The sequence below is a fragment of the Rhinolophus ferrumequinum genome, chromosome 23, assembly GCF_004115265.2.
Source record: "Rhinolophus ferrumequinum isolate MPI-CBG mRhiFer1 chromosome 23, mRhiFer1_v1.p, whole genome shotgun sequence".
NCBI lineage: Eukaryota > Metazoa > Chordata > Mammalia > Chiroptera > Rhinolophidae > Rhinolophus > Rhinolophus ferrumequinum.
In genome coordinates, this window is record NC_046306.1 from 15,195,617 (window position 1) to 15,442,661 (window position 247,045).

A 247,045-nucleotide genomic window follows, 5' to 3' on the forward strand; every position below is an offset into this window, starting at 1 on the left:
AGCTTGACGGACATAGGAGCATGTCCTAGAAGATCTTTACTCAAATTTGGCATGCACAGGCAGGTCACTTACTCTCAAGGTCAGAAATAGCTGGAGAGGGAAAGGGGGAGCCCCAGCTTCCGGTATCAGCCTCTGCTGAATCATGGTTCCTGAGGATTTGCATAAATTATCCATAGAAACAGAACTCCTGTGCCCAAACAGTTTGCAAGATGTGTGCATGGGGTATGGTAATAACAATAGCCACTGTTTACTGAGAGCTTATTTATGCAAAGCTCTTAGCTAAGAGCTTTGCATAAATTATCTCATTTAATCCTCACAACAACTCTGTGAGGTAGGCCTTATTATTTTCTTCAATTTGAAAACGATGAAACCTGAGACACAGAGAGCTTAATTCTACAGGTCATCCGGCCAGTAAATGGCGGCATCAGGATTCAAATCCAGGCTCACCCTACTCCAACGCTGGTCCCCCAACTGTGAAGCCAGGGTCCCTCAAGCTGGCCTCTAGGAATCACAGGACTCAGGACCACCTGGGCAGCATGTGAAAAATGCAAATTCCCAGGTTCCACAAAAGAGCAACTGACTCCGAATCTCTAAAAGTGGAGCCCAGAATCTGTACTTCTATCAAGCTCCACAAACAATTCCTGTGTTCAGGGGTCTTCTTATGTGAAATATTTACCTCCTCACTGTTTCAGCTGCCTGTCACTGGTCTTCATCCACACGGGGAGTCACAGTCTCCCCTGCTTTTGAAGATGGCCTGGACTGCTTGTTTGAGATAAAGTAGCCTCTCGGGCCTTAAGCCGGACCTGTTGAATGAGGATTGCCAGGGACAGGCCTGGCGATCTATGCATTTAGCAAGTCCTCCAGGCAATTCTTGTCTTCAGAGATTGAAAAACACTGTTCTGTGATGACAGTTGGAAGTCTCCTTAGCACTACCCTGGGCTCTAACATAGGTCCTAATGATGCCATGCTAAGGTCCAGCTGCCTGCCTCTTGCAAAAGTTAAAAATCAAACGGTGACCGGTTAGCCCAGTTGGTTGGAGGATGGTGCTCATAACACCAAGGTTGCCTGTTCAATCCCTGCATGGGCCACTGTGAGCTGCGCTCCTTAAAAAAATTAAAAAATTTAAAAAATCGAGAGACATGGTTGTGGAAAGAAAAGTGGGTTTATCCCAAATGCCGGCGTTCTGGGAGGAGGGCGGAGTCCTGTCCAAAGGCCACCTCCCCATTTCTAGAAGAGGCAGATTGTTTTATAGGTACAGAAGAAGAAGAATAAAAGAATGGAGGAGTAGGTCAGGTAGGTCTGAGGGCTGACATCGCTTCCTGGGGTCTGGTCTGTTTTAAGATAATGTTATCCCTAGAATCCAGACTCGGACTGGCCCCCAAGGTCTGAGGCTTTATGTGTATTCCGGTGTCTGGGCGCCTAAGGATTTTGTTAATTAAATGGATTGACGAGGTATGTATAGCCTTGAGAAAGGGAACAAAACAGAGTTCTTCAGTTTTAGGATTAGGATTAGATGTAACTGCTTATAACAAAAACAAAGGAACAAACACAAGAGATTATTTTTTTTCTCAGATTAAAGGATGGAGCTAGGCAGTCTAGAGCTGGTTTGAGGTCCCTAATGATTGGAGACGAAGACTCTTGCTATCTGTCTGTCTGTCTGCCTTTTCATTAACATACTGCCTCTTGGCACAAAACGGCTGCTGAGGCTGCAGGCATTTTCTCTATAATCCTGTCAAAGTGAAGGGAGAAGGTATGCACTGCCGAGCCGAATCAGATCGCTTTAAGGAGCATTTCTGGAATGTTCTCCTAACACTTCTATTTATATTGTATGACCAGAACCCAGTCACAGAGCCACACCTAGTTGCAAGGAAGGCTTGGAACCACACCTTTCAGTTCAGCATCAGGCTTTTGCCACTCGAAATGAAGGAGCTGCTGGTACTTAAAAAAAAAGGTGAATAAATGTTGGTGTGGCGGCCACAAAAATGTGCTTCCACAACTTCCTGCTGCAGGGAGCTGAGGCCCCCAGCTACTGTGCTTTGAAATCCATCAGCTACACCTCCCCTGGGCAGCATCCCACCAGTGAGTGAGTGTGGTGGAGTACGAAGTCAGACCCAGTCCTAAGAGACAAGGGACTCCTTTGTTGGCTAACTTCGGCGCAAGGACTCCCTGATGGCTTCGCTGAACCTTTGTTAGACTGAATCTTCCTTAAACTGCAGGCAATCTGGGACACTTGCACCCAACCTTCTCCCCCTCTCTCCTTCACTTGGGGTCTTATGGCTCTCCTAGCCTTCTCTGGCTCCCTCCCCATTTCCTTTCACACGGGTATTTCCCCCAGTAAAATCCTTGCACTTTTAATCCCATCTTGGCGTCTGCTTCTCAAAGGACCTGGACTAAAGTCTCTAGCACAGATACAATAACGCATGCAACACTTGCATAACTCGGAAATGGGCACATAGTACGCACTCAATAAACAATCGCTGTGTGGTGATAATGGTTGGGGGTCGGGGGAGGCAGTAGTGCAGAGCCAGCCATGGAGAAAGGAGGGTTCACAGATTGGGGAGCCTGAGGGGTAGGCAGGATCTGAGGTAAATCACTCTGTTTGATCCTCCTTCACCCCCACAGAATATTTCTATTACAGTAAAATCTGGTTAAAATCAGCACCAAAGTCAGTATGAAAGGGGGAAAATAGACTCTAGTTGTCATCACAGGGAAATTGAACTGCTATTACTTAGCATCAGCCATTTCAAGTCATTTTTCAACAAAAAGAAAGGAAATAAATAATAGGGCAGGCCTGAGAAAAAAATTGCACAAAATAAACCCAATGTGCTGAGCAACTCTGGTTCTCATATTGGAAAAACAGTGACCAGAAATTACTTCTCATGATGACCTAAGAACACCATTCCCATGAGAAAGTTTTCAGTATGGAAGTTAAAGCGCACGCAAACGTCTAGAAAAATAATGAAAGAATTCCAAGGAGAAAATACAGAGTGAAGGAAGGCACAGTGGGGACAAAAGGTGGATGTGATCTCTATAAGACACAAAAGCTCCATGGAACTTACCCGACCTTATGTACGTGGCACATGGTAGGAGCCTAATGAATGATGGTCACCCAGATAATTGAACGGCTTTCTCGAGGTTGTGGTTCACCATTCATTCATTCATGAAAGAAAGATTTATAGGAAGCCTACTATGTGCCAAGCCTTGTGCTAGGGACTAAAGGTGCCACAGTGAATAAGACAGTTGAGGTCCTTGCCTTCACCACCCTTCTGCAGAGGGATCTCCTTTACAGACATTTTGTGTGGGCCCCGCTACCTCTGTTTTTCCACGGACACAGCCTGAATTGGCGCCCTCATCTATCAGATTTCAAGCCCATATGTTGCTTCTGAAATACTTTCTTGGTCTCTAAAACCAAGTTGATTCACCCATGTAAATTTATCCCTGATGCAAGCTTGGATTTCCATTGGCCTCTGTATTAGTTATCTACTGCTGCATAACAAATTAGCCCCCAACACTTAGCAGCTTGAGGTAACAAACATTTATTATCTCCCAGAGCTGAGTGACTTGGCTGAATGGTCTAGCTCAGCGTCTCTCATACAGTCTCAGCCAAGGTGTCAGCTGGGGCTACAGTCATGTGAAGGCTTGACTGGGGCTGGAGGATCTGCTTCTGAGGTGGCTCACACATGCCTAGCAAGGTGATGCTGGCTGTTGCCAAGGAGGCCTCAGTTCTTTGCTACATGGGTCTCTCCCCAGGGCTCCTCATGACATGGCAGCTCGCTTTCCCCAGAGCAGATGATCTGACAGAGAGACAGAGACAGAGACCAAGAGAGAAGCTGCGATGTCTTTTAATAGCTAACCTCAGAAGTGACATGCCATCACTTCTCCTGTATTCCGTGGGTCACACAGACCACCTCTTGGTACAATATAGGAGGGAACTCCACGAGGGTGTGAAAACCAGGAGGTGGGGTTCATTGGGGCCATTTTGGAGACTGGTAACCATGGCCTCCAAGGAGAGCTTGCTCTCCCCAAATTCCACCCAAACCCCAATGGGGGAGAGAGGGTGTGTGCAAATTTCTCTGTTTGAAAATACAGTAGTTCCCCCTTACCCGTGGTTTCACTTTCTGCAGTTTCAGTAACCCACGGTCAACCGTGGTTCAACAATTTTAAATGGCAAATTCCTGAAATAAACAATTCATACGTTTTAAATTGCAAACCATTCTGAGTAGCGTGACGGAATCTGACACCATCCCACCCGGGATGTGAATCATCCCTTTGTCCAGGGTATCTATGCTGTACATACAGTACAGCAAGGTATTTTAGGAAGAGAAAGACCACATTCCCCTAACTTTTACTACAGCATATTGTTATAAGCGGTCTATTTTATTATTGTTGTTGTTAATCTCTTGCCGTGGCTAATCTATAAATTGAACTTTATCATAGGTATGTATGTATGGGGAAAACATAGCACATATAGGGTTCGGTCCCATCTGCAGCTTCAGGCATCCACTGGGGGTCCTGGAATGTATCCTCCACAGGTAAGCGGGGACGGCTGTCCCAAGAGGCACAGCAGTGAATTTACTCTATCCTGGAAAGCCAGTGTTGGAGCCCCATGGAACTGCTTTTCCTCCATTGTACTTTAGCACCATGCCGTAGGCCTGCATAGAAGGAGATCACAGAAACAGCTCCAATGAAGTCATTGGTGTCTGTTTCACTGTTCTGTCAGTGGGCTATCTCTGAAAACCCACAGGAAAAATATCTCTCTGGTCTCAGGATCAGGAAAAGTTGTTTCTCCTGAATCATTACTTTGTTTTTCTCATGTGAAATCTGGAATTTTATTACCATTGTTTCCCTCTTTACTTTGGCTGTTTGGAAGTTCCGAGCCAGCCGTATGCAGGCACTCGTGTCTTTGATCTAACGTCATCCTGGAGTTATTTCTTCCACTTGTCCTCTATTTTCTGCAATTCCCTCAACTTTTCATTTTACCCTTTTCTATATTTTCTTCTTTTATAATTCCTCTCAAAGCTTTTGTGGACTGGAGTATAAACACGTAATAAAAATTCAAGTTTTCAGCCGAAGACTGACGACTTGCACACATGTGCCATCTAGTGGTGAGAGTGATAACTGACAAAATAGAAACCCCAGATTTTTCAAGGTTTGTTTTTGCAGGGAAGCAGAGTGGGAGGGATGGAAGGGAATTGAGACTGTTGGGGATTAAGGACACTCCAAGCAGGGCAAAAGAGCAGGTGATTCAATGGCTGGAATCTAACATGATTTATCAGAATCTGAAGCAGCAGCCAACAAATAGCAAAGACCTTGCATATAAGAAAGACACTGGCAGTGGAAGGGTTACGTGAGAGGTGTTAGGAAAAAAACTAAACAATGAAAATAGGCCAGATTCAAGCAAATGATCACTTGAAAGGTACTTAATGCGGGTTGATTGCAGATGTGACCAGCCATTTTTTTTAAGCATTCACATTACCTTAGGAAGGAGCTAATGTTTTTGAGTCTAATGTTTTTGTTTTACTCATGAGAAAACTGGGGCCCAGAGGCACGGAGCACCTTGTCCAAGGTCATACAGCCTGTTAGTCACAGATCCATGGAGACTCTGAGACCAGTCCTGTTTCGCCAGAACCACACTGTCTCTAATCATATGTATCAGATACTGATGTGTTCATTTTCCACACGGTTTCAAAATAAAAATCTGATTATCACATAAAAGTGCTGGATCCAGCATCGTTCCAAGGAATTATTACTCACTGGTTTTGCCACTGTCCCTTGGCACACCCCAAAGGGTCAGGATGGAGGAGGTGGTTATGAAGCAGTGGTTTCATTAATCTTCACTAGGTGGCAAAAGCCATTAGTCCACAACAAGGAGGGATCCTAGAAGCCAGTCTCCAGTAGCTGAGGAAGCCCTAGCCTGCGAAAGAGAAAGTAGATTCATTCATTCAGCCACCGTGTTAGCCAGCACCTGCTCTGGGCCAGGCTCCAGGCAGAATGCTGGGATAGCAACGCACTGGCCATCCTGGGAGCCATATACCTTCTATCTGTCTGTGCCCTGATGTGTGCTTGGGCATAGCTTGAGCTACAGCTAAGGTACAGTTTGGATCTGCAGGGCCCTTAAAGCCCTAGCCCAGGGGTCTGTAGTCTCAGGGTGAGCTGTCTTGGAAACAGCCTGGAGTCAGGGACCACTGGTGGTGGCGGTGGTGGCAGGGGGGTGCTGCTAGAGCTACTAAGTGAAACTTGTGACATCACCATATTGAACAGCACAGATATAGAACCAAACTGCTTAATCATCTCAGAGAGTTCTCCTATTGGACAGCGCTAGCCAAGGGTGCCCTTTCTTGAATTTTCTGCCTCTCTCTTACTGGTCCTTTCAGGCCTTCAAATATTGACATAAATAGGGAGTGATATAAGTCACTGGTTTCTGGAAGGGGCCGAGTCCCAGTACAATGGCTGTTCCAGATGTGATGTACAGAAGTACAAATGACCCACCTGAGATAGAGGACATCTAGAGTTCAGTTCCTTCAACTTTTCAGGATTCTGTGCTAGTAAAAGGTGCCATAATAGGGGCAAAGGGAGCAGGGAGAGTATTGGGGGCCTCAACTTTTGAGGTGGGCAAGACCCAGGTTCCTATCCCAGGTTCTTCATTACTAGGTGAGTGATCTTTGGGCAGCAACTTTCTTGCCAGCAAAAAGAAGCTGAGACCCACAATTGTCAGAGGATTAGATGAGACAGTGGAGGAGACAGTATCTGGCTCATGATAAGTGTAGACTTCTTACTCATCACTTCTTGGCCGTTGGATGCTAATCTTTACTCCTCCACGGATGGAAGCTACAGGTCACCTTCTCCTCAGGTGCCAGGTGGAGGCCAGTGATGGCTAACTGTTCACTCATTCTCTCAGTGGATGTTTGTTATAAAAATACCAACAGCTGGGCCGCATGTTCTGCAGTTCTGCATCATATAGAGCTAAGAAACAAACCCCTGAGGGGAGGAACTCACTGTCTCACGGGAGGGATTAATAGGCAAACCAATTATTACATAGCCAGGGAACCAGAAGTTGAGAGCACACTGGGGAAGAGCACAGAGGAGGCGACATTGAGGCGAAGGCAGGAAGGGCGAACAGAAATTTGCTTGCTCAGCAAGAACATGGGAGAGAGCATGCCAAGCAAGAGGTAACAGCACCACCAAAAAAAGGGAGACTGCAAAGCAAGGTACGTCCATGTATGAAGGTCCTTGAGCACCGAGCCAAAGAGTTTGGTTTGGAGGGGACACAAAGCCTCTAAAAGGGAGTCAAGTCAACATATATTGAGTTTTGAAAAGACTTCTGTATTGCCAGTGTGGGACGGCTTAGACGAGGCAACAATGGAGAGAGGGAAGCCAGCCTCAATTTCTCCACCCTGACCCGACTTCACTATGCTCCAGTCCCAAGGCCCTTCTCAGTTCCCTGAATAACATACCCCTAATACTAAGTGCTTACCCATCTCAGGGCCTTCGCACTTGATGTTCCCTCTGCCTGGATCACTCCTCTCTTGGCTGTTAACAGAGCTTCCTTTTTCTCAACTTTCAGGTCTCACATCAAGCGTTTCTTCCTTTCTTTAATTTCCCCATCTAATTTATACTCTATTAGTCTCTCTTGTAGCGCCCTATTTTTTTGCTATTTACCCTAGTTTGAAATTTTATTCTTATGTGCGTTATGTAATCCACGTGTCTTCCCTATTAGATGATAAACTCCGTGAGGGCGGGGTTGTGTCTGCCCCATTCAATACCGTGTCTCCAGCACCCAGCACGGCGCCTAACACACTCTCGAGAAACACTGGATGAATGAGACGGTTAGCATAGCCAGGATGACCATGGTTTAAACCAGGGCAGTAGCAGCAAAATTGAGAAAATGACACTAACCCCACACGAAGTGGAGAGGTCAGGTTTGAGTCAAGAATCGTAATTAGTTCCGGGTGGGCTGAGTTCCGACTACCCGCCTAGCTGTATGGCCTGGCCAGGCTGTCAACCCTTTATCCACCACACCCTGTTTTCCCCTCCGTGTAATGAGCTCGAGACCACTGCAGCGGGGCAGCACAAATGTCCTCCAAAGCAGAAATGAGGCCTGGGCTGGGCCCAGGGAGGTGGCAGCCCACTTCAGGCTGGCTATACGCGGAGGACATCCGCAAGGATTCCTGACGCTCCCTGCGGGCGGAAATAACTGCCCGATGAAGTCCTGACATAAAATGGTTCCCCCACGTGTGCAGCGCCACGGTTCTTTGTACCCTCGTAAAGCATCCGATGAGCAACAAAGGCGGGGGGTAATTTTTAGGACCGTAATTATTTGTTTCTTTTAAAATATTTTCATTTTTCAGCAGATTTCTCTAAAAAAATTGCTTGATCGAAGAATTCTCGGGACTATAGAGTAGAAGGGAGATTCCAGCATGGGATAAGCAGGAGGTAGATGGGGAGATGCCTGCACAGTGCCACCTGGTGGGGGGAGAAGCCAGTGTCCTCCTCTTCCCCACTGGTCCCACCCGCCCCGCGACCCCGAAATCCCAGAAGAGCGCCAGGAGCCCCGGAGACCTCCATGTTACTAAGTTTCCCAGAGGTCTCTGCACAAAGGAAAGGGCCGAGCCGCGGTTCGCTTCCCCCGCCTCCAGAGTGCGCACGTTTTAATTCTCACGAGCCAGTCAAGTTCCCCACGAACGTGAGGCAAACCCGACACCACCCCCCACTTAATCAGCCAGGAAGAAAAATAAGCGCCACAAGGCCCTCTGGGAAATGTAGTTTCCAAGAAGAATTCTGGAAAACAGAGGAAGGCGCTGAGCTTTTGCAGCCAATTAGAGCCGGGTTTGTTCACGTGATCCGCGCGGTGAGCGGTTCTGGGGTTTTGCCTTTGCCGGCGCTGCGGCAAGGAGGGTCCCCGAGGTGTGGGCGGTAGCTCCTGCCACCGTCTGCACTCGACTTGTGGACTGGCTTCCTCAGTACCTGAGCCGTCCCAGGGGGCGAGCGCTGACCGTATATTTGCATGTGGTTAAACTTGCCATGGCTTCTATGACCTCGAGTTAACTTCCAGGCTCTTACAGGACCTCACCATCCTCTTCTCATATTTGGCCTGTGAAGCAACCAAACGACCACTCGAGTTGCTTCAGAGCTTTACTGAATAAGCCATTAATTAGTTATTGGGGCGCCTCATCTTTGGGGATCTTTCCCGCTACTGTTCTCACTCCGCCACCTTGTTCTCACTCATGACTGTCTCCTCAGATTTAAGTCCCGGGTCCCCTCTCCTTTCTCGCTATCAGCCCCCTCCTAGTTTCATTTCTTCCCCCACCCAGCCTAGTTCCTAAGAATCCTGTCCTGTCTCACGTCCTTCTGCAACAACCCCAAACATAAACACAGTTACCTGCTTTGGGTTGCTAGGTGCTGCTGGAGGGGAAGAAATACATCACCTAACCTTACAGGTTGGTGCCACTAGAATCAAGATCTCAGACGTCAGCTAACCCAAAGCTCAGTGGATTGGGACAGTGTTGGGGAAAAGGAAGATAAAAATTAGAGGCAGGGAGCCTGCTGCAGAGACCTCTGAAAGCAATACAAGGCTTTGGAGGCTATCATTGTTGCCCTATTCCTCGTTCGTCCTATAAGAGAGTGAGAATAAAATGTAGAGAAAATCAAAATATTAGTTACGATAATATTCTAGAATGAGACGTTGGTAAAAAAGTGGAGGATCCTGTAAAAACTCAAACAGAAATGTTAATGAAATGAGAAAGAGCAAGAAATCAGATCAAATCATTGTAAGAGTTAAATGAGCCCAGAAAGCAAATGACAAAGTCCTTTAAAATGCATTATGATGGAAAGAGATTGGATGTTTCTGATGGCAAGCCAGGCATGGACAATGTTTTGTTACCTTTCCAGAAAGATTAAAAGATTATACAAAACAAAAAAATCCCTTGAGAAGTGGCAGGTGTAAGAGGACACTGGAAATCAGTAACTAACATAGCTTCAAAAAAATAATTTTTAAAAATGATTCTTTCCTTGAGGGAAAAAGGAGATCTAAAACAGACATGTTTGGACATTTCAGAGGAGCCTACTGTGCTGCATCTCAGAGGCAGAATCTCACAGAGACTGGGCTCCTGCTGTCACACAGGCCATTAAGCAAGCTTTGGAGTCCCCTGGTGGAGACCACACACAGCCTGCAACTTCTCAGGAAGAGTGCTGCCAAGCACTGGAGAGGAGGTTTGGTTTTATTTTGTTCTCTTACAATGACAATGCTTTGTTAATTTATAGCTTTCATTCCTCTATAGCATGAGGTACATTTGTCATGTGAGAAGTCCATGAAATACTTAAAACCCTATCTATAGTGTTTTCACACACCATATTTGGTATAATTAAGAAAAGCAGCAAACTGGTGAGTTAACACTTAACTGGGAAAGGTATTGCTTTGAAAGCAATCCAATATATGACATTTCTACATATCAACCTTGCCATCTGATTCTAAAGACTACTATTTGCCAACAGGACACACAGCTCCTTTTACATGTGTCTCTGGGGGAAATGCATAAAGGGAATAGCTACATCTTTATATGCAAGGCAAATTATTCGGAACCAAATAAAACAATTCTGGAATTCCATACTGGACATTAATATTTTAGGAGTAGAGCACAAAATCCCCAATGAGCAAGAAAAAAAAAATCACAAAGTTAACAATTTTCATTAAGATAGAGCAATTCATCTCAAACTATGTATGTAGGACCGGTTTGTGTATTTGTTTTCAATTCATTGCACACCAATACTTTTGTAAAATAAGAGTTTATTTTTAGAAAATGAAATTATAATGAATGATAAAATACAAGACCATATTTTTTGATTATTAGATTCAACATACATAAAATCACTCTAAAATTGCTGTACTGTAAGAGTTCCCAAACGCTTAGGCTCAATTCTATATTTAGGTCATTGCAGACCAGATTACCAACCCACACTTGTCTAAGGATCATATTTTGAATGGCACTGAGATACAAAAATGGAGATCTTTCAGAAGCACATCCCATGTTATTCCCTGGCTCGAACTTTCATTATTTTTATATAATACTGACTTTTATTGAAGTTGTAATTACATATAGTTTAAAGGTCAACCAGAAGAACAAGGTTTAAAAAAAAACAAGTCTTCTGCACCTCCCTTCACCTTCCCCTACTCTTCTTTTCTTTTCCTCTTTCCTTCCGTGTTTCTGAATAAGCATATAACGCTATCTAAGTGACATATTTTATTCTAAGGTCCAAATAACAATGAATATCCATCACCCAGCTTAAGAAATAAAGCATTACATTTGTAGCTGGAGCTCTGCATTACCCTCCCTGATTTCATTCCCCTGCCAAAAGTAAACCACATTTGATTTTTTATTGCTGTTTATTGTTCCCATACATGTGTTTTTATACTTTTACTAGATATATTCTTAAACCAAATATATATTGTTTATTTGTGTTTTTAACTTTTAGAAAAATAGTACAATACGTTCGGAAACCTTTTTTCCCCTTAACATGATGTTTCTGAGAGTTATCCACAATAATACATGTCACTGTGGTTCACTAATTTCCTCTGTTGTACAGTATCTCTTATATGAATATACCATGATTTATTTACCCCTTTTCTGAGGCTGGACGTTGGATTGTTTCCCATTTTTTTATAATTACAAACAGTGAACTTTCTTGTAAATGTCTCCTCATGCAGAAGTGCAAGAACCTAGCATACATACCCATGTGATTCTGTGTGATTTGTACACTCATGAGTGAAATTGCGGGGTTGGAGGGCACGATCATCCTCATACATCTTCACCTTTAGATATTGCCCACTTGGTCTCCGAAATGCTTGTACCAATTTACACTTACTTCAGCAGTGTAGTGGAGTTCCCATTTCTCCATGTGACTACAAACATTTGAAATTGTCAGACTTTTTAATTTTCCCAAGCTGATGAATGTGAAATGGTACCTCATTATGGTTTCGTTTGTATTTCTCTGATTATGAAGGAGGTTGAGCATCTCTTCATACATTTATTAGCCATTCTGGCTTCTTATGCTGTGATTTACCTCTTTATTGTTTACTCATTTTTCTATTGGGTTTTTGTAAGTATTGATTTATGAGTTATTTATATATTATGGATTTGAATCCTCTGTCAGTTATGTATGTTGCAAATATTTTTCCCAGTCTGTAGTTTGTCTTTTCACCATTTTAATAATGTCTCTTGATACTCAGGCTTTTTATTAAATTTATTGAGGTGACATTGGTTAGTAAAATTATATAGGTTTCAAGTTTAGAGTTCTAAAATACATCATCTATCTATTGCATTGTGTATTCAACTCCCAGAGTCAATTGTCCTTCCATCACCATATATTTGACCCCCCTTTACTCTCTTCTACCACTCCCCTTTCCCCCTTGCCCTCTGGTAACCACTAAACTGTTGTCTGTGTCTATGATTTTTTGTTTGTTTGTCTAGTTCACTTGTTGCTTTCAGTTTTATATCCCACATATGAGTGAGGTCATATGGTTCTCTACTTTTTCTGTACTCAGGCATTTTTAATTTTAATGATGTTGACTTTATCGGCTTTTTTGTTTATGGGTTGTGCTTTTTGTATTTTATTAAAACATTGCTCTAACCAAAGGTCATAGACATACTCTCAATTGTTCTTCTAAAAGTTGTCTTTTCTTACTAGGTTCTTGAATTCTACTTGGATTTTTGTATTTGGTCTGAGTAAGAGTCTCAATTTTATTTTTTTCTATATGAATATCCGGTTACTCATCATCATTTTTCCAAAAATCCATCTTTTCTCCAGTGATCTGTAGTGCCACTGTCATATATATCACGTCCATCCACGAGTGTGTCTGGGCTTTATATTCTAGTCTGGTGATCTACTTATCTATCTGTGTTCCAATGCCATACTATCGTAATTGCCATACTTTATTATAAATCTTGTAGTGCACTAGGGTGAGACCACTATCCTCTCTCTTCCCTGTGCTTGGACATTTCCATTTATATTTTAGAATCAGCTTGTCAAGTTCCCAAAGTAACATGTCAGGATTTTTTATTAAAATTACAATCAAATATATATATTCTGTATATTCCTACAAAGAATTGACATCTTTATCATATTAAGTTTTTCTGTCCTTGTTCATAATTTTCTATTTATCTAGGTCACCTTTAAGATTTTTCTATCATTTTTTATAATTTTCTTCCTAGAGGTTTTAAATACCTTCTGGTAGATTTATCGTAGGGCACTTTATCACTCCTTTCTTCATGTTATAAATGACATTGTTTTAAATTTTTTATTTTCCAACTCTTTGTGTCTGAACTATAGGAAAGCAATTGAATCACCTTGCTAAACTCTCCCATTAGTTCTAATAACCTGTTTGTAAATTATCTTGGCTTTTTCTATATAAACAATCATGTAACCTGTGAATGATGGCGTGGAAGTGATATGTAGTAGACTGAATAATTCCTCCGTCCTCCCCCCGAAAGATGTCCACCGCCCAATCCCCAAAACCTGTGAATGTGTTACCTTCCAGGACATAATGGACTTTGTAGATGTGACTAAATGAAGGGCTTTGAGATGGGGAGATTTTCCTGGATTATCCAAATGGGCCCAATGCAATCGTGAGGGTCCGTAAGAGGGAGGCAGAAGGGTCAGAGACAGCAAAGGCTATATGATGACAGTAGCAAAGAGAGACGATGTGACGATAGAAGCAAAGGACGAAGGGATGTGCTTTGACTGTGGAAGAAGGGGCCACAAGCCAAGGATTGGGCGTGGCCTCTAGAGCTAGAAGAGACAAGAAAACATTCTCCCCTAGATCCTTCAGAAGGAACACATCCCTGCTGACACCTTGATTTTAGAGCCATGGACTAGACTAATTTCAGATGTCCAGAGAACTGTAAGAGAATAAATCTGTGTTGTTTTACGTCACTAAATTTGTGGTAATTTGTTATAGCAGCAATAAGAAACTAATACAGGTTGTATGAAAGATAAACTTTTTGAGACCTACCTTGTCTGAACTTGTCTTAATTCTGCTCTTTCATTTGCGAGTTTGGTAGCTCTAGAATTCTGGGCTCTGGAATTCAAGATGTTCTGGGAACAAGATAGGTATTTTTTTCTCCCTTTATACTTTTTATATCATTTATTTATTTTTCTTGTCTTACTGTGCTGTCCAGACTCTCCAAGTACAATGTTGAGTAGAAAGGTGTTAAAGGATACCCTTTTCATCTTCCTGATTTTAAAAGGAATGTTTCCAATACTTCAGCATTTAAGTATTCTGTTTGCTCTAAATTATTGGTAGAGACGTTTCATCAAGTTATTGAAGAAATTCCCTTTTCTTCTAGTTAGCTAAGATTATTTTTAACATAAATGAGTGCTGATTTTTATCAAATGTTTTTTCTGTGCCTGTCAAGATAATCATGTAGATTTTCTCTATTCATCATTATTGTGATGATTTAATAGTTTTTTAAAAGTCGGACCAACTTTGCATTGCTGCAATAAGACCAGCTTGGCTCTGCCCCATTCAGCTTGCTAACATTTTAATTAAAACTTTCACATCTATGCTTCTGAGTGAAACTGGCTGTAAATTATTTTCTTCTGATGTCCTCATCTACTTTTGGTTCAGGGTTATATAGCCGCCAAAATCGAACTGGGGAGTGTTCCCCATCCTGCTATTTTGGTTAGTTCTTTTCATTTTAGAAATGAAGCATTTACTTATAACTACAGAAGATACGGACTCACTTATTTTAAATTTCATACACTCTGACCACAAACACACTTCCAGTGCCTTCATCCTCCCTATATAGTCACATCATAATTTTTGGTTTAGTCCATATTCAGCATTATCATGATTAAATAAATATTATATACTAATGACCCACATAGAATATTACATTGACATATCTTTTCCTGTATAACTTCTGGTTTTCCCTGGAGTGAATAAATGGCTTCTTTTTGTTTGTTTTGGCTTAGTTTTCTAGGTGCCAATCCGTAATTGTTCCTGAAACTTTTACACACAACTGTGATTCGATTTACTTAGATATTAGACAACTGATATTGTTGTTTTTCATGGAGAGATTTCTCCTGGATTTTTTTCTTGTTCTCTTGCTCCAACCTGGATGGTGCTGTGCCTGCTTCCTGCTGTTTGGGGGTTATTTCCTTCCACTAACAGCCTTTAGATTCCTTTTGCCTCTTTCCTGTGTTGGAATCCCTGTGTCCTTGTTTCCAGGCTTTCCTCTTTCTTAATTTACTGGCTCATTTTGGTAGAGCACATTCTTTCATTTTGAGAAGGGGTGCATGGAAGACAACATTTTTGAGGACTAACTTCTCTGAGTTTACCTTATTTCTGCTCTCTCATGTGCTACGTGGATGGGTCTAGACAGGAATCTTTTTCCTTCAGAATCTAAAGGTGTGTTGTCTTCTACTTCCATTCTTGTGGGTGAGAGGCCAACACTGCTCTGATTCTCAGTTTTTTGTATGTGAGGTATTTTTCCTGTTTTATTGCTTCTATGATATTCTTATCTCTGATATTCTGAAATTTCATAATGATATGTTTTGGTGTAGATTTTTTTCCCCTCATTGCATTGCGCTGTTAGGCCCTTTTAATCTGGAAACTCACATTCCCAATTCAGGGAAAACTTCTTATATGATTTCTGTGGGGGGAGAGAAACAGAGAGAGAGAGAAAGTGAGAGAGAGAAGAGAAAAGAAAGAGAAGCATTTCACAGGTATAAAAGAACATGAGCAATATCAGGTAGGAGACATAGTAATAAAACAAACACCTATGAACCCACCACGCAACGTAGGAAATGGGATAATGTCAATACCTTGATGTGCCCTATATGCTGTTTTCTGGCCCCATTCTCTGCCTGCGGCCCCCCATGCCCTCACCCTCCACCAGCCACATAACCACTCTCATGTCTTTTTTCTGATTCACTTGCTTTTCTTTATTGTTTTACTACACATGTATATGTTGCTAAATTCTACCTTGTTTACTGGTGCGTTGAACATCACAGAAATAGCAGCACACACAGAAATGGCATTCTTCTGGGGCTTGCACTTCATTCAACATTGTTCCTAAGAGTCATCGCTGCACATAGCTATAGTTCATTAACTTTTCATCTGCAGTGTAGCATTCTGCTGTGTGAAGATACTACCGTTTCCTATCTATCTGCCCAATGTCGGGCATTAAGGTATTTCCTTTTTTCCTTCTATCATGTATACTAGTGTGATCACTTCTTTACCCATTTTCTCTTTTCTCTCTGAAACTTGTAATTGTCAGTTTGTTGGGTCATCTGAGCAGAGTCTTGAATTTTTTTTACCTCTTCTCTCCTATTTTCTGTTTCTTTGTATTTTTCTTCTACTGTCTCAGAGAATTCCTCAAACTATCCTCTAATTCATCTATTGAACTTTTCTTATTTCTGCTATCATATTTTGAATTTTTAAAAGCTCTCAGTGTCTAGATGTACCTTTTTCTAACTTACTGTTCTGTTTTCATAGTTTTCATAGATGCAAACAAGGTTGAGGATTTTCTTGCAATTTTCTTTTGCTTTCTGCAGTCTCTGCTTCCCCCTAGGATGGGTGGGCGGGTGGATGGTGGATTTATGTCTTTTTGTTTCATGTTAGAAGCTCCCCTCTGATGTCAAGGGATGCTTAGCTAGCTATCTGCTCAGACTGATTTTCAGTCCTGGGTGTGTGGGAGGGGCTTGTCTGTCAGTGGGCTTCTCAGTAGAGTGATCAGATAGGGACCCAGCTATTTCATTCAGAGAACACCAAATGCCAGTAAGTCTTTTCTTTTTGGATGTAGTCAGTCTCCCCAGAGAGGAATCTATCATTCTTCCTCCCAGAGGATGTAAGCTGGTCTACCATCATTCCGGTTGCTGAGAAGGGAAATTGAGTGGGGGTTGTCGTCCGCAGGTAGACTTTCACTTAATGCCCCTTTTTAGTAGAGTTCTCTGTTCTCGTCCGACTGTGCAGGGTGGGAGCGGGTATCTGGGTGTCGCACTGCTCCTCACACAGACAGCCAAGATGTCGCTTCTATTTTCAGCCCCACCTCTCATCCCATCTCTGGGAGGTATTTCAGTGAGAGTCCTACAGCAAGGAATCCACTTGCTGCTTCTTATTATATACCACCCCCCTTTCCAGGTTTAAATTTCAGCTTTCTTTGCTCTTCTAAATCAGTTACCACTGACTTTCCAGCTTCCAAAATTTCCTGGACATCTGTCATCTGTCCCTGTCTCCTCTCCAACTCACTTTGTCCTTGTGCTTCTATGCTTTTTTTGTTGTCGTAATTCCTCTCCTCTCATTTCAAGGCTTTGGGGAGGCAGTGGAAATAAATGCACATGTTTTCAATGTCATTACCCCACAATGCAGAGATGTTATAATGCGGACAAGTACCTGAGGGGAGGAGCATTGGAAACTGCAGGAGGTCTGCAGGGCCAGGCTTGAATGGCTGGTTTTCAGAGGCCTCCCTGTGCTGGCCCACTGCCTGGCACAGCATTCATTTATGTGGCATGCAAAGAGGAAGTGTGTGTGTGTGTGTGTGTGTGTTCAGACCAGTGAAGCTTTTGCAAAAAGCATCTGAGGAAAGAGAATCGGGCTCAGTGGGAGCAAACAAAAGTCTACCAGAAAAGTCGTGACGGCCAACTTCCAGATGAACCTCAGCCCCCCGTTTCTTCCTGTTGGGAGACACAATTCATGGGGAGGCAGTATTGGGTGCTCTTGAGAAGCAGCCCCAGCCGCAGAGAGCACTAGCAGCCCCTGCCCAGACTCCAGATTCCAGGAGTCGATGGAGCTACGACTCCAACACCTGAGGCTGAGTTCCTGAAAACAGGAGATTTCTCACCCCCGGTCAGAGGGTCTAACCCCCAGACCAGGACTCATGCTTGCAGCATGGGCTAGGTAGCCACACACCAGAGAGCTGCGTCTCAATCAGGAAGCTGTCTTGCCCCTCGCCATCTAGCAAACCAAAGTCAGATGGGGCAGCTTCTGAAAGAAGACAGTGCAGCCGCCACCTGTGCATCCAGGGCTCTGTGACCTGGGGTGAGGCATTGTCTCAGAGATGTGCGCTTTCACTCCCTCTGGCAGGGGAGCTGCGTATTTCCGTGTGCAATTTCTGAGGGGCAGATGTGAGTACTGAAAACGTTAGAAACGTGCAAACCTGTGGATAATTTTTATGAGTTTATTTGAGCCAAAACTGATGACAGTTGCTGGGAAGCAAGATCTAAAATGCTCCGGAGAATAACTGTTTTGCAGCTTCTTTGATGCATTTGAGATTAAGGAGGGAAAGTAAGGAAGATTACATGAGAGTGGAAGAAAGCAAGGTGGGGATTGGATGGTGAGATTATATGCTTTCCAAAGGGTGGTTACACCTTTGAGGGGTATTACTTCTGGCATTTCAAAGGTGTGCTAACCTAGATGCACAAGAACAACGGACAGGGCTGGCTTAAAAACATTTCACTAAGGAAGTTATAGGCCTGGGGCGTGAGTACCTACCAAGACCTGCCCAGTTAGGAACTTCTGATTTATTACAGCACCCCCTCCTTCTATCCACAGTACTCATCCTTTTCTTCTGATTGTGAGTGCCCTGCAGGCATCCTAAGAAGCTAAGACAGGCCTGAGATGGGTGGGGAACTGGGAGAAGGACCCGGAAGAATAGCTCCTGCCCTGGTGTGAGTGAGGATGTTTTGAGCATTTTCAGCACTACCGAGCCATTCTCAGCAGCTACTAACTGGACTCCTATCTGCCGATCTGATACGATTGACCTCAGTTCTGACACTACCTAGAGACAGTGTCCGATCTCACAGCTTAGGGCTCCCACAACACTGCCCCACTTCACGTGCCAGTCCTCAATCCAGGTTGTCACCTGAGCTTCGGAATGATGGGCTATAAATCAGAGACACGCCCTCCGGTTCGATCATTTGTCAGAACAGCTCACAAAGCCCAGGGAAACATTTACTTACGTTTACCGGTTTATTGTAATAGACGTTATGAAGGATACAGATGGACAGCATGAAGAGGTACCATAGGCTGAGGCCAGGAACTGTCCTGACTGAGCTCAGCAGCTTCGGTTCCCGTGGATCTGGCCTGTGCCGCCCCTCCTGGCACGTGGATGTGCTCATGAAACTCATCAAATCTCCTTGTTCAGAGTTTTTGTAGAACTTAATCGGCAGCACCCCTTGTCTCCCCTCCCCCTTTCCTTAGATCAGTGGGTGGAGCTGAAAATTCCAATCCTGTCATCATTTGGTCTTTCTGGGGTGACCAGCCTCATCGTGAGGCTATGTAGGGGCCCCATCCTGAGTCCCCTCTTTAGCATAAATTCAGGTGTGATTTGAAAGGGCTTGTTATGAATAACAAAAGATATTCCTATCATTTAGGAAATGGGTTTTAGGAGCTCAGTGCCAGGAACCAAAGATGGAAACCAAATATACTTCTTATTATACCACACATGCCAATACCACATCCTCAGTGATAGCTGCTTCTGCTTTCTCCAGGGTGGCCTGACGCACTTCGGTGAGGAAATTATTCTGCACACACAGTGGGAAAGGGAGGGCAGAAGGGGTGACTGCAGCAGATGCTGCTGGTGCTGTGCCCATAGCCGCTAGGAACCCTGGACTGGTTTGTGTGCATGCTCGCTCTCCGTGTGCTTTCGCCAACAGTCTGCACCTGCAACTCTAGGTAGAGAGTCTGGGAATTTTGTCCCCCGGGGGCCAGCCCTTCAGCGAATGACTGACAAACATAGGGGTACCATCCTCCAGCTCTCTTGCTCCCAGTAAGAGCAACTGTAAGGTGTCTCCAGAGTTTCCATGTGGGATTGAGCCAGAGCTACTGTCTTCAGGACTCTGCTTGCTGTCATATCTTTGCTTGTCCTCTTTTTTTTCTGGGTTCCACTTCCCAACCCACCCTCCCTCCCCAACCAATTTTTTTCTGGGAACACTTCTTAAATAATTTTTACATGAATCCTCTTCTCCGAGTCTGCTTCTGGAAACTCAGTCTAAGGCAGCCTCATATTTCAGAGTCTCTGCTGGTTCTTTGCTACTAACACTGGAAAGACTAGATGGCCCTTTGTGTATAAAGCACGATAAGGATGCTGCAGGTGTGAAAAGGGTAGATCCTGAGATGAGGAAAGAGTGGAGACTTAAATTGTTTCTTCAAATCAAAGGGAGAGAATTGGGCTTCTTAAGGGAACCTGGAGTGGTAAGGAGGGGAGGAAGGTGGGAGTTTGGGGTGGAGAAGGTGCCGGGCACCAAGGCAGGATGAAGCTGCTCTGTGGTGCCAAGGCTTCCACTCACACAAACACTGTGCGGGAGTGATGCGTGGGGCCAGGGGAATCCAGTGAAAAGGCGGCTTGGGATGCGATGCTGCAGTGCAGACCGGAAGAACAGGACAGGAAGGCAAGGCAATCCTGGAACGGAGCTCGTTCAGTGGAAGCAGGAACTCTGAGCCAGAGAAGAGGAAGGAAAACATAAACCAGCATTGATGCAACACACACACATACACACACACATGCATGTGCACGCACACACACATGTGCACGCATGCGTGCACACACCAACCCACCACGAGGTGGAAAGGGATAAAAGACCTCCTCCTCCTCTGAGATCTGAGTTACACATGAAATGACAAACTTGAAATAATTGAAGGGTACATTCTAAAATCATGCCAAGAGTATCCAAAGGCATCTACAACCTCAGAACAGCATTTCTCAGTTAAAATCTATCAGCAAACAGCAAACAGGAGTTCATGGACAAGCTAAGATACTGTCCCCCAAACACACTACAGGTGTCTCCGAACATGGCGTCCCCCGTGACCTCAGCCCTCCCTCCTCCTCCCAGCCCATGGCAGAGCCAGGACGGCCCTGGGACTTCCTCCCTCTGCCCTGTGCTCACAGCCCTGCCCCTTCCCTGCCCTTCCTCTCCTCAGCCCTGCTGCCAGCCTCCTCCCGGTGTACCAGGGTCCTCACGGTGGGTGCTCCAGGGTGAATGAGATCTAATTCGGTCAGGGAGCTGGGCACCTACCTCTGAATTCACTCCTATCTCTAAGTCTTCCTCCTTTCAAGTCTTTATTCCACGAACATTCGTTTCACCATAAGCTACTCACCAGGAGCTGGTATCTTTGTTCTGTCTCCATCCCTGTTTCTGTTTCTTTTTTTCTCTCACCCTGACTCCATTCCTGACTCCTCCTCCTTTCCCCTCTTTCTCTCTTGACCCTTAACCCTCTCCCTCTCTCTCTATCCCTTCTCCCAGTCCTGGTCTCTTTGAATTAAATTGGCCTATATCCCTGAAGATAGATCACACAGCACATTTGGCAGTGCCCACAGTAACACAGGTCACAAAGCAGTTTGTGCTAACAAGTCCATTTTTTTTGCTGCTGTGAATAACTGTGTAATGAACATGATTTTAGATCTTTTCCTACCTCTCTGATTAATTACTTCAGGAGAGTTCCCTAGGTATAGTATTTTCAGGCCAAAGGGTATAGACATTGTTAAGGCTTCTGATGTAGTTAGATAATTGCTTTTATAGCAATGTTGTATGTGTTACTAGACTTCTTTCAGTTCGTACCAAGCTCAGATTTAAGATGGGATCACACAGGGGTGGCCAGTTAACTCAGTTGGTTAGAGCGTGGTGCTAATAAAACCATGGTTGCCAGTTCGATCCCTGTATGGGCCCCTGGAGGTGCACCCTCCTTAAAAAACAATTTTTTTATTAAAAATAAATAAGTAGATGTGTTAATGCTAATAAAAGTGTTATTAAAAAATAAAAAGATGGTGAGTGAACTAATCAGAAACAGTTTTGCAGACGTAGAGGAAAAACTGAGGGTTGCTAGATGGGAGGGGGTGGGATAAGGGGGAAGGTGAGGGGATTAGAAAACAGTCGGTAACCACAGGGTGGCCACGGGGTTTGGAAAATTAATTTGGGGAATGTAATTAATGATGTTGTAAAGATTTTGTAGGGTATCCGATGGACACTTGTCTCATTAGGGAGACCACCTCAGGGATGATGTAGATGCCTGATCACTGCACTGTACACCTGAAGCTGAAGCTGAACAATAATGAATATCAACTACACGTTTGTGTGTGTGTGTGTGTGAGTGTGTGTGTGTGTGTATAGTTACAAGAAGCGGAGTACAGCATTAAGAACAGAGACAGTGGAAATGTAATGGCTCTGTGCGATGTCAGAGGGATAGTGGATGGGGGCAGAGGGGTTCACACAGTGTGAGGGATATAAATGATAAACGTCTAAGTTTTACTTTGTCTTGTGCACCTGAAACTAATAAAAATAATAACAATAATAAATAAAAAATAAAAAGATAGGACCACACATGTTTTTCCAGGGTTCCTGAAGACACTCACGTTCTGGAATATCTCTGTGGATTGGTTGTTCAGGAGAGGACATGCCTAATCCCCTTTCTGCACCCTTGTTCGTTGATTTGTTCAACACCTATGTCAACCATGTGCCAAGTGCTAATAATGACCCTGGAGTAATGACTGGTGATGTAGACCTTTGCCAGAATCGTGGGTAACTCCTTCCTTCAGATTAGGTTCAATTTAGGCATTTGGTGTTTTAAAAATCAACAATAGGATGGGCGTTTTCTCAACGTGAGACAGAATGCCACCAAAGATCCTTCTACCACGCATCTCTTCTCTACCCAGATGGTAGTAAACAACATTCAGCTCTCAGCCATTCTGCCATCAAGGCCTCTATGGATCAAGGCTTCTCCTTTTTTTCAAACATCCAAACAGCTTTGGAAGTCCTATAGTTTTTAATCACTGCTTACTCTAGACTGAATGCTTGTGTTACCCCCAAATTCGTATGTTGAAACCCAACCCCCAAGGTGATAGTATTTGGAAGTAGGGCCTTTGGGAGGTGAAAAGGACACGAAGGTAGAATGTGATTAGTGCCCCCAAAAAAGACCCCAGAGAGTTCCCTCACCCCTCCCACCACGTAAAGACAGAGTAAAACGAAGGTTGTCTGTGAACCAGGAAGCAGCCCCTGGCCAGACATCAAATTTGCCAGCATCTTGATCTTGGACTTCCCAAACTCTAGAACTGGGAGAAATACATTTATGTTGTTTATACGCCACCTCCTAGTCTGCGGTAATTTGTTATGACAGCCCAACAGATTAAAACACTGCTTCAAAGAAGGGAGGTATTTTGACCCTTTTTATTTCCTCCCTACTGCAGAATTCCTGGGCCATTGTGCCTGCCTGTATTCTTTTCCCTCATCTGAGATAGATCCAATGGGCTATTCTCTCTCTGCTATCCAATGGGTGCATGAAAACACCAAGCTTTATATTTTCCACTTGTTGCAACATGTGCTCACAGATACTGGTGTAACTTGCTCACTAGTCACAATGTTTAGCTATTAGGTGAGTGTCAAGGGGTGTTTTTAGGTCTCCAAAGAGGAATTTGACTAAGGGTCACCCAGGACATTTAGGTGCACTTAGAAGCTCCCGGTGCATGTTAATCAGATAATCACAATACAGTATGATAAAGGCGTCTCTGAAGTTGAACTATAGGGGAGGTAGGATTTGAGGGGGAACCCAGAAGAGTTCATAACACAACAAGCAGAGCAAGGGACCTTATTAACTTTGTATCAGTCAGCTACTACTGCATAACAAACACTGCACTAATCTGTGTCAAACAACAGTACATATTTGTAAATTTCTCACTCAGGTGACTGGAGGTTTGTAGCATGTTGGTCTTGATTTTATCTGGCTTCCAGGCCATGGATTTGATTCTATTCCATGCATTTTGGACTTCCTTGCACCCGTGCCTAGTTATCATGACAAGAGACATGCAAGCAAGAACCAAACCCAACAAGCAAGCACATTTTAAGCCTCTGCTCGCATCATGTATATTAATATCCCATTGGTCAAAGTAGGTCATATGGCAAACCCAAAGTCAACGTGAAAGGAAGTACAGTCCTCCCATGGAAGTATAGTAAGCAGCAGTGAATATTGTTGCGTAATCATCTACCACAAGTTGGATCTTGATGAACCAGCAAATGTTGTTGTAGGGAGAGAGGTGAGTGTTCCATAAGAAAGGAACCACATCAGGAAAGGTTGGGAGACACAAAGATGTATGGCACATTTAGGGAATTGCGGGTGGTTTGAAGGACAGAAGCCCAGGGCACTTGTGAGAGGTGTTAAAAGTATTTAGGAAACTGAATCAGGAGAGGGAGACAAGAGCCAGTACCTCAGCATTGAAGGAAACCCAAAAGATCTGGACAGATGGGGCAAAGTAAGAGTCCTCTCCTCCCTGTTGGATTTTCTGGGGACTGTTTCTTGAAGTCTCTACTTCCTGAGGGAGAAAAAAACCCTATCAACCCTCGGTGCTCTCTAGGCAACCAATATCACCTTCTTTTCACCATCCAAGGTAAGAATTGCACTAATGGTCCTTTTCCTCAACACCTACCATGCCTGCATGGCATCTAGTAAATGTTTACTGTGTATGTCTCAGAATGTATGAACAACTGTAAATTCTTTATTCAAAATTGTTTTTTCCTGACCAGGCATACTTATTGAAAGAATGGCACAAAATGGTGAATATTCACGATGTACTGCCTATTGGCAGAAATAATCACCCTTCACCCTTTCATCAATAGCCCTCCAGGTTACATGCAATATAATTATATAACAATCATATATTCTGTTATAGTTAACCAGATTTTTTATATCAACTCAAGCATAAACCTATCACATCCTTTTGAATGGCTGCATTGTATTTTATTGTATGTCTGTGCCATCATTTATTCACTCTTTAATTTTCACCACTAGAAATAATACTCTGAAGAATATCCTTTTGAATATATGTTTGCCTACTGGTCTAGTTATTTGTCTAAGAATAAATTGCTGGAAGTAGAATAGTTTGTTCAAATGCATACACACTTAAACTTTTCATACATATTATCAAATTACCTACCAGAATGATTGTGTCCATATGTATTCCTACCAGCAATGTCTGAAGGTGGCTTTTCCTCACACATTTGATATCATTAGGTATTTTACCCATTGCTAATATGGACAAGTATACTCGTATCTCATTATCATAATGGAACAATGATATTTTTATTTCTTTGTGAAAAAGATATTTTTTTGAACTAGAATCATCACACCAGAGCTATCAACCAATGTGAGGGGAGAACACAGATATTTTAGGAGAGAGAAATTATTAAAGACAGAAGCAAAAATTAATAAATTAGAGAGCAAAAATACAAATAGACCTGATAAATAAAACTAAGAGCTGGTCCTTTTAACAAGAAGCGGGGAAAAGAAGAAAAGAAAAACACTGTCAAGCACAAGCAAAAAAATAAGAAAAAAAAACACAATGCCAGGTATAAGGAATAGGGTATTTACTCCTCAAATAAAGAACTAAAACTTATTAGAAAATTCTAATAAGTTAAAGTTTGTTAATATACCTGTAATTTTATTTGAAATGACTGGTTTCCTTTGAAAATATAAGTTCCTAAAATTGATTCTACAGAACCTCTATACCAGAATATACCAAAATCCATTGATAAAATGGAAAAAGTCGTAAATAATTGATACCCCCAGTCAACAGCACGCCAGAAGGTTTTATGAATGAGTTCTAGGAAAACTTATTTTAAAATGCCATTTCTATGTTATTTAAACTAGGTATTTAAACTAGCATGGGAAAAGATGTAATTTATAATACTAAAATGCAATGCATTTTATAATACGAAAGTCTAACTAGGCACTTACAGATATGAAAGTCTTAAATAAAATATTAGTGAGTTATACCCAGCAGTGTCTTGAAAGAATTATGCACCAGGATCAAGTGGTGGTTATTCTGGGAAGAATGATTGTCTCAACATTAAGAAATCTGTGTTGAACCAAGCATTCTGTAATACATCAGATGGTGAAAGAGACACGCATATGATCACCTCAATATATGGCAAAAATTCATTAATTAACTGTAACATTTATTCCAGAGAATGATGATAATGACCATGGTGATAATGAGGATAAATACATTATTAAGCAAATAACGGGGGCCAAAGATACTTTTTTTAAATCAGAAGCCACAAGCAGCGAACTTAATGGTAAAACATTAAACATTGGCAACATTTCCATTAAATGAGATGCTCACTATTATTGCTATTAATCAAAATGTTTCTGAAGTCTCAGAACAATGCCATTAGTTAAGAAAAAGAAATAAAATGGGGTAGATATTAAAAGAAACGGTAAGTTATCTTTATTTCCAGACTATATTATTTTCTTCCTAGAAAATCCATGAAAACAAACTGCTGAAAATATTATTGAAACTAGTAAGAGAGGTCAATGAAGTGGTTCAATATAAGAAAGACATAAACATGACTTTAAGCAATAACTAGTTAGTAAATGTAACGAAAAAAAGGAGATTCCATGCATAATTGCAACAGTGTAGAATATCTGTATATGACTATGACAAAAGGTATATGACTTATATGAAGAAAACTATAAAATATTCCTAAAGGAAAGAAAAAACTTAAAAAGTTGGAGAAAGATACCATATTTCATGGTATAAAGATATTTGTTTTCCCTGAATTATTAATTTAATACAGTTCCAAAAAAAATCCCTGTGGGATTGTTTTTTGAACTTGAAAGATTGATTCTAAAGTTGTCTGGAAGAAGATATGCATGAAGCCAAAAAATTTTAGGTGGGCTCATAGACACACAGAGTAAAGACTATGTTTCCCATTCTCCTTTGCAGCTAGATGTGTTCACGTGACTATGTTTTGACCAATAAAAGTGTTGTGTTTCTGCATCCAGAAACCTTTTTTAAGAAATGACTTACGTACATCATTTCCCTTCTCTAACTTCTTTCTCTGTCCTGCTGCTTGAAACATTAAGTCTGAGAATGAGGATGTGTAGGCTGGACTCTAAGAAAGAAGGTCTCATTCTAACGGCAGAACAGAAAACTGGAAGGAGCCTGGTTTCCAATCAATCAATCAATACCTGGTTTCATGAAAGAAACAACATCAGCTCCAGATTACCCAGGTCTGGACTTTAACATGAGGGAAAACAGAACAACCATATTTAAGCCACTGACATTTTAGGTGTTCTTCATTCACAGGTGAATCTAATCCTATCATAATAACCTTTCATAATTTCCCCATGCTTATATAATTATATTCAGATCTATTTAACACACGCAAGTTTTATACAGGTTTTTATCCTTGAGAGAGGAAAAAATAACTTTCTTCATCTTGTTTGCCTCTGTCCCTGCAACCTTGTGAAATGTTATCCATGTCAATTGATATAGCTCTAACTCATGTTTTTTGGTGGCTTTTAAAAAGTACCAAAATTTACCCTCCCACCTCCCTTCATTGGGCATTTACTTTGTTTACAATTTCTTTCTCAGCACTAACAATGAAGTAATAAACTTGTATGTTCTTTTGTACTGGTGCTCTTGTTTCCAAGGGATAGATTCCTAGGAGTAAGCTAGCTGGGTGAAGGGTTTATGTATTTTAAATTGTAATAGATGTTACTAGATTGTTTTCCAGAAAGCCTGCAACACTTACATTTCCATTAGCAACGTATGAGAGCACTGTTTCTCCACATCCCCACCAGCAATAGCTCCTTTTTATTTTTTAGCAGTCCAATGGACGTAAAATGTTGCCCCGATTTGCTTTTCCCAGACTATTAATCAATATCTAGTAATGTAAGACTCCTGTTTCTTCTTTTCATAGTTTTCAGGCATTGTTCTTGCATACAACTAGATTACTTTATTCAATTCAAACAAAACCCTATGGAATTCTAAATAGACTTACAAGCAATTGACATATAAACTTTGAGAAAATTAAAATTTTTGTATTAAGCCTTCCTACCCAAGAACATAGTAAACTTTTTATTGGTTTAGTTTTTTTAAGCCTTTCAATAAACTTTATTGGTTTTTGTGTAGCTTTTCCTGAGGCTATTATAAATAAAATATCTTCCCATTTCCATTTCTAGGTATTTATTGGTAAAAACAGAGAAATGTTATGGATTTTTTGTATATTTATCTTATAACAAGACACATCGCATTATTTTATTCATATAATCCCTTTTTACTGGAACTTCTTGTATGTTTTCGTTAAATCATAACATCGGGAAAAAAAGAGATAGTTGTAGCTGTTTGTTTCCAATGCCTATGTTAGTTATTTCATTTTCTTTTTTGGCGTTTTCTAGAACCTCCAAGACTACGATAAATAATAACAGGCCCAGTTTTTTGGTTTTTAAATCCCTCCCCTTCAATTGCTAGTGTTTGTTTACTTCTAACCTTGGTTGGTCCCCTTCACATCTTACTTGAAGGCAAGAATAATGTCTGATTTTCCCAACACTCTATCCCTAGCAACCAGAATATATTTCAAGAAGGAGGAAGTGGCCAAATGTTGAGTTCACTAAGCTCAATTAATAATTCGAAATGTACTTTAGATTTAACAACAGGGAGTTTGCTGATGGATTTAGTGGTGGGAGCAGAAGCCACAGGACAGAAATTTTGGAAATAAGGCACGCCAGCCATGAGGGAAATTTGTATAGACATTTGGGAGCCTGAGCTCCCCTAGAGCTTAGGCGACCCTGAAAACATTTCAGGACAGCAGAGCCTGTGGTGTATGTGGAGAGCTAAGAGATGATCAAGAACCATGCTATGGACTTTGAAGGCCGTGCTTCAGCTTGGAGGCTGTGAGTAGCTATGGAATAACTTTAGCGTCATACCATTAGAGTTGCTTTTTAGAAAGATCACTCTTTCTGAAGGAAATGCAGTACTGGTTTTCCAAATTCACCCATTTCTCTCCCTCTTTCTCTGTGTGGCCTTTCCTTGGATCACCCTCCCCACATGTGGATTGCTGCAATCATTTCTGGGCCTTTCTATCCATTCTTGCCCCTCATTAGTTCATTCTTCACACCAGTTTCCAAGGCAATCTCTTTGTTTTGTTTTTCAGAGAAACCTTTTCTAGACTACAAATCTAATAATGCCATTCTTCTGCTTAAAGTAAATTATTGGGAGGTGTAAAGCACCACCCTGGTTTCTATGGGATCCAGGCTTCCCAGGTGAACTGCTGAGGGTATCAGCATCCATCCTTTGGTTGGTAGAATCTTTATCTGGGGAATGACTTATTCTTGGGGTTCCTATGGAGAAAATAAGTTTGTGCTCTAGGGAAACAGAGTTCAGTGAGGATCTGGTAATCATCGTTTGAGGTGTGGTGTGCAGATTTTGTCTATTCTCCCACCCTAGTCAGTTCAAATTGTGCTGAAATCTGGTTATGGTGCTTTTTCCATTTCTCTGCTGGATGTCGCCTGCAGGAAGTCCTAATGCTCTTATGTCTGCTGGGATGGGAAGATGAGTTCTCTGGAAACAATCTTGTCTGTAGATCTGTGTCTGAGGAGGGAACCAGGAAGATTTGGATGGGGTTTAGAGAAGAGTCCTTGGAAGACTTTACATTCAAACAAGTTCAAGGCGAGAATTCAGTAAGAGTAATCGTGATGATAATACGGCAGGACGGCTTAGCTGCCATATCTTCCCCTCCTTCTCCTCAAAACCTACCATCTCCCGAGGCCAAGATAGTAGAGGTGGTGAGACTTGGTCAGATCCTGAATATATTATGAAGATAGAGCGGATGGGACTTGCTGACAAATTAAGTGTAGGGTGAGAGGAAAAAGAAGAAATGGATCGAGGATGACTCCAAGGCTTTTAGCCTGAGCAATGGGAAGTATTGAATTTCTTTTTACTGACATGGGGGAAGCTATAAGATGAGAAAGTTTTGAAGAGGGCTGGAATTTAATTTTGGACTTGTTATATTTGAGATGCTATTAGACACCTAAAGGAAAATATCAAGCAGGTAGTTGAATATACAAGCCAAGAGTTTTGGAGAGAAGCCCAGGTTGGAGATACAAATTTGGGAGTGTTTAAAGCCATGAAACTGAATGAAGTCACCAACAAGTAAGTGGAGATAAAGAAGGATCAAGGACTGAGCCTGGGGAAATCCAACATTTAGATGGGGTGATGAGTAAGAACCCACAGAGAAGACTAAGAAAGAGCAGTCACTGAAATAGAAGGAAAACCAGAAGAATGCAGTGTCAGGGAAGCTAAACACAGAAAGTGTTTCCATGAGCAAAGATGTTTCCATCACCAGCTGTGCCAAATGCTGCAGATAGGTTATTATTAGTCCCAGGAGAACTACCTGCTATAATACAGACATCCCCATATCTCAGTGGCATAGACAGTATAAGTTCATTTCTCACTCATGGGAAGTATATTGGCAGCAGAAAGGAGGGATGAAAAGGGGAGAAGTAGTAGCTCCATAATGGAAATCAGGGCCCCCATGTTGACAGAGGCTGAGTCATTTTCAACTTGTCGCTTAGGGTGTCACTGTCCCCCAAGTAAATGGTGGAAGGTAAGGATGGTGCATGGGAAATGTATTGGTAAGTCTGGCAAGAAATAGAGAACACACTCAAGTTGGGTAATTTGAGAAAAGTTGAGCAATGGGATTGTCTATAAAGGTGTGAGCAGGGGCAGGAAAACTATCAAAGGATTTCCATAACCTTGAGGTGGTTGATAGTAGGAGCTGTTACCACCCCAGATCTGAAGAGACAAGCGAAAGTAATGGTTAGTGGAACTGGGAGAGAGAAACAACTGTGTGGGGAGGGATGCCTGACTGAGGCTTTGGTAGAAGCTAACAGCCAACTCAAAGCAACTGCACAAGAGGGAGCCAACAAATACCCTGCCCTCACTTTCCTCCCTCCCTCCAATCTCCTGCAGGTAACTCCCACTGACTTAACCCAACCAGAATGCAGAGTCTCATTAATAAAGCCCCTGGCAGTCAGACCCCTGAGGCACAGGGCAGGGTGAAGACAGGTGGAGATTGGAGATGGAAGAGCAGATACCCAGCCCAGGGCGTTTCTGTGAGTCAGGCTTGGAAGTTGCAGACATCCCTCCCACTCACATTCCATTGGCTACAGCCCAGTTATATGGCCACATTTAACTACAGATAAATTTGGGAAATATGGTCCAGCTGGTGCCCAGGAGGAAGAAGAGAGAGATTTGGTGAGCAGCTAACCCCTCTTTACCTCGCGGCCAAGCAAGATAACTGCAAATTGACCAGTGGGGTTAGGAACATGGAGGCAATTGATTGACGGTCATGAGAATCCAGTCTTGGGAGAGTGGTGGGGATTCAAGAGAGAATGGGAGGAGGATAATTGGAGACAGCAGTTGTTAACAACAACAACTTCTTTCAATAAGTTTACTGTAAAGGGAAGCCAAGCAATAAGGCAGTAGCTGGAAGCGTTGTGAGATCAAGTGGGTTTTGCTTTGTTGTTTGCATTGAAGAAATAAAAGCATGTTTTTATGCTGATGGGAATATTCCAGTAGAGAGAAAAAAAACTGATGATGCAGGAACGAGAGGGAAAATTGCTGGAGCGATGTCCTTAAGTAAGCAAGAAAGGATGGAATCTAGCAATAAACAAAGGTCAGCCTTGGAAACAAACACAGGCAGCTCATCCTTAGTAGGGGTGAGGAAAGCAGATGTGTGGACAGAGCCCGGGTAGGGAGTCCATGCAGGAGGGGAGCCTGCTGGAGTTCTTTTCCGATCACTTGTATTTTCTCAGGGAAACGACACAAAATGATCATCTGTGAGTGAGACTGGAGGGAAAATTGGTGGAGATTTCAGCAGAAAGGAGACAGTAGGACATCGCTACCGAAGACAGTGTGAGAAAGCATACCCAGAAGTTAACGTTCCCAGTGGACGTGGTCCAGTTGTCTCTGAGATATTCTACTCTGAGTTCACATGCGGGTGCGAGCCCCTGGCCCTGCCTCTCCTGCCTTCCTCCACTCTATCTGTAGACCTCTCCTTGCCCTAATCCTGTATCGGAACTGAATAATAACAATAGATAGCACTTTCTGAGCAATTACCAGAACCAAGCATTGCTCTAAACACATGTATTTAGTCTATGAAGTAGAGACTACTAGTATCAACCCCATTTTATAAAGGGGAAACTGAGACACAAGTGAAAAATATCATAGGTGCTCAAGCTGAATCCAGACTCGGGCAGTCTGGCTCTAAGACCCTTGTTCTTGACTTCTATGTATCTATGCACACTCGAAGTGTCAGAGCGATAAACCCCAGAGGGGAGGAGTAAATTTACTCAGGAGGAGTAAATGAAATTTTGAAAGGTCAAGGGGCTGCGAGTGGCTGGGTCAGCGGGTATGAGATGGCGGTGCTTAGGCGATGGTTGGTGGGGACTTGCTGCTGAGAGAGAGGCGGCCACATGGTGACCCAGAGAGTCTAGGACCAAAAGGCAGAGTCAATATCAGGGGCCCAGGGACAAGCTGAGACGACACCCTCGTGTCTTCCCCAATCGGCGTTGGCTCTGCGTCGGTCACCATGTCATGCTGGATTTGATCTTGATTTAACACACCCCCGGCTTCCATGTGTGTTTCACTGGCTGACAGAATCTGTTCCGTGACAGGGATACATGGTGCTGCGATGGTGGCAATGATGATGATGGGGGCAGATGCAAGCTTCATCTGTGAACAGTGAATTGATGAAGAAATTTGTCTATGAAAAATGCATCAATAAGCAAAGAAGCAAGCATTTTGTTTACATGATACCATTCAATGCTTATAACACCCCCCGGGACATACACACCATTATTTCCGTTTTCAGATGAGGAAAGTGAGACTCAGAGAGGTTGTATCACATGTCCAAGGTCACTAGGTAAGAGGTGGTGCAGATAGAGCTTAAGCCACAGCCTGTGAGAGTCAGAGGCCTGTGCTGGTTACACTGAACCAGCTGCCTCTCTATTTTGGGATGAAGCACTGGGAGCGCTTACTTGGCCCCGAGGGCCTCTGGGACAGGCCCCCTGGGTGAGAGGGACTCCCCTTAATGAAGGCAATTGAAAAACAATCCTCCTCTTTATTTGCTTATAACAGAGGCTCAGAAAAGCTAATTATCTTCCTGTGAACCAGTTAACTATTCAATTTTCTCCATTTGGGTAATTAATTATCAGAGTCAAATGCAGGATCCAGCTAATTTTAGAAAGATGCAGCTGTAGGGTCATCTGGGGAACAGGCTCAGCTGAGAAAGGAGGAAGCTCAGGCACCAGCCTCTGCAGTGGCTTGGAGGGAGACGGGGAGAGCTGAGGGGCCTGGGGCTGGCTGGAGTGGAGGGCAGGGAGAAGCGTGCCTGAGATAGGCTGGCTGGGGTGCCCTCAGCAGCAGAGCACAGCGGAGTCAGAGCCCCAGGAGGGCAAAGCTGCCATTGCAGCTGCCAGCACCACTTCAGGGTAGAGACGGAGACACTTCAACCACCAGCTGCTTTCACTGCCTCCTTTCTCCCTTTGAAGGATCAGTGGGCATCTGCCCTCCCCTTGGTCCTCCCAGCCTCACTTGGAGCCAGCTCAGAGAGAGAGAAATCTTAGATCCTGTCTGGGTATCAACACAGATTAACATTACTAATATTTATCAAGAGCCAGGCATATCTCGTACCAAAGAAGTTAGGTAGGTACTGTTGCTTTCCTGTACTACAGATGAGAAAACCGAGGTTCTGGGAGGTGACGTAACTTACAAATGATTAGGGACATGGCAGAAGCTGGGATTTGAATTCAACTCCCGAACCCACGGCCTAAGTGTCTCTTGAAAGTGACATGCTGCATGTGCAATTTTCTGAGCAGTACCAAGGTGAAGACTTGGGACGTTTGGGGCAGCAAGTGTTGGAGGAAAACTTGGTTCACTAAACAGAATCAATGGGTCAAGAATAGTCAAACCGTCAACAAGTTCCTCAGGGGAAGGGGGCATGCTCCTTCCACCTGAAAAAAGCAGAAGGTCTAGGATTCTTGCCACTATCTACTCTCATGTGCTCTGATGGCGTCCAGAGAGTTTGGAGAAGACCTGGCTATAAAGTCTATTCTGGGCCAGTTTCTGGGGGTAAGGGTTGGGTGGGGATAACAATGATGGTCGTTTTGCTGCTCACTTTACTGTATGCCAAGAAGTATAGTAACCACTTACACATGGATTAACTCTGTTAATCCTTACAATGATCCATGAGGTGGTCGTTCTTTATATTCCCATCGTACAGACAGAGAAACCGAAACACGAAGTTTGGTCCCTTGCCCTTGGATGAAGACGCTGAATTCAAATCTGAGCAGTTTAAGTCCATAGCCTGCCTCCCAATCAACCTGGCCCTGGCAGAGGGCCAGAGAGGGAGCTGGTGGGGAGGGCAGCCAAAACCATGGACAGCTCCCCATGGCCCGGTGCTTGACTACTCAGGTTCCTGTGGCTGGGTTTTTGCACCTCCTTACCATCCCCAATGTCCACCCATTGTGAAGAACTTTGCTTTCTTGAAGAGGGGAATTCTCCTTGGACTGACTCCCAGGGGTCAGATGCTCTGGCTTGATTCGAATCCCTGAGAGTCGGGTCCTGCTCCAGGACCCTCCTCTGGAGACCCATCTCTCTGCACTCTGGACTCTGACATGGAAGATTTCCACCAGGGTGGGCCAGATTGAGAATTGCTCCCCACATCAGCCCAACGTCATTTCTCCTATCCAGACCTGCTCTTCCTACATCTGCTATTACTTCCCAAATCCCATCACTATGGGAAAGCCAGGCCCTTCTGCCTCGGCTTCCCCATCTGTGCCTCTGCCATCCCTGCAAAAGCCCAGGGCCCAAACTGGACCTGACCACATTAGGTCTTCCTCCTTTTGCCAGCCCTGATGGGAGTTTCCAAGTTCAAAGCCCAAGCTCGCTGGCCCAAGCTGCTGGCCCGGAGCCCCAGCAGGTGCAGCATAGTTGCTAAGCAACATCTCAGAATCTCTGTGTGTTCCTGTCACATGATTATCGTTGCTAAGGAAACAAGTCCTCTGGCATCCCAGGACACAGCAAGGCCTAGGCAGTAGTGTGTTACCTGAGGCCTCACAGAAACCTTCCTGTCCCGTGTTCCTTACGAATTGTGAGCCCCTAACTGCTGTAAGGGATTCTCAGGTCGATGCTTGTCTTGCGCAGGCACTGGCTCTTAGAAGGGCATGCCTACACAGAAGTGTCGGTTACTCACTGGGTGCTCATGGGGTGTAGTTCTTTGGGTACAGTCAGTAGTAAGAGCGGCTTTAGAGGGCTGTATTAATATGTCAGAGTTCAGAACATAATCTTCCATCCCCACGTCCTCCGTTCTTTATCCATAGATTCAGCTGTAGAGGTAGGATGGGAAAGATTTGGATTGGCGGATGGGAAAGCTGAGGAGGGCCTGTGCACGAGAGGGTTGAAGCAGGGTCCCAGGGCTACAGCAGCAAGAGAGCCAAACCGGGATTTGCCCCCGGTACCACCCCCCACACCCACAGCTCAAACACTACCAGGGGATGTCAGTTTCCTTGAAGGGCTGGCCTCCCTGGATTTTCCAATCCAGACTTCCTGGGGTTCTCTACCCAAGGCTGGCCCAGAAATTAGGTGGAAATGAGGAAATCTCCCTAAAGGACATTTGGAGAGGAACTATGAGAGAATATCCTGGGAGGAGGTGCAACAATTAACTAATAGGAATTCCAAAAATAAAGAAGGGAGAGAACAGGAAGTAAGTTATCAAAGAAGTAATAGAAATATATTGAAAATAACAGAAATATCCCAGAAAAGATGGGCGTGAATTTCCAGATTCAAAGATTCCAAGGAGTGGCCAAAACAAACACTGAAAATAGTTCTACCGGAGTCTCATCGTTTGGAAGCACCAGCTCGCTGGGACAAAGAGGAAATCCTAAGAGCTTCCAGAGAATAAAATCAATTTTCATGGAAAACATAAAAAGTCATAATGGCATCAGACTTCTCAAGTAGAAGATAGAAGACCAGGCAGCAGCGTCCTCCTAGTAATATCCAAGAAAAATGATTTCATCCTTTCTACGGTGGCTGTTTTCATTTCCGAGACTTCTTTTCTGATCCGATTGATCCCCTTTTTATAGCACTCTTATTTTTTTTTCATGCATGCAGTGTTTAAACTTCTCTCTATATCATCTCAAATTCCTTCAAATTTGTTTGGGTCTCTATCTTTCACATTGAAAGCTTTCCTCCAAATGTTTGAGGATGTTTAGTGGTTGTTTGGACGACTAGATTAGGTTTAGGTTTAGCAGTTTAGGGTGCCTGATCATACTGAAGTGTAAAGTACCAAAAACTGATCAGAAGCTCTTTGTACTTGGCAAAGGCATGTGGTCTATGAACTTCACCGTAAGATGATTCCCACAGGATTCATTGGTTAGATCCTTCCTCTTAGGCTGCTTAGATTCCCCAGAGAGAAGGGTTGCCCACTCCTGCCTAGTGGGTATGATCCTGGCTGTCAGCATCCGAACAGCAGTGAAATAAGAAATGGGTGGATGTTTCAACATTCAATATACAAACTTGTACTAATTCCCCTGTTTTTATTAGGAAATACCCCTGTCCGCAATTGTACCTGACATCCCCAAATCCAGAAGCCCTCTTTTACCATCTCTGGAAAATAAACCTGCAGTCACCAGCGGGGGTTGTGGAGAACTGGGGGTCGGTATCAAACTTGAAACCAGTCTGCCTGTTTTAGCCCCATCTGGGAGTGCTGCCAATCCCTGAGCTTTGGGGGTGTCTGCTGTGGAAACAGGTTGTTGTTTTTTGGCTTTTCTCACAGACAGTATAGGATTCAGCTTTCTGGGTCTCCTAAGTCAGCCACCATATTCACTCATCTGCTTTCCAGCTTCTAATAATTTATCGCTCCTTAGGGATATTGTCGCCTCTCCTACCATCTTTTTTTCTTTATAGATTAAACCTTTAAAAAAAAATTCCTGCAGTATTATTTTACTAAGATTTTGGGGAAGTTAGTAATCAATTGTACTTATTCAATCTTCCATCTTAAATTGTACATTCTCATGTTGAATAACAACCAAGATCGAAACATGTGCATCCAGACGGCCTGGGTTCCAACACTGGCTTTAGCATCCTGGCTCTAGGACGTATTATCTGCGTAACCATGGGTGACAGAAACTCTGTCTGTCTCTGTTTCCTCATCTGTAAAATGGGGATAATAATAGTATATACTTCACTTGACTGTTGTGACCTCTTAGAATACTGCCTAGCACATAGTAAACCATTCTATCAAAGTTTATTATTATTATTACTAATCATTATCATCATCATCGTGTTTACTCTGTCCCAGCACCTGTGGCAAGAACAGTGGGTCTGGGGAAACCAAGAGGAACATTCCACGTGAACTTGCACTCTTCCCAGCCCCAAACTGGTATGACCAGTTTTCCCACTCTGGTCTATACCATGTAAATACAATATGTGCACTAAGTAAATTACAAGCAGGTGGAAATTCTAGTTGTGCAAATATATCTGGTAACAATGTAAATAGAGTAGTCAAATGATGAGGCCAGCGAAACAGAGCAGTTGTTTTCAAATATGGTTGAATTTCTTCTGTTTCAGTATAATGTCACAGATGTGATTTTCCAAATGACTGACACGCATTTATTTCTGAACATCCAAATCATGTTGTCTGTTACTTGTTTTGCAGGGCAAATGACACCATGTGGACAATGGAAACAGCACATGCTTAGGGCAGTGTCCGCCTCCCATCCCAAAGGCTTAAGCAAAGTCTCCTCCCCCTTTCAAAGAGCTTCCCTCGGGTTGGGTTTCCTTTCATCTGATCGGCTTGGCTTTTCATCTTCCTCCCTCTGCTCTCTGTCCCGCTGAGCAGGCAGCAAACCTGCAGGTTCTGTAATCCTGCTGCTCAGCTTTAAAACAAAAAACAAACAGAAAAAATAAAAAAAATAAAAACGCTGTTGCAATTTGTGAACTTCCTCTCCTGGAAGGCATAAGCCATCAGTTTTTGAAAAGTAGGTGCTGCAAAGTCTTGAAATTGGAGAGGGAAAGAGAGAAACAGAAGCAGAGGGAAGAAGAGAAGCATGGAGAGAGGGAGGAAAGAACGAGCGAAGGGCAGGGGGGAGGGAAAGCCAGCCAGAACCCAGGTGGAACCATGTACTCAGCCATTAAGAACAGGGCTTCTCTAACACGAATGCACATAGCAGCCAAGGTATTGGCACAGCAGATTCAGTACCAACTGAAGATGACTAGACATTTTTAAAGTGGCAGCAACTGGGCCAGTTCTGGAAAATGCAGTGATTCAGGTTAGTATGGTCTCCGTGCCTCCCACTCCTTCTGCTTGGAATGGTCTTCATCCAATAACCTGTATTTTGATGCTTCTCGCCCCAGCTTCACACACAAAACTCCCACTTCCAGCCAAGAGCCTCATAGCAGATCTCTCAGGGGCCAGGGCACTTTTACATGTATTTTCAAGCCTGGGAGGTCATCCTGAGACATCTGCACGTATATTCTTCTTTGGCTCCTGCCACCCTCCCGTGGGTACAGCTATACCTCTGGGCAGTGCTCTCCTCCTCCAGACATTGCCACTGATGCTGAGATGCACTTGGGTAGCAAGGTATCGTGCATTGGGAACCGACAGAAGACCAGCTCATGTACTGTGCCTGAGGACAGGACTTGACAAAGTCGCTAATGTGGCAACTCTCCCATTTGCCCCTTGATAGTATGTTTTCACTTTGCAGTGTTCTTTCTCTCTCTCTCTCTCTCTCTCTCTCTCTCTCTCTCTCTCTCTCTCTCTCTCTCTCTCTCTCTTTTGCCTGCCCACCTTAAGATTCGGATATGTGCCCATTGGACATAAATCTAAGTGGAAACCGCCTCTCTGAACTCAGAATTGCCCAGGATGAGGGCCTCACTCGCTAGGTCATCTTGTTCCCTGGTTCCTTCTTTGTTTAGGGCGAGTTTTCTCCCAGGAAGCCCCTTGTACCCTCATGCCAAGAGATGTCTGGTTGGTAAGCTCAACAGTTTTATGGAGACATAACCGGATGTGTCTATACCCCATGCACGGGCACAGCTTAGACCAAGCCAGGCTGGCCAAGCTTCCTCCCCGTTAATCGCAGTAAATCTTCTTCAGTCCCTTTCGTGAGCCTCTGCCTTCACTCACCGATAGCTCCTTAAAGAGTGAAGAGATGATTCTTCTATTAAGCAGGGCCCTTAGGTGCTCCTTCAGGACTTGGCGTCCAGGGACAATGAGACCACAGAGCTAAACAACTCTGTTCTACAAACAACAAACAACAGCTGTTCTGACACAGCCTCGGAACAAAGTAAGTAGGCCTGATCCCTGCCCTAGGCTGTGGCCTCCTCTCTGGGAATCTGCCCCCACCACACCTCATCCGTCCCCACAATTGATTGGTTTGAGGGTTACCCTGTCAGGCCCCTAGTTACATGGAAGCAGGCAGCTCTCTTTGGCTCAAAGGTGGAAGCAAATCTGTATGGATCAGCTGGGCCCTCCCGTCAGTGTCTCAGGCTCCAGCCACTTCGTTCTCAGACTGGCTTCCATTTTGGTTCTCGATCAGTTTTTTGAAGGAGATTCTCCTACTTCCTTTTGAGGCCACTTCTTTATGCCTTACTCGTTCTTTTTTTTTTTTTTTTTTTTTTGACTGTGGTGCCAGGATGCAAATAACACAGCTCTCCACCTGTGGTCTCTCTCTGCCTGTACCACATCCGGCCTTGGGGTCCCTTTCTCCCAGGGCAATGGCGAGTGCATAACTCATACTGAGCCAATTGGAGCTTTTCCCTTCCTCCCTAGGTTTTGAGTCTCAAGCAGAGTGATCGAAGGACAAAAGTGATTGCTATGTAGCCGAGCTACTCCAACCAAGCTTCCTAAAGAGATGGCTAATTCCTTTCTCCCTAGATCCCTAAGCTGCCCTTCTTTTTGATCTTTCCAAAAGCTGACTCTTCAGCTTTCTTTACAATTCTTTGACTTTTCCTATCGTCCTCCAATAAATCCCTTTTATCCTTAAGTTAGCCCAAATCTGTACCTGTTGCTTGATTCCGCAGGGATGGCCCCTCTCTCCATCTCCCACTGTTGCCCGAGTGTCCTTGCCCTGAACCCATTCTTTTCAGGGCCAGGAAAGCTCAGGCTCATCCTCCTGCCACATGGCCACAACTCCCAGGCAAACTTCAGCTTCTGGTTCTTTGTTATTTTCTTTCAGAAAATGGCCATCCTCAGTTTAAAACACAAAAATGTTCCATCCATAATCCCTCTCCATTAATATTAGCATTTATCAGGCAGGGCTCAACCAGGAAAACAGAACCACACAAAGGATTTAAAGGAGAGGGAATTCAACTCAAGAGAATTGGTTATGTAAATGATGGAAGAATTGATAAGCCCAACAGAGGCTAAAGCAGCAATGCAGAGCTTAGCACAGACAGACAGGAAGGCTCTGCCACGCCACGGCCGGAGGGACAAAAGAAAGAGGCGGTGATACTGGAATGCGGGGTGTAGGGTCACTGAGGGAAGCTGGAACCATATGACAGGCATGTCTGATAAAAGCTGGGGTCACACAGAAGACGGGGCTCCTGCTGAAGGTGCTGCTTATGGCCGACAGAGAAAGAAACACCCAGGGCTGTCCTATTGTTCTACTCTCCAATCTCCTGCCAGTGTTTCCTGTGCTCAACCCAGCTGGAACCCAGCTGACAGAGCAGCTTGAGAAAGGCGCCTGTGGGGTCAGCCCCACTGTGACACGGAGCAAAGCAGAGGAAGGACCCAGAATGGATCGGAGAGCAAACAGACCTCGGACAGCACATGTTTCAATATTTAAATTGCATTTGTTAGAATAGTATTTAATTTTTAGAAGTAAATGAAATTAGCATTTAAGTAGCACCTCATAAGTATATATCAACGCTCAAAATGTATACACTATTTTAATTCCTTATTAAGTACAGATATTATCACATAAAACAAAATAGGAAAGTCTCTACTACTAGAAAAAGCTCTGTACCGTGATCATATGCTTGACATAATTAACGAGCCTGTTTCTTTCTTTACTGTTCATACTGACACTTTCCTTTGACTCCTAAGTTTGTGGGTGAAGGGACGCAGTCATCTCCCAACCTCAGTTTCACTGACAGAAGCAGTGTCTCAGCGTCCCCACACTTCCAGGCCCTGGAGAAGCCAGAGAACAGGGTGGTTACCATTAGGCGGTTTAGTAACACAAATTACTCAATTCCTCCCCACCTCCCTGCCTTCTCCACACTTATTTCAGGCGGCAGATGACTGCAAAACAGGCTGGCCTCGCGTCAGAGCCTGGAGAAATGGGAGTGGCACGATGACCGGGCAACCTCACAATAACAAAACGGCATTCTTTGTCTTATATACATAATGAGGTGTGAGAATTTGTATAAACATTTGCTTAGGCGATTTGTTTTAACTTCATTTTACAATTTCAACTATAAAAGCAATACAAGTCCTATGTGATTTGAGAACTCAGTTTTCTGTCTGCGCTGTATGAAAACAAGGCTCCAGCATTCTGTAGGAGCTTACATAATTCTGAGACAGAGTCTCTGGTGCAGTGTTTAGGCTCAGTCTCCCGAAGAGCAGTTCTGGCTGTCTGTCCTGCAGTGGAACAAAGCTGTGAACCTGGGAATGGGAGAGGAAAGGGACGACCTTGGGACAGGGAACAGAGTAGGCCCTCGATGTTATTACATAAATGTTTAATGGCACAGACAGAGCCAAAGTATGGGCTGTAGGATTCCCCAGGGTCCCTGTATCCTTGGCTCGAGGGTCCCAGCTGGCACAGACCCTGCTCTCCAAAGGGATTGCTAAATCTCTACCGATAATCCATCTGGTTGTAGGTGTGTTTCCCCAGAGACCTTCCCAATGGAAGTCTCCACTTGAATGTTCCATAGATCCCTAAAACAACGTGTTGACAAATGAATTTGTTCATCTCCACCCCAGACCTATTCCTCCAGTGCTTTCTTTCACAGGTGATGGTACCCCCAGCCTTTTATCTGTCTATGTAAGGAACCACAATGTTATCCTTGAGACCTTGCACCCCCTACCGGCATCACTACACCCCCAAGTAGCATCTAATTTATTTTATCTCCCAGACATCCCGTGAATCTGGCCACATCTCTGCATCCCCACAGCGATCACTACAGGTCAGGCCACCTGTTATTTGATATTCAAACTACATAGTCACCTCTTAACTGATGATTTTCCAAAGAGTGGCCATTCATTCATTGCACAGTTGTTTAACAAGAGCACCTACTATGGGTTAGGTGCTGGTGATACAATGGTAAGCAAAACAAAAGCCTTGTCCTCGTGGAACTAACATTCTTACAGAAGCCAGTTGTCCTTCCTAAAGCACAAATACCGTCATGTCTGCCCCCATCTTAAAACATATCAATGGCATCTCATTGCCCTCAGCATAAAATCCAGACCCTCTAATGTTCTTTCCTCTCTAGCTCGTCTCACCCCACCATCCCCTCTGCTTATCTCCCCCGCCATGTGGAATCTATTTCAGTTCTTTAAATGCACCAAGCCTTTGCATCTCCTTCCCGCATTTTCTACTCACCCTTCAGGTCTCGGCTTAGCACGCTCTTGGCCAGGATTGCCAACTGTGATGCATTAAATCCTGTTGGGCATAGTAACAGAATTTGGAAGACGCTCAGGCTTTCCTGAGACCCATCCTGCCACCACCACTTCTGCCCCAAGTCTGTGAAAGAAACATGTGCCCAGAGAACAAGGCCAGAAATTCTTTCTCTGGCGTTGTAGCCTCTCGTTGTGCCGGATTGAACGATGTGAGGAGTTTTATGACCTGGGCTGGAGGGAGACCGAACGGATCTCAGAAGAGAACATTTACCATTTTTGGCTGCTCAGCATCTGAGTGCTTGTTCTATTTGGAGGAAACCAGAGCCCAGCACAGTAGAGGTGTTTTTCCAGTAGCAGCAGAACCGGCAGAAATGATCTAACTGGACTGTTCCTATAGATAGTAGGCTCTTAGCTGGCTTGTCTGAGGCCAGTTTTCCAGCCTTCCAGTCAGTTCTATGAGCTACTTCAGATTCTTCCAATACATCTCTCTCTGATCCAATAGGATCACTGGATATGGTCTCAATTGTTGGAAACCAGAAACCCTGCATGGTTCAATATCATTTTTATCCTGTCCCCACCGTGGGGCGCATCCTTACTCCCCAGTCCACTAGTGCAAATGACAAGCCCAAAGATAGATATACGGGGCAGGATAGCGATTCTAAGCTCCACAGTAGATTTTGACTTATCCACTCATCCCAGGCTTTCTTTGAAGGGCTGGAAACACAGATCCCATGTGGAAACAGACCTAGGCCATCTCCCTTCTCAGCCACGAGAGGAAGAAAGAAAAAGAAAAAAAAAGTTCATCATGAAAGAGGGCGATACCCCCTTAGCCGTGTGGCCCCTGTCAGTACCCTGGCCCCTGGCCTGTCCATGTTGGCATGCGTCCTGCGCAGAGGCAGAGCCCAGAGACAGGAGTGGCACTTCTCCCTGGAGTCCAGCAGCTGTGGATGAACAGAAAATGTGTGTTGTCTTTCTGGGCATCCCGTGGTTCCCTGAGACACGGACACTATTGCTCTCCACCTTTGTCACTTCACCACGCTCATGATTTAACGCTCTTCTACCTTCACTTCTGTCTCGTGGCTTCTCCCTCAGGTGGGTGTATTGATTTTCTTACATTTCCCAACCAGTTACTCTTGCAGGGTCATCACTGCTTGCCAGGCTCCTCCGTCCTGCCCTATCGTCTCTTCTGCCTGGTGACTTTGCTGCCTCACTGCTTCTGCTCGCTCCCTTTTCTCTGTTTCTCAAAGCGTGCCAGCCAGTCTGCTGTGTATGTTTATCTCTTAGATCCAAACCTCCCAAAAGATGATGTGATTAGATCTGTTGAGGCCCAGGGTCTATGGCCACTTTGTTCACAAAGGCTAAGGATGGGGCAGGAACGCAGAGCTGATGGATTCCACTCTACTCCAGCATTTCAGACTCAGCTGGTACAAACCTAGCCTATCATCTTCACTCCCAGCTCTGTTCCTTCTTCTCTGTTCCTAAATTTAGTAAAGGTGCTGCCATTCTGTAGAGATCCCGTCTTCAAAATGAAGTCCTCTCCTGCAGCCTACCTCTCCAGCTTCATCTCCCTTTACTCCCTCTTGTACCACAGTCTTCTGAACTTCTCAATAGGTTAATTCTTAAAATGAAATCAGCTCTCCCCACCCTCCGGCCAATGCTCTCTCCTTTCGACCACGCTCCACACAAGGGAGCTTTGTTTGAACATCTTTGTCTCTACTTGTATTTTCTTTTCTCTACAAGAGCCAGTCTGGAATGCATTAACAGCTTCATCTGCTGGACCATGAACCCTCCGGGGCACGAAGGGTGATTTACTCATCTTTGGGGCTGGCCCAGAGAGGGTGTCAGTGAGTATTTAAAGACCAACTCAAACACCCTTCCGCTAGAGCCCCAAACACACATCTCCCTTCCTCTGGTCCAGCAGCTCATCTTGACGACGTGTGCAAAAATGAGGGTCCTGGATGGACACAGTATGGTGGGGTCACAGGGGTCATTCCCCTGTGCCAGAGATTGCTTGTGTGTGAATGGGTCTGCAGGCTCAACCCTGAGAGCACTTCTCTCCAAAGAGTAGCAGTGCCATGTTTCCCCGAAAATAAGACCTAGCCAGGCAATCAACTCTAATGCGTCTTTTGGAGCAAAAATTAATATAAGACCCAGTCTTATAGTAAAATAAGACCGGGTATCATATATCATATCATATATCATATCATAGACCTGGTCTTATAGTAAAATAAGACCGGGTCTTACATTAATTTTTGCTCCAAAAGACGCATTAGAGCTGATTGTCCAGCTAGGTCTTATTTTCGGGGAAACACGGTAGCTGAGAGGACACAGTTGTGATCTAGGTGGTCCTTTGCCAGGCCTGCCTGGGGCTTCCGGCTCCCTGGCTGCTCTAAGTGCCTCTCTGTGGCATGAGCTAATTTTCTCTTGCTCTGTTGATTTCTCTCGTGATGGTGACGCTGCAGGACTCTGGCCCAGGAGTGACTCAGCTGATTTGCTTTCTGACATGCTGGAAGTGGTGTAGGAGGCAGGCAGAATGGTAGGGGGTGAAGTTGGAACCAAAGTTTGAGTCTTATGTCCATAAGACCATGGAGAGGGCCAGAAGGATTAGGACCCGGTCCTGAACTTATCCCGGGGGTATGTCTGGGGCTGGAGAAACTGCCAGCTCCGGTAGGATGTAAGAGATTGCAGGGTTCTCAGTGAAGCCCAGGCCTGGAGACTTTCCCACCAAGCAGCCAGAATTACTGGTGGGAATCCAGCTGGTGGCAGATGATACAAAGCAAGAGGTATATACCAGGTCCTCATAGCAAGATTGAGATGGGAACCAATTCTTACAGGAAGTGGGGGAAGGGAGCAAAGTATTCAAATAAACAAATCACAATGAGATCTCAAACAGGAACCAGCCCTGTGACCCTGGGCACAGGCTGGTTGGGGAGAAGAGACCTCAGGTTTGGAAGCACCGTCATCATTCATTCATTCTGTGCTGAGCACTGGAGATGCAGAGATGACTGAGCCCAGTTTGTACCCCGGAGGCAGCCCTTGTTTGAGTTTGGTGGGCAACCCAGACATGCAATTTAAATGGTCAAAATCATCAAGGAACGTTTTCCTTTTTAGCTTGGCAAAAGGGATCAAGTTTCACAACATACAGCATGGGAAGGGCTTCCCCTAATATGAGATTGCTGGCGTGGGGTAGCGTGGACCGAAAGCACTTTACATTCGACCTTCGAAGTCTCACTGCTCTGGCTCTGAGTTTCATATTATGTATCTTCCTATGAAGACTTGGCTTCCCACATAGGTGTGAGCCCTGGGGAGAAAATGCACTGATGACACAGACCTGAGTATTCTAATCCTTTCAAAAGCTGTATTTCTCATTGAAAGTTAATTGACTGTAATCTGGTTTATACATTGGCCTAATAAGTTTGGTTAGTGTGAGTCTGCCCTAAAGCTGAATCTATTCTCAGTGCTGACAAAGTCAGGTTTCTGAGCTCTCAGCTTGAGAGTCGGAGTCTAGGTTGTGTTAATTCATACAGACCTTTTTGAGAAATGTCAGTTTTAACTGACATAATACCCAACATTTCCATAGCTATGCAAGTATCTTTTTCAATAATGAGTGGTGAGGGCCGGCCCGGTGGTTCAGGTGGTTAGAGCTCCGTGCTCCTAACTCTGAAGGCTGCCGGTTCGATTCCCACATGGGCCAGTGGGCTCTTAACCACAAGGTTGCCAGTTCAACTCCTTGAGTCCTGCAAGGGATGGTGGGCTCCACCCCCTGCAACTAGCAACAGGCAACTGGACCTGGAGCTGAGCTGCACCCTCCACAACTAAGACTGAAAGGACAACAACTTGACTTGGAAAAAAGTCCTGAAAGTACATACTGTTCCCCAATAAAGTCCTGTTAAAAAAAATAATAATAATGTGTGGTGAAGGTGAATGTGCTAGAAACCCCATAACTAATAATAATTAATAAGCACACCTACCCCCCTAATTAAGCACTTTTTAGGAGCCTGGCACTGTCCTTGGCACATTTAATGGACTATTTAATAGCCAGAACATTTCTATGATGTAAACAATATTAGTTTTGTGGGGATAGAGCCCCAAAAAGCAATTTCCAGGCTCTCAGCCTCACATAGAAAGGTGCTGGCTCAGGTAGTAAATGGCTGTCGACTGTGATCAAATGGCCATCAGCTGTAACTAGTGAGCCATTGGGCACTAATATAACTGCCGTGGCTAGGCTAGCAGAAAAAGGGGGAGCTAGCAAGAAGATGGTGGCTGAGTCTGCAAGCAGCACAGTGAGGGTTGAGAATTGTGTTGCTCCTGGTTCCTGTGTCTCCAACCCAGCCGCCAGTGAGAGTATAGTGGTATGACTCCCCTACCTATGGCTCCGTGGGTGTTCCTTTTTGGCCTCACCATGTCCTGCGTTCTTATGTGGGGAGTGGGACCAGAGACCCTGCAGGACACACGGCATGACAGTTTCTAATTTGAAGCTGGAGAAAAAGGGGTCCAGAGAGAAGTAACTTGACCAAAGTTAGGAAGTCAGAAAGTGGTGCTGCCCGTTTTTGAACCCTGGACCATCGCTTTCCTTGGGGCTTTGTTTGTAATAGTTGATTATGACCCCCATCTTGAAATCTTCCTGTAGCTCAGAGAGACTCACTGTTATCTAATTATTCCCCTAACTATTCCCAAAATAAGTTGATAACTCCTTTCCCACTAATTTCTTTATTTCTTTCTGAAAGTTCAGACCTTCAGCATTAAATTATATACGTGAGCACCTGTAGGGACCTCACAGGGACCTCCTGCCGAATCTCTCTTCCCAGAAAATGTAAGCGTCTCTTCTTCCACTAGCTTCCACTGCTGTGTCAAGTTTAAAATATAAAGGGTTTCTTGTGCATTGTCTTCTAGCCAGAAGCAGCAGCAAAAGGCTGACACATTCTATATGAGGTCTTAGCCCTCAAGGAAAATGTCTTTCTTTATCATTTTCCAAAGTATTGATTTAGATCTTTATTTTCTGAATGTGAATACAGAACTTTATTTACCAGTTTCAGATGGTTTAGTAATGCTCAAATAACTAAAACTGGCCAGTCTATAATTGAATTGCGTTATTTGGAGGATATAAAAATACTGTGCAATTTTGTTTTATGTAGTGCTATTTTTGTGAGGTTTACAAAGTGTTCTATAGACAGAAAAGTGGAAAATAGAACGGGAGACTGCATTGTACTGCTGGAAGAAATAAGAGAGAGAAACCTGGGAAGAAAGGAGGAAATTATCACTTGCCGTTGCGAGTCATCATGCTAGATGCTTCATTTATATTGTCATGCTTAATGGCCACAACCTGGGTCCTATATGTGTTGCATCCATTTCATGGATTAGGAAATAGGCTCAGAAAGGTTAAGTAACTTGCTCAAGGGCACACAGCTCTTCATGCACAGCTGGGATTTGAATGCAGTTCTCTTGGGTACAGAAAAGAAGGCTAGATCACAAAACGTAAACTGAAGCCTAGCAGATAAATGAAAGGTCAAAGTGAAGCTAACTGGGGACGAGAGAAAAGAAGGTTAATGGGAGTGACAGAAGAGGTTGGGCTAGCTGTTCATCAGAGATGTGGTCTCTGAATCTGTCAGCCTGGAGCAAGGCATGGCAGGTGGCTGCAGCTAGCACTGATGGAGGTCTGGAGGTCGACATGGGAGATGGCTGGAGGGCCTATCAAGTCAGCTGCTGGTTTCAGAACTGCTGAGTGAGAAGGATCTCAGTTAAGACAAAGAGATGGTTGACCTGGCCCAGAGATGGGGTCTCTGATCCTTTCTAGGGCAGAGGGGACGCTGGGCAGAGGGAGACTTGAACTCAGAGGATGGCTCTTCCCTTTTGGCAGAACACTCTCCTTATCAAAGTCTGTCATCGGTAAAGCCAGACTTAGTCAGTCGCCAGGGTATCAAAATGCCCCAGCAACCCATCAAGATCTTTCCTGATGATTTGAGTGTGAATGCCACAGGAAGGTTTCAATCCATTCAAAAAAGTACTTCCCAAAAAACCACACTGCATGTGCTGGGCATGACCTGAGGGAGGGGGATAAAATGGTATGCAAAAAATACTTGGATCCCTGCGCTCGTGGAGCTACAGTCCAGTGGAAGAGACAAATATGAATCACAGGAGCATACAAATAAATGTAAAATTGAAATTTTAACAAATGCTCCAAAGGAAAGGTACCCAATACTGTGAGCACATATTAAGTGTGACGTCCCTAAGAAAGCAGTGCTGTGAAGCAGGGAATGAGTGGAAGTGAATTACTACTTTCCAGATAGAGACCCCATCAAGTACAAAGGTCCCTTCTTTTAAATGGCTCATCCTGGAGGATGGAGGCTTAGTGCAGGATCAGGGCCTTGTACTCATTTTACAGTCAATCTGGATGTCTCCTTTCCTCACTGGAAACCAGGTCTAAGGTAGTGCCTCTGTCGTTAAGCATAAGATACTCTTCATTTATTTGTGCATACATACATGCAAGTACCCATCTATCCAATCAGATCTTCAACCAAGTATCTATTCATTTGTCTCGTCATTCATTACCCATTAATATATCCGTTTAATCATCCATCATACTATCATCCATCCGCGTGTCATTTACCCATCACCAGACAACCATTCATCTATCCATGTATCTAGACATCTACCTACATCCTCTCTCTCCATGTGTGTATAATATCTCTTTATCTGTCCATCCACCCATCTATATATCCATTCATGTACCCACCTGTCCATCTATTCAGGTATCCATTTATTCATTTATCTCTCTGTGACATAATAAGAAATACATGATTGGTCTCTACCCTCAGTTCCTGAAACAGAGCTCTGAAAACCCTTGTAATTTCCTGAGTGGTGGGGGTGATAAGAGCGTCTTACACAGATTTCCTAAATCCCTTGGAATTTCCTGGGTGGTAGGAACACCTTTTGTTCTAATGAGGCGACTCTTGGTGGGCTCCTGAATAGCTTCCGGATGGAGGCTGGTCACCAGAAAAATCGAGCTTAGATGCTTGGAAATTTCAACCCTACCCAGCCCTATCCTCTGGGGAAGAGAGGCGCTAGATACTGAGTTAATAATCAATCGTACCTATGTGATGAAACTTCCATAAAAGTCCCTAAACTGTGGGGTTCAGAGAGGTTCTGGGTTGGTGAATGTATCCACATATTGGGAGGTGGTGCATCCTAAACTCCACCAGGACAGAAGTTCCTGTGTGTAAGACCCTTCCAGACCTTGCGCTATGTACCTCTGCATCTGGCTGTTCATTTGTATCCTTTATAATATCCTTTATAATAAACTGGTAAACATAAGTAAAGCATTTCCCTGAGTCTTGTGAGCCATTATAGCAAATTATTGAACCTAATGAAGAGGGTTGTGGGAAGCCCCGATTTGTAGCCAAATTGGATCAAGTGTGGGTAACCTGGGAACTCACTACATATGATTGGCATTTAAAGTAGGGGGCAGTCTTGTGGGGATGAGCCCTTAATCTGTGCGGTGTGTGCTAACTCCAGGTAGTTAGTGTCAAAATTGTTTAACATGAGCAAAAATCCCACACATGTGGTGTCAGAACTATTATGAGGGGAGAAACGAGTTTTCTTTTATCCCCCTCCAGTCAACCAACCATTTATTCATGTGTCCATTCATCCATCCTTCCATTCATCCATTCATCCACCTGTCTTACCTGTGTATTCAACCATTTATCATCCATCCATTTAATCATCTAAGTATTCATTCATCTTCCATCCATTTATTTACCCATTGATGTATTCATTCATTTCTATTGCTGCTGTGACAAATTACCACGAACTTAGTGGCTTAAAACAACACAAATTTATTCTCTTGTAGTTCTAGAGTTCAGAAGTCCAAAATGGGCCTTAAGGGGTTAAAATTAAAATGGTAGAGCTGAAGTCCTTCTGGAGCCTCTAGAAGAGAATCTGTCTCCTTCCCTTTACCAGCTTCTAAAGCCCACCTGCATTCCTGCTCTCATGTCTCCTTCCTCCAACTTTAAAACCAACAGTGTAGCATCTTCAGATCTCTCCCTGACTCTGTCCCTTTAGCCTTCCTCTTATAAGGATACTTGTGATTTACATTGGGCCCACCCAGATAATCCAGGATAATCTCCTCATCTCAAGGTCATCTGATTAGCAAATTTAATTCCCCTTTGCCATGTAATCTAACATATTCACAAATTTCAGGGATTAAGACATCTTTGGGGGCTATTATTCTGCCTACCATACCATCCATCCATTTATACATTCACCCATGCATCCATCCATCCATCCATTCATCCAATTGTCCACTTACATATCCATTCGTCCAGCTAATCCTTTGGTTACCCACCACCCATTCATCTGTCATATCAACCATCCATTCTAATTTCATTATTTCCATTTATCCATTCAACCATCCATTTATCTACCAATCATTCATGTATCAATTTATCCATCTATCCAACCATCCATGTAATCATTCATGAGCTACTCTTATCTACCTTGACTCTGACCTTTTAATTAACAAAACAGGACATCCTACCTGGATCTTTGTTATTAGTCCTCAACCACCTCTTTTTCTGATCCTAACTCCAAATGACTTGAAGCTCCTGGCTCCTAACCCTGACTCAGTTTTGCCCGTGGTACTCTGTACTGGTTGCATGCCAATGGGTCTTCCTAGAATTTTATTTAGTTTACAGAGCCCTGCCTGTGTTGACCCTGATCTGTCCTTTTCCAGGTTATGCCCAGAAGGAGTGAGGAGAATAAACAACTCTATATGTGAGTATGTATGTAGGGGAGGTACTGGATGAGAGCTGTGTCTCAATGTTTTTCTTGCTATACCCTCCCCTCTTACCCCCAGTGAAGAGGTTGGGATGAGACGCATACTCCTCACAATCTAGGTTGATTTTTCCCCCCAGGGAAGTAAGACAAATAGCACTGAAAATATTTGTGGTGTGATGGTCATAAAAACATTTTTAAAATACAAAAAACAATTTTTAAAATTTTAAATTGTTATAATTGCCATTACATAAGGAAAAATTAAATAAATGTGGCTAACTTTATTTTTTTTTATAACAATTTTTGTTTTCTCCCCAGACTTTCAATAATATGTGAGAAAGCATATACCACTGAAGTAAAAGCATTAATAGTGGCACTAACTGTAAAATCACCACTCACTCACAAACTCCACCATAATTTATAGTTGTCAGAACTGGTAATGGTCTCTCACCACAGGCTGAGACATAGATAAGGTAGACTGTGGGCTGTGTGACATTCCTAGTGCTCAGCTAAAATGCCACCCTCTGCTCTGTTGTTCAGGAGAGCACATCAGAATACAAATGAATGGGAGTGACATTATTATAGAATATCTGCTCCCATTTATTTTTTTAAAGGGTAAATCAATTGGACTGTGATACTTTATATATGCTTAATGACAAATGACTTGCCATATACCTCATGACTGGCTATGTTGAGACATGATCACTGACAACCACGGCTAAATGACTGCCAGATTCCTGTATAGATTTAAAGTCAAGAACCCATCATGGGTACAAGTCGAAACTGGAATGAAATTGAGTAACTGTCAGTAGCCCAGCTCCTTTCCTGCAGATACCATTCACTTGTTGCATGAGCAAAAGTGCTGGCCCTTCTTCATGGAAATCAAACTATACTACAAGGCTATAGTAATCAAAACAGCATGGTACTGGCATAAAAACAGACACATAGATCAATGGAACAGAATAGAAAACCCACAAATGAACCCATGCCTATATGGTCAATTAATCTGTGACAAAGGAGGGAAGAATACTCGTATACTATGGAGTAAAGACAGTCTCTTCAATAAATGGTGTTGGGAAAACTGGATAGACATATGCAAAAGAATGAAATTGGATCACTTTCTTCCACCATATACAGGAATAAACTCAAAATGGATTTAAATACTTAAACGTAGGATCCAAAACTATAAAACTCCTAAATGAAAACATAGGCAGTAAACTCTTTGACATTGCTCTCAGTAATATTTTTGTGGAGATATGACTCCTCGGGCAAGGGAAACAAAAGAAAAAATAAACAAGTGGAACTACATCAAACTAAAGAGTTTTGCACAGTGGAGGAAACCATCCACAAAACAAAAAGACAACATAATGAATGGGAGAAGATATTCGCCAATGATACATCCAATAAAGGGTTAATATCCAAAATTTATAAAGAACTCATACAACTTAACACCAAAAAAGCAAACAATCAGATCAAAAACGGGCAGAGGACCTGAATAGACATTTCTGCAACAAGGACACACAGATGGCCAATAGACATATGAAAAGATGCTCAATGTCACTAATTATCAGGGGACTGCAAATAAAAACCACAATGAGCTATCACCTCATACCTGTCAAAATGGCTATTGTCAATAAATCAACCAAAAGCCAGTGTTGGTGAGAATGTGGGAAAAAGGGAACCCTCCTGCACTGTTGGTGGGACTGTAAACTGGTTCAGCCACTGTGAAAAACAGTATGGAGGTTCCTCAAAAATATGAAAATAGAACTACCATATAACACAGCAATTCTATTTCTGGGTATTTATCCAAAGAAATCTGAAATACTAATTCAAAAAGACATATACTTCCTATGTTCCTTACAGCATTATTTACAATAACCAAGCTAGGAAAGCCACCTAAGTGTCCATTGATAAATAAATGGATAAAGAAGATGTGGTACGTGTGTACAATGGAATATTACTCAGCCATGAAAAATAATGAAATCTTGCCATTTGCTACAGCATGGATGGACCTAGAGAGTATTATGCTACTAAGTGAAATAAGCCAAAGATAGACAAATACCGTATGATTTCACTTATATGTGGAATCTGAAACTCAAAATAAATAAACAAGCAAAACAAAAACAAACAGATACAGAGAACAAATTGATTGGTGCCAGATGGGACGGTGGTGGACAGGGTAGGTGAAAAGGGGGAAGGGATTAAGATGTACACATGTCCAGTTATAAAAACAATCACAGGGATGTTAAAGTACAGCATAGGGAATGTAATCAATAATATTGATTGATTATAAGACCTATGCATGGTGCCAGATGGGTACTAGCCTTATGGGGTGATCACTTCGTAAGTTATATCGATGTCTAATCACTATGTTGTACACCTGAAACTAATATAGTAATATATGTCAACAGTAATTGAAAAAAAATTTAAAAACTGTTCAAGAAAGATTTAATGGGAAGTGTGCTGCTATCAGAGCCTTGGCCAAAAGAATGTCTCAGAAATGAATGCCCTGGCAATTCTCTATGACTGATCAGCAGTCTGGTCTCGGAAGATGTCGCTTCTTAGCATTTGGAAGATGCTAGAGCCCTGAGTCAAAAGATTTTGAAGACACACATTTTGACAATGTGAGGCCACTGGTTTAGGACTACAGACTCTGGTCATCACTAAGATGTGCAAATTATACATGGCGGGTTTATACTTTTATGTCCTGTGTATAAAACGCTACACCTGAATTCCTCAACAATAATTTTTGGGTTTATGCCAAAGCTCTTTCACATGCTGCATCTCATTTGACCCTTACCACAACTCTGAGACTTTACTTACAAAGGGCATTACCCCCATTTTACAGATGAAATGATTACATCTAGAAAGTCAATGTCCAGAGATGGCAAATAAGGTTTCACGTTACAAGCCATTCTTAGTTGGCCTTATTTGATATAGTAGGAGGGGACAATATTAGAGTTTGAATCCTAGCACATGGAGAGCAGTGAGGGCCAGCTTGGAGGACGGTGGCCATGTTTTACCTCAGGAAAAATCATGAAAACTGTTTAATCCATTCATTCATTCATTTTAAAAACTGTAGTATAAAACAACGGTACTTCTTTTATTGTCAATCTGCAGATGGTAGAACTTCTAAAGTGGTCAATAATGCTGATGGTAGAATTGTGCATATAAGGGAAAGGATTCCACAAAGACTTGAGGCTTGGTGAAAAGCCTCAGCTTAAGCACGTTTTTATGACTAAGATTGTCTGTCACTGCAGGAAAGTACACTCCTGAGTGAGAATGAAGGATTTATGGAGCTCTCTCAGGATAGGGTGACCAGTGTTTTTTTTTTAAATTCCTACCCAAGAACATTTGAAGTGTGACTTTCCATAAATCATAGTTACTGAAAGTAACTCAAATCAAAATAGTAGTAGTGCTATACATGGGTGAGAGAGCTCTGCAGCACTTTAAGTGTTAACTTAGAATTTTAAATAAGGGATGGAGGCATATATCAGCAGAAGGCACTCTAAAAGACTGAAAGTCCCTCAGACCAAAGGCGAGAAGAACAGAGATTGACTTCAGTGGAATTAATATGTTTCAAAAAGAACAAGTCAACAGAAGGGAGAAGGTCTACACAGGATATGGGGAAACAAGGGCCAGAGGAAAGGATGTAATAATAACGTAGTAATTAACAATTTGTTGAGCAGTTACCATGTGCTAAGCAGTTTGTGTGAATCATTTAATCCATACAACAACCCTGTTATCGGAATCAAGAAACTATAAGTGAAGTGACTTCCCTAAGGTCACTAAAGTTAGAACCGGGATTTGAACCAGATCTCTCAGGTTCCGAAGCCTGAGAGTGGGTTTAACCATTCTTCCAGTTTTGTCCCGGGGGGTAGGGTAGTTTTTGGCAGGTCAGGGTTCTGCCACTGGCTATACACATTCTTTTCTTTCTTCTTTGGGAGTCACCTCCACACACCCACGGTCACTGTTTGGAATCTTCTCATGGCAAGTCACACACACATGATTTTTGAGCTGTAAGAAAAAATAGAGCGGATATTGTCCACTTTCCTTCTTATACATCTTTTAAGTTTATTTTTGCAAACTATCCTGAACCCCTCTCCACCAGCTCTGGAGAATACGGTCGGCGATTGAGCAGGGGAATTCCATTTTGGGCAATAAGTGAGATGTGATTCTACAGGGATGCAGTTGATTTTCTTCTGTGGCTTGTTATATGAGTCATGGTCTAATCAGAAAACAAAACACTGTGAGAGATTAAAACACAAGGACTTTGAGGACAGGCCCAGGGCAAAGACACCAATGAATGGGCTTGGAATTGTTCGCCAGGGTAGTGTTGGAAGTAAGTGTATGGCCTTCGTAAGACACTACTTTGCAGGACTAAATTCGTTGGGGTGATAGGAATTCATGTCATACTTCGGATCTCAGCTCGTGGGCAGCTTTCCTGTCCTCCTTGACCCATGCAGACCCTGCCAGCATAGGCTCTCTCAGCACCATGTACACCTCCTTTATTACACTCACTGCTATGATGTCTGTTATATTTGTTTGAACGACTATTTGACTAATGCCTGTCTCCTCCATAGACTGCTCGCTCCATGAGGGCTGAGTTTGTGCTGACTTTTATTCACCATCGTATCCCTGGCACCTACTATAATACTCGTCAGTCCTAGGCAGTCAATAAACATCCTTTCAGTGAATGCGTTCAATTTTAAACATCGATCTCTTTAGCTATCTACCTAAGGGAAATGAAAACGTTTGTCCACACAAAGACTTGTACGTGAATGTGCACAGCCGCGTTATTCAGACGAGCCCCAAAGTGGAAACAGTCCAAAAGTCCATCAGTTGGTAAGTGGATAAACCAAAGGCGGCATCTGCATACGATGGAAGGCCATTCAGCAATAAAAAAGAATGACGTGACAATACAGTCTACAACATGATTGAACCACAAAGATATTATGTTAAGTGAAATAAGCCAGACATAAATGACTACATATTGCACTATTCTGTATCTATGAAATTTCTAGAAGAGGCAAAACTATAGAGAAGCAGATCAGTGGTTGCCTGAGCCTGGGGTGGATAGGGACATTGACTACAAATCGGAAGAAGAGAACTTTTCAGGGTGATGGAAATTTTCTAAAAGTGGAATGTGGTCATGATTTCACAACTGTATAAATTTACTAAAAATCATCAAACTGTACACTTGTAGTAGGTGAATTGTATGGCATGTGAATTATACCTCAATAAAGCTGATACAAAAAAAAATCAGTCTCTTTACTTTGTCATTTTATCCCAACTTATGTTCTGTGGAACATGTTTTTTGGTGGGACATTGTGCCAGACACAGCTAGTGACAAAGCCTCAATTTTTAACTTGGCATGCAGCCAAGCGAACTAAAATAGCATATTTCCCAGCCTCCTTTGCAGCTTGGTGTGGCCATGTGACAAAGTTCTGGGCAATGAGACATAAGCAGAAGTGATGTGTAGTATTTCTAGGAAAGTGGTTTAAGGGATATGACTCAGCTCCACTTTTTCTATTTTGCCTTTTCATTTTCCTTCCAAGGACATGTGGACTGGTGCCCCAGTAACCATCTCGGACCATAGGTATGAAAGCTAAGGATAGCAGAGCAAAAATACTAAAGCCTGGATCACTTATAATACCGTATTGCTGCCATGCCACTCTTGGACTACCTGCTTCCCAGGTTTCTTTATGCAAGACAAAAATAGACTTCAATTTTATTATGTCCTATGAAATGTAGGCTAATCTAATCCTAATACTAGTTTTAATAGGGATTAATGAAAATGGGGTTCTGTGGTCAAATAATTGTGAGACGTATTATGTTAAAGTTTAACAGATTTCATTAAATCTCAGGATTTTTAATATGCTCCTGAGTGATGGAAAGGAGCTAGAATATGCACAACTTACCAAACCAACTTGACCCCAAAACCTCCTTTGAATGGAGCATCTCCTGGGATGAATGATTTGTGGGCAAAAGGAAATGTTGCTTTAAAAAAATCCACATTCTTGCTTCTTTCTTTCTAGTCCATCCTCCTTCTAGGCTGTGAGAGACATCTTTCTTAAACATAAATGTGATGATATCACATTCCTGTTTAAAATCCTTGACTGATTCCTGTAGGATAAAGTGCCAAGTCTTTCCTGTAATGAATAGGACCTCTTATGATCTGGCCCTTGCCGTCTCTCTAGTTTCATCCTAGTCATCTCCCTCTCACATCATTAAACCATTGGCACTGCTGAGAACTGTGTATTTTCTCCACAGTTTCTCTGCTCTTCACATGCCATGCCCCTCTGAGTACATCACTTTCTACCTACCACCTTGCCTAACGTTCTACCTCGGATCCTTTAAGACCAGGCTTAGGTATCAGCTCACTCACACCCATTCATACTATGTGTCAGGCGTCACACAAGTACTTGGGTTACAAAGCCACATAAACCTGATCCTTGCCCAGGAGGGATATAGAATCAAATGAAGTAAGACAAATACTGTATTAGTCGGAGTGTGCTACCATGTTTCCTCGAAAATAAGACCTAGCTGGACCATCAGCTCTAATGCATCTTTTGGAGCAAAAATTAATATAAGAACTGGTAATATTATATTATTATATTATATTTTATATTATTATATTATATTATATTATGACCTGGTCTTATATTATAGTAAAATAAGACTGGGTCTTATATGAATTTTTGCTCCAAAAGACACATTAGAGTTGATTGTCCAGCTAGGTCTTATTTTTGGGGAAACAGGGTAAGAGCTATAGTAAACAACCTTCCTATTTCAGTGACTTGACACTATGACACTTTATTTCTCCCTCACAGCACAGTCCACTGCAGGTAAGCACAGGGGTTCTGCTCCATGCAGTCAGTCAGGGACCAAGGCTCACTCCATTGCCACTTCCTGGGACCTCTCCATCTTCTACTGGGTATTTTTGTATCTGGCCAGCAGGTGAGGAATGGAGGAGAGTTTTGAGGATCACACAGGTTTTAGGGGCTGCCCGGAAGGGGGATATATCTATCACTTCTGTCCAAATTTCATTACCAGCAGCTCAGTCACATGGGCCTACCGGACTACAGAGAAATGTAGATTTGCTATGAGCATAGGAGGAAAATGAAATGGGCTGATGAAAATAGCCTTTCTCTGCCACAGATACATACTAAAGAATAATAAAGAAGCTCATGGTCTAATGGAGGAAACAGACAAGTGAATGGAGGCAGGAAGGCAAGAGAGGACATGGTCAGGCAGGATGCAACTTGTTTATGGAGTTACTATCATAAAGTTCTAGAACTGCTGGAAGCCCTTCTGTGGCTCCCCTTCAGAGCTCCTCAGGATTGCTCTTCTGGGCCCTTTGTAAACGTAGACATACTATATGAGGTGTGATCAAACACTAGGGTGAATGTTTAAATTAAAAAAAATTATTACAGAAAAAGACACATTGCCATCAATCCCCCTCAAAATACTCCCCCTCACTTCAAACACACTTATACCATCTTTCTTGCCACTTTCTGAAGCAGTTCCGGAAGTCCTCTTTCGTGAGTGTCTTTAGTTGCGCTGTCATGGCTGCCTCGATGTCCTGAATCATTTTGACTTTGGGGAAGAGCCAGAAGTTACCCGATGCCAGATACGGTGAATAAGGTGGATGAAGACACACCATAATGTTTTCATCTGACAGAAATTGCTGTACCAGAAGCGATGTGTGACACGGAGCGTTGTGAGCATGGAGGATGATTTACCGCACACTTCAAAACACACCTTCTCTCAACTATAGCTCACATCTGACTGACTATACAGAACAAGTTGAAACTTGTCACACACTAAGGTTTGATGTGCCACTTCCCATATTAAAGATCCCTGCCTTACCGTTGGATGGCACTCGGCAGCAGCATTCACTGTATTTGTTCATCACAACAGAAAGGCTCCAGGTCACACATCGCTTCTGGTATATGGCAATTTCTGTCAAATAAAAACATTACAGTGTGTCGTCATCCACCTTATTCACTGGCTCTGGCACCTTGCAACTTCTGGCTCCTCCCCAAAGTCAAAATGACCATGAAAAGTAAACATTTTGAATTGATTCAGGACATCGAGGCAGCCATGACAGTGCAACTAAAGACACTCACAAAAGAGGACTTTCCAGAACTGCTTCAGAAAGTGGGCAGAATGATGGGATAAGTGTGTTCGAAGTGAGGGGGAGTATTTTGAGGTGGATTAATGGCAATGTGTCTTTTACTGTAATAATTTTTTTTTTTAATTTAAACATTCCCTGTAGTTTTTGATCATACCTCATATGTTACGGAAAGTCATGCCTCAGTGGTGTCACCCCCGTAGCAGACATTCAGAGCCTTAGTGTCAACTCTCTTGGTTCAGCAGCTGCTGTGGCATCCAGCTCTGCCTGGGTTCCATGTGACTTCACACAGCCGCACCCTGATAATGCTTGACTTCATGGCCCTGCTACATGCCTCAACACTGAGTTTTGGGACAACACAGAACCCCACTTGGCACCTATGCATGAACAACTGGGATGAATCTTTAGCCAATGAGAGATGAGCTGGTGGATTAATTTCCTTCCCTTCCCCCGCCTGCAGGATATTCTGAGACTTATTTTATGTGGCTTTTCAGAGGATAATCCCTTGAGCAGAAGCAATCAGCCACACTTAGTGGAGGCCAAATGAATAACCATCCTGGCATCAGCTCTCCCTCTTCCCTGCCTTACTCCTTTTGCCTCTCATGCCTGCCCTACAAGAAGCAGGCTCTGCATTTTGGAGAACCCAGGCTAAGACATCTCCTTGAATGGGTGCAGCTAAAAGCCACTTAGCTGTCTGGTTTCCCTCCCATACCTATCCACAGGTCCCTGGGAGCTGCAGATGTATTTTAAGGGTCAGATTCCACTAACCCCACTCCGTTCTGCAGACCTGACACGTTGAAGGTCAAGCCTGATGCCTCTCCTGAGTGCAGCTTCCAGATCTTTCCTTTGCTGTACCTGTACCTCTCATTTGTGAATCAATTATGTACTCTCCAATTGATTTTTCAGTTATATAACATTTGTGTGTGTGTGTGTGTGTGTGTGTGTGTGTGTGTGTGTGTTTAACTTCTTCATGCTACTGACTTTTCTCAGGTTTAAGAACAGGAATAATGACAAGTCTACCTTCCCTCTTCCTTCTGCTCCCACATCTCCCAATGCTTTCTCTTGCTTCTATGTCATGGCATATACATGCTGCTCCCTCTGTCTGGAGTCCCATTCCTTCCCTACCTCATTTATGTTATTTCATCATTTGTGGGCAAGGGACTTGATTGTGCAAAGGGTGGGCCACTTGACTCCCATGTAGGGCTCACTAAGTCTGCCTCTGACGTAGTAACTGCGCCCAGCTTCTTTCTGGAAGTTAAGTGCACAGACATGAGCTCTAGGAGCACTCCTGAGAACTTTAGACCCCTTGATCCTGGTGTCGAACTGGAAAGGCTATGGCTACCAGCTGCCTGGTCTTGCCTTAGGCCCTGTAGCAGCTGGTTCAGGAGGGCAAGTTTGTTGTCCCTGTGAAGCGGGGGGAACAAGCAGCTTTTTGCACACTCACTTGCCAACAGCTTGGCAGGATTGGAGGTTCTCAGGATCCATGTCTGTATCTCTGTCTTATCTTCAACTAGACTATGAGTTCCCTGAAGACAGGAATGTTGTTTGCCTTATTTAATGCTGTATCCTTTGTGTCTAGAACAATACCTGGAACACAGTTGGTGCTTAATAAATATTTGTTTGAGGAAGAACGAAGAGGAAGGAAAGGACAATGAGGCTTTTGGCCAGCCTTGAGTCAAATGAGAGACGTGTACAGGTGAGGTAGACAGGTGGCTGGGGGGCTATCTCTGTATTTTCAAACTGGTGAAATCTGTGGTGTCTGCCAAGAAGTGAAGAAGTGGTCCTCAGAAGAGACTTAGGACCACAGGCTGAAAACCACAGGAATCCTGTGGTTTCAAAGACACTAAAAATATCTTCTCTCTGGGGGTGCAGTAAGGCTCCGCAAAAGCATTCCAGCTATCCCTGACAAAGGCAGACCATGTTCATCTTAAAGGTATCTGACAAATTGCTCTTGGAATCAGCAGGACTCAGATCATTCCTACTTTAATTAAGGTAAAATGAGCCTCTACATTCAGAATCCAACCATTTGCTAAGGAAACACCCATGATGGGGGCAGGCAACCGCAAAGGTCTCAGCAGTGGGGGCAGTGGTGGGATGCCATACACAGTATTCAGCAAGGTATGGCAAACTCCCCAGCCCTTCCTGCCTCCATCTATTTTCTTTATAGCATTTATCACTGCCTGCCCCTTGTATTTATTGTCTGTCTTTCCCATTAGATCAACAATTCCACGAGGGCAAGGTCTTTGTCCCACTGACCACGGTATCCCCTCTCTTAAAGGATCAATGTCTGGCATGTAGTGGGCACTCAAAAATTAGCTGCTAACCAACGAATGAAAACATTTCAAACAATTAGTTGAATCTCTGCCATATGCTGGGCCCTGTCCTTGAGGATGCTACAAGGATGGTGCGGGAGAGAGGCCTGAAAATACATACACCATAGCTCGACACCTGCTTTTACGGAGGTATATCCAAGGTGCTGCAGGCTTTTCGGGACTGCAAAACTCCCGAGGTGTGTGAGGGCCTTGGGAAGAAAGCAGTTGTGTGCCAGGGAGCCAGGCGGAGCGGCAGGAGATGCGGCTGGAGGCAGAACATGGGACTTCTTGGTTCTTCGCTTGGCTTCGCGGCATCTTCTTTTCCTGCCCTGCAGGACCCCTCCTCGCCTCTCTCCTCGATTCTGTCTGCGGGACCTCGGCCCCAGCATAATCTCTGTCGCGGGACCCTAGCCACATCGTTTCCCATCCCCGGAGACGCCAGCCCACGGTCTTCCAGACGGCTAGCCCGCTACCTGCGAGACCTCCACCTGCGGACAGAAGCCCTGCTCCGCTAGCTAGCGCTCCAAGTCCCCGCTCCTGCCTGCGGTCCGTAGCGCGTAGGACCCCGCCCCGCCCCCTCGGCCCGCAGGACCCCAGCCCCGCCCCGCCCCCGTGGCCCCGCTGCTCGGCCCCGGGGGGCGGGGCCGCGCGCAGCGGCGTCTCCAAGGCGGGGGGCGCGAGGCAGGGGGCGGGGCGGCCCCAAGTGCTGGCCAATCAGCGCCGCGATCACATCCATGCAAATACGAGCACAATGGAGCGAGCCCATCACTCGCCCCTGCAAGCAAGCTTGAAATGGGCTTCTGCTTGAGCGGCAGCCAGGCTGACCAATGACTCTATGTTTTGGGATGGCGAAGCCCAATGGCGTGGCAAGGAAGGCGGGTCCGAGCCGGGTTAGGGTGTCCTTGCAGGGTGTCTGAGCTAAACTTCACCAAATAATAGCTGTTTGTATTTTGGCTGCTGCAGGAGCCATTTTAGGTAAGTTCTTCTCTTAACTTTTTATTTTCCTCCCCGGCCTCGGCGGGCCGGCCTTGTCCGCAGGTCCCTGGCCCCGCCCCGCCGGCCAGGCTGGGGTACCCCTATGAATGGAGCCGGGATGAGGGGCTGCGGCGGCGCCAAGGCCCGGAGGGGCCGGGGTCCGAGCGGGGCCGGCGGCGGCCTGAGGCCTGAGGCGAGGGGCCAGGCTCCGCCGCGCCCCGCTCCGGCTCGTGCTCAGGCCGCGCTCGGGCCGGACGGCCGTCCTTGGGAGTGCGCCGCTGCGGGCCGCGCGGAGGGGCGGGGGTCCCGGCAGCCCCCGGCCCTAGGCCTGGCGGGCGGGGTGGGGGCGGGGCGTGCGGAGCCCCCCCCCTCCACTCCCAGGGCCAGGTCGACCGGGGACCCCCGGCTCGGCCGCCCCGCGCCATGGCGGGGGTGACCGCTATTCCACTGCCGCCCCCGCGGAGAAGTTGTTCTATTGGCGTCCTGCGTCTGTTTGCAGGGGTGGAGGAGGGTGGGCTGGTGCCAGGCTGCTGCTCCGGGAGGGGGCGGGGGCCCCGGCGCGTCCTCGGAGCGCGCACCCCTCCGCCCCCTTCCTACGCACTAGCGCGCACTCGCCCCGAAAATTGGAACCCTGGAGGTGCCCAGCAGCCCCGCAGCCAAGTTTCATGCATTATTAGATTGCATGTTTAAGCTTACAGAAAAAAAAAAGGAATGCGTCCCCTTCAGGGTATTTATCCCCTTGGCTGATGAGAGGTAACGGGAGTCTGTTGCACCCAAATTTCAAAGGACATTCCTGTCAGATGTGCAGAGGGTTGGCGGCTACTTGGTTTTTAAAAAGACGCTATTAGGAAATCCCCTCACTAGTGAGATAATTGAAATTTGAGTTTGTTTGCAGCTTCAGTTTTATTTGATCCAATTAAAAATACATAAGCAGGCACTTATATTTGTGTACATAAAGTATTCTAGTTCCAGTTATAACTGATGGGACTGGTTTTCGGTAGTGTAGAATCTAATAAGGCAGTATAATTCAATTTTGAACTTGTAGGCCCGTGTTTTCCAAATTAGGCTTTATGGACCATTAGTAATCTGGCCAAGGTTTTAGAGAATCCTTGGCATCTCCAGTCATCTTTGGGACTGTGTATGCATTATTCCTCACCCCCTGAACCCTGTTCATTTCTGGTGTAACATCCATGAACAGAAAAAACATTTAAACATGTTTACAGTTTTCAGAACGTCTGCAGTATTGCCTGAGATTGGATTGTTTCTCAAATAGCATATAGGAATACCATCCCAGTAGGCCCCCAATGTTGACATACTTGTAGGGATACACCTCGTGACCCTTAGAAAAGCCCCTACAGGGACCATTCTGTTCTGGTCTCAAGGCTAATTGTGAGTTGTCTTTCCTAGTGGGGATCTGTACTTCCTGACTGTGCATGGCAGTGTAGAGTTTGTTGGTAAGCCAAATTGGAAGATCAGTTTGGCAACCTCAGGGAGATAGTTTTTATGAATTTTGTGGCTCTCTGGCAGTAGAAAGAAGGTTTGAGATCCATGTATGATAAAATGATTAGGCATGAATCGTCAAGTAACATGGTTGATGCCAGCCAGAACAGGTGGTTTCGTATAAGCAATGCATGACTGTAACTGAAGGCCTGGGAAAATATGGAGTGGTAAAATTATTAGTTTTGAACTTCTTTCTGTCCCAGGGCAGATTTTGTAGATGCGTTGCGGTAAATTATTTAAACATCTTTCTAGATCAGTGGACTATTAAAAGGTATCCTTTACAAAAAAAATTTTTTGTCCTTTTTGCTTTGGAATTTCCCTGATAGTAACCAGACTATGATACTGTCCTGGCTGTAGTCTGGCCATGGACAAAGTAAATCTAGATCTTTTAGGAAATTCGTTGTGTCTCGTTGTGGTTTCACAGTCTGTCTGGAGTCACATCTTTTATACTGCAGTTATTTCTTTGCTTTTTACATTTAGCTCTTTTGTTGTTACAGCATTGCAAACTCTTTCAATATGATCACTTTGACCACAGTTTTTTAATATTCTGTATCTTTACAATTATTTTTATAGTTTATTGTCAGTATAATTGGAAGTTCTCTGAACTCAGCAGCATATTACTTCATGTGAACCACACAAGAAGTTGAAAGGCCATTTGGAAGTGAAATGGGGAAGCCACAACTTACACGACTGCCTTCCTGGAAGATCCTTTGGCAGTTAGTTTTTTGTGTTTATTGATTTACTTTTCTTATAACTATTTCAAATACCAAAGAAAATCCGAAGCAGAATCTATCTCTTTAGAAACCAGATCTCATTTGTGACTGCTGCTGTTATATTACAGGAAACCTATCAGAAACACCAGGCCCTTGGGCTCTATGGTGTCTTGGCGATCTCTGTGATTTATAGAAGTTTCAAAGAAGTTGTTACGGTTTTCTTGAAAGTATGGCTTTGCCCCCAAGCAGGGTTTGTAGTTCTGTCTTATTGAGGGAAAGGGTTTTATATCCTCAGGCTTGATTCTCACTGAAGGTGCCTATGTTTCTGAACTCTCATGGAAAGACTTTTTGCTGGTTATGACCAAATGGAGTCACAAGTAGATCACTCATACTCTGAACCCTTTTGAACTGATTTTAGGATTCAAGGATTCTACCTGCAAAAATACCTTCGGTATATGACAATGATGGTATCTAGTATCTAAATCAACTGAGGAGAATATATTCTCTCTCCTCTCTTGTCCCCCTAGTATAGCAAGGTTTGAAATAGCTTTATTTTTAGTAAATATTTAGTGGTTCTCTTTATACTTATGTCCTTTATGCAAAGCTTTAATTTAGGTGAAGAGCTGCTGTGAATTCCATGGGACTGCCTGAATTCTACAGTATCAGGTTATTAAGGTAGCCCTCCCGTATCCCCCGGGGGTATATTCCAAGACCCCAAGTAGATGCCTGAAACCACAGACAGTACCAAATCCTCCATGGGGGATACGGGCACTGACCACCATGCAGTCGAAAATCCACGTATAACTTGGCTCTCCAAAAACTTAACTACTAATAGCCTACTGTTGACTGGAAGCCTTACCGAGGACATGCAAAACAGTCGATTAACAAATATTTTGTATGTCATATGTATTATATAGTGTATTCTTATAATACTCTAAGCTAAAGAAGAGGAAATAGTACTAAGGAAATCATAAGGAAGAGAAAATACATTTACAGTATTCATTGAAAAAAATCCATGTATAAGTGGACCCGCATAGTTCAAACCTGTGTGGTTCATGGGTCAACTGTGCTGTTTTTCGCTATGCATATATACCTATGATAACATTTAATTTATAAATTAGGCACTAAGAGATTCACAACAATAATAAAATAGAACAATTATAACAATATACTGTAATAAAAGTTATGTGAACATGGTTTCAAAATAGTCTCCTGTCCTCACCCTTGTGATGAAATGCGATGATACAAGGCCTATGTGAGGAGCTGATGTAGGTATTGTGACATAGTGTTAGGCTACTATGAGGGCCACTCAAACACAAGCACTGAGATACCACAGTTTCAGACTGCTCCTAGGTGACCAATGGATGGGTAGCATATGCAGTGTGGCTACACTGGCAAAGGGGTGATACATGGCCCACCCAGGTTGGAGCAGGATGGCGAAAAATTGTATCACTACTCAGAACAGTGCACAATTTAAACCTAGGAATTTTTTTATTTGTAGAATTTTCCATTTAGTATTTCAGATCATGATTGACTGCAGGTAACTTGAAATTGTGGAAAGCGAAACCGTGGATAAGGGGGGGCCTGACGTATTATTTTGAAAATAATAGCTAGGGCTTAGATATCTGCTCCCTAGAGAACGTTTTTGTTTTCAATAGAATGTGACATACTGTGTTTCCCTGAAAATAAGACCTAGCCAGACAATCAGCTCTAATGCATCTTTTGGAGCAAAAATTAATGTTCAAGACCTGGTCTCATATTATATAAGACCGGGTCTTATATTTATTACATTACATTACATTATATAAGACCCAGTCTCATAGTAACATAAGACTGGGTCTTGTATTAATTTTTGTTCCAAAAGACGCATTAGAGCTGATTGTCCGGCTAAGTCTTATTTTCGGGGAAACACTGTACTTATGAGGGAAGCACAGAGAACTAGCATTGAATGAATACCTGGTGTGTGTGCAGCATTCATCAAGGCACTGGGGGTACAGAGATGAAAAAATCCTGTTTTCATAGCCACTGTGAGGCTGAACTGCAGCTCAGAGAAATGAAGTAACTTGTTCAGGGTCATAAAGCTAGTAAATGTTAGAGGCAGAATTTGAACCCAGATCATTGGGATGCAAAGCAAAGCAAGTATTTTTTTCACCACCAACCTTCTCTGAAGATTTCTTCCAAAGCTGAAGCGTGCTGTCATGTTTTAGTCGTGTGGTGCTAGGTTAACTAACAACACTATGCCTAAGTTCTTACACACACACACACACACACACACACACGCATCCAGTTTTACTCCCCCCCCCCCCCCCCCCCCCCCCGTTTAAGAATTTGTCACTGAAGAGGCATATTAGAATACAGTGAGGGAACCTCCCACCCTCGTCTCTGCAGTGAAGGAACGCTCTTCCTAGGGCACTTAGGAGTTCAGGTGTAGCTTGGGACTGTAATAACCGTGAAGAGCAGAGGGAAATGCAGTCATGATTTCCTTGCCAAAATGTTCTTTTCTTTAGTTCATTTTGTGGAGGCGTTGATACCCTCAGGAGAAGTTCTGTTACTTCCATAAAAGTCCTGAAGGTAGTAAGATGGATAAAATACCCATTCCTGGGGCCGCCGGTTGGTTCAGTTGGTTAGAGCACGGTGCTCATAACACCAAGGCCACCAGTTCAATTCCCACATGGGCCAAGGAGCTGCACCCTCTACAACTAGATTGAAAACGACTTGACTTGGAGCTGATGGGTCCTGGAAAAACACACTGTTCCCCAATATTCCCCAATTAAAAAAAAAGTTTCAAAATTGTAAAAAAAATAAAACAAAATACCCATTCCTGTTCTCATCTCTAAATGATTGTCATAAAATCCAGAGGAATATATTTATTTTTGCTCGTAGTACCTGGATTGATTGGTTTTTATAGTTTGTGATAGTGATTCTTTACATCCTCCTACATTTATTCCTTATGCCATTTGCAATTGAGACCCTTAGAATCTTTGATAATGTATATACAGAGGGTGCCAAAAAAAGTATACACATTTTAAGAAAGGAAAACTATTAAAATTGTAATACTCAATATATATTGAAACAAAAAAATGAATGCAGGTCACGTTTGACTTCTGCAATTACAAGACATGCTCAAAGTGGTTTTCCATTAGCGTCCAGACACTTCTGATTACGGTGAACTACTGGTTGAACAGTGTCCACTTGTATACATTTTTTTGGCACCCCTGGTATATGACATAAATGGAGCTCCCATTTTGAGGAATTTTAAAAAAATGGATGAGTGTTTTCTCTTTGTAGTCATAATGAAGAATTTAAAATTTTTAGCAAAGAAAAAAACTGATTTTCTGTATACTTTCATGGTACTTTTATCTGTAAGCTATTTCAGAAGAACTTAATGTACTAAGACAGTATTTGAAAATTTCAAGAAAACTGGAAGATAGAATTTTAAGATAACTTCAGGACACGAATCCGAACATAAATACAAAGTGATGGATATATATAGATCCATCACTTTGTGGATGGATAAATACATATACAATATTATATATATATATTTGAATTTTCTAAATATAGAGATTTTTTATTTTTCTACTTTATTAAAGATACAGGGAGTATTCACTGATTTAATTTTATGGATCAAATAGATTATTTTATCGGTATATTGTTAATGTGTTTTGTATACTTGTATACTATTTGACCGAGGTATTTTATTTTTAGAATCTCTATATTTTTTAATTCTAAGATTCTTTATTTATGTAAAAGGTCAGGCTCCAGGTTAAAAGAAGGTCTAACTGCTGTGGTAACATTGACCTTTAGTCCTTACTATTTAGATTGAGACTTTTTATCCTGGGATTCATGGACCCTTATGGAGTCTTTGGCTGATTTGTGAACTCCCCAAAAATAGTATGCACAATTTTGTGTATTTTTATGGGAAGCAAATCCTTGCTTTTATGATTCTCAGATCTGTAACTCCCACCCACCCTCCCTTCCTCTCCCCCTCCACCTCTTCCCAGCCGCAAGCAAAAAAGTATGAAGGATCATTGATTTAGGTCATTCCAAAACAATTGTTTTGTTTGAGCAAAATCTTTTGCCTGGAGGATGACTTCTTTGGGCCTGCTTTTTTTTTTTTTTTTTGCCCTTTTTGCAGGGCCTGCAGTCTCAGTCTGGGTCAGTTGGCCTGGGCTTGGGGAAGTACTGCAGTCTCATGGGCAGCATCCAGGCCAGGGTCATCCCCAGAATTCTTCCCTGCCTTGTTATGCAGGGAAGCTGTTCTCCATCCTTGCCCGTGCAGCCTGATGAGTCAGGTGGGAGCAGGAGCCATGAGGGCCATTGCAAGGCAGTCTTAGAGGGTCCTGGGCCTCAGTCTCTGCCATCTGCCTCTGCAGATGGGACTGGAGGGGTGGCCATGGCAAAAGCTCCTGACATTTTCTTGCTTGCAATACTTATTCATTCTGTTACTGCTTCATTCAATATGTTAGGAGGCAAAAGGGTTTTCTTTCTTACATTGTAAGAACAATGAAAAAGAATCCCTCCCATTTTTATATTCCCTAGACTTAGTATGAGACACCTTGCAACTTTTCCGTTAATATGTATTTAATTTTTCTTAAAATAATGTCTAGTTGGGCATGTAACCGTATTTTACAGAGAACATGCATGTTTGTCAAGTACTGTTAAACCAGATATGACGGTAGAAAGAAGGAACACATATTTAAAGTTCAAGAGCCTTATTTTATAATGTACTTAAGTAAACGTCAAGCAGATTGATAAAACAAAATTCTACAGCCACAATAAAATTCTAAGAGTAGTCTCTAGGAAGTGGTTGAACTTGAAGTTATCCTAGAGATTTTCATAGAAGTCCATTTATTGGGCCAGACCAGAAGTTGTACAAAAAAAAAAAAAGTTTGGTTTGATATGTAAATTGGGGAAAACACCTAAGCTTTAGGTACTTTGGTGAAGGGCACTGACTTTTGTAAGAGTATTCTGTTTGATTTGTTCCTTCCTTAAGTGTACTTGAGTAAAGAAGTGTACCTGGACTGTTTAATTTCAGTTCAAGGAAACTATTAGTGTTCTAAGAAATCCTTTGCAAATTTACGTCCAGTAAGCTAGGTCCAGATCACAGATTTTATTTATGGAAAGAAATTTTATAATTTAACACAGAGACTTTATTAATGTTCATTGTGTATTTTGGCATAACAACCCTTGCGATGTTAGCAGTCTTAAAGTCAACCATGGGTTACCATGAAAAAGTCAAGGCATCTTCCTTGACCATGTGACAGAATTGGATCACATTATAAATGATGGCACCATCAGATTGCTTCCTTAAGCAAACCCTGTATAGTGTCATTTTAAGGGACTCGGGTATTCTGCTTAAGGAATTAACAGTGTCGCCTTGAGTTGTAAAAAATACACTGAGGAAATGATAGAGGATATGAAAGAGATCTTTAATGACCAGCTCCCAGTAGATAATTGTAAAGATGTAATTAAGCCCTTCTAGATGACGGCCACTCAGAGTTAGTCTGTGGATCTGTGCAGGTCTGTGGACTGTTTGTCACCTGTCTGTGATGAGGGGAGTCCAGGACCTGAAAGGAAGCATTTAGATGCTTTTACAGCATTTTTTAGAGATACGATTTGTCTGTTGAATCTAATAAAAAGTGTAAGTTTGTAGTGTAGTCCTTGTTGAAAAATTTTTTTCCCCCTGGTAATTTCGTTTTTCTAGTATTTTATTAAAGTATTGGTCCTGATGGATTGGGAAAGAACAAAACCTAGTCCTTTACCATAGAGAGCACTGGTCTGGATGACAGGCAACGTCGGCGTTATCTTGGAGCTTGTTAGAAGTGCACATTTTGGAACCCCATCCTAGACTGACTGAAATATATTACCTTGAGTGGGGACCCAGTAATCTTGTTATAACAAGCTATCCTGATGATTTGGGGCACATTTAAATTTGAGAAGGTGTTCTAGATCAGTGGTGTCCAGCAGAACATTGTGCTATGATAGAAAATATCCTCTGTGTGGGACCTACTAGTCACGAGTGGCTTTTGAACCCTTAAAAGGTGGCTAGTGTGAGGGAGGAACAAAATTTGAAATTTTATTTATTAGTAGCTAATTTAAATTTAAATAGCCACATGTGGCTGGTGGCACTGGCATTTGATTGCAAAGTTCTCGATCCTTTAGGGCTCCTCCCCCTTTTTTCTTGCGGAAAGGAGATTTTTTTTCTTTGTTTAGAAAGGAAATATACAATATGGGACAAGACTACCTTTTAGCCTAAAATGAGACTAAACAAATCATACAATAAAATTTGGCACTATTTTCCCATTTATTTTTGTCGAAAAGTTGATTTGATGTTAAGAAAAGAATAAGGTCAGAAAATAAATCTGTGTCTCCTAAGGTTTCGCAGACAGCAAGGTAGCAGTTCCAGCGAGGCCTTGTGACCCTTCGTGGCTGTCACTCACGTGCATGTCGTCTTTCAGCGTGACTTCTGAAGCTGTTTTCTTTCATATAAGGATTGAAGACAGGCAGTTTTTAAGTGCAATACTGTAGTTTTCCAGTTCTCAGTGTAAAGTGCTAGTTATTGAGGGTTCTCCTTTACTTAGGTTAGTTAATGGAGAATTTTCTATGTAAAGTAGTTTAGGTTTTTCAACTTACTTAGAGCATGGTCTTTCAGTTTATAAAGGTAATCTTTGTTTTTAATACCGTGTTTCCCCGAAAATGAGACGTAGCCGGACCATCAGCTCTAATGCGTCTTTTGGAGCAAACATTACTCTTATAATAACATAAGACCGGGTCTTATAATATTATATTTATTATATTTATATTTATTGTATCATATTATGATATAATATAATATAAGACCAGGTCTTATATTAATGTTTGCTCCAAAAGACGCATTAGAGCTGATGGTCCGGCTACGTCTCATTTTCGGGGAAACACCGTAATATTCATGGAGGTTCCCTTGAAGGATTGAGATTTATCCTCTATCCCCACTATGTTTAAAAATTGATTTGTTAAAAGATTTCTTGTACTCACTCAGGGTGGTATATGCTTCCCTGCTTCCAGATCCATCTACTTGTACTTTTACTTTTAAACTCCTGAAAAACAAAAAAATCCAGGATAGCTTTGATTCTAATACATTGATTAATAATCCATTGCAGGTTTGGAAATTATTTTGTGATTGACAATTGGAAGGAAACATGGCTGTGGAAATAAATGAAGACACACTTATGGAATCAGCTTTTTAAAATGCTGTCCAGACATAATAAAATGAATCTTTCTAATCATACCATAATTTTATTAAATATATTTGCCAGGTTTTCGGTTTTGTTAGTCATTTAGGCAGTGACTCTTGGAGCATGAGAGAGACACTAAGGGGCCCCATGTGCTTTATGCCGTCATGCGATGTTAGAGTGAGCGAGCTTCTTAAAGATCATGGATGGGCTGCAGAATAGCAACCTTAGTAATGCAGCAGTGTTCGTTGCTTTGCGCATGGCACGAGCTCATGCTGTATTGTCTTCCAACTGGTGTTCATTAAAAACAGCGTTGCTTTCCCTTTCATTCTGTCGTAGGGACATTCTTAGACTCTCAGACAGTGAAGATGTCATGCTAGGTTCTCTGGGCAGGGGCTTCTATTTAGCTGATAATTACACAAGTATCACTGATGGGCGACTTAATGTTTTGTGACACGCTTTGGGCTCCTTTGTTTGACTTTGTCCAAAGGGTTTGAAGTTCTTGATCTCTAGGCATATATTTGAATTACTGCTTTAGGGTCTTAAGGAATTGGAAAAGCCAGTCTATTGGAATTGATCTGATAGTTGACAGATCCTGTGTTTAGAAGGTTTAGAAGTTCCGTGTTTCAAGTTTGTGTGCATCACTGTCACTGGTCCCCAGAGCTGCGATTGGAATGTTGTATGAGATGTTACTAGAAGACTGATTTCATAAGTGACGCCCCAATACCAGTCTCCTTATTTACACGTCATAGACATACTCTGTCCACCTGTATCCGCTCTAACTGGAGCATTTCATGCTATCAGGGCTCTCCCTGGGTACTCCTGACTTTCTTCCATGTTCACTCTTGAACTAAGCTTTATTGCTGCCATTGTATTAATAGTTGTGGTCATGGCAGTTTTTTTACTAGTTTAAAATTTAAGTCTTATCAGATTTCATACAATTCAGCATCTTAACCAGGTTCTTCAAAACCAAAGCTTCTCTGGCTTCTCAGGATTGCAGAAGAGTAGAGTTGGAAGGGACTTCAGAGGCCATTTAGCCCAATTTTGTCATTTTATGAATGGTGGAACAGAGTCCCAGGCATGTAAACGATTTTGAGGCCATATTGGTGGTCTATGGCCAAGTTAGGATTAGAATTCAAGTCTCATTTTACTAAATAGGACTCTTTCCTTAACTCTGATGGTTAGGCTCCTAAAAAACCCACATAGGAGAATTTTCCTTAAGAAGTTTAGGGGAGAATATGGGGAATGAGTGCTCTGGGATTAGGAGTGAATTTGTGAAAGGCTGCGTAATCTTTTTTATGCTTTCCAAAATAAAGATATTATCAATGAAATTTTATGTCTCTTAACTAAGAATGAGTGGTACTATTTCAGTAACTTTTGTTTACTCTGTCTTATTTACTAGAAACATTTTGGCATGTCCTTTCCTTATGGTAAAAGGCTTGTGGTACTATTTTGGTAACTCTTCTTTACTATTTTTTGCTTACTAGAAACTTTGGCATGTCCCTCTGTTATATCATGGTGAAATGCTTGTAAAATTCACCTTTGCTTTATTGCAAATAATGTGCGTGATAGATGTTTTTCACATGTGCATATTCATTCAGCTTTATGATTTAGGGTTATTAGAATAGGTTTTTCCTAGACCTCTCAATAATCATGATGATAATAATAGCACTTACCAGTCATTGAGTGCTTACCGTGTGCCAGGTGTGGTGCTAGGCTCATGGTGTGGTGGTCGTTAAGGCTGTTCACCAGTACTCTGGTTCTCTTTCTTCCGGGTACATTGTGGGATTGCATTTCTCCATCACCTCGAAGTTGGGTATGGCTTGCTTTGGGTATTGAAATTTGAGTGGAAGTGATGTGAGACACATCTAGGCAGATAACCTCTTTCTGAAAGAAATCTGTAATGGTTATGTAGTGTAAGCAAGTAAGCCTATGTATGCTTTAAACCACTGAGCTGAGTTTTGTTTTTGGTTTTTTTCAATGGAGTTTTAACTGCAGCACAGCCAAGCCCACCCTGATGAATATACATGCATTATTATTGTTGATCCTCCTGGCTAAATGCTGATATTAAGCCCATGTTACAGTTGAGGAAACAGAGACAAAGGAATGAAGTAACTTGTCTATAATTGCAGAACCAGTAACCCAGGCAGTTTGAGTCCTGCCTACATTCTTAAGCACTATAGTTTGCTGTCATTCTCTGTTGTGTGATCTCAGTACTCGCTATTATAGACAGACTATGGCTCTGCCCAGGATAACTTCATGCCAAAGTTTATGTTTGCCTCTGTTCATCCCTTCCTACTGATGCTTCTGAAGTTCTAGGTCCCAGGGTGATTGTCTCTGACTAGCATTTGCCCTTCGCGATATTGTACTGCAGAAACCTCCGTTCCTTTTCTGTCCCGTTTTCTACTTTTACTGTCCTCTGGAATTCCGTCTTTCATATGATGAGGATAGTTTCTTGTCTTAAATATCCTCACATCTCTAATACTTTAAAAGTAAATTCCTCCGAAGGCCACATTGAGCTTTATGGCTAGGAGCCTGCCCAGAAATTAGGTTAAAAGTGCATGGATTCTGCAGCCAGACCACCTGGGTTTGAATCCCAGCTCTGCCGCTCACTGGCTGTGGGAACTTCTCTATGCCTCAGTTTCCTCATCTGTAAAATGGACATAAATAATACTACCCGTCTCATGATTGTGTTGAGGATTAAGTGAGTTAATTTGTGTAAAGCCTTGGAATAATACCTGGCACGTTATAAGCATAATATAGGTTGGATATATTAAAGAATCAGGTTGGATATTTTAAAGAACCATAGGGCAAGATGAATGGAGATAGGTCATTATTGATCTTAATATTTCTGATGTTAATACTAAGATATTAAAGGTTTAATATCACCTTTAATTTGTCCGTTTATTTAACAGGGAATACTGAGCAACTACAGGACACTGTGCTCTGGGGGCGGGAGGGATGCCTAGAGCTTGCCCTCAAAGAATTTACAGTATCAAGGGGAGATAAGATATACATAAATACTTGTACACGGATAATTGTGCTGTTACAATGTAGCCATGAAAAGTCATAAGACAAGAAAGATAAAGGGCTTTGGGAGTTCAGAAAAGGGAGAGATGAGGAGTCAGAAGGCTTTTGAGTTGCCAGACAGGACATTTATTAGGGTTTTGGAAGGATAGGCAGGATTTGGATGTGTGGAGACTGGGTGAGGGTCAGGAGGAAATCTCTAGGTGAAAGGAAGCATTAGAGCAGAAGCTCGTAATAAACATGTTCATTTACCCATTCAGCACCGATACATGTGCAAGGCTGTGATGTAACCCCAGCGGGTGCAGCAGTAAAGAAAACAAAGTTCCTGCTCTTATGGAGCTTGTGTTCTAGGGGGAATTTGAATATGCAGAACCATAATATATCAAGGGGTGATAAAGATTTAGAAGAAAAGTACAGCAGGATAATGACACAGAGAATAGATTTACATAACTAAGGAAAGCACGATTGATGTCTTAAGTTTTTTTCTAGGGTATCTTTTGAGGAAACTCAAGGCAGAGCTAAATGGCTTCTTCCTGGGCAAGGGGCCATATCTGGGCTCATAGTTCTCTGCCCCTTGCTCTTGGCCTGTCTTGATATTTTCCTTTCTTTGAGACTTGAGAATAAGTCCCAGTGTCTTCATGGGGCTTTCCTCTTGTATATCTGCCAGAAACACTCTTCCCCTCCCTGCTCTTCTGGAGTCCGATTTTGCCTACATAACTAATTTGACATTTCATATTGAACTGCCTTTGTCTTCTCTCAGGTTGTTACTCGTATATTCCACAGTATGTGATGGCCGTTTATTTAGTAAATAATTATTGAACTTTCATTTTGTTTCAGCCATTACTGGGCACTGGGAACTTGAAGATAAATGCACTTGGTCTTTGTCCTTGAGGAATGCAGTTTATTAGAAGAGATAGAAATGTAAACTGCTACTACAAACATCATGATAAATATCAGATTAGAGCTATGTCCAAAGCTGTGTTCGAACATGAGAACAGGAAACAGCCATCTACCCAGGGGAGTTGGTTAAGGCTTTTGAAAGGAAGAAACTGAAATTGTTTCTTGAAAGTTGATGTGGAATTTAATCAGAGACTGGGATTGGAGTCTGTGAGTTTGGAGAGCCTTTTATGCGACTGCGTTTCCCTGAAAATAAGACCTAGCCCTATCAGCTCTAATGCTTCTGTTTTTTATCCCCCCTTCTTCCGCCTCCCCCTTAACCCCCTCACTGCGGTTCACGCCGTTGGTTTTCAGTCTAGTTGTGTAGGAAACGGCTCCCTGACCCAGGCTGGAGTTATGAGCCTTGCGCTCCCCCCTGGCTGAGGCGGTGGGTCGCCGGTCATTGGCTGGCCGCTCACAGCAGCTCTCGCCGGTTGCCGGCCACTCATGGCAGCCCGCGGCAGCACATGGTAGCCCATCGCAGCCCGTGGCATCTCACACCAACCTCCAGCTGCTCATGGCAGCCCAGTTCCTGGGAGAGCCGTCATTCACAGTCTTAGCTGTAGAGGGTGCAGCTCACTGGCCCATGTGGGAATCGAACTAGTGACCTCGGCATTAGGAGCACGGTGCTCCAACCACCTGAGCCACCCGGCCGGCCCTTTAATGTGTCTTTTGGAGCAAAAATTAGTATAAGAACCGGTCTTATATAATATAAGACCGTGTATAATAAGACTGGGTATAATATAGTATAGTATTACATAATATAACATAATATAATATAATGTAATATAATATAATACTGGGTCTTGTATTAATTTTTGCTCCAAAAGATGCATTAGAGCTGATGGTCCGGCAAGGTCTTATTTTCTGGGAAACACGGTAGGAAGTAATCTGCGAAGAGACCCAGGTAAGCGGTAAGTTCACTGTGGCTGGAGTAGTGTGAACTGTAGGGTTGTGTGGGCAGTGGGTCTGGAGGAGTTGGTTGGAGACATTGGAAGGCTTTGAAGTTCATGGTAAGGAGTTTAGGTATGTATCGGCAGTGAAGACTCATCAGAGGTGTTAATGCCGGAGAGTAGATGGTATTTTACACTTGGCCAGCCCAGGTTCTTTTATAGAACACTGGTGCTCAAACTCTGCTACATATTAGAATCATCTGGAGAGCTTTAAAAAAATTCCAGTGCCCAGGTTACACAACATAAAATCAGATTCTCTGGAGGAGAGACCGAGGCGTGGGATTTTTGGTTACTTCCCAGGTGATTCCAGTGTGCACCCAAGTTTGAGAACCAGTGATTTGGAGAGAGGCTACACAACAGGTTAGTGACTTCGGAGGCTACTGCAGTGGTCTGGCTCGGATTTAAGTCTGAACTGAGGCATTGGGAGCGGGAACAAGGGAAGATGCAGCCAACCATTATTATTTTTCTTTAATTTTCTGTATGTTGTCTTCTCCTGTGGCCCCCATGGACATAAGGTCCAGTCTTTGTACTCTGAATTCCTCATAGAGAGGTGTACATAGTAGGTTCTTAATAAACATCTGCCTTGCCTAGTCAGTTTGCTTTTGTTTAGGTACTCATAATTGCATTCCTAGGGCGTTTTGATTTCATTTTCTTCTTATTAAATAGAAATTCCTGGGGCCGGCCTGGTGGCTCAGGCGGTTAGAGCTCCGTGCTCCTAACTCTGAAGGCTGCCGGTTCGATTCCCACATGGGCCAGTGGGCTCTCAACCACAAGGTTGCCGGTTTAACTCCTCTAGTCCCGCAAGGGATGGTGGGCTGCATCCCCTGCAACTAGCAACGGCATCTGGACCTGGAGCTGAGCTGCGCCCTCCACAACTAAGACTGAAAGAACAACAACTGACTTGGAAAAAAGTCCTGGAAGTACACACTGTTCCCCAATAAAGTCCTGTTCCCCTTCCCCAATAAAAAAAAAAAAAATGTTAAAAAAAACCCCAGAAATTCCTTTAGGGATGACAATGGATGGAGGTGAAACTTTTGGTCAGTTTTCTTCATAATTTTGATGAAAGATTTAGGAACTTAAAATTCAGTAATTAAAATAATAAATCTGCATATGAACTTGGTTTATCCATACTGTCTCCTTACTGGCGCAAATAAGTAAATTTACTCTTGGCATTGTGTAAAACCCATTAGTGTTAATACGCCCTTTAAAGTAATGAATCCAGATAAAGTATCTAGATTCTCAAAGTATTTTTAAGATTTTTCTTCCACAACAACATGTGGAAAGTTAACCTTAAAAACAACACCTTATCTAACCACTATGCTGTATATCTGAAACTAATACAATATTGAATGTCAACTGTAATTGAAAAAAAATAACACTAGATTCTGTTAATCTGTGTAGTAACTCAGGAATTAGTGTGGTGTAGAGACTGACTTGGTTTGTGCACTTGAAATAATTTCTCTTTGCCAAATAAATTTATTATTTGTGAATGGGGCTAGTGTATAAAAATGCTGTGAAGCTTTGTTGTGTCAACTCTTTGTTCTCTATTCCAGTGGAGGAGGGGAATTGGAACATAGAGAAATTAAAAACTTTTTTTTTATAGTTGAAGGCATTTATACCTCCCCCCCAGCTATTTTGTATCCTAAAAAACATCAAACTTAAACAGAAAGTTATGAAAATAGCACCATAATACCCATATCTCCTCTACCTAGATTCACTAATTATTAGCATTTTGCCAAATTTGGTTTATATCTTTCTGTCTATATACATATTGTTTTTCGCCATATCCTTTGAGAGTTACATTCAGACTTTGTGATACTTCACTCCCAAATACTTTTGCATCTTTATCCTTAGAGAAAGGGTACAAAACTATTATATAGTTTATCACTCAGAAAACTTGACATGAAATGACATGAAATATGTAGGCTATGTTTAAATCTTCTCGTTTGTATCTTTACTAGCTTTTTTATTTTTCCTTATCTAGAATCCAGTCAAGGATCACGCATTGTCTTAAGTTATCATGTGTCCTTACCTTCCAATATTAAAACATTTAAAAAAAATTTGTTTAGTTACAATTGACATTTACTATTGTATTAGTTTTAGGTGTACAGCATAATGGTTAGACATTTATATAACTTATAGAGTGATTTCCCCCCCAGAGTCTAGTACCCACCTGACACCATACTTAGTACAATGTTATTGACTGTATTCCCTCTGCTGTACTTTACATCCCCGTGACTATTTCGTAACTGCCAATTTGTACTTCTTAATCCCTTCACCTTTTTCACCCAGCCATCCCCACCCCCCAACCCCTTACTTTTCAATATTGATTAGTGTGATCTGGTAGGAAACAGGATTTCAGGAACGGAAGTGAAACCCTCTCTGAAGGGCAGTGTGGCCCCGCTTCCCATCCTTCTTGCCTGTTTACCTCCAGTCATGTTTACCTCCGTCCATGCCCCCCAGTCACCCACTGGCGGGGAAGTGTGTCTGATGGACTACAAAGCTGCAAAGTGGAACCTAGCACCCTGTGCAGACCTGCTGGTGTTCATCTTCCTGCGGCCAGGAGAGGCTTTGTCCTGGACCGAGTTCTTTCCAATTAGGATTAAAGCCATTCAGCTCGCCCAGGTGCTTAATGAAGAAAATGCCTTAATGTTAATGAGACTTCGAGTAAAGATTTTCACAGTTGACTAGAAATCATCTGAAACAAAGAGTTAGGAGTCATCTGCTGTTCCTGAGGACCACGGATTATCATGACCTTGTCTTTATATAGTTCATGGAGTTAGAATTTGTTTTTTAAACTATTAAGGACCTCCCTGTCCCTGCCCCCTTTTAAATATTCCAGTGGTTATGTCCTTTTGGTCCTTTGCCCTTCTTGCTTTACATTCCTTCCTGGGCAGACTCCTTTCCTGTTGTTTCAACTCTTGATGAGTCTAAAATTTCGATTTCCATCTCTCTCGCTCCTGTGCTCCAAATCCTCATTTCCAACCACATCCTCCCTCAGCAGCTTCACCTGCCTGCCCCACATGCAAAACTGAGCTCAGTGTCTTTTCTGTAAATCTGAGCACTGGTTTTACTATTGGGTGGGGGTGCGAATGAGATGGTATTTGACCAGGGGACTAGGGACTTTGACCCCTGTCCCTTACTGGCTCCTGCCATTCCTAACACGGCCCCACCCTCCACCCCCTCAGGGGAAATAGCAGGGCTGTAAGGCCTTGCTAAGACCACCATTTCTGGCTGAATGTGGAGTCTTGGAAGTTAGGCTTCCTGAAATTAGTTCCTTAGAACTCAACTTTTTTTGAGTTATAAACTCAAAAACTGGTCTCCTAAGGAGCCTTTGTAGACAGTTGTTTTTTTTTTAGCTTTATTTCCCTCCTATTTGTGAAATTTTAATACCACAAGTATGCTGTATCTGTTTATGGGTGTATATCTGCATAATACTTAAACAAGCAGAATATTTTAACCCCCAAGAACCAATTTTTGTTTCCTTGGGGTGACAGGGCACCATTGAGAATGCATGTTTTAACCTAAGCTGGAAGGTAGTCTAATGCCTAGAAACAAAGCAGGCCAAAATCCACGTGCTGCCTGTCCTTCCCACAAAGAATTTACCTTCGGCTCGCACGCATCTGACTGCTGCAGCCGGAGTGTTGTAATCTTGTGACCATAACTCACAGTGAGTACAACCCGATGTTGTACCCAGTATACACCCACATGGTCACGGCAGCAGAGCTCTGCTGTGAGCTTTTTTAAGACCGCAGGTAAAACTGCTCTGGTGGCAACAGAAGGGCTTGCGTCCCAGGAAGGTGAAGTGGGCATCTTCCTTCTTTGTTTGTGGTGCCAACACTCCCTCTCCTTTTTGAAAGAAGGAAGAGATTTATGGGGAGGGTTGAAGGGAGGAAAGATTGATCTAACATTAGATAGTAGAGCCTGAAATTCTTGAAATCCTTGTTATTTAACTAGGTTTACCCATAAGAATCTTTGGAAAAAATGACTATAGAGATCTGTGTATTTGATTAATCTGTTAAAAGGAGCATAGAGCATTGAGGAAATGAAGTAGGAAACTACTAAGTTTTCATTAGGGAAATGGAAGGGGAGAGGGTCTAAAATACGCGCGTGGCTTTGCTTTGCTGGATGTATTCATGAGAGAGGGAGGCCCTGCACTTAACTAGTGGGGATCAGTCCTGTAAAAATGGAAGCTTGTGGTGGAAAGGCCCAGAGAGTACGTTTGGCCCCGGGACTGGGCAGGTAACAGTATGACAGGACCAAATAAAACCCAGGCATCTCCATGCCATCCGATAGCGCAGAACAATGAGCGCAAACACTTAACCAAGTGCTTATTGTATGCTAGGCACTAAGCGCTTTAGATTTAGTCTCTCATTTAATCCTTTAAAACTGCGAGGTGGTATTATTACTCACGCCCCCATTTTACTGATGAGGAAACTGAAACCGAGGCACAGGGAGGTAAACAAACTTAGTCAGGGTCACACAGTTACCTTGTTCTTACGTGGAATGTAAATGCAGGACGTTGGAGGACCCTGCCTTGGAGTGAATGAACCACTGCTGCTGGGATCATGTTTGCCACGCCATACCTCTCTCTTCAGGGGCAGAGCTACCGGGCAGATCCCAGGATCTGCCCTGCGGTCATTTAGTCTCCAGGTTGCCTCTGTTCACTCTTAGAGGCTGGTGACCACAACACTAAAAATAACATTGTCCTAGAGAATATTTATAGTTTTTTCACTCCCTCTTCTTTAGTACAGACTGTGCCTTATCTGGGAAATACCACTTATTTTAGGACTGTAGAGTTGGACATTTAGATGTTAGGGCTTGTCCAGTGGTAGTCATATTTCAAGTCAGTTCAACAAACGGTGTGTGTATGTCTCTGAAGGGCCCTGCCATGCACTTGGTGCCAGGGTGACAAATGTAGTCACAGTCTAGTAAGGGAAATAGACTCGACCAATATTTAAATTGCAACAAAACAAAGTAAGTAGAACAATAAAAGGAACATAGAGGAGGGTGGAGAGGTTAGGAGGAACTTCCCAGAAGACTTATATCTAAGTTGGGTTTTGAAGGATAAAGAGGAGTTTGCCAGGTAGGTAGACAGTTGCAGAATAATTAAGTGAAAATTGCTAGAGGGATGGACAGAGGGTTCCTTCCGATACTATTGCCAATATGTCTAGATTCTTAATGTAATAAAAAGAGCTTCCAGTTGTAAAATCCCCCCCTTTTCCCTAGTGTCTTGAAATGCCATTGGGATCCTGTGACTCAACAGTAGTAGGGCTGGTCACCAGTAATTATGCTTTGGGCCAGTTGTAGGAGGGAAGAATAGTCACCCATGTAGCACCTGCAGTCACATTGCAACTCCAGGCAGAAGCAAGTTTTCTGCATGTGTGAGGGGATAAAGGTGTCCCCTGTAGCCTAGCTCCAACTCCAGGCTTTTATTGCAACTCCTTGGTGAGATTTTTCTTGTATGAAAATAGTTGATTGATTATTGTTATTTAAAAGGTACTTAAGCATTCAGCCACAAACGTTTTGAGCACTGACTTTTTTTAGATAGAGGGTATTTGAGGACCATACATAGAAATTGAGTTTGTGAAGAGTGACATGCATTCAGTAAAGCATAGAAGTCTCAAGTATGCTGCTTGATGGATTTTTACATGTGTATATACCTGTGTAACCACCACCTTTAGCTCAAGACAGAGAACATTTCCACCTCCCTAAGAAGGTTCGTACCCTTTCTCTGATAATACCTGTACACTTCCCCCAACACTGTTTAGACTGTTGTCACCAAAAATTAGTTTTGTCTGTTTTTGAACTTTATTTAAATGGAATCATACAGAATGTATGTTTTCTGTCTGGCTTCTTAACTTTACGATTGTGAGATCCATCCAAATTGTTAGGGTGCACCGATGACCGGTCACACTGTTAGGAAGAGACCCAGAATAATCACGTGTGATTTATGACATTAAAAGTAGGTATGAATTTATTGGTGGCATTCATTTATTCAGTACACATTTACAAGTACCATCCACCGGGTGCTTTGCAAAGGCTTGGGTCATAGACGTTCGTTCCTGCCATCCAGAAGTGTTCGGGCTAATTTGAAGGAGACAGACACTTGCATACGTAATTATGACAATGAAGAGTTGGTCAACTTTTAGGGGTAAAAGTGGTTTCTGACAGACTATAGAGGAGGTGAAATTTCTTCTGGTTGTCAGAGGATTATTAAAAGTTTTCCAGGGCCGGCCCGGTGGCTCCGGCGGTTAGAGCTCCGTGCTCCTAACTCCGAAGGCTGCTGGTTCAATTCCCACATGGGCCAGTGGGCTCTCAGCCACAAGGTTGCCAGTTCAATTCCTCGAGTTGCGCAAGGGATGGTGGGCTCCGCCCCCTGCAACTAAGATTGAACACGGCACCTTGAGCTGAGCTGCCTCCCGGATGGCTCAGTTGGTTGGAGCGCGTCCTCTCAACCACAAGGTTGCTGGTTCGACTCCCACAAGGGATGGTGGGCTGCACCCCCTACAACTAGCAACTGGACCTGGAGCTGAGCTGCGCCCTGCACAACTAAGACTGAAAGGACAACAACTTGAAGCTGAACGGCACCCTCCACAACTAAGATTGAAAGGAAAACAACTTGACTTGGGGGGGAAAAAAAAAAGTCCTGGAAGTGCACACTGTTCCCCAATAAAGCCCTGTTCCCCTTCCCCAATAATAATAATAAAAAATCTTAATAAAAGAAAGTTTTCCAGATGGTCATAGGTGATAGCTGTACGTAGGTGTGGAGGTATGACGTGGCGTGGTGTCTGCAGAGACCTGCGGTAGTGACATTTTGATTTTAAGTCAAGTGTAAGAATTCCAAAAAATACCAATTTGGGAAGAAATTTTGAGGAAAACATTGACGTATAAGTTTGACTTCCGTTTTAGGCTGGAGCCATGGGGGATGACGACTAGCGAATGGTTGTAATGTCAAGGAACGGAAGTGAATTTTGTTGATTACTGTAGCTAAGGAAAAAGCGTGCAGCGGTGTGTACTGTGGCCGTTGTGGGAGACTTTTATGAGTTTAGATAAAATTATAGAGATGCTTATGAAAGTGGTGCTTTTTTTCAATAATTGACATGACTTGAGTTGTCCCATTAAGCCATCAAAAATTCCCTAAGGGTGTATTTAGATGCAACATCTTCCTCAGTCAGGGGATATTGGAGCAAAATGTGTTCCCCCTTGTATCAGTTTGCAAGACTATTATAATAAAATACCAGGAAGTAGGTGGCTTACACAGAGATTTATTTTCTCACAATTCAGGAGGCTTAGAAGTCCAAGATCAAGGTGGCAGGTTTGGTTTCTTTTGAAGCCAGTCTCCTTGGCCTGTAGTCCTCCTTCTCACCCCGGCTCACTTGGTCATTTCTGTGTCCTAATCGCTTAAGAGGACACCAGCTTTATTAGATTAGAGCCTACCCCCAGTGACCCCGTTTTAACTTAATTACCTCTTTCAATGCCCTATCTCCAAAACAGTCACATTCTGAATTACTTGGGATTAGGGCTTTGCTTCAGCATATGAATTTCGGGCGTGGAGGGAGGGAAACTCCGACACACAATTGAGTTCGTGACACAGGTTGTTTCAGAACCTGCCTTACCATTGTTGGGCTGTGAGGGTTTTCACGTGAGAAAAGCAGGGTCCAGAAGCAGGGCCAAGACGAGCAGGTAGAAGTATTGTAGACCCAGGTCTGGTGTGACCCCTGTGTGTGGGGGTGGGGGGGCTGGGCTTGCTTCTGCTCTTGCAGTGCCATCTCTCAGTTCACAGTGGCGCATCTGTGCGTGCACAAACTTGGGAGCCTTGGGTAATACGTCTAACACCGTTAAGACTATGGTGCTTTATCAATTAATAACGATTGAAAATAGGGACTAAGAAGAAAAAGACCTAAACCGTAAAAGGTCAGGTGGACATCACAAGGAAAATAATTTTATAACTTTCATAACTCTTGAAAATCTGTTCCAGTGCTGAACAAACCATATCCCTGTCTCATGCCTTTTAGCCCTTTTCTTTGATTGGGCCGGAGTTAAATAGCCTTGGCATTCTCCTTATCGAAATATTTGAATATCAAAGGGTTGTTTTTTTCCTAAATCAGATCACTTCAACTTCCTCCTCCTTGGGGGCTGGAAACTTTTCTGCAGAAGGATTTTAGTTTGAATTTTCTGTTGTGATGGCCACTGCAGAGGGTAGAGGATGGGAATTTTCTTTCTTTGAAGGGAGTCTGTTTGGAGGAAGTGATTTTAGATAGTCACATCTTAAACTTGTTTCACTGGAGACAGAGAAATCTTGCTAGGATGAATTTTGGAGAGACTGCTTTTGTTTTGGAATTCTGTGGTAGCAGAATGAGGCTTGTTATAGATACCTGGGAACTGGAAATCTTTGGTTTTCAGTGTAATGGTGGTATTATAAGGGTGTGTGTCCTCGAGTCACTCTAAGACCCTTTTCCAGAAGGAGAACTTGAAAACTTCTGGGCTATTATTCTGAGAACTCAGGCAGATTTGAATGACATGCCTTAGCACACACCCACTCATACAAGAACCAGCCTAATGTGAAGCAGGGGATTATGGGAAGCCATGGCGTGCTCACGTATTTTCACATTGCATCTGTATGTTAATACCGTGCTGTTCCATTGCCCTTTTGTTCCTTTTCTTAGTTGTGGGCTGGTTGACCATGAATTGATTTTGCCAGGATGGTGTGGATCAGAAGTAAGCTTTTTAAAACCTTTGAACAACAGTCAAAGGTAGTGTGTGTTGTGGCTCTAATTTCTGTTTATATTAATATAATACTTGTGATATCTTTGACTTGCTTGGTGGTTTACTGAGGAATGAGGTTCTTTTAACAGACATTACTGAGTCATTGTTAATTCTTTTAACAAGAAGTAAGTTCATTGTTTGAAATGGGTCTCGGTTCAAAAGTGTACCCAGAATTTTACTTTTTGAAGAAACAAAACTGTCTTTTTCAAAACTCTGTTTAGGACAGTAAACAGTATTTCTTATACCTCCAGCAAGTTGAATGCTTTAACTTTCCAAATTTTTCTCTTTTGTTTTCACTGTTTTCTACCATTTTGTTCTACTGTACTTTTAGATTTGACTCATCACTTTTTTTTTTTTTTTTTTTGGTAATTCATGACTTTTTTGTTTTTTGCAAACTAGGTAGGTAACACTATTCTAGAAAAGTGTTTTTTTAAGCATAAAGGTGCTGACAGAGCTCAGAAGTTTTGGATATAGGAACCTGTGACTTTTGGTCCCGCCGCCAACTGATTTGAAATTCTGTGGAGTGGTCTTGGTAGAGTGGTCTGTGTGTTTTATATGCACCTTTTATCTGTGGAAATCTTTGAGCAGTTACTGCCCTATTTTCTGGACATGTCTCCTGAATTTCTCAAGTTTCTTTCCCCTCTTTTTAACTAGAAATAGTTCAACAAAATAATTCAGATGGTAGCCTGCCTTTGAAAGGGGAGAAGGGAGAGGTGATATTTTTAGGTAACATTGCATTGGGGATGGAAGCACCCAGTGCTCCTAGAGTATTTTCGTAATCCCAGTGTTTTCGTTAGATTCTTTTAGTTGCAAGGAACAGAAATTTAAGCCAAGTTAGTTTACAAAAATGGTGTAGAGTGGTGTAGTAGATGGAATCATTGGTCCCAGTTCTTGACTCTCCTATGGTAGTATTTTACATTCATACCTTTGCCATATAACCTCAGATGGAATTACCCCTTGATTTTGGGCTTGGCCATGACTTGTGTTAGGCCATATTTAGGCCAGGAACAGGAACCTTCTTATCTTAAAATCCATCTTGTCTTGCTTTGTACCTGCCGGCTTGTTTGCCTTAGTCCTGGAGAAGCCGCCTGGAATGGAGAAACCATCTTATCCTGTCTCGCTTTGTGCTTTGCTTGTCTCCTAGGGGCCTGGGAGTAGGGTGGAGACCTGGGGGCCAGGGTGTGGAGCCGGAGGGCTTGGTCATGCCCCAAAACCCTTTGTTGCTAGAGACAATGCAGCAAAAACCCCCTGAAGCATTGAAGTGGGAACTACCTCGTTTAGCCCCACCTATAAAACTCCGTACCCCTTTTTTGTTTGGGGAGGTTATGGTCTTTTCTAGCCTGATCTCCTGCAGCCCAAACATGCCAAATAAATTGTAATCGACCAGTTTTGGTGTCACGCAACTCATTCCTCCGGCTGAGCCTAAGCACTGGCGTTGGCCCCATGGGATGGATATTAGTAGTGGCCGTGACGCAAGGAGAGGTTGGCAGCAGGCGTGTGCTGATGGGCTTGGCCTCTTGCGCCTTTGCCATCCTCCTGAGAAGAACCCTGAGGAGCTGCAGCCTCCTCAGTGTGAGCCTCAGAGTGAAACCATAGAGCAGAGCCACCCCAGCGGACTTGTGCTGACGAAAACACATCGAGCCTAAGAGAAAGCTTATACGTTTATTTGAGCCAAAATGACGACGATTGCTGGGAAGCAAAGTCTCAACGGATTGAGAAAATTCTCCAGAAAGTGGCCGTTTTGCAACTTATTTTATACATTAGAATCAAAGGAGGAAGGTTATGATCCATTGGTTGTAGGGGGTGGGGGAAAGCAAAGCTGGGAAGTCCCTGGGATTGGATACAAAAGTGGAGAGACACACACTTGTTTTACAGTGGTGGGTACAGGACAGTTAACAGCATTTTACGGCGCATAGAGATGGTATTTGGGGAGAAGATAACAAGGAGGCATTTTGTAGTTTCCTACTTGTATGGTGGGTTGTGCCCCCTGGGGGGTCCGGAAAAAGATCACTCTGACATTCCAAGAGTATGTTATCTTAGATGCAAAAGGACAACAGAGAACAGATAGGTTCACTTAAGGTAAAGATTGACCTTTGCCAAGGAAGCCATAGGCCAAGGATGTGACTTCCCGCTATGACCCACCTTAGTTAGGAATTTTTATGTTCACCCCATCCTCTGTGGCTATTTTCAGTCTCCTGAGCTTGTCAGTTTTAACATGTGGCCGCTTTTCCGTCTACACCTGTATGGAGCAGGGCCAATCCAGCGCAGATGCCTGAGGGAAAATGGAGTGCTGATTGGTCTGCTGTGCTGATTACTGTGGTGATGAGTAATCCGGTCATCCTGCTGGATTCAGGACAGCTCCGGGGCCGTGCGTTGCAGGCTTTCTTGGATGGTCTCTGCTAGTACTTTGCCATTTTCCGTACTGGATGCCCAGTGAGTGCCCCACCCTTCTCACCCACTGCCTTCTGCATCCTAATGTATTGCTTGCTCTCTACTTACAGTTTCTGCCTACTTACCTATGGTATTATGTTCTCTCAATGTTTCCTCGTCCGAGGCCCCTTATCCCTAGCTCTTCCAGGCTCTCTCAGTCTGACTTCTCAGCTTCTGCTCCTGTTGCTTAATGCTGTCTTCTTTCAGGACTTTTCATTTCAGGTTTCTGAGAGAAAACTGATTTTGCCCAGCGGTTTGTTTTTCTTTTGCACCCTAGAAATGTCATGTCCTTAGCTGTTGGCCTTTTTAGACATTGGCTGCAATTGGGTTAGGGGCCCACCTTTCATCCAGTGTCTGGGGGTGGGTTGGGAGGAGGGATGTGTCTTGAAATACATGTTGCCTAGTACTGCCTTATTAATAGAGGCTGTGAAAGCGTGGAAGGCTTAGTGATAAGACTGGTCTTTTACACGGTGTCGTACTTCATCTGGAGATTTTAGTATTAAAGCTTGTCAGTTTTTGGGTTCATCAGTTCACCAGAAGGAAAGCTTTTAACTTGGTTTTTGCAAGCTTTTCATTTTCTGGGACTGCATTCCATTTTTCTGTTTCCTGGTTCCAAGAAACCAACCTCACAGCATGAATTCTCAGGATGAATTTCTTCTAAGGGAAAATGTGAGAGAAGGAACCATCTACTGGAAGAAAAGCTTACTCATGCAAAACCTTCCAAAGAGTTAAGAAGAAAATAAGTCAGCTTATTCTGAAGTTTTAGGTTCTGTAGCCTTTCCCATAGCTTTTCTGTATAGGGGAAGAGACGGGTCATGTTAAAACTGGTTTATAACAATTACAAGGTTGTGCTTGATTTAGATTTATCTCCATGTTTTGTGGTACTGTTTAAATACTACTTTAAAGTAAATGTTCATTTAAAGTTGTTAGTTGCTAATATATAGAAATATGATTGATTTTTGTATATTGATCTTACATCCTATGACCTTATTAAACGAATTTACTGGTTTTAGAAGCTTTTTTTTTTTTTGGTAGATTCTTTGGGATTTTCTACATTGATATGTCAAGTGCAAATAAAGACAATTTTATTTCTTCCTGTTTAATCTGTATGCCTTCTATTTCTTTTTCTTGTCCTATTGCACTGGCTAGATCTCTGGTGTGATGAGGTTAGACATGTCTTGTTCCTGAGTTTAGGGGAAAATAGTACAGTCCCATTAACTAATTTTTTCATCAATGCCTTTTATCACATTGAGGATGTTTTCTTTTATTCCTACTTTGCAGAAACTTTTTCTCATAAATGGACATTGGATTTTGTCTGATACTTTTTGTGTATTTGTTGAGATGATCATGTGGGTTTTTTCCCTTAGTCTGTTGAATTCCATTAATTGATTTTTGAATGTTAAATCCCTCTTGCATACAGGATAGAACTTACTTGGTCTTGATGTATTATCCTTTCTATACATTGCTGTGTTCAATGTGATGGTACAGTTGACCCTTGAACAACACAGGTTTGAACTGCACAGGTCCACTTATACACAGATTTTTTTCCAACAAATGCAGTCCTTTTTATCTCTGGGTTTTGCATCCAGGGATTCAACCAACCACAGATCAATACCAGTAATTTCCATCTGTCGTTGGGAATCCGCGGATATGGAGGGCCAGCTGTATGCATTGTTCTATGTTGTGTTATGTAAAAGACCTGAGCATCTGCAGGTTTGGGTATCTGCGGGGGATTGGTTCCTAAAAGCAATCCCCCGCAGATACTGAGGGCCCACTGTAGTGAAGTTTTGTGGGGAGTCAAAAGTTATATGCAGTTTTTTGACTGCATTGGGTCAGTGCCACAAATTCCCGCATTGATCAAGGGTCAACTGTAGTTTTAAGGATTTTAGTGTCTTTGTTTTGATCTTTGTCTTTAAACTATGGTTTCTTATATTGCCATTGCTGGATTTGGAATTAGGGTAATGCTGGCCTCATAAAATGAGATGGGAAGTGTTCCCTCCTGTTGTTTTCTGGAAGAGTGTATGTAAAACTGGTGTAACTTTTTTCCATAAATATTTGGTAAAATTTGCCATTGAAACTGTTTCCACCTGGAGTTTTCTTTGTTGGATGGTTTTTAACTATAAATTTACCATCTTTAATAGATGAAGAGCTATTCAGGTTGTCTTTCTTCTTAAGTGGGCTTTGCTACATTGTATCTTTTGAGGAACTTACCCAATTCATCTAAGTTGTCCAAATTCACAGATATAAAATTAATGTTGTTATCTTTTTAGTGTGTGTAGGAACCCTAAAGATGTCTCCTTTATGAGTCCTGATATTGGTAATTTGTGTCCTTTTTTTTTTTTCCTTGATCATTCTGGCTAGAGGTTTATCAGTTTTATTGATCTTTTCAAAGAACTGGCTTTTTAGTTAAATTAATTTTTGTCTTACTATTTTTCTGTTCTCAATTTCGTTGATTTTTATTCTTTATAATTTTTTCCTTTTACTTTAGGTTTAGTTTGGTCTCTTTAGTATCTTAAGGTGTAAGCTTAATTCATCTGAGGATTTTTTCTTATTTTCTAATAATCTCTTAATACTGCTTTCCATAAATTTTCATATATTGTGTTTTGATGTTCATTCAATTTAAAATATTTCCTAATTTTTCTCATTACTTCCTTTTTGACCTAAGGGTGTTTAGAACTGTTTTATTTCCAAATATTTGTGGATTTTCCACATACCTTGTTAATGATTTCAAATTTAATTACTTTATGGTCAGAGAATATACTTTGATATAATTTCAGTTCTTTTAAATTTGCTGAGGTTTTTTTTTTCATGGCCAAGGATATAGGCTATATTGGTGAAGGACCCATGTGCACTTGGAAAGAATATATTCTGCTCTTGTAGGGTGGAGTGTTCTATAAATCTTAATTAGGTCAGGTTGGTTGATAGTATTATTCATGTCTTCTATATCCTCACAGGTTTTTTTGTCTACTTTTTTATGGATTACTGAAAGAGGAGTGTTGAGTCTCCAACTATAATATATATAGTTATATGTTATATGTTATATGTTAATTATATATAACATAAATATGCATGTATTTCTTCTTTGACTTCTATCAGTTTTTGGCTCATTTGTTTTGAGGCTCTGTTGTCAGGTGTATACATATTAAGGATTATTATATCTTGATAAATCTAACCCCTTTATTATGTGAATGGCTCTCTTTATCTCTTTTAATATTCCTTCTACTGATATCTGCTTTGTCTAATATTAATGTACTCCTCTGGTTTTCTTTTGATTAATATTTGTATGGTGTATCTTTTCTATCATTTTACTCTATATCTTTAAAGTAGATTTCTTACAGAAAACATCTAACTGGGTTTTTTGATAATCCGTGTCTTTTAATTGGGATGTTTAGGCCATTTTCATTTAATATAATTATCAGTATGGTTGGATTTAAATCTGTCATCTTGATGGTTGATTTCTATTTGTCTCATCTATTCTGTTCTCCCTTTCCTCTTTTTATTCCTCCTTTTATATTTAGGATTTTTTAAATTCCATTTTATCTCCACTATTGGTATATTAGTTATATTTCTTTTAAAAGTTTAGTGGTAGCCCTAGGATTTACGATATACATCATAGTCTACCTTCACATAATACAGTAGTTCACATTTCACATACAGTTACAAGATTCTAACAACACAATATACATACTTCTAGTTTTTCCCTTCCAGTCACTGGGGTGAGAAGTGAGGGCTGGCCATGGATGAATTTATGAAGAGGTAGCTCTTACACAGGAACACTGACATTTTCTCTATTGGTTTTACACGTACGTTTTGTCTCCCTCCATTGACGGTAAGGTTTTGAGAAGGTATAGCTGTGTTCTGCTTCTGCAGTGTTCTTCGGTAATTACGCAGTCAATGCTCAGCAGATATTTCTGCATGAGATTTAGTGATACTTAATGGATTTTGGAATAAGTTACTAATGGCTTTACTTTTTCTGTTTATCCCTAAGAAACTTTGAGTAGTGATGGTGGTGATATTATTCCATTACGTACTAGCTCCATTTTCTTTGGCAAGTTGCTTTGGTTGCTTCATCTATATTACTTTGGGAATAGTAATAGTATATACCACATGAGATTATTACAACGATTAGGAAAAACAGTGCAGTAAGTGTAAGTTGCTGCATTCCAGTTTCTTAATTATTATTGACAGTGCATATTAGAAAGGCAAATCCAATTATAAGTTTTTAGAAGCTAAGTTCTTTTAGTAGGAAAACTTTTAATATCTCAAAACCATCTATCTCAGTGTTGATAAATAAAACTACTTCTGTATTAATTAAGGAGGTAACCTTTGCTTGGAATATTAACTGCAGAAAGGGAGCAGAGTTAATTAATTTCCACCTTGCTAACAGTAATATGCTCTACCCTCTCTCTTACCCTAGGAACGATGTGCCCTGTTCCCAGGGGACTAATGTCAATACAGAAATAGAGTTCCCAATCAGCTTTCCTTAGGACCAAAGGCACTTAATCTTAGAGTTCATTTTCAATTATATGTCAAAACTGTAGTCATCCTTAACCTTTAGGCATTGTTTATTATTGTTTGCTTTTATAGTGTCTCTTCCTTTTTACCACCATTATTGACCAAATCATGTTCAAAGATAATGTAAAGTCCAGGGGGAATCATAGAAAGGTGATGATAGTGTGGTGGGAGTTATTCAAAATATTTGGCAGACAGCTATTGGGAAAATATTATTAAGGCTGGTAAAGTACATTATTCGGGATTCACTGTTTACCTAACAAGAACGGGTACAAAACAGTTATAGATCAAAGAGAATTATTCCTTGTATGGCCATGCTGCCTGTATTTCTGAACCGCTTTATTAGATTAGTGGTCATGACATTTGAACAATACCCTCTTCTATAAATGCAGTCCACCACTATTATGGATAGTAGTGGAACAAGGATAATTATTTGTATATTTTTTTAAGTTTTGGAAAGAAACAGGTGATATATCTGACCTGTAAATATACAAGCCATTATAAAATATATGTTTTGGTAATTAGTTTAATTGAAAAAGTTTCTCAGGGAAAAGAAGCTGGAAGAGTTCAGTTTGGTATCAAGACATCTTGTTTACACCTTGGTAACAGAACATTGCTTCTCAGAAAGCACAGCTCCCAGGAATGTTGTAGCGAGAATGTCTGCTGACAAAAGAAATCTGCCCGAAGTATCTCCCTACAGTTTTTAGAGGCCGCTACTGTCAGCTTCTTTGGTGTTTGTTTTGTAAGAGGCTTTCTGCAGTTTTTCAGGACTCATGAATAGTGGCCAAACTTAGATTTGGTTGTGAATTCCTGTCTCTTCTTTCCTTTAATCTTAAAAAAATTTTTTTTATTATGAAAAATTTCACATACACAAAAAGTAGAGAGACGAATACAACGAATCTTCGTGCCATTCTTGTTTGATGTATCCCCCTCCCACTTTCTTTCTGACCCAGAGTATTTTAAAGAAAATCCCAGACAGCCTGTTATTTCACCTATAAATATTTTAATGTTCATGTCTATCAGATATGGACATTATAGAAAAGGACATTGTCATACCCCATAAATTCCTTATAGCCTCATTTCTTGATGTTACCTAGTACTGAATCTCTTCTCTTGATTTTCTCAAAAAAAAATGTCTTTTTACAGTTAACTCTTTGAATCAGGTCCAAGTACGGTCTACCTAATGCATTTGATTGATACATTTCTTTAATCTCTTTTGATTTATAATAATTCACCCTCTTTTTTTTTTTTTGGTTATGTCACCTATTTCTTGAAGAAACTGAGTCAGTCCCCTTGCCCACACTATGGATTTTGCTGGTTGTATCGTGTTTGTATATAACATGTTACTCTTTCTGTGTTACTAGTAAAGAGGTAGCGTGTTTCCCCGAAAATAAGACCTAGCCAGACCATCAGCGCTAATGTGTCTTTTGGAGCAAAAATTAATATAAGACCTGGTATTATTATTATACCCGGTATTATATTATAAGACCGGGTCTTATATTAAAATAAGATACATTAGAGCTAATTGTCTAGCTAGGTCTTATTTTCTGGGAAACATGGTAGCTAGAGGCTTAACTTAACTATTTTTGTAATCATTCGTATTTTAAATTACTCATTGGAAGTGTATTGTGCTTTCTGTTCACATTAGCACACTATAAGGCTTGATTGTTTCACTTTGTACACTAAGATTGATTGGTCGGTTCATTTTGACATAGCCCTTTGTTAAGATTTTCACCAAGAAAATCCATGGGGAACATTCTGACAACCTGCAGATTCCCAGGTCTGTTCGCCTTTCATCTAATGGTCTTAGTTTAACATTCATTGATGATTGTTGTCTGAGTCATTTATTTCACTGTTGTTGCATTTTAAGAAGACTGTAGAAAACGAAATGAAAAAACAGTTTTTTATGTTTCTTTTTTAAGGAGGGCGCAGCTCACAGTGGCCCATGCGGGAATTGAACCGGCAAGCTCGGTGTTATGAGCACCAGGCTCTAACCAACTGAGCTAACTGGCCACTCCTGAAATGAAAATTTTTGATTAAGAACTTTTTAAAAAACTGCATATAAACTCTGAGGTGTCTGAAAAATTCATTTATTCAAAGTATTGTTTTCTTTGATTATATCTAGTAAAAGTAGTATCATGTAGAAAAGAATGTTTAAAAGTTGTGTGTGTAGCCAAATTAAATGCACCCTATTTGCTTTTGAATTAGTTGTCTTTAAAAGGTTTTTTGGGAACAGATTTTGAGCTAGACTCCTGCTTTGGGATTACCATGCTTTTTGTGAAATGTTTTTACCTGACTTAGGGCTTGCCCCAAGGATAATAAAATTCTGTGGTTACTTTGGTTGGGGATTATGGATCATGAATTCATATAGGTTACTTGAATCCATATAGGTTATTTATTCTCACTGCTGTGGTCACATATTTTTCCTGTAATCCTACCTAGTCGGCTGTCGTGTAAGTATCAATGGTAATATTTGACTTTATGTAGTACTTCTATATGTCAGACACTATGTAATTTGCATGTACTAATTTATTTAAACCTCACATGATTATCCTGTTTTACACATGAGGAAACTGAGGCAGAGAGATTAAGTGATTTGACCTGGTCACACTGCTAATGGATGGCAAGGGCTAGGATTTGGACCCAGTTGGCTGAATTTGTGCGCTTAAAAGGACAGAGTGGATTATGTAGTCTCATTATTACTAGAAAAATACCTCAAGTGTACTGTCCTACTAGCCCTGGAGGATAATCTATTTATATTCATATGTAATGTAAATAATCTACACATATATATATATATATATATATATATTTGGTTTCCTTGTGTGTATGTATATAAATCTAGAGATACAAACATAACATGTCCGTGTGGAGGGACAAACATTCTTACTCCAAAACCTTTTTAAAAATCTCTGAACTTGACCTTAGATGGAGGCAGAAACACCTCCAGGCTCTGGTAATATCTTCTGCTGTAGGAGGGCCTATGGGTTGAGAATAGATGGAAAGGTCACAGGGGAAACCTAGCAGGCAGCTTGAAGTTAGGTCAGATTCACACAGGATACTACTCTGATTGTGGGACCTTTTTGCATTGAAGTTTAAGCTACTTGCTCTCTAAACAGCCACCCAGATCTTAGCTACACAATTTCATATTATATGAGCAGAGAGCGATATAGCTAGTATCCAATACCATAAAAACAATTTTTAAAATTCTCCAAAATATAATAGATAGCAGTCATAGGTGCCTCGATTACAGAACCAGGAGTCAGGAGGACTGTGGGTGATCTTGTCCTGTTTGTTCCTTACTAAGTGATTTTTTAAAAATTGAGGTAATGTGTCACATATTTTAACAAACTGTTAAATAATTCTCTCCCTCTCTTTTCCCGTCATTCTGTTTTCACTTCAGCAAGCGAATTTATTACTTCCACCAAATGTCAGTTCAGATGGAAACTGTGAATAATTTGAGCAGTCATGTTCTTTCATAGAAAAGTCTCCACATTTCTCTTTTTATATTTGAATTATACTTGTTTTGTACTGGTCTGAGAAGAGGTTAATCTGTGTGGACAAGAAAATGACTAGATCCTTAAGAATCTGAACATTGTAACAACCTTATGGTTTGAACCCGTGGTTATCACTGATAGGGGATAAGAGGAAGCTTCCTTAGGTCAGGAGCTTAATGAGATGGGTTTATCTAGGTGTCTTTTCGTCAGTGTTTGAAGCTTCAAACTGGTAAGATTTAACAGGGAAGTCCTCAAGCAGTCGATTCTCTAGGTATAAGAGTGAGGATGGATTTAAAGGCAACATGTTTCCTAATTTTATTCTAGTTACACATTCAAATATTGACACTGTATATAATTTTGATAATCATTATTGCATGGTTAATTTTTCCCAAATTTAGAAAATTTCTTAAAGTACTTACCACTTTTTTTTAAAGTAAAGATGTTCATGCCTTCTAACAGAAACAGATTTCCTGACTCATCTTCCTGACTTCTGTGCAGCCTTTCCTTTTTAGTAAGTTTTTTGAAGGAAAAAAAGAATATATTACCATCCTATGTTGTTTTTTTCTTTTTGAAGCCAGCTTTCTTATTCACCTAGAGAATGGAAAACTCGGGAAAGTAGGGAACATATTAATGTAGGATTCATTTCCCGTGGTGGTTTTTTCCTCTTAGTAAGTACTAAGTATTGTATGTTCTGGGGTCATAGGATTATAGGATGTCAGGGCATAGAATCCTTAAGAGAGGATTTCTAAAACCTTAGGTCAAACACCCTAATTTTACAGTTTAAGAAACAGATTCAGTTCTTGGGTTTCCTTGGTGGCTGTCTGCATGTCTTCTCTTGCTGGTTGCTGAGTGAAGCGGCCAGCTCCTCAGACACAGGCTAAACCATAATTCGAGAGGGAGAAGTTTGAGAAATGGTTGACTTTGGTGTAATAGAAATTCAAGATGAATTTTATGTTGGGCATATGCTAATGTAGTTGTCCCTGGGATTGTGTTAAAGACAAGCTAAAGGTGAGCTGCCCTTGTGTGGGCTTTTGGCAGATGGCGTGGGTGCCGTTCTGTTCTGTACTATAGGAGGTTGTCTTGTCATGTCTGGCCTGTGTCAGTGGGCCTCTGCCTTGGCACCAGTCCCTGGAGTCACAGCCAGCGTAGTCGAGTTGCTTTCACTTGGCGTGCATGATGGGAGCAGCGGCAACTGCATACGTGAAGAAAGCTGGGGTTTCTTTTCACAAAGTTACTGATGTTTGCATGAAGATATTTATTTTCTGACCATCTTATAAATTCTTTTTCTTGGTTCTCGTAGTTTTCAGACTGTTTCTTACGGCTTAGAAGAGGAACAGTCACATCATGTACACGTAATAATTTTGTGTCTTTCTGGTTTCCACATCTCGTAATGTATCCCCATATTCTCTAGAATGTGCAGCGCAGTGCCTGATGGATGGAGTCCTCGTCTTTCCTAGCTTCTTAATAGTAGCATGTGCAGCACCTCACCATAAGATTTGACTTGGCTTCAGGTGGATATTTACGAGGGTTGATAGTACTTTGACCAGATAAAGTAGTTCAGCTTTTGACTTTGCAAATTAAGAAGTTTACAGAATATCAAGTTTCCAGAAGCAAGCAGAAAAGATGTGGGGTATTAAGTGATAATATTAACTATCTGGGAATATTTATCCTAGCGAAGAAAAAAACTGTGGGATGGTTTCATTATCTTCAAGTACAGGTAGGACCTACCCTGGCCAACGAAAGCTTCCGGATCATCTCTGAGAATGAGAAAACAGTCTAACGCTCTGGGCCTGCAGCTGGGCCAGAGACCACCAGACAGATGTCCCTGAATACTTTCACTGGTGACCTGGAGCAGGAGCAAGAACAAGCAAAAGCACTGCGCCCTTGACCCTCAAAGACAAGCTCCCTTCCTCCCTCAGTTTCCCTCCAGGGCCCTCTGCTGACCAAGCTTAACATCGTGGCCTCTGTGAAGGAGAAGCGCTTGAGTCCAGTGCATTATCACAGAGCAGGTGCTGAAGGGTGAATCTGGAGTGGAGAGGCGGTGAACTGATAACTGGCTCAGAAGCCAGACACGAGAGGACATACTATAGAACCCCACTTTTATAAGGTAAGGAAGCAAGCGAAACGGATCTGTGCCGTTAGAAGTCAGGCTAGCGGTTACCCGGAGAAAAGCAATAGTGACGGAAAGGAGCATGGACAGGGAGGGCTTTTGTTGTGCCGACAGTACTGTTTCTGGATATGGATGCTGGCTCCCTGGGTGTGTGCAGTTTGTGAAGAGCTATACTTTTTTAAAATGCGTAGTGTACTTCAATACGAGTTAAAATGCGATACAGTCTGATTCCAAAGGTAAAACTTAAAAATAAGAGTCAGTCTAGAATAGGGGAAATACAAAATAATCCATACTATCTCAACCTTTCTGTATTTTTTTTTAAAACTTGTTTGAGGGCTGTGCAACTTAATGTCAGAAAACAGGTATCTCATTCATTCAGCAAAATGTTGGCAGAATACCTTTCTTTTCATTTGGGATCAAATTGTTACTGCCGAGGCCTTCTGGAGAGCAACTTCCACTTCCTTTTGTTGCCCTTTTTACCACATCTTCGAACAGCAGCTTATAAGATGGTTGTTGTTGTTTTTGTCTTAGTCGAAATAAAATATCACTGTTCTTCTCTGTAAGCGTTATCTTTGCCGTGATATACCCTTCTCTTATAGCAGCTGGTAAATCACCAGATCCCTTTTCTTCTGCCCAAGAGATTTGGGAGCCTGCAATGCAGGGGTTAATCATAAGAGGAACCATGGCGTTGGTTCTGGAATTGGTGGTGATGGGAGAGACTCAGTGTGTGGCTTTGAAAAGCTGCAGGCGAAGCAGCTCAGTACTGTGGTTTGTTCAGGAGCAGGTAACCCTGAGTGCAGAATCTAAGGCATCCACCACGTTGGCAGTTGTACCTGGATCTGGGAGATGGATATGGAATCTAGACAGGAGTTGTATTCCCAGAAAGCAAAGGTCGCAAAGAAACTCTGCCATTATACTGGGGATAGAATTTAGGGTGAATTTTAAAGTGGCGCCATCTGTTTCAAGTCCAGTCATTGTTAAATTAAAGTGAATAATAGTAATAGACTTGGAATTACCTACTTTTGTGTACAATCTCGTATGTAGGATATGAGAGCGTTCTTGAGCTTTGCGTGGCTGGTGGTCCTCTTGTATCTGGAGAGGCTTTGGCCAGAGTAAGGCTTACCACAGCCACGAAACACAGAAGGCTGAGAACCTGGCATGAATCCCTTGCAAAAATTATTTTCTTTTATTTTTTGACCCTTAAGTCATTTGAGAGTAGAGGGAAGAAAATAGTGTGAGTGGTGAAACTAGCAAGGGGGTCTTTTCATTTATAGACTCAATCCATGTACTCACCCAAGCAAGTATATGGGTATTTAATGCATTGTAGGTCCTGTCCTACAACACAGGGGACCTGAAGGTGAATCTGATGCCGTCTCTTGATCCTCAGGAGGGTTATAATTTTGTATTCCTGTGTTGGGGGGCTGCCTTTATTGTACTTCTCTGTGACATGCAGCTTTGTCACCAACTCCTTTAGGAATCTGCTGAGCCTTTAAGAACTGATACTTGGATTTCACACACAGGCTAGGGAGGGTTTTCTGACTTTTATTTACTTCGTATTATTGTTACTGGCCTGGGCTTCTACTATGCCACCAGTAAAGGGCTTCGTTTACAAATGTAGCATCTTAAGGAAAGAGCCGGTGATTGAAGGTAGGGCTCTCCTTCTGCGCATGTATGTATTCCAGAGTGGCTGTTGGAAATTTGCTGTCCTCCAAACTGCTCATCTCTATCTAGAACAGTCTCGAATCCCATCATCACAGCTGGTTGTCAGTGCTTGTGCTGAGAATGGAAGGGAGCGTTGGGACGCGTAGTATAAATATAATGTAATGTCAGTGGGAGATTATGGGTATGAAAAAGTTAAATTTATGTTTCAAAATGGTTGTCTTTTGATCTGGAAATTGATTCTCCTTACCAGATAAACAGGCTTTGTGGTTCTGCTCATTCTGGACCTGAGTTGTGTCATCTGTCACCCCAGTCCTTCTAAGACAGCGCCACATGCCAATCTGAAAATCTGCTGAGTTTTACTTCTAGTTAAGTAGTTATTTAGGTGTGAGAAGTCAGTAGTTTTAACAATATGTTGTTTGCTAATAAATTAAAATAGCAATTTGTAGGCACATTAGATGGACCACACATAATGTAGATGGTGTGAACAGATTTTTGTCCTAAGGTGGCCTTAAATTTGCCTGCAGTTTCTACTCTTAGTGTAGTAACCCAGATTTGGAGAGCCAAGGCGTTTTACTGGCAGGAGTTTCCTGCCACCCGCCTCACCATTCAGCCCAGGCTATCTGGGCTTGTTTCGCAAGAACATCGCGCAGCGTCGTGCTTTCTGTATCTACAGACTGGGTCTGCATTTATCACAGTACTCTCTCCCTTTTAGGTTTTGGAGAGGGGAGTTGAGTGTGGGAGAGGATTAAGAACTGTTTCAACCTTTAAAAATCCAGGGCTTTAAAAATATCCTTCTCAATTTCTATTACACAAAAATTCCTGGACCCTAAGGCAAGTGCAGGGGGTGTCAAGAGTTGAGCAGCGTGTAGGAGACTGAAATGACTGTGGAATCTGTCAGGGTTCGCAGCAGGCGATTTCATGTCAGATGTGGAATCAGGATTCGGGATTTCACCTTAAACTTGAATGGAAAGAAATTTGTGTCAGATTCAGAATCCAATGGGGAAAAACCACTTTGGAAGAACCTTGGGTTTTTATTTTACTTTAAACAAAATAGAGTTGTAGAAAGAGGGGGAAAGCCCATCTTTTCAGCGCAAGGCATTCCACAGATTTAGTTGATGTTTCCAGGTTGTAGCACTTGGGCTCGCTCTTCTGTTTCCTGTAGAATAGAGTGTGGAGCCTGGATGACCATAAATATGTGATTTTTATTATTTATTCCAAAGTAAAAACTCTGCTGAGTATTGTCTGTATTACGATTCTGTTAATGTGTTTACTTTGTTTCCTGCTGTCTTGGATCGCTATCAGATAGCCTCTGTTCCGTACTGTAATTTGCTCCGAAACAATTTTGTTTTAACAATTCAGAATTGAAGTGGAAGGCTTTACAAAAGTAAAGAATTTAAACAGAATTACTTGCTGTTATATTCCCTAAAGGTTTTATCTACGTTTATCATGAATAATTTGTATATTTTGTTCTCTTGTATGTAATCTTATCTGAAGGGTCCATCCATCTTGTCTAAAATGTGCTTAAAAGGTCCAAATGAATAATAGTTGTTTTAGTTGCTTCCTGTTCACCCCATGGATGGGTCAAAACCATCCTCTACTACAGTCTGCTTTTTTGTGTGTTTTGTTTTTGTTTTTGTTTTGTTTTGCCACATGGGCTTTCTTTTCTGTCTTTTTCTAGACTGTTGTAATTTATCTACAGAATGAATATCTTTCTCACCTCTGCCAACTCGCTGAGGTCTCATATAGAACCTCTCCATACCCTGACCTCTCACCTTATGCTGTTTTCATTTGCCTACAAGGCAGCTTGATGTAGTGCCAAGAGGGCGGAATTGGAACCCAGGAAATCTAATTCTTGTACTTCCGAATAACTGTGAGCCTTTGGGCAACCAGACAGCTCTGACTCTTAGTTTCCTTATCTTAAGATAAAAGGATTGTATTGCTTGAGCTTTAAGTTCTCTGCCTTCACTATGTTTCTGTGTTGACTGTTCCTTCAAACTGAGCCTGTCCAGGATAGAACTCATCTCCCAAAAGATGGTTTTGTCCCTGTTCTGCAAATGAAGAAACTGAGACCCAGGGAGATTAAATAAATGCTACAAATCATACTACCTGTGTGTTCTGCTATGGGTATTCTTCATCCACAAAAGGTATTAAAGTGTAACGAGTCAGAAAGTCTTGTGTTACTGGTGAGACCCCTTGAGCCTGAATATGGAACGTCGTTTGTAAAACTCTTTGTCTTTCCACATAAGGTTGTACTGTGAATTTTCAGGGCTCTGAACCTTGAGTGGTCGTGGCTGTCAGGAGATTGGTTTCTTCAGTCCTTTGTTCACAGATGTGAGCGTCCCTGATCTGGGTCCATTGACAAGGCGTAGGGTCTAATGAAAATGTAAAAAAACACAGTCTGGTTTTACTTTATAACGTGATCTTTGATAGCTCTGGTAGTGCCTGGCCACTTGCTTCTACTACTGTCCTTAATAGTGATTCTTATCAAGCAAGTTGTTTTTTATCACCAGATGAGGAGTTTTAAATGATTTTCTCTGATTGAAAAGATGAACTGGGATTTGAAGTTGATATTTTTCCTTCTGTATTATGCAAATGTGCCTCATTCATCATTAAAATCAAAGTGTTTGGCTTTGTGATGTCAGAAGTCCCATTCAGTTCTGATTCTGTGACTGCAGCACTGTTGATATGTTCCTAGTCGGTGAAAGAGAACTTCTTTAGTTTACACCTTTATACCATCTCAGACACAACAGATTGCAGTAAGGAAATATAGCAACACAGGGCCTTCGTTGAAATCAGTAGTGATTAGTTTGAATAACCAGAGGAGATGCATTCAGTTAGGAAAAGCCTTGTTGGTAATGCAGTTGACCAATAGGAAGCTTCTCAAATGGACTTTTCTAGAACTCTTGGTCCAGTAACAGCAGTTTACTAGGAGGTGGTTATTACTCTTAACTGCTGATTATGTCTTCTCACAGACAAGGATTAAAATCAGTACTCTTGATTTGCCTTTTGACTTGCATTGCCCATGTACAGGGTAACAAAGCTTTTACTATAATACATTAAATGTTTAAAACACTTTTCTTTTGAGGAGCAAAGTATCTTAAGTTAATATTAGCGGCAGTCGTGTACTTTCCAGCCAGCAAAACAGAGCGGAGCTCCCCCTCGGTTTGGAAGTTGACCATACCGTGCCTTTTTACTAGTAATGTTTGGCAGATATTTGAACTTAGGCATCTACATTTTTGGAGAGAAGGGTTTTAGCCTGGTATATTGCTCTTACACCAGTATGATTCTTCTCTTTTGACCCCCCCATTAATAAATCCATATGTAATATTAATATATTGAATTTATTCATTGATCAAGTACTGTGCTAGGAATTCGATATATAGTAGTCATCCAAATAGATAGGGCCCTGTTCTCATGCCCCCTATTTTAGTTTACACATGTGAATGCCTTTGACCTGTAGTCACGAGATTAAGGTGGTGTGATAGGTTATCTCTGCCCTGTAGTTGAGAGCATCAAAGATCAACCTGTGCAGATTTTCCTCTCACCTAAGCTATACACAAAAGGTAACTTTCACAGAAGTTCATGTAATTTACAAATTCTCCATGTTCCAAAGAAAACGTCTAGGCACCAAAAAGAATTCATTCGTGTGTGTGTGTGTGTGTGTGTGTGTGTGTGTCTGTGTCTGTGTACATCCTCACTGTATTTTGGTGCTGTACTTACTACCTTTAATGGACAATAAAACTTCTCATCCAGAGCATTGAAAATACAGGAAATCCTTAAGATTATTACAGAAGCATTTTCTCACCCCAGTTTGAATATTCTAGTCGTGCAGAAATATTTCCACTAGGTCATAGGATTTTCTTTAAAAGTAAAGAGTGACCATTTGCCAGTCAAATGCCCTTCCATTGTTGGTTGGTTGGCATGAGCTTAGACTAAAAAAAATAAAACAGAGTACAAAAAAAAAAAAAGAATTATTGAATACTAAAAATGTTAGTTATAAAAATAAAGAAGGGCTGGAAGATAAAGTTTGGGAAGCCTCCCAGAAAACAGAGCATGAAGAGATAAAAGTAGAGGTACAGTCCAGAAGGTCCATCATTCAAATACAGCAATAGGAGTTCCATAAAAAGAAAATAATGGGGAGTTATGAAGAAATAATACGAAAGATTTCTTAGAACTGAAGCAAGAGTTTCCAGATTGTGAAACCAGATGCCCAGTCTCATGGATGAAAATAGCCCCAAGGCTCATCATTGTGAAAACACTATCCTAAAAACTTGCTGAGAAGGAAGAGAGGTTATATATACAAATGGTTAAGCATCGGAATGGTTTGGATTCCTTAATAGGTAGTGGAAGGAACAGGACAATGACGCAGTGCTCTCAAAATTCTGAGGAGAAATCTATTTCCAGCCTGTAATTTGCTACCCCCCAGACCATCAAGGTAGAACGGAAACATATTCACACATGAAAATCTCAAAAACTTACCTCTTGTTCATTTTCTAGAGCGTTAATGGACATTGTGATTCACCAAAATGAGAGTCAACCTAGAGAAATGAAACATAGACGTCCACTTTTGAGAGGAACAAAGGGAATGAATCCCCAGGAGGTTGGTGATGAGAAGTCTCAGGAAGGTAGTAGCTTTGAAGCAGATTGGAGAGAATAAAACCCCAGATTCACCGACGCAAGGGAAAAAAACTGAACTCAGGTTGAGATGAGTTTTAAGGTTTAGGGGGAGCATTTTGAGATAAGTTATTGGTTCATAGAAAACAGGGCAAATTTTGAAATGAGATACTTAACTATTTTTAGGGGGAAAATTACCAAAAAAAAAAAAAAAGATTTTTAGCATAGTATAGTTCATGGCTTAGCTGTGCATTGAATATTCATTTAATAAATAATGGTGGTGATAACTATATTGGGACAATAACAGTTCATCTTCTGTAGCAGGGGGCTACTTGTTTTTATAAATAAAGATTTATTGGAACACAGCCACACTCATTTGCATGTTGTCTATGGCTGGTTTTATCCTGTAGCGGCAGAATTGAATAGTTGCAACACAGACCATATGGCCCGCAAAGCCTAAACTATTTATTATATGGCTTATAATAAATACTTGCCAACTCCTGTTTCATAGGAAGAAACCAAAAGAATAATGTTTAAAATAGGGAAAAAATAGTATTAGCATCTTTTTTTAGAAATATTATGGAAAGTAGCAGAAGGAACAGCTAAAGATAAAATGACTACCTTTGGGAAGAGTGAATCAGGAATAGGGAGGAGTAGAATCCGGGAAATATTTTTTTTTTAGGCTTTGTATTGAATTTTTAAGCTAAGTACATGTATTACTTTGAAAAAGTCTGAATGAAGAATGCTGAGAAATTTGATTGGACTGGAAGAACGGAATAAACAGGAAAGGAAAAACAAGCGAGAGGCCACCAGTTACGGTGAAGAAAGCGGGAGCTCAAAGCCTTTTCTGTAAACACCGTTTTCCCACTTATTCGCTCACTGATTCCATGGACAATCATGTAAGAGTCCACACGTCAGGCACTGGGCTCAATACTGCAGAACAGAGTTCCTTCCCGGAGGGTGCACGGGCACTTAAAAGCTGACGGCACGCAAAGGGGAAAAGATGGTGTATCATGGTGCTGGAGCTGCTCTCGTGCGTTTCACCAGATGCTTTCACGGTCTAGGGAAGTTGAATACGGCGTCTTGGAGAACATGACACCAGAGCTGAGTTTTGAAGGACAAGAGACTGGAGAGGAAGGAAGGGCAGTGGAAGAATTTGCAAAATGGAGGTGTCGCCTAAATAAAACCTGAGTGAACAGGGTTGGTTTCAGAGCCTGCAAGTGTTCAGTATAGTTGGATGAATGGTAGAAGGTAACGTCAGCCGCTGACAAGGACCAGAGGCCACCTCATTTAGGCAGGGCTCTGTGTTATGTGGAATTTGTATTGTTTTCTGAAGACACTGTAGATATACAATCGGATTTTGTTTATACTTTAGGAAAATGTACTCTTGGTGCAATGAACCGAATAATGGAATTAGGGAAGGAGGCATAAACAGTAGAGGCTATTTCAGGTAAGAGAGAAAAAAAAAGACAAAAAGTGGGAGTAAACTAAAGAAGTGGACTGGGGAGGAAACAAAGGGTTCAGAAATCATAAAGGAGCAAAGGGAAAAAAAGGAAGGAAGTAAGGATGACCAAATTTTGGGCTGCGTGGCAGTTCGTGGGACATTAGCCTTTGATGGAGAGCACAGGAACAGATGTGTATGTGCATAAAGGTAGCACAGAGTTTGATTTGGGAGGAGTTGTGGGGGTTTTGCGGCATCTGTGGAATACCTGATTGGAACTGGCCGGGATGCAGTTGGACGTGCCCACTTGGAGGCCAGGAGGAGGGCTTGGATTTGGAAATGTGCAGTGGTCGTGGTGTAGGGAGATGAAGTTTGGGAATTGAGAGAATTCAGGGAGCCCTTGTGGTATTAAGAGTATTGAACCTGGAGGGCACTGCCATTTAAGGGTTAGGCCTTATAATAAGGAGGAGCTTAGTGAGGAAGAGGAGCTTTGGAAACCGGCAATCAGAGGAAAATCAGGAGGGAATGACCCCCAAGAAACCAGTGAAGTGAGAATTTTAAGAGAAGGAAGTGGTCTATAGTTTAAAGTGCTGCGAGGAAGTCAGAATAAAGCCTAAAAATGCCCATTGGATTTAGCAGCTAAGGAGTCATTGATAAGAACAACTTTAGGGAAGTAACATGGGAGGAAGTGAAAATTCAGGTATGTGGGGGATTTGTTAGTATAGTTACTATTTTAAGATCTAGTCGAACCTGTTTCTTTGTTGAAGAGAACTGTATGCAGAGATCTAGTGATAGGAGAGGAGATGATTCTTCATTCAACAGATGTTTATGGAGCACCAGTTATGAGCCCAGTGGGTGCACAGCGTGGACAAAACAAAGCTTACATTCACGTGTCTCCCGGGTCATGAATTTACAATCAACTAGACGTCATACAATGTCAAGCAGTAACAAGTGCCAGGAGGAAAACATCTAGGGTAAGAGGACAGGAGCGGGGGTAGGTGGAGGGGAGAAGGAGTGTTTTCTGTTGGGTGGTTAGGGAAGGCATCACTGACGAGGAAAGAGCAACTGCAAAGGAACCCCGAGTCTGAGGTGGCCGAGAAGTGGGAGAAAATGGATTCCAAGTACCAAGTACCAATGGGAGGGTTAGTCATCCTCCAGAGAGAGGGCCACCTTCCCCTGACACCGGAGGGAGGCCCACAGGGACAGGCCACTCTCATAGCTGCCATGTGGCTAATGTTCACCAGGTGGCAGACACTGTAGATTCTCATCCCTTTTGATTCTAAAACCCTGAGATAGTTACTGTCCCCATTTTACAGACAAGGAAACCAAGTCTGGAAGAGGTTTTACCTGGCCGATCATTGTTAGAGCTTGGATTTACACTCTGCTTTTGGGCTTCAACCCCTTGCTGTTATCCTCCTGGGGAATGCTCCAAGCCTATCAAAAGACAGATGAATTTGTCCAGGTTGTGAAAGGTGGAAAGGTGGGGAAGTGAGAGTTGAGGGATACATTGCCCGTTGCCTGCACCCTCTTTGTGGTCAAGAATGGTTTTCAAGAGTCTTGGTAAGAGGTGGTTGGTTTGAGAAGGACTTAAGGAAGGTCGCATGCCCCAACACCCAGCTGCCCTTTTTTTTTTTTTTTTTAAGTTGGGGAAGGGGAACAGGACTTTATTGGAGAACAGTGTGTCCTTCCAGGACTTTGTTCCAAGTCAAGTTGTTGTCCTTTCAATCTTAGTTGTGGAGGACACAGCTCATCTCCAGGTCCAGTTGCCGTTGCTAGTTGTAGGGGGCGCAGCCCACCATCCCTTGCGGGAGTCGAGGAATTGAACTGGCAGCCTTGTGGTTGAGAGCCCACTGGCCTATGTGGGAATCGAACCGGCAGCCTTCGGAGTTAGGAGCACGGAGCTCCAACCGCCTGAGCCACTGGGCCGGCCCCCCAGCTGCTTTCTTGAGTAATGCTTTCCAAATGAGTTACCATTCCTCATGTTCCCTTCCTGTTCCCTTTTAAATTCCCCCCCTTGTAACAAGGTGGGATTGCCTTGTTTGTGCCTGCTGTTGTTAGCGTGGTTCTTAGGAGCCAGCCTCGAAGTTAAGAGTGGGCATACATAGGTTATAAAAATACATGCGCACTGTGGAAAATTTGAAGTGTATCTGATTGTGAAAGTTCCTTTCCACGTACTCTTTGTCACATTGGGCCTGTTAGAGTGGAAGGGACAGGGGCCTGTTAACAGCAAAGCTCCCTGTCCTTCCTGCCGTCTCCATTTAAGGGACCCTGGTAGCAGTCTGTTGTTTGTGCACTTGTCTGTGTGTGCATAAACACACACTTTCATAGTGAAATAGACCCCTTGGACTGCATAGGGATTGTCAGGGGGGCAGAATTCTCACGGTATAGTAAATGTAGTTGGTTTCTGTGAATGAATGGTAGGATAGAGTGTACCTGATGTTTTACTATTTTTAAGTGTCCATGGCAGCACTGAGGAACTTGGAAATGGCTCAGGCCATTGCAGAATTTTTAACTGGAGAGAGAGATAGTAATAAAAATAACTTGCAAAATGTTCTTATTGAAACCTGGCACTCATTTTTCGTACTGGAATCACGGTGAGGGGGGTGAGTGTAAGAAGGAAGGGGAATTTTTATATTATTTGCTCTTATGTGATTCGCAGTTTATCTTCTTGTAAAGGTAATTAGATCCTGCATCCATACATAAGCACTGAAATGCAGTGAGCGGAGTGGGAGGCCCACCAGTTTTCATGTAATTCAGAAGTTATACACATTTTTTTCCCCTGCTGACAAATTTCCTCATTTGCCCACACAGTTAGGAATTTCAGAATATGCCTGTATTATGTTTCTAATTAAGTTGTGGGATGCTGAAATTACTGTTTAATTTGTTCTTTATTGAACCAAAAAGATTTAATCACAACTTTTGAGCGACGGCAACACAGCAACAGAGGCTGTAAAACCGTTTCCAGTATTGTGCAGAAGTACATGCTTTCGGGCGCATCTATTCATCCATTCCTGCTACGTAAAATTTAGCCTTACAAAAAGATGATGTAGTTTTGTGTTTTTTAAACGTGTGCCATAAAAGAGGTAAAAAAGAAAAAAAAGTAGAGATAATTTAAGAGAGCGCTTTGTAAATTATTAGGTACTATTTGGAGAAATAAAAGTCAGTAACTGCTTATTGAACACCTATTGATGTTGCTGATGATATCTGTCATCCTGTGGGTGGCAGATGCTGGTATGTGACAGTCCCTCAGGGTGGTCTAAGTAAGTGCCCAGTAATACATGAGGTCTGCTGAGATTGCTTTCAGTGAGCTAGCGCAGTTTATTCTCAGAGTAGCATCGCTCCCGCTCACTTGGAAACCCCCCCCCACCCCCACCTCGGCGAATGGGGTGGCCTTATCTGTGCAGCATGAATGTCGCTGAAGGTGCAGGTGGCACTATCTTGCACGTGAACAAATTGGGGATGGGGTGGAGATTTGGTTTCACGCCTCTCTCTTCCTCCAACCCTGTTCTCTTTGCTGAGTAATCAAATTCACGCCATACTTGAGTCAGCCCCACCTCTTCCCCCTTCTTTCCAGCCTGTGTTCATCTGCCTTCTCTGATCTTCTCAGGCCCTGTGATGACAGGGACCCAAGAAGCGGTGGGCGTGTGTGATCAGCATGAGCCTGTGTTCTGATCTCCAAACTCCGCTGGAATAGGCGTTTTCACACTTCACCCTACCTCATCCCTGAGCTTCCTCTAAGGCTCAGGTTTATTTCCTCCTGGCTTATTTCCATGGGATGTATTTTTCAAGTGGAACTGGCAGCAAGAAGGACTGCAGCAGGGTACAGATCCAGTGGCACATTGCCTGAGGGCTCTTCAGAAAGCCTGAGACGATTAAAAGTGCTATTAGCAACGAAAAGCTGTACCTGTTTTCCCCACAATCCTGGCAGTGTGGTGGCCCTGTGTATTTCATGCTAGTTTGTGATACTTCATCGGAAATTGTGTTTTGTGATGTCTCTACTGCATTATATTTGTTCTTTATACTATAATAAAAAGTAGTTTTTATTGGCATTTGGTGGAATGTATTTTTTAAATGATTTTATTTTGTTGGGCAGAATTTTGAGTACGTATGTCTGATTATTGATAATACCCCTATTTATTAGCTGGATTTATTTTCCAAACTTCCTTCGTCATTTCAGAACTTGTGACAGTTTTTCACGTTTGAGGATGTTAGTTTTCTGCAGTCCGATAATTTAAAGTTGAGAGATAAAGGAGATAAACTTATACTGACAGTATTTACTTAGAACTGACTCCACTATAATGAAGATTAGAGGGCAAAATTCTGTGCACTGCCCTGGTTCAGAGCACTTACCCGTTCTCTGGAATTCACAGTTTTCTTGAGGTGACTAATTGTTGCGTCAGACGCTAATCCTCACAGTGTTTCTTAGCCTCCTTGACTAACTTGACTTTACTTTTCCTGCTTTGGCAAATTCTATCCCTCCCCGTCCCCTCCTTACCTGCTCACTGTCAGCTCGTAACCTCCTTGGCTGCTCTGCTTTTTGCGAGCATCACTGTCCAGGTAGTATTTTAGAGTCCTTTTTTATAGAAAATGCCTCTGACTCTTGGAGGCAAAAGACCCTGAATTGATAGACATTAAACTGATAAACTATAATTGAGGTCTCAAGGATGATTAGAATCACAAGCCTTTCATTTTTCTCGGTTTGCATCCAGCGCACACCATGAACTCACTTGGAAAATGGGATCGTCTCACTTGAATCTTAAAGTTCTACTTACTGCCTGCACATCTCATTCATCTGGATATGAGAAATAATTATGAACACAGGATAGTTATGCACCTCTGGGTGGCTTCCTGAGGGAGTGGGATTCTGTAGCTCTGTGGGATGCCCACGAAATCAAAGTCAACGACAGACGAAATCAAAGTCAACGACAGATGAGGCGGTGTCTGTGCCTGGCTAGACTGGCAGCTGAGATTCGGCCACCCCTCCATTGACTGTATATGAGGAGGGTGAGAGCTGCAGACCCGAGGCGGTACTTACTAGTTAGTGATTCATGCGGCCCCCAGGTTCCGGGTTTCTAGAGCAGAGTTCTTTCTGTTCCCAGAATGCTCCAGAGCACATCTAATGCCAGTTGCTGCCCTCTTCTTACTATGGTGCTCCAATGTCATTTCTGAGAGCAAAAATTCTCTGGCATCAAAGGCATTGTGGTGGGGTTGGAAATGGGCTTAAGTCCCGGGTAGCATAAAAATAGTCATTTAAAAAGTCATGAAATATTGGAATGGAATTCATTTTGTCAAGTAATATATACGTATGATTTAAAACATCAAATAACAGGAGAGCATATGATGATATGCAGGGGTGACTTGTCTTAGCTCAGCAACTCTCTCACTTTTTCAAAAGAACTACTTTTAACTCTTTCAGCTCTCTTTTTTATTGTGTGTATTTCTATTTCTTGCTTTATCAATTGCAGACATTACTTACTGATTTTCTTCCAGAAGAAATGAGGGCTGAGCTTATTTTCATCCCCTCTCCTCCACACCTCAGTATAGTCATGCCATTATTTCTGGTTCCTCTTTTAGTTTTATTTGTCATTTAATATGCCAGCATCTTTTATAACTTATTTCATCTACAAAGACAGTCTCTTTTTGACTCCACCCCATCTGGAGCAATACATTAGAGTTTGGGACAGGATTAGGTAGGGTCAGGGCTCTCCTTAGGACTTGGGGGGTATGTTCTGTAGGCGTAATCCTTTAGTCTGTGTTTTCCTCAGGTGTCACACTTAATCCTGAGATAATCTAAAATATTTTATTTTGGATTTTACCATAATCTTTGCCCTTTTTTTCTGTTTTACAGAAATAAGTATCTTCCTTCAATCGATGATAATGAAAATACAGAAGAAAGAGAAGCAGGTAAGTGATCACATATCTTTTAAGGGAATGCATCCAGCATGCACTGGTGCTTTTTTAACGAGAGGAGATGCTGGCCGCTATGGCTCATGTCTTAACTTCTGGTAGTTACCCTGCTTCCCATTCTCCATGTGGAAACTGCGAGCTCTGTATGAATGACTTAATACTGGGATTTTTACTTAGGCTCAGGTCACCTCCACATAGAAACTACATATAGGAGTAATGTGATGAAAACTATGAATTGGAATGTTATGAAAAGTTAGCTGTGCAGAGGAGAAAGTATTCCTCCCCGGAACAGCTTTCCAAGTTTTTGTAAAGAGAGATGCGATCAATTTTTATAGTTTATGTATTTATCATTTTGGATAGTTAATTAAACTTAAAGCGTTCTCATTTATAAAATTCTTATTTACAATGAGCCTCGGAAGTTTCTTCCCAGAGAAAATAGTCAACTAATTAAAAGGATGTTTGACATTTGCTGTCGTGAAGGAGGGGGGGGGGGGCTGGTAAAAACATCTCGCTGTGCGACCCATTCTGCCAGACTCTTTTTCCTTAGCTGGTACTCCTGTGCTACAGGTGGTCACATATCAAAGGAACCCAGACACCCCAACCAGTGTGGCTCAGGAAGGCGAGGTGAGGACACCTGCCTCTGTGTTGGAAACAGGCTGTCTCTGGTCGGCTGGTTTTTCTTTCACAGAATTGAATGACAGCCTGGTAACCGAGGAGATCTGTGTCCCTTTCCTGCACTGGACCCTTGTGCAAATAGGTTGGGTGGGACCAGCTACTCTCGTCTCCTCTGCTCGTAGGGAGCACTGACCAGTCAGATAAAGGGTGACTCAGGGATTCAGTGGTCCCCAGTAGGTAGGTCCTCGTGAAACCAAACAGAACAACCTGTTTGGGGAAATGAATGGACTCGTCTGCTGCCAATTCTTAACAGGAAGAGCAGTGAAGAAATGCTTTCTACACACTGATTTCCTCCTGTCCTGGCCCTGTAGAGTCATCAGCTGGTAGACAAACATTATAGAGAATGCAGTTCCATTTGTCAGGAATTTACCCTATGGATATATTTAGACAGGTGTGCAAAACTGTGTATATAAGGGCTTTCTTTGCTGCTTTGTTTATAATAGCAAAAAGGGAAAAGAATTAACATGTCCGTCAGAAAGGGGACTATTTAAATTATAGATAGCATAGCCAAGGAGTGGAATATTAGTACGCTGTTGTTAACACTTTACTAAAGAGAACCCCAAACCCTCAAAATAGTCCGCATGTTTAATTTTTAAGACGTTCTTCAAGGTAAGTTTTTATTTCAATTCAAACATTCTTTACCAAACTCACCCCCAAATAAATTCGAGTTTCTTTCACGATTTTATTGGTTCATATTAAGTCCTTTGGTATGTCAACCAGCTGGAGGGGTTTTCATTTTATGCCTCACAGTAAGGTTGATGAGTAGGGCAGGGCTTTTATTTAAAAGTTAATATTAGCTATGGTAGAGGAGCGAGTTAATTAAGTGGAGACATTTTCAGGAGTAGTTGGTCCTGCTCCCCTTATAGTTCTGGTGATAGCCCACTCTGATGACTGAACCACAAGAAAAGGCAGAGCATGAAGATAGAAAATGACAGTCGTGCTAAAGTAGTCCACAGGCTTCAGGACTGAGCATGTGTGTAGAGAGTTCGTTGCCCGACAGAGAGGAGACCCATGTTCTAGAAGAACTTGGGGTTTGATTCAATAGAACGGGATTGAAACTCTACCACTTAGCTTTGTAACTTTGGACAAGTTCAGCCTCATTTTTTATCATTTAAATGCCTTGTAAGGTATTGCTAAACATTAAATAAGGTAATTCATCAAGTACTTGACATTCAGTAAGTCAGTAAGGAAATCTTTCAGTATAACAATAAAATTAACCATCAAACTTGGTCCTTTCTCTTTCCACAATTCGAAGGTGTCAGAAGTAGCAGCAAGCAAAACGTCCACTCTTTAAAAACCCTCATTCCTGTGAGTTCGTTTTTCCTCTTCTTTGGAGAAAATGACATGTAAATAATTCTGATCTTGAAAATTTATCATTTCCCGTCCAACGTCTTAACCAAGGTAAATTAAACTAAGATGACAGATTTTACAAGTTAATCAAAATTCAGTAATAACTAATCATGCTTCTTGTTCACCAGAAAGACCATAACAGGAGTAAGTATGCCAAGAACAAAAGGTTTAGAGATTGGCTTTGTATTGCCTAAAGGAGTATTGCAAGAAAAATAGGCTTTAATAAAGCATTTCAAAATGAACCACAGGGGTGGGCAATATAGTCTTTTATATTAAAAAATAACCTGATTCTAAATAAGAAATATATATATATATATATATGAAAATCCCTAAGATGACCAAGCAGTGTTAGGTGGAAAAAGTTAGCTAGAAAAATAAAATCTGAACTATAATCATTGAAAACCCATGCAGCCCTGCTGATGTATATAGTACAGCTGAAAATATTTCTTTGGAATGGGACACATCCTGATGTTAGTGATGACAAACCTATACTATGGAAATAACGGATTTTTATTCATCCCAGCCCCTTGCTTGGTGCTGAGATAAGTACAAAACAGGAAACTTGTATGTGCTGTATGCTAGGTGATACAGTCTGCAGGCACGTGTGGTCGTTAGGGCTACGAGGGTTTTGAGTGCACATTTCCATTGTAGAGGAAGGAGTGTTAAGAAGCACGAATGCGGTAGAAATAGTACTACACATGGAAATAAAACTCGGAGCGATGACCGGGAGGTTAACCCAGACTCGCAGTCATTAGGAGAGAAAACCGAGTAGCATCGCCTCGTCTGTCCTCACAGAGGAGTCAAGGAAGCTGGTGACGGGGCTTTCGGAGCAGCATCAAAGTGGCCATGAAAGACCTGGGACCTGCGACATCTGTCGCTCACACACAGTCATGGATGTGACTCTGCAGAATTGTCTTCCTTTGCCTAACTTTGACGCACCCTTGGAAAAACTAGCCCAAAACTAGTATTGTGAGTATTATGAAAAAAGCCCAAGTGCCACAGGGACCTTTCCCGTTTTGATGTGATTAATAGTTTTCTCAGTAACTCACTGTCTGGTCGCTCAGCCCATTCCTTCACTAGTGCTATGGTTTTGGATAAGTTTTGTAAGATTTTGGGAACTACATGATACTCACTGACCAAGGTCAAAAGTTCTCCTTTTGTGAGGATAAATGAAATGTCCACTGCTAACAAAATGGGTCGGGGTGGGGGCGGTGCATAGGTCTCCTGGTAGCTGCCAAGTCCACGTTTCATGTTCATTCATTAACCCTCATCTTGGGCCCCTTCTGGGTGAAGTTGAAAAGTCTTAGAAATTACTTATATAATCTTGTATGTTTTGTGCTAAGTTGTTTATTCGCGCATTCTTATCGGGGGCACAAATGGATATATGAAAAAATGGATAGAAGAGGAAAAGTTAATGAGTTGAAAGTTGCCTGGGGAAAGGTTAGGGAAATACAGTGGTATTGGGGAAAGGATGATGGGAATAAAGTAGAGGTGGTTAGAGCGTCTTGCTAATTATTTCTAAGTTTGCTCTGTCTGGAGCATAGAGGCAGTATCATCACGTGGTCAAGAGCAGCAGCCCTTGTAATCGCAGCAAACCTGGATTCACACTTAGCTCTGTTGCTTACTAGCTGTGTGACTTTGGGTGAGTTATTCAACATCTCCGAGCTTCTGCTCTATGCAACCGAGTCATAATTAGAACCAAACACACCTACCTTCTCTTAGAGTTGTTTTGATGACAAAGTCCTTTTTTTTTAAAAAAAATTTATTAGGGTGACAGTTCTTAGTAAAATTACATAGATTTCAGGTGTACAATTCTGTATCACATCATCTATAAATCCCATTGTATGTTCACCACCCAGAGTCAGTTCTCCTTCCATCACCATATATTTGATACAAAGTCCATTTTTATTTATTTATTTTTTAAAAAAGATTTTTTTTTTTTAAAGATTTTATTGGGGAAGGGGAACAGGACTTTATTGGGGAACAGTGTGTACTTCCAGGCCTGTTTTCCTAGTCAAGTTGTTGTCCTTTCAATCTTAGTTGTGGAGGGCGCCGCTCAGCTTCAAGTTGTTGTCCTTTCAGTCTTTAGTTGTGTCAGGCGCAGCTCAGCTCCAGGTCCAGTTGCCGTTGCTAGTTGCAGGGGGCACAGCCCACCATCCCTTGCGGGAGTTGAACTGGCAACCTTGTGGTTGAGAGGATGCACTCCAACCAACTGAGCCATCCAGGAGGCAGCTCAGCTCAAGGTGCTGTGTTCAGTCTTAGTTGCAGGGGGCGGAGCCCACCATCCCTTGAGGGTCTTGAGGAATTGAACCGGCAACCTTGTGGTTGAGAGCCCACTGGCCCATGTGGGAATCGAACCGGCAGCCTTTGGAGTTAGGAGCATGGAGCTCTAACCGCCTGAGCCACCGGGCCAGCCCCGATACAAAGTCCATTTTTAAAACTCAGTACACTGCCTAATACTTAGTCCTTAATAAAATTAGCCATTATTATAATTATCATCACGGACATCTATTTTGTCTTTTAAAATATCAGAACAATTTTGAGTACTTGAGTAGTTGTGACTAAAAGGTTAAGACACATAAAAAGAACCATTTCCTATCCATGTATATATAGTATTTCTAATTCCAGGCCAGGGTCTTGCTGGGCCTTTGTATGTGCCAATGGTATAGACAAGGGTTGGCATGAGTTCTGGGCTCAGGGGCTCTGGTGGCCCAAGAATACAGTAGAATTATAGGTGGGCCAGAAATAAAGAGGTAGGAAGTAGTCTATATGTGTTGAGCATTTACTTGGCCTAGAAGTTACCACAAAAAACTTGTGGAAGAGGTCTCTTCCTGGCCTTGGCTGGTGGAACAAATATCATTTCACTTTGGCAGATTAAGAAATTGAATCACTTTGAGGTTTTGGTTTGGCCAAAGTCATAGTTGTTTGGAAATAAAACTCATAGTTTCTAAAAACAACACAGGCACTTATTAAATAATATTTTCCCTCTGTCCTCCTAACTCTTCTGTGTCCGCATCTAAATTATGTAATCTGCCTTCCCCCAGTTTTTGTTACTGTCTGAATGAACAAATCTTAGGTTGTCTTTGCCTATAGATTTAGAGACATCAAATTTCTAAGACTCTTGAAACATCGTAAGAAAAAAAAACACATCACCACTGTACCCCTCCACCCCCGTACCCCCTTTTTCAATGCAAAAATATGAAAATAGGTGGGGAGTGGAAAGACAGATTCAAGGACTTGGAGGTGGAGGGGTTTTGCAAAAATTCCATTTCCTGATCTGTTGATTACTTTTTAGTCCTTACCTTACCTGCTTCTCAGCAGCATTGGACACAGCTGAGATCATTCTGTCTTGAAGTGCTTAGGCTTCTGTGATACCACACTCTCTCACATGTTTTCCCCAACCCGTGTCACTGGCTTGCCTGCTCCCTCCCACTCTTCGCTGTATGTTCTTTTTCTCAGGGACCCTTAAATATTAGTGTTTCTTGGGGTTTGGTCCTGTTTTCTTTATAGGTGTTTAATTTATTCTTATTGAAATTTCTCTTGGAAAGTATATCCAAGAACCTACTAGACAGCTTTACGTGACTTATCTTTGGATACCTGAAACTGAACTCTCCTCCTGCTGGTTCTAAGCCGCTGGGACTCAGTGAGAAGCCACATCAGGATCAAAATACCTGCTTTCCCACCCAAAACCCAAAGCACAGGACTCCTGGGAGAAGATGCACTAACTCTTCTGTGTCCGCATCTAAATTATGTAATCTGCCTTCCCCCAGTTTTTGTTACTGCCTGAATGAACAAATCTTAGGTTGTCTTTGCCTATAGATTTAGAGACATCAAATTTCTAAGACTCTTGAAACATCGTAAGAAAAAAAAACACATCACCACTGTACCCCTCCACCCCCGTACCCCCTTTTTGGGTATACTAAATGCAGGGGCAAAAAAAAAGCAGAGAGAGAGGACACACAAACACCGCTGTACAGATGTCCCTTGTTCCTATCCTTCTTCAGATTGGTGTTGTTCACTCAGCACAAATGTATTTGCCAAATAAATGAGCCCCAGTTAAACTGCAGTATAATAAAGGCAAGGGCATTTGGGGTTTTCTGCCTTTAGCATATTCCGTAGTCAGGTAACTGTAAGAAACATTCTTTCAGAAGAAAGTGAAGGTGAAGAAACGAAGTCAATCCTATTTTTAATTGGAAAATAACTTTTGCCACCTGAAATGTTTTCCACAAACTGACTCATTAATAGTAGCAATCGATTCTTATTTTCTCTTTTCACTTTTATTATTTGGACTTGAATAAAGAGACTGAAGTTCTCAAATTTAGATAAGCTTTTCTATTCCTTTTTATGTTTAGCTAATATCTTGATTTCAAGTGAAGTCCAAACATAGAACGTTTTTATCTCCCTGCGGGAGAAGATGAAGACAGACGCAGCCCTGCAGCAGAGCTGGCTGGGCCTTGCTCACCACTGGTCGCAGGTGCCAGGATGGAAGGGGCGGGGCTTTGCGGCCCAGGTGCAAAGGGCGTGCTTTGCCCTGCGCTGTCACATGTAATCGCAGTGCCAGTGCCTCATATTCTGCCTTGATTCCGAATCCTGATGATTCGGAGGGGCAGGAATTTTCAGGCAAAACAGTTTTGCCTGTTTATTATGAAAATCTTTAAATTTTTTCTATTACATATTTGTGAAATGTTTCCCATTACAAATATCATGAAAGTAATACATTTTCATTATTGAAAATTTAGATATCTGTGTGAAAGTCAAACCACCAAATGTGCACAGCCTCAAATGACTGCTATTAACATTCTTCTGTTCGGTTTCTTCCATTCTTTTTTCTATGCACAGGTATTTGTTGTCATTTTTGTTTACGTGTACAATTTTATAGACTTTTTCTTTTTCAAATGGAAAATAGTCATTTCATCCAATAACCATCTGATTGAGTTTTACTGTAAGCCACAAAGATAGGGGAACACTTCCTCATGAAGCTTACATTCTAGTCATGGGAGACAGATAAAAACAAATAAGAACTTTCAGAAAGTTATAAAAAAAGAAGTGAAAGTTGCCCACAGGTCTTTCACCTAGACATAATGATGATTAATATTTGGTATGTGTCCTAAATCTGTTTTTAAAAGTTAGTGTTGACATAGCATTTAAAAGAAACAAAAATGGGATTACATGATAGGTTGTGTTTTTTTTTTTTACTTTCCAACATATCGTGGACTTTTTAAAATGTCAACTAAAACTTTGTGTGATAATGTAATGTCTGCATACTTTTATTCCATATGACGTGCTATTTAAGCCTTGTCCTAAAGATTGACAATGTTATTTATAGTTTTTTTCTCTATTAACAATTCTGTATCAGGTATTCTTATATATAAAATCTTTGAGAACCTAAATGTTCCTTTAATTTGTGTCTAAAAGAGAAATTGCTTCATTTGAAACACATATCCACAATTAAAATTTTAGTATTGTTGCCACGCTCCCCTGCAAAAAGGCTTTTAATTGATGTTCCTGCCAGCAACGTATGAGAGGACCATTTTTGGTATTTTCTTATATTGGATTTTAAAAAGTTGAGATATAATCCACATACCGTAAAATCCACATATTTAAAGTGAGCAATTCAGTGGTTTTTAGCATAATTCACAAGATGGTATAAAGATCACCATTATCTGATTGCAGAATTTTTTCAGCACCTCCAAAAGAAACCTTATACCCATTAGCAGATGCTTTCCATTCTCTCGGCTCTCAGCCCTTCACGACCCCTATCCTACTTTCTGCCTCTATGGATTTGATTATTGTGGACATTTCATACAAATGGTATCACAGTATGTGGTCTTTTGTGTCTGGCTTCTTTCACTTAGCATGATGTTTTCAAGGTCTGTCCATGTTGTAGCGTGGATGGTTTTCTTAATCTGAGCCTATTTTGACTTTGAAGTACTTGAGTGATTCTTAGGGAGATGACCCAGCTTTGTCCTTCGACCTCTGTTTGAAAAGCATCGACCTAGGACATATCTGTCTGTTAGTTCTTAAATCCTTTACAACTGACCCGAATCCCGTTCATCTAGATTCAAATCTTTAAGAGTCTTCCCCAGGAATATTGTAGATGGATAATTTTGAATCACAGAAATGGGTTTTATTACTAGCAGTGCAGTTTATGAGCTAGCATTGTTGCATGTTTTATCAGCCAGCCTCTCTTCATTTCATCCTTGTGTTTCTAGATACTTGTCTCAATTTAAATTGTCAATGTAATATCACATATTGTTGGTACCGTAGTCCATAGTCTCCAGTCTGTTCCTTTTGGGGCCATTTTCAAAGTGATGAATTAATGTCCTTGATGGTAGAATCTGAAACAAAGACTTTATTTAGGCTCTTTGCTTCTTCCCCCACTGACTTTGAGACACATGGAAGAAACATTTTTTAATCCTCAGCAGATATCTCTTCCAAACTCCCAGCAAGGTGCCTTAAAAATAAAAAAGGAAAACATTTCTGGTGGATTATTGACATTCAAGATTATAATTTTATATTTTTTATTACTAATATCTGCATTTTGGGATACTTCCCCCTTTTCAACATTGACTGATTGTGCTGCATTTCGTGGGTCCCAGCTCTGCCACTCTCTAGGACTCTAACCTTGACAAATGGCTCCATCTCTTTGAACTGATGATCTTATCTATAAAATGAGGGGGTAGAGTAGACGACTGATTCTTGGGAGTGGAATTGCTGGGACATCAGGTAGGTATGTGTTTAGTTGTACAAAGAACTCCCTGACCTTTTCCCAAAGTGGTTGTATATGCCATCACATTTAACATTTCTAACCAGGTCTAATCATGCTGGTCTGGTGGCCCAGTGATCGTTATGGTTACCTGGGATGACATAAAATGCTCAATGAAATGAGCATTAGCTTTTGGCCAGAGGATTCAGAGCCAAGCTCCTCTCTCACTAGCTCTATGGGCTTGGGTGCATCACTTAACAGAATTAATCTTCCATTTTTCCATATACAAAATAGGCATCTTTGTACTAACTTTGTAGGATTGTTGTAAAGATTAGGTATCAGGAAACATGCTTCAAACGATTCCAAACATATCCATATGATATGTGTCCAATAAATGTTAGCTGCTGCTATGGTTATTGCCTAATGATTGAATGTCCAGTTAACTCCATCTGCCTTAGCTTCTTTGGAGAGCCATCTCCTTCAGAAGAGAGGTCTGCACAGGAGGTGAGAGTTGAGGAGAGGGTCCCACTTTCACTTACAGAGAGCTGCCTTAGTGGGATTAAGTCTGTAATGTGTTGTCTTTGAAACCCTCTTTAAAAAACAAACCTGCATCTCTTGCTTTTTTAGTATGTCCACCCTTGCATGCTAAGCAAAAAGTTCTTCCCTGAGGGCTAAGTGTCCTTGGCACAGAACTCAGTAATATGCCAGGGATGGATGGCTTTGTACTCACAGGATCCGAGCTTTAACTGGGTACCTGTTACTGCACTGTTGGGTGTCTTGTGGCCTTGGATTTTCTTCTTATTGTGGCAAAAAACACATAAAAGTTACCATCTTAAGCGTTTTCTTGTGTTTGATTTTAAATTCCTTTTAAGGTTTTTTAGCTCCTCCTTTTCGAAAACTATCTCAAGTACTGAGTCAGCAGTGAGGTAGTCAAACTGAATTGTTTTCCTCCTTTTTTTTTTTTTTTTTTTTTTAAGTATTGAGTCCTGCCAGAATGACCAATTTCCTCTGGATTTAGGCTTGTTTCATAACTGAGGCTGGACTTCAGTTATGATAAAGATCCAAGAAAATTCTTCTCTTTCATCTTTTTCTCCTGGGATTCTCAGTGTTATGTTTGGGAGTATGAGACAAGGGAAGGGAACTGGAAAAAACAGGAGGGGAAATACACAGCTGAATTTTGCACTCTCCATCACTCCCAGTGTGAGCCAGGAAGTCTGAGCACAGATTGGGTAACGAGAACACTGGCGGCAAACCACACCACCTGGGCGAGTGTCTGTGCCCTTTTGCACAAGCCAGGCCTCTTGGTAGGAGAGCAGGCAACTCACAAATGGTGCTGTTCCTAAGCTATCACCCAAAGATGATTTGTAGCCATCTTCCTAGAAAGCCTGCTTATGCCTCCCAGGCTCTCTTTAAGTTATTAATTTGTTCCTGACCCAAAACAAGTGACTTATTTGGGTTATTACAGGAGAGCGTGTTATTCGCTGAAACTAGCTTCCACGTTACCCAATTATTGCCAACCTTAGCTTGGTTTTGAAATGACAAATGTACTTTGTCACAGCAGACCTGAAAGTATGACATGTAACTTAAACGCTTCCAAAGGGATGTTTCCTTAAAAGTGGTGACTTTAGGAGGCTGGACCTTTATCCGATGGTGCTCAAAAATAGCTTTGAAGCTTCCGTTTCAGGGTTGCCTTCAGTACCTGTGACACAGTCTTTCTAATGGCGTCAATCATAATAAAGCTTCCTCCTATACGGGCGGTGGGTTTTTGCAAGTGGCCAAAGGTTGTTTGCTGCTGCGCCTGGTGAATAAGTTAGATGATCATACAGAAGAACATTATTTTTAGTTAAAAATAAAAATTTTGAATGATCCAGATTTTCTTGTTGAAAATCAAACCAGCTGAATGTTGATGCTGCTTGATATGTGAGAGCTAAGATTTGGGGGAAAAGCAACATACTGAGTTGGACCGTGTGACCTGATACCCAGCGATAATCACCTTTATTCATGACCATATTGGAACAGAACTTTTGTGAGTTAGCGTGATACCTGTAAATGCTATTCTGGGTCAGAACAGTGTGCCTAGGATTTTATGTCTGCTAGTGGCACCTGAAGGTATTTTGTGGGAGATTGTTATTACCTGTTCTAGACATGGCGCTTAAAAGGTGTTTCAGGTTTCTTCACGTAACATGGAAAATCCTTCAGGTTTTTAAACATGTATTTCTTACATACTATGCTAACAACTTGGGATAGTTCCACCAGGGCAAAGGCTAACACAAACACTGTGTGTCCTGTTTGCCACCATCTCCCCAAGGCCTAGGCCAGGAGGAACTACTGTGTTTCCTCGAAAATAAGACCCGATCTTATATTCATTTTGGCTCCAAAAGATGCAGTAGGGCTTATGTTCAGAGGATGTCATCCTGAAAAGTCCCTCGAGGGCTTATTTTCCAGTTAGGTCTTATTTTTGGGGAAACACGGTAACACATAGTAGGATCTCTGTAAATGCTGACTAAACCCAGGCATTCAGTTACTAACGCGCTTTGTATGAAGCATGCAGGGGAAGAGTAATTTTCTTGTTTCTTTCTTTTTTACAGTTGTCACACTTAAAAGTTCTGAATCACTCCCCAATGTCTGATGCCTCTGTCAATTTTGACTACAAATCTCCCTCCCCGTTTGACCGCAGCACCGATCAGGAAGAGAAAATTGAAGATGTGGCCAGTCAGCGTCTGCCCCCGAAGGACCTGCATGCTGCTGAAGAGGAAGCTGAGACGCTTTTTCCGAGGAAAATGACATCCCATAATGGGATGGAGGACAGTGGGGGAGGGGGCACTGGAGTGAAGAAGAAACGGAAGAAAAAGGATCCAGGAGAGCAGGAGGGGGCAGCGAAGGGAAGCAAGGACAGGGAACCTAAGCCAAAGAGGAAGCGAGAACCCAGGGAGCCGAAGCGGCCCCGGGAGCCCAGGAGGGCCAAGGAGCCCAAGCCGAAGGACGGAGCAAAGAAAGTGCGGAAGCCCCGCGAGGCCTCCGGCACCAAGGAGGCCAAAGAGAAGAGGAGCGGCACCGACTCTGCTGCCAGGACGAAGTCCAAGAAGGCCAGGTACGTCCTTTCTCCCGCCCTGAACACTTGGCTCCGTCTCCCCCGAGCAGTTTGCCTTTGGCCTTCCTCCAGCCCCTGGACAGGGCTTTGCTACTTTAGGTCAAAATGAGCCGCTTTCTCACCTCCTAATGAGAGAGATAACCTTGTAGCACTGGCCTTGCAGTTTCTTCCATTTCTTTTGGGTTTGGGATGTTAGCATGCACCAGGTGTAAGGGAAGGGACGTACAGGTATGATGCCGGAGAGCAGTGGTCGTGGGAACAGCAGCGGTGGAGAGAGGCAGAGGCGGGTGCACAGCCCGGGGCATCCACCATGTGGGCGGTCTGGGAGAGCCGAGTGTGCACAGACTCCGGACAGAAAAGGACTGCCTCGCTTCCCGAGGCTGCCTGCTCTCCAGGGCACGGCGTTCCTGGTCTTTTCTCTTATTCGGTTATTAACAGTGCCTGACGCATCAGCAAGTGCTCAGGGAATGTTGAGCCAGTGAGACCAGAGGAGACCACAGTGCTTGTAGAGGGCGATCAGAGGACATGGGTCCGGATTCAGGGTGGAGGGTGATACCTGGCTGTGATCCGGTCCGCAGCCAAATGCGCTCTTCATTCAAGCAATTCGGCATTTGTCATCTGGACACAAAAGTAATGGTTTACGTTGGTCTCTGTCTAAATTCTTGATGCAGAACATTCAGTTTGAACTTTTCAAGGACATAGAAAACAAAAAATACGTAACTTCTAGATATTTAAGAGGAATTTAAGTTTCTAAAATCTTAAGTGCAGAGGCAGAATACAGACCGGGGCACCCATGAAAATGCAGAGCTCCACGTGAATGGCAACGGAACAGAAAGTAATGAGTCCGTCAGGCCTGTATGGGGTCAGGCTTGGAGGAAGAAGTAAGTTTTTAAGAGAGAAAGCATGTTAGGTGGTGTCTGCTGTGATTCGGAATTTACTACTATGTGGTTCAGTTCATTTTCAGAAGGATGGTTGGGAGCAGATGGATAATTTCATAATCGAAGTTAAAAATGCCGTATAATATTCATTCCCTTCTGCCTGGCAGGTGATTTCATCTTTCGTCTTGCACAGAGGCTTGCGTGGGATCCTAGGAATGTGGGACCTAAAATACCTTACGGAAGGTGGAGAGAGATAGGTAGATTCAAGCTTCTGACTGATGAGAAACTCGGGCTAGGTTTCTCAGTAAGTTTACCCTGATCTCTGATGTGTGTAGCGGGTGGCAGAGTGAGTCTCTGTCTTCTGCCGATAACTTTCATCTTCAGATTACTTTGGAGAAGCTGAAGTGGTTCTTCAGGGTAATAGCACGTGTGAAGGAGAATCTGACATGAACTAATGCAGTGACTTATTTTGGTTATTAGGGAAAACAAAGAGGACTCCTCAAGGGTAATGTTTTAGAATTAGGGCGATTAGAGGAGAGTTTCACAGCTCTCAAGGGGAGTTTGGTTTGTGTGTAGAAGGCAGTAGGTGTCAGAGCTCACTTTAGCCACTGTTTTCTGGTGCTTACGATTTTCTTCTTTCTTAAAAGGAATTCACATTTGCTTTGTGTGGGATATGAAACAAGGTGGTGAGTATATAGACATTGCCGTAAAGTCCATTTTGGGGCAATGAGGAGGCATTTCACAAAACAAGGTGGGGTGTGACATGTATGGGTAGCAACACTGAGGGAACCTGATTTGGATCTAACTAGTCTGTGTAAAATTAGTTGGAGAAGTGCTTGGTAGTGTTTTCAAGTGTGCTAACTTAGGAAGCAGTAGAACCTCTTGAGGTTTAGAAATCCAGAAGACCCCCTTTGAGGGGATGCTGACAGATAGATAGGACTGGTTATCTCTAGAAATGTGGCCAAGCTACAGTATGAGGCAGCTTTCTCTCTCTTGATTTTGGGACTACGTATGTAAGGTTGAATTCTACAGTGTCGCCAAGATAAGGTTCTGGACTGGTGAGCCTTTATGTATTTATAAAATTGCTTTGGTTCCTTTAATTAATGACCGCACTGGTCAGCAGAAGCAGTTTTAGTTATAACAGGATGACATTAATTGATACAAAAATACATGTTGGTAATTAAGTCTCAGTTTTTTGTGCTCTTTGATTTACTCTCTTGCAGATTGGCTCAAGTACATGTTTTGATGTGAGCAGTTATTGATTAGCCCCTGGATAATACTTGATGGTTACAAATGATTCACTGACTGCTTGGATTATTGTAGGAGCTCCACAAATTGATTTAAGGGCTTCCAGTCTTTTCCTCTTTCAGTCCATCTTGCCAGCTGCCACCTGGCTAATCTTTCTGAAGCACTGCTGTTATTTATGTTTGTAGTTGGTAGTGGTGGTAATCAAACCCTCTCTTCCCCTCTCTTCATTCAAATCAGTTGGGAAATAATCAACAGAGATGGAGATGCAATTATCAGCTTTATTATTGATAAGCTGGATTGTAGAACTGCCATTGGCTTGTGACCGGAATCAGGCTTCTTGTTAGTTACTCCCTCCGTCGAGTTGATCCATCAGAACTGCAGGCACATACATCCCTGAGCAAAGGGAGGAGAGGATGCTGAGCCTTGTATGCTCCATTCCTTTTCCCAGTCTCACCCGGCCGGTAGGTACCCAATCAGGGAAGTGAGAGGAATTTGAAGAAGGGTGGAAGATAGGTTCCTGACGTTGTTCCCTCCTTGGGAGTAAAACATGATTTTCCTCTTGAGAACATGGGTACAGGGAAATGCGATTCCCTCTAACAGTTGATGCTCTTAGAAACTTCTCATTGTTCCTGCTGCCTCCAGGACAAAAGCTAAGCTCTTTCTCTGTTAGAGCGCCTGGGTTTGACCTCTCACGGCCTTCCCGCCTCTGACAACAGACCTCGCCAGCTAGAGCTCACTGGCCCGTAAAGGTACTCGACGCCATTCTCCTTCGGACTACTCTTGCTCTTTCTCCCAGCCTTATGCCCTTCGTCCTTCTCCCAGTCTCCCAAGCCCTCTCTGTTCTTCAGGTCTGAGCACGAGTCCCAGTTCCTCCATAGAGTTTCTCCAAACCAGTGTGCTAGCTCATTCCCTCTGAACTTCTCGAGTACTTGCAGCCTCACTTCGCATTATAAATCAGAGTCTCACACCTGGGAAGACTAAAGGAGATTTGATCTAACAAACCCTGTTGTACTGCAGCCAGGGAAATGGAGACCCACAGAGCCATGACTTGTTTACAAGAGCGTGTCGTAAACGCGGACTTCCTAATTCCCAGTCCTATACACGTCCCTCTGCAATAGGCTACTTCTCAAACATACATACACTTGTTTTCATGTACGTATGGCTTGTCTCCTTAACAAAAGGGGAGTGCCTGAGGTCAGGACCCCCATGTCCCCGGGGATTGGTCAGGTTATTGGATACATAGGAGGCATATATATGTAATATATATGTTAATTTATACATGTAATTTATCTTATATAGATAATACATAATTAATATGTAAAATAAAATTTAGTTTATATGTATATAGAAGGTGCCCAAAAAAGTATACACATTTTAAGAAAGGAAAATTGTACTAAAATTGTAATACTCAATATATACCGAAAACAAAAGATGAATACAAGTCACGTTTGACTTCTGCAGTTACAAGAGGTGCTCAAAGTGGTTACCCTCAGGGTCCAGATACTTCTGATTACGGCAAACTACTGCTTGGGCAACGTTGACCAAAGTGTCCACTTGTATACATGTTTTGACACCCCCAGTATATATCTGTTTTTATATATTATAATATATAATTTATATATTAAGTACATATTTTATATATATAATTTGTTTTCCTGAAATAATGAATAGAGAGAGCTCTTCTCCCTGAAAATAAGATTCATGTAGATATCATATAATAACTCCCATTGTTAAGTAACAGTACGTGATGTCTCCATTTTATAATTAAAGAAATGAAAATCTCTGTTTTTAAGATTTTATTAAAAACATAGCTAACGTACAGTATTAGTTTAAGATGTACACAATAGTTCTTCAATATTTATATACCTAAAGAAGGGACTACCACCATAAGTCCAGCAACCATCTGACACGGTACCACACCCTCACAATATTATTGACGATATTCCCCATGCTGCACGTCACATCCCCATGACTGACTTGTTTTGTACCTGGAAATTTGAATCTCTTATTCTCATTCGTCTTCCCCCTCCTTTTTAATTTTTGAATTATAGTTGACATTCAGTATTATTTTATATTTCAGGTGTACAGCATAGTGGTTGACATTTATATTATATATAATTTTTTTAAATTAAAGTTTATTGGGGTGACAATTGTTAGTAAAGTTACATAGATTTCAGGTGTACAATTCTGTATCACATCATCTATAAATCCCATTGTGTGTTCACCACCCAGAGTCAGTTCTCCTTCCATCACCATATATTTGATCCCCCTTACCCTCATCTCCCACCCCCGACTCCCCTTACCCTCTGGTAATCACTAAACTATTGTCTGTGTCTGTGAGTTTTTGTTTCTCCGTTGTTTGTCTTGTTCTTTTGTTGTTTTTGATTTATATACCACATATCAGTGAAATCATGTGGTTCTCTGCTTTTTCTGTCTGACTTAAAAGAAATGAAAATCTTAAAGGTAACTTGTCCAAGGCACAAAGCTAATCCTGAGCTGCACTGTCAGGATTTGACTCCAGGCTCACCTGACTGTAAAACCCACTTTTTTCTCCCACAGTTTTGTGCCTCTTTATGCCTTGCTAGGGAAAGTCAGGAATGGAAAATGAGGGTGGGGAAGATTCCAGTTTAAGAGAAATTGGTTTTTTATTTGTGGGAAATGGCCTCTCTTCCATAGGATTTCCTTTTGCATATGTTTGCACACTCCACAGTATTCTCTTAAGGACCAGGAGGCTCCCACTTTTTCCTGTGCTCTGCATTTGTATCTCTGCATTTGAAGCAGCAAATAGATAATTGAACGTGTTTCTTCTCCTAAATAGATGATAGAGTCTCGCACATTTTCCTTTTCAAGGATATTAATAGTGATAAATATTAATTTACTGTGTAGGGGATAGAGGTCCAAAATGCCCAAGTGGGTGAAGCCTTTTTTTAAAAAACCTACCCTCTTTCCTTTTCTTTCAGGTTATCTTGGAGTATGAACTTATTTCATTCCTTTATTGTTTCAAACATAAGAAAGGAAGCTCCTCCAGGATGCTAAGTTGGGCTCTGTCATTGTCCCAACTCAGAAATTTACAAATTCACTTAGCATAGCTTATTTGCTTTCACTGTTGTTTACTTTTTCACAAAGAGGATGGGCCACCGGCCTCACAAGACATACACAGGTGTACTTGTGTGTACATGCAAACGTACAGACTGACCTATACATATGTGGGCACACGTGCTCATCTAATGTTGGTAAGGGCTTTGGGAAAACGCTTTGCTGTTAGAAAAGCACCGTGCCAGTTCCTCAGGCTGAGAAAAAAAATTCTCACCAAGGAGCATTATGTGATAGAATGGATATTGTCCTCAACAATAGTTGTTGGATCTTAGGTGCCTATGAATTTTGTATTTCTCTTCCCTGAAATGGCCTTTAGTAAGAGTCAGCCTCACAGCACTGAAGCACGGCTCACTGAGCAGGAAAGAGGACCCATTCCAGTGTGTGAGTGGTGCTGCCTGGTGCTTACTCACGTGTAGGGAGTACCTGAGGAGTAGGTGGACAGCCCTTCCGGTTGCATGTTCTTCAGCTGGGGGCGGGGCGATTCTCTGAACTGGAGCTTGCCTTTGGAAACAGGGTCTTGAGTGTTGGTGTGCATATTGTCGGTTGAGGGCAGAGTATAAGCTTTGGTACGTGCGCACACGTCAGAACGGTTTCTAGTCTCTCCAAAGTCAAGAAGTTAATCTGTGCTGGCCCAGTTGGAGGCCTGTGTGCCTAGATCTCTGGTTCATGGACTTTGCTGTGCCTAAGGAATCACCTGGACAGCTTGTTAGAGTAGATTGATTCCCTGACCACTTGCTCAGGGAATGATTTATTAGGTCTGGGGCAGAGCCCAGGAATCTGCACTTGCAAAGGCTGCCAGATATTTAGAGTGTAGCTGGTTCTTAGACCGTCCTTTCAGAAGCGGATGAAAGATCCCAGCAAATGGAGAACATTTACGTTTTTGTATTTAACATCTGCTAGGAATGAAACACCAAAAAGAGGAAAAGAAATGAATGGTGTGATTAGCCTGTGAAATGATAAGAAACGTGTGTATTGGTCTCTGCCCCAGGTGACTGGTACAAAACTCCTGAAACCTTGTAAATTCCTAAGTGATAAGGGCACGAGGCACATCTCTTGTTCTAATGTTTGGTCTTTGACCCCATCCCTGACACGAGGCTCCTAAAACCCTTGTCATTTCCTAAGTGTAAGAGCACTGGGAGCGTCTCTTGTTCTACCAAGCCACTCTGGGTGGGCTCTTGGGTGGGGGCTGGTCACTAGGAAGACCAAGCCGGATTAGCCGCTTGGAGTTTTCAGCCCCACCCCTCACCCTTCAGAGAGGAGAGGGGGCCAGAAACAGAGCAATGAATTGATCACGCCTGCGTGAGGAAGCCTCCCTAAAATCCCGGTAGGGGAGTTTGGAGAACTTCCCGGCTGGTGAACATGTCCACATGCCGGGAGGGTGGTACACCCAACTCCACAGGGGCAGAAGCTCCTGCGCTCCAGACCTCTCCCCATATATCCCTTCATCTGGCTGTTCATCTGTATCCTTGGTCATAACCTTTAGCAAACTGATAAACGTGTTTCCCTGAGTTCTGTGAGCCGCTCCAGCAAATTAATTGAACCCAAGGAGGAGGGGGTCGTTGGAACCTCTGATTTATATAGCTCATTAGTCAGAAGCACAGGTGACAACCTGAGCTTGTGACTGGCATTTGAAATGCGGTGGAGGCAAGCAGTCTTGTGGGACTGAGCCCTTAACCTCTGGAATCCGATGCGATGTCTGGGTAGATACTGTCAGAATTGAGTTCAATGCTGGTGTCCGAGAATTGCTTGTCGGTGTGGGGAAAACCTCCACACATTTGGTGACCCAAAGTATCCGAAGTCAAGTGTCTTGTGTGAATAGTAAAGGAGACACACAGGAGAGAAACACATAGTGGGGAAGATCTGGGTTTTTCCCTCCTCAGTAAGGTGGGAAACTGAGTTTTTTCCAATTCAAGCCCCAATTGCTGTGCCTCAGCTTTTTGCCCCCATTTGTTTTGGTTTGTCAACCCACAGCAGATTTTCCTCCCAAATGCAATAAGGTTAGTAACATCCGGGAAGAAAGGTTGTTTTTTTGTTTTTTAATACCTTTTCTTATTTTCTTCTTTGATGGTTGCTTCTAGAAAGTTAAGCCCTAGACCTTCTGGTTATATAACCATTTGAGCTGTGAGTCAGCTGATAACTGATGCAGGAGGAGGAGTACGACCCAATCAGCTCAGCTCAGCTCAGCTCAGCTCAGCTCGGCTGCCCTGTTTGAAGGTCAATCACCGTCTTTGTTTAGAGTGCAGATCTTTTTTGAGGCTGGGCCTGGGCTCAGGAGCATCCATTGACCACATGCTTTCTGTCGGGAGACTTGTTTTGTACATTCTGATCATTTATTCGAAGAATGAAGACAATGAGTAGAGACCTTGTACTTTGAACCCACTGGGCTCAATGTTAAGTAGGGAAGGAATCGGAATGATGATGGTAGAGACCCACCTCTGAAGCTTTGGACTAAGTCCCCGTTGCTGTTTTTCTAAGGGCACCTGGAGTGCTTATTCTGTAATCCTCTAACTTTGAAGTTAGGGTCTGGTGCATCATGGACCTTGACCTAATCTGTAAGGAACCAGTTACTAAGTAGGAGCGCTTGATTTATTTATCCAGTACATTTTTAGAGCCTTCTGTGTGCCGTGCTTTGTTTATGAGTACTTTTGTTGGGAATGCGATAGTTGAGGAAAGGTGTCACAGAAGTATCATCTATGAGGAACTTTGGCAAGTTAGAGAAACAGCCTTGCTGCAGGTAGTCAAATAACAGGCAAAAATGGAAGCAAGTGAAAGAACCTAATATAACTGTATACAGAATAGCTGAAAGGATTTAGAGGATTAAGAGCGTTTCAGTTCTGGTCTAGGGAGTCCCTTGGAAGAGGTGAGGATTGAGCCAGGTATTAAAGGAATTAATAGATGAGAAAAGACTTAAAGCAAAAAGACCAAAAGACATTTAAATAAATGTTCTTTGGGGGGAATTTTCAGTTTCAAGATGGTAGACTGAGCATACTTTTATTTTCCATTCTTTACCAAATCTTAATGAAATGACTGGAAGAACAGAGGGGAATAGATTCTTCAGAGATGAGTGATGTTATGAATTTCTGGATGGGGAATGCCAGTGGTGTTACACTGATGGGTACACGTGTGGAGGGCGTCCCAGCTCAGAACACGTGCAGCAGCTGTGTCCTCACAGTGGACCTGGCAGCCCTGCAGAAAGGTTGGGAGGCAGGCCACCTCTACTCCAACCCAAGGGGAGGTGGCTAAGGGACTGTCGGCAGAGTGGCTGCGTGGTTTGTCAGCTCCAGGCTGGAGTCAGGCAGTTGCTCTAGAGGTGCTGAGCTGTTTGCTCCCGGGGAAGGTCCCAGGGTCCAGGGCTCCAAGTGGAGACCACCGTCCACAACAAGGGAGCCTAGGGGCAGTAGCTTCTCTACCTTTCCCTGCCTGGACCCTGGAAGGGCGGGGAGGGGAGCAGCCTCCCCATATGCAGAGTCCCAGGCCAGGCCTCCCAGAGAAAGGGACTTATTCTGCAGCACATCGTCTCACTAGCCACCTGCGTTATCCGCCTTGTTCATTTTAAATAGAAACAGTCCACCAAAGATCGTGAGACTGGAAGAAGAAAAAGAGGAATGAGCAGAACAATTGTCCTCAGTAGGAGCAAGTCCAGGAAAAAATAACTTGGAAAAGATTTTAAGTTAGTATCGTCAGAATCAAGATGGTATTTTGTCTGCAAAACAAGGAGGGGTTATCATGAAAAAGAAACAGAAAATAAGGGGAAAAAATGAAAATTTAAAACATGGTTTGCCTAGACTAAAAGAATTCAACAAAAATATTGGTAGAGGAAGGAGTGGGGTGATATAAAAGATCTAAATGCATCACCTTTCATATCAGGATGCCAGGAGCTTTCGCTTAATGTGGTCAGTAAGGAACTAGAGGCATGAACAGATTGGTCAAAAGCAGTTCTCTCTGGTAATGGGATTTGGTGCAAGTAGGGATGGATTGTACATTTCATTTGCAACCCTTTTGCGTTTAAAAAATGTTTATTTTCATTTGCTTTTATCACTGTTAATAAGATTTGTAAAAACTGCTTTTTCATCTTATCAGTATGTAATGTTTTTGTCTCATTTTTCACTAGGACAGTGTCACAAACTGTGTAATCTTTGGTTTGATGGTGGCAGTGATGCAGTTAAAGGGACAGAGGACAGGGTGGGTTTGAGTCTCGTTTTGTGGATAGCGAGCTACGTCTGCAGCCAGACGAATATTTCTTTTCTCTTAACCAGTATCTTTAAAATCTATGCCAAACTCCATTCTCTAGATATAGATTGAATTGTAATATGGCCATTAAGTAAAAGCTGAATTAAATGTACAAATGAGCTTTTTGGGGGCAATATCCATGTGTTCGGTATTATACCCCTGGGAAGAGGATGAGAGCCTGTGGCGAGACCTGGACTGAAGCTTCTCTGCAGAGTTGTTCCCGCTGTGGAGCAGCGGTTCCCTGGCTGGACTCCCCAGACACGGGCACGTCTGGGAAGGCAGTCGCTGGCATCGTGAGCTCTTTCCAGCCATTCTGAATTGAAGGGTGATAGCAACTCACTGTGTCAGTAACTGAATTCTTTTCTGCTAAGACTTTGATGGACATTTTACAAGATTTAATTTTAAACTGGGAAGATGAGTCATTTTGAAATGATGCAGTTTGGTAGATAAAAGTTTTCAATACCTGGAATCCATGGGGACAAAGTAATAAAAAAATCAAAAAAAAAAAATCACTGTAGTACAATGTTGTAACACATACCCGAACTTTTTTTCTCATACTCAGATCCAGCACTTAGTTTCTAACTCTGAATTCTAGCGAAGAAACCTGGAGGTTGGGAACTGGAAATAAGGTTGGGAGAAGAGTCTAAGAACGTCTATCTAATGCTTTAATGCTGTAATGTAATTTCCTACTTGGAAGTCAGAAAAAGTACTTATTTTCCTAATACAAACTGCAGAAAGTTAAGATGTGTAAAATCTTGGCTGATGAAGCTGTGTAGAAGACAGGACAGAGCTTTGGGGGCAAGGCCGACTAAGAAACAATTGTTGGTCATTCCTGATAGTTGTCTTGCATGGATGGTATAGTTTATATATTAGAAGTTTCTTACATGTCATAAATACATGGTGGATGCTTTCCTTAGAAAAGTGGATTTATGTTTTATTGTAAAATCAAGTTTGATTTTGTTAACTAAAATTAGGTACAATGAACCTAAAAAATCTTGTCTGCTACATTTTTCTGTCTTGCAAGTTAGTTGGTTCTAACTCTGAAAGCTAGAGAAGAGAGGATTATACAAATACAGTTGCTGTGATCCAGCCTCAAGTGCCATTAAATAAATGGTGTAGGTATTAGGCCTTTGTATTGTTCAGAACTCTCTTGGTTACAAGTGACATAAACCCAACTTGAATTAAGTTAAAAAAAGTAAAAGGGGGTTCATTGGCTTACAGAATCAGAGCCAGGAAGTAAAGTTGAGGATCCCACCTGAGTGCTTCATCTGTAACCCTTCCCTGCACCTCTCTGGGTGTCAGCTCCATTCGTTGCAACCGCTTTTATACTCAAGGTTAAACTGTGGCTGCCTGCAGTAGTGGGCTCACAGCCGTGAGACCTAGGAGGAATGAGCTTTATTTTCCTACCCACTCCTGCCAAACAGTCACTTTTTTTTTTTTTTTAAAGGAAGGACTCCCAAATTGGGCTGGCTGGTTCATTGGTCCATCCCTAGACCAGTCACTGGGGTAAAAGGGATAGGATCCCATAGCCCAGCCTGACCTTCTGCTCACTCTCGTAACCTGGGGGATCAGTGTTGGTGTATGGTGTAAAAAGCAACAGGCTGTGAGTCAGACAGCAGCGTGCTGGCCTCTGCTCCACTGCTGCCTTTGGGGCCTTTGCTGCTTTGAAACCTGTTTCTTCATCTGGAATATGAGGCTTGTTTGCCCTGGCTCCCTCATGGAGTTGTGGTTTTAACAGTTAAATGAAACTCAGAACCCAGAAGTGCTTTGTAGAATATAAATAAATTGCTACACAATTTTCTTAGTGAGAAGCCACATAACATGAGATAAATATTCCTGTGAAAATTTAGCATCTTTTTGAATTGGTTCACCGGGGTCTCCTGTCTTGAACTGATAAGAAGTAGAACTTTTGCTTCCCCCCACCCTCTTACCCCGGCTTAAAGAGTACAAGGCTCTTGTTATGATAAAAAGTTTTGAGTGCTCTAAAATGGCAGGACCCCTTTCATTTCCTCAGGTGGGACCAAGATAATTTTCATAAAGAACTTTCCTGACAGGCAGGGCGGCCAGCCAGTCTTCAGCCTGGGGAATCGGGGGTGGGCGAAGTTTGTGCTGACCTGCCTGGGATCCGTGAGGGGTGAAGGCTGTCCAGGAGAGCGGCAGGCTGATGGAGCCGAGCCGTCCGCACTGTGGTATTTCTGCCGCGAGCTCATGCTGGGTCTCCCTTCCCTACACAAGGCCCTCGGTTCTCCTCTCTTCCCCCACACCTTCCAGAACTCAGCTGATGGAAAAGACCCGTAATTTGGGGTCTTGGTCGTCATGCTTCACATTGTCATTTGCCAAGACTTACTGGTTCTACTTCAGCTGGATCTTTCCAATCATTTTCCCCTTTGAGTTTTGGTTGATTCCATGTCCAGCCTAGTCTTCATTCCCTCTTGCCTGGGCTTCCCATCGTGTTCCTGTCACACAGATGGAAGTCTGAACTCTCTGGGCAGGTGTACCCCTGACTTCTTTCCACTTCTACCACTTAGGGCTTCTGTTCACTGCCCTATCATCCAGCCACACAGACTGGCTTTTACTAAACCAGCCCTTAACACTCTGCCCTTCTCCAAGAATGCCGTGGTGGTGAAAAGCAGGCCTGGGTTCAGATCCTTTCCCTGCCATTTCCTAGCCATGTTACCCTGGAAATCTAACTGAGCTCCACTGTGCCTCCTGATAAAATGGGGATAATAATACTACCTGCCTTTCCAGGTTGTGGAGGGTAAAGAAGATAATCCATGTGAAGGATTCAGAGAACTGTGCCTGCATGCATTAAGTGTTATATATAAGTATTAGCTATAATAACAATCATTGTAATTGTAATAATTATAATAATTACTATTATCATTCCTATCTTCTGTCTGTCGAAATTTTATGTATATCCCCACTCAAGTGCATTTTCCCAAATCTCCCCAGCGATAAGGAATGTAATCCATCCATTGATGCATCCCTCTTTGCATCCATATGTTCAATAAATATTTACTGAATACTTAACTATGTATAAGGCATAAGACTACTCATTGTGAGGAATATGAAACTTAATCTTAAGTACATATTGTTCTTTAGGAACTGTAAAGTCTGATAGGAGAGATCAGAGAAGTATAAAATATTCATCCCCTCAGCAGATGTTTATTGAACAACTGCAGAGGCTCCAGGCACGGTGTGGTTCTGAGCCTGGCGTCATGGTTACTGACTGACTTTGGTGAAAGATCCGAGTTTGCATATGCTAAGCAAGGCACAGCGGGAGTGCTTTGGGAACGTGGGAAAGAGGTTTTGCCAACTGGGAGGGTGTTTGAGGACAGGTGGGCATCTTAGCAGGGCCTTCCAGGATGGATGGACTTTGCCCAGCTCCACCTCTCTCAGGAAGCATTCGGCTACTGCTCGGGGCTGTGGCTCTAGGTGGGCTGTAGGATTTTCATGATTGTAACCTCCTCAAGGGCAGGGACAGTGTTGTCTCTATTTTGAGTTTCTAGTACTCACTCCGAGTCTTATACATAGACCGTTCTCAGTAGAGGAGGGTGATAGACTAGGGAGATGTCTCTTCCTGTGTAACTTAGAGGGAGATTAAAATGTGATGGTTCTCAATACCTACAAAGCAATTAAACACCCTAGAGAAGGCATTTCTATAAACTGAAAGGGAGCTGTTTGGAGAGGTTCATACTATTTTATTTCTTACCACATCAGTCATAGTCTTAGTAGTCATGATAGGGGTATGAAAAAGTGAATTCTGCATCAATCCTTGTAGATATTTCTTCCCATATTTCTGTATATTTCTGGGAAGAAACTTACAGATTCTTCATTAAAGCCTGTCCTGGTTCAAGAATTCCAGGATGTGATATCACAACTTTGATCACATGAGAAATCTTAGTTTTAAAAATTGCCCAACAGTTTTAATTCTGAATTTCTCCTTGTAGCAAGGAGCAAGGACCAACCCCTGTGGAGAAAAAGAAGAAAGGAAAAAGGAAAAGTGAAACCACAGTGGAGAGTTTAGAGCTGGATCAGGGCCTGCGGAACCCACCCCTGCGGAGTCCTGAGGAATCCACTGAGTCTGCAGACAGCCAGGTACAGCTGTGACCGGGAGCCCTGGTGGAGGTTACGGCCGCCAGATGGGGTCGTGCTGACGCTGAACCTGTTGCTTCTCCCTCCCTTTCTCAAGCCGACATGTCTTGTGCACAGACCCGGGCTGGGCGTCTCTGTTTTGGTGGGTGAGCACCAAAAGACCACAGGCCTTCTCCCCAGCATCTGGATCTTATTGTACTAATAATCTCCCAGTGTTTCAGTGCTGTTTGCTTCCTTCTTGGAAAGTAGCATGTTTGGCATCAGCAAGAGTGAATGTGGAAATGGAGTTGTGAGCCAAGCTGGGTAAGGCTCCGGGCCTGTTTCGTCTTGTAGGTAGTGCCTGTAGTGTTACTCTGTGCAGAGAGCTAGGCCAGTCTGCACAAGGACATTTTCATAATCTCAGTTGCTGGAAAAATCAGGGATGTGTTCATTATGCCAAAATAGTTAGGAAAGTTTGGCCCAACATGAAAACAAGGAGTTGCTTGGCTAAATGAGATTCCTACAAAGATGCCAAAGTGTGCCCATGACATTGGTAGGAATTTTCTCCCTGAGTTGAGGCAACCTCGCTTGGACCTGAGTTCTCATGTTTGAAAGTGCTCTGTCCTCCGATACCCACAGCAGTTTATCTGGGCTGTGTGCTGCAAGGGGACCATTTAGAAGAAGACCAAGTCCATGCATCTTCAGGTATCATCTGGACCCTCAGAGATTTCTAGGTGATCTTCATTGTAGGAAGGTGTCAGCTCCTAAGGTCGTAGTGGTAGTAAGTAGTAGTGTCTGGGGTGTCAGAGTCAAAACACCCCCTACTCCCCCGCCCCACTGCCTATAAGCTCGGGCTTGTGGCTGTTAGGTATCCTGATTGGCAGAGAAACAAACACGTCAGATTGATGGGAGTTGGCGGGGGGCGGGGGGTCACGTGTTTCTAGGATGGTGATCTGTACGTGAGATTGGGGGGGTATGTGGAATCCCTCAGGTAAAATGAAACATCACAGAGGTGACAGAGTGAAGAAATGATGGGAATACAGAGAGAGGCCCAGGAGATATCTTTTTAGAAAATAAGGAAGGTGGGGTTTTGCTTTTGTTTTTGTTTTTTAAGGTAGACATATTTGAGAGGGAGCTAGCTGGTAAATGGTCCCCAGAAGTATTTCTACTGCTTGAATATGACGTGTACGTAGAGATGGACCATGTGTTTTTGTGTTGGCAGAAAGCCCCTAGACTGCTTTGTTGCAGAAGTTGTTCTAAAAGGTCACAAGCTACTTAATTATAGACGAGTCCTCAGATGGTGACTCACGAGTCTTGTTTTGTCACACTTAAGATGTCTCCCTGCATTTCACGGGGTATTACGAGATTCTAATAAAATTGGTATTATTTAGTTTTTGAGGAGTTACGTGGTAAGTGTGGTGAATTCAAGCAAAAACAAAAACAGCTATATCATTGTCACAAAATCAGAGTTTCCAGCTGTGCTGGAAGGGACCTCAAAGATGATGGAGTGTACCTCCCTTCTGTTTTACTGGAATAGAAATCAGTTCTAGAAAGGAGGGAAAAAGTCACTGCCACTGATGAATAAAATACATCTCACTGGATTCTGAGACACCTTCTTAGTGGTGCTGGCAGTTTGGATCCCCTCCACCAGCTAGATCCCATTTTGAGTATAAAGTTTTTAAAAGAGTTGTATTTAAGGAAGATTCCTTTTGTAAAGTAAGAAAGATCTCCTTTGCTGTTAGTGAGTGTAATTGAGGGTATTCTTGTACAAGCTTTTTGCCTTTGACTCACAGAGCTTCTTTCTCTGATGGGTGTGTTTGCCCTGCAGAAACGGCGCTCGGGCCGCCAAGTGAAGCGCAGAAAATACAACGAGGACCTGGACTTCAAAGTGGTGGACGATGATGGAGAAACGATCGCTGTGCTCGGAGCTGGCCGAGCGTCCGCCCTCTCGGCTTCTACCCTGGCGTGGCAGGCGGAGGTACGGCCTTTGGATTGGGTGCTGGCCTTGGCTGGACAGTCGTTTTGTCTTACTTGACTGAGTTTTCCCAGGGCTCTTTGCTAAAGCATGAGTTAGATCATTTTAACTGCTGCTTTTAACCTTCAGATGGCTTCCTGTTGCACTTAGAATAAAATTCAGACCCTTTACTGTGCCAAGCAGGACCCTCTACCATTACACTCTATTTCACCAAATTCGTTTTTCAAATAAACGGCTTCTCTTCTCTCATTACTCTTCAACCAAAAGCCTTGCTGTCTTTTAATGTCTGAACCAGCAGTTCTTTCCCACTCACTGGCCTTGGCCTATTTTGTCGCTTCTGCCTGGAATGCTCTTCACATGCTTTGCATGACTGGTTCACCATCTTTTATGTCAAAGTAGGTCCCTGCCCCCTCACCCCAATGGTTCTGTTTCACTCTGTTTCCTTCATAGCACTTACTACAACTTATAATTGTGTTCGGATTTCTGGTTTCATTTTATTTTTTGTCTCTCATTAGAATGTAAAAGTCTCATACAGACTAAATAGTTGTTCAGTGAATAAAATCACATGAACTAGTAAATTACAATTGGAACTTGGATTCAACAAACGTTTAGAAAGAGTCCACTGCCAAGCCAGGTCTTGGGATACAGGGATGAGTATCAAGGGATGGTCCCCACCCCCAAGGAGCTATGTGTAGGAGAAGCCAGCCGTGTACGGCTCCACTAATACCGTGATAAGTGCTGCCCTAGAAGTGTGTGCTACATAGAGTGGCTACACAGAAGGAGGTGTGGACAGAAAAAGGAGGGCGGTCAGGGTTTTCGGAAGGGTAATCTCAGACATGAAATAAAGCCCCAGAGCCTGAAATAAGCCTGGTATGATAGATAGACGAGCTCGGCTGGGCGTGGGGTCTGATTTGAGGAGTGGTAGGAGATGAGCCCTGAGTGGTAGGAAAAGTCCCATAATGCAGGTCCTGGATGTCAGCTAAGGTATTTGGCCTTTATTCTGTAGATCAGAGAGGGGTCGGGGGCATTGAGGGGTTCAAGCAGAGAAGCAGGATGGCCATCTTTGCACTGGAGGACTTTCCACTGGCAGCAGTTTCAGAGAGGAAGAGGATAGCATTAGGACCTGGTACTCAGATGCTAGAAAGGAAGAGGGGTAAGTGCTGAAAAGGAGGAGTTTTGTGCCACAGAGCCTGCCGGGGAAGAAATGAGAAGCCAAAGGAGGAGCAGGCTGAGCGTGGAGGAGGGGCCTCATTGCCAGCAGAACATTCTGGGACACAGGCTGTCTGTCTGCTAGGGCGGCACCGTCGCTGACTTGGCGGAATTCATACTCCACATGTGTGGCCGCAGCACGAATACCTGTCCTTTCCCCTGGGCGCCAGTGTGGCTCACTGAAGCTGATAATTCTTTATCTGTTTAAGCCACCTGGCCTCCAACATGAAGCATTTTTATGTAATTCCACATATCCCTTCACTCTGTTTGCATGGAAGGTAGCTAAGAGCAGGGGTCATTGTCCCTTTTTTAACAATCAAGAAACAGGCTCATAATGATCCAGGTCATACTTAAATACAGAGGGTGCCAAGAAAAAGTGTACACATTGTAAGAAAGGAAAAACCTGTATTAAAATTGTAATACTCAATATATTCTGATAACAAAAGATGAGTACAAGTCATGCTTGACTTCTGCAATTGCAAGAAGTGCTCAGAGTGGTTACCATCAGCGTAATTTTAATACAGTTTTTTCCTTTCTTAAAATATGTAGACATGTTTTTGGCCTCCTTTGTAGTAGCAGTTGATCAGTGACCAGCACATTAAGAGTTGATAGCATGTCTCTATGCTAAGGGTTATCCAACTAATGCATAGAATACTTAATAGGAATAATAATTGACGTGCTGTCGTTGCAGTACTTTTCGAGCAAATAGTTAAGAGTAGCCCTTGCAGACTGTCCTGAGGTGATAGGATTATATGGCTTTATAATGGGTTTTCCTTCCTTGGAGATTTTATGGTTGGTTTGGTATTTGAAACATTGTAAGGGATTTTATTTTCTCCTAGTAGCCTTTTAGCCTAAGTCATTTCCCATATTTCAGTTGTTACGGCTTCTCCCCTGGGACCTGAAGGGCAGAATTAGCTGATCTGACAGAAACAATTCAAGAAACTTGATTTATCTAGTCCCTTTGTATCCTCCCAAGGATACAGTAAAGAGAGGGTTTATATATACGGTGAAATATAAGATTGAATCTGAATTTGCACTAATTATGCCTCAAAAATTATTACAAAATTTCAACAAGAAGGAGGCCTGACACGTGGTTTTGGCACTGATGTTCAGAAAGACAGCCGCGCCACAGGCCTGGCCCTGCACGCAGGGCACACTAGAGAGCCTGCCTGTGAGGGGATCCAGGGACTTTCAAAAGCAGTGCTCGGGAGAGCCTTAGCTGCTGCAGAACCAAAACAGCTTCACTTTCATCTCTTCTACATATTGGGCTTCCTGGTGAGGTGTGAACAAAGATTTTCCAGGCTAATGCAAAGCTTGAAAGCCTTGGAATCGCATCTTGGATGCCAGGCAATCCTCAAAGCATCCAGAGGCACAGAAAATCCGAAGAAGAGGATGAGGCCTTTTTTCATCTTTCTCTTTCTCTTAAGGCCCTTCGGGATGGGTGTCTGTCTGCTTGTTGGCTTTAGTTTGGGGCTGAGAAGGGTGCAGCATGGACATAAAAATGGCCCTGCTGGTCCGTCTTTGCATTTCTGTGCAGTCTCTTATCAGCATGCTCAGCCCAATTCTGTGGCTTCTGGCTCCTGTCCCAGCCCCAAACTGCAGCCTCAGCATTGGTTACCTAGTGGTGAGTTGCTAAAAACATCTTTACACATGATTCACTCTAGCTCAAGATTGGCAGATTAGCACAGCCCTGCTTTGGAGTCCCGAGGACAGTGTCCTGACAGGGATCTGGGATTCAGGACTGGAGATGAGTTTCCATCCTGATTTAGACTCCTCGCTTTTCTTATTCTTTGTCACACTGATGTTGGTGCTTGGAGCAGAGGCAAGCTTCGCAGTTGTGGTACATTTACAGTGCATAGATTTTTACAAGGTTGTCTCACTGTTTGCCTCCTCCAGTTTGTGTGGTTCATATGATTTTGCCTTTTGGAACAAAAGGACTTGCATTTAAATGAGGCTTCCCCAATGCCTTTGCAGATAGGACCTTCTGCTTTGGCCCTTTCCTGTGCCTGGAGGCTGAGCTCAGTTAGTGTCCCCACCCCCACCCCTAGGCAGCTCCTTACCCCACTGGGGCTGGTGGTAAGTGCTTCTCCTCTGTGCTCCCGCAGCACCCTAATATGATTCACTCTGTCATTGTCCTTTAAAGACCTGCCAACTCTGATTTCCTTCTTTGAAACCACCGGCTACTTTAGGATAAAGCTTGTATCTGTTTTTTCTGTGTACCTCTCAGGCATGAAAGAGTTACAGGAAAGTAAAATTTGCATTAACTCCCAGGAACTATTCAGATGAAGACTCACTTCTGGCACTTTCAGTCCTCAGTGTGGTGTTCTAACTGTTGTATTTATTATTCCCAAAGTCGAGTCAGCTGAAACCCTGGCCCCTCGTGTTCAAAGCCTGTGACTATTCTGATTTGTCAGTGCCTCTGCCATACTGTTCTGAATGTCAAGCCCGACCGTTCCCTCAATCAGACTGTAAACTTCTGCAAAACAAGGGTCGCTTTTTAGTATATCGTAATGTTTACCTAACATAGGTAGTACTTTATGTTAGGTAGTAGCTAACATAAAGACTTGCATTCAGTTGTACTTCTACATTTATTTACTATATGAATGATGAATAAATATGCTTAAAACCCTTATCTAAACAGTATGATTTTTTAACTCCTGGATTAGAAAGACAAGAATGAGATACTTTTTTTCTCAGGCTCTTGTTTTCTCCATTTCTTTATGCGGGCATATTTTTCCCTCTGGTATTCATTTATCTCTCGCTCCAAGTCGTCACTTCAGCCTGTACGCAGACAGACCCCTTGGCAAAGCTTACTTGGAGTTGTTTGGCATTTGGCATCACTCTAGCTTTGTACCTGCTTCTGTGATTCAGTGCTTAGGCTCCTGTCCTTTTGGCCTGCTTGGATGATCTTTATTCTTCCCTTTTCTACGTTGGCTACAACCATTTCCCACCTTGTAGCTTCCTTCACATCGTCCCCTGTATGTGTTTCCCCTTGGTTTCTGCCCCTGGTGCTTGAGGCCAGTGTTCAGATCATTGCAGTATGCAGTTCTGTAGTTCCTTGCTGCAGCCTTAGTCCTTCTGAATCCATTAGCAGACTAATTTTCCCATAGGACCAGAGAAAGTTCTGGTATTTCTGTGTCCTGCTCAAGAATCTAAGCTGGTTCCTCCTCAACTCCTATATGAAGTTGAAACTCCTGACTGATTTTTTTTTTCCTTAATGTGGCTGCACACTGCCTGTTTATCCTCATTGATTTCCACTCCTCATTGTATAAAATGCTTCTGTTCTACTGTGAATGCTTACTGAGTATTCCAAATATGTGCCCTCCTTCCCACTGACTCACTATTTCATTTTTCGGGTTCATTCCTGCTTTCCTTCCTGTTTGCTGTCCTCTTGGGAACCACCATTCTTTCAGGCCCAACTAAAACCTCACGTGTTCTGTGACATCCAAGCTATTCTTACCTTTTGCGCTCTGGTGGGAACTTATGGTTACTGTCATACCAATTAGCTTTACCCTGAGACATTTCTAAGAAAAATAGGTTTTATTTTGCTTTCCCTGAATGAGTGTAAGCCTCTGCGAAATGAGTGGGCATCTCGTTGGATGTTACTTTTGTACCCTCCTTGGCACTCGGGAAATAATACTTGGTGATTTGAAAAGTGGTTTGCTTCTTGTTGGAGCCTCTCCTTATGGCTAGCTAAATAGAAGTAAATCAGGTGGTTGGTTGAAGTTGAGAACAACTTGGGTTGAAAATTTTTTTAATTTTCCCTAAGAAAAAGATGTTGAATTATATGAGCCCCTGACATGAAAGTGAATGAGTTAAAACTGTCTTCTTTGAAGGATAATTTGAGAAAATTCCAGGCAGTTGAGAACAGATGGCTGTTATGGAATTGTGTTTGGCAAGCAGATTTAGTTTATATCTGTGTGTATCTGTATATACTGAGTGTTTATACACACATGATCGTGCTTTTATGCACAATCTCAGCTTAGGGAAAGAAAACCCTGATTTTCCAGTTTCCTTCCTACTTTGATGTGTATTTTGGAAATGTTACTCTTCTTTTATTAGGATAGAGTAAAAACCTGTTCTCAGTATTTTGATGACAACCATTGATTTTTTTTTTAACACTTGTGTTCGTCCCCCATTCTTTACCCAGTGCCAAAAAATAAATTGAAATTTTATTTCAAATTCTTTAATTTATTACTTAAAAAATTTCTCTAATGAAGAATGTTTTAAGCCCTCTGTCCTTTTAATACTCAGAGTAAAGTCCTGTGCTTTCTTCATCCATATGTTAATGTTTCCTTGGATTTGGTCCTAGTTAAAAACTCTGAATAGCAAGCAAAATCCTATCATCAGAAATCTTTTTGCTCTTCATGGTAGGTAAGAATAAGAATATTTGAAGCAATCTGGTAGTGATGGAGAGACGGTTGTTCCTTTCAGCATGTGTCTACACGTATGAATGCTTGCTTGTCAGTCTGGGTTACACAAACTTGGGAGTAGGGAAAAAGGTAGCCAGAAGTTATGAAAGGTTAATTCTGGCTAACAGAGATCTAACTCTGGTATCACTTCATTTCCAAAGCCTCTCCTAATTCGCCCACTTGCTCTGGCTTCTGTGGTCCCATGTCACTTGCTGTATATTACTACTTTGCAAAATTTCTTTCCTTTTTTGTTTTTTAATTGGGGAATATTGGGGAACAGTGTGTTTTTCCAGGACCCGTCAGCTCCAGGTCAAGTTATTGTTTTCACTCTAATTGTGAAGGGCGCAGCCCACTGGCCCATGTGGGAATCGAACCGGCGACCTTGGTGTTATGAGCACTGTGCTCTAACCAACTGAGCCAACTGCAAAATTTTTTAACATTATTTATTCAGAAACATTTATTGAGTACCTACTACATACCAAGGACTGTTTGGAGCCTGCCCTTGTCGGGGGAGCCTACAAATGGAGAAGAGATCTAACTCAGGTATCACTCCATTTCCAAAGCCTCTCCTAGTTTGCCGACGTGCTCTGGCTTCGGTGGTCTCAGCCAACGCACAATCAATCTCTCCCTCCAGATATTTGCCAGATTTTGAACATACATGGGATGGAATACCATAGGGATAAGCCCAAAACTTCCAAAGGATAGAAATATCGAGGGAGAGGCTGACAATAAAGCTGAAAATAATAAAATTGTGTAGTATATCAATGGTGGTAAGTGCTATGGGAAAAAAGTGTCAGAATAAGTGGGATATGGAATTCAGGAATAAGGATTGCAGTTTTAAATAGGGTGGTCAGTATTGGCCTCACAAAGGTAACATTTGAGCAAAGAATTGGAGGAAGTAACTGAACAAAAGAGTCATGTAGGGGAGAAGTGCATTTCAGGCAGAGGGAGTAGCCTATGCAAAGTCCCTGAGGTGGAAGCACGCCTGGTACTGTGTATGAAGAACAGGCAAGAAGACCTGAAAGGTAACAGATGAGGTGGGAGGTAGGGTACAGATACCGTAGGTGTTGTAAATCTGTGGCTTCATTCTGAGTCAAAAGAGAAACATTTCAAGCAGTTTAAGTAAAAGGTGACATAATGAAAAAGGACCAATCTGAAGGTGGTTTTGAGAACAGCGTAGCAGGGCAGGAATGGAAAGCAGGCTCTAGCGAGGAGGCTCTCGGGAATAATGTAGATGAGAAATGAAGGTGGTTTGGATCAGGGTGGAAGCAGGGGAGGTAGTGAGAAATGGCTGGATTCTAGACATACTTTGAAGGTACAGCACGAAGATTTCTTCATTAATCAGCTGTGGTGTATGGAGAGAAGAGAGAGGAGTCAAGGATCACACCAAGATTTTTGTTTTGAACACCTAGAAGGATAGAATTCCCTTTAACTCAAATGGGGGGAAACTGTAGCTAGAAGGGCTAGGATTGGGCGGTTGCCTAGGAGACCAGGAGTTTATTTTGTGGACATTTTAAGTGTGAAACATCTCTGAGATATTCAAGTGGAGATGGCAGGTAACAATTAGATATATGAGTCTATAACTGGGAGAGGTTCTGAGCTGAATATATAAATTTGGCAGGCATGACAGTGTAGCCAGTATTTATAACCATGAGACTTGAGAAGATCACCAAGAGAATGAGTATAGATAGAAAAGAGGAGAAAATCCAAAAACTTGTCCCTAGGGAAGTCCAGAAGTAAGAGTTAAAATTTTTCTCCAATTGCATTGCTTCTACCCTGTTCCAAACTTCCAGCTAAGATGTAACAGGTCATGGCAGGCCAGCATTCACTGTAAGAAACAAGCAATCAAAAAGAATAAATTGCAAAGAACATTTTTAAAAGCATAGATAGCCACGGTATCAATAAAAAGTGGATGAACTGAAATTCCAGACAGTGAAGAGCTATTCCTAGATGCGCTGACAGTTGCTGATTGTTTCTTCTCTGGAGACATTCCACAATTCTGGACATGGATTGAGGATCAGGCTTGGCCCAAACACAGACTGGGTTGAAGAGGAACCATCTGACCCTGCTGGTGATTGGTTATACGTGGCTGGTGAAATGATTGGAAACTAAAGGAATCTCCAAAGCAAGGGGGTTTTCCTTAGGAGACTTTTGCTGAATTCTTGGGTAGCCCAAGAACCTACAGGCTCAACCAAAAGACAGATTGAAATCTCAGTCTCACGATACTTAGGAGACAAAATCTCACTATAGAGATGGGCCCACCACAAAAAAACTGGCTCTCCCTTAAGAGAGATTTTAACTGGCTGGGGATTGGAGACTTCAGAGCTCAGGTGTAAAAAGACCTTGCAGACTCTGTCAGTGACCTTGGACGTTCATGTTCGAGGAACAGGGTAAACCAAGAGATCGGCTGAATCTTAAAAGATCAGTAACCCAATTCTGACCCAGCTCAATCCCTGATTGTACCAGAAGGACTACTCCCTGTTCCTGTTGGTCTAAGAGAATAGGAATCACTTGTGGTGGAAGATATTGTTTGGAGCTGCTATGATTCTTTTATCCACATTATTCAACATACGGTAAAAAATTTGAGACCATTGAAGAGGCTGGAAAATATGATAAAAAATAAAGGAAATAAACATAGAAGCATACCCCAGATGATCCAGATATTAGCAGAAAAGAACTTTAAAATAATTACGACTGATATATAAAAGAAAATAGAAGAAACAATGGGCAAAATAAGTTTTTAAGTGAATTCCAACAGAATTAAATCAGTAAAGAGAAGTCAATAGTCTCAAAGTGAGTATTTCAATTTATAACATTCAGAACACTGAGGATGAGTTTAAAAGCAGATTGTATATAGCAGAAGATAAGATTAGTGACTTTGAAAACAGATCAGTGGAAAATTTCTAAACTGAAGCAAAAAGAAAAAAAGAATGGATAGAACAGGAAAAAAGAATGGATAGAACAGAGGAAAACAAAGGCATAAAAGGCAGTTGGGATGCAGTTGAAAGGTCTAATCTATAGCTGATTAGACTTCTAGACTTGGAGGAGAGATTGGAGCATAGAGGAGTGTTTGAAGATCACATTAATGGCCAAGAATTCCTATAAACTGATGGGACATATCAACCAGTGAATTCAACATCAGGTAACACCCAAGTAGGGAAAATACAAAAAAGAAAACCATACCTAGGCATACCTTAAACTGTAGAAAATGAAAGACTGAAAGAACATCTTACAAGCCTCTAGATAAAAACTGACAGCTAACATTGTATTAAATGGTGCAATATCAAATGCTTTCCCCTTGAATTTGGGAATAAAAAAAGATTCCACTATTATCATTTATATTTAGAAATATATTGGCGGCCTTGGCTACTGCAGTAAGGAAAAAGAAGAAAAAATGTTCAAAGATTGGAAAGGAAGAAGACTCATTATTTGCAGATGACAATTGTATGTAGAAAATTCAACAGAATCGACAAACCATTAAAATGAATACATGTGGATTTAGCTAAATTGTTAGCTACAAAGACAATATACAGGAAACGATTTTTATAAACTAGCAACATGATATCAGGAAAGGAAAATTGTAAAATGTCATTTATAATAACATCAAAGTAGTCGATACCCTGGAATAACTCAAAAGATATACAAGCTCTCTATATGAAAAACATTGCTGAAAGAAAGAAGACATAAATAAATGGAGCAAAATATGACGTACATGTATTCAAATTGTTAAGATGTCTATAATTCAGTCCCAGTCAAAAATCAAAACAGTGTTTTGGGGTGGAAATCGATAATGGAAATGCAAAAGACTGAGAATATCCAAGGCAATCTTGAAAAAAAAGGAACTAAGTGGAAGAGTTACTGTAATCCAGACTTTGTGATCGAGCTACACTAATGAAGTCAAGGAAATGTTGCCATAAGAACAAACAGACCAATATAGAGCTCCACCGCCCGGTAGGGCTGCTACTGGTCTGAACTGAGATGAGCTGGTTAGTGTAAAGTACACAGTGGATTTTAAAGACTTAGTATGAAAAAAGGATATAAAATATTAATAATTTTATGCAGATTACATATTAAAACAATATTTTGCACATACGGTTTAAATAAAATGTATTATTAAAATCAATTTCATCTGTTTATTGTTACTTCTTTAACGTGGCTACAAGAAAATTTAAAATTACCTGTGTGGGTTAATGAATGACCACGGTGGCAGCAAATATTCCTTAAACAAGATACAAAAATACATGAGAGAAAAGATTGATAAGGTGGATTATTCAGAACTTCATCAAAAGACACATTTACAGATTGAAAAGGCAAACCATAGATTGGTAGAAAAGGTTTGTAATCTGTATATTTGACAGAGAACCCTTATTTAGAAATATAAAGAACTCTTGCACATAAAAAACGGGGGACAGTTTTAAAAATAGGCAAATAACTTGAATGGGAGCTTCACAAAGAGGGTATCCACATAGCGTGTAAGCATATGGAAAGGTACTCAGCCTCCTCAATTATCAGGGAAATGCGAATTAAAGACACAATAAATGCTACACATCCACTAGAAAGGCTACAATTTTAAAGACTGACAATATCGAGTCAGCTGGAATACCCATGCATTGGGGGAGGAGAGGGTGTAAAAATTATTACAATCACTTTGAACAAAAGTTTTGACAACATCCGTTAAAACCAAACGCAACCTACCTCATAACCTAGCAGTTCCACTCCCGCATACATATCCAAGATAAATGAGTGCATCTGTCCAGCAAAAGACATAAAATTTACATGAGCATTGGAAGCAACCGAAACATTCCTCAGTAGCAGTGTGTGTTTATACAAAATACTACACAGTGATAACAGAAAAATGAACCACATATTATATGACTCCATTTACATGAAGTTTTAATAATAGGCAAAACTAATCAAGAGTGGTAGAAGTCTGAATAGTGGTTACTTCCAGTGGAGGCATGAGGGTCTTCCAAGTATGCTGGGAATATTATATAACTTGATAAGGGTGGTACTTCTCCAAGTGTGTATGTGGATATGTGGAAATCCATCAGTTGTACACTTGAGGTCTCAGCATACTGTACGTATGCCGTGCCTCAGTAACTTTTAAAGCATTCTGTTAACCTGTCTGGTAGTTCCTTTGGGATGAAGCTCACTTACTTCTCTAAGACCAGTGCATACACAAGAAGGGCATTCAGTGGATAATGTGGAAGAAATTGAGGAAGGAAATGAAGTAGATAGGCTCATTGTCTAGTTTCTTGTAACCTGGCGCCTGTTCGTGGGCTCACTGCTCACTTGCCATAGGCAGAGCTCTGTCTGTGGGCTGCACAGTCTGTGTGGCGATCGTTCCCACTCAAGAAAGTACACCTAGCTTTGGTCCTTTGCCGTTAGCCGTCCTGACAGTGTAAGATACTGTGTTTCCCCGAAAATAAGACCCAGCCGGACAATCAGCTCTAATGCGTCTATTGGAGCAAAAATTAATATAAGACCGGGTATTATATTATTTTATACCCGGTCTTATAGTAAAATAAGACCGGGATTTCCACCCCAAAGCCTCCCACACGAGCACAGAAATTATTCTGCTCTTCAGATTCTTAATTTCAGATCCGTTAGCATCACTAAACTTTGCCCTAGGACTTCCCTTCACTGCCAAAACTGCCTGTACGTTGCTGCATATAATTTTCAGAAAGGCGTCAACGTAAAAGAATCTGGGGGCTTTAGAATCAGAAGGTCCCAATTCTAACACCTACCAGCTTAACACCTCTTAGTTTCCAAATCTATTAAAATAGGAGCTAAAAATACATACCCATCCTACTGGGTTACTGGGAGGATAAAATGGCATGGGGAAAACTTTCTGGACAGTAAGCATGATGCAAATGTTGATAGGGTTGTGCCCAGAGGTTGGAATGTTTTGGATTTTTTGAGCACCCTGTGGGCTGATAGGAAGGAGGTCTTGGTCCTCAAAGGTGAACGTTTGGGTGCAGTAGTGTCTGTTGTAGTATTTCTTACAGAATTATTTATTGTGTTCCGTGGTGCCAGTGATTCTCTTTCTTTTTAACCTCCATCTCCAGGAGCCTCCAGAAGATGACGCAAACATCATTGAAAAGATTCTGGCATCTAAGACCGTCCAGGAGGTCGGTGACTGATGTTTCTGGCTTTCATGTCACTTGCACTGATTACATCCGCTGTGAAGTGATATTGGGCTAGAGAACCTGGAATGATTCTCCTGGCTGGAATGAGAGCTGGGCATGAACATTGGCTAGTCGACACTTACTTTCACCCCCACGGAAGATTTAGGACGTGAAATTCTTAAATGTTTGAGTATGGCCCAGTCTGATTTGTTTCTCCGTTGTGATGCTTGCAAAAGGTCTTTATCCTTAGTTGCGGTAGCCCATTGAAAGTCGTCAGAGGGCCAAGAGGAAGAGATGGGAAAAGAGTCCTAATAAAAACACGTAGGGTTTTTTCCCTTTAGCTATCTCAGTGCCGCTGTAGGAATCCTCTAGAGAATCCTGGAGGGAAAGAGTGTTGGTGCCAGTGCGAGCGTACTCGGGGTTTCATCTTTACTTCAAATATTTATGATCATGAGCTTCATTGCTTTGAACAGGAACACCACTGGTGTTTTGGGGTGATGGTCAGGAGGGACTCCAGAGATGTACACTCTTCCTTCTCCACCAGGCTCTCGTCCTGACAGCCCTCAGAGCCCTGAGCCAGTTTGGGCTTATCAGCTGATCACTGTCCCAGCCTGGACCTTAGAAGGGCACAGGAGGATTTTTTTTTTTTAACCTTATAGCTAGCTGTATATCTAACTTTTGAGAAACCTCAATAGCTGTCAGAAAAAGAGATGGGAAAATGAAAATACTCTTGAGACGTCAGTAATAAAACCGGGCAGAGGTCTTGATTTACCTGTTTTCTTTTGTCACATAAAGGTGATATGCAGGGATCTGGGCTGATAACTTCTTTCTCTTGGTTACAGGTTCACCCAGGAGAACCCCCATTTGACTTGGAGCTATTCTACGTTAAGTATAGAAATTTGTACGTCCACTTAATGTATTATTTGTATTTGAATTTTATATGACTAAAACTTCCTTTCCGTCATCACATCATCATCTCATTTTCCAAGAATGGCCCCTAACGCATGACCCACAGATGTTGGTTGACTCTGGTTCACCTTAGGCAGTAGTGCTCAGCAGTGGCTGCACAGAAAATCACCTGGAGAGCTTTTAAACTACTGGAGCCCTTGCTCCACTCAGGACCTGTTGACTCAGACTCTGGGAGTAGGTCCTGAGGATGGGTGTTTTGTAAAAACTCCCTGTGCAGTTCTCTTTTGCTCCCAGGGTAGAAAACCCTTGTCCTTATAGCCTATACCTTTCCCCTCTTACATTTTTCTTTCTTTGTCTGCTACCTGCCCACTACCACTAACATGTTTTAATGATAGCCTGCCTACGTCTGCCCGCCCTCTGCTCTGAGCCAGTTTCTATAGAAGCTGCAGAGTGATCTACTGCTTGGAATTGCTGCATTATTTTATTTTCTGTTTTTGCCCTTAAGAAGGGCTTTGCCCTTCTTTGCCCTTAAGGGCAAAGTCCAGCAATTTCACAGCAAACCACTCCATTGCTTCTGTGTTAGGTGGTCACCCTGTTCATTGAAACACTTTAAAGCTCAAATGATTAGCTCGTTTATGTGCTTGTCTCACAATTTATGTGTCATTGGATAGTTCCTACTTACACTGTAAATGGGCCACAATGGAAGAGCTCGAAAAGGATCCTCGCATCGCACAGAAGATCAAGCGATTTAGGAATAAACAAGCCCAGATGAAGCACATTTTTACTGAGGTGAAGTAGTATTTACTGACTCATTTGACCACTGCTTTTCTTGCAGTATTAAGTACTGGGTGTGAGTTCCTTAAGGTTGAAGTCCTGTACAGATCCATGGCTTAAGTCAAATTGCTAATTGTGCACTGATTTGCAACAAAACTAGTGCAGATTTAAGCCAAAGAAAACAAATTACCCACCAAGGTATGAAGATCAAACCTTACATACTGATATAAGAGCGAGCATCTTGCTCGGGGTACTGATAAGTCGAAGCTGGGGCAAGAGGAACCTGCACACAATTCTTTCACCCCCTCCCCAGAGGGCAGTTCCAAAACCCTAAAGTTTGACTGTAAATAAACACAAAGCTAAAATGTTAAAAAATAAGTAAATTTACATAAACTTGGTACTTTCTAAGTATGGTGCTTACTGCAAAAGGAAGGATTGATGGATTTGAATATTAAACAAATCTATAATATGTACACATTAGAAAACACCACAAACAAATCTTAAAGTAAACAATTAGAAGATATGAATATACATTACGTACATTTACCTATTTTCTAATTATATACATGCACACATACATATATACAGCATATTTTTCTTAATCTAGTATGAGAACCTTCCTATTTATATTTATACACACATTCACGTTATACACACACATATATAACAAATAGTTTAATAAGAAATGCCCTTATAGCTCAATAAGAAAAATATAAAACACCAAATAGAAAAAAATGGATACATTAACAGGGGAGTTAGAAAAGAAGGAAACTTGGGTCATTAACCATACAAAAATGTAGTCAGTTTCACTAGTTAGTAGTCAAAGGCATGCAGATTGGGAATTCTTTTTTTTTTTTTTTTTTAAGTTACCAAATATTTGAATATTTTAAAAATAAGGATTATCTATTGCTGGTGAGGAGGTAAGGAAGAGACAACCACTTGTATATCTTTGGGTGGGGGCATAACTTAGTATGACCTGTAGGAAAAACAGTATGACAGCAAACATCAGGTGTCTGAAAATTTGCATATCCTTTGTCCCAGCAATTATAATTCTGTCATTTATTGTAAGGAAACTATCAAGTCTTTGTGCAAAGAATTAACAATGATAAACAGTTGTTTGTATGGGTGAAAAATTGAAAACAAAGTGTTAGACAATAGACATTTGTTAAATTATGATACATCCCACAGAATGGAATACGGTGCAGCTAGTAAAAATACTGGAGAACAGTTATTAATGACATAGAAAGTCTCTTCTCTGGTTGATGGGATTGTGGTGCTTTTTATTTTCTTTTCGTTTTTTAAAAATTTTTATTGGGGAACAGTGTGTTTTTCCAGGACCCACACAGCTCCAAGTCAAGTCATTGTTTTCACTCTAGTTGTAGAGGGCACAGCTCACTGGCCCATGTGGGAATCAAACTGGTGACCTTGGTGTTATTTATGAGCAGTGCACTCCAACCAACCGAGCCAACCGGCCACCCCTATTATTTTATTAACGTGTAATTTTTCAATTTTATTTAGATAACTTGAAGCAATAAAAATTATTCTTAAAATGTAGTCACAAGTATTAGACTTTAAGAGTGCACTCAGATGCCATCAAATTATAGTAGATGGCTGCACATACTTACCACTTAATTACACAGTTTGTACTCCTTTTCCTCAAGTGACAAAAAATTGTTTTAGGATAATGTCACTAAGCATTCTTCTTGTCCCAAATGGGGTCCTTCCTTTTTAGCCTTACCGTTTAGCCCTCGCCCTTTCCGTAATTATTCATAAGCCTGTGAGAACTGCTTTTCATGGCATTGTTCTTCTGATAGAGAATCTAGGAAAGGAAGGTTACGACTAGAATCGGAAAATCCATCTTGAAGCCCCGTTGGATACTCTCCCTCTATTCCTGGAACATCTTTTCACACCTCTATTTTAGCCAGTTTTTTTACAGTGTAGTAACTTGTTTACATGTCTGCATCTTCCATTTTGAGCCCTGTGAGACAGACGGCCCATGTCTTCCTCATATTTCTGTCCCTGGTCCCAGGTAGGCACAGGATCAGTGCTCAAGTGATTATTTGGTAAGGGATTATTTGGTTTGCCTTATGCTGCAGAACCTTCAGCATTTCCCATTTTCTTGGAATAAAACCCAGATTCCTCAGTATAGCTTACAAAGCCTCCTGTGTCTTATTTTCTGATTGATTCCCAAGGGAGTGATTTTTCCTTGTTTGGGTATAGAGGAAATTGTGTTAGAGTATGTAGAAATAATGGAACACCGTGTTTTCCTGAAAGTAAGATCTAACCGGAAAATAAGCCCAAGCATGATTTTTCAGGATGACATCCCCTGAACATAAGCCCTAATGCGTCTTTTGGAGCAAAAATGAATGTAAGACCCGGTCTGATTTTCGGGGAAACATGATAGGAGTTCATATTCTTGTCAGGAGGAAGGCATTTGAGAAGATTGGAAGGCCTCATGAAGTCAAGGAGTCATAGTGGGGAGTAGTTTCTGTAACACTGTCATTGATCTTGACCTCTTTAACATTTTTATTAATACCTTGGGTAAATGATATTCTTAGGACATAAATAATAACTTACTTTTGGACAGAGCTGGTTCCTGTCTGTTATTTCCAGATGCCTTATGAGGTAGCCAGGGCAGAGGGTATCCATGGGAAGGACGTTCAGGCTCGAGAGGCTGCGAGTTCCCACACTCTGCAGAGGTGGAGGCCTTCTGACTGAACCCTGAGTCTTTCTGAAAACCAGACCCCAGGCGGGGAGAATAAATGACAACATCAAAGTTTAAGTTTTCCTGCACAGGCCAAGATGAATGAAATATAATGACCAGAAATAAATGTAATGTCGTACATTTGTATTTTAATGACTTTTTACAACTTTGGAATGGGGAAAATGACTGGATAGGAGTTCTAGGGAGAAAAGATATTGCCAATTTAATTACAAGTTTACTGTTAGCCAAGAGTAGGATATGGCTGCTTAGAAAGGAACATTAATCCTAGACTGCGCCCACAGAACAGTCCTGCTATGCCTTGCTCCTTTCATTCCTAAGTTTGTTTCTGTTTCTTTTTGGGTACCAGGACTCAGTGAGGGACTTTGCAAAACCTGAGGGCAACTGCAGGAGAACTGTAAGAGTCAGTGGTAAAGGGGTAGAAGCATAGCTGAATGACTGAGAGCAAAGGTGGAAAGCAGACTACACAGTGCTAGGAGCCTGGTCTCTGGGGCCAAACTACCCTCCCAGCACGCGCACACACGCGCGCGCACACACCCCACCCCCAGCTCCTTCAGACTCTGTGCTCATCTGTGTAAAGCAGAACTAACAGCATCGACCTCACAGACTACCTGGGAGGATTAAATGGCACCGTGTTTATAGAAATGCTTAGCATGGTGCCTGACCCAGAGGCACTATTCCATAAATGTTAGCTCTCTCTTCATGAGGGATCTAGAAACATGGCATCTGAAGAACAGTTGAACACCCAGGGTTATTTAACCCAGATAGGGAGGAGATTGTTGAAGAGCCAGCACAGAGGAGAGAATCAGCTTCGTTACTGCGGCTTGTAGAGGAAGCAGTTCACACCAATGAGTCACAGTTCCAGGATGGAAATTAGGCTGTAATTTAATAGGAATAATGATAAAGATCACGCTGCTACTTCCGAGCCGGCAGAGGTAAAACTGTTGGCAGTGGGTCACGTCCTATAGTGCAGTATATTTCTGAACATGGGAATAATTGAATCTGAGGGTGGGTTTGCCAGGGATGCTATAAAAAGTATTTCTGAATTGATTAGAAGATGAAAATAGATAGCATCTAACGTACCTTCTAACTTAAGGGGCAGTGAGAACATTCCAGCAGTCCAGGAGCAGGGCTTCTGGGTGAGAAAGACCTGGGTAAACGTAGCAGTTCCCACAGCTCTGGGCCCTTAGCCACATTACTTATTCAGCCTCTCTGAGTCAGTTTTCTCATCTGTAAAGTGATTATAGCATCTATTCCATAAAGTAGTTTTGAGACTTTAAATGAAAGCACTTAGCGTAACTCTGGCCACACATGTAATATTTCTAAATGTTGTTTATTATTTTGTAAGTACCCTTTTTTTGAAGCGTAATGATAAATAAATCCTAACGGTATTTAGCTCAGTGAATTTTTACAAAATAAACACATCTGCGTAACTACCACCTAGATCAGGAATAGAAAATTATCAATACCTCGAAAGCGCCCCTCATGCCTTCTTCCAATGTTAGCCGTTATTGGTGTTGATATTAAGAAAGAAACTAGGGGGCAGCCAGTTAGCTCAGTTGGTTAGAGCGAAGTGCCCTTAACAACAAGGTTGCCGGTTCGATCCCCGCATGGGCCACTGAGCTGCTCCCTCCAAAACTAGATTGAAACAACTGCTTAACTTGGAGCTGATGGGTCCTGGAAAAACACACTTAAATAAATAAAAGTTTTAAAAAAGAAAAACAGAAAGAAACTGTAATTCTGAGTTTCCAAGGGTTATCTTTGGAACAAGGAGCAGTAAGAAAAAGGGAGTCCTCATGCTGATTTTTGTGGTGCTGGGTGACCAACAGGAAAGTCTTTCCCTGGCCGTGATGTAGTCCATATGACGTGGTGGATTCCTTTAAATTTAGTCATGCAGAGCAGGACTTAGGGACAGTGAAGAAACATCTGTGAGGTGGCTTTTAGTCTTAAGTGAACTTCTCATCTGTGTTTCCTGATAGGGTCCAGAGAAGGGGGCACTTTTTAACTGTTCTCCTCTGTTTGCATTAGCCTGATGAAGACTTGTTCAACCCAGACTACGTAGAAGTTGATCGCATCTTGGAGGTGGCCCACACCAAGGATGCAGAAACAGGAGAGGTGCGTGTTCTGCCATGTTGACTCTCCGAAAGCGTGTCTTTCCTTCTTACCTCATCGTTTGCTTGTTTTGTTAACATGTGGCCTTTGTTTTAATGGCGTTCATGTGTTGTATTGTAGGATGGTTTTCCAGAGGCCGGCCAGAATATGATCACCTTCTTTAACCTAGTAGAAACACAAGTTTCTCTCCTGTTTCCCACAGGAAGTGACACATTACCTGGTGAAGTGGTGCTCACTGCCTTATGAAGAGAGCACATGGGAGCTAGAGGAAGACGTGGATCCTGCAAAAGTGAAAGAATTTGAATCTCTTCAAGTTCTTCCTGAAATTAAGCACGTGGTAATGTATCCCTATCTCTGACTCCTCTCGTAACACGCAGTTTCTTGAACTTGGTAATCTTGGATGTCCACTGGGCTGTTTTCTATGGTGTCTTACCTTTGGCCATTCCCCCTTTCAGCCTGCATTTCAGAGTGCTTTTCTCCCCAAATCAAACTTTGCTAGCACTCAGGTCAGCATTAGGTCTCACTCTACTTTCGTGTATGTGACATTTAAGAAGCTTGGATATGAGCTTCAATTTCATGGTGTGTGGCTGTTTATGGAGTCAGTAAAGCAGAAGGTGTGAGAAATGCCTGGCTTGGGAAGGAAGCTCAGTCAATTCTTAGTATCTGTCTTTTTTTCTAGTTCTTATCTCTTGCTCCATCAATGATCTCTTTTCTTTGGTTTTTATCCTTTGCCTTTACTCAACTGGAATATTCTTAAGGGGAAGAACTGTCCTTTATCTGTAGATCCCTGGGACTTCGCAGAGAGAATGCAGGTTTTCAATGTACGTTTTATTGAATTGGTTTGTTTTTCTGATTCAGGCTTATTACCACCAAAATGCAAAAAAGTTCCAGAGTACCTGACAAGTAGTTATATACAGAATATCAACAATTAAAAGTAGATGGAATTGGGATAGAGCCTGGTTAAGATATAACTAACATGGGAAGAGAATCAGATTATTCAAGAATATGGATGTAGGATGGAATGATCAGTGTCTATTTTTTAAAATCATCATTTTTATATGAAAAACTCTTATCCAGTTCCTTATTAGTATTATTTGTTTTTATATCACTGGGAAGTTAGGATTCTGGAGACAAGACCTCCGCATTGAACTTAGATCCCTGTCAGAGTCCATCCAAAAGCAGTGTTTTGTTTTTGGGTTTTTTTGGTATATAAAGTACATAAAGGTACATGGAGATGCGGAACTGTGATTAGAAACCTACATGTTTTATAGTGTTTTGTCTACATGACTGATGAATAAATTTCTCTTTCAACCCTCTCCTGTAACTATTATCTGTTTTTAATTCAACTTGTCAGTCATTTATTAACCATCTGCTATAGCTTGTTTCTTGTGTGAGATCTAATAAGAAAGAAGGTACAGGCCCTGCCCCAGCTCACAGTGTAATGGGAAAAGCATGTGTGTACGTGGACTAACAGGGCACCAAGCTAATTGGGATGTGGGAAGCGCAGAGACACACCAGTGTGGAAGCGGAGAGCAGAGAGGATTTCATTCTGAAGCTGATTGTAAGTTATCATTTAGAAGTAATGAGGATTCTTACTTTCTCAGCCTGAATCCCACTTATTTCTTCAGATTAACTCCATGAATTTGGCAAGAGTCTGCATACTCAGGTGTTCTCAGGCAATTTCACTTTACCTTTTTTGCTCTTGTGATGCTGCTGCCCTCTTCATCTCTCAGTGAGCCACAGTGTCATTGCACACTTGTCTCTTTTTGTTTCTGATCTATTTGTCCTCTCATTTAAAATGCACCTTTTGAAATGTTATCTCAAAAATTCTAAATTGGAATGGTAGCAAAAAGTGTAATTAAAGTTGTCGTCTTATGTTAAGAAAAGGTATGGCTCCAAATGATACTTTACCTGAATAAATTTTTTAGGTGTTTTATTCTGGGCTTTGAAGGTTAGAGGTAACCCTGCCAGTCTTGATGAATAGAACATTCTACGTACCTAAAAGCTTTTTGGTAAAAATTGGTTACTTACAAGTAAAATACAGAATTTTGAGAAAGCAAGAAATAAGAGTGTCAATAGTGATTGCACAAAGAGAGAAGCAGTCTTTTAATAGGCAAAACTCACCTTGGAGACTTCAAGAATCAATTGTCTTCTTTTGAACTTAACTCAGTAGCCAGTGAAGGTTGTGGAGCCCTGGGACAGGTTGTTTCTTGTAGCCTGTGTGACTGGCAAGCCAACCGGACTAAGCATTAGAAACTTCTAGCCAATTTCAGGTCTTAGGTGTTTAGGTGGCTGAAATTTCTGGCCAGTGGGTTGTTAAACTAAAACCTTTGGCACTGGGGAATGAGGGAAAACCTTGAGGAATAACGGGATTACCAAGGCAACGGTGTAGAAATCTGCAGTGAAATTCTTTCCTACAATATCTGTAATGCTGAGAGTGAGACACATAAGTCGCTAGAGATGAGGAACATTCCAGAAAGTTTCCCCGTAGTATCTAGTAGAGTAGGGAAGAATGCCCAGTTAAGTGGCTTGCATGGACTTAAAGGATCCAGGACGAATGGTTCCTGTAGGTTAAGAAGATGTAATTTCCTTAAGGGAGCAGACCAAGAGATTTCATATGGAAAATGTTGCTTAAAAGTTTTTCCTTTAAAATGAATTGTTTTGACATAATAAGTTATTTTCTCCGTTATTTCTAAAAACACTTATACCTATGTGCTGGTAATAATATTCAAAAAGTCCCATTTCAAAGGGCTTAGCCTAACTACAGCTGTAGTAATTTGGTAGGTTAGTAGTGATGTGTATTTCTCTGGAAAACCATGGACAGATTATACTTCTCTCCAAATATCAGTTATATATTTGGGAATATTTAATTAAATTTCATATGCAAATGGTTTTGTTTTAGTTAATAACGTATTTCAGGTATAAAGTTTATCGTAGCACCCCAAAGTAGAATTACCAAAGACTAAAATTGCTGTTTAGAAAAAGCTACAATCTCAAAATTATCATTTATAACTGCAGGCATAGCTAAGAATGTTTTTATTTTTAAGACCTAACTTCAGGTCTTTATGGACTCAATTTGTCTATAAGCAAAATAACCAAGTCTGTGTCCAAATAATATAATACCCAAACGAGCAAAATTTTTGGATGGGAAAACTCAATACGTAAAGATTTAAATTTCCCCAGATTAATTGAAATTCCAGTGGGATTTTAAGAGAACTTGACAAATTGATTCTTAAGTTATATGGAATAGTACATAAGATAGAATGGCTAAGACATTTAAAACAAATAATTCCCCATCAGATGTAAAACTATAGTAATTAAAAAGTGTGGTTTTACTGTAATAATAGTCTAGTGGAACAGAATGAAGAATCTAGGTACAGCTTCATTGATATATTGGAACTTAGTATATGATAAATGTGTCATTTCGTATCAGCAGGGAAAAGATTATATTTAGAAGTTGGTGTTTAATATGGAAAAATAAAATAATAAGATTGCTATTGTTTTATTTGCAGTTTTGATTATACAAGCTTTTTGCCTGGTATACTGACTCTGGAAACTAATCAGTAAAATATTTGACCCACTGTACTCCACTGTGTTGATACCACAGGCACAAAGAAACCAAAAACCTGACTAATACTGGCTTGCGGGAAAATGAAAGTGTAAATGGAAGTGACATCTAAGAGTTTAAGTAAGACAATATAACACCAAGATTTTAGGTTGGTGTGTTTCTCTTCATTAATTACTTGCAAATTTTAGAGAGGTGTTCTTAGTTTAATCTGGTAAAATCCAGAAAATAGTAACTGCAGTTTGAAGTCAGCTTTAGGGCAGTATTTTGAGATTTACCGTCTTCCCCGTTAGTATTCTGTGTCCCTACCGGCGTTATTCTCCTAAAACCCCATTCTTTACATATTGTGCTCTCTGCTTTCTTCCACTAGGAGCGGCCTGCTTCAGATTCCTGGCAGAAACTTGAGAAGTCTCGCGAGTATAAGAATAGTAACCAGCTCCGGGAGTACCAGCTCGAGGGAATGAACTGGCTTCTTTTTAACTGGTATAATAGGTAAGGGACCAGAACATTCCTGTCTTCCTGGATGATTTTCTTACCAAATGTTTGTCCCTGGGGGAGGATCCTGGCCTTAGCGCTTAGAATAGCAGTAGCGGAGCGGTGAGAAAGTGCCTGGCCGCCGTTGATGTAGACTAGTGATCTTTATACATTAGTCACACCAAGTCTTGATTTTTGTTAGGTATTTCTCTAACCAAAAGGAACGATCTTTAGATATCACTGGCTTAGTGCTTTTTTTTCCCCCACTTCGTCAGTATAGCCAAAAGGTTCAGCTAAACTTAGGTTAGACTCAAAAGATCCTTTAAACATGTTTCCTGTCTCTAAGTCTTTAGCAAGAATTGGCTCTAAAGGGAAGTGGATTTGGATTCTAGCCCCAAGCCTGCTGCTTGGGTGTGAGCCGTGGATGTTCTGGATTTGTGCTGTAACGCTCAGTTGTGGACTGTTTGCCTGATAGTTCCTGTCAGAATTTGATGAAATGTGCAATTTGAGAAAAATGAGTTGAGATTTTAACATTCTGGAATGTGCCCCTTAGGATTGATTTTAAAGACAGCATGTTGTGATGGAAAACACACCAAAGTGGGACTCTGAAGACTTGTGTTCTAGCATAGTCTCTGCCTCTTACAGCACCACCCAGCACAGCTCCGAGGTTGGCTTTCCAGGTCTTGGGTTACCCATGGGTTACATGAGCTGTGAGACGGGATGGGGACCACACCCGTTGGCGTGTCACAGCTCTGTGCAGTCTGTGATTTTGGATCACCAGAAGAGACCAATATTTTTACTCTGATAAGGATTTATTATGTGGGTTAAAAGTCTGTCCTCTGATAACAAATGAAGACAATGAGAATCGTGTCACTTATTTTTGCCTTGGCTTCCATGAAGTTTGTCACGTATAGAAACTGGCTTCGCTTTGAGGCCTATTTTTTTTCTCCTGGTCTCACTATTTTAATTTTTAATATTTTTAGTTTATATTTCAATGGACCTACTTCACGTATTTTCTTGCAAGTTACCGTAGTTCCTTTTTGGAAGTGAGCAGGGTATGAATAATAATAACTGACCTCAGTCACATCTCTGGAAAATGCTGATGAGGTCTTCACCGATGACCTTAGAGGTCAGGGTGTGCTTCTGAAATATCTTTTTAGTTAGAACCGACGTCCACCTCTTTCCTATATTGACGAATTATCTGTATTTCTTACTATCTGCAGAAAAAACTGCATTTTGGCTGATGAGATGGGCCTAGGGAAAACCATCCAGTCCATCACGTTCCTTTCAGAAATATTCCTCAGGGGAATCCATGGCCCTTTCCTCATCATCGCTCCTCTCTCCACCATCACCAACTGGGAGCGAGAGTTCCGGACGTGGACAGAGATGAACGCCATTGTGTACCATGGCAGCCAGATCAGCAGGCAAATGATCCAGCAGTACGAGATGGTGTACCGAGATGCACAGGTGAGCCTGACACGAGTCCCAAAGACCCAGTGACAGCCTTTCTGTCACTTGTCTCCAGGAGTTTTATGCCCTGTCCCTTGGGTTACTGTAGACTGACTTTGTAGTCACGTGTGTCTTGAAGCAGACTTCTTGCCCCTCCCTAGTAGTGTAATTTATGATAACATAGAATTGTAGGGCATGCGTTCCACTCTCTAGATATACCAGAGGCTCTTTTTAGGACACCGAGAGCTTGGCTTCTTGGTTGGTTTATGAAGTTGCTTTTCCATGCAAAAGATTTTATCCGAATTAAATGCTCAGTGAAGAAAGTGAGCAGAAGAATTAGTATACAGAGAATGGGTTCCCAGCAAGGGAATTTAGAGAGGAGGTTAACAGATTTGACAGGGAAGTATACAAAGAAGACAGGATTCACAACAGAATTTTTTTAAGCTTTTTTTTTTTTTTTTTTAAAGTATAATCACGTTGCTGCGTGAGTATGCGTATATGCTTGTCCTGGGCACTAGGTTTTATGATTAAGGAAAGTGAAAATTAAGTGAACCCAATCAGAGGAAAGCCAGTGCTGTCCTCTGGAGCTTCGTAGACAGCAGGCGACACTTGGAGGAAACTGAAGATGTGCTCTAATAGGATGCCGCTGTGCTCTCTAAATGTGATGGCAACCCTGGGACAGGCTCAGAAACGAAGATGTGTCCTGCCTGGTAGCACTCATCCCAGGTGAATCAGGATCATGACTTTGAATCTGTGCTAGAACCCAAGTTACAAGTTGAAATTAATTACATCTGAAAAGTAGCAAAGACGGTTTCCTGGAGCATTCAAGCTATGCATGGTTTAGACCAGCTCATGACTAGGAGCGTGTGAGTCAACACCCATCTGCTTTGCTTGTTGTTACAGTTAATAAATAAAATGTTTCCTTGCTGGGCCTTCCGGACTGCTCATCCGTCTCACCTTTGTGAGGGCACATTTCATCGATGTAATGAGGTCTGTCTCTTGTCTAAATAGCTGGTTCATTCTTACGTTCTCTCTTTTCTCAAATGAGGAAGAGCAGTGTTTCTTGGCTTCTCACCTCAGTCTCAGTGCTTAAGTTGTAGTGCCGTCTCCTCTCATCCACTGTTTGCCGAATGCTCTAGCCTTGGCGTAAAGCTTTGCCTTCTGTGGTGTCGTCCCCAGGGAAACCCCCTCTCAGGGGTCTTCAAGTTCCATGTCGTCATCACAACGTTTGAGATGATCCTGGCGGACTGCCCCGAGCTAAAGAAGATTCACTGGAGCTGTGTGATCATTGATGAAGCCCACAGATTGAAGAATAGGAATTGCAAACTTCTGGAGGGTCTCAAGCTCATGGCCCTGGTGAGCCTTGCAGGCTTTTTACGTGAAGAGTTTCCTTCTGTTGACGATGGCGGAGGCATTCTGCAGGCAGCTTACTTGTGCATAGTCTGTTACCTCTAGATTTTCTTTTTGCCCTCTGTAGCTGTGATAGTATAGGAATCAAATGTGTTTTAGTTATGATCTAGGTTAACAGTGCGACCTTTGCCACAGATTGACTCCCAGAGGGACCCAGGGGAATCTTAAATACCATGAAATTTGTGACCTGGAAATGTAAGGTATTTTGGTTTGTTTCCAGGTCCGTGAATGATCTGGTACCTCCTATTGGCTGAGTGCCCAGTAAGTGGTGGGTTGGCACTCCATAATATTGAGTGAATGAATGAATGGTTGCTTTAATTAACATGAAATTGCTGTTGGAATCAGTGACGTGAAAGGAAGAGTGAGTTGTTTATTAACTGTACTCCCATGAAATGTTGGCACCCTATCTTTTCATAAAAGCGAAACGGAATTGCCCCCATTTGAACACAGAGTGCCCTGGCTGCATTTTCCTACCTAGACATACTGTTTGGGGGCCTACGCAGCCACCCACCCTTCATTGCGTGGTGTTCGTCTATGCAGGAACACAAAGTGCTGCTCACCGGGACGCCCTTGCAGAACTCTGTGGAGGAGCTCTTCAGTTTGCTCAATTTTCTGGAGCCGTCACAGTTTCCTTCAGAGACAGCTTTCTTGGAGGAGTTTGGGGATCTCAAAACGGAGGAACAGGTAAATAGGGGCCTGAACGAGTGAAGAGACGGTGTGGTGAGATTACCTTCACCAGCAAGGAAGGACCAAGCCGTTAGCAAGTTCTAATGTCCTTTATTTAGCTATTTGTTTATGTTGAAGAGGGCAAACTGATGACTAGCAGTTCTGATGACTCCAAAGAATAAAGGAGTCAGCATCCAGAATATCGAGTGTTAACGTAGCAGGCCTCTCGCCTTCACCAGTCTCACGTGTATGTCCCATGATTTTGCCCTCTGCCTCAGGGTCCTGGTGCTTTCTTCCCTCCTCCTTCACCCCTCCTCCTCCATAATTGGCAACACAGTCCCAGGCTCATCTTTTTGAGTACAACGAAATACTCGAGTAGTGAGGAAAAGAAGGCAGTCATATACTAGAGTAGTTGGTAAGTCCAGTTTTGTCCATGTCAACTAAATTTCCTCAGTTTTCAAAGGTCTAGTCCCGAGTCTAGCTTGTTGGACTCAAAGCTGATTCAAAGCAGCCGGCATTAATAAGGAGCTACTATCTACTGCGGGTAGAAATCTCTACTAGAGATTACAGAAATAAGCCACACAAGTGTAAATGCTACAAGAGGAACAAATAATAGAGTTCAAGACTTTAAAGGAGAGAAGGGTCACATCTGTTTGGGAATCAGGAAAGATTTCATGGAGAGATTGCAATTTGAAAATGGTCTTAGACGAGTGGGTAAGTTTTCAGTAGGTGGAGAGAGAAGAGGTGACTATTTTACACATAGGAAACAACATGGAATTTATTATTTTATTACGTGGAATTTGTTCAGTATTAGGGAGTTATCTGGGTGAGCTAGAAACAGGATGGATTATGCTTATGAGGCCAGAGGGGTTTGGGGTTATATTTTGGGAAGATCTTGAAAGACAGGTTGAAGGATTCGGTAGGGGTTAGAGAAGCAGTGCAGGGCTCTGATGGCAGGAATGACGTAGTTCTGCTAAATTAATCTGGCAGTGGTGTGTCACTGGACTGGGGCCGAGAACTTGGGGGCTGAGGAGGGTTGGAAATTTCACTGACAAATGTCAACAGTACACTCTGTGGTTCCAATCTGTTTGTTCCTACTTCTGTGGCAAGTCAGACCTTGAGAGCAGTGAATAATCAAACTGGATTCCACTTCCCTGCGTTTGCAGTATCTATCCATCCTTCCAAAGCCAGCTCCAACCCTCTCTCCATTTTTGGAGCATTAGAAATGCATCCTCTTCTCCTGCTTATTTTGTGGTGTGCGTTTTGTCTTCTTCTAGACAATGACTTTCCTGAGGAGAAGGCCCACGTCTTCTCCAGAGCTGTATTGAGCAGCACAGTGTCTGGCACGTAGTATACTCTAAATGCTTCAAGGTATGAACTGAGTGAAGGGCAAAGGCTGAACCCAGCCTGTGGCAGGCAGGTTGGCGTTTGTGCCTGTCTTTAAGAGTTACCTAGCTGTGCCTTTTCTCTTTGGGTTCTTACATGGTAATTCCTTACCCATTTGGGGGATTCGATTCCTAAGTACCATGGTTGGTAAAATAAATGGGTTAGATTTAAGATTGGAGTGAGTTAGCAGAAAACCACAAAAATGGCATCGAATGTCTATATTTTAAATCACAGTAAATAAATGTTCTAGAAAGCATCTGCTTTCAAAGTAAAGCCTATTGATCATTGTTTAAAACCTGCTCCAGTAAGTAACTCTTCTAAATCACTCTCTACAAACCTATGTTTCTTCAGGAAGTGCTGGCACAGTGTACAGCTAACTTATGCAGAATCTACCCTGTTAAAAATTTTTGAACAGCCCTTTATGACTTGCAACTTGATCGTTTGCACTTGAGGTTTCCCTCATTTTCCCAGCAGGATTAGTCTGTTTGGTATCGTGTTTTAGCTCAGAGTTGACTCAGGAGCCTTGACTTTGAATCCCTTCTCTGTCACTGTCTTCTTGGGAGAAGGAGCCAGTCACCTTGTCGGTGCAGTCAAGTGAGTAGAGATCTGCTGTGCAGGCCTGGGCTGTGGGAAGAACAGACAAATCACAGCAGAGAATCCTGTCAGCTCAGAGTGCTCCTGATATGACGGCTTGCATGATGAAATAAATAGGAGATGTCACCTTCCAGCATTAGCTTTCTACATACTGCTGCTCCCAAGCATGTTTGCTGCTGCTGTTATTTACAACATGTAGGACGACTCTGTTTCCAGATTGCCTGTACTTTTTTTAAATTCAGATCTAATTGACATGTTAGTTTCAGATGTACATCATAATGACCTAATGAATGTATATATTGTGAAATGGTCGCCACAGTAAGTCTAGTCTACTTAGCATCCATCACCACACATAGGTACCAATTTATTCCTAGTGATGAGAACTTTTAACATCTCCTCTCAGCAAGTTTCAAATATGCAATTAAGTATTATTAACTGTAGTCACCATGCTGTACATCACATCCCCAGGACTTAGTTGTTTGATAACTGGAAGTTTGTACTTTTGACCACTTGCATCCATTTCGCCCAGCCAAGATTCCCTCTACTTCTTCCTTTGTTCTTTCAGCATCTAAGTCTTCCCTTTATAACGTCACTTGTACCTCTTAACATGGCTTAAATAGTCCTCAGGTAATTGGTGCATAGGTGTGCATGTTAGAGAGAGAGAGAGGGAGCCATTCCAGAGAATGTGTACTGTCTTTTGTATCTTTCTTTATGTCTTGTGAGGCCACCACAGAGTTTCCCGTAAGGACTTGTGAATTAGAGCCACATCCCCTTTTCCTCCATTCCATTTTCCTGTTCAGGGCTCTGTCATGGTCTTTCATTGAGTCTCCTCCCACCTTAGTGTTCAAGAGACTGTAGTGAAGGTGGGAGTCCCCCAGGAATCATTAAATCAGGATTTCCCTGGACAGGTGAAGAAACTGCAGTCCATCCTAAAACCTATGATGCTTCGACGGCTAAAAGATGACGTGGAAAAGAACCTGGCTCCCAAACAAGAGACAATTATCGAAGTAGAGCTGACTAATATCCAGAAAAAGTACTACCGTGCCATTCTGGAGAAGAACTTCTCCTTCCTGACCAAGGGCGCAAATCAGCACAACATGCCCAACCTCATCAACACCATGATGGAGCTGAGAAAGTGCTGTAACCATCCCTACCTGATCAATGGTGAGTGGGGGCTGGGTATGTGCCTCTGCTACAGGCTAGTGCTGACCCACGAGCTGATGTATTGAGTTCCCATTAAATGCCAGGGTGTGTGTTTGCTCCCCTTCCTTACCGAGTGTTAAGCTGAGGTTCAGAGAGGTTGATGGACCTACCGAAGCCGTCTAACTAGTGGGGACAGAGAGCCACGTGTTGCAAGTACCTCTGCCATCTTATTGCCTGTCAGAAGATGGGATGTCACTCTTCAGTCTGCTGTCCTTTGTCTACGTGCGGGTTAGCCCACACTTTCCACTTTGGGACAGGGAAATGTGTTACTGGCTGAGTAAATGGTCATGATGCAGTGAGACTAAAACTCTCTGCAGATAAATGAATAGTTAGCTATACTAATTAGAGAACATTGGAAACCTTTTTTAATAATAAAACTTTTTGATAAAATTTTAAAACCAAATGTGGCTTGGATTTTCTCATAGCCAGTTTTTATGACATTCGCGCCTTCTATGTCAGCTCTCTGAAGGTTTCTTTACTTGCGTGAGTCAGCTTCATATCTCAGATCCTTCCCTACTTGGTGAGACTTCCCAGGAAAGCAAAGCACCTGTGTTCTCTGCACCCGCTGCCCCTGCAGAGCCCTCTGCTGAGGGCATGGACAAGCGATGCACACACAGCATTGCTTCACTGGACCGTCGGTCCGGGACCTAAAGATTCACTTCATCTCTCCTAGGATCTGTAAAGCGGAGAGCATCCTTTACCCTTCTAACTTTGTTCAAGGAATAGTTTTGTTCCATTCCTTTTTAGGGGCAGAGGAGAAAATTCTGGAAGATTTCCGAAAAACCCACAGCTCTGATGCCCCCGACTTTCAGCTGCAGGCCATGATTCAGGCAGCAGGGAAGCTGGTGCTGATTGACAAGCTGCTCCCTAAGTTGATTGCAGGGGGCCACAAAGTACTCATCTTCTCCCAGATGGTGCGCTGTCTCGATATCCTGGAAGATTATCTCATCCAGAGAAGGTGAGACTTGGGTCAAAGCTGGGCGCCAAAGGCTGCAGGCGGTTCCTTTTCTCTGATACCTTTTTGATTCATTCAGAAATTATGCTTTAACAACCACAAAGCATTCAAAAATGGAGAAAAGGAATCTCTTCTTAAAGATTCTCCAGAATTCAGAGTGAAATCTTATAACCACATATGCCCACGTTTAACTTTCTAGAGTGAATTTCATAACCTATAATGTAGTGCAAGAGAGGCCTTCCTTTGCTTGAAAAGTTCTACGTGATTATTTATATTCTCCATAGTTGGAAGAAGCAATTCAAATAGTGTTAGAAAAGGTTAAGAAAATAATGTATTTACTTTTTTCCTTTCTTTTTTTCTTTTTTTTTGCCTAATAATGAGAGAAATACATTCTTGTAAGCATCACTACAGAGGGTGCCAAAAAAATGTATACACATTTTAAGAAAGGACAACTATTAAAATTGTAATACGCAATATGTACCGATAACAAAAGATGAATGCAAGTCATATTTTTCTTCTGCAATTACAAGAGGTGCTCAAAGTGGTTACCATCAGCGTCCAGACACTTATGATTACAGAGAACTACTGCTCGAGCAACGTTGACCAGTGTCCACTTGTATACATGTTTTTGGCACCCCCGGTATGTGTCAGGCTGCTAAAAGAGTATAATCTATCAACTCACAGAAAAATAATTGGGGATATTTTATATCTTTTTTATCAAACCATCTAAGGTTTTATGATACACTAGCTATGGCTTCCCAATTTATTTTCTTGTTCATTCTCCTATAATTTCTTGAACCTAAATTCCGTTATTCATGCAGGTAAAAAGTCCATAGTTTTACATGGATTATTTGGATTCTGTGTGGGTACTACATTTGTTAATTTTGTACTGGACCTTATACCAGTGATCTGAAGATATAAGTGGATTTTTCAAAATTTACTCTTAATGATAAAAGACTTTTCAAGATCACAGAAACTGTTGGCTTAGGCATTGCTAAGTTTGAAGGAAATCTTTGTTTTCCTAAAGTAAAATCATAGCAAATCTTACTTGTCTTTTACGTATTATTGTCCTTGAACATTCCGTTTGCTCTTATAACATGTAATTTATAGAAAGAGTATTAAATGACACATTTAACTAGGGGATATGCTGACATTTCATGTTACATAAATCTCTGAAATTGAATGAGACAGTGAAAGAATTTCTTTGAGCCCTGTAGTGGAGCTTTTCAGATAAAGAATTCTTAAGACTTGTATTATTTTTTCTTTGAGGAAGTTGTAATGAATAAATCAAAACTAGTAAAGCAGTTTCATATTTTACAAATTTACTATAGATTAGGAACCCATTGCCAGAACACTTGCTTCTCATAAATATATTATCTTACTCTTCAAAATATATACCACTCCTAGTTTGCAGTTTTATTAAAGAAGCCCTCCCCCCACCAAATGAGTAAATGTAATTAACACACTTTTGTTAAACACAGGTGTCTGTTGAGCTCCCTTTATGCTATTTTTGCTTATCATTTATTGATCATTTTGTTTTCAAATTACTTGAGTATCATGCTATCTCTTGAAAATGTGGGTGCATGTAATACCACCCCTGCTCAAAGCCCTCATTCACACTTGGGGCAAATCCTTTTAGTCTTTTTGTGTGTGCATACATGCATACATCTAGTTTTGTTGTTTATTTGTTTACGTATTCTACATTCTACTTTGTAACACATTTTTATTTAATAAGAAATTTTTTCTTTTATTTTTCTGCAACATAATTTTGATGATCTGCATGATATTCTATCCTAGGTTTTTAATTTTTTCAGCATTTTAAGGAACTCTGAATATCCCTTTATATTCATTGTGACTGTTTCCATTTATTTCCTTAGGATAAATTCTGATGTACAGTTTTAAAAGCATTTGGTAAATATTTCCAAAACACCCTCTAGAAAGGTATTTAAATTATGGTCTCCTGTTTTAGCTTGTATTTGATTATTAATGAGAGTGAATATTTTTTCATATGTAATAGCTACTTATATTCTTTTGTGAATTGCTTATTCATGTTCTTTCTCCATTTTCGGTTGCTCTTTGCCTTTTTGTTTGTTAATTTATAAGAACTGTTTACTTAAGAATATGGTGCAAATACTTCCCCAGTTTTGTTTTTGACTGTTAGTTTATCGGTGTGGGTTTTTGTTTATTTTTAGAAGTTTTAAATATTATAATAGTCAAATCTCTCTCTTAAAAACAGCTTTAAGTAAATTTGAATGCTTAAACCAATATGCTTTAAAAGGCTTACTTTCCCCACCTCGCAACCATTGCAACCATATAAATATTCCGAAGTATTTTCTGTTACGGTTTCTTCGCCCTCATAGCATCTAACAGGGATCTTCTGGGCTTAATATCCTCAATCCTTTTCGCTTTTTAATTAAGTTTTTATTTTCATTAAAGTTACACCTGTACATAATGTAAAGAGCCACATGGACTTAGGAAAAATTATATTTCCTAATTCACACCCTCTTCTCCCCTGAGTTTTCCTGCCCCCAGAATCAATTACTTTAAACTCTTAGACTATTTCTTTGGTATTCATAGCTGTATCTAAAAAATGTTAGAAGTTATAATTTCTTGATTTTTTTTTCAGTTTTAGGTATTATCTGTTCTCACTATGGAACATGAGTACTTCTATTCTGTCACTGCCCCTCATAAAAATCATGTATGCAACTACCTGCCCTCCCACCTTTCCAATATGCCACGTAATACTTTGGGTTAGATTTTTATTCAGTGTCTATTAGAACTTACGTAAAAGCTAAATTATAGCTTAGTCATGCAATACCCTGTTGACTATTTCTTTATTGCATAATTTTTTGTTTTCTCTGAAGCTAACCATTATTTTTACTTAATTGCTTATTTTTCTATATACTTATGTATAATTGAGCTCCAAAATTCACCTTGGTTGTCTGCATCTCCTCTTGTTGTTTTCAAGCACATCAGTTTCATTTTCTCAGAGCTGTCTCTCATGTAACCTTCTAACATGCCTCTCTCTGTCCATTTGTTCTGCCTGCCTAGTACACAGCTGTTATCTGTGATCTTTCCTTCATCATGCCGACAAGTTTCTTTTTTTCCCACTTGAATCAAATCTTTTTGTTGGTGGACATGGGATCGTACCTCTTCCGGGAGCTTCTAAGGAAGGGTGAATGATGAGGGAATTTTGAGACTTTGTCTGAAATATCTGTAGTCTGTTCTCATTCTTGAGTAATAGTTTGGCTGGGTTTGAGATTCTAGATTAGAAATCATTTTCCCACAGAATTTTGAAGGGTTACTTCATTGCCTTCTAGCTTCCAGGGTTGCTGTTTAGAAGTTCAAAGCCCTTATGATTCCCAGTCTATGTATGTGACAGGTTTTTTTTTTTTCCTATTTAGAAACTTTGATATATTCTCTTTGTTCCGGTGCTGTAAAATTTTACAATGAACTGTTTTTTGTATGGGATCCATTGTATTGGATACTAAGTCATTTTTTCCCATCTGAAATCTAAATTCCTTCAGCTCTGGGGAATTTTCTTGAATTTTATCTTTCCTTATTTCTTTTTGTTTTATCTTTTTGAGACTCTTGTTACTTGTATGTCAGACCCTCTGGACTGATCGCATGATTTTTCTCTTTACTCTCCATCTCATTATATTTTGCTTTATCTTCTGATAGAATTCCTTTACTCTGTCTTCCAACCTTAATCCTACGTTTTCTTTGTGTAATTATATTTTTAATTTCCTAGAACATTTTCTTCTCTAATTTTTCAATTTTTATAGCATTCAACTGGTTATTCTTCAAATGTGGTGTGTTCATTTGTCTTTCTGAAATTAATCGAGATATAATTTTTTTAAAAAATCTTCCTACAATGTCTGTTTTCTCCAAGTCAAAATTTTGTTTTGTTTATTTATATCTCTGTCTTTCATATTAGAATTCTGGGTTGGCTTTTTTGTTTGTTTTTCTTTCATCACTTTAAATTGTTAATCACCTTTGTTTTGGTCCCATGATTTCTGATAGAAGTTCTGTAGTCATTTCAGTGACTCTTCCCCTTGTGTGTAATGTGTTGTTTTACTCTCTCGAGTGAGATTTTCTTTCAATTTTCAGCAGTTTGATTGTGATGGATGGAATTCATCCTGTGCAGAGTTCACTGAGCTTCTGGAATATGTCAATGTATATTATCAAATTTGGGAGGATTTTGATTAATATTTCTTCAGGTTTTTTTTTTTTTCCCTTTTGCCCTATCCTCTTGTTTCTTTTTGAGACTCCAGGTAACCTGTATGTTTGACCTTTTGATATTGTCCCACAGGTCCTTAGGCTCCATTTTTCCCCCCTAATTCTTTATCTCTCTCCTCTGATTTATCTGTCTTTAGGTTCTCTGACTCTTTTCTCTGTTATTTCCATCATGCTTATTAAGCCCATTCAATGCTTTTTCTTTTTTGTATTTTGGTTCTAGAATTTCTTTTTGGTTCTTAGTTTCATGTTTCTCTGCTGTGATTTGCTATCTTTTCATTCATTACATACATTCCTTCGCTTCCATCGAGGATAATTGTAATGGCTGTTTTAAAGTTCTTCATTGATAATTATAACGTTTTGGATTTGATTCCTGTCGATTGTTTCTTCTCTTGAAAATGGGTTACATTTTTCCTATTTATTCATATGTTACATGATTTTGGATTTTTTTCCCTGGACATGGTGAATGTTTTGTTGTGGAGATTTAGGATTCTGCTATGTTGCTGTGAAGATGTTGACGGCTTTTGTTTAGAGGCATTTAAGTAGGTGAGATTCAAAATGCAAATTCTATTAAGGTCTGGTAGGTAGCAGCTCCGGTCTTAGCTCAGACTACTTTTAGTATGCTCCACTCATGTGAGTCGGGTCAGCTAGAGACTTAGCTAGCATCTATACCCAGAGTTTGGGAGACGCCTTCTCTTCCTACTTTCTGGAGATCCCCTCTCATCCTCTGGCAGTCCTGGTGGCCCCAGACTCCTTCCTCTTGTGCCTCCGGTTAAAAAGACAGTGGCTTTTTATCAGATTTGTAGCAGCCCTGCACTTCTGCGGCTTTTTCTCTGGCCAAAACCACAAGTTTCTGTCCTCTCCATAATCTGCCTGCTTTCCTTAACTCTCCAGTCCCCTCAGAGAGGTTTTCCTGTTCATCTGTTTTGTTTTTTAGGTTTCATTTGGATTTTGCAGTAGTTATTTGCCAGCGGCTGGTATGTTAGGACCTTTTCCCTCTATCCCAGAAGCAGAACCTCCGTGTTTCAGGTCAAAGCCTTTTCTTCAATGTCTGGTCTTAGCCATCAGACGCTGGGCACTGTCGAGCTGATTGGAAGCTCTGGGTATGTGGGCTAGGCTTGTTGGCTCTGGGCTTCACTTGCCATGGGTGAACACTAGCCATCTAGCTGCACGATTTCATTGGGAACCAACCTCCAGTGTCAGTATGTTTGAGTGTTTCTCCTCCCCTCTCCAGCCTAGAGGATGGGAACTTGGTAGTACTGGGAGCTGAATGTAGGGAAGTGGGGTGCAGAGAGGTAGGGAGGTCTCAATTTTCCCTTTTTTCAGTATAGTACTTCTACCTTTAACTGTGATTGGTCTCTCCTAGGGTAAAAAGGGGTACAAGGTCTTTACCCTCAAGGCTGAGGTGAGTGATCTGTAGACTAAATGATATTCAGCCAGTTCCCCTGGTTTTTAGACTGTTTGCATCCCCATTTTCAAGGGTACCTGTTGCCACCAATGCCTGATCCCTTTGGATAGTCTACAGTATTGAGTTAGGTTATTTCTCACCTGCTATTCTGCTTTCTTCAAATTAAATACTGCTTGGCTGGCTGTCCAGCTTCCAGAATTTTTTATGATTCTGTTTGTGGGTTTATTTGGGGAAGGGGGGCATTATTATACATTTTTTAAAAATCCTTTTACTATCATTTTATTAGTGGTTTGGGAAGATAAAAGGATTAAATGTGCATGTTAACTCATAATCTTTAACTGATTTCTTTGGGGGTTTTTTTGTTTTGTTTTGTTTTGTTTACATTTCAGTCTTCAGTCCTGTAATTTTGGTAAATGGTATAAAATAGGCATTTATTTAGTTTATTTTCAAATATGTCTAATTTTGTATATTAAATAGTCCCTCTTTTCTCCATTCATCTAAAACACTATCCATAAAATATACTGAGATGTTATTATATATGCAGGGTGTATGACTAATTTTTTTATTCTTTTGATCAATATTTCTATTGCTTTGCTCATATACTGTTGGAGGTGAACTTCATAATTATTATTTTTTAATCTACCCCTGACTACTTCAGCCCCTCACTATAAAAACTTATTTATATATATACATATACATATACATATTTACATATATATATATGTATATATGTATGTGTATACACACACATTTACACATCGATATTTATCTATAGATATATATATCCAGTTTTTGGGATTTCTATTGCTTTTTATGCATTTAGTACGGTACAGTTGACATCTTTGCAAAGTTGAAAAGCCTGATATTCACTGCACTTCCCGAGGTCCTTCATGTACACTGATGGTTCAGTAAGTATGTACTTTGCCTGGACAAGCCTACCTTGTCCAGAACCTCTGCAGGTGTTAGGCAGGTGGTGAGCAAACCAGCTTGGCCCCGAGTGTCATATCGCCCAGTCCTTTTTATTTCTTACTGTGTTTAATCCCAAGTACTTTATATCTTCATGGCTGTTGTGGATGGGAGTGTTTTCACTCCTTATATTTTCCAGCTGGTTATTGCTGGGAGACAAGAAACTTGTTCATTTTTCCTTAAGCCTCCTGAGAACAGCATTTCCTGTTGTGCCAAAAATGTGTCACGCTTCCCCTTGCTCCCCAAAACAAAGCACACGGAGATTTTCCAGAGTGCCACCTGCTTCTCGTTGATACATGACAGTGACTAAGAATTACAGTTTGATGAACCACATCAACTCCTAAGGATTTTGTTTAAAATACAGTTGACACAGAGGGTTAATTGCTGTACTGTGTGGTGTGGCAAATTTTATGATGTCTGATTTCTTCATTCAGACTTATTAGCCCTCAAAATTTTCTTTGTCCTCTTACTGAGCCTCGTTGCCTCTCCAGCTGTCGGTTTGGTTTTGTTCCCATTTAATTTCATGCCATATTCTCATACAGGGGTGAGCACATGGAAGTGAGGGAGGTGAAGAACAATTTAAAAGAATGCCAGTAATTGGATTTTTATTTTAGTGTTATATTCTTTGAGACTACTTCCTCAAAAGTGAACAAGTGATGGAAATGAGAATTAATGTTCCAATTATCCTACACAGTTTCTAAAACCACTGTTATATCATTGCTGGCAAAACACTACCTAAGTTTATGGAAATTTTTTCTGCGGATCATGGCCAAGCTATATCATCACTATTCATTGATTTCTCCTCCTCCTGAGGCTGTGCTGAATCCCTGCCTCATTCAGATCCCTGGGCACCGAGCTCCTCTCTGATGGCTGGGGCTGTCTTATTAAAGAATATTGAGTCCTCTGCGCTTGTAGCGGTAATCGTTCCCATGTGTGATGGTGGGGGTGGTCACAGCTATTGTTTAATTTTGTCTTCTGACTCCAAATCCTGTGCTGCTTGCACTGCATCACACACATGGCCAAACTTCTGTGAGAACCCAGCACAGATCCTTGGTGCATTGATTTATCAAAACCATTTTGATACCTACAGTTTCTTCTTTCACCTTCCACTAGAGTTACAAGTTTCTTAAGTTCACTAGTGTCCCTTATTTATCTTGATCTTTCTCTTTTACGTTCTTGGGGAAATCTTTCTTTCCTACTGCATTGAGATGTAGGGTATATATGAAGAACATAGAGCAAACTCGTTAAGAGTGTGGACGTTGAGTCAAATGGATCTGAGTTCAACTCACTCACCAGCCAGGTGACTAAGCAAGTTATTTTGCTTGTGTTTTTGTTTTTGAAGTTTCTTCAAGTGTAAAATGGGGATGATAACAGTAAAACTACCTCACAGGACTGTCGTGAGATATGATGATACATACAAAGCAGGTATCATGAGCCTGCCACTTACGTTGCTGCTAATATTGCTGCCTCGGCCGTGATTAATGATAATGATCCTTACATCTAATGACCTGTGATAGTTTTGTACAATTCTAACCCTTAGCTTTATCTCATGACACAAGATCTTAGTCTGCCTTTATGGTACTCCTGTCATCACCACTTGTCTTATTTGCTGTCACTGTCCCATGTATCATCACTAAGTTTGTTATATTAAAAAAGAAGAAAGGAAAAATCTACCCCTCTAAATCCAGGTATGGGTGCACTGCAGCTTTGTAAAATGAAGGCCATCTTTTCAAACTTGGTTCTTTGTTGTCTTACATGTCCCTTAGGAGTCTGAGTTGGCCTGGTTTATTTACGTATATTGCCTTTGTTGGTTTCTTTACTTGGGTTTTCCTTTTCCTCAAGGAAATCAGGATTATATCGCCAAATTTAGTCTTCTAGAACCATCCCCACACAGTCATTTACCCCTGGACTGTCCATCCTTATTCTCTTACCAGTTATTTATCTGAATTTTTAGAGATCAGGTTTCCCAAATTCTGGGCTACTGATAAGATTTTTGTCAGGATTCATGTTCTTGGCTGTTGTCAGGTCTAGGATAACTTACTTTGTCCTTATCTCACAAGGTTCTTATTACTTCCACTTTACCAAATAGTTCTTGCTTATTGGTCAGATTGGGCCCAGGGTAACATCCCCTTGTTCATTTATTTGTTGTTAGAGGGTAAATAAGAGAAGGAAGGATAAGACTCTCAGCAGCTGTCCAGATTGCTACAATATTGGAATTCTGTGTTAACTACATGATCTCCATCATAAAGTTAACCTGTGCTTTCTGGTTGGATGGATGGACAGTAATATGCTCCTCTAGCATTTTTCATTTCTTTTTCTCTTTGTTTTTCCTCTTTCCTCCACCATGCTTTCCACCCTTATTTCTTGACTTAACACACAGGTATATGCCTTTTTAAGGATATTCAGCTTTACTTCCTCACTTTATTTTCCTTTAAAAAATTTAGTTCCCTCTACCCCTGACATGCACAGAAACGTTTCCTGTGATTTATCCCCACTTGCTTGGCAATATAATGCCTTGATGATCTTGGTTTCAGCTATAAACTTGGAGGCTTTGCTGTGCACCTCTAAAGCTTTGAGGATCTGTTAGGCTCGAGATGTCTAGCCCGGGCATAAAAGGACTGCCTCTCAATATCAACATCTTCCAATTCTCAGTTCACCACAAAGCAGCTAGAGACTGATTTGAACTCTGAGTCCTTCTTACGGGCACTACTGAAAGTAGACATTTGAGGCTTTTATTTGTTTTTTCTGATCTTACCATTAGATTCAGTGTTAGTGAAAAACTGGGAAATAACTTGAGAATAAGTTGCTTGGGCACTAGGGATTGTTTTTTTTGTTTTTTTGTGTTTTTTTTACAGTTTTTCTAGTCCTCTAGTTTGTGGCTGGTTTTGTGTGTGTGTGTGTGTGTGTGTGTGTGTGTGTGTGTGTGAGTGTGAGAGAGTTCGGGGGATAGGGGACATTTTGCAGTGCAGTTTAGGTGTCTGCTCTGTTGCACATGGGGGAGGGATTCCTTTTAGACTGCTGACATTTGATCTGAATTTAGAAGTGAGGGATTTAAGGCCCGCGGTCACAGCTTCCTGCATTGTTTACTGTTCTCCACTGAAGTCATGATTAACGCCTGGGCTTTCGTTCGTTTGGGTCCCCTCAGATACACCTATGAGCGAATTGATGGGCGAGTACGGGGAAACCTGCGCCAGGCAGCCATCGACCGGTTCTGTAAGCCAGACTCAGACCGCTTTGTCTTTCTTCTGTGCACCAGAGCGGGAGGCCTGGGGATCAATCTCACAGCTGCTGATACCTGCATCATATTTGATTCAGACTGGAACCCACAAAATGACTTGCAGGTAACCACTAGGATGATTGCTGTTTGCCTGAGCTGCCCTGACTCCAACAACCTCATGACAGGACCTGGCTGGGCTTCAGCGTGGCTGCCATGCTCCGTGCCACGCTGTCAGCCAGGTGGCAGGCTTCGGGCCTCGGTCAGGCTGCGCCGCCGAATGAGAAGTAAAAGTCGCCCCTTCCCACCAACTGGAGTGGTTTCTTTCTTTTTCCTTGAAAGCAAATGGTGTTTCACAGCGGTCGCCTCCAAGTACAGACAGAACTCCTGTATTATTATGATTGCTGTTAAGATCCTCCTCCTCCTCATCAGATGTGAAGAAAGTTATTAAGCTTGACTAATCCCCTAAGTCGTGATATATGGATTGATTCTGGCTTTTCGCGCGGCTTGTTTGTTAAATGGCCGTATGTCATATACAGTCAGTGAGCTGACCCAGAGCGGTGGGGAAGGCCCATGGTGTGGCAGCTGACAGAGGCCGGCGTCCTCACACGTTCATTTGCTCCCCACGTAACGCAGCACCTTAGAGTTTCTCTATTCCCAGTGAAGTGGATTTGCAGAGTAACTTTTCTAGTTTTAACCAAACTAAATAATGGTGGCTTTAAGAGGTTATTGCAAAGATTGGAGTTAATACGTTTAAAAAACAAGCGTGACCAAACAAGAAAATGGCGGAGCTAGCACTTCCGGTGTAGAGTTCTTCATCAACCCTGTTTGGAAGTCAAGCAGTGACTTTTTAGCCAGATTATACAATAAGTCAGCCAAGAAGATTCTCACTTCCAAGAAGCCCGTTTAGAATGTAGATTTACATCCATTATCATTAACGATGCACTTCATCCTAAGTGTATATTGTATCTTGGGACATTTGCTAACACTCGGCGTATGAGTGTACGTGGTAGGGAGTGTAGTGGGTGCCTCACATCCTTTTTCATGATACGGGTGATTGATAAATTTGGAGGCTGCTGTTTTCATAAAACTGAAGAGGTGCCCTAGGGGACACCACAAGGGAAGGGAGGCAGGAGCAGGGAGCTCGCTGATGAGTGTCTGGGCTTCTTCCCTGGTCACCACTTCACACAGAGTCACTCTGCTTTGTAGTTTTCATTTAATGAGTTTCCAAATAACCTTGCATTTGAAGAAAGCAGTCTACTAATTGAAAAACCCATCCTTTAGATGATTAGATTTAATAATTTAATATTGAATTATTGACAAGTGGCCAAAACTCAAGGGAAAAAGTCATTGTAAAAGAGGTTGTGTGGCACTGTGCTCAGTAAACAAAGAAAAGTATATGAGAGTTAACAGATAGCAATACTTCTTACAAAGAGAGGAAACAGTACAAGAGGATAGGAACAATGGGGGCTAGGTGCCCTGAATTAGAGAGGGGTCTAGGAAGGCTTTTTAAAGAAGGTGACATGTGAGCAAGGGAAGCGTGTCCCAGATAGAGGGAATACAAAGTGTGACCACTTACAGTGAGGTGAGAATAGGTGACACCCCTGACGTAGCCGGGACAGGCACTTATTGTACTGCATCAGTCCCAAAGCAAGTGCCTCGAGTTTCTTTTGAGTATTTTCCTACCTCTCTTTTCAAAGTCCTCTCGTTTTCACTCGCTGTTCCTTTCTTTTCCTACCCCAAAGCTTCCTTTTCCTTTCCCATTCAATCCGCTCCTTTCTTTTTCCCATTCTCAGGCAGCTCTTCACTGACTTACTGACACATTTATTGAGCTCTAGACACGAGACCAGGCCCTGGGGAGACAGGGGTGCTTAGGACTTCGGTTTGGGGTGATTGAACTGAACCACAGGGTAGAAATAGAGTACAGTGGGCACAGATCTGTGCTATTTCCCAAAGACGTACATTTTAAAAGGGGAAGAGACCTTTCCCCAAGGAGCAAACCTGGAGTTGGGAATTTCAGATTCCAAACGTAGGTCTGCCACCCAGTGCCCCCTGATTCATACACATAGGGGCCCCTCATTCCTCTTCTGCAGGAGTCGGTGACCTGTGGATGCAGACTTTTAGAGTGCCAAGAGAAACGTAAAATTGCAGGGCTTGAAATAAAATACTTGTGCATAGAAAATGGGCTGGGACACTGTACCAGCATGCTAAAAATGGTAGTGTTCAGAGGGGACTGTAGTAATTTTTTTTATTCTCTGATTATGCAGATTTGCATCTAGGAACAGTAGTATTTTAAATTATTAAAGAAAATGTACTTTTTAAGTTCAATAGAACCAATGACTTGGAGAAGTAGTAGAAAGGCCAAGAACGGAATCAACATTACGCTTGGTTCTTTATACCAGCTATTTCCTTTCCTTATGACTGTATGTAAAGACACGATATAAAGTTTTGCCAAGTCCTGGACTTGAAAGTGACAGTAGTAAATTGAAGGTCGTAATCAATTTGAAATCTTGTACTGTTTGGCCAACTAAGTCTCATACGCACCCCTTTCTTCCCAGTGCAGTCACTGGGAACTGGACCAGTTTTTTGTTTTTTTTTTGTTTTTGTTTTAATTTTTCTGAACATGACTACTTGTTTCTTGTAGGCCTTGTTCACCTCAAATATATTAAAAAGTAAAGAACAAACTATGAGCCTGCAAATCATGCAGGAGAGCATTGGAGCCCTATAACCTTCCCTGGGTTGGGGTATAGCACCGCTGCCCCCCACTTGTGGCCTACTCCAAAGGTTCTGTATTTGTACCTTTGCTGATGTATCTTATTTGGACTTCATCTTAGTTGCTGCCCTAGTTATGAATGTTTCTGTCTCTACCACATTTTTGTGTGTGAGTTCTGTTTCGGAAAACAAGGAATATATGATTAACTGTTTGAGATTTGACTGTAAAATGACGAATCTCTTAAATGTGGCAGTACTCATCCCGTTAATCTTTCAGGTAAGTCATCTTGGCAGAACGTATGTTTATCTCCTGGTCTCATTAGCTGCTTGTGACAGTGGTCCCTGAAACAGAGCTTTGTTTTTCTCAGTGAACGAGAAGTCCAGAGGTGGGTAGTCCAGCACTAGTGAGATGGCTGTGTAGTGTCACCATAGTCGCAGGTTCCCTCCGTCTTTCTGCTCCACCATCCTCAGTGAGTGGGATTTATATGCTCTTGGTTCCAAGATGGATACTTCATGTCCCCAGCAAGAAAAATAATGAAGGAAGGCGGGGTCCTTTTCTCAGGAGAGCTGAACTTTGCCAGATCACCCCAGTAGACTTCTGGAGATCTCATTGTCACTGTGCTGTTACCTTGCCATCCCCGGGACACAGTTAAACATATTGCTGCCCTTTGCAAGAATCAGGGTTCCCGTAGTGAAGAAGAAAGGGAATGTGGATACCAAGGAGGTAATTAGCAGTGTCTGCAGTGCTCCCCTATCAGACTGTTGCTCAGAATATTTCTTAAACTCCCTCTTACAATTACTCTCAACACAGGATGAGTCAGAGAAAAAAATCAGTGTCAGTACTTAGGGCCAAATATCATCACTGCCTTATAGGTTCCATAAACCATATTACTTACTTTGATCCCTTCCACAGTTACCCATCGAATCTTCTCCTAATAATAACGATTTACTACCAGGAAAGATACAGAAAAAGGGTATGGCAACTAATTGTAATAGCCAAAGACTAGACAACTTAGTTGTCCGGCAATAGAAGACTGATTGACTAAACTAAACCGTAGTATATTCAACTTTGATAAAAGAATGAGGACTGTTTCTGCAGACTGCTATGGAGACATCTCTTGAACATAGTGTTGGGTGAGAAAAAAAATATAAAGTGGAAAAAATATGTATAGTATGCTAGCATTTATCTAAAAAGGCTGTGTGTCTGCCTGTCACTTCTTCTCCCCCCTACCGCCCTCCCCCCTCCCCCTGCAAAGATAAAACAAACAAACAAACTTTATGTTTAAGTGATACCTAAGGGAGTGTGACGGAACAGGATGAAAGTGGCGGGGATAGCAACTAGTTTTTCCAAATAGATCTTTTTGTATATTCGACTTTGGAACCATCCGAAGTATTTTATGGCATTATAAAACAATAATAAATTAATTTTTAAAACTTTGTATTCTGAAATCACTTTAAACTTTTTAAATGTTGCAAAATAAGTACAGACTTCTAGGACCCTTCACCCAGATTCCCTTAATGTTAATATTTTATATAACCATAGTATAATGTTGAAACCAGGAAATTATCAATGGTAGAGTAATCTATAGATCTTATTCATATTCCTTCCAGTTTTCTACAAAAGTTCTTTTTCTGGTCTGGGATCCAATCTCGGATCTCACATTTCCTTTAGATGTCATGACTCCTTAGCCTACTGTAGTGTGTAACGGCTCCTATCTTTCCTTGTCTTTTATGACCCTGGCACTTTTGAAGGGTACTGACCAGCTGTTTTGTGGAATGTCTCTCATTTTGTGTTTGCTCGATGTTTTCTAATGATCAGATTTTGAAGTCACGCATTTTTGGCAAGAATATCATAGAAGTGATGTTTTCAGTACATCCCAGCAGGTACATGATGTCAATATGACTTACTGCTTGTGATGTTAACCTTCATTACTTGGTTGAGGTGGTGCCTGTCAAGTTTCTCCATTGTGAGGTAACCATTTGTTTTACCTTTCAAGTCAATCAGTGTCTTGGGAGGAAATATTTTGAGACTGTAAATACCGTGTTTCTCATCATACTTTTTTGCATATTCATTTTCGCTTCCATTCGTGGTTCTTGCCTTCAGCAATTATTATGGTGTTTGGCTAATGGTAATTTTCTGCTTCAGTCATTCCTTCTATAATGCATTTATTAATTGGAATTCTGTAAAGAACAGTGGACCTTTGCCCCATTTATTTATATCAGTCATGGACTCAAGGATATTTATTTCATGGGCTATCATACCTCACTCTCATTATTTATTTTGTTGTTCTGATTAGGTCATTTGGAGAGCCTTCAAGTTGGCTCCTGTGTGCTTTTGACATGCTCCCGTTAGTTTTTGAGCACTTCTTTGTGTCACCACAAGATGTGCAGGTTCATGTTCCATTTTTCGTGCCATAGCCATGGAATTGACAGTTTCTCTAAGGATCCCTGTTTCCTTTCATTCAAGATGGCACTTAGATTTGGCTTCTAGGTCTGCTGTTTGCTACTGCAGTATTATTGCTTCTAGACTCTCTGAGCAGACAGCTAGGACTAACACATAAGTACACTCATACTGCACTTATTCCGTATCTGTCCATCCACAGTGACATTTCTGATTCTAGTCGAACACCACAGAATTAAATCTAGCCTTCCTCTCTCACTTATTTGCATCTCCTTTCCCTGGCTATGAGAAGTCTGAGCTCATTATCATAGTACAGAATATTTACTCATTTGTTCAATCCTAGTGTGTGCATAAGTAGTGTCAGAATTGCCAAGCCGTATTCTGTGAAAAGTAAATTTACCAGCACATAATGTTGGATGATAGTGGGGTTTTTTGGGTCATTAGTCTTATAGTACATAATCAAAATACCATTTTCCAAAGGTGCTGGGTTTAGTGTTTTTCTTTCCCATCCTCTTCATTGTAGTTCAGTTAATGTAGGGAAAAGTTAATTCCTGAAATTTTAAAGCAAAATGAAAGAATTGAATCCACCTCTATAGCAAGTGGACAGCATAATCCCCAAAGAGAAATTACTTCACATGTCTGTATTCAATATTTTTTACATTGTCATTTCGATAATTTCAGTTGGCAAGTCCTATATACCCTTTATCTAGACTCACCAACTGTTCACATTTTGTCCCATTTACTTGACCATTTTTGCCCTCTGTCACCCTCTGCTCTGTCTCTTGAGTACACGTACAGACACACACATGCACGTGCACTCGTCACCCTGTCTTCTGTCTGACCCATTTGAGAGTAAGTTGCCCCCTGAGTACTTGAGCGTGTATTTCCCAAGTGCAAGGACCTCTCTTACATAAGAACAGTTCGGTTCTCAGAATCAGGAAATGAGAATATTGTCTCCAATCCATAGTCCATATTTTATGATTTTATAATTTCTTTCCACATCTTTATAGCTGTTACCCCCCAGTCTAAGATCCAATCCAGGACCACCCAATACAAAGTTCTCGTACCTCTTTAGTCTCCTTTAATCTGGGCCAGTTTCTTGATTTTTCTTTCTCTTTTATGACCTTGATGTTTTTGAAGAGTACAGGCCAGTTTTATAGATTATCCCTCAGTTTGTGTTTGTATCTCCTCAGGATTGGATTCAGGTTTCGTAATACCCTGAAGTGATATGTCCTTATCAATATACCACATCGAGAGGAACATGAAGCCTATTTGTCTGATAATACAGACTTTGGTCTCTTAATTAAGTGGTGTCTGTCAGATTTCTCCTCTATAACTTGGTGTTTTTCCCTTAGAAATTAATAAGCAATTTTGGAGAGATCCTTTGAGACTGTGTAAATATCCTGTTCCTCATTAAAGTTTCACCCATTGATTTTAGTTTCCATTGATTATTTTTGCTTAAATCATTCATCACTATGGTGGTTGCAAAGTAGTGATTTTCTAACTGTCACCCTACATTTGTTGGTTAACGTTCTATAAGGAAGAGTTTTTCCCTTTTCTCCAATTTATTTATGTCAGTATGTACTCATGGGTTCTTTTTTTATTCAGTGGATTATTGTCCATTACGGTCTTTATTTATCTTGATGTTCAAATAGTCCTAGCCTTAGCCAGTGGAAGCCTCCTCAAGTTTCAAATGTTATTTTGATATGTCTCCATCATTCTCTGAGTACTTCCTTGCATTCTGGCCCAGTAATATGTTTCAGGCTCATCCTGTACTTGGTCTATTGCAGCCCTGGAGTTAACCATTTCTCTAACATGCTTTGGTTCTGTCTTACGGAGAATGGTATTTAGAAACCAAGATCTGAGAGTTAGTTGTATCCTTTACCACTGGGATGTCACTCCTTCTGGTCCCTCTTAGTGAATGTAGCTAGAATACATACACACAGAGAATATAAATGTACACATATACATAGCATGCATTCATATGTATGTATATAAACGTGTGTATACAAACATGAATACACGCATATCCACATCTATTTCTATGCCTGTATATATGCTTGTTTGTATACACGCATGTGCACACCTAACTCTGAGTTAATACCAACACCTCCAACACCAGAGTTTATTCTAGTCTTCCACCTTTCCATATTTGACTGGATCATGTCAAAAGAACTCCGGAGCCAACTTGAAGAGGTTTCTCACAGGCCATATTTGAACAGCAATAAGAATAACAACAGCAATGCAATAAAACAGCACATAATTAAATGCATAACTTCTTTGTGTTCCTCAAAATACTAATTATGAAAATCTTCATTGGTCACTTTTAGAGGATGTTATTTTGGAAACTTATTAAATGAAGAGAAAGAATTAAACATTTAGCTTGTTTCTCCTATTAATATATAAACTGTACATCAGGGTAACCAAAAAATTGATGAAGGGAATTGTAATCCCCAATTAAATTATCTAGGCAACTGTCATCAATTCAGAAGAAAGACAACCAGACATCATGTGCCTCTTGATGGAAATTCAACACCATCTATGAAATACACTTGCCAAAAATGAAATGTTAGCTGACGTCCCAAGATATAACTCCCAGTATAAAGGAAATACAGGGAACACAGGGACGTATTCTGTGAAGGCAAAATGCAGACTGTGACAAACTATAGGACAGATAACTGGCCTCTTAAAAAAAAAAAATAGCATTTGACAAAAGAGAGATCAAAGGCAGGGAGTCTCTAGATTAAGAAACTTGAGACAACACCAATCACAATGAATGGGCCTTGTTTGGATCTTGCGAGCTTTAAAAAATATATGAGATAAGCAGGGAAATTGGAACACTGACTAGATAGTACTTAGTATTCATGTTTTTGAAGTATGGCAATGGTAATATGTTTTACAAGAGTCCTTATCTTTAGAAATACATATTGAAACATAAGGATGAAGCAATGTGGTGTGTTGGATTTGCTTCGTAAGAATCCTAGAGAGTAGAGGCATAATAGAGATGAACGAAGATTGTCCATAAGAGGTTATATACTGTTTTCTACTTTAGTCTAGGTGTGAAATTTTCTGTAGTGAAGTGAAAAAAATTAAAAAGGGGTGCTGCCAGCTCGGAGGCATTTCCCAAAAGAGCAGGACAGCGTCCTGGGAATGTGTGCTTATGCTGTGATCATAGGCTAGGGAGGGGAGTAGGCCATGTTTTTCTCATCACCTTATCCCAGCACACGGCAGTCACTCAATAAATAACGGGTGATAAAATGAGTGACCTTGAAAGGGCAGCTGCCATTTGGGTAAATTCTGTTCCTAAATCAGTCCCATGCCTCCACCGTGAGACCTGGCCACTCAGACCACATGGAATTTAAGCATTTCCCTATGCCTTGGACTGCTGCCATTATAACTGGTGACATGATGTATATAACCCTCTTTCCTTCCCAGGCTCAGGCCCGATGTCACCGGATAGGCCAGAGTAAAGCCGTGAAGGTGTATCGCCTCATTACTCGAAACTCCTATGAGCGGGAAATGTTTGACAAGGCCAGTCTAAAGCTGGGTCTGGACAAGGCCGTTCTTCAGGACATCAACCGGAAGGGCAGCACCAATGGAGTGAGTATGATGGTGCCGGCCCTAGAGCCTTCAGCATTTGTCACACAGCTGGGAGTTTTTCTGGCTACAGCTGTCTGAAGCTTCACTTTCACTGAATTGAGTAAGGCCACACGACTTGGTTGGCTAATACCCTACAGTAGAAGCTAATTCAGGGTCAGGTCTCTGCATCCTATAGATGAATCAAGAAAATCTGGAGGAGCAATTATGTGGTAGGATTGCCCAACATACAGGAACATTTCAGTAAAAGAGTTTATAACAGTGCCCGTTAGAAGTCAGTAGATCTTAACATTAACTCTAAATTATCTGTCTTCCCCGTACTTTAGCTCATACTCCAGACTTTTTGAGCTCCCTGAGGGTAGAAAGGGAACCATTTTATCTGTATCCCCCCAAGGCCCCTGACAGTACTTCGTGTATTAAAGATGTTCAGTGCTTAATGGTCAGTGAATAAATGAATAGATGAGCAGCTTGAAATGTGGTGGTTAATAAAATATTTTTCCCCCTTTAGGGGGGATAAAAATTGCAGCTAAGATTCTTAAATTGTATTGAATATAGGCAAACAGAGCATAGTATCTCCTTAATCTCAGGGCTCCGGGCATCAAAGGTTGGGAAGAAAACCTTCTAACTGAGTTATCTTTAGTCCATATGTTCCATATCCTCTTAGCTATGCAGATGTGGCTAAATATGATACTTCAAGTTACCAGTGCTGCGAGTCGTGGAATTCCCTTTTGTGATTGATATAAAGAGAACCAGATTCTTAATTAGAACCAGGAAGGGGTGTTTTTAACTCCCATTTCCTGTTTTCAACAAGCAATTGAGAAGATCACACTTGGCACGGGATCCTCTCTTTAGTTAAGAAATGACATCATTTCCAATACTAATGTATTTCTTTTTTTAATAATGAAGAAATCATTATTCTTTAGCTCGTTTGGTACATCTGGAGGTTTTTAAAGATGCACATTCAAACTAAAATATACAATAAACATTAAATACGTCCTCTTCAGTGGTGCATAGTGTTAATGGCTGGTGACATTTGATAATAACCAATGTCCGGAAGAATGCTGGGGCCACTCGGTCATGTGCTGGTTTTATTCCAGAGCTCCCTGTAAAGGATTGTCTGCCTGCCCTCCCATAGTTCTCTGGAGTGTCTTTATTTGGGTTTTCATTTCCTAAAGCTTATCCATGTCTTTATTCTTCTGACATGTTCAATTAGTGGAGGAACTGTGTCCTGAATCATGAAGGCCAGATTCAAGGCTGTTTTTCTCCTGTGCATTTTCCACTTTACGAATAGCCTTTGGTGACCTCTCCAGGTACAGCAGCTTTCAAAAATGGAGGTAGAGGACTTGCTCCGGAAAGGTGCTTATGGAGCCTTAATGGATGAGGAAGACGAAGGCTCCAAGTTCTGTGAAGAAGATATAGACCAGATTCTGCAGAGGAGAACCCACACCATCACCATCCAGTCTGAAGGGAAAGGGTCCACGTTCGCCAAGGTACAGGGTCCGTGTTGCGGGGAGTGAGAAGAAAATTGTTTATCCTCTCTCTCCTGTTGGCCGTGCTTCTGTTTCTCTAAATGCACACCGTTGAGATAGTCTGGCTACACATTCATGCTGTGTGACACTCTGAAGATACGGGTTCTTAGAGGGAGTGTCAAGAATGAGTCAGAGGCGACAGAGAAAACACCACTCCCAACCTTTGGGAGCTGGTCTTCAGCAGGTGCCATAGACACCTTAGTTTGTGGTTGGCGCTCCTCACTCTTCACAGACGGCTCTGAAACCCCTGAGTGGTCACCTGGGTTCCCTTGCCGAGCACTCCTTGATCAATATTCCAGTGATACTCCATTCCTCAGGCTCAAGCAAGTATTCTGTTCGTCCCCTGAGAAGAGAGATTTTACTCAGGATTCCCGGCTTCTGGTCTAGGTGCCTCTTGCCTCTGCCCTTCAGGTCACTGAGTTTAGAATTCAGCTAATCAGACAACTTATCAGATCCCTCTCGGGTTTCCCTGACCACAGGCTCTGTGAGCTCGGTGACCTCTCTGATTAGATCTCTTGTTTGGTGACTTAGGCAGGACGTTTTCAGTAGGACACTTTATGCTTTACAGCCATTGCTTATCAGTACACCACCTACTGCCCAGCTCAGTGCCTTTTTCCTGGAGCAGACATTCGGTAACTGGTGAACTAAAAGAAAAATTGTATCTGGGGAAGTTGTAAGAATTAACCCTTTCGCAGGGAACTAGACATCACATAACATGTTGCCATTGTCTTCCAGGGGTGTCTTCCTGCTTCCAAGTTTAAGTTCCAAAAAATGATCCTGTAGGTTGAAATTGTAATTTCTTCACCCAATCATTACAATTAAAAAAAATAGCTTTGAGATTTTCATATTTCAGTTTTGGAGGCTCTATTTGAGTTTCTGGTGCATTTAAAATAACACAGGTATTTTATTAATTTATACTGTATTCAAACAAAGTTTATTGACTCTTGTTTTCTTCACAGGCTAGCTTTGTGGCTTCAGGAAACAGAACAGATATTTCCTTAGATGACCCAAATTTTTGGCAGAAGTGGGCCAAAATAGCTGAACTGGACACTGAAGCAAAGAATGAAAAGGTACAACCTTAAGCATATTTATTTCCATGGACATTTCACGGGTGCCTTATAGGACCATAAATTCCTACACAGCTCCTGAGCCTTAATTCTTAAATGAGGTGCTAGATGTAACACTTAAAATGTGCCTAGCACGTAGAGCTTGATAAACGTTAACTGTAGAATATAAAAACGACCTAATGGGACATACAGACTACTGGGCACCCGGTAATTAGACCTGGAACTGGCCAAACAGGTCACGGGAAGCCTTCTGACCTAAGCCAACATCCCTTCCTTGGCATGTTTCAACACTTCCTGTGAAAGAAATTTCATCTCTGATGAATACTCCCTAAAAAGAGAAAAAAAGCACAATGAGGAAAAGTTTGTTGGCCTCACTTCCGTTCTTTCAGTATCTGGAATTTTCCTATTTCTGTACATGAGAAAGAGAATGGTCTTGGAATAAAACCAGAGTGTAAATACTGGCTCTGCCCCTGACTAGCCGTTTGCCTTTGGGCAAGGTGCTTGACGTCACTGAGACAGATGATAAAAGGCAGGTGGAAAAAGGAGGTGGCGAGGCCCATGTTGCAGAGCTGGACATGGCGTTTGGGAATAGAAGTGCCCAGCCCATTGTGAGGCGCACCGTAAATGTTAGTTTCCCTCCTCTCCGTCTCTGGCCCTATCCCTCACTTGAGGATGAGCACACATCACTTTTCAGCTGTCTTCTCACGTGAGTGTTGGACTCTCGTGGACCCACCCACCCAGGAGACTGTCCCAGCTTGTACCTCGCTGATTCAGTCACCAGCACCAGCCTTAACTCTTCTTCTGTAGGATCGCCAGAGGTTGCTTAATCCAACCTCTTCTCTCCAAATAGGAAGATTCTGCAGTCTTACAGGGACACAGTCAAGAAGTTAGTGTGTGTGCAGGACAGTGGGTGAAAGGGGAAGAAACGCTCTTGCCCTGTAGTCAGCAGGAAGCAGTTGGAGCATTCCAAGGTGGGAAATAGGTCACAGAAGCAGGGATGGCGTCAGAAATTCATCGAGGCTCCAGGGAGCTTAGCCCAGCTTTGGGGAGAGGTGGAAGGTGGTGGGGAAAAGCGGGAAATGATGGAGACGAGAAGACAGGCAATGGTTGTGGCCCCGGCAGCCACCAGAATGAGTGAGGTTCCTGAGCTAAGAATGATGTTTGTGGCAAAAGACGGAAGGTTAGTAGTTAGTGCCAGTGGAAGGCAGAGTATGAAACAGCAGGAATATGTGTTTGTCTTTAGAAAGTTGCTGAGCGGATGGAATTCTCCTCCTCTCCTGTGTCCAGCGTGCATGCTGGGCAGAGCAGCTGCAGGGCAGCACTGCAGTCTTTTCCTGGTTAGTGCAGACTGCCACTCTGGGCATTGGGGGGCCTTGCCTGCCCAGACCGTTAGAGCGACTGCAGAGAGCAGATGGTGGTGGACGGCACTGTGGCCTGGGGAGCATGTCCACTTCAGCAAGTCCCAGAGCAGCCCCTCTGCTGTTGGGACACAGCAGTGTGGCTGGCAAGAGCCTTTCCTGTTGGAGGATGAGACCAGGTGTGTTTCTTTCCCCAGTGTGCCCTGAGGAACGGCAACAGGATATCCTTGTACATTGGGATGGGGTAGAGAGAGGGGCTTTTCCCCCAGCAGTCCTCTCTGTTTCTAGGAAAGCTTAGTGATCGACCGGCCTCGTGTGAGAAAGCAGACCAAGCACTACAACTCCTTTGAGGAGGATGAGCTCATGGAGTTCTCCGAGTTAGACAGCGACTCCGATGAAAGGCCCACCAGGTCCAGGCGTCTCAATGACAAAACCAGGCGCTATCTCCGAGCTGAATGCTTCCGGGTAGAGAAGAACCTGCTCATCTTCGGGTGGGTATTGGCTTTGCCTGTTTGTCGTTGTTTTTCAGTCGCTGAGATTTGTCCAGTGTGTCTCTCCAGTCACCGCTGGAGTCGTGGGCTGGTGGAGGCTCTGTGCTTTCTGCCCGTGACCCCCTCCCCAAGTTCATTGTACGCTCTGCTGCCATATTGTAGACATGCCATGATTTTCTCATGTGCTTGTCACAGCAAATCTCTGTTACTAATTTGCTGCCTGGTACTCATTTCCTGCGTTTTCTCCCCAAGGATATATAAGGAGTCAGTGCAACAGATGTTACCGTTAAGGCATGATTCGTGCAGACCTCTGGTTCTGGTAGAAATAGAAGGTTTAGCTTCTAGGAGCTCCATTGCTTTTGAATACTGCAGCTAGACTCTGCTTACTTCCAGATTTTTATTCCCCTCCAAATATTTTCGTCCCTTCTTAAAATTCTAGTGACCATATGAAGCTCACAGTGTCCAAAGTCCAAGTCACCTTAGTGACATTTGGTAGCTACAGCTTGCAGTCCTGAAAGCATTTCAGGTCAAAGCCTTTGGGGTGATTAATAGACCCAGCAGAGGCCGAGAAGCCCTCTTGGCTCCTGTTTGTCCAGCAGCGTTGAGGGCGTGCATGGCCCTTCCTCTCTCCAACACCCTTCTGTATTTCCACTGTCAGCTGGGGCCGATGGAAGGACATCCTGACCCATGGGCGGTTCAAATGGCATCTGAATGAGAAGGACATGGAGATGATTTGCCGTGCCCTGCTGGTATACTGCGTCAAGCATTACAAGGGCGACGAGAAGATCAAGAGTTTCATCTGGGAGTTGATCACACCTACCAAAGACGGGCAGGCCCAGACCCTCCAGAACCACTCAGGTGAGAGTGGCAGGGCCACGCCTGAGAAGCACGGGCTCCCCTGTACTTCCATCCGCCATCTGTCTCCCTGTGTTGGTCCATGTTGGGGATGCAGAGGGGGCTTCTCTTCCTCAGATACATTTCAGAATGTGACCTGTGGGAAAGGATGATGATTCTTTGAGTTCTCCCTCAGAATCGTCCAGTGTTACCTATGATATTTTGTTTAAGTACAATGGGAGCTTTAGAAGTTTCCTACGTGCCAATCCTGCCCACTAACCTGAGCGTCCCAGGATCCTCCTCTGAGGGGGGGACTGACCCCTCGTGCTGGGCGGTCTGACTTTCGCATTTCACTGTTCTCGTGCTGTGCTCCTCCTTCCCTGGGCTTGGCAATAGCTCACCTTCAAGTTTCAGATCGAGTGTCCTTTTTTCCCTGGCTGTGTTGTAAGTTCCAAAAGGGCACAGGTTATCGTACACCTTTCTCGATCCTCTCAGGGTGCTAAGTGAATTCGTGCTGCCTGACTGAACGGTACTGGGGTTTACTAAGTTGGGGACCAGGCATCTCCTCACCACCATCACTACTTGGTGGGGTCTGTCAACCAGGGCCACCATGCCCAGACTGGCTGCCTCTTGGCAAGCCCAGCCCAGCTCTGTTTTAAGCCCCATGTTTAAGCCTCCTTGTCTCATCTACCTGCCTTTGTTTCAGGGTTGTCTGCTCCAGTTCCCAGAGGGAGGAAGGGGAAAAAGACGAAGAACCAGCTGCTGCTTCCAGAGTTAAAGAATGCAGACTGGCTGGCCACCTGCAACCCTGAGGTGGTCTTGCACGATGATGGCTACAAGAAACACCTCAAACAACACTGCAACAAGTGAGTGAGCTCTCTGCCCATCCCCTGGGGGCCGCTCCACTCACTGTACAGATTTCTAGGACCCCTACAGAGCCGCCTGATGCTCCTGTCCTCCCCACGCAAGGTCTGGAAAAGCAGGATACGTAGTCTTAAGCTGGGTCTTGGTTCATTCACGTTCAGCCAACTCCTTTAATAATCTCTTCTCCCCGCAGAACCTCACGTCCCTACCAGTGCAGTGTATGCCCCGAGGGTGTTTCTGACCTGACTCTCAAAATCCAGTTAGGACACTGTGGTGACTTCACTGTCCTCTCCTTTTCCTTTCCCTCCCTCTGCCCCTGTCATCACATTAGCAAGAGCAGAAGACTGCCCTCGGTGGCCAGGACTCTCAGGACAACCCCTCCGCCAAGTTGCTTCCTCTCTTTATATCCCTAGACTGGCAGCTGGGGTGGGGCGGGGCAGGGAGAAACAGGAAAAAGTGCTAAAAAATGTTTTGCACATGGATAATTTTCCATCCCTGTACAGTGTTATCTATTAGAATTAAAAGAACCCTTGGAAACCATCTAACCCAGCTTCCTAGGTCGTGCACGAGTTCTAGGCCCGGCATTCCTGGTAGGCAGCAAGAAGGCTTCTGCTTGCAGATCCTCTGGTATAAAGAGTTTATTACCCTATAAATTAGGCGTTTGGGTAGGATTTTCCCTCCTTCCCTGTAACATCAGTGCGATGGTTCTATGGTTGTTGGGTTGTGTTTGTCTTTTTTTCTTTAATAGATGCAGTCTAAGCCTTTCCCTTCACCCCTCCAAATATTTGAAAATAGGTTTCATGCTCAATACTGTAATAAAAGCTACTGTACACCTAAGTACAAGCTCTTTGGAGACAGTAGGTCTCACTCTGAGACTTAAAGATCACACACTGTTAATAGTTGAGCCTGACTGGGGCAGGACCCTCTAGCACAGGGGTGTTCAAACTTTTTTTCAACGTTTTTCACCAAGGGCCACATGCGGTAAAGTACACAAACAGCCGGGCCACTCACTCGAGGTGAAGTACGTATTGCCTCACCTGGTGTATTTAAGTAAACTAAACATATTTTTGGAATTTGCTGCGGGCCAATAAAAAATGGATTGCGGGCTGCAGTTTGGCCCGCAGGCAGCAGTTTGGACACCCCTGCTCTAGCATGTTCGATGTGAGTGAATCAGAGTCACCATGTGGGAGACAGAGAGGAAGCTAGCTGGGCAAGAGGACTTGGACTCGTCGATGGGAGACCTTGTATGGCAGACTAGCAGGGGACTCGATTGTAAACATTAAGCAACCATATTTCTTGAACAGTGAGATGTGATAAGAAATGATACTTGGGGAGAAAAATTAATCTGGCAACAGTTTGAAAGATGAAGTAAGGAAACCTACAGCTGAATGGCCAACTAGGAGAGTTCTGTCATAATTTTTGATCATGAGGACCTAGATTAGGATGCTGACTGTAGAACTGGAAAGAAAGTGTCAAATATGAGAGACATGACTAAGGAAGGTTCCACGTGTGATAAGGAATGCAAAAACCAGGTAACTTCATGACTGCAAGCTTTATAGGCTGTGAAACTGTCAATGCCTTTAGCCGTAACAGAATCAGAATTGTTATAGTCACAAAAAGATGAAGAGCAAAACAAAGGACTGAGGTTTTGCCTCGTTAAGTTACAGCAACATTTGGCTGTCCCATCCACAGCTGCAGGTGTGGGTCTGGAGCGCAGAAAATAGGCTGAGCTGGAGAGGTTGACCTAGAACTGCCCCCTACACCTGCAGAGATGATCACAGATGATAACCAGAACTGTTTTTGACCTTGGAGGAATTTCTTAACATTTCTAACCACTGCTGCTCCAACCCGTCCCCCCCACACCCCCCCCCAACACCTCTCCTGAGTGTATGCCTGACCCTGGGGATCAAAGAATAATGCAGTGAAGCACGTCCTTCGAGTTAGAACGAGTTAGAACATGCCGACTGTTGCTTATTATTCTGAATCTAATGGAGACCACTGTCATCGTTAGTTGTGGCCCAGCAAGAGCCAGAGACTCAGAGCCCGCAGGGACCTTGCAGCTCCTCCCATTCAGTGGGGGTTCTGTGGGCAGTATCCTGACACGGCATCTTCCAGCCTCTGCTTGAGCCTTCCTAGTGATGGGAGTTTACCATTTCTCAGCAAGGTTCATTTAATTACCAGATGATTCTAATTAATTGTCCTTCTGTATATCGAATCTAAAATCTGCTTCCTTGAAACTTCCATCCTTTGATCGTGGGTCCTGGTTCTGTCCTGAGACGTAATGGAAAACAGGCAGAATTTCTTCAGCATAACTAGACTGTGAGCTTCTAGACTGTGGGCTGTCTTACTTAGTAAATTTACTGCCACCCCACTGCCAGGTAAGGGTTAAGACAGGCTGTGGAGTCAGAATGGTCTAATTTCAGTTCTGGTTCCTTTGCTTACCAGCAGGTGAATTCCTCTGTTTGCCTTCTTTCCATCATCTAGAAAATAAGCATAATAATAGTTCCTGTCTGTTGGCATTGTTATGAGGCTTAAGCGAGCTGGCACATAGTAAGTACTCAAAGGATTGTTTGTTATTAGTCTAGCATTTCAGGACATGAAATTGTCATCTAAAGGACTTTAAGAAGTTAAAAAGCAACTGCTTCAAATCTAAGCTATAAGAAATCAGGATGGTGGGTGGCTGGTTAGCTCAGTTGGTTAGAGCATGGTGCCAATAACACCAGGGTTGCCGGTTCAATCCCCAATCCCTGCATGGGCCATGAGCTGCGGCCCTCCTTAAAAAAAAAAAAAAGTCAGAATGGTGACTGTATGTTCGGGGTGGGAGGGTGACTAGAAGGGGATACCAAGGGGCCTTCTGGGGAAATATTCTTCTTCCTAATCTGGACACTGCATGCATGTGGATGTTCAGTTTGTGGAAATACATCAAGCTTTACATTGGTGCAAAGTGTACTTTCTGGAAGTATATTTCATAGCAATTAAATATTTTCTTAGAGAAGAAAGAAAAAGCAATACTGCCACCTAAAATATTAATGGATTTTGTTTGGCTAGACTAAGGGTATTACAACCTTCCTTTTGAGTTCAGTTGCCAACTGGGATTATCATCTCACCCTGGAGGGAGGAGATGGCTCTCTAAGCAGAGTTGTCAGTCTGTCCTCTGAATTCATTCACTTCTCACATGGAAAAGAAGTGACTACTACTGACTGAATTCTCTCCTTGTGCCGTGGAAACTGCCAAATATTTTAATACCTTGGCTTCTCTTTAGAGAAATAGAAACAGCTCTGTGTATCTTACATCTTCAGGAAAGCCTTACTCTGGCTGAGCTAGAGCTAAGCAAGCAGGAATTCTATACTTAAGACACCCTCGTTCTGGTTCTTACTAAGGTGTCCGTCAGCTACTGCCAGCCAGGTAGGAGGATTAGCAATGATTATAAATTCTTTTTTTCCCTCCCCTTCTTCCGCCTCCCCCCGCACTCCGGGTCAAGCCGTTGTTTCTCAGTCTAGCTGTGTAGGACACAGCTCCCTGGCCCATGCTGGCATCATGAGCCTTGCTCCCCCACCCCCCCACCCCCCACGCTGAGGTAGTCGGTCACCGGCTCATGGCAGCTCTCGCCAGCTGCCGGCTGCTCACCACTTACATTGGCTGCTGGCCACCGCCCACTCATGGCTGCACACGGTAGCCCATGGCAGCACTTAGCAGCCCGCGGCAGCTCACGCCAACCTCCGGCTGGCTGCTCACGACAGCCCCGCTCCAGGGAGAGCAGTTGTTCACAATCTTAGCTGTGAGGGCACAGCTCACTGGCTCATGTGGGAATCGAACCAGCGACCTCGGCATTAGGAGCATGGTGAAACCACCTGAGCCACCGGGCCGGCCCCATACATTCTGACGAGTTCTTATTCTGTGAACTTAAAAAAAAAAAATCTCAAAATTATTTGAGTTGATTGACAGCTAAGGTAAGGAATGGTGTACCAGAAAAGTAAGCGTTCTTTCCAATCTAAAAATTTCAACTTGAGCCCAAAGTGGCGCTTTGTACCCGCATCTAAGAAAGTATGCTTTTTTAGAGGCTTCAACCCTTCATTGTTAACATCCTTTGAATAGGTAATACATACACAGGTTAAAAATTTTTTGTCAAAAGTAAGGTTTCATCCCACCTCCAAAGGCAACCACTGTTAACCTGATTTTTCAGAGATACTCTGCATGGACCAGCATAGGTGAATGTGCAGCCTCCTTTTATCTTCCCTAAAAGATTACATACTTTACACACTGTGCTTTCTTTCTGTCTCTCTTTTTTTTGAACAACTTACGTGATCGGTTCTTATGTAAGTTGGCTTTTACTTTTAATAGCCAGCCTTTACTCTTGACTGGCATTGAGCAAGTGACAAGTACTCTTCTAAACGTCTTTAGACATGACTATGAAGCATCTCCTTAAGCGTGGTCAGCTTCTCCGGGCCTGCCCTCACTTTGACCTTGTTTTTGTATCTTCAAGCCCTCTCATTCTTTCTTGGTTGGTGTCATTTCACAGTTGGACTGCTGTGCGCTCCTCAAGATCAGGGTTGAATTGTGTACGTCTGGTATGTAACTCGCAGTACCCAGCATGGTGCAGGGCACACAGTAGTTGCCCAGCAAATGCTCCCCTAACTGCTTTGTCTCATACATGTTCAGTGCAGTCCCATGGAGCCTGAGTGCGGTCCATGCAGAATCACAGGGAATGAGCATCTTAGGAGAGAAGACATGGCTGCTGTGGGGCAGCATTGCCATGACAAGGACTTTAAAATAGTCCTTTAACTGTGTGCAAGTGAAACGGTTTGAAAACAGCATCATTGAACGTGACTTACTCTTCAGTAAGCTAGTCAACTGGTCCCTTCCCTCCTGGAGGGCAGCTCTGCCTGAGGTGTCATTGCAGCCACATTATGGGAGCCACATTATGGGAGGTCCTTTCAAGGACCAGGAGGGTCCCCGTTTGTGCTGCCCCCACATGGCTCACAGGGCGACCTCACAGATGACTGATGAGATACATTTTATAACAATAACAATGACATCTGCCATCGGTACCTAGTGTGTTTTTTTCTAGCGTTTTCTCACGTATTTATTTCATATCACTAACGACACGGGAATGCCCAGCACTTCCCTGTGTCAGCCGGGGGCCAGCAGTTCACAGGCTGCTCCTGGCTTCTGATGTGTCTGCGTTGCTGTGTTCACCTCTGCCAGGGTCCTTCTGCGAGTCCGGATGCTCTACTACCTAAAAGCTGAAATACTGGGAGAAGCCGCTGACAAAGCATTTGAAGGAACTCCTGCCAGGTAAAACGAGTCAACCTTAGCCCCCAGTGTGAACGAGTTCCCATAAGGTGCCTGTTCCAGAAAGAGGCAAACCTGCCTGTGCTTATAAAGACCCATGTTCCCGTCCCACCAGTCAGTTTCCTAGATGGCAGAGCAGGCAGGTAGAGTAAGGGCAGTTCAGCTAGTCCATCTACAAGGAAACAAAGGCAAAAACACTCTTTTAGGGACAGCTTTTGGTGAGGTTTTAAGTTAGTTTTTGGTCCCAGCAGTGTTGTAAAATTGCTTTTAAAACGGTCATTTCTGTACCTTAACTAATCATGGTTGAATGACTGCCTTGTTTCCCCGAAAATAAGACCTAGTCAGACCATCAGCTCTTGTTTTTGTATCGTCAAGCCCTCTCATTCTTTCTTGGTTGGTGTCAGCTCTACTGCGTCTTTTGGAGCAAAGATTAATATAAGACCTGGCATTATATTATATGATACCTGGTATTATATTATATTATACCCAGTCTTATATAAGACCCAGTCTTATATTAAAATAAGACCAGGTGCTATATTAATTTTTGCTCCAAAAGACGCGTTAGAGCTGATGGTCCTGCTCGGTCTTCTTTTTGGGGAGACACGTATTAATCACTGGATACACTCGATCCGATAGATATACACAAGAAGCTGTACTCAGAATCCCCACTCTTGGCCTTAGTACTCTAATGCATATGAGTGGCTCTCCTTTTTTTGCTAATCCTCTGACCTGTTTGACTTATTGCCCCTTAGTTTTATAAATTCCTGTCTCCGAAACTGTAGAATCCTGTGGGGAGTAGGCTGCCATGCTCCCAGCTGCCACCTGATAAAGCTGTCAGCTGGTCACAGTTTATAGGGGGATCGCCAGGCAGCGCCCTTCACCTTCCCCACATCTGTGGCTTGCTCCAGCCCTGTACAATGCCTGTTGTTCTCAGAGGACACCAGAAGTGTCCTGGGATTGCCTGGGGCCGTGGTGTCTTCTTTCTCTTTCTTTCTATTGGGCACTGCTAATGGCTTTAGTGGTCATAGGAGCACAAAAGGAGGAGAGGGGTGAAGGACATTGACAGTCCTATCTGTGGGGCAGTTTGCAATCAGGAGCAGCCATCACCCCAGAAAAGTCAGTCATTCAGCCCATGGCACCACGCAGACAGAGCAGCTGGCCTTGCAGTGGAGCCAGGTTGGGAGTGCTGCCTGGGAAGGTGGGGCCGGGAGCACCATCCCCACAGAGGGAGGTGGGAGAGAGGAGCCAGGCAGGTAGATGTTGTCCCTCAGACCTCAAAGCCTTCACAGTAAGGACTGTGCTCAGACATATGAAGACAGTGAGCTGAGGGTCCATGTGAGCTCAGAACATGGACAGAAACTCAGAGGGGCTGATGGCCAGGCCTGCTGATCCCTGTATGTCTGCCCACTAGGGCGCGTTATGGTCATCGCTTTGGCCAGGAGCAGTGCAATTTGTGGTCACTTTTGACCCAGCGGACCGTTAGCAGACCACTATCAGGAGGTACCACCTGTTGTGGCATCTGTCCTCTGAAAGGCTCTCTTCATAGCCCCACATGGACCGGCACAGACTGTCTTGTTCTCAAATACTGCTTGAGATCCCTACATGGTGAACCAAGATGATTTAGACACTTAATCTTTTCAGCATTTGATCATGTATAAATTCAACTATTGGAGGGTGTTCTACCATCAGATGAATAATGTGTTGATGGCTTTTGCTGTGGTTCTCAACTGAAAGTGCACATCCGAACTACCTATAGGTCTCCAGGCTCCATCCAAGACATCCGGCGATGAATTTCCAGTCGGTGCTTCAAGATTCTGTGTCAGTCAGAGGTGGAGCCTGGGATGGCAGCCACGTGCAGACATAGTTCGCGATGAGCCTGACAGAAAGCCCTGGTGAAGAAACCTGGGCCCACAGCCTTCTGCTTCCTTGTTGCTTAGTGCCTAAGCATACACCAAGGGATGTGGCTGAACACCAGGGTTCCGCCAGTAGCTCGTGCATTATTTTCTGTGTGTGTCACAGGACTCTGAGTCCATGCTCTTCCTTCCACAGGGAGCTGGACGTGCCTCTGCCCGACATTGACTACATGGAGATTCCAGTGGATTGGTGGGATGCTGAGGCCGATAAGTCCCTTCTGATTGGTGTATTCAAACATGGTGTGTATTTCAATGAATGTTTTCCCTGTCCTGAAAACCCCGTAGTCCGGTTCCACGTCTCTTCTAGAAAGCAGAGCTTCACCTCTCAGAATTTAAACCAGACGAATGTGTGAGTCATGAAAAGACAGTGAATGTTCGCATGAGCACAGAACTTCGAATGGGTGACTGTGGCCGCAAAGACCTTGTTCAGTGTGTCTTCCTCATACTCGCCTGTCCACACTCGTGCCTGGGTCCTCCTCACTCTCGTTCACTCCTGTAGTCTCAACATACGGCCTAGTGCCTGGCTCATAGTAGGCACCTAGTGTGTCTCGAGTGAAGGAATAAGTAAATGGGGAAAATGTCAGGTTTTAGCATTTCATATGTATGCAGAATTCTAAGGTCATTTTAGATAGTCTGTGTATTTCTAGTGTGTATCTCTTGCCCTATTGGGTATAAAAATTTAAGAATAAAAGATGAAAAAAAAAAGAATAAAAGATGGCATGGACATCCCCCCCCCCTTTTTTTTTTTAAATGTGGTATCCGAGAGACTAAGGAGAATAAGCGGTTTTTTAGTAGCTTGGAAAACCTGAAATAACTGCCCCTTCCTTCACTCCTGGCACAGTGCTCAGCACCTGCCCTTGCTTTCCTGCAGTGGTTAAAATGAATGATGAGAATGCCAGATGCAGTCACTGGTGTGCCTGATACACACCTTTCCTGCCAGGTGAATGAACGGAAATTTTAAGCTGGAGAGCAGGGTTTAAAGTAGGAAGAGTTAGTGACACCTGGCCTTCACTGTCACCTCTCCCACTCCCTAAACGTTTGACCTTGGGCATGCCACAACCTTCTGACCTATTTCCTTACCTGTACAGTGGGAATACTACAAAAGCCACCTACTAGAAGGTTGTTTGAAGATTAACGGGACAATATATGTAGACTGCCTAGCACAGTGCTTGGTACATAGTAGATGCTTTGCACTTCCACGGTCCACTTGTTACTCTGCCTTTGGAAGGTAAAACTCTCTAAGACATGTCCTATGCATAGAATTCTTCCACATTTACAGGCCAACCAGTTAACATTTCCTCCAGATCTGTGGGTTTCCCATTCGTGGGTTCAGTCAAATGCAGATCAAAAGTACTCCCCTCGCCCAAAAAAAAAAATCCCAGAAAGTTCCAAAAACAAACTTGAATTTGCCACACGTCGAGCGCTGCACTGAACCCATGCGAATGAAGTCATGTGTAGGCTCACCCTGCTGTGGCGTCTGTGCAAATACAGGTTATAGGCGAATGCGCCGCTTTATGTAAGGGACTTGGCATGCTCAGGGGCGTCGTGGAACCAGTCCCCAGTCCTGCTTCTGTGCTGTCCCCTACGGAAGCCACACGTGGCTACTGAGCACTTGAAATGTGACTAGTACAACTGAGCAACTGTATTTTTAATTTTACATAATTTTACTTAACATAGCCACATGTGGCTCCTCTGCCGGACAGTAGTACAGGCTAGAACTCAGCTGTGAAGTGAGAACAAGAAGCACGTGACCTCCCTGTTAAGCACAAGGAGCCACAAAGTAACCGAAACTTGGTTTAATCTAAGTTTGGAAAGAACCCAGAAGTAGACAGACTGCTGGAGGCAGCCCCGTTCCAGAGCTTCTGAACTTGAGTGCAGGACAGTCTGCTGAGCCTGCATCTCCTTTCAGTGGCGGCGTTAGGGCACACTGCCAAATCCAGATGGAGTCAGTACGGCCACAAAAGAGGACAAAAACCTCAAGTCCCAGCAGTTGATGTGCTTCCTCTCCCTCCCCCAAGCCAGCACACATTCCACGGCATACAGAAAGCCTGGTAAATTATGACAGCAGTGTTAAACTACCTAGCTGAACTTGAAAGAAGGAAATGAAGAGGTCACTTATAGCCAGAGCTGAACACTCGGGCTGACGACAGCAGACCACGGGGACTGGATTTTAAATGCCCACATAGAAGTGGGAAGTGGGCCGGTCCGGGAAAGCAGGTCAAGAAAAGACCACCTGACTGGCCTGTGGTTGGCTTCATGGGCCCATCCTCCTTGGAGTTTTCTAGAATCCATATCAGATCTGATCTTGGCTGGATGTTGCCCATCGGACGTTCCATGAGCATAGGCCTGTGCCTGTCCACACCTGACCACCCCTGTACAACTTCGCCTTCGCCACAATATCATCAAGCCCACAGGACGTGTCTTACCTGGTCACAGCCCAACTCTCAGATACCCAGCAGCTGGTGGAGAGGTGACAACTTCAGAAAGCAAGCTGCCTGGCGTTCGCTTTTCAGGACTCTCCATCAGGAATCATTCTGCCTCACCTCTGTGTCCTGGAGACAGAAGTATGAGCTGTAGTGCTGCAACCACTTTCTTGATTAAAAAACACACAGCTGCCTTTTTTTTCAGCCGGAACTGCCATCTTGTAGTAATTCATGAAAATGACCAACACAAAGGGAAAGAGGAGAGGCCCCGGCTCTATGTTCTCTCGGCCTTTTAGAAAACATGGAGTTGTCTCTTTGGCCACATACATGTGAAGCTACAAGAAAGGTGGTACTGTAGACATTAGGGGAATGGGCACTGTTCAAAAAGGAATCCCCCACCAGTTTCACCATGGCAAACCTGGAAGGGGCTACCCTGTTACGCAGCACGCAGTTGGCATTGTTGTAAACATACAAGTTAAGGGCGAGAGCCTTGCTGAGAAAATTAATGTTCGAATTAAGCATATGAAGCACTGTAAGAGCTGAGATAGCTTCCTGAAACGGGTGAAGGAAATAATCACAAAAAGAAGGACGCCGAAGAGAAAGGTGCCTGTGTTCAACTGAAACGCCAGCCTGCCCCACCCAGAGCAGCGCACTTTGTGAGAACCAACGGGAAGGAGCCTGAGCTGCTGGAGCCCATTCCCTATGAACTCGTGGCAGGATACGTGTAAAAGGAAAAAAGACCTTTACTGTTATAAAAGAAAAAAGAAAAATATACAGCTGTTCATTGTCTGAGGTCTTGCGGATCTTTTAGTCCACACCAGACATAGCCTGCTACAGCCCTGCTTAGGTCAGAACACAGCCACGGTTCGATCTCCACGCTGACCCCATGGGAGAATCGGCTGAATCTTGGGTTGCCTGCAGCAAAGAGGGACCTGGAGCAAACCTATTCTGGGTGATGCTCGTGACATTTTCAGTTGCATTAAGTGACATTCCACCCTCCAGGGCAGCCTGGGTTTATGAAATTTCCATCAAGATCCAGAGTTTAGTATTTCTATTCCTATCCTTAGGAGTTTTTTTAGACTATGTTAAGAGACCAGCGGTCTGCACCCCCTAAAAGGCCTGTCATTTTACTACCTCTTTGCACTGCTGTGATAGCTCCGAAGGCTCTCTTGAGGACAGCTGTTAGAATTTTCTAGGGGACTGACTCAGTCAGTCGTCCTCGCCTCCAGCTTCATAGCAGCTTGAGAACTAGAAATACAGAATCTGTCTAGATGGCAGGCCCACACATGACGACACAAAATCTGGAGAGGAGACACCTGCAGGGACCTGGCCAGCCTCATGCCGTCCAGTACCAAGTTCACAAAGGCAGGACACTCATGGGCTGTTCACCTCTTTCAATAGTGAAGGTTCAGTGGAGGAAGCGTTCACCATCTCACCTGTCAGGTAAAGCGCCCCTCCTTTCACTTTGGGGAGGAGACAGTGGCAGGAAATTCCTCAAGGCAGCAGCAGCATCGAGACCGTTTCCATTCTGCTGTGAGCTGAGGGAGAACGTGGGGAGAGGCTGACGATGGTTCTTCCTACAGTGATTATTGGAAGAGAATCTGGGCAACACTGACTCATTCAGTCACTTGTTTGTCAGACCCTGTGTTAATGCTGGATACATAATGAGACGTAAAACAGATTGTTTTCTTTGGAGCCCACAATCTCAGGAGAGAGACACTCACCAAATAATCGACCTAGGGAGTAAGTGACTGAAGAAGAGCGCAAGGCACCCCAGGTTCTCCTGCCATTCGCCTCCTGCGGGCAGCACCTGTCATGGAGATGGAAGAGTCACTTTGCAGCTCCTCAGAGAAAAAGTACTAGATGCTGCCTACAGGGTGAAGGATAGAACTGCATCAACAGTCCTCCAAGAAACCAAAACCAATGTAGAAATGAAATACCCAACAAAGTGAAATCAAGTCTGTTAGCAGCAGCCAGCTGGTTCTCAGTTAGGTACAGCATTTTCCATCCCCTCTGATGGGGTCTCTGTACACACTACCAAGCTAGAAATTGACTTTGTTTGCTAGGAGCAGCATAGAAAACGTTTTGATGATCATGAAGGAGTTTTTCCCAAGGTAGTTGGATAAAATAGGTTGGATCTTGTACATAACCAAGTCCTGTCTCGTTACAAGATTACATTAGATTTAATAAAATAGTAACATTCTCATGCATGGGCTTTGTGAAAGTAAAAGTGATGGTTTTTCATTGTTTTGCCTCCCTTTTGAAGTCTCTCTTCTGAGTTGAAAAATGCTCCGTCTGTTCTTGACTTTGGAGATGTGGTGGGGGCAATTTTAAAGCCCTGTCCAGTGGATTTAGGATTTTGTACTGAGTTTGAATACAGAGGCAGCAGATCCATTTTAATCCAATTAACAATCACAGTCCTCTTTATATTTCATCCCTGGCATCCGTCACTTTGTTCAGCTTCCGATTCTAACACGTGGGATAAAACTGGACTGTAAGAAAACAAGGCCCACTCGAGAGGTAACGAGGTGTCCAGAGTTGGGGGGTGTGCCAGGAGAAGAAATTGTAAAACCAATTTGCCTGATTCCCTTTGGTGTCCGAAAGCAGCAAGCATGTGAGAATGGTATCTGAACCTGTCTCGGACACAAGAGCATTTTATATAAGCTTTCATTTTTGGTCAGGCACTGCTCAGAGGTGTCCACTTCAGCTCAAGGCTCTTCCCCTGATGAGAAATCTTAACGGGTCCAGTAAATCTTAAATGAGCATTTGTTGTTTTGTTTTTACTTCATAAGGGAAACAAAGTGACTGTCCTGGTCCCGGGGCAGAAAATGAGTGCTGACGTGACTTCTGACCTCTCTCATTACTCCTGCTCAGGGTACGAGCGGTACAACGCCATGCGAGCAGACCCAGCACTCTGCTTCCTGGAGAAAGTTGGGATGCCAGATGAGAAGTCCCTGTCTGCAGAACAGGGTGTGACAGATGGGACTTCAGACATTCCCGAAAGGTGAGAGAGAAGCTGCATAGGACAGCTGTGATGTGACATGTCATGCCACGAAATGATGGCTCCTTCCACGATGTGCAGCACACTCAGCCTCTTCCCTACAGTCCGGCTCTCCCTTAAACCTTGCCGTGCTGGGACGGCCTTCCAGAGGTGCTGCTTTGGGCAGCATCCTGTTACACTTCAGGCCTTTTCTATGACTTCTAACACTTGGAACCAGATACTAGCTCCTGTCCTTCGTGGGTTCCCAGGCCGCCCATATCTCTGTATCTTACCTGGTCAGAGGATTCTGGAACTCAGACCTCTCATACCTGGCGGAAAGCTCAGAAGAGGCACAGCAAGTACAGACTTCTTGACCTTGGAATTCCTCAGATAAAGTTCCAGCATTATTTAAGGATTGCATGGTCTGCGAGTAAGGTGGGTTTAGGAGCCACCGCTTGACAGCCATGGCATTTAGGCCTTTTCCCTGGGTGTGCGCACGAAAGGATGAAAGCATCCTCAGTGACTGAATTTTATTTACTGTTGGCATAATCTCCCAATGTGTGAATTCATAGGAAAGCTAAACTAACAGCCAAAATCTGGTTCTCAAAAAAAAAACCCACCATATATATAGATATATGTATATGTATATACATACATACGTATGTATGTATGTGTGTATATATATGGAAAATGTAATATGTATGTCTTAGCTTGTGTTTGCGAAGCTTTTGACCTGATCTTCTCCCCAAAAGTAGCAGATATGCTTTGCATTGCCTAGGGCTGTGGCCAGGCTTAGACATGAGGGCATGGCACTGCCAGGAGCCCTGACCATCTGCTAAGGCCAAGAAAGGAGCGAGATGGCTTTTTCATCTGTCCTTAACCCCGATGAACATTTCAGTTACCAAAGGTGTTTTCTGTGGGTGGATACTAAAGATGCATTCAGAGAGATGTTAACAAATGCCCAAGTGACCCGTGTTGCTGGTGTTAGATTCCCTGGGTCAGGGAAAACATTACCTGCATGAGGTACCTCATTGTGGTCTAAAGGTTGTATTTTTGTGGGGCAGCTATTCTCTCTAGTTAAGCAGTGAAGGTAGGAGGTTTTCATAGAATCTGAGCAGCAAAGATAAGAATATTTGAGGCAGGAATACTTCAAAGTCAATTTTAAAAGGAGTCATGAAAACGTAGACATCAGCAATAGTTAAGCTCACAAGAGAGAAGACATTAGGAGCGAACCTAGAGTCAAGTGCGATTGTCAGTAAAGGGGGCAAAGTGTCCTTCTCGACAGTTTTGGCAGATCTCCCTTTGGAGGAAGGGACTGCTGCCAAATGGAAGCGATCATGTGTGAAGATTCATCTGATGTGATTGGGGATGGCACATCAGGACTTGCTCGGTTTGCAAGCCTTCAGTCTCTGGAGTCTTTTTTTTCCTCACCAAAGCCACATCTTCAGATAACTTTTGATGTGTCGTGATTACTTTTTTATTTCATCACTGTTGAATAGCTGCCTCTCCACTTGACTGAGTAGATGCTGAAGTCCTAATTCAGTGGAGGTCCTTGCCCATAGAAGTTAGGACACTTGGAAAATCCAAGATTTTGAGGCCTGTGGGGAAAGGGATCGACTAAGAGTCCCTGTGCTCAGTGATTTAGGGGGTTTTCTTGCAAGTGTCCTGATTTACTAAATAGCTCCTACATGGTGTGTGATGCTTTTTTATTTTTCACCTTTATTTAGAGGCAACACGGATAAAGAAGACAGCACTGAGGACAAATTAGATGGCCTCCAGAAACAAATGGTGAGTCGGATGTGCTGTGTGGCAATCCCAATCTTGAATACGAAGAGAGAAATCCCCATTTTAGTAGTGGTCTCGGGAACTTGACTGCATTGCACCTTTATTATAATGAAACTTTTGATTTTGAGATCACTGGATTTTAGGTGCAACTATAGGATACAGAATGATTCCATGTACCTTTTATCCAGTTTCCCACCAAAGGAACATCTTGGAAAATTTTAGTGCAGTATCAGAACCAGGATGCTGATAGAGTCAGAGTACAGGACGTTGCCATGACCACAAAGATGCATCCTGTTGCCCCTGGATAGCCATCCACACTTCCCTCCTGTCTTCACATACCTGTTAATCCGTGGCAACCACTCACCTGTTCTCCATTTCTATAATTTTGTCATTTTAAGAATTTGTACAAATGGAGTCGTATAACATGTAACCTTTGGGAATTGGCTTTTGTCACTCAGCACAATTCTCTGTAGGTGGATCCAGATGATTGTCTGTAGCAATAATTCTCCCCTTTTGATTGCCTAGTAGTCGTCTGTAGTGTGGATGTACCGCAGTGTGTTTCACCATTCATCCATTGCAGGACATCTGGGTGGTTTCCAGTTTTTGACTATTACGAATACCTCTACAAACATTTCATACAGATTGAGGATGGAAATACATTTCCATTTCTCTGGGATAAATGTCCAGGAGTATAATTGCTGGGTCATATGATATACTTATTACGTATTTAGTTTTCCTTAGAAACTGCCAGACTTTCCCAGAGTGGCTGTACAGTTGTACCTTCTCACCAGCGATGCGTGAGGGATCTGCTTTTTTCCTCATTTTCAGTAGGGTGTTGTCACCCTTTTTTAGTTGATCCATTCTGATAGGAATGGAGTGATACCTTGTGGTTTTAATTTGCATTTCCCTAATGGCTAATGATGCTTAACATTTTTTTTATGCTTAGCTGCCCTATGTATACCTCTTCAGTGAAATGTTTCTTCGTGTCCTTTGTCCATTTTCTAATTGAGTTGTTTCTTTGTTTTACTGTTCGAAGAGTCCTTCATATATTCCAGATACTCGTCTTTTGTCAGATATGTGGTTTGCAAATGTTTTCTCCCACTTTGTATTGTCTTTTTATCCTATTCATATTATCTTTCACAAAAGTTTTTAATTTTGATCAAGTCAAGCTTATCAGTTTTTCCTTTTATGGATCATATTTTTGGTGTCAAATCTAAGAACTGTGCCTACCTGTAGATCCTGAAGGTTTTCTTCTGTTGTTTTTTTTCCCCCTAAAAGTGTTTGATTTACATTTAAGTCTGTGATCCATTTTAAGTTAATTTTCACATAAATGGAGAGAATTAGATTACGGTTCTTTTTTTGACATGTTGATGTCAACATGGAACCTTTTGTTTTAAAAATCTTTCTTTCATTGAATTGCATTTGCACCTTCGTCAAGAAAGATCCACATATTTGTGTGGATCTATTTCTGGGTTCTCTATTCTGTTCCATTGATCTATTTGTATATTCCTCTGCCAATGGCATATATATTGATTTCTGTAGCTATATAGTAAGTTTTAAAATTGGATAGACTGATTCCTTTCTTTCGAGTGATTGCAAATGATGTTGTATTTATGTTTATCTTGTATCCTTCAAGCTTGCTGAACTCAATTACCACTTAGTTCTAGGTTTTTGTAGGTTTCTTGAGATTTTTTTTTCACATCAACAGATTGTTTGCAAATAGGGATAGTTTTATTTTTTCTTTCCTGATCTAAAAGCCGTGTATCTCCTATTCCTGCTTTATTGCATTGTCTAAAACTTCCAGCATCGTGTTGAATAAGAGTGATGAGAGCAGACATCCCTTGTTCCTGATATTAGTGGGAAGACATTCAGTGTTTCATCGTTGAGTATAATGTTAGCTCTAGGATTTTTGTAGATGCTCTTTATTGAAGATGAGGACATTCCCCTGTATTCCTCCTTTTCTGAGAATTTTTATCATGAATGGATATCAAATGCATTTTTTGTACCAGTTAATACAATATGAAAAATCGTGTGATTTTTCTTATTTAGCCTGTTAATATTGTAGATTACATTGATTGATTTTCAAATATTGAACCAGTGTTACATCCCTGGATAAACTCTACTTGATCATGGTATATGTTCTTATTGTTGAATACTATTTGCTAATATTTTCTTAAGGATTTTTACATCTATATTCACAAGGGATATTGGTCTGCAGTTCTCTTTCAGTTCTATATTTGTCTGATTTTTTTGTGTGTTTTTTTTCCTTTTATTTTATTTCAGGTGTACAAAACAATGTAATAGTTAGGCATTTAATGTCTGGTTTTGATATTGGGGTAATGTTAGCCTCATAAAATGAATTAGATGGTCCCTCCTCTCCTATTTTCTGATAGAGTTTGCCTAGAATTGGTATTCTTTACATGTTTAATAGAATTCTCCAATGAAACCATCTGGACCTAGAGATTGCCTTTTTTGGCAAGTTTTTAAATTATGAATCCAGTTGTCTTTTATACTGGGTTAAGTTGTGGTAGTTGTTGTTTTTCAAGAAATTGGTCTGTTTCACCTGAGTTGTCAAATGTATGTGTGTTGAGTTGTTCATAATATCCGCTTACTGTCCTTTTGATATCTGCAGAATTGGTAGTGAAATTCTGTTTCATTCCTGCTTTGGTAATTTGTCTTCTCTCTTCTTTTATCATCTTGCTAGAGATTTGTCTACTTTATCTTTTTGAAGAATCAGCTCTTTATTTTATTGCTTTTTCTCTACTGTTTTTCTGTTTTAAATGTCATCGATTTCTGCTCTTTAGCATTCCCTTCTTCCTGCTTGCTTTGGTTTTATTTTCCTAGATTTTTGGGGTCGGGGATTAGATTACTGATTTTTGAGACTTTCCTGCTTGTTTAATGTATGCATTTGGTACTATAAATTTACCTCTCAGCATTGCTTCCGTTATGTTCCACAAGTTTTGCTATGTTAAATTTTCATTTTCATTCAATTTAATGTATTTCTTTAAAATTTCTCTCAAGACTTCCTTTTTGAGCCATGGATATTTACACATGTATCATTTAATTTCCAAGTGGAGACTTACCCATTATTTTTCTGTTTTTGAATTTTAGTTTGATTCCACTGTGTTCGGAGCACACATGTATATTTCCATTGTTTTAAATTTGTTAAGGTTTTTTTTATGGCCCAGGATATGGTTTATCTTGGTATATATTCTATTGACACTTGGAAAAAAATGTGTGTTGTGCTGTTGTTGGGTGGAGTGTTGCATGAGGTCACTTAGAGTCTATTGGTTGGTAGTGTTGAGTTCTTCTGTACCCTTGCTGATTTTCTGTCTAGGTGTTTTCATCAGATTTTGAGGGAGTATAACGTCTCCAGCTATAATTATGGATTTGTCTATTTCTCCTCCCAGTTTTATTAGTTTTTGCTTCATGTATTTTGCAGCTCTGTTGTTTGGTATATATACATTTAGGATTATGTCTTCTTAGTGGATTAACTCGGCTGTCATTGTATAATGTCCCTCTGTGTCTCTCAGACTTTAATCTGATATTATTATACCTACTCCTGATTTCCTTTGATTAATGTTTTCATTCTATAATTTTTTCTATCCTTTTACTTTCAGCCTTCCTTTATCACTGTATTTGAAGTGAGTTTCTTTTAGACATCATATAGTTGGGTCACATTTTTTTAATGCACTCTGCCAATCTCTGTCTTATAGTTGGTGTATTAGGCTCTTTGCATTTAATGTAATTATTGATACATAAAGGCTTAAGTCTGGTGTTTTATTGTTTTCTTTGCTTTTTGATTCCGTTTTCTTTTTGCTGCCTTCCACTGGGTTATTTGAATATTTTTTTAATTATGTTGGGTTTTTTTATAGCTTTTAGTGGTTATTCTAGATATTTTGTTACATATACATAGTGTGTCACAACCCACTGGTATCATTTTCCCAGTTCAAGTGAAGTGTAGAAACCATACTTCATTTCGTCCCTTTACCCTTCCCCATTTATAATATAATTGTGTTAAATATTTCTTCTACATGTATTTAGAACCATATTAGACAATGTTATAATTGTTGCTACAACTGTCAAATATAATTTAGAAAATTCGAGAGAAGGAAAGGCTACTGTATTTACCCTTATTTTTGTTTACTGTGTTCTTTCTTCTTCCTGGTGTTCCAAGGTTTCTTTCTATTTTAAGAAATTGTTTTAAACATTCATTTATAGTAGGTTTGCTGGTGACACTTCTTCATCTGAGAATGTCTTAATATCCCCTTCATTCCTGAAGGATGTTTTCACTGGATATAGGATTCTGGGTTGACAGTTCTTTTCTTTCAGCTCTTGAAAAATGTTGTGCCACTTCCTTCTGGCTTCCATGGTTTCTGATGAGAAATCCACTGTCATTCAAGTTGTTTTTCTCCTATAAGTGAGGTGTCTTTTCTCTCTTGCTGTTTTCAAGATTTTTTTCTTTGTCTTTAGTTTTCAAGAAGTTTAACTAGATTTTTTGAGTGGATTTCTTTGAGTTCATCCTGTTTGCTCAGCTTCCTGACTATGTAGGTTTATGTCTTCTGCCAAATTTGGGAAGTTTTCAGCCATTATTTCTTCAAGACCTTTTTCCTCCCCTTTTGAGACTCTGGTGATATGAACGTTAGATCTTTTGTTATAGTCCCACAGGTCCCTAAGGTTCTGTTTCATTTTTTTAAATCTATTTCTCTCTTGTTCACACTGGGTACTTCCTGTTTTTCTGTCTTCTGGTTCATTCTTTTCTCTATTCTGCCATTGAGTTTGTTCACTGAGAATTTTTTTGGTTATTTTATTTTCAAATCTAAAATTTCCCTTTGGTTCTTCTTTGGATATTTATTTCTTTGCAGGAACTTTGTTTTGTTCATTGATGACTGCTTTAAATTCTGATGTCAGATAATTCTAAGATCTCATCATTTCCGTGTTATTAGTATCGATTGGTTCTTTTATCATTCGGTTTGAGGTCTTCCTAGTTCTTGGTATAATCAATTTTTGAGTGAAAGCTGAACATTTGAGTATTATATTGTGAGACTTATTTAAAAGGGTCTTATTTAAAACTTCTATTTTAGCTGACTACCTCTGACAGCTGTCTCGCAGGGGAACAGTGAACAGGTCTGCGCCACCTTATTACCAGGTGGGAGTAGAAGTTCGTGTTACCAGTCACCCCCAGTGACACCCAAGGGGGGTGTTTCTCCTGCTGTTGGTCAGGAGTGGAAGTTTAGCTCATATGGTCTTTGCTGACACTATGGGTAGGGGTGGGCACCTCATTACTATCAGCGACTCCCTATTGGCTTTTGACACTACCTCAGCAGGGGAATGAGGTGCCCTATTACAGCCTGGTGAAGGTGGATGTCGAGATTCCCCACTCAGCCTTTGCTAGTATGGGTGTTGTGAGCCACAGTGTTTTATTTGTCATTAAACTGGGGTATAGTGGGTATTAACATTTTGTGTATTTCTGAACTATTCTTTTCCTTGTTTTTTACTGGAGCGGCTTTTATTGGGGCTTTCTTTTTTCTTCTTCTTCTTCTTCTTTTTTGTTTTGTCTGCATCATTTTGTGTATCCTGGCAGCCAGCTTCTTTACCTCTAAATCTAGGATATATAAGGCAGTAAAACCCAGGGAAGTCACCACTGTTTCATACCTTGGGTCCCAAGGTCACTAATTGGTCTACTTTCTTCTCTTCAGTTTTCAGAGTTTTCTTTATGTAAATGTCCGGGGGGTTAGTTGTACTTAGAGTGAGGAATAGGGGAAATGTGCATCTTCCCAGAAGCAGAAGTACTGCATTTTACAAATGAGTTTCTGGGACTTTGCATGAGCAGACTGAAACCTTACCAGGACCCAAGCACCATTTGATTATGTTTTCTCTGGCTTTGAGGAGTGGAGCAAATGAATCTGTTAGAATTTCAGGGATTCTGGGTCCTAGAGGTTACTGTAGCGTTGTCCCCAACTGACTCCATTGCCAGGATAATCTCTCCTCGTCTGCTGATCACCACCTAAAAGTTACCAGTTCCTTTGGGTTCTAGTTTGGAGAATGTGTGGTATTTACTTTGGCTCCCCTCAGCTCTGGTTCTTGTAACAGTAACAATGACATCACTTTCCCAAAGTGGGAAATAATTATTTTTCGAAGGTATGTTTCCGTATCTCCCCCAAGGTTTGAAAAGCAGTAAATCGAAGCAAATCAGCCTGAAGCTTCAGACCCTGGACCTGAAAGAAGTTGGGTTCTGGTCTTGACAATGAAAATCCCAAGTTCTGCCATTCCGGTCCCTGGCTCATACTGTTAACTTCTTTCCTCTGGAATTTGGGATGTGTTTTCCCATAGAAAATAACTCAAGTACCAAAGAAATGAAAGTAATACCATATACTCATGTGGAACTTGACTCTTTCCAAAGCACTGTTTGCATTTGTTTCAGTCGATTCTCACCTCAACCATGTGAAGTTAACACTTCAGATGTTATTACCCTCATTTGAGAGCTGAGGAAACAGAGGCCCAGGAAGTTAAAGAGCTCTGCCAAGTTCTCACAGCACTCGATGGCAGAGTTCAGACTAGGTATTCTCTCGATATTCCGGTATTTTTTTTTCCAATCAAGTATTCTTTGCATAGTCAAGAAAGTAGAATGCTTATATATACACAATGGAATACTATTCGGCGGTAAGAAAGATGATGTAGGACCATTTGTGACAACATGGATGGATCTTGGATCTTGAGAGTATAATGTTAAGCGAAATAAGTCAGACAGAAAAAGCAAAGAACCATATGATTTCACTGATATGTGGTATATAAACCAAAACAACAAAAGAACAAGACAAAGAAAGTAGAATGTATTTCATTTGCACATACATGTGCCGTCCTCCCGGTAGCAGCTTCTATGAAAAGGCAGCTGCCAGCCCAACTGCAGGCCAGGCCCAGCTGAACGCCGTTCACAATCAAGTTTACGCGCTTAACCATCAGCCTTTGATCTTGGAGCTCTCTGGACACTGAACGGCTTCCGGCAGAATTGATAAAATAACTTAAGTTTCCTTATATAGAGCAGGGTAAAAGTTCTCTGGAACTACGTTTTTGTTCTCTTATAAAATTAATACCTCTTATTCATTTTGCTCTTCAAACCCCTAAAATCTGGGCTATAGAATAATCAAAAGCAGATGGAATGAAGAGTGCTTACTCCAGATTTTGAGGGGGACAGATTATATAACAGATTAAGCTTGACTTCTAGTCCATGTGCTGAAATAACAAATGGAGAAGAGCAGCCAACATCTGAACCAGGCCTCGTTCCCTCCCACCCCACACCTCCTGCACTGAAGACGCTGGTTAGGTGTTTTCTTCTCCCAGTTCTGTTCTCAGGCAGATCAGCAAGCAGGGTTAAAGAAGCGCAAAGAGCCTGTCATCCAGAACTTGGGTCATTTCTCTGAATTAAACAGACCTGGCCGTAGAAAGATGAACAGTGAATACATTGGCAAAATCTTAGCATTGCAAGGCGCTCTGACACGGGTGTTGAGTGGTCTCTTAAGTGTTGCATCCTCTCTACAACTTTGCTTTCAGGGGGTCGTTCCAGGTAGGTTCAGGTACTTCCAGGAGCCTCTGGGAAGAAGAGGTGGAGTGTGCTGCCTTCCAAGGAAGCCCATTTCATTTTGGGGTGATTTTTCCCTTATACTGACCCAGAAATCTGGCTAGCAGTTGGTTCCGTAGATTCTGTCTAGTTTTCTTCTGGTACTGCAAAAAACAAAACTGTTCTTTCTTTTCTCTCTGATGGAATTTTAAATTCTTGAGGCTGGCTAGGTACCTTAATCCCTTTAATTCTCTTTTCAGGTGAAGTATCCCTAGCTCTTTTGCTTTTCTTGTATCACATCGGGTCCAGACCCCACACTACTCTGGTGCCTTCCAGAGCACACTGCAGCATTTGTCCTCTTAAAATGTGGCGGGAGAGAATCATAGAATGTTCAAGTTAAAAAGAACATTTGATCTACTCGATTCCCTTCCCCCACACTCTCTGTTTTAATACCAATAGAACTTTGGTAAACAGACTTCAGATGCAGCTGGAGTCAGTGAACCCATAGGAAAGTTCTTTCTTTTTCTTTCTTCTTTTTTTTGTTAAGGAGGGCACTGCTCGCAGTGGCCCATGTGGGATCGAACTGGCAACCTTGGTGTTAGTAGCACCGTGCTCTAACCAACTGAGCTAACCAGCCACCCTCCATAGGGAACTTCTCTAGCAGTTTGAAAGTTGACTTGCATTTGGAATGGTCTGGAGTCTAGAATTATAAATGAAATCTTTCTTTATATCAGTCCTCATATGTCGGAAAATAAACAACCATCTCTTTTAACAGAAAGGGGAGTAAGTAGTGGCACAGCTGTCACTCATACAGTCAGGCTGTAATCAGCGTGTTTGTCCTTGTTCTGCAGCAGTTCCTACTCCAGGTGCCTCTGAAACAAGGTCTAAATAAGTGGAGGATGAAGTCATAGCCAACATGCGCGCAGGAGAAATGCTTAACAGGGAAATTGAATGGCGAAAGTGGTTTGATTCCATTGTAGGGAAAATTCAGTTAGGAGCTGGAAAGTCACCCTTATGAGTTTAAGAGTGTGAGGGTTCTCTGAACTGCAGTAATGATATTTGACTGGAGAGTAAAAAGTCCTACTGGCTGAGGACACAAGAGCATTGTCTCCCCTGCTCACACCTTTTTCTAAATCCTGTGATCTTTACATAATAGGATCGTTGAGTTTTATGTTAAAGACATTTGATGTATATTTACTTACCAGGTGAAGTTTATGCAAGAGTAGTGGGGTGCTTTGTTTTCCTGCAAGACGAAAACCACTGTGGGATCTTTTTGACTCCTCCTTAGTACCTCCTGTTACCTCTACACAGAGAGCTTTTACGTCCTCTTCCTGCGAACACCTTGTCCTTCAAAATGAGGCTCAGACATCACCTCTTGGATGTCTTTCCCCCTCCCCAATTTGGGTCTGATAGAGACGGTGACTCTTCCTTGAGTTTTCACTGTGCACAGGGACGATTGTCGCACTGAATGGCCAGGCTTTATTGACGTGTCCTATATAACCACCAGACTGTGGGCTCTAAAAGGATAAAGATTCCATCTTTTCTACTGTTTTAGCATCTAAACCTAGCACGCAATTCCTGGCACTCACGAGACACTCACTGTTTGTTAAATGTGACGACAGCTCATCACAGTTGTGTTGGCCCTAGGATTTCCTAAGAGCATAGAGGAAATTCCCCGGGTCCGCAGGTTCCACAGGGTCTGTGCTGCCTCGGCCACCACCTCCACCTTCACCCAGAGCAGCCACAAGGGAGCCCAGACCTTATGTTTTCAGATAAGGAAACAGCCCCACGCCCCCAGTAGAGAAGCGATGTGTGTGGAGGTAAGTTACTCTTAGTACTGGCAGAGCGTTTGATTCCAGTGTCTCCCACCTGCCAGAGGCAGCATGGCACCGTGGTTAGAGATTGTCCTCTGGAGTCAGACCTTCTGGGTTTGAAGTCCGTTTTCACCATCTAATAACTGTGTGTAATATTGGACGACATTAGCCACCTCCCCATCCCGCAGTTTCCCCTTGTCTAGAACCCTCATTATACGAGTAAATGAAATATGCACATAAAGTACTCAGTAGAGTACTGTACTCAGTACTCAGAGATCTTAATAGACGTTTGTTGCTGATACACGAAGCCTCCCTTAGAGCACACATTTCAGTTGGAAGATAGAAGTACTCAGTGATTATCTAATCATTGGGACTAATATTTCATATTTCTTCAGTCTCAGCTACCATTTGTTGGGCGTTTGCTTTGTACCAGCATTTGATTAAACAGTTCACATAATCAACTCATTTGTGTGCCCCAGTCGCCCTATAAAGTAGTATATTGCCTCCATTTTTGCAAATGAAGAAATGAGCCTGAGACAGATGGAACAACTTGCCCAGGGCTGGAGAACAGTGGACTGTCAGACTGCCAACCACATGGGTGTTCAAGATGGAGAAATTGCATGTTGTCATCAGTTTCTTTTGTTTTGACGATCTTGTCATCAGCACTCTCTGGGGTCCTTCACTCTGAAATGATCGATTCACACTCCTTCCAAGGAGAGCATTTCCTTCTGATTGTTTCAGGTAGGCAGAACTTGAGATACTACAATAAACGTTAAACTACGTAGCTCAGTGCTGGGCTTCCTGTGACCCCAGTCTCACTGTGGTAGCACACCACACACTCACATTAATGGCCGGAAGCTAGGAGTATGACATCTCTTTCACTTGGGCTACTCATAAGCCAGGTCGTCTCCATTCTGTCATTTCTAGTTAGAGGAAGTGCTCCCGAGAGAGGGCAGGATTCAGAAAAAGGCACTTGCTGATACCAGAATCTTTCCTTACCAGAGAGACTGCCCGCGGCCATTCATGTGTACTAACTGTGCACCAACAGAACTGTTGGGTAGACTGGCCAGGAAACTTGGGTGTCATGTGTGTCTGCCTCACACCATGCTGGGAGCCGTGGATCTGGGGTGTGGTGATGCCCGCAGCGGCCAGCCACATGTCCTAATGAGCCTGGTCACTCCAGTGCCTGGCTGCCACATTTCGCAGGCTGTGAAACATTCTCAGTCTGGCAGTGTCTGTAATTAGAAATTCCAGCTTCCAAAGGCTCTCCATGGATTCTCTGAGGCTACTCAAAAGTGTTCTCTATGGCAGGAAAGGATATAAGGCATGGCCGGTTAGTTTTTGCTTATTTCTTACCACCTAGACAGTGAGAGAAGATGAGACGGTATACTTACGTGCCACTTCCAAGTGGTATGGTGTATCAGCCTGAGGAGTCCGCTCTTGGCTGACATTAGGTGGCGGGAAGCAGTTTGGGCCGAGCAAGAGATTACACTTGAATTCTTCAATTCTAAAGAATTGAACAAATGTTCAACGTGGACTCTGTTGCTGCTCTTTTGTCGTGGCTTAGTGGTTGAAAGTATAGGCTCTCATCAGACTACTGTGTTTGAAACCCAGCTCTGCCACTTGCTAGCTGTGTGACCTTGGGCAAGTTACAGAAGCTTTCCATGGCTTGTTTTCTGCATCTATAAGATGAGGGTAGTAACAGTTTCTACCTCGTGAAGCAGCTCTGAGATGTCATGGAAAAGGTTTTGCACGGTGCTTAAGTAACACATCCAGTAATGTTAGCTTTTTCACCGTTCTAGCAAAACAGAAACATATTCAGAGAATGCGCCCCAGTTTCTCTTTGCCCTCAAGGTCCAGGCTTGATATGAGGGGCCCAAAAAAGTTTGAATTGTAACTACTGCCAGTCATCGGTGTCTGTCCATTCCTACTGTATCTAGGTCTCTGTGCTGGGTGCTAGTCCAGGGGGCAGCAAACCGAAAGGACCAGTAAATACCTTAGGCCCGGGGGCCACAGACAGTCTGTCACATATTCTTCTCCCTCTCCCCCTTTCTTCTTCCTCCTCGTCTACTCCTCCTCCTTCTTCTACTCCTCCTCCTCTTCTCCTCCCTTTAAAAATGCAAAACCCATTCTTACTTTGAGGGCTAACACTCTCGGGGCCACAGTTTGCTCACCCTGCTTTCTCATCTGACCTGTGCTCTAAAATGGCCAAAGTCCTGGAGTTATTCTCTCCCATCATGCAGGTCAGAAGATACTAATCAAAAACAGAAGATGTGTTAAAAATGGAGTCCAGTTGAAAAATAGCACTATCTCTTTTCCCATCCCCAAATTCCCATGTGCGTAAAATAAGGAGCTTTGAAAGTTCTGTTTCTGAGACCAAGAAGGAGTTCGTGAAGGAATCCATTAGAGCCAGTTTGACAAATGCTCCAACTTGGATAAGCTCTGTAATATGGTTCCAGATTCACTTGGAGCCTCAGATAGTGATTTTAATTTTAAATTCTTGGGATTTTGCACCATCAGGTCTCATGCCTGGAGCAGTCAGTCATGTTTTAGGAAGTAGCGTCTGTTGCTGTGCAGTAAGAAAATCATAACGAACATGAGCGTGATACTTTCTCACAACCAAAATGCAAACACAGCTTTTGTGAAATGGCTATTAAATTGCGAGTGACACTGGTAAAGCAAATATTTAAATTCACAGCTAAAATAGTGCTTGTAAAATATAATTGCCGGGGAAAACATTCAAGTTCATCACTCTTTAAGCTATAATTCTCTACAAGCAGAATCATTCCACACAGTTCCAGGGGGGGAAATGCATATTTTATATAAACCGCTCTCTGGCTCCCTTGAAACTTGTGTGAATAAACTGTTTCTCAGGGACCATTTTGGTCTTTGAGATATTTGCAGGCAGGAGATGCTTCTTGTGCATGTTTACTCCTGTGCAGGGCTACCTGAGGTGGCTTCTGAGCTGCAGATTTACTGATGGCATGGCTTCATTTATCCCCAGGAGAGTTCCACTGATGGAGGTGATGGCATTTTTGGTGAAAAGAAGGATGACAGCCGGGCAGGTGAGACTGTGTCCTTCTGAAGGCAAAGAAAAGTAAGGTCCCAGTTTATGGTTATCGTGGAGTTCACATGTACTAAAAATGCTGTTTGTTATAAGGAGGCTCTTTTAAAAAGCCAAGTAAGTTGACCTTCAGCAAACTCTCCTGGTGTCACACAAGGAGCTGTAACGTGTCTCTGGCAAGCTTCCTCCACCTGGCATTGAAATTCAAATGTGAAATCAATGTTAATATCTGAAGTCAGGATGGAGTCTGAGAGAAAAAAAGGAATTGTGGTTTCATTGATTTTTTTTTTTTTAATTGAATTTGGGGGAGGAGAGTTAAGGGGGCTTGGTTTGGTTTTTTTTTTTTTTTTTTTTAGTGTTTCTCAATATACGCTTAATAGAATCTTTGGCATTTGGAAGCCCCAGCTACACAAAAGCTCATACTGTGTTTCCCCAAAAATAAGATCTAACTGGACCATCAGCTCTAATGCGTCTTTAGGAGCAAAAATTACTATAAGACCCGGTCTTACATTATAGTAAAATAAGACCGGGTCTTATAGTAATTTTTGCTTACATTATAGTAAAATAAGACAGGGTCTTGTATTAATTTTTGCTCCAAAAGACGCATTAGAGCTGATGGTCCAGCTAGGTCTTATTTTCAGGGAAACACGGAAGTTCTCTGTAGAGAAGACCACAGAGAGTCTGCTTGTTACCGGCCTTAGAGCAGGATCCTCGAATTAGTTCTGGGTTTGAGAGACAGCAGCCAACCACAACCTCAAACTGTTTCTAAAGCAAAATTGCAGCCCTTCCAGCTATTCCTAGATCCTGAGCTGATTTAGGTTATTGAGTCACCACTGTTTTGGTTCTGTTTGTAAATACTAATGTCCTCACTGATGTTTGAAGCCCAGGATGGCTCCGACCCAGACAAATCGCCCTGGCCAGTTTCATCTGCGCTCACTGCTCGTCTCAGACGGCTGGTCACTGTTTACCAGCGCTGCAACCGCAAGGAACTCTGCCGACCTGAAATTCTGGGACCAGGTAACCAAGGATACTGGGTCCAGGAAGAGATGTTCAGGAGAACCTCCGAAATGGACCTCATCAACAAGGAAGCTCAAAAGAGGTAAAAGCCAATGGCAGAAAGGCTGGATAAAGGTGACAAGAGAGGAGGCTGATAGCCGGAGGGCAAGTGTACTGAATGTTCTCGTGTGAAGTTAGGTAGTCTCAGAATTAATGAAATCCGCTGTGATGGTGTTGTCATGCTGACCAGGGAGCCTGATGAGATCTAGGACACCCTCTGCCCACAGTTCTCAGATTTTCAGATTTTCCAACTTGACCCTCTTTCCTAAGTTGGGCCCTAGTCTCTGGGGTTGTGGTTTAAAAACACCATGTTGGGTAAAGGTGACAAATGGCATATATCACACTATGTTCTGTTAGCAGCAAAGGGAATAGTGTGCACAGAAGCTGTCTTATTACAGCTACCAGCCCTTAGCCTTTGAGAACAATAAGTACCATAACATGCCAACCTTAGAAGGAAGACATGAATTGCTAGGAATTACTTGCCCATCTGAGAATTAAGCTGAAGATGGCTACAGAAGGCCAGCACAGGCCAGGAATGATGCCACCAGAAAAGTGAACAAAGCTGCAATTCTTTGAGTCTTTATATCTCTCCATCCTTCTGATGTAACATCCAGTGGCTTAAATGAGCACACAGAGCAAATTTAGTTACCTCTTTGCACTCCTTCTGGCTTTATGAAATTTGGTAATTCAGGGGAAGTATTTTTCCCATCTTCCTTTCACAGTTCCAAAGAGGAGAATTGAATCAGAGCCCCTTGTTCCCTGCTTCTCACTCTTCACTGACCCCCTCGCCCTGCTCCTTACCTCATTCCTTCGGGGTGGAGGGTACGGTGCCCCTCATAAAGACTATGGTGGAGTATAATAATTCAACTCCCTTAAGTCATTATCTTAATATTGCAGGATTTAAAGACTAGAGAACCTTTGTGTCCTAGAGAAGATAATTAAAATGGGAAGCCTGCCTACATAACCGGGAAGAAAGCCCATATGCAATAGGGGGTCTAAGAAGGTGTGCAGCTCAGGGAGGCGCCTTCCTTCTGGACCAGTTTCCTGATCTGTAAAATGAAGGAGGTGAATTTAATGGTCTGGAAGTGCCCTCCAGGTTTCTGTGATTCTGGGTTGTACAGGGGGACAAAAAAATAAGGCAAAATATTTAAGCATAAATAGTTTTTTAAAAATCTTTATCTCTTGCAAGAGGAAATTCACTCTCCCTTTCTGGTTAAATCGCAGGTGGACAAGGAGAGAACAAGCAGACTTCTGTAGAACAGTGTCTGCCTTTGGTGTCGTTTATGATCAAGAAAAGAAAACTTTTGACTGGACTCAGTTCCGCCTCATTTCTCGTTTGGACAAGAAGTCGGATGAGAGCCTAGAACACTATTTTTATAGTTTTGTAGCCATGTGCCGGAATGTTTGTCGTCTGCCCACGTGGAAAGATGGTGGTGAGAAAACTCTGTCATTATATTCCAGATAAGACAAGGAAAGAGCATGCTTATTTTCAAGGTTCAGAATTACTTTGGGTGTAATTAGAAAAGTGGAGTCTACCTGAAGAGTTCAGGTAGAGACGAGGGTTTTCAAAAATTGATGAACTTCACATTGGGTCCACCCTCATAAAATCTCTCTCCCAAAACGATGTAACTCCAGCAAAAACTGAAATTCAGATTAAAACCTCACAGAAACATTGCGAGGTTACTATTAATTACCTTTTCCAAAGCATAGGTTTTTTTTTTAAGTCTCATAGAGATGTATCTTACTCTAAACTTTGTACCTTCCTTACATTAAATCTTAATAATTCTTTTTTCTCATGTGTTGACTTATAGCTGTGCAAAGGAAGTGGCTGTCATTTAAACATCCCCTGATACGATAGAGACTTTTTCTGAGAAATTTCTTCCCAGTTGGAATTATTTGCAGCAGCTTCCTGTGAGACCCTCTTCAGCCTCAGACTTACAGATAAACTTGCTATGGACCATATTTCAATATTTTAGGAAAGCTGAAACATACATTGAGCCTACCCAGCTTGGATTCTGGACTGACAGCAGCATACACAGACGTCCCAACTTTTGCCCCCAGGTGGCATGGTTAGGGTGTTTTCATTCAAGCCAGGGAGCGGGATCGATTGGAAAACTCTGGACCTTGGAGTCACACTGACAGTACCTGGAATTGAATCCTGGTTCTGCCCCCTTGAGCAAGTTAGCTTATTTGAACCTGTTTCCTCACCTTTAAAACAAGGATGACGTTGGTATATCATAGAATTTTTCTGAGAACTAAATGTCCTGTATAACACTCCCGGCATACAGGGCATACAGTGCATGCTTGTTGAATGGGAACTCATCTTATTTCCAGAACTGAACTTTTATGCTCTCCTTTCACCCTCATTGGTCTGTCCTTGTTTCATAAACACCTTGCCTTCTCTTCTAGCTTTTCATTTTAACAGGGACACACACACCTGAGATTGCCGTGCTGAGCAACCGGGGAACTAAACCGTAAGAGCAAAGACCAGGCACTCAGGTGAGCAGCGAGCACCCGAGGGCTACCTGAAGTCATCCGCTCTGTGTTTGCCTTGCAGGTCCCCCAGATCCCACCATCTACATTGAACCCATCACTGAGGAACGGGCGGCAAGAACTCTGTACCGCATTGAACTGTTACGGAAGGTCCGAGAGCAGGTGCTGAGGTGTCCGCAGCTGCACGAACGCCTCCAGCTGTGCAGGCCCAGCCTCTACCTCCCAGTGTGGTGGGAGTGTGGGAAGCATGATCGCGACCTGCTCATCGGTACCGCCAAACACGGGCTCAACCGCACTGATTACCACGTCATGACCGACCCCCAGCTGTCCTTCCTGGACGCCTATAGAAACTATGCCCAGCATAAAAGACCTGACACCCAGGCACCAGAAAGCCTCTGTTGCCTTTACCAGACCAACTCCAAACTATATGAATCTCTTGCATATACGCAAATGAGCAGGACTTCAGAGGCCCTTGAAAATGAACCTGAGAATCTCGGGAAAATAGAAGGTAGAGATGATCATCTCGGCCCACCTGGGGGCAGCTTATCTGATATGACTTGTGAGAACTTTATTTCTAAAGTTCAGGATGTCATTTCCATCACCCATGATGAAAGTCTGCTGCCTGAGTCCTTGGAGAACATGATGTATGGGAGGAAGATGCTCAGCCGAGAGCCAGGCTCTTTTCAGGAGAGCCCAAGGACCAATCCAGAATCCAGAAAAGATGCCGTTGTCATCTCAGCAAGCAAAGATGGGCACTGCCAGCCTGGTGGCCACGAGGCAGAAATAGCTTCCGGCCCCTCACTTATGGATAGTTTAGAAGCAGGAGTAGCTCAAATGAACATCAAAAATGGAAAACATTTGTTGATGTCTCTTTCAAAGGAAGGGGACCTGTGCTGCAGTGAGGCAGGGCAGAGACCTGAAAGCATCGGGCAGTTAGAAGCCAAGTGCTTGGCTTCTTCTTCCTTGGATCAAGGAAATGAAAGTGGATTTGTAGATATGTGTAATCTTAGTGTCTGTGACTCCAAAAGAAACCTGTCATCAGAGCAGCAATTAATTGATTTATTAGAAAACAAAAGTTTAGAAAGTCATTTGATTTTGAGTCAAAACCACAGTGATGAGGAAGAGGAAGAAGAGGAAAATGAGGAGGAAAACTTAGACATGGCAGCAGGCATGAGGGGAAGGCCGGAGGTTTTGCCTCTAACCGAGCCTGCTGCTAATATCCCAAGGGCAAAGAGCCGAGGCTTCCATGTAGATGAAACCAGGAGAGGCAGCCTGGAGGCTGGAAGCCAGAACCCCAGGCTGCAGGGGCCTTTTCCTCAGGCAGTCTGTCAGTGTCACTGCAAACACATGGAGAGGTGGACACGTGGCCTCGAGAAGGATGAATTTGAAGTGGAGAAGCCCAGGGGTTATAACCCAGACCTGTACAAAAGCAAAACTAACAACATCACAATGGAGGGTGAGCTCACTGCTATTCCCTCAGATCCGTTTCAAGTAAAGCATGAACTTTTAAGAGAACCTTGGAGAGAAAGTACCGAAGGGAAAAAAGGTTTCCCTGCATATCCTCCTGAAGGAAATGAGCTCAAGTCAGAAGACACGGATTTTGAAAGTAAAGATGATTGTGATAGAGATGGAAACTGCCATAGTCAAGGTACAGTATGTGGGGTCTTGTATTTTGGGTAAGCCAGTTGTTACGTGACAGAGTGGAAGTGGGGGGGAAGTTCTAAGAGTTTCATGGCTTCTGAAACGGACCTGCCTACACACAGCATGTGTTTAAAACCAAAGGTCCCAGGCCCTTGTCTGAAAACGAGCCAGAGTCGCTTAACTCTGGTCATTCCAGAAAATTGAGGAGGATTGGAGACAATCATTGCGCTTTTGCTGCATTGGTGTGACTGGAGCAAGTGCTGTGTGCTTTTTATACGATGGATGCTAGATGTGGCGTCGAGGGGAAGTAATTTGTTCTTCCACTAGATAAGGCGCTTCAAACTCTGAGTACAGCAGCAGAACCCAGGGAACCTCAGAATCCTGCAGTGTGACATAGGTGTGATTTCTCAGGAATCCCGCAAAAACCAGGAATAAATGTGATCTTGATTAAGGTGAACAAAGTTAGCACCATTTATTCACGTTATTGTCAAAACCCTGTGATGTAATTAATGTTGGTGCATTTGGTTTCGATTCCTTGTAGTAACTCAACAGAAATTAAAATAAAATTACAGGTAACTCAACAAAAATACAAACAGATTTGATTTTTTTATCAACAGGGAAATCTTACGTAAAGGTTCAAGTTAGAAGGAATTTTAAAATGTTAAGAATCTAGATGACCCTGAGGTTTTTATTTGCTTTGCAGGGACATAAATACAATGATGACCTAACCTTTGGTTTTAGTCGTTGTGATGAGTGATGTGTGACAAGACTTCTTGGGAAGTCTTCTGAACCCAAATTAAACTGTACACACTAGCTAGGATAAGGACAGGGAAGCTGAGCTGAGGGTAGCTTGTAACCCCAGCTGACCCAGGAGGAGCCAGCCTACTGCCCTGCCCCTCGTCGTCCTCACCCCAGGCCGTGAAGGACGGCTGCCATGTGCTGAATTATAAAACCCGCTTTGCTTTTTGAAACCTGGAATAGAGAAACATGACCAAACAATCAGTTCTTGGAAACCCAGAGTACAGGAGTACAAGTCAGATGAGTACAGGCTGTAGAAGAGTATGGTTCAGAAAAGAACTGATCTTGCCCTGATGTCGTTTGGTGGCAGTGTCAGCCCTGCCAAGTTGGGATGGAAGGTGGCAGTGAACTTGATAAGCTTTGGGGAGTTTGCACATACTTGTGAATAGGGATCCCTTGCACCAGTGCTTTTGAAATCACCTCTGAAGGGATCCCCCACACATATGCGATGTGGAGGAGGGAGGGCAGGGAGGCCCCCTCTGTTTCTGAGACTAGAACTCTACAGCTGAGGGAGCAGTAATTGGCACAGCTCCGTGCCAGCCCCCAGATCTCCAGGCTCCTTTTCCAGGGTTTTCTCTCACACATCATTTTGCTTTTTCTTAAAACTTAAATCCAACTCCTCTGCTTAAAACCTTTCATTGGTGCTCCCCATCGGCTCCAGACTGAACCTTTCAGTGGTGTCCCCATCGTCTCCAGACTACAATTTGCACTGTCCTTCATGGCTTCCAGGACTCAGCATGATCTAGAGGACTCCTCCCCTCCACCTCATCCTGGTGCCTTCCCCTGGCGGTCTCTCAGTTCCTCAGCATGTCCAGAATGCCCTTCCCGCATTGCCTCCTCATCACCTTGGGTGTTCTTTCCTTCGAGAGGCCCTCTCTACCAGCCTTCCCTCTTCCCGTACGCTTACTCCCTGTCAAGATACCTTGGTTCTTTCCCTTTCTGGCACTCACCACGGTTTATAATTCTACTTATTCATTTATTATTACCGTTTGCCTGTATTTCCTGTTTTCCTGGTTCTCTTTCCCCGTGAAACTGTAAGAGCCTTGCAGACCAAGGCCACATCTGTCTTGTTGATCCTTGAATCACTGGCCTGCAAGGCCGTGGCCATGGTAAGGGGTCTCTACGGCTCCCCCAGAGACTTGTACAGTCGAGAGTGAAATCTCCACCTGTTAGAGGATAGACATTCTTTGTCATGTCACCGAGATAACAGGTTCACCACTTTTCTTGCCCTGGGCATTCCGCTACCCTCTCTTCACTCCCTGTCCTTACTGGTAAGTGAAGATGCATTTCCCATTGATGTTAACTTTTTGCTACTGAAGCGTCAGGGAATCAGTCGCATTTCCATTGCTTCCCATCAGTGAAACAATTTAAGTGTTCCAGGTTTCTTTGCATCATTTTTTACATGACTCGGATCTGTTTTACCTTTGTTGTTAAGTTGCATGACTTTTCATCCTTTTCATTAATATCAGCCTCTTGCTGTTTTATATTTAGTAGACTCTCCCTCCAAATGTATCCGAGTATTTAAATGTTTGATTTCCTCTTACCCACTGCACCAAATGTGAAAGCCTGTTTGTGGTCATTCATCTCCTCTTACTCTTAGAGACACAGAAAAACATCCTTTCTCTTTTCTTTTTCGGTTGTTTTTGTGGGGGTGTGGATGCAAACTCTTGTCAGATGACTTGTGTTGGTGGCCCTAGAGCAGGATCCACCTTTATGGATTAACTGATACGGTTCTTCTGGACATAGAAGGTATGGTAATTAACATTCAATTTAAAATGAATTGGCACGGAAATCAGATGTCCCGACCTTTCCTATCACAACTGTCTCTCAAGTATTTTATTTCATTTTTTTAACCTTTCTTCCCAGATTATCCAGGGAAATACTCTGAGGAGGAGAGCAAGAGCTCACCTTCGGGCCTCACGGGAGACCTCGGGGATGACCTGCAGGAGGCCCGGGCCCCCACCATTGCTCAACTGCTCCAGGAGAAAACCCTTTATTCCTTCTCTGAGTGGCCAAAGGTACCTCCCGGAGCTTGCATTCTTCACGCAAACCATTCTCAGATTTGAATCCTTATATTTTTACCTTTCAGAGTATTTCTGAGTAACGTTTCAGAGAAATGTTTACTATCTTTAAAAGGTATTAGTATTGTAACCTTTGAACGTTAAAGCTATATGCACAATGGACAGGAGTGTCCGTTGTCTTCATATTTATAACACTGTGGCTTTAATTTTCATTGTCCATACTACGGAAATTTATCTTAAGGCTTATAAAGTTAGTACATTTGAATGTGCTCTTTTCTGTCGCTGCTTCTGGTTAGAAAACTAGACCCTCGATGTCAAGGGACTTTGTGAGTTTGGGTAACTTGGTACACACCCCTCCGAGCTTTTGTCCTTATTTTACAGGACCGTGTGATAATCAACCGCCTCGATAACATCTGCCACGTGGTATTAGAGGGGAAGTGGCCCTCCAGCCAGCAGTATGAGCCCTCGGGCACACTGCCCACCCCTGTGTTAGCCAGCAGTGCTGGTTCTCGGAGCAGCCTCTCGGAGCCAGACGCATCGGAGCACAGCTTCAGCAGTGGAGCAGCGTTGGCGGCCCAGATCCAGAAGGTGAGGCCGTGACAATGGCGCTGACCATGGAACAAAGGATGGGGGACACTTGGTACTTCTCAACTGAGTCATTCATTCAAATGTTTACTGTATGGATAGGACTGGTTGGTTTTTTGTGGTTTTTTTTGGTAGTGCCATTAGTGTTAGTTGAGGAATTAGGATTTTATCCTATACAGAGCGGAGAGCTGTTCAACCTTTTAGAGCAGGGAACTGCATGATGAAAGCAGGGTGTTGTTGGAGTGGTTTGCAGGTTCGTGGGAGAGGAGGGTCAGGAAAGAGGAGTGCCTCAAAAGCTGGGGGGCCAAGTGGGCATCTGATGAAGGGATAAGGTTCTCGACTAGGTTAGTGGCAGAGTGGATGAGAGGGGAGAGGAGTTGGCAGCCATAAGTTGATGACTGATAAATATATAAGGAAAGGCAGGCAAAAAGGGACCGTGTGCTCCACACGTGGAGCACTGAGAGAACGATGGCAGCCGATAGAAATCGGGAATCAAAGCAGGAATGAGTTTTATCAACTCCAACTTGAAAGTCAAGATTAATTGAGATACGTTGTTAACACACTGACTCTCAGGCTTGACTGGACATTGGAATCCTCTAGGGATCTTGAAAAGCTGCTGATTCTGATGGAATGGGTCTGGGGTGTGGACTGAGTGTTGCAATTTTGTTTTTTTAAAACTTCCCGATTGATTCTGTTGTACAGCTGACCTTGAGATTCCCTCAATTATAATCTTACGATTCTTAAGTGTAGTTTGTGGAACAGCAGCTTTCACAGCATGTGGAAACCTGTTAGAAATGCAGAATCTCAGGCCCACTGAAGTAGAATCTGCACTTTTAACAAGCTGTCAAGCTGATGGGGTACTAAAGTTTGAGAAGGCCTGAGTTAGAAGAACTTGTGAATAGATGATTAGAAGTCCTACTCGGCCCATGGAAGTCAGGACTGGAGAAAGAGCTGGCATTCAGCCCCAGAAGTGGCTTTCCAAACTCTCTTGCCACGTGTGTGTTCACAGGACAGCTTCTTGGCTCCAGTATTCACAAAGGATGAACAGAAGCACAGGCGTCCTTACGAGTTCGAGGTGGAGAGGGATACAAAGGCTCGGAGCCTGGAACGGTTCTCTGCCACCCATGGGCACCCTCCCCTCGTCCTCAATGGCTGGCATGGGGAGTCAGCGATAGACCTCTCCTGCACATCGGAGGGGTCCCCAGGAGCTGCATCCCCTTTCCCAGTGAGTGCCAGCACCCCTAAGATTGGGGCCATCAGTTCACTTCAAGGAGCCCTCGGCATGGACTTGTCTGGGATTCTACAAGCTGGCCTGATCCATCCAGTGACCGGACAGATCGTGAATGGAAGCCTGAGAAGAGATGACGCTGCCACGAGGAGACGGAGAGGGAGACGGAAACATGTGGAAGGCGGGATGGACCTCATCTTTTTGAAGGATCAAACACTTCAGGCAGGAATCTTGGTGGGTATATGAGACCATTAAGTAAAAATATTGACTTTTCTGCATGGAGCAGCAAACACTTCTTCCTCAGTCACAAAATTTTTTGGTTTGTGGAACTTTTATCCCTATTTCAATTGTCCTACTTATTTTCGTTATGTTTTCATTATGTCCTCGTTATAAGTTGCCCTCAATCTTTTCTAGAAGTATAGGTAATATTAACCCATGAAGGGCCCTATTTGGTATGCAACCTGGAAAAATGAACCAGGAGGTCTTGCCATTTCAAGTAGAAACGACCAAAATCCTCCATTGTTTTGGAGGAGCCCCTGGTGGCTGAAGGAGCCAAGCAAGACATGATTTTGTGGCAGGGTCAGCAGGCTTTCCAGCAGCTGGGGTTTGGGAGGAGCAACAGGAGTCAGGACTTCGGAATGTTGATCACGGAGCCTCCCTGTGCTCATGGAAGGTGGGAAGGTGGGGGGTGGGAGGGGGCACAGCATCTGCTGCGGAGGGTGCTGTGAGGATTCACCAAGGTCACACTAAGACCTTCTAAACTCAAAGGACATCATTAGAACAACAGAAAAGGTACACCAGCCAAGAGAAATCCCCTTAGACTTTGCTTCATGTGTCAAAGACTGCTGACATTTTTTTTATTTTGGTTTTTCACACTGACTGATATTTGAGCTCCAAAACAGGAATCACATTTCACGTTTTCTTGTTTTAAAAGGAATAGTAATGACCAATATTTGTTGAGTGCTTATGTGTGCCAGGCACTGTGTTTGGCTTTTATGTGATTGTCCTATGTGAGCCTCACCACGACCCTGTGAAGGTGTCCTTGTTATTCCCATTTTATATATAGATGAGGAAACTGAGGCTTACAAGCATTAAATAATTTGCCGAAGATAGTCCAGCTAGTAAGTGCAAATCAGGGAACCAAACCAAAGACTTTGTTCTCTAGAACTTGAGAGCTTTAGGACTAGGCTGTATTGCTTGGGATACGTCTGCCTCTTAGACTTTATGTGTAATTTGGGAAGCTGACGTGGCCGGTTTTTGCCCTGCCCGATTCTGCAAGATTTAAGAAGGTTTGTCTCATTTTTCAGAGGTCTGAACCCATAGCTTCTCTGTAATGATCATAGAATTCCATTGAAATGACTGATAAAAATTTTTCCTTGGCCTCAGGGTATTTTTTTTAAATGGGTTACACAAACACTTATTTAGCATTGACAATGTACTTTATTAGCAGGCCTGGTTATAGGCCTTGGGATCACAGAGACGAATAAGACAGGCATTCGAACTGTAGAGGGAAATCGGTAAGTCAGTTGCAGTGAGGCATTTTTGGTTCAATGAAAAACCTGGGAAGAGTGCTATGGGAAATCCGACATGGGGTGCCAGTGTTGCCTGGGACTGTCAGTGACAGTGACAACGGAGGTGACACCAGACCTGAGCAGATAGGATGGTGTTAAAGTCTGCGGAGCAGACAGGAAGGGGAGAGGAGCGCTCAGGTGGGGGGAACACCCAGCACACACAGAGCTTCTGTGTGGGCCACTGGCGTGTGTGGAGTTCTTCCTCAAGCAGAGTCCTCTGCAGCTGCAGGTGGACGGGAAGATTCAAAGAACACCTGAGATGTTTTCCTTCTAGAAACTAGTTTTCATTCTGTTGTGATTAACTGCACGTCCTTGTTTTCCCTTCGTCCAGGAAGTCCATGAAGACCCAGGGCAGGCCCCCCTGGGCACCTCCCAGCCTGAAGGGCCAGTGCCAGCCCCTTCGGCCCCTGAGCCCACTTCAGCAGCCAGCAGCCAGGCGAAGGCCATTCCTAGCAAGAGTCTGCTTGACTGGCTGAGGCAGCAGGCCGACTACTCCTTAGAAGTTCCTGCCTTTGGAGCAGTAAGTGTTTGTTGGGGTTACCCGAGACTGCTGTTTACTTCCTGCTAACTTGCTGCCATTTTTTGATACAGAACGTGTTCAGGAAGACCAGGAAGTTTGGGAGAAATCTGTCAACTGAGAACATCATTTGAAAGTTAAAAAAAAAAAAAAAAAAACAATTACAGCCCATGTCAGAACACTGTGCCAAGAAATAGACATGAAATCTTATGAGGACAGAACTGGCCTAAACTCAGCTCCCTTTTCCCCCCAGAATTACCTGCAGTGTCATAGGCTCACAGAGAAATCTTGAGGTTGCATAAACACTGCCACTTCATCAAAATATCCCTATGTATTTTCAAGTTATTAGCACTTTGCTGGCAGGAATGTCTATTCTTCGTTGTACAGTTACTACGTTGGGACTTTTCCTCAAGCTCTCTTACTGCCTTTGTCCTAAGTCCTTCAGATTAGATTAGAAATCTGTAGGAGAGGGCTCCTGAGCACAGATGCCTTTTCTTGGCTTTTCTTTTCCTCATTTGCTCATCTACCCACCACCATCTCTGTCCTGGGTACATGTAGCTAATAAAAAATGGAGGTAGAGAGCTCACAAGAAAAGGAGAGGAATGTACTCACAGAAACACACGCTCTAACAACAGAGCCCGCTGGGTGGGTTCCAGTGGAAGGGAAAGAGAGAGAGTGATGAAGAAAAGGCCAGGGATTAAGCACTGTGCTGGGAAAGTGCTGGGTCGGCCCAGAGTTCTCGTCTGGAGGCTCAGGAAGCCCACACAGTGTGTTTTCCAGCTGCTACAGAAATGCTGTTGCTTCAACGAGAGCGCCTAGGTGAGAGGCAGGTGGCTATTTCCTTCGGCATAACCTGATCGGATCCTGTCAGAGAGCCATGAATGAGAGAAGAGCAAAACCAGCTGAAAAGCACCACCCTTATCAGAAGCCAGAATGTTTTGTAATGTCGGTTTCCATTTGCCTCCTAGAATTTTTCAGACAAACCAAAGCAGAGGAGACCACGCTGTAAGGAACCTGGAAAATTAGATGTCAATTCCCTGAGCGGGGAAGAGAGGGTTCCTGCTGTCCCCAAGGAGCCAGGACTGAGGGTAAGGAAGAGGGACATGTCCCTGTGGAGCCCAGCCTTGTACTCGAGAGGAAAGTACCCTGGGAAGTGGGTTTCCCAGACGTTTCCAGGAGGACGAGTGGCCATCACGGGAAGTTTTAGGTGGTGATAAGTGGTGCTGGGGCGTCTTGAGCAGCCGTATGACTTCCTGTGTTCATTTGGTTTCAACCTTTACCTCAAGAACTTCTGGTTTGTTTGTACTTAAACCATTCCCAAAGCTTGATATTTTCCCCCCAATTTGTGTTGAGTTCAGGGGAAAGCTTGATACACCTCATCAGGAGTCTGTTGCCAGTGTTGAACAAACTTCATTATTGGAAATTTTCATTTTCTAATCTAAGCTTTGCTGGCTGCCATTTAAGACATTTCCTCCTAGCCCATCCTCACTGGCAATGAAAAACAGCTGACTCCAAGCACAGCCCTTTTCCTATTACGGAATCATGAGCCTGGGAGAGACTTCAAAGTCATCTGCAAAATACTTCTGTTATAACAAGTAGGGGTTAATTATGGTTTACAGATGAGTACATTTGAAATAGAAAATTCATAACCTCTAGGGGGCAGTAATCACATTTCAACCTGAAGATGTGTTGAGCTTGGGCAAATTATACATAAATATGTTTTTAACCTCCTGAAAGTGCGTTCTGCCCAAATGGGTTGCTTCTGAGGCTCACATGGGCCTCTGCTCTCCTGGGTCACCCCCTGAACTCGCAGGCTTTCCCGAGTGCTGCCTCGCCAGTGCTCTGCCAGCTGCGGCTTGTCCTGGGGTATGAGTTCCCTTTTAGTGGAACTGCCTGGATGTGATTTCTCTTCTTTGCTCCAAAAGACCACCCACCCTAGTCATTTCCTCCTCCACTTCCTCCTCCTCCTCCTCATGAGGAAGGAAGTTTTTATTTAATGTTCTGAAGGAACTTGTTACTGATTTTGTCACCTGGCTGATTACTCTTTTTTCTAGCAGCTCTACAGAGTTGCTCTCCCATCTCCATCCACTGCAGCCACTGTGGGAGCGAGGCCTGGCCCAGTCCTGGTGGGGCGGGTGGCTTATTGAAGGTTGATCACATTGGGAAAGCTGCCCGCCCCCCCCCCCAACTCTTTATTCTCGGAAAGTGTTCCCCCTCCCTTTTTCTGAGACCCACTGCATTCTACGACCTGATTTCCTCCTCGGGTTTTGTCCCTTCTGTCTTTCTCAACCCCTCATGCGCCCTCCCACATTCTGCTCTTGTCTTTGCACTCGGCGCCGTCCTATAGAGACCTCCGTGTCTTGCTTTGTTGCAGGCTCTGAGCTCTTGGTTTAGAGACTTGTCAGAAAAACCGTGTGGTTTCCCCCTTGGCTTTCTCATGTCTTTCTGCACGTCTAACAATTTCCCTCATGTTCTCTGGGAATTAATGTGCACAAGTCCCCACAGACACTGACCCCTTGCCAGAAAACCCATTTCTAAGCTGTTCTTGCGAGTCAGGCTCTTACCAGAGATGCACTTTCCCTCCTTCGTTAAATAAACACAGGCCCTGCCTCGGAGGTCCTTTTCCCTCAGGAAGGCGAGAACAGGAAGGGCTCGTCCACTTGGTCCTCACGGCAGCTCGGCCTTCCCCACCGGGCAGAGCTGGCATGGCCCTGACAGCCACGCTCTGCATGGCTCCGGGAAAGCCCGTCTCAACTGTGTAACCATGTCTCCCCAGGCTCCTCCGGGGACAGGAGCCCTCTAGGTGTGCTGCACTGTCTCTATGAGACCCCACCTCTTCTGGAAACAGACTCAGATCCCACCAGGAACCTCTTCCTTCTTTCCGCCCCTTCTGCTCTGTGTGCGCGGCCTCACACACACTGCAGTAGGCCAGGGCTGCGGCTCTCAGAAGGCCCTGTGCAGAGTGGTCGCTCGTTAAATGTATGTATGCGCACATGCACACTTCTTGTGTTTTATATGTGTAAGTTACATTTGTTTTACATTATAGGCAAACATGTGTGTGTATAGTTTTTGTTTGTTTCTTACTGAGCCATTTGAAAGTAAATTACAGACATGACACGTCACCCCTAAAGACTTCAGCGTGCATTTCGTGTTTTTCCATAGAACCATTACAGTATCGCACATGTGAATATTAATAATATCTACTATCGAGTCCATATTCAGATTTCCCCCCGTTGTCCCAAAGATGTTTTTTAGATCTAGTTTTTGTTTTGTTTTCTTTTGTTGTGTTTTTAGGATTTTTTACATTAGGATCCACATCCTGCATTTGGTTGTTAGGTCTCTTTCCACTCAGGGGCTGCGTGTCGGTCAACCTACTAAGCTTCCTGGGAGGAATAGGGACATTTCAGTTACCACGGTCTTCTCCACCTCTGCCCAGGAGTTAAGGTTTAGAGTTAGTATTCACAAGCTTCGGAATAAATGCTGCCAGGCATTAATGAAGAAAGACGTCCTTATCGGGTTGGAATACCCATGTAATCATCGGGAAAAGCAGCTTTGCCTCCAGGGTTGCTTAATGTCTGCCTGTCCTTTTCCTTGCTCTCCTTGCCCTCTCCCCGGGCCTCCCCTGGAAGAGGAAGCAGGTTTGCTCCCAGGGTATAATTACCAGGAGGGAGAGCTGCCAAAGCCCGACTTGGCCGCTGTGTGTGGTCTCAGAGCTGCTGGGAGGGGCATCTGACGAGGGTGGGCAGCAGCTGGGTGGCTGGAGCGACCCCCTCCCACCTCCCACAGGAAGTGGTGAGAGCCGACTTCCTCTGCCAGACGCCTCTTGCTTTGCTATAGATGAAGAACTGTTCTCCGCACGCCTGGGGCCCTTGCTGCTGCTCTCCCAGGCTGAAGGGAGAAGGCAGCCAGCCTGTGCCTTCTTGGCAAGTTCCCAGTTTTGAGAGGGCTCAGCATTCTCTCTGCTTCAGTGGCTCCCAACAAGGGCAGGAAAGGGGTATTTTTGGATATCCTGATGCCTGAGGAGTGCAACTTGAACTTAGTGGGCAGGGCCAGAGAGACCACAGGTCCCGCAGGATGCAGGCTGTCTTAAGTGCGGTGTCCAGTCCCAGTGCCCCGATGAGCTCAAAATAAAGTATGTTCAAGAACGTCTGACTGATAGCAGGTTGTTTGGAAATAAGATGGAAGCATTATTCATCAAGCTCTGGGTTTGTTTTCTTCCCAACAGAAAGACTTCTAAGATCGAACATGCCCTCCCAGCAGAGAGTTATGAGGGGACATTTGTGGGTATAAAGGAAGAAGACGCCTCCACCCCACCCCCCAACCCCCAGCACCTTCCCCTGGCTCTTGCTGTGGGTGGGCTGCTGGAAGGAGGGCTTGGAAAGCTTTGTGGTCGAGCTGTGGTTGGCCTGGCCAGGGCCCTGGGCCGAGGTGGTATACCCAACGGGCCCGAGACCGAGTGGCGTAGTCCAGAATGAGGCGATTTTCCTTAATGGGCTCAAATGGACTGGTGAGATATGATGCTTGCAGCCTCGCCCCAGTCCATCAAGTCCTACTGCCTATGTGGTTGAGAAACAGGAACCAGGCAGGAATTGCTCCCCGAGCGATCATCCCAGGAACTAGAGTGAGGAGTGAGCAGTTGCCCTGCACACTCTGGGACAGTCCAGCCGTGCAGATCACAGGTGGCTGGTCACGGGTGAGAACAAAAGGCAGGTGTGGTGTGGTATGGTACATGCAAAGAGCCCGAGGCTGGGGCCGCCCCGGGCGCACATCCCTGCCCCTCTCTCAATTTGTAAGACAGGAGATGGACTAAACATGAGAGTATCAGAGGTTTCTCCCTCTTCTGCTCTTTTGAGAAGAGTTTTCTCCTCAGGCAAACAGAGTTGACCATCACAATGCTTTTTGCCTATGGTCACCTGGTTTTTCGTTAACATCCTTTGGGAAACAAATGTAAGACTTCAGAAATGACGTTACTTCTGGGGACTTGGAAACATTCAAGTGTGCATTTTGCACGTGTCTGTGAATCTGTAACTCCCTGTAAAGTGGCTGTGATGATCATGAGTCCGCAGATCGGTGTGGTGGTGACTGGCAGCAACGCGGTGCCTGATGTGGCTAAGTGCTTACTCGATGGCACGGTCACTCCTGCTGCTCTTCCTGTTACCACCACCCCCTTCATGAGCACCGCTGACAGCGTTCCCCCCGCCGCTGACCATCCCCACTGCCCTGGGCACCAGAGCTTCAGCTGCTTCTCCCTTGGGAGCCACCACAACACGCATGTACTCACAGCCCCCTGAGAACCTCAACCAGTGTCACCCACGATCCCTGTCTCCACGACTGCCCCTTAAGCAAAGATCTGTTGGGTTTTGTAAGGATTTGACATAACAGTTAAGGGAGAACAGAGGCAGTGGACGAAATGGAAACGCCAGAACAACTGCATTCAAGTTCAAAGTAGGTGTCCTTGGGGAAGGGTGAAAAGAGGTTTCTTCACTGCTTTCAGGCCTGGTTGCCAGTCTCAGCCCTTAAACAGCCTTAGCTTCCCTGACTTCTTTCTCCACATTCTCTAGGACTCGTGGCCCTAACAGAAGGGTTTATCTGGCTCTTCTTGTGTCTCTTGGTGAGCCCTGTACTTTCTTTCTTGCTCCGAGTGTGCTTTCCTGAGGAGTGGGTCCCTGCCTCTGAGCCTCGAACATAGGAGGCTGTGGGCTGGTGGCGTCTTAGCTGCTGCTTGCCAATTCCTGCTCCCTGCTCACTCCAGACTTGCAGGAAGGGAAGGTGTTTACACAGATGCCTGAGAATCCTGAAAAGGCAGCAGAAGCAGCCAGAGAGAAGCGTGGGCTCCTCCAGTATCCCAGAGGCCAGGCCACAGATCCCTCGAGGATGCTCTGAATGTTTGTAGCCTCACCATTGCTCTGATCAGAGAAGGTGGTAGAGGAACACCAGCTTCGTGACAGAAACGCAAGAAGCCGGGCCAATTAGAGCTGCTTCCCTTCAGTGTGGCTCGGAAAGGGGTGATGGCTCCCCAGAGACCCACCGCAAACGGCTTTTCTTTATGCTCCTCTGTACCGAAAGACTGAGCCTGCTTCACAACAGAGGTAGAATTATCTTGGTGCATGGACATGTATCACCTTGATCAGCTAAACGATAGCAATGAGGCGGGGGTCTGGGGGCGTTTCAGACACTGAGGCCTGAAAGGAATGTCCCCTCCTTTCTGTGGGGAGAACCTTTCTTTATATGGGGATTATTCTTGCCATTTTGAAGCACAAGCAGAGTTAGATACATCATAATTGCAGTGGTTGGTTTAATTCTCTCTGCAACCACACTGAGCTCCAGGAGAGCAGGTTCTCGCTGCATCCTCTTTGCCCCCGCGGAGCCCCTGAGCCAGTCACAGGAAGGAGTGTGTGTGGCTACAGCAAGCAGTCCCAGGAGGGCGCTTTCTAACCACCATGCTGCCTGCCACTCACTGATACATTAAAGCAGGAGGTTCTCCTCTGCGCTTCTCTGTAGCTCGGTCATTCAGATGTGTCATGGTGAAGTGTTCAGATGTGTGGTGCCAGGTGACCTGTGCTGTGCACGTGCAGCTGTAAGTCCCAGCTACCGTCAGTCAGCTCATTCCACATGGAACAGAAATGCTTAATTCTAATGCTCCACTGAGTAAGGAAACTGGAGAGCCAACCTCTAAACAGGAAAAGTGGATGGTCTCCCTTGAGGGAAACCGGATCATCGCTTATTTTTGATGCATTTCCCCAACGATATTCAAGAGTACTTCCATTTCCTCAGCAAACACAGAGGCGTGTCAGACTCCTTGCCCTCCAGGAGCTCATGATCCAGAGGGGAGTTTTAATAGTGTCCCTTCAGTGGGACTTCTTCCTGTGGGTCAGGTAATGTATTAAACACTTCACTTTCAGTATCCCTGCCAGACAGATGTCATTGTCCTTTGTCACCAGTTCTGACGTTAACTGACTTGGCCCGAGTCCCACAGCTAGGGGGTTACAGAGTCAGGGTGGAAAGTCAGGTTTGCTGCTCCCAAACCCTGTCTTACCTACTCTGCTTCATGGCTGCAGTTGAAAACCTTCCCATGTCACGAGAAAGATGCTGGGATCTGGTCAAGGGATTGCAGCCACAAGTCTTAACTGCTCGCTTCGGCAGTACAAGTACTAAAGTCGGAACGATTCAGAGGTTAGCATGACCCCTACACAAGAATGACTCGCAAATTCATGAAGCGTTCCATATGTGTTTTACATTGTATAGCCAAACCTGATAAAATGTTATGTCAGTTATCACGCCTCAGTCAGGTTTTTTAAGTCTTGCCTAAGACCTGGGCGTCCTTAGCCCTGGTCTCCCGTTCCCAGCACTCGGGCAGCTTCTCCACAGGCTGGATACACCTTTGCACGGTAGCATGTTGGAGGCTCTGTCGGTGGCGACAGGCTCTCGGCCTCTGAGGGAGAAACCTTCAGGTGCAGTAAGAGCTGTCACTCCGGGCGGGTGGGCAGGAGGCGTCCTTCGAGGAGCTGGGACAGGGCGGCCAGGGCAGGACCCCTGGCTGATGGCCTGCTGTCCCATAACCTTCAGCATTTTGTGTTTCTTTGTCCTTTGTCAGGGCTTTCTCCCGGAAAACAAGTTCAATCACACCCTGACTGAGCCCGTTCTTCGCGACGCGGGTCCTCGCAGGAGGGGGAGGAGGCCTCGGAGCGAGCTCCTGAAAGCTCCCGCCATCGTGGCGGACTCTCCCTCGGGAATGGGGCCTCTGTTCATGAATGGACTGATTGCTGGGATGGACCTGGTAGGACTTCAGAACATGAGAAATATGCCAGGCATCCCCCTCACGGGGCTGGTGGGCTTCCCGGCCGGCTTTGCCACAATGCCCACAGGGGAAGAGGTCAAAAGCACCTTGAGCATGCTGCCCATGATGCTGCCGGGAATGGCCGCTGTGCCCCAGATGTTTGGTGTTGGGGGACTCCTCAATGCCCCCATGGCAACTACCTGCACTTCCACTGCTCCAGCGCCTCTGTCAAGCACAACGAAAAGTGGTACGTCCGTGACCGAAAAGACTGCAGAAGACAAGCCGAGTAGCCATGATGTCAAAACAGACACTTTAGCTGAAGACAAGCCTGGTCCTAGTCCATATTCTGATCAGTCCGAACCTGCAATAACTACGAGTAGTCCTGTGGCTTTTAACCCATTTCTCATCCCAGGAGTGTCTCCCGGACTCATTTACCCATCTATGTTTCTCTCCCCTGGCATGGGCATGGCTCTGCCAGCCATGCAGCACGCCAGACACTCTGAAATAGCAGCGCTGGAGAACCAGAAGAGGAAGAAGAAGAAAACAAAAGGGGACAACCCGAACCCCAACCCAGAGCCTGCTCCTGGGTCAGAAAGGGAGCCCGGCAGTGATGAGAACTGCCCCGAGCCCAGGGCACCTGTGCCCTCAGATAGAGAACATGCGGCACAGGCTGGGGACGGGAGCCTCAAAGACTCCAACAGTGACACCAATTAGAACTTTTTCATTTAAGAAATGATGTGACTTGTAAGTTTCTTATCCCATAAAGGTTTGTTACTTCCCTCACTTCACCTTCATAAGAACCTGTGTTTCTTTCCATAAGTAATATCCCCTACCTAGTTTCCTGTCTGAGAACTATGGTAACAGATGTTGATAGTTGCAGGGTCTTGCCACTTCATTAGATAAGTGTCGACCTAGTCTAGGAGGCACAGAATTCTCATTCTGTTATCCAGTTGTTCATTCCAGCAGTCGTAGTTAATACAGTACTTGGTGACACGCCCTACCCCCTTCTCTTCCAAGTTTCCCACTTATTTGAGGAGGAAAAATGGCATAAGAAAGCTGTCTAGGGATTTACCATTGAAGGGCCGAAGAGCTGACGCAGAGTAGCTCTTTTTTTCCATGAGCTTTGTTGAATGGGAAGAATGTAATGGGAACCAAAAAGCACAGAAAAAGGAAGTGCTGGTGCATATTTTTTAGTTAAAGTATGTCCCTATTTTATCATGATTACTAAATGAGTAGTATAGACAGAAGTATATAACTAATGGTTGAAAATGCATATATTCATTTCTTTATAAAACAAAAACCTTACTTGTAGTAACATAACTTCCCCCTTCATGGTTTTTCAGACACTTGCAGCAAGAATACTGACTAGGCATTATTTTCTACGTAGGTATTCTCTCTCCCCCAAGTTAGAAGATGATTCTCGGTACGAGAAAGCTTTACACACCTCGAGTTGTTGCCGGCGACGGTGGACGAGGGGCTCACCCTCGTGGATCTGCACGCCTCACAAGCACACAACGAGCATTCCGTTCACCTCATTCTCTTAAGAATTGCTCTAGCCACTCCCGGGGCCTTGGTGGGTTTTCATTTTGTGCTTTCCTTCACCAAGAATCGAGCTCTTTCTGGAGCCTGCAAGAAAATAGTCACTCAACACTTTTACACTAGGTCCTTTTGTCAAAGTTATTTGAGGTTGTCAAAACACGTATACCACCTTTTATAACACAACTGTGAAAAGTTTTTTTTTTTTCCTTCTCCAATTTTTTTCTCCATTCGGCTTATATTTTCCAGTTGGACCCAGATTCCAAATCATCGTTAGTCGAGACTGTTGCAAGTTAACCTAACGCTCCCTTCTCCTTCAGCTTCCCGAGCTGGGAAGAACCTGCCAGAGTGGCACTTCAGCCCATTTTTTTTGGCCTTCCCACTCGTGTTCCATTCCTTCTGGTGATCTTACTTGTTCCTGACAGTTCATACTCTGAGACTTGAAATAAGCTCGTGGTTCAGTACTCCGGGGGCACAGGGCTGTGCAGGGCCGTTGGACACGTTAGAAGTGTTACTAGTACCAGTTTCACATTTTGTTGTCACAATTTACTGTATTTTTTACTTTTTCTGTTAAAGTTTTGCTAATTTATCAAAAGGTCCAAACGTTTGACATAACTATTTCAGTTTGCATTATTTATTTATGATGCTTTTGTCATTGTCTTTTATACATTTGGGATTATAAATTATGTAAATGTTAAAATGAGCATCTCAAAGAAGTCTGTTAAATCGTAACTGACAAAAAAATCAATCAGATGTATTGTCAAAAAAGTGGAGTCCCCGTTTTATGAATCAGAGCGATAAATCGGAAATTCTATAACTGATCATATGAGAAGAAAGAATCCAGTAATTGAACAAATCCTATTTAATGATATCTTTGTAGCATAGATGGTCTGTAATGCTGACAACAGATTTCTTAGAAATGCTGCTCTCTCTATTTAACTAACATTTTGTTCAGTTTTGCCTCCAGTGGAAGCAGAAAGGGTTTTTTCAGCTGTTAAATCCTAAAAATCAATATAATTTATTTATGTAAAAAAAAAATCACTCAATCGATATATTTTTGAACCTTTTAAGTACTAATTTTCTTTTTATCGAGTAGAAAAAAAAAGATGTATTTGCCCTAAATCCTTAAAATACAAATGCTATAAAAATTCATGTATCTTGAAAGCCTTACTGCAAATGAGTATTATAGACATCCAGCAGAGCCTGGGTTTTCTTTGTCGTCGTCATTGTTGTTTTGTATGGAAAAGCTGCTTTCCCCAGGTTCCACTTAGAACCTCCAGTAGGTCACAGGGTTCAATATGGATATGATTTAAAAACCCACCAGCATGTTAAATCCCTTGTTATAGCTTATCGAACCTGTATGTTAACTCTCTGGGTGTTTAGGCTTCTATTGGACTGCTATTGTGTCCCTGTTTGCAAATGAAAATGACACTTTGTGGATTATTTGCTCTGTAAGGCATAAGTGCTTCTTAATGATTATTTTGACGTTTCCAAGAGCAAAAGCCAAATTTAAACTCTCTTCAGCAAACTTGAGCCTTTTCATCGAATTCCATGTCACTCACAGCCATAACTTCCCTTGATCGTTCTTCACCCCATGTCTTACATAATAAATTGTCTGTGGTCTTGATCCTGGATTTTAAAAAAAACAACAAACTGAAAAGTCAAATTTGTACGTGAGGACTTCAGTGGCACTTGGATGTCTCTTGCAGCCTGGGCATTTTCTGAATGAATCATCTGCACACAGGAATCCAGTCTTTCTTACATGCACCCAACTGGGGGCTTGTTAACCATTCATTCAGGACGGTTGACTAGACCTGTCTCTCAACCTACCAGAGCACCGAGTTAAAACAGATGCCATAAAAGGGGACACAGCACAGCTTCCCACACTCAGAGCCTCGGCCCTAAGCCCCATTCCAGAAGGCCACCTCAAGTCACACACCTGGGACATCAGAGGGCAACTAGACTTCTGTGGGTTGGAGCAGGTCCGTAAAACGGGTGCCTCTGGATCTGACATCCTTTAAGGCCTGTTCAGAGCTTCGGGGTCCTTCGCCTTGGGAAGCATCGCTGCTCAGACCCCAGAAGGGCTGTGTCAGAAATTATTAGTGAGGCTGGCAGGAAAGTGCTGAAGTCGCCATAAGACTGAGAGCAGGAGATGTCCCCCTCTCCATTGCTGGGTCCCTAGTAGGTACCAATAGAAGGTGGATGAATAGCCTGGAGGATGGGTGGGGTATTTTTTCTATAAGGCCCTTGAGTTCTCTGCTACAGTTTTTGGATGTATTACAGGCTTTGGAGAGCTCTAGTCAAGACTTGGAGAGCCTGCCTCCTGCATAGAGGAATAATTTGTGCAGAGTAAGTAGGAAAGTCTTGGTTGCACTCTTGACCTCAAAGCCCCAGTAAATGCTACCTCCTTGGACGAAGGCAAAGGACTGTAGGTAGCTCTAGTACATTAAGTCAGTGTTTTGTGTGTCTTTGCCATAAGTGACCTAATTTGTCCTCAGAGTGTCTTGATTGCTGGGTGTAGAAGGATGCTGGCATCCAGTCTGCCTAATGAAAGCCAACGGAAGGCTGCAAAACTATCTCATCAATCACAGAGAGCAGAGCCGGGGTGGACCCCTTGATCCCACCGGCCCGAGGTTGGAACACTCCAGCCTTTGTGATACTTGTCTGGGACCCCTCCACCTCAGAAACCAGATCTGACTGAATTACGCTCGGAAACATTGGCCCTGGGGAAAACGCAACAGTCGGGTCACACCCTCTGGAAAACTTGAGGCTTGATTCATTGACACCAAATTCTTTAAAATGGTTTCTTGAGCAAGAATTATTGTTAAACCAAGAATTACTGATAATTTGGCCTGGAAATCACGGAAGGATCTCTGTTGGCTCAGCAGTGGAGGGGGTCAGTGGAGGACTTCACGCAGCCCAGTAGCCGGCACCCTGGCTATTGACTGGCTCCTCAAAAGCCAGTTTCTGAGGTACAGGGGCCCGAGGGCAGCTCCTCAGGACATGCGGCTTATGCTGCCGACTGGCCGGCTTTGTGGTCACCCTCGTGTTCCAAACTCGGCAGGGTATCTGTGGGATAAGATGGAAATAAGGGCTAATTGCGGTACTGGCTCCTACAAGGTAGGTGTTCCATGAGATCAACTTGGAAATGGCCTAGGGTGGTGGTGAGTGAAGTGGGTACCCTAGAGACCATCCTGTTGTCTGAACTCTGGCCCAGCGCCAGCTCAGAGCATGGGGGACAAAGGTGAGAACTAGAATGGGGAGGAGCAGGGAAAGGAGGGGAGGAACCTGGGAGGAAGAATGGCTTCCCTGGAGGCGAGGGGAGCAACATCCCTACCTCCCCCAAGCCTCTGCTCATCCGCAGAACAGGGATTATAACTTACACCTTGGACCTACCCATAGGGTGGTTGTGGGGCTGACGGAAAGGATCAGTGTCAGGTGTTTAAAGTTGTGCTTGTTATATTTGAGAGCTGTGTATCAATTCCTTTGGAGTAGCCCTGGATTACCAGACCGCTGGAAAGAGCAGGTAATCAAATCAAGCATAAGGAAGATCTTGCTCCAAGCCCCAAGGCAAGTACAGAGTGAATCTGGGATTGGACTCAAAGTACCACAAGCAACAGGCCTTCTGGCCGACTGTCTCCAGGTCTTGGTGAACTAAGGGCTGGGGAGCAGGGAGGCAGGAGGCTCCTCAGTGTAGGGTTGCCAGATTTGGGGTGGGGAGGGGAATGAGCCATAGTTAAACTTGAATTTCAGATAAACTAATTTTCTTGGTATAAGGATATCCATGCAATATTTGGTATATAACTATAGTAAAAAAAAATTTCTAGGCATCCTGCATTTCTCCTGGTAGTCTGATTACTCAAATGTAGTAACATTTCAGGTGTGGTTTGTCCTAAATGCTCTGTGGTCATGTCCTTAATCCCCACAATAACTGAGGTTATCCCCGTTTTACAGATGAGACAACTGAGGCTCAGAGAGGCTAAGTGACTTACCCAATCACCCAGGTGGTAAGTGGTGGAGCTGAGATTTGGGGATTCAGAAAGACATTCCAGAGCCGTAAACTGACCAATAGCAGAGTCAGAATCAGCATCTAGTCTTGAAGCCTGGGGCAGGCTTCGCCTCAGGTACAGCTTCAAAAAAATAGCAGGAATAGAGTGATGAGCAATGGGAGGGGCTCCAGCTACCAGCCCTGAAGTCTGAGGGGCCAGTACCCAGGAGAGAAGGTATTTCCTTCCTAACCTGCTGTGCAAGCCCAGGAATGGTCTTGGTGTCAGGATTTAACCAGCCAAGGTCCAAGGGGCCATGTGACAAGCAGCTTCCAATCTTGGAAGGTGGTAAAGAAGGTTTTGGGGTGGAGAGGGATGCGAAACTGCTCAGCTAGGAGGGCCTGAGGGCAGGGGGAGCGGGAGAAATCCTCTGGGACTGAAAAGAGAGGCAAATTGCAAGTGATGTGAAAGCCGCCCTGATCGTCTCTTCAGGCCAGAGCCTAATTTCAGGTTTGCATCATGACCTGGAAGCAGGACCAGAAATCCCCGTTGGGAGAGCTTTCATCCAGCCTTTTGGTGTGAAAACTGCTCACCTGTCGCCGTAGGATGTCTCACCCACCACCACTGTCCTGGGCGCGACAGGAGCTGTCAGGAGGGAGGCAGCACACCTCACCCACCCGGCCCTGGCTGTGACCCTCCACCCAGCGTGGCCCAGCCACAGGCACCCCTAAAGGTGTCCCCAGTGCTGCCTCCTGGGTGCCCTCTCTCCTGCTTACGGTGCCAGGCCTCCCATGCGTGAGCTCATTGCAGAACGTCTCCAAATGAGGATGAGGCTCAGGTAGGTTGTCACCTGCCTTCGGTGGCACAGTGACTGGAAGAACAAGAATTTAGAGGTGGGTGTGCTCCCCAAAGTGCTGTCCCAGTACACTGTCTTCCTAGACTGGAGTGGGCAAACACGGCCCGGGGCCCTTCTTCCTACAGCCTACAAGCCAAGAATGGACGTTATGTTTTTAAATAATGGAAAAATCAAAAGAAACATAGTATTTCATGACACACGAAAATCATACCAAATTCTATTTCAGAGACCATGAACGAAAGTTGATTGGAGCACAGCCACACCCATTCCTTTTTGTATTGTATGTGGCTGCTTTCACACCACAACCACAGCTGTGCATAGATG

The 247,045-nt window shown here is 42.8% G+C and overlaps 1 protein-coding gene and 1 non-coding gene across 4 annotated transcripts; both read left to right on the forward strand.

Moving 5' to 3' along the window:
* Nucleotides 1-62,425: 62,425 nt before the first annotated feature.
* CHD6 (chromodomain helicase DNA binding protein 6) lies at nt 62,426-243,543 on the forward strand. 3 transcript variants are annotated; one of them, XM_033094538.1, is made up of 38 exons: nt 62,538-62,574; nt 97,843-98,232; nt 111,801-111,856; nt 123,179-123,681; nt 137,084-137,231; nt 139,036-139,185; nt 150,872-150,934; nt 151,774-151,832; nt 152,512-152,629; nt 157,365-157,451; nt 157,651-157,785; nt 161,384-161,505; nt 162,711-162,954; nt 164,116-164,292; nt 164,887-165,030; nt 167,901-168,156; nt 168,943-169,153; nt 179,017-179,101; nt 187,523-187,687; nt 188,995-189,174; nt 190,173-190,283; nt 191,927-192,129; nt 192,788-192,987; nt 193,670-193,829; nt 199,033-199,122; nt 201,169-201,272; nt 206,330-206,459; nt 208,163-208,223; nt 220,597-220,657; nt 221,539-221,755; nt 222,937-223,145; nt 224,270-225,853; nt 228,511-228,662; nt 229,047-229,253; nt 230,260-230,712; nt 232,381-232,569; nt 233,535-233,654; nt 240,161-243,494. In XM_033094538.1, exons 3-38 carry the CDS (start codon nt 111,824-111,826, stop codon nt 241,055-241,057), a joined length of 8,028 nt encoding a protein of 2,675 aa, XP_032950429.1. In that variant the 5' UTR covers nt 62,538-62,574; nt 97,843-98,232; nt 111,801-111,823; the 3' UTR covers nt 241,058-243,494. The 3 variants fall into 3 exon arrangements, with proteins under 3 accessions (XP_032950427.1, XP_032950429.1, XP_032950428.1); XM_033094537.1 differs by having other exon boundaries at nt 62,554-62,574; nt 178,906-179,101; nt 240,161-243,543; XM_033094536.1 differs by lacking the exon at nt 97,843-98,232 and having other exon boundaries at nt 62,426-62,574; nt 178,906-179,101; nt 240,161-243,543.
* Nucleotides 239,696-239,797, forward strand: LOC117016364 (U6 spliceosomal RNA). Its single transcript, XR_004421888.1, has one exon. It is a non-coding gene; the product is annotated as a U6 spliceosomal RNA (small nuclear RNA).
* Nucleotides 243,544-247,045: the final 3,502 nt, after the last annotated feature.

What these genes read in the sequence shown, in the direction of transcription:
- CHD6 (XM_033094536.1), top strand. Translation starts at nt 111,824, where the DNA reads ATGATAATGAAAATACAGAAGAAAGAGAAGCAG. An exon ending in AAGAACCTGCTCATCTTCGG is followed by an intron (nt 192,130 to 192,787) that starts GTGGGTATTGGC and finishes TTCCACTGTCAG; the next exon opens with CTGGGGCCGATGGAAGGACA. An exon ending in CTCAAACAACACTGCAACAA is followed by an intron (nt 193,830 to 199,032) that starts GTGAGTGAGCTC and finishes CACCTCTGCCAG; the next exon opens with GGTCCTTCTGCGAGTCCGGA.